Here is a 288358-nt window from a genome sequence, read left to right as displayed (position 1 = left end):
TGAGTGGAAGCAGTCTGGGCGCCTCAAGCATTTTTGTCTCCCTGTTCATCTGGAATTGGTTACAACTAAGTATTATATAGTAGAGTGGACTGATTATAAAACATTGTATTTTTATTTAAGCATAATTTTTTTTGTAATCGGTCTTTTGATTCCAGTATTGGTGTTGGCCAGGACTCTCTACCTGAGCTAATTGCTGCTGTTAGTGTCTGAGTGGATGCTAAAATATGTTTGATACCAGCAAACTGCCAAGCATTATTTCTTGAGGTTTTCATTGCAATAGTTCCTCTTATCTTGTTATCTCTGGGCTCTATTGGACCTGCGATAACATAGAATAGAATCATAGAATATCAGAGTTGGAAGGACCTCAGAACATGAGGGGACTCATAAAAAAAATAAAGGGAACTGAACTGAGAATTCACAGTAAAAGCTCGAGCTTTTGCTTTTCCTTTCTAAAAACCTAGGCTTGAGATTTTATGGCTTGTATCACAGCTTAATCTTGCATGGGTGGAGAATGCAGAGAAACTCCCTCACCCCATTGTACAGCCGTACAGAAGGCAGCCATGAATAGGGGTGCTTGTATTCCTGGAGGACAAGAAGCAACCACACCCCAAACCTGGATGTGGTGGGGGCCAGGGCCCAGCCACTTCTGAATCCACTACTATCTGAAAGCCAGCAAGGGGGAGGTTAAGGTGCACCTACACTCCTCCACACACCCCTACGGATGTAGTAGTTGCCACTCCTGTAGGCATTCTGCCTGCCTTAGCACTAAGCAGAATGCCTCAGACAAGTGCTGCTTAGGCAGTGCACCAGCATCCCCAACATGGCTTTGCCTGAAAAAGCCACAATCTAACCTTATCTGTCTTAGCCCTGATCAACCTGAAGACTTCTTATCAGTTTGAGCAGTTCATCAACATACCCCAGCTGTTGTGCAAGAAGAGAAATATCAGAATAAAGCTAGGTATAAGTTTTCATTAATGCAAAAAAAAATCTGCTGGAGTCTCTGCAAGCTTGTCTGAGATGTATGATCCCATTTTGGTAGTGAGCTGCTCTGTAGTCAGTAGGATTCAGGATGGTTGATTATACTGAATAACTGTCAATGCCTTAACCAGCCAGAGAAGGCATCAGGCACATAGAAAGAAAACACAAGCATCTCATGAGTTCTAAGGAAACTTGTCAACTACAAGCCAGGAGGTGCTGGAGGGACTCCCTTCCTGCCCTCTATACTGAGCTACATAAGGGACTCTGTGTTGTAAGGCTATGAATGGTTCTTACTAAGAGAATTCTCCCCCCAGCCATCTCCAGGGTCTCCACAGTGCCATACAGGGGTGATGGAGGAGGGGAGAATCCCTTCAAATAATATGCCTTGCAAATTGCATTGAACTAAAAAAAACCAAAAAAACCAAAAAATTTACTTCTACCCTTCCTCCTTGCTCCTCCCATCAAGGTTAAAGAGACAGTGTCTAGATAAAAATCATGGGCCAGATCCTCAACTTTTTTCTATTGGCTCATACATCTCAAGTGTGCCTCGGTAACAGGGATGTCCTTCAGTTGGACCAAATTATACCTCTGCACTATGGAGTCTCTATTATTACAGTAATTTATTGACATCAGAATGAAATGCTGATTCATGAAACTTGGGTAATGGAAGAGGGAAGAGTTTCCTGTCTTGGTATTTTTCAGCAGGGTTTTTAATCACACATTTTAAAAATGAGGGTCATGCATTTTTGGCCCTTGGCAGGTTGAGAGATGTACTGAACAGTGGTATGGGGAGAGCATACTGGAACATTAACATTATGTAGATTACACTAGTTTGAAATTCTGATTTTATCTTATGCACTATTCAATTCTATATCTCCATGCTGTTGCAGCATATAACTAGCAGCCTAAAAAGTAACCTAAGCCACAGGTATTGTGTTCATACCCTTAACTTCTGTCATTACTGTCAGTATCAGGGTAACTGCACTGGTATTCTCCCTCTGTCATCTCTTGAGGGCACCCACTTAAGGTTTGTGGTTCCCAGCCATCACTTCTCTTGGGTGGAGACCTGTGTCTCCTTCCCTCTCCCAACCAGGATTTTAAGGCTGCACAGGTCCTTGCCTTACACTGTGATATCCCCAGCAAGCCAGTTTCCTTAAAGATCAGTGTCTGGGCTTTGCTTTCTCTCCAAGAGCTATGAACAGTGTATTGCCAGCAGTTATAAGTTACAACATAGCTCTTTTTAAGCAAGCACATTTATTCTTCAGATAAAAACATTACAAAGAAAACATTAAAAAACAATAAACAGAATTAAACACAAACTAAACATTCTAGGAGTCACTTGTCAATCATGGGGGGCCCCGAGTAAGCTAAAGTCTTGCCAACCTTCTGCAAGGCTCTCCTTGGACAGTTGCTGTCCAGTTGCTGGAGCAGAAAGAAGGCAATGTGTCAATTTAAACACAGCCTTGTATGCCAAAAGCCCTTTCTTTGTCTACTGGTCTCTAGAAGACCCAGTTTGAACCAGTATATGCAACCCTCCCCAAGGGGTGATATCTCTCTGGAGGTGTTTACAACCTAAGTGATGAACTTTAATCACACACACACCCACCCACACACTCACTCTTTTTGGATCTCTGGAGAAGTTGTGGGTATCTTACCCATTGGAGTTGCATATAATCCCTGGCTCAGTGTACATTAACTGAATATAATATGGTCCTCAAAGATAATGCATGGGATTGGAAGATCTGTCACAATTACATTTCTGGGTAATAGTCTTCAAAATAAAGAGATGAAATTATTGTCTTAAGAGACAGGAAACAAGACTGCATATGTACAGCTGTTACACCACCCCTCTGAAACCAATGCAGAATATCCATTGACTTGGAGGGGAATAGGATTGGGTTCATACAGAGTGAAAAAAACAAAATGAAACAGAATACGGTTGGTTAGGCCTAGATCATTAGGTACCTAAATACCTTTGAGGATCTGAGCCCTTAAATCTAAGGAAATAAGAAAGAAAAAGGGCATGTTTTAGCTTCTGAAGAGATGAAAGTACATTGAACATGAGCCAAATTCTGCTTTCAGTTGGACCTGGGAAAATCTAGGTAGCTCCTGTAGTCTAAGGATTTAGGGCCAGATTTTTAAAAGTTTTTAGGCAGCCAGGGATGCTGATAGGCACCTAGGCTGGAATCCACAAAGGGGCTTATGTATTGCAACACTTTCAGGCTCCTAGAAAAATCACAGGAACAACAGTACAATCCACAAAGCCTGAGTTAGACACCTAAACTCCCTATACAATGAATGGGGAGAGGTATGCGCCTTAAAATGCAATCCATAAAGCCAGCATGTTAGGCATGGAACTCCTGACGAGAGAGATGTGTCCTAAGCCCTACCCCTTCTTGAAACTAGGCACATATCTATTCTTCACGATCCATGGATGGGAACCCACTACCTAGAGTCAGATTGTTTAGACACCTAAGTGGTTAGAGTACTTGCCTCGGATGTGGGAGAGCCAGATTCAATCCCCCTCATGCTAGAAAAGAAGAAAATATTTGAATAGGGGTCTTCCCCCGCCCCCCCCGACTCTAGAGTGCTCTAACCACTGAGTTATAGGATGCTCCCTCAGGCTCTCCTATCTAGGTTGTTCCACGGTGGATAAATAATGAAAGAGTGATTGCCCGGTAATGTGACTTGCTTAAATTCGCCCTTCTCATAATTAAATCCAAACTGTTTTAGTCTCTTAACAAAACTGTTCACCGCCTGGCTAATTACATTAAAATCAAACACTGTGAAACAAAATGTTACTGTATTCATTCTCCTGATAGCCATTTAGTCTCTAAAGAAAATGAAACCACAGGTGCCTTTGCTCATTACTATACAAAAGCTTTGTCAGTTAGAATCCCCTCTAGGCCCTCTTGTCTTCCTCCAAATTCTTTGACACTTTCTTCCAAAAAACAAATGGACAGAAATCTTATTTCATTATCGTATTTTCCTATCACAGAAGGCGCTATAATACAGGCAATTAAGTCACTAAAATCCAAAAAGCATAAAGACAATATGGCTTCATTGCTGAATTTTACAAACAATAAGTAAGATTTTTGTTTATAAAACGCTTAGAATAACTTCCAGATTAGAACGCTGTTGTTCAAAAGCCAAACTAACCTAAAAAAAAGTTTTGCTGAAGATGGATTCACTTTAATTCCCAAAGCTGATCACACTCCCCTCTCTTTTAGTTTGATTTCTTTGATGAATTTTGATCCCAAAATCCTAAGGCCAGAATCTAAACTTGTGTAAATTGTCATAGCTCAATGGAAGTGAATGGAGCTGTTACAAGTGATACAATAGCTGAGCATCTGGCCCTTGGCTCCAGAATCAAAAAGGTCGTCCTTCATTTCACAATATCTGCATACGCATTAGATTGGCATGGCACAGACAACACAAGAATACTGGTCATTTAGGACTAGGTTATTGCTTATGTACTATTGGGCTTATCTGAGGGTGTGTGGAGAGACCAAACAGCAGCAGAAGTGCCCAGGAGAGCAAATATCATTCTTATCCTCCTCTTTTCATCTTCCTTTTAGGCCCCGTTTTTTAGAGTTACTAGACAGGAGCAGTGACTCCACTGCTCAATAGGTTCTGGCCAAGACAGGCACAAGAGATGGGAAAGCTCTTTGTGTGGTCCCAACCACTTTGTTTTGGCAAGGGCTGGCCCTTATATGTAAACATAAGTGCTTAACCTTAATCACACACACACACACACCCCCACGCGCGCACACACACTCTTTTTTGATCCCTGGAGAAGTTGTGATTATCCTTCCCATTTGGAGTTGCATATAATCCCTGGCTCAGTGTACATCAATTTAATACAAAGATAATGCATGGGATTGCAAGATCTGTCACAATTACATTTCTGGGTAATAGTCTTCAAAATAAAGAGATGAAATTATTGTCTAAAGAGACAGGAAATAAGACTGCATATGTACAGCTGTTACACCACCCCTCTGAAACCAATGCAGAACATCCATTGACTTGAAGGGGAATAGGACTGGGCCCATACAGAGCCACTTATTGTGCCATAAAAGCACACCCTCCCTTGGGCCTCTTCATCAATGTCAAAGTACATTTGATTGGGTGGAATGAGACCTCTTATTGTATAGGTGGATACAACTAACCTCTCTTGAATACATATTGCATTGTAAATGGTGCACTGGTTTTTTTTTGCTTGTTTGTTTGTTTTCCCCCTTTCAGAAGCTTTAAAAAGCCATTCATATTACAGATAATCCAAAATCAGAACTGCAGATGGAAATAAAAGGTGATAATCAAGTTCACACAAATGTAAGTTCTTTTCATGAGTGTAAATCCAAGTTATGATTCACTGGCATAGAACATGCAAAATAATTTTGGAGGTGCTGATCACCCTTGGGTCTCGTACCCATTTGACATACCTCTGGTACACATCTACTCAAGTTACAGCCTCCCTTTTTCTAGCATTTAGATGACTAAGTGGAGTCAAGTACCTTGAGTGACATGCACCTCAGAGCAGAGGTACGTATTTCAGCCCCACCATAAACATTAAAAAGGGGCTGTGGATGGGGTGAGTGTCATCATTTTTGCACAACTAGTGAAGTCCAAATTAGTGCAATTTAGGTTACTTTGCTGCTTTCCCTTATTTTTGGTCTGGTTGATGTATCTATTAAATTTACCCCATTGATAAATGTTTCTTTTTTAACACTAACACTCCCACTTCCATTGACCACCTCTTTGATCTGACAGAAACATTTTACCTCATGGCTAAGTTAACTAGGACAAATGTGAAATACTTTTCCTATTAACTTTCCATAACTGCCCTTTATTATGTACTTAATTTCCTTTTAAACAGATCTCTGTGGGTATTAAATATCTGGATGCTAAGAATCTTTCAAATCTCAAAACAACTCTTCAAAAAAAGCTGATTCAATTAATGCTAAGGTCAAATAAAGTATTTCTCATTGATCCCTCCTTAATCTGGCCTGGTTAGAAAGAGAGAAGAATCCATCATGATAAATATTGTCCCTCAGGTGGTCTTTAAAATATGAGCAAAATTCAGGCCCCATGTTCATTTTCCTCACAATTGACATACAACTATTGCAGCAAAAGTAGGGCTATTGTGAACCAGTATCCTGGCTTTTAATAACACCCCTGTTCAGATTATTCCTAACAGATATTGGGAGCCAGATAAAGGAGTATACTTGCCAAAATGCCCTGACTGACTCCCTGATATTTAATACTAGCCTGGATTAGCTCATCTGACTGGCAGTACGCACCTACGGAGTTTGTTTCTGAAGGTTTTAGGGACGCCAACAACTGCTTCTCTGCCTACCTAGCCATTTCCTGTCAGAATGAGGACTGAATTTTTCAGCGTGATAGCAATACTTTTTCCTCCCAATTTCTATAAACATGTATTGTATTTGTTCAGACAAGCTACAAGCAGCATGAAATGTTGGTATCTTCCAATTATAGGGGACTTCGCTACTTCATACAAGAGATTAAGAGACCTGTTGGATATTACTGAATTTTACAAATTAACAAGTAAAGAATCGCAGTAAAATGCAAGAATGTCAAACAATATATGCTTTATTCATCTATTTTAACACTTGTCATTTTAACTTTAATACTTTTAGATTGCTTCCTAACTTAATAGGAAGTGTATTTTATAAACATAGTTAAGAGATGGCTCTGAACTAAAAGCCTGAATTTGAGCCCTCCCAAACTTTGGGAATGTTTGAAATCCAAACCCAGATGTGGATTCAAATTTTGCTCATGGGAGAATCAAAAACTTGGATCTGACCTTTGGGCTTGAACCCATCTCTAACAATAATGAAGCATTATTAAGACGAGAGCTGGTTATAGCTCTCTGCGATTAAAACTTTGCTAGGAAGCAGGGAGGGGAAGCCAATATGTGTGCGTGTGTGAGAATCATCAAGCGAGTGGAATAATTAAATCTGTTGCATTTATAGAAGAGTGAAGTCTCCTAACTTTTATAACTATCATCTATCATTTAGCCCCGTTAAGGAGTTAAGCAGTTTGATTATAATGTGATAGAACTAGTTTCTTTGGGCTTGTTATGCAAAGAAAATTGACTTCACCCTCTTTTCCTTCCCATCCCTCCATAATCTTCCCTTCTCATATGTACTCACATAGAGACCCAAATCCTCAACTGGTGTCAGTCAGTTGGGTTCTACTAAAGTCTGTGGAGCTATGCTGATTTACACCAGTTGGTGCTCTGGCTTGGAATATTATTAAGACCTTTATGAAATCACAGATTCATAGATACTAAGGTCAGAAGGGACCACTCTGATCATCTAGTCCGACCTCCTGCACAGCGCAGGCCACAGAATGTCACCCACCACTCCTATGAAAAACCTCACCCATGTCTGAGCTATTGAAGTCCTCAAATCATGGTTCAAAACTTCAAGGAGCAGAGAAGCCTTCCTCCAGTCAACCATGCCCCATGCTACAGAGGAAGGCAAAAAAACCTCCAGGGCCTCTCCAATCTGCCCTGGAGGAAAACTCCCTCCCGACCCCAAACATGGCAATCAGCCAAACCCTGAGCACATGGGCAAGATTCACCAGCCAGATACCCAGGAAAGAGTTTTCTATAGTAAATCAGATCCCATCCATCTAATATCCCATCTCAGGGGATTTTGCCTATTTACCCTGAATATTTAAAGATCAAATCAGAGGCTGTTACTGTGTGTCACCCCTCCTCCCCCTTTTTGTTGTTAAATGCACTTCTGAGACTTGACAAAGATCCCTTTGTTTGGAATGTTTGGTGAAAGCAAGGTGTGAGTATGTTCCCTCAGCCCCCAGAAACTGCAGCTGATAAACCCTCCTCGTGATTAAACAGCACCCACACATTTGCACACACACCACTAGTTGTCTTCCCCAAGGGTCTTTATTATTATTTCTTGCCTTATGCCTCAGGTACAGTATAGTCTAGTACCAGATAAAATGGGCCCTGTTCCCTGGCTCAGCCTTTTATACTGCTTGCTTTCCCTCCACACTATCCAGGGGGTAAGCTAATTACCTCATTAGCTCATCAAAATCCCTGCAGGTACAAGTGATCAACACTAACCTTCCAAACCCAATTGGACTATCTAATTCCCTCTGATTTAAATTAACCCAATGCTCTGCATGTTCTGAGGGTATGTCTACACTACGAAATTAGGTAGAATTTATAGAAGTCGGTTTTGTAGAAAGCATTTTTATACAGTCGAATGTGTGTGTTCCCACACAAATGCTCTAAGTGCATGTAGTTGGCGGACTGTGTCCACAGTACCAAGGCAACCGTCGAGTTCCGGAGTTTTGCACTGTGGGTAGCTATCCCACAGTCCCTTCAGTCTTCACCACCCGTTTGAATTCTGGGTAGAAATCCCAGTGCCTGATGGGGCTAAAACATTGTCGCGGGTGGTTCTGGGTACATATTGTCAGGCCCCCGTTCCCTCCCTCCCTCCGTAAAAGCAAGGGCAGACAATCATTTTGCTCCTTTTTTCTTGAGTTACTGTGCAGACGCCATACCACGGCAAGCATGGAGCCCGCTCAGCTAACCGTCACCGTATGTCTCCTGGGTGCTGGCGGTCATGGTACTGCATTGCTACACAGCAGCAGTTTATTGCCTTTTGGCAGCAGACAGTGCAGTATGACTGGTAGCCGTTGTCGACGTAGTCCTGGGTGCTCTTTTAACCGGGTGCCTGGGCAAACATGAGAGTGACTCAGCCAGGTCATTTCCCTTGTTTCATCTCATGGCGATTGAGTCCTACCGGCAGTGCACTGTCTTTTTTAATCTGCAGCCAGCAGAAGATGATGACCAGCAGTCATACTGCATCGTCTTCTGCTGAGCACCCAGGAGGTGATGATGGCAAGCGGTCGTACTGCACAGTCTGCTGCCAGCATGATGTATAAAGATAGATGAAGTGGCTCAAAACAAGAAATAGACCAGATTTGTTTTGTATTCATTTTCTCCTCCCTCCCTCTGTGAAATCGACGGCCTGCTAAACCCAGTTTTGAGTTCTATCCTTGAGGCGGCCATTCAGTTTCTCGCAAAGCCACCCCCTTTGTTGATTTTAATTCCCTGTAAGCCAACCCTGTAAGCCATGTCATCAGTCGCCCCTCCCTCTGTCAGGGCAACAGCAGACAATCATTCCGCACCTTTTTTCTGTGCAGACGCCATACCACGGCAAGCATGGAGCCTGCTCAGATCACTTTGACAATTAGGAGCACATTAAACACCACACGCATTATCCAGCAGTATATGCAACACCAGAACCTGGCAAAGAGAAACTGGGCGAATAGGCAACGTCAGCGTGGTGACGAGAGTGATGAGGACATGGACACAGACTTCTCTCAAAGCACGGGCCCTGCCAATGTGGGCATCATGGTGCTAATGGGGTAGGTTCAGGCGGTGGAATGCCGATTCTGGGCTGGGGAAGCAAGCACAGACTGGTGGGACCGCATAGTGTTGCAGGTATGGGATGATTCCCAGTGGCTGTGAAACTTTCGCATTTGTAAGGGCACTTTTATGGAACTCTGTGACTTGCTTTCCTCTGCCCTGAGGTGCAAGAATACCAAGATGAGAGCAGCCCTCACATTTGAGAAGCGAGTGGCAATAGCCCTGTGGAAGCTTGCAATGCCAGACAGCTACCGGCCATTCGGGAATAAATTTGGAGTGGGCAAATCTACTGTGGGGGCTGCTGTGATGCAAGTAGCCAACGCAATCAAAGATCTGCTGATATCAAGGGTAGTGACCCTGGGAAATGTGAAGTCACAGTGGATGGCTTTGCTGCAATGGGATTCCCTAACTGTGGTGGGTCCATAGATGGAACCCATATCCCTATCTTGGCACCGGAGCACCAAGCCAGCAAGTACATAAACTACAAGGGGTACTTTTCAATAGTGCTGCAAGCACTGGTGGATCACAAGGGATGTTTCACCAACATCAACGTGGGATGGCCGGGAAAGGTACATGACACTCATATCTTCAGGAATTCTGGTCTGTTTCAAAAGCTGCAGGAAGGGACTTTCTTCCCAGACCAGAAAATAACCGTTGGGGATGTTGAAATGCCTATAGTTATCCTTGGGGACCCAGCCTACTCCTTAATGCCATGGCTCATGAAGCCATACATAGGCAGCCTGGAGAGTAGTCAGGAGCTGTTCAACTACAGGCTGAGCAAGTGCAGAATGGTGGTAGAATGTGCATTTGGATGTTTAAAAGCGTGCTGGCGCAGTTTACTGACTTGGTTAGATCTCAGCAAAACCAATATTCCCACTGTTATTACTGCTTGCTGTGCGCTCCACAATATCTGTGAGAGTAAGAGGGAGACATTTATGGCGGGGTGGGAGGTTGAGGCAAATCGCCTGGCTGCTGGTTATGCACAGCCAGACACCAGGGCGGTTAGAAGAGCATAGGAGGGTGCGGTGCGCATCAGAGAAGCTTTGAAAACCAGTTTCATGACTGGCCAGGCTACGGTGTGAAAGTTCTGTTTGTTTCTCCTTGATGAAACCCCCCGCCCCTTGGTTCATTCTACTTCCCTGTAAGCTAACCACCCTCTCCACCTCCCTTCGATCACCGCTTGCAGAGGCAATAAAGTCATTGTTGCTTCACATTCATGCATTCTTTATAATTTCATCACACAAATAAGGGGATAATTACCAAGGTAGCCCAGGAGAGGAGGTGGAGGAGGGAAGGACAAGGCCACACAGAACTTTAAAAGTTTAAAACTTATTGAATGCCAGCCTTCTGTTACTTGGCAATCCTCTGGGGTGAAGTGGCTGGATGGCCGGAGACCCCCCCACCACGTTCTTGGGCGTCTGGGTGAGAAGGCTATGGAACTTGGGGAAGAGGGCGGTTGGTTACACAGGGGCTGTAGCGGCGGTCTGTGCTCCTGCTGCCTTACCTGCAGCTCAACCATATGCTGGAGCATATTAGTTTGATCCTCTAGCAGCCTCAGCATTGAATCCTGCCTCCTCTCATCACGCTGCCACCACCTTTCTGCTTCAGCCCTCTCTTCAGCCCGCCACTTACTCTCTTCAGCCCACCACCTGTTCTCCTGGTCATTTTCTCCTTTCCTGCACTCTGACATTGTCTGCCTCCATGCATTCGTCTGTGCTTTGTCAGTGTGGGAGGACAGCATGAGCTCAGAGAACATTTCATTGCGAGTGCGTTTTTTTCACCTTCTGATCTTCGCTAGCCTCTGGGAAGGAGAAGATCCTGTGATCCTTGAAACACATGCAGCTGGTGGAGAAAAAAAAAGGGACAGTGGTATTTGAAAAGACACATTTTATAGAACAGTGGGTACACTCTTTCACGGTAAACCTTGCTGTTAACATTACATACATAGCACATGTTCTTTCATTACAAGGTCGCATTTTGCCTCCCTCCCCCTCGCATGGCTAACAGCGGGGAACATTTCTGTTCAGCTGTAGGCAAACAGCCCAGCAGGAATGGGCACCTCTGAATGTTCCCTTAAGAAAAGCACCCTATTTCAACCAGATGACCATGAATGATATCACTCTCCTGAGGATAATACAGAGAGATAAAGAACGGATGTTGTTTGAACGCCAGCAAACATACACTGCAATGCTTTGTTCTACAATGATTCCCGAGTACGTGCTACTGGCCTGGAGTGGTAAAGTGTCCTACCATGGTGGATGGAATAAGTCTGCCCTCCCCAGAAACCTTTTGCAAAGGCTTTGGGAGTATATCCAGGAGAGCCACAAATGCCAGGGCAAATTAATCATTAAACATACTGGCTTTTAAACCTTGTATAGTATTTTAAAAGGTACACTCACCAGACGTCCCTTCTCCACCTGGTGGGTCCAGGAGGCAGCCTTGGGTGGATTCAGGGGGTACTGGCTTCAGGTCCAGGGTGAGAAACAGTTCCTGGCTGTCGGGAAAACCAGTTTCTCCGCTTGTTTGCTGTGAGCTATCTACAACCTCCTCATAATCGTCTTCCTCGTCCCCAAAACCTGCTTCCGTGTTGCCTCCATCTCCATTGAAGGAGTCAAACAACACAGCTGGGATAGTGGTGGCTGAACCCCCTAAAATGGCATGCAGCTCATAATAGAAGCGGCATGTTTGGGGCTCTGACCCGGAGTGGCTTTTCACCTCTCTGGTTTTCTGGTAGGCTTGCCTCAGCTCCTTAAGTTTCACTGCTTCGGGTCCCTGTTATGGCCTCTGTCCTTCATGCCCTGGGAGAGTTTCACAAATGTTTTGGCATTTCAAAAACTGGAACATAGTTCTGATAGCACGGATTCCTCTCCCTATACAGCGATCAGATCCCATACCTCCCGTTTGGTCCATGCTGGAAGTCTTTTGCGATTCTGGGACTCCATCATGGTCACCTCTGCTGATGAGCTTTGCATGGTCACCTCTGCTGATGAGCTCTGCATGGTCACCTGCAGCTTGCCACACTGGCCAAACAGGAAATTGAAATTCAAAAGTTTGCGGGCCTTTTCCTGTCTACCTGGTCAGTGCATATGAGTTGAGAGTGCTGTCCAGAGTGGTCACAGTGGAGCACTCTGAGATAGCTCCCAGAGGCCAATACCATCTAATTGTGTCCACAATACCCCAAATTCGACCCAGCAAAACCGATTTCAGCACTAATCCCCTTGTCGGGGGTGGAGTAAGGAAATCGATTTTAAGAGCCCTTTAAGTCGAAAAAAAGGGCTTCATCATGTGGACGGGTGCAGGGTTGCATCGATTTAACGCTGCTAAATTCGACCTCAACGCCTAGTGTAGACCAGGGCTAAATGACCAGGGTGCTGGTTCACAAAAGGGCCTCTATATCTGCTAACAGTACACTAGCACACAAGCTATCCATTTTAATTGCTATCTGGATCACTTGTTGAAGCTATTCCACTGTGGATAAATAATGAAAGGGTGATTAGAGCAAAGGTACTGGACTAGAGATTTCCAACACCTCCCAGGGGATGTTCCAACCACAAGACTACAGCATCTCAGTCTTGTCACTTCACTATTTAGTTATCCACAGAGAAACAGCTTTAACAGGAGAGAGTGAGGAAACCCTATGTCAAATTAGTCGGCAGCTCATTGCTTCTGAGATGGATGAGATGCTTGTTCAAGTGTTTTATCTCCCTCAGGCAGAGGGAGGGAATTGGGCCTGGGTCTCCCACGTCCCAGGTAAGTGCTTTAGCCATTAGGCTAAAAATTATAAAATGGGCACCACCATCTAATCCTCTGGCTGGATTTTGAATGGGACAGAATCCAGTAGGCAGTCTGTAAGCACATCTGCCACACATGACTTAGGCAGCTAAAAACCTGTCTTCTTCCAGTTCGTGTATAGCTCTTGAGTAAGACAGGAGATAAGCACCTGGATGGATAGAGGGAGGCAGCAATGAACATGCCCAGAAACAGAAACCTAGGCAACTTTTACCCGGAAAACTTAGACACCGAGTGAGTTAGGCACTCACAGAGTTCAGCAGGATTTCTGTGGCTCACAGTGGAACCAAAACTGGGACCTGAGGCATATAACCTCAAGACTTAGGTACCTAAGACTGGGATTTAGGTGTTTAAATAGCTGTATGGATCTGGGCTCTAGAACTTAAAGACTATCTTCCTCAGATTCTGATTCTTTTGATAAGTCAAAAGATTGCCTGATTTACAAAAAGGGCACATTTCTGAATTTAAAAAAATTCACAAAGACTTTTAACTATGATGCCTTCATGACATCTTATCTTCTTGAAAGTTGAATTATCATCTGATTATTTATGGCTAGGGGTTCTAGTTTTGATAAAAAGATAAAACACATTGATCATACATTTTCATGATTTTTTTTTTAAAGTTTAAAATAAGCCCCAGGGGAGAAAATGAAATTTTCAAGTTTCCTTTAAAGGGAATGTCAGTTGCATTTATTGTATGCAGTGTTCTAGAAAATTACAGCCTCTATCACTTTTTGTTCATTGCTCTCCACAGTTCATTCCTTAGTGGCACATAGTGGTAGGATTGTGTGAGGTTTATTTTCATAGGCTGCTGAACACAATGTGGGAACATTGTTGCAAACAATGTGACTGTTTAAAAGAGCATTTATAAATCATATATGTTTGTTAGTGCTAATGAAAAAAACTGATTTCTGCCAAAAATTATGCAGTCAAATTCAAATAAACAGATATAAATTGAATATTTTTTGGAAGATACAAGGCAATGAAGTAGGTAAAAATAAACATTAATAATAGAAACCAAAACCCAGACCCCTACTAGGTCAGTGAGAGCTGTGGGAGTTCAAGCACTGTTTAAAAAGTTTGAAAATTTGGCCTGAGAGTATGCTATCTTTTATGTTTGCACAACACTAATAAAACTGGTTGTCAGCAAATACAAACTTTAAGCTGTATATATTTTTATCTGCAGCCTTCCTTTCTATGTGTAACTCGCATTAGCTTCAAAAGGAGTAAAAGATCTGGCCCCATCTGAGTGAAAATATACTGGTTGGGAAAATCATATTGTTTTAAGTATTGTATTGTTGTAAAAAATATGCATAAGTTTCTTTGTTTAAAATATGGACTAATAGTCTGAGTCCTCTGTGTATTCACTTTCAGCAGTGTAGGAATTAATATGCAAAATGTTAAACCACTTTTTAAAAACAATTCTATTACTTCTAGAGTACTCAACTCAACAGAGTGCCCTCGCACAAACAGTATGTGATAAATTTCCGAAGTGGTGGTTAGGAATTACTGCACATACACATGCCAGCAAGCTCTGAGGTGGCACCAAGCATTCTGTCTGTCATGTGTCTGGCTGCCTTTTCTTGTTCGCATGCTCAGAGTCTAACTCGGGGTGGGCAAACTTTTTGGCCCAAGGGCCACATCAGGGTTGCGAAACTGTATGGAGGGCCGGGTAGAGAAGGCTGTGCCTCCCCAAACACCCTAGCCCCCGCCCCCTATCCGCCCCCCTCAGAACCCCTGACCAATCCAACCCCTCTCCCCCCGCTCCTTGTCCCCTGACTGCCCCCTCCTGGGACCCCACCCCTGATCCAACCCCCCTGCTCCCTGTCCCCTGACTGACCCGCCCCCTATCCACTTCCCCGCCCCCGACAGGCCCCCCGGGACTCCCATGCTGGATGTGGCCCACGGGCTGTAGTTTATCCACCTCTGGTCTAACTGATCACCATATGTGGGGTTGGGAAGGACTTTCCCCCCAGGTCAGATGACCTTGGGGTTTTTTCACCTTCCTCTGAAGTGTGTGGGTGTGATTTCCATGCCAGGAGTATCTGGTTATATCTCATTTAATTAATTCCCTGCCATTTCAGGGGCTTTGAGCATTAGTGCACCTCAGTTTCTTTTATTCTCTGCCTGTGACACATAATAGTCTAGTCTAGTCTCTTGTGGGCTCTAATACTTTGGTTATTTTGTAATATTTTGGTTATTGAGTTTAGTGCTGGGAGGTATTGGTGGCATGTGATATAGAGGAGGTCAGACTAGATGATCTGATGGTCCCTGCTGGCCTTAACCTCTCTGACACTAAATCCCTGCATGTTACAATGGGATTTGCTCATGCATTTTTCTGAGAATCATTTTGAAAACATACTCCAGTAAGCTGGCTTTTGTGTGACTTTAGAACACATGCCATATATCCTGCCACCTCACAGAGAACAGTCAATTTTTGTTAACTGTTTATCCTGCAGCAGACTGGAGGAAGTGGTGGTCATTGGGAGAAAGGATGCGGTTTAAGAGAGAATTTTTTGTTTATAAAAATGAGCCAGAAAAAAATGGGCCTCAATAACAAGTAAGAAAACAATTCAACCCATTCGTGAATGAAATTGTAACCCTAGACTGGCTTGTGTGTGCACATTTGTTTCAGTAGCTCAGTGTTACCACTGTAGCAACAGTGTGAATAGATGGACGTGCATAAAGTTACCCATGTGCCTCAGAGTGTGGTGAGGGTTTAATTTCTGGCTCTGCCACTGACCTACTGTGTAATGCTGAGCAGGTCATTTTCTCTGCATATGCCTCAACTTTCATCTCTGAAAAATGGCAATAATTATTATCCTTACAACATGAGACGAAAAATTGCTTTACCAGTATTATTACATTAAATATCTGCCATGACCTATTTTTCTAACATTAACTTCCATACCGTTTAGCCAACTCAATGACAATATCGTACTGTCACAGAGTAGCTGGACTCTGTGGATAGACTGGGCTCAGCTCCCCTGGGCTGGAGCAGGAGAACCTAATCCAGCTAAGCAGAGAGGGTTGGGTTTACCTTGGCCTATAAAGGGCTGCTAGTAGGCAGGTGGGAAGGAAGGACTGAGACAGGCTAAGGCCATATTTAGGTTAGTAGAGGCCATACTGGAGTAGAGCTAATTCCTGTGGTGGGTCCCTGGAGCAAGGGGGCGAGGGGCTTAGAGAAGCACCCCATAGGTGTGGCTCCAACAGTGGAGCCGAGCTGGAGGAGATAAGGAAGCTGCCAGGAGCTGGAGAGCCAGAGATACTGGGGAGGGATGGCTTTGAAGCTTGGGGGGCCAGATATTGATTTAAGATTGCCTTCTGTTTGTTGTTTGACCTTTGTTATAAAAGAATAAACCTCCTGGATTGGGACTGGAACTTGGCATGGTAGGGCATACTTGGAGACTGGGTGCAGTGGTGCCTCTCCCTCGGATGACACACACCAAACACTTTTATGTTCATGTGTACTTACAAAAAATAAATAGCTTGAAAATAATTCAGTAATAATGGGAATTGTTTTATAATATCTCTATAATAGAAATGGATCTATATCCTAAGTATAAGGAATAAGTAGATCTATATAAACATACATTCATCTTTTACCATAAACGTATTTCACCTGGGCCAAATTCTAATAGCTGCTGAATTCAATGGAAATTACAGATCATCAGCACTCACCACAATAACCCCAACGTATAAATAATAATGCTCTGCCCTTACGCTATATAGCTGCATTCATCCCAGAATCTTAGAGATTTACGGTTATCCACTCTAATAACAGCACTCTGAGTGCTAGTGCCAGGAACAGAACCCAGAGTCTTGACTCCTAGTCCTAGGCTCTAAGCATTAGACCCAAGATTCCCTTTTCTTAATAAGTTTTCAACATAGAATGATGAAGAAAAGAAAATTAAAATAGAGTTTAAAGTAGAGTAGCTCTACAAGTAATAAGAAGCAATGAATGATGAAAATTTTTGCTTAGTCTTACATATTTTATTTCTTTCCCTGTACAGAATTTTTATAAGTAGGAAGCAGAATCAGTTTTACTGTGGGCATAATTCTATGAGTCACAGTCTTAGCAAATGCACCAGCCTTCTTCACTTGGAGCTGTTGGCTGTGCAGCTGGTAGCTGCTGACACAAAGATATTTTCCCCAGAAGAGAAAGCAGTTGATTTACCTGTCTCCAGGAATTATCAACTAATCAGGTGGGATGTTTTTTTAACAGTCATTTGGTGATTCTCTTTTCTTATCTAATTCCCATGTAGGTTTTCAAACTGGAAAATTACCTATCTAATCGGAAGGGATTTTTTTTACCATTCATCTGGTAATTCTCTTCTGTCAGCAAATTCCCACATGAGCTTTAAAGTTTGAAAATTCTCTAGAATGTTATATAGATGGGCTCAGTGTAGAAAAAACAAGGGCACATTTAAATACCTACCAGTACATGGGGGAAAAAAAGACTTTTTACTTCTATTTTATGAGTGATTGTTTTAGAAGGTCAACACATAAATCTGTGCTACCTTTTTACTACTGTTCCTGAGGCCTCTGGGAAGGTGGTGGCTGGCAGCAACGATAAATGTTAAAGACGTCCATTCTTCTCTTCAGTCTCATGCATAGAGCAGGGAGAATAGACTCCTTAAGAAATATTCATGAAATGACAACATAGTCTGCAATGTGCTGCATCTTTATTTTATTCCATTGGCATAGCAGATAGAGCTCCTTAAATGTGTCCTTCACCTACAAACAACCTCATGAGAGATGGATATGAATTGAAACATAGGAACCAAATCACTCTGAACTTTGAGGGATCCCAAATCAGGATGATAAGTTAGTAGATTTGCCCTGTCTCTAATCATTAGTTCTTTATTTTACAAATTGTTTGGCTTTTTTACAAAAGGACCATTTAAATAAAATACAACACATGTCTGCAGATCAGTAATGGTGAAACTTTGTGGAGATCTTGGGTGAGGTTTGCAAAAGCAATCAGCATTCGTTTAGTGATACTCCCATAGAAGTCAATGGTAAAACTCCTGTTGACTTCAACAGGCTGAGTACTCTTGAAAATGCCATTCTATACTTACTCTAATTTTACATGGCTACATACAGACAGACACTGGGGGACATTGTAAGCTGGGGTAAAATCCCTTAAAATCAATGAAGTTTGTATTTACTTGCTAGTGCTATATTTGGCCCACTGTCCCTCCACTAAATCACATACATGCAGAATTTACAAATAGAGAAGGTTACTATAGGTTATCCAATCCTGGAATAGAATTTAGAGCCTAAAGCCATGTCCACATTACAAAATGGTCAATGTATGTTACGTTGGCATGTAGCCACCAAAATTTATATATTGCTTGAGTGTGTGCTTGCGTCAATGCTGCATGTACTTACCAGAAGCGCTTGTGTTGATGTCAAGTGCAGTGTACCATGGGTAGATATCTGTGTGCCATGTGCCACCATCAGGCACAATGCCTCTTGGGAAACTTTCACTATGTGTTGTGGGATAGAAATGACTCACCCAGGGATCTTTGGGAGTTAGGGTCAAGCATGGAACTTTCTCCATTCCGTAATGCCATCCATATTTCATAATTTTTTTGCCTTTTTTAAAAAAAATCCCACAAACCCATACAGCCCTTTTTGATGTTTATCTCTAACAAATACATGGAGCCCACAGAGCTCTGCACTATTCTCATGAATGTTGAAAATACATCTCTTGTATTTGCAAACCCAAAGGAAGTACCTCAACAATGGGGGACATGATGATTTCTTCAAGAACAGTTTCCTGGGGGGCATAGCAAAAAACATATTCAGGGTGGTTGGTGGTGGTTGTGGAACAACTGCAGATGATGGAGTGCTACTTCTGGTGCAAGTGCTTGAGGAACCAACTAGGGACCATACTCCTCTTGACCTGCTGCTCACAAACAGGGATGAATTGGTAGGGGAAGTAGAAGTGGGTGGCAACCTGGGCAGCAGGGACCATGAGATGGTCGAGTTCAGGATCATGACAAAAGGAAGAAAGGAGAGCAGCACCAGAAAGGACCCTGGACTTCAGAAAAGCAGACTTTGACTCTCTCAGGGAACTGATGGGCCGGATCTCCTGGGAGGCTAATATGAGGGGGAAAGGAGTCCAGGAGAGCTGGCTGTATTTTAAAGAAGCCTTATTGAGGGCACAGGAACATACCATCCTGATGTGCAGAAAGAATAGCAAATATGGCAGGCGACCAGCTTGGCTTAACAGAGAAATCTTTGGTGAGCTTAAACACAAAAAGGAAGCTCACAAGAAGTGAAACTTTGACAGATGCCTAGGGAGGAGTATAAAAATATTGCTCTAGCATGCAGGGTGTAATCAGGAAGGCCAAAGCACAACTGGAGTTTCAGCTAGCAAGGGATGTGAAAGATAACAAGAAGGGTTTCTACAGATATGTTAGCAAAAAGAAGAAGGTCAGGGAAAGTGTGTGACCCTTACTGAATGGGGGAGGCAATGAAGTGACAGATGATGTGGAAAAAGCTGAAGTACTCAATACTTTTTTTGTCTCGGTCTTCACAGACAAGGTCAGCTCCCAGACTGCTGCACTGGGCAACACAGTATGGGGAGGAGGTGAGCTGCCCTCAGTGGTGAAAGAACAGGTTAAGGACTATTTAGAAAAACTGGACATGCACAAGTCCATGGGTCCAGATCTAATACATCTGATGGTGCTGAGGGAATTGGCGGATGTGATTGCAGAGCCATTGACCATTATCTTTGAAAACTTGTGGCGAAAGGGGGAGGTCCTGGACGATTGGAAAAAGGCAAATATAGTGCCTATTTTTAAAAAAGGGAAGAAGGAGAATCTGGGGACCTACAGACCAGTCAGCCTCACCTCAGTCTCTGAAAAAATCATGGAGCAGGTCTGGGCTTATTTAGCCTTCAGAAGAGAAGAGTGAGGGGAGATTTGATAACAGCCTTCAACTACCTGAAGGGGGTTCCAAAGAGGATGGAGATAGGCTGTTCTCAGTGGTAGCAGATGACAGAACAAGAAGCAATGGTCTCAAGTTGCTGTGGGGGTGGTTTAGGTTGGATATTAGGAAAAACTATTTCACTAGGAGGGTGGTGAAGCACTGGAATGGGTTACCAAGGGAGGTAGTGGAATCTCCATCCTTAGAGGTTTTTAGAGCCCGGCTTGACAAAGTCCTGGCTGGGATGATTTAGTTGGGGTTAGTTCTGCTTTGAGCAGGGGGTTGGACTAGATGATCTCCTGAGGTCTCTTCCAACCCTAATCTTCTATGATTCTGGGCCAGGGCATGAGCACTGAATGGTTGGATCGTATCATAATACAGGTTTGGGGCAATGAGCAGTGGCTGCAGAACTCGAATGCAAAAGGCCACATTCCTGAATCTGTGTGCTGAGCTTGCCCCAGCCTTTCAGCACAGGCACACCAGGATGAGAGCTACATTGACAGTGGAGAAGTGAGTGGCAATCACACTCTGAAATCTTGCAATGCCAGATTGCTAACAATCAGTGGGAAATTATTTTGATTTGAAAATCCAAGTGGGGGCCATTGTCATGTAAATGTGCAGGCCATTAGTCATCTCCTGCTTGCAGGACTGTGACTCTCAGTGATGTGTAGGACATAGTGGGTGGCTATGCAGCAATGGGGTTCTTAAACTAAATGGATCATTACAATGGGGTTCCTAAACTGTGGCGACAGATGGCATGCATATCCCTATTTTGGCAGTAGGGCACCTTCCACAGAGTACATCAACAGAAAGGGCTACTTTTCTATGGCTGTGCAAGCATTGCTGGATCACTGGGGAAGGTGTCTGACACTCACCTTTTTAAGAACACAGTACTGTTCATAAAGCTGCAAGCAAGAACATTATTTTCCAGACAACACATTACCATTAGTGATACTGAAAGGCCAATAGTGATTCTGGGGGATTCAACCTGCCCCTCTCTCCCCAGCTCAGGATGCCATACATTGGCTACGCTGACAGTACCAAGGAAAGGTTCAGCTACCAGCTCAACAACTGCAGAATGTGCCTTTGGTGTATTGAAGGGGCACTGGTTTTATTTAATCACTAGATTGGATCTCAGTGAGAAAAATATCTCAATAGTTATAGCTGCCTGTTGTGTTCTGCATAATGTCTGTGAGGCAAACGGGGAAAAGCTGCCACCAGGGTGGAGGTGGGGCAGCAGTCTGCTGACACTTAACAGCCAGACAAATGGATCATTACAAGAGCCCAACACTGAGCTATGTGGTTGAGGGAGGGTTTGAAAGAGCAGCTTAATGTTCAGCCACAGTAGTGCTCTGTGCTGGACTGTTCTCCGGGCCTGGAGCTTTGAGTGCTGCTAAGAACTGTGTACTGCTTGCTGTATATTTTTAAATTTGCAAAGTACTCCACTTAAGAAAGAACAATCAATTGGACACACACAAAATGAGAAATGACTGCCTAGGAAGGAGTACTGTGGAGAGGGATCTGGGGCCTATAGTGGCTCACAAGCTAAATATGAGTCAGCAGTGTAACACTTGCAAGAAAGCAAACAGTCATTCTGGGATGTATCAGCAGGAGTGTTGTAAGTAAGACACGAGAAGCAATTCTTCCACTCTACTCCATGCCAATAAGGCCTCAGATGGAGTGTTGTGTACAGTTCATATTTCAGAAAATATGTGGACACATTGGAGAAAGTCCAGAGAAGAGCAACAAAAATGATTAAAGATTTAGAAAACATGACCTATCAGGAAAGACTGAAAAACTTGGTTTTAGTTTGGAGAAGAGAAGACTGAGGGAGGACATAACAGTTTTCAAGTTCATAAAAGGTTGTTACCAGGAGGGTGAAAAAAATGTTCTCTTTAACCTCTGAGGATAGGACAAGAAGCAGTGAGCTTAAATTGCAGTAAAGGAGGTTTAGGTTGGACATGAGGGAGGTTGTGGGATCTGTCATTGGAGATTTTTAAGAAGGGGTTAGACAAACACCTGTCAGGAATGATCTAGCTGCTATTACTTAGTTCTGCCTTGAGTGCAGGGGACTGAACTAGATGCCTATTGAGATCCCTTCAGTCCTACACTTCTATGATTCTATGACTGTGTTTTCCATAAACTCTGAATTATGTACTGCTTGGTGTGCATTTGCAAGTACTATGTTCTCTGACTACCACTATGCATTCTGCAATATTTCTGGCGAACTAATAAAGAGAAAATAGAACTTTGAGTGGGAGGAAAAAAACACACAGACGATGTTGTATAAATTTATAACAGAACTTAATGAGGTGAAAAATTAAAATTAGAAAGAAAGTAAGATAAATATGAGTCAGCAGTGTAACACTTGCAAGAAAGCAAGTACATTTGAGTGCACAGATATAATTGTTGTGGCCCTATATACTCTGACCTGTGAGAACCATGGTTGGTGTATGTGAAGCTGAGCATTTCCTTGCTGTCGTCCAGAGTTGGAGTGATGGAGATACTGATGCCACATGGTATGGTATGTTAGAGGGGTGCAGGAAGAGATGACCATGGAGTTCTCCAAGGACTACGACAAGTGGAGGTCAACTAAGGTCTGTAGCATTTGGATCTTCTGCTGAGAAGATCCATTATGTCCTGGAGTATTCCTCTCTCCTTGTGTTGCTGGGACTCCTGGGTCTTTTTCTTGTCCTCAGTCTCTCTCCATGCTGATGGTCATATTGGCCCTCCAGTGGTCTGATTGTTCAGGTCTGAAGCAGCATAGCTTGCAAGGACATGTCTTCCCTCATCCTCTTCTTTCTTCTCCTCCTCAGGGTCAGGCGTTCTGTGGGTGTGGTGTTGGCACCCCTCAAGGCTAGCATGCCAAAAGCTGCTGATAAAAACAGACAGATGTACCATTGGACTTACAGTCACAAAGAAAAGGGAAAGACAGGTTTCAAAACTCCATTTCCTTATTTCCATAAACACCTTAAATAAGAAACGCTTATTGACACTTCAGCTTTGGAGAGCTATGGCACAGCGCTGCTCTCCAGCCCTGGTCATCAGAGGAGAAGCAAGGGGGAGATCCAGGGTCATGTGCTCTCCCCACCCTCGGATTTGCTGTGCTTGGCTTGTACAAAGCATGCTCTCATGGACTGAATGTGCCCAGTAACACTGCTGAAGCTGACTGCCCCCACTATCACTGGCACGGGCATATTTGCTGGTCATGATGAGTATGGTCCACCAGGGATGAGAGGGAGAAGAATTTTCTTTTGAACGAAGCTATAAAATTAGGGTCTATATTCCATGGATATGAGCATTGGGGAATGGCACTGAATATTAGCATTAATTTCTACAGGTGGTGATGATTTATCTGATAGCTCACTTCTGAGGGTCACAAAAGGCACAAAACCACTGCTGCTACTGACATCCCAGTACTACCTAGGCCCATATGTCGCTATTCTGTTTACTGCCATGGTGCCAGCCAAATTCATCACAGAATGGCATGGGAAAAGTGTCTTGCTGTGGAGGAAGAAATAAGGCAGTCATCCCTTGAAACCTTCAGGAAAAGATTGCAGAGTATGAAAGTTTCATCAAGATTCACAGATTAAAAGGGACATCCCTCTCATGTTCCTGTACATGATATGGATTGTGTACAGAGCTGGCTTATACACACCAGATGTGCTGATCATAAGATCCTTTAATGCTCTGCCTGGTATGGCTGAGGTCCATTACACACAGTGAACAGTATAATATAGTTTAGCATTCCATTACATCTCCCCCGTAAATTCCACATTCCTGCTATTTACAATGTTACACTATCACCCTGTCTTTCAAGTTTAGTACGTATCAATCTGTTACATGTCTCTGAATCATACTGGTTTTCTAATTACATGACCCAACATGTAACAGCTTGGTCATCTGACTGTCCATTAGTTGCAATGACTGGTGTCATAAATATAAAGGGAAGGGTAAACACCTTTAAATCCCTCCTGGCCAGAGGAAAAACCCTTTCACCTGTAAAGGGTTAAGAAGCTAGGATAACCTCGCTGGCACCTGACCAAAATGACCAATGAGGAGACAAGATACTTTCAAAGCTGGAGGGGTGGGGGAGAAACAAAGATTCTCTCTGTCTGTGTATTGCTTTTGCCGGGACCAGAGCAGGAATGCAGGTCAGAACTCCTGTAAAGGGCTAATAAGCAATCTAGTTAGATATGCGTTAGATTCTGTTTTGTTTAAATGGCTGATAAAATAAGTTGTGCTGAATGGAATGTATATTCCTGTTTTTGTGTCTTTTTGTAACTTAAGGTTTTGCCTAGAGGGATTCTCTATGTTTTGAATCCGATTACCCTGCAAGGTATTTACCATCCTGATTTTACAGAGGTGATTCTTTTACTTTTTCTTCAATTACAATTCTTCTTTTAAGAACTTGATTGCTTTTTCATTGTTCTTAAGATCCAAGGGTTTGGGTCTGTGTTCACCTATGCAAATTGGTGAGGATTTTTATCAAGCCTTCCCCAGGAAAGGGGGTGTAGGGTTTGGGAGGATTTTGGGGGGAAAGACATTTCCAAGCGGGCTCTTTCCCTGTTATATATTTGTTAGACGCTTGGTGGTGGCAGCAATAAAGTCCAGGGGCAAAAGGTAAAATAGTTTGTACTTGGGGAAGTTTTAACCTAAGCTGGTAAAATAAGTTTAGGGGGTTTTTCATGCAGGTCCCCACATCTGTACCCTAGAGTTCAGAGTGGGGAAGGAACCTTGACAACTGGTGAGGTCAGTTGGAATCTTTGAGTCACCGTCGTCGCCTTATTTTACATCCGTCAACTGTAGAGTTTGCTCTGTTGATTGTTCTTTCTGAATAATGAACTGTAGATGTCGACAGTTTCTGTTGAGCTCTCCACTGTCAGTCTCAGCATCCAAATCATGTGAGATTGAATTCTTTTTCTTCATAACAGCTGGAGTTGTCCATCCTTCTCCATCCAATTTGACATGAACATGGTCACCAGTTCTAGACTTGGCAGTTCTCTAACTGAGTGTCTGTTGTAAAAGTGTTCATAAGCTCTTTTAGCCTTTTTATCCTATTTGGCTGCTCTCTTCATGTCTGGCCACCATGGAAATAGGTTCTTTTCCAAAGATGGACAGTAGTTCTGTGTTGTCTTCCCATGAGAAGTTGTGCTGGATTGTATCCAGTAGCAGCCATTGGTGTTGATCTGTAACACAGAAGAGCAGGAGCAGGATTTTGTGGTTCTCTGTACAGCTTTCTCAGCCTCTTCATTTGCTTGTGAGTAATGTGGAATGACTTAAATTTTGCTGCAGTGAATTGTGGTCTGTTGTCTGTCCCTAGTTCTTCTGGAATACCGAAGTGAACAAAAGTGCACTTCAGTTTCTTGAGAAATTTTTGAAAGCATAATTTCCCAAAGGGTGTGATAAACATAATCTGTTTAGCACTTCCTTTGACTAAAGGAGTTTTCCAGAATTTGCTTGAGGCATCCAGGCTTTCATGTGGAACTACAGCTGATCCCTGTTGGACGCAGGCACATGCTTACACTGTGCAAACTCGTAGATATCCATGTTTTGACAGTGAGTCCATAGCTGTGCCTGCAGATCTACTTCCCATAGGCCCAATATTTTGTCTGCTTTGGACAGGAGCACATCTAGTGTGTGGAGCTGGCATGTTCAGTTAAGCAGTTACACACAACAAGGGTGAGCTGCTAGGTGTGCTTGCCAAGATGGGTAATCAAGAAAAGGCATTTCAGAAATATGTGTGGGGTTTTAAAGGGTGGGGTGGCTTCCAGTCTCTGTGACCCCTGGGCAGTGATGTTTAAAATTGTGACCAGAGTGGTCACTGTCTCAGGGAATGGGGATAAATGGCTCTAGTTTTGTCCCATCTCTAATTTAATGCAACTTTCCTCTAAAGGGTCAACGCTTTGGGGATGAAAAAAGAGATGAATCATGGCTACTTTCCTTCTGCCTGCTTGAAAGTTTGAAATGGAAACAAAAGAAAACTGATGAACAAGGAAGATATACACCCCCAAGCTGTATTTGTGTGACCATGGACTTCCAGTACATATAGAAGGTCTATTGCTTCTGTTTGATGAGTGGGTTTCTTTTCCCCCTCTCATGAATAGAGGTCTTTTTTGGTTTGGTTTTTTAAAATATCATGAATGATATAATACAGAAATCAGAGTTAAATATTTAATAATACTTTGTATTGTTCCACATAAGGATCTCAAAGCACTGTACAAACATGAGTTGTCTGATCCTGAACCCATCAGAGTCAATGGGAATTTTCTCAGGGGTGCAAAATCAGGCCCTCAGTCTCTCAAACTGTCTTGAGAACTAAGCAGCATTACACCAGTTTTTACTCATGTGTAAACTGAGGCAAAGAGAAGGTAAAGGATTGGGATCCAACTCCCATTAAAGTCAATCTTTGTACTGAATTTACTGATAGTTGCATCAGGATATAAATGACTTGTCTGTGGCAACGATGTGGGCAGGTTACACAGGCAGGAATAGTATCTCTGTGCTCTAACCACTCAAAAAACAAACCAAAACATTAAAAGCATCCTTTGTTTTAACTGAATCCTTGTCTGCAGCTGGATTATTAAATGATTCCATGCCCTTGGTTTTATATATCAATTACACACCATTTAAAATCTGAGGAGATGGAAGAGAAATAATTATTTTTATGTCTCATTTATATACTCTGTTGCTACAAATGTAAGAGTTAGGGGCAAAATCTGCTCTTTGTTACTCAGGTGTAAATCAGGAGTTACTCCATTGAGATTGATGGATTTCATTCTGGATTTGTACCATGGTATCAGAGCAAAATTTGTCTCAATGTAAAAAATAAAATCAAATAATTTTATCTAAATGGATACGATACAATGCTCAGCATCTTATTAACAGTTTAATGATGTGCCGAAGGTTTGGAATAAAGGCTAAACTGTTATTAGTGACTCCCATTTGGCTGTAATGTGGTAGCATTACAATTATTTTGGTCCCCATGCCTTTTTATCTGCATATATTTTATAAAAGACAGTATTTATGAGAAGGATAATGTAATGTTTGCTTTTGATAGTCAAAGTGCGCCACGTTTTTGATTCCAGCTCTCAGTTCCAATGAACTGCTGGAGGCAATACACATATAATATGGAAAATATCTCCTTCAAAAAGATTCAGAAATTATTTTGATACATCTGCGCTTCCTCACTTGCCTTGACAGTTTTATTTCATCCTAGTGCCACTGACTACTGTTGTCTTTGATTCTATCTCCCTATGCTTAATTCATTGTACTGCAGCAAAATATTTAAAAACAAATCCAAACTGTGTAACATTTTCCTAAGGAAGAAGACAAATCAAGAAGCAAAGGTGGTGTGTTTAGTGGCAGCTGCAACTCGGTGGCTATAGGGCTTTGGTTTTGGGTTCCTGGTGGGTCCAGTCAGTGTGATAATTCAGATTTAAGCATCAGAAGTTCTGGGAGATGGTGACACAAAAGCCTCAAAGAAAGAGACTCTGATATAAGGTTAAGCAGATTAGGCAGTGAGCAGATATATACTCAGCAGAAGAAAAACAGCAAGATACTCCAGGACTACACGTGATGGGTATTCGATCTATGGCACCAGAGCTGCAGAGTGGCTTTTGTTGAATCCAGGTACTTGTTCAGAGCTCTTCTCACTCTGATCACACACCGCACTCCCATTGTCCAGCACATGCATGATAGAGTGGGAAGTGATGAGTGAATGGTTCAGAGCTGCCAGATTGTCTCTGTCCCTTAAAACAGTCATGAATAGGTGTAATGGTAGGGTGCGGGGATGAGTGAAGATGGAAAATAGCATTTCAACTATTAGCAGCAGTAGAAGAGGTCAGGTTCAGTATATCTACAGTTACTACTGGGATCCCTTTCCAAATAAATAAAGTACTTGAAACCTTATTGGTCAGAAGATAAAACCTGTTTAGCCTCCCTTCTAGTGGCAAGAAGTAAAAGGTGGAGATGAGAGCTTGACATGTGAAACACTTACAGAAACAGTGGTCCCTATTAAAAACCAGGGACGGCAGAATGGGGGGAGGAGCAGTGGGGGCTAGTGCCCTCACACTGTAAATATTGTGGGGGCTGATATATGTTTCTACTCCCACAGTGTTTTCTACCCCCACAATATCTTGTGGAGATGACAGCAGGACCTAGAGGAGGGACTGGAGTGGCCGCCATGGCAACAGGATCGGGCTGGCTGCTAGGGAGCAGGTTGGAACAACTCTCCTCTTCCCATCATCTTTCGCTTGGTTGGCTGTAGCGGCCATGCTGGCCAGGGCTGGCCTGCAGGGAGCACGCAGGGATGGCATAGTGTATGCCCCCCAGTCAGCCAGGAGAGGCAGCCACTCATGTGACTCCCCAGCCCAGTCCCACCTTCTAGCCACTGTGGGTCCTGGCAGAGATGCCTGGCCCAGGGGAGGGGCGGAGCATGTGAGCTAGCTACCAGGGTGGGGGAGAGGGAGGGGGCACTGGTGCACAGGCAGCTACTGGGAGTTGGGGGAGGGGAGAGCACAGGGCTCCTCCAACCATAGAGGAAATGCCATAGGAATGGCCATAGGAACTGCTGGGATGCCCTTTCCCAGCCTGGAACTGGCTTTCCCCACACCGAGTCTCAGTAGTTCCCCTCACTGCTTCTCCTAAGCTTCCCCGCCTTCACTGTGGACTTCTGCCCCCCACTATCCATTAACAACTATGTCTCTGTCTGGAGGTAGCAGCCATTTTGTGCCTGCTGTAGTGGTAATACGCACCTGGTGCTTTGTATTATGGAGACCTTTCTGCACTCGTGTCGCTGCTTTCTGAAACGAATGCCGTTTAGATTGAAAGTTTACAGTTGCTCTTTGTGTCTGCGAAAACTTGGTAGGCAGGAAAGGAGAAATGCCATCGTGGTACATATAGATATGTTTTTGTTTTCTGTGCATTGGAGCTTTTAATGTAAGACATATGCCTGCTTCTGCTTGGGTAGTGAAGGGATTCAAGATGAAGGATTTTTGACATATGTACTCAGCTTGCTTTCTGTCATATGGAGATTTTATGTCTTCTTTTCCTTAATTTGAAATAAAAGTCATTTGGAGTGAAATTACGTTTTGCTCTTTGTGCATAGCCAGAAAACCAGGAAAAAGGAGAGATATTTTACTGAATAAAATCACAGACAGCCACAAAATAATCATGCTGCAAGGTCCTGTCATTTTGATGTTTGTACTATGGCAATGATTGCATCAACGTGTGATGACAAATCATGTTACCTCTTTGTGCTTCAGTTTCCCCATCTAAACAGAGAGAATAAAAACACTTATTGTACCTGTCTCACAGGAGTGGGAGAAGGGTTGGTATAAGAGCTGAAAATCAATTGGGACTAGATTGTGCAATCCTCCCTCACACGGATGACCAGTTACTGAACACTAGTCCCAAAGAAGTCATTGAGTGTATGCACTCACCAGTAGTCCTCAATGTTTTATAAATCATTTTGACCATGAAGAGTACAGTGAAGTGGCAAGTACTGTAATTAGTAAACACTATATCAAACAATGGCCTTGTCGGTACACCTGTCAATTTTGTTACTGCAGCAATCTCTGGATTGGCTCCAGTGCATTGGTTGCACAGTTCTCAAACAGGGCCAGCTCTAGGCACCAGCAAAGCAAGCATGTGCTTGGGGCGGCACATTTCAAGGGGCGGCATTCTGGCCACCGTTTTTTTTTTTTTTGCTTGGGTAGTTGCGCTCTCGGTGGTTGGGGCAACAAATTTTTTTGCTTGGGGTGGCAAAAAACCTAGAGCCAGCCCTGTTCTCAACACAAAAGAATGCCTATAAAGGCACTTCAAAATGAGCATAGTTTTTAATTGTAGGTAGTGGTGGGTGAGTTCCTTTTTATTGCAGGTCTATTAAAAAAACAGCTTAGAATTTTAAAGCCAACTGATCCTGTTACAGGGAATTCAGCAAAAGGAGGCTGCCTTCATCACTGCATAGTAGAGAGGGACTATTTAGCTTCTAGACTGGTAGTAAGATAGTCTCAGCATCACATTTAGTTCTTATTAATGTTTTTGAACCCAAAAGGTTAAAAAAAGACCTAGATAAATTCATGGAGGTTTGGTCCATCAATGGCTATTAGCCAGGATGGGCAGGGATGGTTTCCCTAGCCTCTGCTTGCCAGAAGCTGGGAATGGCTGACAGGGGATGGATCACACGATGATTACCTGTTCTGTTCATTCCCTCTGGAGCAGCTGGCATTGGCCACTGTCAAAAGACTGGATACTGGGCTAGATGGACCTTTGGTCTGACCAGTATGGCTGTTCTGATGTTCTTATGCTGCTACTTCTGATGCCTGAAAACACCCACATTTCTCTCATTAAGATACTCTCTTGCCTCAAATCCTGGCATCTAAAGAGCCAATCAACCTTATTAAACCTGAGGAAATACTGATGCATAAGTTGAAGAAATACTGCTGGTTACTGTCTTGTAGTAGAGTATGTAAACCGAACATTTCAGAGATGATATATAGTAAGTTTGGAGCATATCAATCTTGTCTCTAACTAATATCAGCACAAAGGATCTCCAGATAAGCACTCAGACTTTTTCTATTAGGAAAAGTCTGTCGTGATTTTAAGAACATTTTATTACACTATCGCACCAAGTGTGTTCTGTACATGATGGCAGCATTGACTGTACAGAAATCATTTGCACACTGCTTTAAAGTGTGTTTCAGTTACTTCTGCATTATCGATGGAATATGGAAAGTATTATTAGGGGGTAGTGCTATCCTTTATCCTCGTGCAGAAATAAACTACTGGAAGGATGCTGTGGAGAGCATCAACAAATAGCTGCAACATAAACCCATATCATTCTGCTCCTCCCTCCTCACCAGGCCAGCCAAGGCAGAAGGCGTGTCACCCATTTTTTTTTTAAATCTTGATCTATTATTAATATATATGCCTATTATATACCATATGTATATGGGAAATTGCCAATTAAGGACATTTCAAATGGTTATCTCTATGAAATAAACACAGAACCCATGGATGACATTTTTACATTCACTTTTCAGATTAGAAGGGCATTGTCACTAGTGAGTGAGGCCTTTAGAGGCTGCTCAGGACCAGTCCCCACCCATGCCTGAATTTCCCCCCGATCATGTGACACAGAATAGTCATGTGACAGCGGGACTACAAAGTGTTCCCTTCTTCTCATCGTAAGAGAGACCCAAGGCAAACAGTTTTCTTCTGTTGGCTAAAGGAAGAAAGGAGCCTGGAGCAGGACACTTGGAGTCAGGTGTGGACTGACATGGGACTGGAGTTTGGAATCTAGGGAGTGCCTGCTCTCCTCTGTGGTGCCATCTAGAGCAGTGATGTGGAATTCCTGCAACAAGAGGAAGGACTGAAAATGAAGTTGTGGCCCAGTGTGAAAAAACATAGGCTTGATTCTTGATGTAAGAGGAGAAGGAAATCCCTGCAAAGAAGTGAAAGTGTGTTGTGTCTTGTTTTATACTCTGTTTGACCTGGAAGGGCAGGATTCCTGAAGTGAAACTGAGGCATGGTGAGGAAAGTAAGACACTGTTGTATCTAGATTCCTGAGCTGGAAGGTACACCCTGATAGTCATTTTAGCTAATTGTTTCCCTTAGAAGCTTATAAAGACTCACTATTCCTTACTTTCCCAAATCCATCAGTACACATATAGCTATATCATGGGCTAAAGAACACAATGAGAAGGCAGATGTGAATAATCTGGAGGGAGAAATATTTTACTTTAATTAATTTTCTTGTCTGCCAATCTGACACAACTGCAAATTTTCTGAGCATTGTATTCATTCAAAACTGAATCAGTCTGGGATAGTTTGACAATTGCTTTTATATGTTCTGGTATATGTGTTAATTTTTTTAAAAGCTATTCAGTCTCTAACTTCTTTATTAGTAGGTCACAGCTTTAGGATCAACCCATTTTAGCACAAATCTAAAGTATCAGGCCTTAGCCTCAAGCTGAAGAGTGATTGTTTTACTTCTTGTGCTCCTACTGGCAGTTCTATTTATATTGACCTGATTGAATCATCACAAGAAGGGGTGAAAAAATTGCTAGAAAGAGTAGCGATGGAAGCAGAGAAGTTAGGTCTAAAGATATCACAGAAAAAGACAAAGACCATGATAACATCTAAATCTGTTGAAAAGGTGAAGATATCTCTACCCAAATTGTAGGTGGTATTAGAGTGAACTTCAAATACTTGGATAGTATGACAACAAAAAATGCTAAACATCACTTAGAGATCTGACGTAGAATTGGACTCTCAACTACCACTGTAGCCGCTCTCAGCCACATTTGGAGAAGCAAATGTATTATCATTAAGTATAAACTGAAATTGCTGCAGTCTCATCTTCAGCATCTTGCTAAATGCATGTGAAGCATGGACATTAAAGAAACAATTCAATGCTTTTGAATTGAAATATTACAGGCGATTGCTGCATGTTAGTTATACCTGTTCTATATGACTAAGGAGGAGGTAAATTGCCTGAAGATACAGCATAATGGGAGTGATATCTGATATGATCAAGATGATAAGAGGAATAAAACTTGAATTTGTGGGACAAGTAGGTCCTATGAGTGGAGGACAATTGCTAAAGCAAATTTTGACAGGGCTGGTGCCAGGGAGCACCCATGGTGAGTGTGGTCTGATGATGTGGATGACTGGATGGGATGCTGTATGGCACACTTCTCAAGGCTATGTGAAGATTATGAAATGTGAAGAAAGATAACTTGTCAGTAACTCCCATGTGGTATGTTTACAGTTCATTGTGATGTGAATGTATGGGGCATTGCACTATGGGCGGATGTATGTATGTAATGTGACTAGAGAGAGCATGCACCTTCTCTGTACCATCTCCAAAATTAGATTAACAATTTCTTAGCTCAAAGGTTGATGTGTAGTTTAAATATGGTTTGCAGAATGCTTTGAGATTCACCGATGAAAGACTCTGTAGAAGTTCTAAAGGGTTTATTTTTTTTAACTTTTCTGTGATGGAAAGACTGGTTACTCATGATAGAAGAGAAAAGACATACTGTTATTGTTAGATATAGGGCATTAGATGATTTCTTTTTTGTTTCCTTGGTTTAGACTTCATATGGCACTATAATGGGGCGCATGCCATGTCCCTCCAGTTCGGTCCTTCTCCCCCTCTTCTCAGAGACACTTCAGGCTGGTGTAACACCTGTATTCTTTATTTGTGATCAAGTCCCCACCACCAGTTTCCATCTATCTACAAGTTTTTTACAACAGCTTGGCCTACCACAGGCCTGGCCAGTAGCAGACTCCCCACTCCCTCTGAGTCGAGTCGAGTCGAGTCGAGTCGAGTCGAGTCAAGTCTAGTCTCCCCCTACCCCTTTGGTCTCACTTCCTCCCAGCCTTATAGCTCCTGCTAATGAGACTGGCAGGTGTGGTCAGTTACCAGGCAAGCATCAGGCTATCTACCCAGCCCCAATCCAATCCCCTTGATTGGGGCTGGAGTGGCAGGAGCTGACTAAGGCCTCTCTAGCAGTACCCTGCCACAGGTGCTTAATAATGTGTAGCAGATATGAAGGAAATGTTGACTACCCTAGTCATTTCTCAGAAGAAAAACTCTAGCCATTTTCCTTTGCCCAGCTGTCTGAAAGTTTAAAAGGTCAAAAGCTCATCTCACTATGAGTAAACTGAAAATGAAATAATGCATTTGAACATAAAGTTGGAAATGAAGGGCTCTTCTAAATGGTATTTGCAGATGTCTTGCTTGCTGAAAAATAACATGGGCCCTGGTCTTGCAATGAACTCCAAACAGCTGGGTCTCTGTGTCTGTGAGGAGCTTTTTACAGGGTTCTGACCATAGTTTGCATCAATGGCAGCATGGGAACTGTTCTAAAGAGGGGAAATCTCCACTCTACTCCTGGGGGAATTCTATGCCAAAAAAATTAAAAATTCTGAGCACAATATTTTAAAATTCTGCAAATTTTTGCATATTTAATTTGTCAAAATAGCGCAATATAGTCACTCTGGTTTCAATTAGTTCTGTAATTTATTTAAACTACAATACAATGGATGGAGAATGGGAGGAGGGAACATTGGAGGAAATACCCAACCCTCCTTGCCTAATAATAATCAAGCTAGATTTGATTCTTTATTTCTAGTTATTAGTCAACAAATATATGCAGCCTTATGCTCAGTGTTACATCATAGGCAACTGAAGGCAAGTGAGAGTGGGGGAATCAAACTCGCAATTTATACTGGCTACTGACCATCTCCAGAAAGATCAGTAGCAAACAGTTCATGGAGCACATTGTAATAGTAAATTTTTTCAGTCCAAAAATTTAGACCAGTTCTAATCTCTAAAGCACCATAAGTATTTATAAGGCCATACTATCCTTTATACCACTCTGGAAATGTAAGGAGCCTTAAAACTTTTACACCTATTTTATATTCCTGTGGGATTTCACATAGACAATGGGAAGAATTCACTAAGCAGACAGGCCGCTACATTCTGCTCTGACTGAGGGGACAGAGCCTGCCCCACACCTACTTCCCCAGAAACACCCCAAAGCCCTGCCCCTCCACACCGAGTGTGCTGCAGTAGCAAGTGAGAGGGACAGAGTGTCTCTCTCTCTCTCTCACACACATATGCATGACTTCCACCCTGTAGCGATGATTTATGTCTCTACTGGCTGCTCCCGGTGCCCAAACCAACCTGCCTGTGTTGCTGGGGAGGGGCGCAGGACTGTTTTTGTGCCTTCCCTTTGCTTCCTCATCAGAAGTCATTTTTTCTGCGGGGAAGCAAAGAAATCTGGGGGGGACATGAATTCTGCACAATTGCAGTGATGCAGAATTCCCCCAAGAGTAACTCTCAAGTAACTCCCTTGGATAGACAGTCAGAGAAATGCGAATCGGCTTCTAATCTATCTCCTCTTAGCCAGACAGAGAGAAGGGAAATAAAAAGTTGGTATGTGTAGAAAAATGGGCAAAGATCCAGAAGGAAGTCACACAAATGTAAAAAAGTACAGTATGTTTATATTGTGGGTCAGATTCTTGTCTGGTGTAAACTGATAAATCACCACTGAAGTAAATGGAGCTGTACCAATTTACACTAGCTGTGAAACCCACCCTATAAAATGAGGCTCATTAGTCAGGAGTAGAATGTAGTGTCATTTACTGCTTGCAATGAAAACAAATTGGTAGCCCAGGAAATTCTTTTCTGTGAAGCAGTCAAATGCAAACAAATTCAACCTATTTTGGCATATTAGGATGAAGCTGAGCAGCTGGAAAGATGAAAGAAAAATAAAGACTGTTTATAAAAGATGTATACACAGTGGAAGAACTTAAGCAGTTAAATGCTGCTTAGATCTTTCTGGCTTCCAGATTTTGCACACAGGAATTTTAAAAGAATTGGCCAAGGAGCTCTCTGAACCATTCATAGTCACTTTTAACAAATAGAATTATGCTTCTGTCTGCCGCTTTAATCTAGCAGACAGAAGTATAATGAGATCCAATGGCTAGAAGATGAAACTAGCCAATTTCAGCCTAGAAATAAAGCACACGTAATTGAAACTGAGGTAATTAACCTTTGGAACAATTTAACAACGGATATGATGGATTCTTTGTCACTTCTAGTCTTCAGATGATGACTGAGTATCTTTCTAAAATAGAGATGCTCTAGCTCAATCAGAAGTTATGAGCTTGGTGCAAGAATCACTTGGCTTGTGTTGTACAGGAGGAAAGACTAGATGGTCACAATGGGCCTTAAAATCTATGAGTATTTATTTGGAATTTGTTATTCAAATTGTGTGATTTGGTTACCAAAGTCATTTGGTATTGTTTCTACTCTCTGATTTCATGACCACCACTTTTATAGATTCTAGCACAAATGTGTTCTTGAATGAACAAGAATATGCAGACATGAATCTTCTTATTCACATATAAATGTTCTAGTTCATTCAAGAACATTAATACATGAATAAGAGGATTCGCCTTAATAGGAGCTTCTTCCGTATGTTTGAACCTCACCTGCCCAACCGTTTGTAAGCAGAAAATGACAGCTGTTTATGAATAATATCTAATCAAAATGATTGGTTATATTCCCATGAACATTTGCTGGGTGTTTTGTGCTACGTTGTCCCATTCTAGTGTGTAACATCTTGGCAATTAAAAAAAACAAACCTAAACGAAAACCAACACAAAACAAACCAATCCCTCCCCAAGGCTTTTACCCAGGGAAGTAGGATTTAAAATAGAAAATATTCTGAGTTATGTCAGGGGGAAATAGAACTCTAGATGACTGTAGTATTCACAGTTCTTTTGGACTCCTTTGATCTATGGAGTTCCTCCAATCCTTCTCCTTCTTTCCCTCCTCCCCCCCTCAATGGGTACTTTAGAAATCTGGATGAAGGATGGCATAGGCTATTCTAACTGTTCCTTTCTAGCCCAGAAAGAAATGATATCCCAGATTGGTTTGATTATCAAGGGGAACCTAGTTCTGTTGTAGCCAGATCTTCTGACCCTACACCATTCATTTACTTCACCTCAGGCTGCCTCAGGGCTTTCAACTTCAGTAAAGCTTGGAAGGAGAGGGAGTTTAATAAGAAATTAGAGTTTAGGTGATGCCAGATTTTCTGGAGTTCAATTTCATCCAAACGTGAATGACACTGATCTGTTTGGGGAGGAGGTATGTTCAAAGTTCCCTGAGCCAATGGCTCATAGGGCTGTTGGAGAGTAGCAATTCCCTAGACCTCCCAATCCTCAACAGGGGGTTGCTGCAGGGAGCTAATGAGACCTGAAGTTCTGTATTATCCTGTATACTTATCCCGAGGTTTATGTCACGCTGCCTGGAGTGGTTCATGACTGAGAGTACCTACCTCAGGGCCGACTGTCAAAAAAGCAGGGCAGAGGCCCCAGACTGGCTGTACATTCTATAATTAGATTTCACCAACCCAAGAACACATGTGAACTCCAGAAGCACTATAACAGTCTTACCATGGAGTCACAGACAGTCCTGTTGGGCATTCCAGTCTATCTTGCTACGCAGGCAAGCTGTGATACTTAGTGATACTTGGTTGCTGTACACCAAAGATCACAAAAGATTCAGGTAGCTTCCATTCCAAAGAGACCAGTTACTTATCCTAGGTCAGTTTGTACCTCAGATCTTACATGAAAGACAACACTTGTAGCCAATCTTATAGTAAACTAACTAAGGATTTATTAACTAGGAAAAAAGAAATGAGAGAGTTATTTACAGACTAAAGCAGGCAATATATATACAGAAATGAGTTACGGTCTATGGTTCCAAAAGGTGACAGAATTGTCGTGATCTTTCAGCACTAAATATCTTTTAGGGCTAACCTAGATTGACCCTGGGGATCTGTTTGCAGCTCCAGTCTGGTGAGAGTTCAAGCAGCCAAAAAGATCAAAATTTTTCTTGTCAGATATTTTTATTTCTTTTATCCAGAATTCAAGCTGATTAGATGAGCCATTTTGCAGATAGCCTCTTCATGGATATGAAGTTTACAATTAACAAAGTCTTTGTATTGTGATGTCCCACAATGGCCCATTCAGATTTGATAGCCTTCTTAATGAGCAGGAGATGATCCCTCCTGACTGTGTTCACATTTTTTACAGTCATAAAGCAAAAACTTAAATATTACTTTAGAGCATGTGGTAAAGGTATTATAAGTGATATTACTGCATGTAGCAGTTGACACACATTGTCATAAGTTCAATATCCCATCTTAACCATACTACCATTCAGGGGAAACTGACTGGTGTATATGAACATACAACCTTTTTCCTTCGTGGTCAGACACAAAAATGTGTGACAAATCATGGCATGCTTACTTACCTTTCCTGTACTTCAGTGCTTCCCCAGGCACATTTGCAAATTATCTTGTGTATGAAACCCACTACTCAGTGTGAACCAGTGTATCAAAATCTGATCCTTCATTTTTCATACAATTTTAGGTCCTGAGTTTAAAAAAAGTTACTAGCCTGCATATCCTTATTCCTGCGTGGAGTCATACTGAAGTCCATGGAAAAGTAAAGATAAGTCCTGTAGAAACTGTTTGCAAGATTGGACCATTTGTTGGTCTTACTATATTAAGCATGAACATAAAAAATGATTTTTCATCTCTGAGGAGAATAAACACCCAAATGATTTGCATCATTGATTTCTTGTTTGTCTCAAGCAGGGATGGGAAAACAGTCAGTATCTGGATTATGAATCCTTTCAACGAAATAACTAATTGAACCTCCACCTGCAACCTAGATTAAATAGCCATTACCATTTTAGTAAATGGCCACAAGCTTATCCATGAGAGATATTTCCCTTGTAAATGGCACCATTGTCTTCTTTAATGAGAAGGTCCCCCTTTTCAGTGAAAAGAATGCTAAACACGACCATATTGTCACTGATTCATTTGAGACTGCTGAAAAAATTCTCGTTGTAGCTCATGAACGATTATGCTCAAATAAATTCCTTAGTGTCCCCCTTCCCAGCTCTGACACCACAGAGTCTTACTTGTGTCCCTGTTCCCATTCCCCCCCTTAGCAAAACATGATTCCAATTTCCCCACCCCCATTCCCTGTTCCCATTTCCCCCCCCACACCCCGCTTATTTCCTGATTGACTGCAGACTATATAATAAAACTTGAGTTCTGCTTAGCTATACCTTAACCAATCATTTTCCTGAAATTTAACTAACCAATCCTAACATATTGTAACATGATTATTTAACCAATTATATCCCACCATCTTAATTAGTTTACACCCAGCAAAATTAATTATACAGCAGACAGAAACAATCACAGAACCAGACAGAGATTATACAGACAAACAATAGGGAAGTGAGGACTACAATGATAGAACAACACACAAATGAGGATTTCACATCCCAGCTATTGATAAGTGAGTTCTTGCCAGACAGGATGCTATCAAACTAAGTTTCCTTTTACATCTTCTAGGCTCTTCCCTTTCTCTGGAGGCGATCGGCATTATCAGGACAGGATTGTATTCCTAACAGCCCAATAGCACCTTATTTCAATGTGACTAGTTTGGAATGTGAGGATGTGACCGGTCGCTTCCCAGCTTATGGCAGCCTCTGCTGCTTAGCCAAAGGCCTTAGCCTAAGAACAGGGCCTCAGACTGTCACAGTGAGAAAAGGCCCTTACACAGGCAGACAGTGATTTTGATTTTCTCTTTTAAACCTCTATAACTAGCTAAGTGATAAGAAAACACCTACATTCTTAGAGTATAGGCCTTTACAGACAGGCCTGAATATCTATATCCTAACACCTTCAATGAGCTCCATGCAGAGGTCTGCCTGTGTGGAGTTCACTGAAAGATCAGGGCCTACCTCTGTAGCTAAGTGCTACAGCTATTGTTTAAAGATTCTAGATGTGGCTGTATTTCATGGTGCCCGAAGTGTGGGTATTTAGCAATCCATGAGTTAAAGTGCATTGAGATCTTTCAGAATACAAGGTGCCATATAAGTTATTTTTATTAAAGTAAAAATACTCATAAAAAAGTGGAGCATTGAGAGGCCGCTTCCAGTTGTCATAGCTCAACTGAAGTCAATAGAGCTATGACAATTTACTCCAGCTGAGGATCCAGTTGAGGGTGTTTCCTGGTGATGCAGGCAATTGGCGTAGATGACTATACTCCCTTTCTTACTCTGTGATTCATACAAAAAACCGTGAACCCGAACTTGCTTATGCTGAAGTCAATGTGAAAACTTATACTGACTTCAGTGGAAGTGGGATTAGGCCCTGTGAGGACTGCGATTCTTTGATCCTTCAAAGAAAGTGTTGTCTAGTGGTTACAGCAAGGGACAGCTGCAAAGAAACCCAAGTTCTGTTCCTGATTTCGCTACTGAATTACTTCATGACCTTGAGCAAGTCCTTTCATTCCTTTGTGCCTCAATTTTTCAGTAAGTAACAGATGATAATGCTTACAAACTCTTTTTATGATGATTAATTAACAAATATTTTTAAAGCATTCTGTATCCTCAGAAGCCAGAGCACAATATTGTTATTAATGTCTCTTGTTAGTACTGATCTGGATCAGATTGGAACCAGTAATTAGGGTTAGGTCAGTGATCACTCAGTGTTTATGGTGCTTACAAGAGAGCTGATTTATTCTGTGTTGGATCCTAAATGGCTTTGCATAACAACAGTTTTACAATTTCCTGCCCAGCCTCTCTGTAGGAAAGCCCAGCTGTTAAAGGCACAGTCCCCAATAGCACCATAAACAAGGAGTGAACATCTCTCTATTCCATTACCAGTTCCATGAGCCCATCCGTTTTTCTATTCCAAATGCTAAAGGTGGGCATAAATTGTTTGGTACTGCGTCTGCCATTGTGAAAATGATTGGAGAGAAGGGGGGTGGTGTGGGAAGTTCTCTTGTTCAAATTGCTGAATCACTCAGCACAACATTGTACGTTCTTTAAAACCTGCATGGCCAGTAAATCATTCTGCAGCTCCAGCATTACTTAAATTAACAAATGAGTTTTATCAGGCTATTAATCAAGGCTTTTAAAAAATTTATACAGCTGCTGTAGATTTGTGTAAAGCATTCGATATGCTTGATCATTCTACATTGATTTTAAAATTCAGAAGCACTGGTCTGAGTTTAACATCACCTTGTTGCTTTAAATCTCCTTTAATTTAATGGACTTAATTTGCTTTAACTGATGCATGTTCAATGTGAGAATTTAAGAACTGGAGAAAACATGGAGAAAGCAACAAAATTATAGAAGACTTTGGGGGAAATAATTTTTCCCCATATCATAGACCTTAAGAGAAGTGGGCCATCGTCAGTCTAGAGAAAAGAAGACTGAGGGGAAACATAAGGGAGAGATTTTCGAAGCAAGAATGGCATTTAGGTCCCTATCTGCAGTGAGCTGTAGCTCACAAAAGCTTATGCTCAAATAAATTTGTTAGTCTCTAAGGTGCCACAAGTACTCCTTTTCTTTTTGCGAATACAGACTAACACAGCTGCTACTCTGAAATCTTTCTTTTTATCTGCCATTTATGTCTTTGAAAATCTTCCCCAAGATCTATAAGGTCTTGATCCTGCTTCCATTGAAGTCAGTGCTAAAACTGCAAGATCAAGCCCTAAATGTACAAAGGGAAGGGCTCTTATAAAGATGACACAGAGAGCAATTATTCCAACAACACGAAATGTGAATTAATGGGCTTAAGCTGGGGGGGAGGAAAAGTTGAGACAAACATTAACTTCTCAGAGGGGTCAGGCAACTAGACAAGCTGCCTAAGAAATGATGGAATTGCCATCGCTGGAAGCATTCAAAGATACACTCAACACCTGTCTATAAGACACAGAACAATGGAATCAATTGTGTTATAATGCAAAGATTTCTGCCATTAATCTTCTCTTCATGACCAGATCTTTCTTCTGAAAGACCAGGATGGCCTTTGTAGATAATATGATTTACCTTTGTATTGCCATCCATTATTCTCTCTTGTATGCAGATATTATTTTATGGTATTAGGGCCTTTAAAATATGCAGCAAATGACAAACACACTTTCAGTTGATTTTTACTGGATGCATTGATGTTTCATATGGAGGAATTGATAAAAAGGGTATCACATTAAAAAAGTAATGATAGCAGTTTGGCTATCAATCAAAATGGAATTGCTCCAAATTAGCATCTCTTCACATTCCATCTTTTCGTATTTCATTCTTTGGTAGGACTATTCTTGGAGAAGTATCATCTCATTAGATCCTGTGCTTGATATCACAGTTGAAGTATCGTGGCCTCTTACTCTTATATATGGATGGAAGGAAAGTAGTGCAAATCTGGTCAGTACATGGCTACCTCCTTGTTATGGAGTCTGTAACAACCTGGCTCAGTACCCCCCTATACAATTACCAGTCTGTTGTGAGTGGACCCAGTCACTGGGTCCCATGGGCTTCCAACCCAAGTGCATCTGGGGAGAGTCTAGCCACTGTTTCTAGCTCTGGGTCTATAGGACATGCTCTCAGTGGCAGCCTGGTTCCTCATTGGTTGTGCTGCCAGGAAGAAAGGTGAGGTTCCAGGGAATAGTGCAAAGTGGCTGTACTTCTGTGCAGATGTTCTGATCTAGACTTGGATGTTTCTATAGGTAAGAACTTAAGAACATAAGAATGGCTATACTGGTCAGAGTAAAGCACTATCCACCATCAGGAAAGGCATCAGCATCTATCCTTAAGATAACACACATGTGATGATGGGGCATTTTAAAGAGATTAGAAGTTTTTTTGTTTTATGTGTAAGAAAAGCTATAGTGATCATAGTGATTTAAGCTAATGATTCTCCATTAAGACCTGGGAAATTAGATGCAGTTTCTAATTCTCTTTTCCATTTTGTTTTACAATGTCAGTCTTGTGAACAGCTTGATAGATGCATTCAATCATCATATTTTATACAAAAGCTATTTCTAGAAATGGGCCAGAATAAAAACTGAGGATTGGAACAATCCTAAACACACTTTCACTTTCTTTGAAACCTTAACTAGGATAGAAATCTAAACATTGCAATTTAACTTTATATTTAATACCGGACCACACCAAAACCCCAGATCACAACACCTGTAATGTAGATGAGGAGGTATAGATCTCCATACTGTGCATTTCCAATATTTCTCTCTTTCTTAACAGGTCCCTAGTTAAATTTCCAGGCTGTCAAAAGTTTAGGTTTTTGTTTTCATTTTTACTGAAATGCTCTTTTAAGGTTATTTCCAAAATGATTAGTGACGTACCTAATCAACCTAAATTCTAACTTAATGATGCCTTATACCAGGGAATAATCATAAAATGATCTGTTTTCATTACTGACCTTTTGGTACTTTTCCCTGTCTGTAGCCCTAATCTTTTCACTTGTCATTCATAAACAGTGAAATTCATTTCTATGCAGAATAAATGCAGAACAGCTGTGCAAAACTAAGTCCTATTTCACCTCCAAAATAGGGTTTAAGTGATGCATAGACTTTGTACTGGCTCTTTTTACAGGGATGAATTTCACTAAAATTGAATATAGCTCCTGATCTTATGGGACTTACAGTGGCAAACTCACATTTAATACAGTGGGAGCTTACCCTCCAAGGACTGCCTGATCAAGCTTGTGGTAATATTTACTGGGTGGGGTACATTTCATTGTGTGCAAATTTTGAATGACACTTGCAAAAACTTTCATGGAACTTGACTGGCAGCTTTCTTGGAGCTGAGATTTGGGAACAGCAGTTTGTGGGTTAAGTCTTCCTCTCAGCACCGGGCTGGAGATGTTGCCGGGAACATCTCCAATGACCTGGGGTGGTTCATTTCCCTGGTAGCTTGCAGAGTGGCAGTGGATCATCTCTGTGGCTGCTAGCCCACACAGAAACTTCAAGATTTCACACCGTTCTTGTGCCTCTGCTTCACAGGGGGCATAGGCCAGTCAATCCAAAAAGCTTGCCCCACATTGCCCCTATGTCTACCTCAAGTCTCAATGAGTGGTGATATGCAGAAATTCTCTGCTGACTTCACAGACTCCATAGCTCAGGGGTTTCAGACCTCCCCATAGCATCTCAAAGTCTTGCCCTCCCCATCAATGCAGTAGAACTGCAATGGTTCTGCTGTTTTTGGAGTTCTATACAGCCACGAAGAAGGATTTAGGATTAGTTCCTGGATGAGAATATAGACTAGCTCAGGAAAGGCAAGGAAAATATACTTGACAGGAAAAGGTCAATTGCTCAAAGGAAATATTTCTGCAATGCACTTAGCTAGGGGAGAATTGTGTTTTATATATTGCCTTTCACTTTCAAGGTGACCTAGGGTACTTTACAATAATGAGTTAGAAGATACTGGTAGTGCAGCAACCATATAGGCAAATGTAGCAGCAATTATGGATTCAGCCATAGCTCCCACACAGCTTGGACTCTGGAGTCTGTTTTTAATACATGAAAACATTCAGTTCAGGGCACCAGATGCTCTCTTCTAAAATTGCCATGGATTGTTTAAAATCCACCTAGAGAGCCAGTGACAGGTATAAGAATGTTATATTCTTTCCATTTCCAGCAGTTAACAAGAACGTCTGAGGAACAGTGGGGGGGGGGTGTGTGGAAATAACATGGGGAAATAGTTTTACTTTGTGTAATGACCCATCCACTCCCAGTCTCTATTCAAGCCTAAGTTAATTGTATCCAGTTTGCAAATTAATTCCAATTCAGCAGTCTCTCCTTGAAGTCTGTTTTTGAAGTTTTGAAATGGCCCACCTTGATTATCACCACAAAAGGTTTTCTTCCTTCCCCCCACCCTCCCTACCTGCTGGTAATAGCTCATCTTAAGTGATCACTCTCCTTACAGTGTGTATGATAAAACCCATTGTTTCATGTTCTCTGTGTGTGTATATAAACCTCCCTACTGTATTTTCCACTGAATGCATCCGATGAAGTGAGCTGTAGCTCACGAAAGCTTATGCTCAAATAAATTTGTTAGTCTCTAAGGTGCCACAAGTAGTCCTTTTCTTTTTGTTAATAAGCTAGTTATTTAGCTTTTACAAATTCAGTGTTTTTCATTTTTCCTTGAACAATGCAATAGATACTGTGTGTGTGTGTGTATATGTGTGTATATGAAATATATCACGCACACAGAAAACTAGGTTAAAAGAGCATTATCAAAGTTGCAAAATCAAGCATTCAATAATAAATGCCAGAATTAAGGTTGTCCCCACGCTATTTTTTCCCCCTACTATTATTGCTCACACCTTCGTGTCATATGTTTGAAATGGGCCATCCTGATTATCACTACAAATGTTTTTTTTCTCCTGCTGTTAATAGTCCAACTTAATTGATTAGACTCGTTACAGTTGGTTGCCATTTTTTCATGTTCTCTGTGTATATATACCTTCCTACTGTATTTTCCACTGCATGCATCCGATGAAGTGGGTTTTAGCCCATGAAAGCTTATGCTCAAATAAATTTGTTAGTCTCTAAGGTGCCACAAGTACTTCTCGTTCTTTTTATTATGATAAAGTTTCAGTTGCATGTTCACATACTATTGTTTTTTCCACAAGACATGGCTCTTGCCCACTCTGCATTTGAACCAAGCAGCTTCCTTCTCCGCACTGGTCAGACCCAAAAGGGAGGACACTGAGGGCACAGGAAGACAGCCACCCTGCTCGCAGTTCAGATACTTGGACCTGGACATAGCACATGGCCTGTAGCAGTCCAGAGCTGTAATTGCAGAGAAAGTCCTGCTTTACCACAGCTGCAACATGCTCAGTGTGGACAGAATCTTTTGGGGAATTAAGCTGTTAAAGGTTAGGTCACTACTGAGCATGTGCAAACTGCAATTTTTCAAAGGCTTATAATTTGGGCGCATTTTCACAGAGACAGCAAAAGCACATCACAGATACCACTCCCAAGAAGTACATAGCTAAAAGCTTTCAAATAAAAGGTTGTCAGAATTTTTTAACATGGACAAACCAATTTATTTTTCCCTAACCTCATTACTAGAAACAATTTTGGTTGAAATTTTTGAAGTAAATTTAGCCTGAGGCAGACACACAATATGGAAAATTTCAGCCTGAATAGTTAAAGTTTAATAAATTTATAAACAACTGAAAACAGGGTTTTATAATGGTAAGTGTTCTGCAATCTTAATAACAGGTGGTGCTATCATTTCTGCTGATAATAAACACATATAAATGATGAAATTTTCCACATATTTTTGCATCACAAAATGCCTTTATTTTTAAAAATCAAACTATTCATGATCAATACTTGACATTATTGAAATTTTCCATTTTTTGCAAAATTTTCTCAATATTTTTAATTAAATAGCTTTTCAACATCATTGTTGATTTTTTTCACTTATTGAAACCCTGGTTATCAGTAAAAAACACCATATTTTGATAAACTAGAGATTTATTAAAAAGAGTAAGAATATGAGTCCTTTTTGAACCCTGTAAAGTACTAACAATTTCAATATATTTTCATGAATTTTTATTTTCTGTTTTTTTTAAATCTGCTTTGTGTGTGTGTGTATGTGTCTCTCTCTCACACACATACACACACACACACACACACACACACAGAGGAACAACAATAATAGAGTTAGATCTTAGAAAAAAGCCCTATATAAAACTTGGGCCTAGATAACTATAATATGGGATGAAATTTCACACACAGTCTCAACCATTGCTCTTGAATGGTTCAGAGAATACATTAGTTTAACTCATTATCCATAGTTGCCATTTGTGACTGCCATTTTATTTTTATTGCTGTCTGTTGCGCAAAATCTCTCTCCCTGTTTAACAAAAGAAAAATGTTCATCTTTAATCTGAGAAACTTTACACAAGGACAGCATTTATGAACAGTCAGCAGGTGTTTATGACTCTTTCATTAACTTGTAGCCCTCAGATTCCTGCTTCCTGCATATTCTTTCTTTAAAATATATTTTTGTGTGAATTTAGTGCTCATGAAAGGTGCTGGGCCATCAGACTGGAGTCCTGTATCCACAGAACAAGTATAAGATAGGCAGCCGCGCAAGGTCACCTAACATTACCTTGCCCATGTGCCTCTTAATGACACTTAGGGGACCATTTCCAATGATAAAAGAGTAGTTAACTCTCCATGACCCATTCATTCGTTGGTCTCCCTGCTGAGATTGCGAATGCTTGTGTCAATTTGTGACATGTAGAACTGTCCACTGTAAAATCTGTACAGGACTTGAGTGTGCAACACTTACACTGAGGCCACGCCTATACTACAGGGATTATAGTAACAGAGCTATGGTGCTGTCCCTATGCCAGTATAACCCTCTGGTGCAGAGGTTCTCAAACTGTGCTCTGCGAGCTCCATTCAGGTGGTCTGCGGATAGTTCCCTCTAAGGTGTGCGCCTGGCCGGCCGCACACAAGAGACTGAAGGGCCACCCACCTCATTAATGGAGCTCCACAGGCCTGGCTCCACTAATTAGGTGTCTGGACCCTGGAGAAGCCGCACATGTAAGGTGAGGTGGTGGCCTTGGGGCGAATAGGGAGTAGGTGGGAGGGGGCACTGGGGTGAGAAGAGGGGCTGGGGGGAATTTGGGACATGTAGGGCTGCAGCGATCAGAGGAAGAGGTGACTTTCCCCAGCTCCAGGGCTGTGGCTGCCGGGAGAAATGGCCCTCCTTCCCAGCCACAACTCTGTGGCTGCTGTGGTGGGGGAGAGACCCTCCTCCTTCCAGCCCCAGCTCTGTGGCTGCTGTGGTGGGGGAGAGACCCCCCTCCTTCCAAGCCCCAGCTCGGGGGCTGCTGCAGTGAAGGAGAGAGGGAGAGATCCCCCCTCCTTCTCAGCCCCAGCTCAGAGGCTGTTGCAGCAGGGGAGAGAGGGCACATCCATCACATTAGAAAGGTAAGACTACTGATATTAAAATATGAGTTGTGTGTTTTTATTTGTAGACCAAAAATGTTAATTATTATTGTTTTTGATTTATATAGCATTTTTATCCAAAATGCTTTAGAATAGTTAGCTAGTGGTACAAACAACATTTGGAAAGATCATTAAGTGGTCTGCCAAGACCCTCACCAATTTTCAAGTGGTCCGCAAAAAAAAAAAATAAATTGAGAACCACTGCTGTAGTGTAGATTCAGACTGCAGCGGTGGAAGTGGCTTTTCCATTCCTGTAGGAACTCCATGTCCCTGAGGAATGGTAGCTAGGTCAACAGAAGCATTCTTCCATTGACCTAGCTGCCTCTACATTGGGGTTACGGGATTAGATCAGCACAGTTATGGCACTCGGGGATGTAGATTTTTAATATCCCTGAGTGCCATAGCTATGTCAACCTAAGTTTTAAGTGTAGACCAGGCTAGAATACTACTTATGTGAGTAGTCCCAACTGAAGTCATTGGGACTACTCCTAGGGGTAAATGCTAAAGTTGCAGAATCTGACTCAGAGTTATTTCAGTATGGAATAGTAACCCTTGGTCAATAACACTGTAATAATGCTCACGTCCTCTAATGTAGGTCTAAGCCAAGGTATACCTCCTGAAAATCACATTGATTTGATTTTCTACCCTGTGATAAATATAACATATACATACACACAGGTCTATTGAAAATGATACAACCTGTTTACCAATTCTCACTGAACTGAAGGAGTTTCATAATTCAGTTACCTCTCTGCTTACATACAGTAATTTATTTGACAGATACCTATGGGGAGGAAGAACATGTTGTAATATATTTAATAATGCAGCCCACAGAAAAATATATACAAGAATGTAAAATATAGATTTTGGCTGGTTTAGACCCAGAGAATTCTGGGTTCTTTTGTTTAGCTTTTGATGTTTTGGAGGGGAGGTGTGAGGAGTGGGACTAGGGCAGACCTTTCCTGACTTTTCCCAATTAAAAAAAAAATCTTATAATAGTAACACGCAACAGTATGTTCCCAGTATAGTGGCAAATTGCACTGGGGCTGCAGAAGAGCCTATTTTTTTTTGCGCCTACACCATCTGTTTTGCAGAGTGTGCTGTGCGCATCATGGAATGCAATTTTGGTGTTGATTTGCTAAATTGTTCATAAGTGTTCTTAAATGCTCGATTATACACTGAGTTTCTGATTTATGAAACATGTGGCTGATGGCCAGGAGATTTATGATTCATAGCCATTATTTATGTATCTAGTGGTGACTGATTTATTAATCAAGAGAATGATTTCCCAGTCAGGAGCTGCTTTGTGAAGAAGACTGATTTATCAGTGTAGGAAATGCTAGATAGTTCATGTGCCTGATTTATAAGTTGCATCACTCACTTATAAGTCAAGCAGCTGGTTTGAAAGTCACTACTTTATACTTTGGATATAAATACCCATTTTATTAATAAAAATGGACTGATTTATATGGCTGATTTGTAATTCCTGACTTTAAATTTTTAGCTGAAGGTCATGATCTAAAACCCTTTAGTTCTAAACCACGTTATTTCCCAGATTTTGTAATCACAGTTTAGTTTATGGATATTTATTTTACATTCTTTTCGCTCCATGTTCTTACCAAGATTAATTCCTTTCTTTCTTTGTCCTTTTAGCGTCTTGCCAAATGCTGTATTAGGTTGTTTTTCTGTCACTTCACACCTTCTCTTCTAGTGATGTTTTATGCCATCACAAACTCCAATAATTTTTGACCTCTGCTGTTGTCTGGATGCCACATCAGGAGCAGCTAGTGCTTTTTGCTAGTAGCCGCATATAAATTGCCTCAGCAAACAAACTAATGAACGGATACAAATCATAGACAACGTTGATGACACTCCATAAATCTGTTAACTGAAGTTTGGGAATATGGATTTGAAGCGAAGAATTTATGGATGTTAAACTATCACTTAAGTCAAGTGGATTCATACCTCTATACACTTAAGGAATGAACACACCTGATTCAGTGCCATTAAAACCAATGCCAGTCTTCTCATTGTCCTAAATGAGGATTGGATCAGGCCCCAAAATACATTTGAGTCTGTCTACTTGGTTTCTCCCCCTCACCCCTCACACACAGATCTTCAGTAGATAAAAGGTGGAACATTAATTTATTTTTTCTTACATGGGGCAAGTAAAAAAAAATCTATGCACATTTTTTTCCAGAAAACTAAATTCCCGGACAAAGAAAGAAAAATTCTCAGGTCATTTCATAGCACTTGGTAGAACTGGTCACATTATTAATTGCAAACAATTGATCTGACAAATTTAATCTCTTTTTCTCTTTGCAGATCAAAAATTTTACAAATAATGGTAATTTGAAATTGTTCATCAGATAATTGACGTGAACAAATGTTTGCCTATGTTTGTGAGCTGTTTGTAGTGAACATTCAAACTATTATTTGATATTTATAATTCACGTGTTACTGGCTACTTTTTTATATTCTTGATTGATGGTATAATATTTATATACTACACTCTCTCAAAACAAATTATTGATTGAATTGAATTTTGGTTATGTGTAGAAAATTCACCTTCTGCAAACATTCATATGAGCAAATCTTCATGCTCATTAATTCTGAACAGTGAACAAAAATGGTGCAGACATGACTTGAATCTGAACGTGACTGAGAATTTGCAAATTTTATTATTCTTAATACTACAGTAGCAAGTGTAGGCTCCCAGCTAAGATTTGGCTCCTCTGTCCTAGGGAACTGCTGCATGAGAGACCATCCCTGATCTGTTTTCAGAGTAGCAGCCGTGTTAGTCTGTATTTGCAAAAAGAAAAGGAGTACTTGTGGCACCTTAGAGACTAACAAATTTATTAGAGCATAAGCTTTCGTGAGCTACAGCTCACTTACAATCTAGACAAGACAGACAATTGTGGTAGGGGAAATAGGTGGAATGACTTGCCCAAGGTTATAGAGCAGATCAGTGGCAGAGACAGGAATAGGACTCAAGTTTCCTGACTCCCTGTCCTTGGCCATATCCACTAGATATGTTGCCGCCCAAATGTTTATAAAAAAATGTCCCTGTTATTCTTTCTGCTGTGGTCACTTCATTTTTAACAGCACGAGTGACAGTGCACTACAACAAATAAGCCACAGAGTGTTCAGAAATCCAGGTATGATGTCACAGTATGAAGATTCAACATCAACCTGTATGCAAACATTCCTCCTGAATGAGCCTGATTGAAATCCCACTGAAGTCAACGGAAAGGCTCCCATTGAATTTGAGGCATTTTGGAACATATTTACTTCTTGTAATACTAATGACCATTTAGATTTTTAAGATATTGGGGGCTGTTCTTTAAAGGACCAATGCCTTTTTTTAAATTATAAAGAATTTTTAAAGAGTTTGGCCATTTTTTTTCTTGATTTACCCTCTTAGGAGCTCTAAATCCATTCCTCTCTCCTACTGCAAAAATCATTATATTAACTGTTTGATTTCCATAGTGCCTTTTGCAAGTATCAAGGTGATACAAACTCTGGCCTCAGTCTAGACTGGCTGGTCAGGATGTCCATGTTTTTTTTATTTCTTTGTTTGTTTTGTTTTTTGAAAAATACAGTTTCTGCAAAATCAACTTTTTCAATAGAAAAATTTGATTTTTGCCAAAATTTTTCAATTTTCTGTTAAGAAAATTGAAACAATATTTCATTTCAGGTCTGGCCTCCCTAAGTGAAACATTCTGATTTGTCAAACCAAACCAAACCAAACCATTTCATTTCAGTTCCGTTTGACATGAATCAGGATCTACCTGAGTTGCTGCAGTACCTCATAGAAGTTGGGGTTTAAGTGTGTCCTGGTGCCCATTCTCCTTTATGGGCTGGTGTCAGAGGGAGAGTCCCTTTTCCAACCTCACTGATCACAACCACTCCAAGTCTTCTTAATCTCCATCAGCTTTATTATATTTAGAATCAATAGCCAACTTCCCCATTTTCTTCTGGGAAGAGGAAGGTGCTGCTACAGCAAGTCCTGCTTACTTCTGCCTTCCTTCAGGCTCCCTCCCACCACATCCTTCCTGTTTGCTTATCTAGTCTTAGTTGCTGGGGATACTTCCAACCAATTAGCTCCTCCAGCTGTATCTCCACTCAGTTACTTGGTCTCCTATGCCAACTGCCTGCCTTTCAGTCAGACTCAATTAATATGAACTGGTAGATATTTGAATGACAGGGTGCTGAGTTAGCTCCTGAGTCAGCACATCTTGTTACAGCTCAGCTCCCTGACTGTACTACATCTTCCATGATGTACTGTAGACTCACCTCTTTCTGAACCACCCCAGTGCCTCCTGGGTGTCTCATGACCAAGACACGTCATATGAGATGTAGTCTGTCCAGGGTTCCTGGCCATAGAGAAGAATGGTTCATGTGCCACTGAACTACGAGGCACCACAGCAGCTTAGGCAGATACAATTCTATGTTGAACGTAATCAAAACAAAGCATCTCCATATGGTTTGACAAACAGAAATGAAATGTTTTATTCAGGAATATCAAAATGTTTCATTTCAACATTTCCAAATCAAAATTTTGTCCTGTTTTTAAAATTTTGATATTTCAGCTTTTCATCTTGATTTGGGACAAAAACAAATGTCAAAATATTGGATTTTCCCATGGACAGAAATTCCAATTTTCTATTAGGATTACCTCATTCCTTTATTGGAGCTCTGTGTAGGCATTAAGATCTGGTTACCTGGATCCAGAGCCTATGTGATAAATCCTAAAGGCCTTAGGCTGGCCTACACTGAAAAGTTAAATAGGCATAACTACATTAGTAAGAAAAAGTAATGCACCCCCAACCTGACATAGCTACATAACTCCCTGAGTAGAAGCAGCTATGTCAACAGAAAGGGGCTTCCATCAACATAGCTAATTTCATTCGAGCAGATATTTTCCTACCCTGACAGAAAAAATCCTTCTCTTGGTGCAGGCAGTGTCTTTACAACAAGGCTATGGTGGCCTAACTATGCGGGTATAGTCTCCATAATGTGCATATACCCTCAGTCAGCTCTCCCACTGCGTTCCTTCACTCCCAGAATTTAAATTCAAGGTGCAGTAGATCAGATTTTCAATTGGTGTAAACAGATATAGTCAATGAAGCTACATGCCCCTTTAGGGAATTGATAATGCTGTTTTCATGAATTCATATGACTACTCTGTTCATTTGTAAATGGCTTTTTTATTTTAAAAAAACATTAAGTATTTCTAGAAGTACTTCTAGTAATGCAGATGGCTGTCTTATACCCTTTATCTAAGAGGCTAAGGACAGTTCAATTTCTCCCTCGTTAGCCTATGAACTTGTCCCTGATTTATATGTTCTTCATGTTTGTGAATCTAGCATTCCACACAATTACTTTCTCTCATATGGGCCAGTTGTTTATAATGAAATTAACAAGAAACATAACTGGACATGAGTTGCTCAACTATTTTTTCCCCCTAACACTCACTAGAAATCTTTGGGAAACAGCTGCACTTGGCAAGCCATGCACTCATATATTCACATTAGATGTCCTATTTACAGAAGTGACTAAGGCGTGAGTGTAAAAATGTGTTTGTATGATATGTCATCAAGGAATAGTCTCATTGTATAATGACTTCTTTCCTTCACAGGGGAATCAGAAACATTAGGGGTATTAACTGAGGTAGTATCAGAGGCTAAAATAGGGAAAGAACAAGTTAAAAATTACTTAGACAAGTTAGATGTCTTCAGGTCACCAGGACCATGATGAAATACATCCTAGAATACTAAAGGAGCTGACTGAGGAAATATCTGAACCATTAGTGATTATCTTCAAAAAATCATGAAAGATGGGAGGGATTTCAGAGGACTGGAAGAGGGCAGATATAGTGCCAACCTATAAAAAGGGGAATAAGGACAACCCAGGGAATTACAGACCAGTCAGTGTAACTTCAGTACCTGAAAAGATAATGGAGCAAATAATTAAGCAATCAATTTGCAAACATTTAGAAAATATTAAGGTGATAAGTGACAATCAGCATGGATTTGTCATGAACAAATTGTGTCAAACCGACCTAATAGCTTTCTTTGACAGAGTAACAAGCCTTGTGATGGGGGAAAACAGTAGATATGGTATATCTTGAGTTTAGTAAAGCTTTTGATACTCTCTTACATGACCTTCTCATAAACAAACTAGGGAAAAACAGATGCAGCTACTATAAGGTGGTGCATAATTGTTTGGAAAACCGTTCCCAGAGAGTAGTTATTAGTGGTTCAGTCAAGGTGGAAGGGCATATCAAGTGAGGTCCTGCAGGGACTGGTCCAGGGTCTGGTTCTGTTCAATATCTTCATCAACAATTTAGATAATGGCATAGACAGAACTCTTACAAAGTTTGTGGATGATAGCAAACTGGGAGAGGTTGCAAGTGCTTTGGAGGATAGGATTAAAATTCAAAATGATCTGGACAAACTGGAGAAATGGTCTGAAGTAAATAGGATGAAATTCAATAAGGATAAATGCAAAGTACTCCACTTAGGAAGGAACACACACAGAAAATGGGAAATGACTGCCTAGGAAGGAGTACTGCAGAAAGGGATCTGGGGGTCATAGTGGATCACAAGCTAAATATGAGTGGACACTGTAGCATAATTCCAAAAAAAGCAAACATCATTCTGGGATGTATTAGTAGGAGTGTTGTAAGCAAGACAGAAGAAGTAATTCTGCTTTACTCCACACTGATAAGGTCTCAGCTGGAGTATTGTGTCCAGTTCTGTATGCCACATTTCAGGAAAGATGTAGATAAATGGAGAAAGTCCAGAGGAGAGCAACAAAAATGATTAAAGGTCTAGAAAACACGACCTATGAGGAAAGATTGAAAACATTAGGTTTGTTTAGTTTGGAGAAGAGAAGACTGAGAGGGGACATAACAATTTTCAATTTAAAAGGTTATTAAAGGAGGAGGAAGAAAAATTGTTTTTCTTAACCTCTGAGGATAGGACAAGAAGCAATGGGTTTAAATTGCAGCAAGGGAGGTTTAGGTTGGACATTAGGAAAAACTTTCCAACTGTCAGGGTAGTTAAACACTGGAATAAATTGCTTAGGGAGGTTGTGGAATCTCCATCATTGGAGGTTTTTAAGAGCAGGTTAGACAAATACCTGAGGTTTGTCTTGAGGTTCCTTCCAGTCCTATTAGTTTATGATTTCTATGATTCTATTATTTCTATGAATTATTAGTGTTGCATGAAGATTTAGGCAGGCAATTTATGTTAAAATCAGTTGGAGTTCTACAGTTAAGGTAAATCACAAAGCCACATTTTGAAAATGGTGAGGTTGGTATATCTGCTTTGGTGCTGATAAACATATCAGTTTCTGTACATGGTACAAAATTACTGGAGTAGCACAAAGCAACAGGATGGGAGCCAAGATGTGACCCTGTGTGCATAGCCTCTTTCATTTGACTCTTCCATTTCCAGTCTCAGCTTGAACCAACAATTGCAATGCAGCTGAATTGTTTGCGTGCATTTGTTTTATCCAAACTGTTTTACCCATTCCTTCTTTAAGCATTCCTCTTTATTTTAATGCCACACTGAGAGGGAGACAACAAGGCACACACAGCATTCATAAAGCATATCACAGTTATTCAGTTTCAAGCACCAAGCTCTGCAATAGCTACAAGGAAATGCACACTACTGAGCATGTGTAATGACTGATCAAGCTTAAGTGACTTGGTTATTGGAGTACAATATTGTAATGCTGTGTATGATTCCAAATTGCTTTCCTGCAAAGCTGAGCCTGAAATAATGTTGAAATATTGTATACCCATATGCATGTTGAGTGGTATGGGAAGCATATTTATGAATATCTAGTGAAGGATTAATGTTAAAGCCTTCTAGAGAAATTCAGTGACTACAGCAGCTAAATTGCTATTTTAGCTAAGAATTAAGATAAATCTGAAAACAATATTAACTGATGAAGGAATTCCATGTGTAATAATTTATCATTTTGCCCTGAACAATACCCAATTATTTCTGTTGGAGAATATTCTAATTAGTGAGATGCAGATGAATTCTTTGGGTGACTCCTGTTTCTTAATAACTTGTTCATTGCAAAGTAACAGGATGCCAGAAGCACATGAATGGATAGGGATAAAGAAGTGTGGCACAAGTTAATATCACACTTCCATTTTGTGGTTATGACCCATCCTTATGGAGATAGTATCACAACCCAGTGGTTTGTTCCTGCTTCCATTGAAGCCAATGAGAGTTAGTATTGACTTCACTGGGAGCAGGACGAACCCTTTAAGTAGCACCTGCCAACATCAAATGTTGTTATAACTGAAGTTGTCTCAGTCATTCAATTTTAATTGGAAATTCCTTAGTTTCTTAGGTGCATAGCTTGGCCTTAAAACTTAACAGCAATGGGGTTGTTAATATAAAACTCACCCTGACCATATTTTTAATGTATAGATTGCCCATTTGTCCAGGACATTTGACGATTATAGTGTGGTCTGTTGTGGGGGACCACGTGCTAAGACAAGTCACCAGATCGGCTAGGCTAAGAGCTTACTAACATGGCTCTAGCCTGGTGTCCTGTGATCCCTAGTCCCTATAGGATTCCTTGACAAGGGGAGGGGCTAACTAAGGGAGAAGAAGGGTTTAGAAAGCCAGCTCCCAACTGACCAGAGTAGTTAGCAACCAGGAGAGTTTAGAGGTGGAGTGTGAAAGGCAGATACACCTAACAAACATACTCTAAAATTAGGCCAATAACCTGCTCCCTACCCCAAAAAACCAACCAACCAAAAAAACCCTGCAAGAGTAAAAATAACGCATGCAGAAGTCCAGCAGCAGAGTAAGGGCTGTCCAGTTTATTACACTGAATGCAGCATGTACAATTACCTGTCTTGTGGTGTATGTGTGCAAACAGCTTATGGCTCTCAGAGACACAGCATGGGCTCTTAAGGCCAGAGTGGCTGAAGTGGAGGAGCTAAGGGAAACAGAGAGGCACATAGGGAAGATTTTCAGGGATACAATAGAGCAGTTACCACCCCTAATCTGACAGATTTTGTGCTGTTAAGGAGGTTGAAAGTTTAAGAACATAAGAATGGCCAAACTGGGTCAGACCAAAGGTCCATCCAGCCCAGTATCCTGTCTACCAACAGTGGCCAATGCCAGGTAGCCCAGAGGGAGTGAACCTAACAGGTAATGATCAAGTGGTCTCTCTCCTGCCATCCATCTCCACCCTCTGACAAACAAAGGCTAGGGACAACATTCCTTACCCATCCTGGCTAATAGCCATTAATGGACTTAACCTCCATAAACTTATCCAGTTCTCTTTTAAACCCTGTTACAGTCCGAGCCTTAACAACCTCCTCAGGCAAGGAGTTCCACAGCTTGACTGTGCGCTGAATGAAGAAGAACTTCCTTTTGTTTGTTTTAAACCTGCTACCCATTAATTTTATTTGGTGGCCCTAGTTCTTATATTATGGGAACAAGTAAATAACTTTTCCTTATTCACTTTCTCTACAGCACTCATGATTTTATATACCTCTATCATATCCTGCCTTAGTCTCCTCTTTTCCAAGTTGAAAAGTCCTAGCCTCTTTAATCTCTCCTCATATGGGATCCGTTCCAAACCCCTAATCATTTTAGTTGCCCTTTTCTGAACCTTTTCTAATGCCAGTATATCTTTTTTGAGATGAGGGGAGCACATCTGTTCACAGTATTCAAGATATGGGCGTACCATGGATTTATATAAGGGCAATAAAATATTCTCCGTCTTATTCTCTATCCCTTTTTTAATGATTCTTAACATCCCGTTTGCTTTTTTGACTGCTGCTGCATACCGCGTGGACGTCTTCAGAGAACTATCCATGATGACTCCAAGATCTCTTTCCTGATTAGTTGTAGCTAAATTAGCCTCCATCATATTGTATGTATAGTTGGGGTTATTTTTTCCAATGTGCATTACTTTACATTTATCCACATTAAATTTCATTTGCCATTTTGTTGCCCAGTCACTTAGTTTTGTGAGATCTTTTTGAAGTTCTTCACAGTCTGCTTTGGTCTTAACTATCTTGAACAGTTCAGTATCATCTGCAAACTTTGCCACCTCACTGTTTACCCCTTTCTCCGATCATTTATGAATAAGTTGAATAGTATTTGTCCTAGGACTGACTCTTGGGGAACACCACTAGTTACCCCTCTCCATTCTGAAAATTTACCATTTATTCTACCCTTTGTTCCCTGTCTTTTAACCAGTTCTCAATCTATGAAAGGATCTTCCCTCTTATCCCATGACAATTTAATTTGCATAAGAGCCTTTGGGGAGGGACCTTGCCAAAGGCTTTCTGGATATCTAAGTACACTATGTCCACTGGATCCCCGTTGTCCACATGTTTGTTGACCCACTCAAAGAACTCTAATAGTTTAGTAAGACATGATCTCCCTTTACAGAAACCTTGTTGACTTTTGCATAACAATTTATGTTCTTCTATAAGTCTGACAATTTTATTCTTTACTATTGTTTCAACTAATTTGCCCGGTACTGATGTTAAACTTACCGGTCTGTAATTGCCAGGATCACCTCTAGAGCTCTTCTTAAATATTGGCGTTATATTAGCTATCTTCCAGTCACTGGGTACAGTAGCTGATTTAAAGGACAGGTTACAAACCATAGTTAATAGTTCCTCAGTTTCACATTTGAGTTCTTTTAGAACTCTTGGGTGAATGCTATCTAGTTCCGGTGATTTGTTACTGTTAAGTTTCTCAATTAATTCCAAAACCTCCTCTAGTGACATTGCAATCTGTGACAATTCCTCAGATTTGTCACCTACAAAAGACGGCTCAGGTTTGAGAATCTCCCTAATATCCTCAGCTGTGACAACTGAAGCAAAGAATTCATTTAGTTTCTCCACAATGATTATATCGTCTTTAAGTGCTCCTTTTGTGTCTCGATCATCCAGGTGCCGCACTGGTTGTTTAGCAGGCTTCCTGCTTCTGATGTACTTAAAAAACATTTTGTTATTACCTTTTGAGTTTTTGGCTAGCTGTTCTTCAAACTCCCTTTTGGCTTTTCTTATTATATTTTTATATTTAATTTGGCAGTGTTTATGCTCCTTTCTATTTACCTCACTAGGATTTGACTTTCACTTTTTAAAAGATGCCTTTTTATCTCTCACTGCTTCTTTTACATGGTTGTTAAGCCACGGTGGCTCTTTTTTTAGTTCCTTTACTGTGTTATTTAATTTGGGGTATACATTTAAGTTGACCCTCTATTAGGTGTCTTTGAAAAGTGTCCATGCAGCTTTCAGGGATTTCACTCTAGTCACTGTACCTTTTAATTTCTGTTTAACTAACCTCCTCATTTTTGCATAGTTCCCCTGTCTGAAATTAAATGCCACAGTGTTGGGCTGTTATGGTGTTCTTCCCACCACAGGAATGTTAAATGTTTATTATATTATGGTCACTATTTCCCAGCGGTCCTGTTATAGTTACCTCTTGGACCAGATCCTGTGCTCCACTCAGGACTAGAATGAGAATTGCCTCTCTCCTTGTGGGTTCCTGTACCAGCTGTTCCAAGAAGCAGTCATTTAAAGTATTGAGAAATTTTGTCTCTGCATTTCGTCCTGAGATGACATGTCTCCAGTCAATATGGGGATAATTGAAATCCCCCACTATTATTGAGTTTTTTTATTTTGATAGCCTTTCTAATCTCCCTTAGCATTTCATCGTCGCTATCACTGTCCTGATCAGGTGGTCAATAATAGATCCCTACTGTTATATTCTTATTAGAGCATGGAATTACTATCCATAGAGATTCTATGGAACATGTGGATTCATTGAAGATTTTTATTTCATTTGAGTCTACATTTTCTTTCACATATAGTGCCACTCACTGCCCCCCCCCCCGCACAACCTGTTCTCTGTCCTTCTGATATATTTTGTACCCTGGAATGATTGTGTCCCATTGATTGTCCTCACTCCACCAGGTTCTGTGATGCCTATTATATCAATATCCTCCTTTAATATGAGGCACTTTAGTTCACCCATCTTATTATTTAGACTTCTAGCATTTGTGTACAAGCACTTTAAAGACTTGTCACTGTTTATTTGTCTGCCCTTTTCTGATGTGTCAGATTCTGTATGTGAATGTTTTTTGTCTGATCTGGCCCATACTTTATCCTCTTTCATCCCCTCCTCCTGACTAAAACTGAGAGAATCTCTATCAATAGACTCTCCTCTAGGAGAAGTCTCTGTTCGATCCATGTGTGCCTCTGCAGCAATCAGCTTTCCCCCATCTCTTATTTTAAAAACTGCTCTGCAACCTTTTTAATGTTAAGTACCAGCAATCTGGATCCACTTTGGTTTAGGTTTCAGGAAAGGAGGAAGCTGGAGCGAAGAGAAGCAATCCCATAGTTGGGACCCTCCTTCCAGATGATGTCATGGTATTCTCTTGCACTGAGGTTACCCCTCCTGGGGAGGGAACCCCAGTTACTAGGAAGAGTAAGGTAATAGTAATGGGGAATTTGATTATGGGGAATAGTTGGGTTTGTGATGACTAAGAGAATCTCATGGTAAATTTCCAGTCAGGTGTGAAGGTTGCAGATCTTTCATACATCATATGCACAGTGTTGTGGAGGAGCTGGTGGTCATGGTAGATGTAGGTACCAATGATATAGGGACAGTTAGCAGAGAGGTCCTGCAGTTCAAATTTAGGCTGTTAGTTAAGAGATTAAAGTCCAGGACTTCCATGGTAGTATTTTCTGAAATACTTTCAGTTCCACATTCAGGGCAAGAAAGACATGCAAGACTGATGATGTAGTATAAACTAACTGTAACCACTCAAGAAAGAGATCTTGGGGTCATTGTGGATAGTTCTCTGAAAACATCCACTCAAAATACAGCAACAGTCAAAAAAGGTAACGGAATGTTAGAAACAATTAGGAAATTAGGATTAAAAACCCAGAAAATATCATAGTTCCAATATATAGATCCATGGTACACCCTCTCCTTGAATACTGTGTGCATTTCTGGTAACCCTATCTCAAAAAAGCCAGTATTAGAACTGGAAAAGGTACGGAGCAGTGCAACTAAATGGATTAGGGATATGGAGCAGCTTCCATACACAGAGGGATTAAAAAGACTAGGACTGTTCATTTTAGAAAAGAGATGACTAAGGAGGGAAATGATAGAGGTGTATAAAATCATGAATGGAATGAAGAAAGTGAATAGGGAAGTGTTACTTACCCCTTTGCATAACACAAGAACCAGGTTTCAGAGAAGCAGCCATGTTAGTCTGTAACCACAAAAAGAAAAGGAGTACTTGTGGCACTTTAGAGACTAACAGATTTATTTGAGCATAAACATTCGTGAGCTACAGCTCACTTCATCAGATGCATTCAGTGGAAAATACAGTGGAGAGATTTCTATACATAGAGAACATGAAACAATGGATGTTACCATAAACACTGTAACGAGAGTGATCAGGTAAGGTGACTATTACCAGCAGGAGAGTGGGGTGGGGGACCTTTTGTAGTGATAATCAAGGTGGGCCATTTCCAGCAGTTGACAAGAACGCCTGAGGAACAGGGTGGGGGCGGGGGGAAGTGAGGGAGGGAAATAAACATGGGGAAATAGTTTTATTTTGTGTAATGACCCATCCATTCCCAGTCTTTATTCAAGCCTAAGTTAATTGTATCAAGTTTGCAAATTAATTCCAATTCAGCAGTCTCTCGTTGGAGTCTGTTTTTGAAGTTTTTTTGTTGAAGGATAGCCACCCTCAGGTCTGTAATCGAGTGACCGGAAAGATTGAAGTGTTCTCCGACTGGTTTTTGAATGTTATAATTCTTGACGTCTGATTTGTGTCTATTTATTCTTTTACATAGAGACTGTCCAGTTTGACCAATGTACATGGCAGAGGGGCATTGCTGGCACATGATGGCATATATCACATTGGTAGATGTGTAGGTGAACGAGCCTCTGATAGTGTGGCTGATGTGATTAGGCCCTGTGATGGTGTCCCCTGAATAGATATGTGGACAGAGTTGGCAACGGGCTTTGTTGCAAGGATAGGTTCCTGGGTAGTGGTTCTGTTGTGTGGTGTGTGGTTGCTGGTGAGTATTTGCTTCAGTATTTGCTTTAGCTTTGGGGGGCTGTCTGTAAGCAAGAACTGGCCTGTCTCTCAAGATCTGTGAGACTGATGGGTCATCCTTCAGGATAGGTTGTAGATCCTTGATGATGCGTTGGAGAGATTTTAGTTGTGGGCTGAAGGTGATGGCTAGTGGCGTTCTGTTATTTTCTTTGTTGGGCCTGTCCTGTAGTAGGTAACTTCTGGGTACTCTTCTGGCTCTGTCAATCTGTTTCTTCGCTTCAGCAGGTGAGTATTGTAGTTGTAATAATGCTTGATAGAGATCTTGTAGGTGTTGGTCTGTGTCTGAGGGGTTGGAGCAAATGCGGTTGTATCGTAGAGCTTGGCTGTAGACAATGGATCGTGTGGTGTGGTCTGGATGAAAACTGGAGGCATAGCGGTCAGTAGGTTTCTGGTATAGGGTGGTGTTTATGTGACCATCGCTTATTAGCACTGTAGTGTCCAGGAAGTGGATCTCTTGTGTGGACTGGTCCAGGCTGAGGTTGATGGTGGGATGGAAATTGTTGAAATCATGGTGGAATTCCTCAAGGGCTTCTTTTCCATGGGACCAGATGATGAAGATGTCATCAATGTAGCTGACAAGATGATTAACTGATTAACTATTTCACATTTGAGGACAATGTATACCTTTAAATCAGCGGCACTGCTATGGGTACCCGCATGGCCCCACAGTATGCCAACATTTTTATGGCTGACTTAGAACAATGCTTCCTCAGCTCTCGTCCCCTAATGTCCCTACTCTACTTGCACTACATTGATGACATCTTCATCATCTGGACCCATGGAAAAGAAGCCCTTGAAGAATTCCACCATGATTTCAACAATTTCCATCCCACCAAAAATACAAAAAATTACACAAAATAAAACTATTTCCCCATGTTTATTCCCCCCACCCCCGCTTTTCCTCAGGTGTTCTTGTCAACTGCTGGAAATGGCCCACCTTGATTATCACTACAAAAGGTTCCCCCCATGCCCCGCTCTCCTGCTGGTAATAGCTCTCCTTACCTGATCACTCTCGTTACAGTGTGTATGGTAACACCCATTGTTTCATGTTCTCTGTGTATATAAATCTCCCCACTGTATTTTCCACTGAATGCATCAGATGAAGTGAGCTGTAGCTCACGAAAGCTTATGCTCAAATAAATTTGTTAGTCTCTAAGGTGCCACAAGTCCTCCTTTTCTTTTTACAAGAACCAGGGATCACCTGGTTAAATTAAAATGCAGCAGGTTTAAAACAAACAAAAACCTGTGTAACTTGTTGCCATGGGATGTTGTGAAGGTCAAAAATATAACTCAGTTCAAAAAAGAATTTGATAAGTTCATGGAGGATATGCCTGTGACATTGGCAGACCAGGTGCTAGCTCATTCCAAAGCCCCTGGGCCTCACTGAACATTGACAAATGCATTGCTGGAAACCAGTCTGACTCACTTGTGTGTTGGCACTATTAAAACAGATGTTAAAAATGTGTTTAGTGTTTGGACTTTATTAAATGCTTGTAAATTGACGCACACATTAATCTCACTTATAATATTTATATCCTATATTATAAGGTAATATTTAAATATTTGCTCTGTAACTAAAAGTGTTTGCTATGAGATTAGAAATTCCCACAGTCAGCAGAGAAGCATTTCCAAATGTGACATATTAGGTGTCCTCTCCTGCCCAACAAAAGAAGGCATCTACAGACATCAGACAAGCCATTGTGGAACATCAGAGGACAAAAGACTCTGGTTGCTCCCTTCACGCCCATGAAGAGGAGATATGCACAAACACTCCTCCCATCAGTTTAAGCTCTGGGGAAAGGGAATAAAAATGACTGAACAGAAGGAACTTTATCGTTATGCAAAGGTACAATTGATGTGGGGTAAGTGACTGGTCCTTTAGGACTTGAAGTAACCTGGAGAATATTATTGTGATTTTTGGTGTAGGGAACCATCCATCACTAGGTCCATCAATGGCCATTAGCCAAGATGATCAGAGGTACAGCCCCATGCTCTTGGTGTCCCTAAATCTCTCACTGCGGGAAGCTGGGACTGGACAACAGTTGATGAATCACTCAGAATTGCCATGTTCTGTTTGTTCCCTCTGAAGTAGCTGGCACTGGCCACTGTCAGAAGTTATATTCTTATGTATATTTCTGATCCAAGAAAAAAAGACATCATAAACCTGATTACAGGACTGGAGCTTCCATTGAGTCATCTTTCTTCAAGGAGTGTATCCCGATATGCTTTATAAAGGTCTCTGCAGCCCTGCCTTCAAATCATAAGCAAATATATAAAATTTGATGAAAAATATAGAGATAATCAATTATTATTTGTTTGTATTATCTTAGTGCCTAGAAGCACCAGGCATGGACACCTGGTTGTGCTAGGTGCTGTACAACATGTGCATACAAACACTAAAGTCATGTGTGTGTTCCCAAAGACGCTGAACCCTTTTAGGGCAGTGCTGTACTTGCCTGAGTAAGTGATACAAATAGTCAATATTGCCTCCAAATAGGCCAGCATCCTCTGAAGCTTGGCTAGCTTTGTGCACTCTGCTCCATTGGATAAGAATAATCTCCATTCTCCAATGGAAGGCTTGGTCTCATTTTCTCAGTGTCTCAGTGATATTTTTAGATGCTATTTTAATGTAAATGTTGTTCCCAATCCTTCTCCGATTGAATTTAATGGGCTTTCTGCCACAGACTTCAGTGGGAGGATGGGGAACTTTATTTACACAGGAATTTCTAGATATCCCTTGGTGTCTTTTCATACGTACTGTTCTGAAGAATGCTCCATGTTCTTTCCAATATTAGGCTCAGTAAAAATCATTGGTCTTGCATTATGTATTTTACCATTTGACCTGACTGATGCCTATAATAAAAGTAAGCTCAGAAGATGAGTCCTGTTTTGTAAAAGCACTACAAACTGTAGAATCATAGAATCATAGAAGATTAGGGTTGGAAGAGACCTCAGGAGGTCATCTAGTCCAACCCCCTGTGCAAAAAGCAGGAGCAACCCCAACTAAATCATTCCAGCCAGGGCTTTGTCAAGCTGGGCCTTAAAAATCATTAAGGATGGAGACTCCACCACCTCCCTTGGTAACTCCACACTGAGCTTCACTTTTCTACCCACAAGTGCATACTGGTGGATAGTTGTGGGAGGTACTTTAGGTACAGAGATAGTCAGGAATGCAAGAGTAATATATGAGTGTGTGTTTCCTTTGGTTCCAGTCTGGCAAAGACTTAAACACAAGTCTAACATTAATTATATGAGGAGTCTCATTGAACTCAGTGCGACTGTTTGCACATGTTTAACGTTCAGAACATGTGTAGGGAATTTGAGGAGCAGGAAGAGTAATTGTTAACTAAGCTCCAAATTGTTCTCAGTTGAAGCAGCACATGTCCAGAAGCGCACCACTAGCGTTGATGGAGCGCCTCTGAATTTGTACAGTAGTAACAGAGCTGAACATGATTGAGCCTGCTGTCTGACATTCCAAAGCTGGTGATGTTTTTATCGCATGTTGAACATTTTGTGATTCATAATTGACCTCAAACATGTCACCTTGTGCATATGCCAAAAGCTGATAGTTCAATCTCGAGAGCACCTAAGCAGGCTAAAAAGGGCAGGTGGGTTGATTGCTAGCTGCACGTGTATTTAGCTTGGTGCCCAAGGAAGCATCTGGGGAGCAAATTGTCATGGAGCTAAATCTATAGTTTTGTGGAACTAATTTATATCTCTTTAAACTAGGTCAAATTAAGGCAATATACCAGAATAACCCTCAAGAATGAGCATCATTAATTGTAATGATACTAATGTCAACAATAGAGCACTGCACGCAGCACTTATAGCAGAGTCAGGGTTTGCTAACCTAATTATTAAATATTCCATTCCTTTAACATCTTAATCTTAATTAGCCCCATCACAATGGAAGAATGTGCATTAAAATCACATGGAATTAATTGCGATAAAAGGCATCCTTAAGGAAAAAGAAAAGGGGTGATTTCTAAATCCAACCACCTGAAAAATTAAGACGACTATTTTTTTTCTGTCAGCCATAGGTATAAATAATGGGCCTCCTTCTCCACTCACTTATACCAGTAATATCATTGTAACTCCATTATTTTCAGTGGCGTTGCTCCTGATTGACACAAGCGTAGGTCAGAGGAGAATTAGGCCTATCCTAAACTGCTTCCCACTCATTTGAGCAACATATAGTATGAGCTTGTGATACAGCTTGTTGTTTTCTTGTCTTTGTGGAACTGACACTGACATTCTGTTCTTAATTCATTATGATGTGCCTAGGTATTGCGGCATTCATGGGATTTGACACCTGGTACTGATCTCAAACACCCACACAGTGAGATGAATTAAGAATGGAGTCATGGCATTCTCACTCTTTACTACAAATTCACATTCTTTGCTTGGGTTGTGTCACTGCATTAATGTGATTTGTATGTTCATTTCTTTTGTTAGCTTAACCATATTATTTTTGAATGCAAAAACAGATGATGAAAAATTGCTGATTTTAGAAATAGATTTTAGATTTTAGAAATAGTTTATTTAAATACAGATTGAAAAATTGACCCAAAAGACTGTAAATGCTTCTATGGAGTTGTAATAGCTTCTCATCTATCTACCTTATACATCTTTAATGTGCCCATCCTGGTAGTTCCAGGTACAGAAATGAGTCACCTAAGACTGTGACAATGTAAGACCTTATTTCTTCATTTCCACCCCTGTAAACTTGGAATTTTCTTGTCACCATCATGTATCAGGAAAGATGAGGATCTTTCTGTAGTCCTCATTATTAGGAAAAGACTTTTGGAAACTGGGTCTTGCATTGCATTCCTCAAGGGGTCAGGCATTCTCATCTCTTTAGATAAGGATTTCCACAGCTGGGTTCCCTGACTTCTGATCTTGAAGGATGGAGCTGCCTCAAATATCTGGTCATGTTGGCTACCTCTGCACCCCAGATGCTTATGCGTCTTAATGGGGGCAAGCATTGTCACTTGCTGATCTAGCCCAATCGCTCCATTGGCAATATGCCCAGAGCTCATAGGCAACCGCATGGCTAGAGTTGGGCATTGCAGTCCTAATCCAAATACTGAGGACCTGCATCGTAACTCATTTGCATTTTGTGTAGACATTTATGCCTGTCAAAATGGGTGGAAAAAGATACCATTCTGATTTGGTAGCATTTGACACTTACTGTAAAAGACACACAAGATGGAGAAGAATCAGGTCCTTAGAGCAAATATGTCACTAAAACTGGAACATTTATTTGGATGTGAGATGCTGCCAGAGGAGTTTTGTCTGAGTATGGAAGGGCTATAGCACTTGGACCTTACTGTGTGGTAAACACATCAAGTACTGCTTCTGAATGTTTCTGGATTTTCACATCAACATGTCTTCCCTCAGACATTTGGGGTCAGGTTTTTCAAAAGCATTTGGCATTACATTTTCAAAAGTTCACAGTCATGATTGAAGCCAGATTTTCAAAAGAACTCAGCACCATGCAAGCTTTTGAAAATTTAGCCCTGATTGTGCGTGCTGAGCCCTTCTGATGGGGTGGGATATAACCTATGAACCACCTTGAGTTTGAGGGATGTGGTGAATCGAAAGTACTTTAAGGCTCAGTCTTGAATTGAGAATCGTGCAGTCACACCACTCCCGGAGGAAGTGTGGGAAGCATTCTGCCAAGAGAGGTAGTATGCCTCACACTGCTCCATGATGCACAAGGGGAGCAAGCCCACTGCTATTTCCTCTGTGACCTTGGGCAAATCACTTTCTTTCTCCCATCCTTGGTATGTTTGGCTTAGTTAGATTGTAACTCTTCAGGTTAGGGACTTTCTCTAGGTGTATGCATAGGCGCCAACTCTGGGTGCTCTGGGGCTGGAGCACCCATGGGGAAAAATTAGTGGGTGCTCTGCATCCATTGGCAGCCAAGCTTCCCTCACCCCAACACCCCACCTCTTCCTCCTCCCCTGAGCGCGCTGCATCCCCGCTCCTCCACCTACCTCCCAGCGTTTTCTGCCCGGCCTATGGGTGTATGTACAGTGCCTACCATAATGGAGCCCTGATATCAGTTGGGACCTTAAAGTGTTACTGTGACGTTGCACTCCATATGCTTATCAATGTGAATATGATGTAACTGGAATATGCTTTATGCAAAAGATCTCTTGTAAGGTATTATTACAAAGCTTACAATCTACTGAGTGTGTTCATCCTATTTGTATGTATGTATCATTCTTGTATCTGAAGCTAGAAATATGAAGTATAACTCTGAGGTCCTATTGTAATTATGCAAAGTGTAGGCCATTAAGAGTGCTTCAGAATCAGTGACCTGTAAATGTCTCTGTTTACTTGCAAACCTTCCTTGGTACATGTGGGCCAGCCCTGGAAGAATGGAGGCTGGGGTCTCACAGGACATGTGAACTTGTCACCTGATACTGGAATCCATCTTAAACCTGGTGCTTTTCCATTTAGAAGGAGGGGTGGGGACCCAGAAAGATAAAAGATTCCCGCCTTGTGCCAAAGCTATAAAAGAGGGTGAAACAGAACAAAGGTGGGTGCCAGTCATGAGAAAACCCCTAGTTTCCACCTAAGATGGCTGCTGGAACTAACAAGGACTGTTCCAGGGAAAGGATTGGGCCCAGACTAGAAAGGAGTCTAGTATGTGAAAGAAGTTTATTGGAACGTCTCTGAGGGTGAGATTTTACCTGTAATCAGTTTCTTAATGTATTAGGCTTAGACTTGCATATTTTTGCTTTATTTTGCTTGGTGACTTACTTTGTTCTGTTTTTGTTATTACTTGAAGCCACTTAAATCCTACTTTTTATTCTTAATAAAATCACTTTTGTTTATTATTAAGCCCAGAGGAAGTGATTAATACCTGGGGGAGCAAACAGCTGTGCATATATGTCTATCAATGATATAGAGGGTGAACAATTTATGAGTTTACCCCATATAAGTTTTATACAGAGTAAAACAGATTTATGTGGGGTTTGGATCCCACTGGGAGCTGGGTATCTGAGTGCTGGAGATAGGTGACCTGCTGAACAGTTTTTGGTTAAAGTTTGCAGCTTTGGGGGCGTGCACCAGACCTGGGTCTGTGTTGCAGCAGGCTAGCATGTCTGGCTCAACAAAGCAGGGTTCTGGAGTCCCAAGCTGGCAGAGAAAACGGGCTCAGAGGTAGTCTCAGCACATCGGGTGGCAGTCCCAAGGGGGTCTCTGTGACCGAACCCATCACAGTTACCATAATACAAATATTTATAATCCTCAAAAACAGTTTAATCTGAGTTTCCATTGCTATGTATGATGATTAGCACTTTAACATATACTTCTAAATGACTTTACGATCTTTGTGTTAGTGAAATGTGTATTGTATTTCTGTGTATGTCAAGGATTGTTTCAAAACCTGTTCCCATAATGAACTGTATATATTGGATCATGAACCTATTGAAACAACTATTTCTATTGATTTTGGAATTCTAATAACTCCTGGTTTCCTCATAATTTTTGGCATCATATTTTAACTGGAGCAAATGAAATATATTTACTGATTTTCCAATTAACCCCTAAGCCTGTTAAAGTGAAATATATTTGTATATATTTTTAACCAAATAGCTTTGAGTTTTTAACTAGGCTTTTAGCTTTCAGGGTATTAAGAGCATGAAAACATTTAAAGAAGCATGTGCTTATCTACAAGAATATAGGGAGAAAGGTTTGCACACACTGTTCATAGATTCCAAGACCAGAAGGGACATTGTGATCATCTAGTCTGACCTCCTGTGTAACACAGGCCATAGAACTTCTCCAAAATAACTTGTAGAGCATGTATCTTGGCCTTTTTAAGTAGGAAAGATATAATCACGTGACTTTAGAAGCCAGGGTCTTAGACACGAGCTTACAGTGCCTTAATTGGGTCTTGTAAAGAGATGCCTACAAAAGGCTGATTTTCAAATCTTTCTTTTAAATATTTTTGTAATTGAAGCAGGTGGCTGGCTGCAGAACCAATTCCCACAGCTGATTCAGCCATTTTTGTGATTTCAACCACTGAGGCTGATTTTGTTCAATTTTCAAAGGGACAATCATTCCTGCCCCTTTTTATTAAAATCTTGTTTTACATATATTATTTTTGGAAACTGTGATGGGCATTAGCTCTTGACTGGTCTGATGCCCCCACCCTCAGTTGCTTGTCCAGTGGTCTCACTCTGTGGACTCAGGTCTCTCCCTCTTTTTGATGTAGTCCTCTGGTCAGGTCACTATAGTCCTTGATTTCAGAGTATCAAATTCCACTGGACAGATTGTCCCAGCCAGGCAGTCTTCTGATCTACTGTCCAGTCTGTGCCACTTTCCCAGTGGCACAGACTGTCTGGTGACAGGCGGAGAACATATTAAAAAGAGGTCCAAGAGGGGCATTCTGTGTTTGTTAACTGTGTGTAACTCTTGTTAATTATTAATGGGAATGATGTTGCAATGCATCTGCAACCTTGCAAGATGTGGCCTGTTAAGGGAGCCAGGATCTGTAACTTTGCACTAGCTGCTGACTCTGTGGTGTGACGGGGCAAGGCCAGATGGCTATAGAAAAGTAGTGGGAGATAGATATATTAGCTCCAGGCTAAACAAATCCCTGGTACCAGGATAAGTGAAATGGCAGCTGCTCCAGGTCAATTAAGACACCTGGGGCCAATTAAGAACTTTCCAGAAGTCAGGGAGAAGGCTAGGTTGATTGGGACACCTGAAGCCAATCAGGGGCTGGCTGAAACTAGTTAAAAGCCTCCCAGTCAGTCAGGTGGGTATGCATGTCAGGAGCTGTGGGAGGAAGTTGTGCTGATGGAGAGGCTGAGTAGTACACACCATATCAGGCACAAGGAAGGAGGCCCTGAGATAAGGGTGAAGTGGAGCTTGAGGAAGTGAGGGCTACTGTGGGGGAAGGAGCCCAGGGAACTGTACATATCATGTTTCTAAAAGGTCAGCTACCATAGCTGATACTATTAGGGTCCTTGGGCTGTAGCCTGGAGTAGAGGGTGGGCCCGGGTTCCCCCCCATCTTTGCCCCCTGATTAATCACTGAGAGTGGGAGACAACAGAGACTGTGCAAGGAAGGATAACATCTCCTCACCTCCCTCACTAACTTATGATGAAAGAGGCTCAGTAGACTGTGACCCTGTCTCTAGAGAGAGAAGGGTTACGTGCAGGGTCACGGTGAGCCTCTGAGGCTAGCAAAATCCGCCAGGAAAGGTGGGACCCACAGAGGCAAGGACAGAGCTTTGTCACAGTGGGTAGACAAGTTTTCCTATCCTTTAGATTTAGAATTGGAGGGAGAAAGAGGTGGCTTGTGACTTCTACTGATAGGCTTTGCCCTGGAAAACTTGTGAATGTGTAAAGTACTGGAGCAAGAGCAACCATAACCCAAAGTTGTCCTCAAAGTGGGAGAAATGTTTCTTATTTGTCTCCATGGAGTATTATTCTTGGTGAGTCCAGTCCTGTTCTTCATACACCAAGCTCATTTTCTAGGTTCCATCTTCATGCTGAAACAACATACCACTTCTCTCCTGCTGCTGCCACCCAAACCTAGAAAAAGCAATGATTGACAAATAGACTAAAACATATTAAGCAGAGAATAACCGTCTGTGATGGTGCAGATTTATTAGAACTTTCATCTCTGCCTCTTTAATTACCTTTGTGGTCAGTAAACCTGCTTAGCGAAATCTTGAAAACAATGTAGAGAGGTAAATAGTGGGGTCCCTCAGGGATCTGTAGTGGGACCAATATTGTACAATGGATTCATAAATGATTTGGAAAAAGGGGAAAATTGTGAGGAGGCAACATTTGTGGATGACACAAAAGTACTCAAGATAGTAACGTCTAAAGCAGACTGCAAAGAGTTACAAAGGGATCTCACAAAACTGGGTAACTGGGCAACAAAATGGCAGATGAAATTGAATGTTGTTAAGTGTAAAGTAATGCACATTGGAAAATGTAACCCCATACATACAAAATGCGGGAGTCTAAATGAACTTTTTCCATTCAAGAAAAAGATATTGGAGTCATTGTGGATTGTTCTCTGAAAACATCCACCCAATGTGCATCAGCAGTCGAAAAAGCTAACAGAATGATAGGAGCCATTAGGAAAGGGATTGATAATACGATAGTACATATCATAATGCTACTATATAAATCCATGGTACACCCACACCACACCGCATCTACCAATGTGATATAGGCCATCATGTGCCAGCAATGCCCCTCTGCCATGTACATTGGTCAAACTGGATAGTCTCTACATAAAAGAATGAATGGACACAAATCAGACGTCAAGAATTATAACATTCAAAAACCAGTTGGAGAACACTTCAATCTCTCTGGTCACTCAATTACAGACCTAAGAGTGGCTATCCTTCAACAAAAAAGCTTCAAAAACAGACTCCAAGGAGAGACTGCTGAATTGGAATTAATTTGCAAACTGGATACAATGAATTTAGGCTTGAATAGAGACTGGGAATGGATGAGTCATTACACAAAGTAAAACTATTTCCCCATGTTATTTCTCCTCCCCACCCCACCCCCCACTGTTCCTCAGATATTCTTGTTAACTGCTGGAAATAGCCTACCTTGCTTGTCACCATGAAAGGTTTTCCTCCTTTCCCGGCCCTGCTGCTGGTGATGGCTTATCTTAAGTGATCACTCTCCTTACAGTGTGTATGATAAACCCATTGTTTCATGTTCTCTGTGTGTGTATATCAATCTCCACTCTGTATTTTCCACCAAATGCATCCGATGAAGTGAGCTGTAGCTCACAAAAGCTTATGCTCAAATAAATTTGTTAGTCTCTAAGGTGCCACAAGTACTCCTTTTCTTTTTGCGAATACAGACTAACACAGCTGCTACTCTGAAAACTTAACTTGTTTTAGGATCTCAAGATTTAGCTAATTGTGAGACAATTTGTTTTTATATAACATCTTTGCTATGGGTGAAATTTGCCCAAATGTAGAGGGCTAGCAGAAAGGCTAGGGATCACTTAAGTAGTGCTGGCTGAGAATTTTTTTCAGTGAAACAGATTTTCCATCAAAAATGCCAATTTATTGAAATTGAAACTTTTTGCAAATCAGGGTTGGTTTCAATGAATCTCCTGATTCAAAGTGTTGGAAAAAGGGATTTAAATTGTTAAAACAAAATGTGTAAACATTTTTTAAATGAAAATTTCCAGTTTTCTGATTTGAAATGACTTTTTGGTTTGAAGTTTAAGCTAATTAGAATAAGAAATTTTTATTTAAGAAAAAAAGTTAAAAATCAAAACTAAACAGTTCAAAATTTTTGAAACAACATGTTTCAATTGAAATGAATTGAATAATGTTTCAGTTTTTTGGTTTGTGAATACTTTTTGTCATTTTGACTTTTCATCCTAATTTGAGATGGGAAACAACTTTGAAATCTGGAAAATATTTGAGGAATGAGAAATCTGTGACTACCACTCCCTGTTTTCCCCCACAGCTCTCCACTTTAACTCAGAGGGGTCATTTTACTGTATATAAGGGCTTGTCTGCACCTGTAGAACAGCTATTCAGGAACTTACAAAATGCGTTAAGCTAAACAGGAACAAGGTACACTTACTCTGGAATAAGAGTGTGCACATATGAAGTTATTCAGGAATGCCTGTTTTTGAATAGTTCCTAAGCAAAAAGCTCGCTGCAATCAGAGCTGCAATTAGCACATTCCACTGAAACATTTAGAGACTTTTACTCTTTTTGACTCTAAAGAGTTTTCTGATAAATGTATTCTCCTATTCTGAGGTTTAAAAAGTCATGTGCTTTAATGCATGAAGGGGCAGAATTTCCCTCTACATCAGCAGAGATGTTAAGTGACCTGGCTTTCCCTTTTTGTACCATCAGTACATTTTTCTTTTAAATCACTTAAAGTAGAACACATAGTTTTCCTGTAGTGCTAGCATGTATAAATAAAACAATTGCAAATATTTCATAATGTACATTATCCTTTCCACACTAAAAAACCAGGATTTATTCTTTGATCACTGGTTTTTAAATGTGTCTTCAAAGATTGCATGCAGTGTAGTAGTGGTTGTGTCAGTCCCAGGATATTAGCGAGACAAGGTGGGTAAGGTAATGCATTCTGGGCCCAGTTTAACCTTGTGGAACCAGGTTATTGATTTTTATAGCATTGGACTCACTTAATCCATGACTGAATATAAGCCTATATGTGAACCAGAATTTATGGAAGATCATCTCCGATAAAGTCTTAATTGTTTGTCTTTTGCAGTGCATCTAAAAACACATCCCTTTGCCGTACGCAAGCAGAGCACATTGAAATGCCTTAGAATTTCAAATGTTTCACCATTCCCTTTATTCTCTGCACTGTAGTGTTAAACTAGTTACAGCAAATATTGATACACAATCCTGCTACAGTAGGACATATGAGAGAAATTGAATGAGTATGCAACACACTGATACACAAAGTATTTGGCTATTATGGTGTATGTAATATAAACAATTATGCATTTTTTCTTTTAAATATTTAATATTCATGCAGTCAGAGTACAAAAAAAAAGACCTTTCTGCTGGAAACAATTTTCCTATAGCCACATGGGACTGATTACAACTCAGTCAACTCATCTGTTAAACCCCACATTTTAATATCTTGGATAATACCAGTAATTGCTGTCTGATAATAGTTAGGTAGAGGACTAGTGGGGATAGCTCATTCTTAGTGAAAAATGGATTCATGTTTTAGCCTTCTCCACCACCCTCCTTCTGTTGTTTAGAATGTGAGCTGAGATGGTATTTTATTATGCAGTGGGGAAAGTGCCTACTACATTGTACAAACTTCCATAATCAAATAATAAATAATAAAAAGAGCAGAAAGCGGAATACGTGGTGATATGAGTTACTTTGGGAAATTGCTGGAGGCAGGTAAAGCATGCTTATACCTATATGATGGGAGTACAAAACTACCTGCTGGCTAGGACTCCCTGGAATAATATTACTTAGCGCATATAGTTACCTTTACAAAGTGTGATTCACAATGTAAGTACCATTATGCCTGTTTTACACATAGGGAAACAAGAACACAGAGATGAAGTGGCTTGCCTCAGGGCACTCAGCAAAACAGTAGCAGAGTTGAGAATAGAACCCAGCTGTCTTAACTCACTATCTGGTGCTCTCTCTCTCTCTGGTGCACTGCCTTATCTCCAGTGAGACTCTTCAGCTGTTCTCTGTTATTGCTCAAGTACATAACACATGGGCATTAGGGAACTTTTATGGCCAGCAGTGATTTTCCTCCTGTAAAAAGACCTAGATAAGATGCCATCCTTGCCAAGACAAGCTCAAAGGCAGACCCACCACCCAAGGAGACCTAGAGGACAAATATAATTTAAAGGGTTTTTTGTTTTTTTAGTGAGTCAGTACTAGTATAATGTAAATGTGGATTAGAGTTCATGGGCTTTTCTGAAGAAATGGAGGAAGATATTTAATTTTCTTGGGAACTATGAGTCAGATCCAAGAGGGCGATATGGGTCTTCTTGAGAATTACTCCATATAAACTGGATTTCCTGTTCTTTATTTATCTGCTTTAACCCTTGGACAGGAAGTTCCAAACAGGCAACTATATATATAATATGTTTTTAAACAAATAAAAACTCCTTTAAATGCTTCTGATCACCCTAATCAGTGCATATGATCTTGTACATTGTCTGACACCCAAGAAAGGTACAAGGTAATATCTTTTATTGGATTCAGCTGCTGTTGGTGAAAGAGACAAGCTTTTGAACATCACAGAGCTGAAGAAATTTGAAACCCTTAAGAACAAGTGGCCCAGCAAATCTAGCCCTCAGAGGATCTCTCTTATATAGGGGCATCATTGGGTTGCACAGAGTATTCAGAAAAGGGCCATGGCCAGGACTATGCAGTTAGCAGTGTGTATGATAGAACACCTTGAAGGCTGCTCTAACCTGCTCTTAGGGAAACCACCCTGTGATATAATGGCCCTAGGAGCAGGGGAATGCAAATGGCTTCTTTGCTGTGCCAAATTTTCCTGGGCTACAGCTGAGGATCTGGCTAGCAGGAATTATCAGTAGACTGCAGTATCTTCATAACAATTTTAAGAGGTTATAAGTCAGGGATCAGCAACCTTTGGCACGCAGCCTGTCAGGAAAATCCTCTGGCAGGCCAGGATGGTTTGTTTACCTGCAGCATTCACAGGTTCAGCCGATTGCAGCTCCCATTGGCCGCAGTTCACTGTTCCAGGCCAATGGGAGCTGTGGGAAGTGGCATGAGCCAAGGGATGTGCTGGCTGCCACTTCCCACAGTCCCCATTGGCCTGGAACGGTGAACCGCGGCCAGTGGAAGCTGCAATTGGCCGAACTTGGGGATACTGCAGCTAAAGAAACCATCCCGGCCCGCCAGAGGATTTCCCTGACAGGCTGCGTGCCAAAGGTTGCTGATCTCTGTTATAAATAAAGAGTAGAAATATTATTCATTAACAGATGAAAAGCCAAAACAAATCTATCTGTTGTTAATCCACCTCAGATAAATCTGCCCCAGGGATTCTGTAGACCCCAGTTTTTACAAGTAAAATATTATTTTACTTCAGTTAGCCTTGGGTCCAGTTTGAAGTATTAAAAAAAGAAAGAGAGAGCGCGCGAGAGAGAATTTGGAAAGGTGCTTTGCATTATTTTTAGCGCAATCATAGGATGAAATCAGCTGTGGGTCCTATACCTTTGCTTTAAAGTTTAAACTGGCAACCCTGCTGATGTCTTGCCTCACAGAATCTGGACTAATTAAGATTGCAGAAAGCCAGTCAGATCAGATTTGAGCACTGCTAGTCAGCGAGCTTTTCAGACCTTTGTCTGCAAACTTCTGGGGTTCCTTGGATCATTCGCTCCTTGAGCTGCTTCACACAGAGATATTATTTGAGTAAATTATTATTCTACCCCCAGATGCCATGGGTTCCAGTGAAGCATCAGACATAATGGTGTATAGAAACAGAAAATAAACTCAGTTTCCATGAGTCTGGATCCAGATGCTGTAACATGAAACCTTACTGCAGAAGCTTACATGGCAATATTTTCATTGGTAATTAAGAGCAGGAACAATTTCTCAGTTTGAAACCCTTCTGAACTTTGTAGCTTCTATAGGCCAGGATCATTGCACACAACAGAGGCTTCTTGCATCCCTTCATTTTTACTCCCCCCTCCTCCAACACACACTCTCCCTCTATTTCAGGGAGTCCCTGCAACCCCCCCAAATCCTTCCATACCAGGGACTCTGTTTCCCATTCTATACCATCATCTCCCATTCTCTCCCTCCACCTCTTGCCAGTGGCTCTTCATTCCCCCTTTTTCCTCCCTTCTCCATCATGCTAAGGTCTTTGTGTGCTACCCGTTCCCCCCTTCTCCCCACACCAAGGCCCCTCATGACCCCACTTCCAAGGCTGGGGCTTTGTGGGTGCCTCTATTCCTTCCCACTATTCTTATTTTTTCCCTTTCTGTCTTGCAGATAAGTCATTCAGGGTGTTGACATTTTTAACTGTATTAGGAGGATGGGGAGAGCTGGAAGTTATTTAGGGCTGCCATCAACCAGTTGTTTAAAGAAGGATGGCAGAAGCTGCTAGATCTGCTAACCAGATGGCCGGGGCTCTGTGTAATCCTCTTTTCTTCCTTTTGGTTTTTTTTTTAATTTTTGCCAAAATTGCTAGGGTTCCTCCCATTTCCCTGAGATTTCGGAATTGATGGGCTGTGGTGTTAAAAAGTTATCATGATACAGACAGAGAAATGCCGTCAAGTTGTATGTAAGACCTCGCTTCGCTCAGCCAAAAAAATTGGGGCAGCCCCACCACTAAGCTGGCATGGAAAACATTCATACTGAAACCTCATTTTCACATCAAGGATGAAATGATTGCATCTTAGCCTCATTTTGAGCCTGATTTTTTTTCTTGGACGGGGGTGTGTTCTTTTTTCTTTCTTTTTTTTTAATTGAGACTGTGCTAGTGTGACCCTGTGTGAGAGAAGAACAAATTAAATAAAATGGACTGACCTCACATTTTAGGGGAGCGAAAAGTCTTCCCCTAGAATTTCCTCCTCATTTCCTCCTTCTTTTGTTCACCTCATTCTTAAAGGCTGCATGTTCAAATAGGTCTCTCTCTGGCTGAGAGGCCTAGACATGGATTTCTCCAGAATAATTATGCCTCCTTTGGAACTTACCTGTGCCTCTCATTCCTGGAGAGCAGGGAAGGGGGCACTCAAAAGCAAAGGAAGGCAAATAAAAAGAACATCAATGGTATTTATTTAAATCTCATGTGTTTTGTGTGTGGCCTGACACATTTTTGAATGATTGGGTTTGGCAACTGTGACAGGTTTGGGCCAGATGGCTATAGGAGAGTAATAGAAGGCAGATATGTTAGCCCCAGGCTAAGTAGGTCCCTTTTCCCTGGGTAAGGTAACAGGGAAGGTTCCAGAACAATCAGTAATCCTCTGGAGACAATTAAGACAGGCTGATTAGAACACCTGCAGCAAATCAAGAAGTTGCTAGAATCAATTAAGGCAGGCGAATCAGGGCACCTGGGTTTTAAAAAGGAGCTCACTTCAGTTTGTCGTGTGCATGTGAGGAGCTGGGAGCAAGAGGCACTAGGAGCTGAGAGTGAGAACATGGACTGTTGGAGGACTGAGGAGTACAAGCATTATCAGACACCAGGATGAAGGTCCTATGGTGAGGATAAAGAAGGTGTTGGGAGGAGGCCATGGGGAAGTAGCCCAGGGAATTGTAGCTGTCACACAGCTGTTCCAAAAAGAAAAGGAGTACTTGTGGCACCTTAGAGACTAACAAATTTATTTGAGCATAAGCTTTCGTGAGCTACAGCTCACTTCATCAGATGCATTCAGTGGAAAATACAGTGGGGAGATGATTTATATACACAGAGAACATGAAACAATGGGTGTTATCATACATACTGTAAGGAGAGTGATCACTTACGATGAGCTATAACACCCATTGTTTCATGTTCTCTGTGTATATAAATCATCTCCCCACTATATTTTCCATGGAATGCATCCGATGAAGTGAGTTGTAGCTCACAAAAGCTTATGCTCAAATAAGTTTGTTAGTTTCTAAGGTGCCACAAGTACTCCTTTTCTTTTTGCGAATACAGACTAACATGGCTGCTACTCTGAAATCTGACAGCTGTTCCAGGAGGCTCTCTAGACAGCTGCATTCCACAGGGCCCTGGGCTGGAACCCAGTGTAGAGGGTGGGCCCGGGTTCCCCCCAAATCCTCCCAACTCCTGGTCAGACACAGGAGGAGTTGACCTGGACTGTGGGTTCAGAAAAACAGCTAAGCTGAGGGCTACCGTGAAGCTCCAAGGCGAGCAAATCCACCAATAAGCGCAAGATCCACCAAGGTAGAGCAGGAACTTTGTCACACAACACTGAAGTCGCCTTGCAGCAACATGAACAAACTAGATTTCACCTGAATCCAAGGGGTTTCCTCCCTCCTGCCCTGTGTAGGAGGTTTCCTATTTAAGGCACACATTAATAACATCCCAGATTCTCTCTCTATCTGTTCCTGTAACAGGCTCCATTCTGGCAGAAGGAGGCCAGCTAAACTGAACAGTTGAATCCCAGGCTCCAGGACAGCAGGATGGTGTCTCTTGTTCAGCTTCTGTATGATTTAACAATAAACATTCTCTTAATCTCAGCCGACTGGAGTGTTCTTGAGACAAATCTCCGCAAAGGAAAAAACTGCTAGCTTTGCATTGTTTGTGCAGAACTGCTGCTGCCATGGTGTTTCCCTTCCCACTACATTGGCTGCCAGAGCACTGTAAAACTGTACCAGCTGTTGGGAAAATGGCAATTTTCCATAGTTTAGTGCTCCTCCTGCCAATAGGTAGTAGTTTGTATGAGAAGCGGGTAGGAAATTCTCCTATTACCACCTGTGAATCTTGACATCCTGTTGGTTTCACTGCTGTCCTTTGGATCAAATCCTCATCCTATTGAAGCCAATGGCAAAGATCCCACTGATTTTAGTGGAAACAAGATTTGGCTATAAGCATCTGCTCCTGATTTATAGCATCATGACATCAGAACTCATTCTACTCCCCAGGAGTTAACATCTTGTAGATAAGAGAAGAAGCCAGCCCCAGGTCTCTCATTTTTCCTTCAGCCGGAGTGCTGGGTGGAGCTGGTGATCTCCTGCAAAAAATAGTAGGTGTTATTCATTGTTTCTATTTTGATGGTGCCTAGAGGTCCCAGTCAGGCATAAGAGTCCCACTGCACTTTGCCCTGCAGGGCTCGGAATATGCTGCAGTTTAGTTGCAGTGTAGATGTGGAGGCTTTCGCTAGAGCCGGGCTCTAGGACCCTGGAAGGAGTGACCCATGCCCAAATGTCTACATACACCAAAATAAAACAGCCCCAAAATAAAACTTAGCCTGAGCCCTGCAAGGCAAAGTCAGCTGGCATGGGCCAGTTACGGGTGTCATTGCAGTGCAGGCATACCCTTAGAGGGAGTTTTGTGTGGCTTAGAGCTTTGCATTTCCCCAATCATTTAATATTTTCTTCCTTTGCCCATTTATATTTTATTCTCTAGGATTTTGTCTCTTTGCTTTAGTGTCATTTGCAGGGACAGATTAAAGCCGGATACTTAAATGCTTGCAATTGTGGCCTTCAGTCAGACATAGGCCAGATGGCACCATGAGTCAGAGGCAAAGTCAAAGCCACCAGTACAGTGTACAGCTACATTTTCCTTCTGGGCTGGCTCTCTTGGGAGGAAGATCAAGGACTTAGGAGCAGAAAGTTCACTCCCACTGTGTGTGTTTGTTTGTTCATCCTGTCTGGCTTCTAGGCTAAGTTCTTTGGAATAAGGATTGTACGTGACTGCACAGCACCTATAACAGTGAAGGTCCGATCCTTGATTGGAGTACCTAGGCTACAAATAATAATCTACAGGAAGAGTCTCCATGTGGCCTTATCAGAAAGATTATTGGGGGTAACCAAATGAGGGAAAATGGAGAGGCTCTTAGGAGTTGTGGGAAAGGGGGGAAAAATCCAGATGGGAGGCTGAGCACTTCACCAATTGAAAATTTTCACCCCGACAGGTTTTGAATTCTAGTATCCAGGCCATGAGGCTGCTAGAGTGAGTGAGCTTCTATAATTTTTCCTCTAGAGTCTAGCTGGTGGGGGAGGGCATTTTGATAGATGGGGTGCCTTTTTTTACCCTAATACGCTTGCTGTGAGCTCAGGCAGTGATGGTCCACTTTTGTCTTTCTCAGCAAGCAGAGGAAAACTCTATTCTTCATATTAACAATGAAGCACTAAATGTATCAACCTGAAAATAAACTACTAAGCAGTTTCCTCTTACAGTCTACAAACTTTTCTGATGATTTTTTCCCCTCTCTCTAATGCCTTTGTGGCCTTTGTGTCCCTCCTCCTCCTTTCCACCTCTCATGGGAGTGTGAAAGCTGTTGATCAGGAACATAAAATTCAGATTAAGCCCACTGGTGCAGAAAGTCAAATTTGTCCTTTGATTCTTCTCCTGCTTTTGCCAAGTAGTGGAAAATTGCTTTTTGATTATGGAAAAGACTCAGAGCTACAAGTGTGTGTGTGTGCATGTGTGTGTGTGCACACGCTTATTGGAGGGACCCTGGGGATAGTGGAGGTGCTGGCTATTTTGTTATTGTAGTTTTATTTGAACAGCTTTATTTTATGCTTCTAGCCTTGAAGAGTTCACTAGACAGACACTAGCCAAAAGCAGCTGAATGAACCCACTGGGTATGACTGATAATGTGCTGGCTTGCGTGCAAAGCATGTGTCACTGCAGATTTCTGAGGGATGGAATGTCACACTTGCTAGTAAGGTTCCTTCGAGTAGTTGTCCTGCAAGGGATATTATAGCTTGTGGTGATGGAAGGGGAACTTGTGTGTTTTCATGCTGAAGGTCCTGGCTCCTTTCCCCCACTCTCATATGTACATGGTTTAGTTGACTACAGTATATGAGACATGTGGCAATGGATTAATCCCAATGAATGAGTCCCAAAAGAAATCCTTATCCTCTTTTTTGCCTCCCATCCCTCAACTGGATCTTGGAGGAACACCCTTCTCCAAGTGTGTATTGAAACAGTGTGGGAATTTCAAGGGGACATAATGCTGTTTGTTGTGTCATCTTTCAGTTGAGATTTTAAACCTGAGGTCCTGAGCACTTGTGATCACTAAAGGTTCCATGGCAATTTATGCAAGAGAGAAATAGAAACCTTGATGTCCTGGCCGAATACAACTGTTTCCATACTGGGTGTGGTGACCTCCCTAAGCTGACTATCAAAAATTCTTTTTGCACTCTTAATTGAATATTTTTGCATTCTTAATTGAAGATTTTTCTTTACTACCTCTCCTAAAATATGCTGAAATATTTCTGTTAACTTTGGAAGATCCTCTGCCTTCCACACCAGAAAAGCCTGCGTTTTAGTGATGGCTCCTTTCATCTCTGGATAGTCAATTATTGGAACATTCTCAGGGATCCTTTAGGATGTAAGTTGCTATATAAACATTCAGTATCCATTAAAAGTGGCCTAAATCTTGGGGCCGTGTGGATTTACAGATACATAGGTTTTCTTGGTTAACTTGACTGTTTGCATTACTTTAAATTAGTTTTATTAAAAACCTCAAAGAGAAGAATATTCCTGCCATCCTAGTCCTCCTGTAGAACCCCCAAAAGTACTCACAAGGGCTGCTTCGTGACAAAGGAAATCTATTTATAAACCTGTGGAACAGAGGGCCCTACTGATTTACAGCCAACTTGGATTTGTGAAATAGAGATTGTGCCAAACTAACTCAAGGACCTTTTTCAGTATAGTAACTGTCTAGGAGGAATAAGGAAACTGTGTGGACAGAAAGATTTAGAAAATTTAGAGTCTGGAGAAGAGTTGTCCAGATAATATAATGTGGATATTAAACAAACCAACCAACCTGGCAGTGCATCTAGCAAGCAATGAGTTAGTTGCATTGTATTAGAATAAAGGCAGGAGTTATCAACTGAGGTCCCATAGGCACTGATGTTTAACATATTCATTATTGATGTAGAGGAAAGTGAAAGAGACAAAATGGCCTGATGATGCAAAGCTAGGACTTATAGCAAACACACACACAGTCGATTTGTTGGACCAGTGGGAGATGAGGTTTAATGTAGAGTGTAAGATTATTCACTTTGGATAAGATGCACCCCTTTACTGAGGCCTATGGCAGATCTAACCCTCTAAGGGGGACATAAGGAGCACACAGACCTTGTGCAGGCTCCATGCAGGGGTGCAAGTCACATTTAAGGAAGATTAATACAGATTTAACATGGCATTGAGTCAAATTAGAAGTAAAAAGGGGCAACTGTTGCTCAAACTGAATGAATTAGCAGTTCAATGACTTCAAAAAGAAGGCCAATTCCATTCTAGGGGTGCAAATACTTTCTCTTTGGGCAAAGACGTTATATTGCCACTTTTCACTGCATTGTGAAAGACCACATTTATTATACCCCACATAGTTTGGATCTTCACACTCTGAAAAGAAATTCCAAATGAACCAGAGAGAGGGTTAAAAGAAAGATAACTAAAATGATACAAGGTAAGTCAAGAGCATGACCTGGGAGGGAGATGATTCCCACTGCTTTCCAGGGTCTAAAAAAGGAACAAGAGACTGAAGCTGGGATAAAAACCCCCAAACATACATGTCACTAAGCAGCACCCTCAATGTCAGCCTTGGCTTAGAGACAAGGGAAGGCATTCAGCCATGGCAGTGCACACTGCCCTCTCATCCTCATGATGATCCTCCCAGGTCAAGATTGAGATGTGTTTGTGGCAGGGAGATGCTTGCCCTGCATCCCCTATGATGTACAGTGGCTGGTCTGGGGATAAATAGATTACATTGGTCTCCGGGCCATCAGTCAGATATCTTTCCTAAGCAATACATGCACACAAAAATTGAAAGTAATAAAAGATCTATTTAAGGTTGGATATTAGGGTAAAAGTTTAGTGACACTAGGAGAATGGGGAAGTGTGCTTAGTAAGGTCTACAGTCATAACTAGACATTTGTAAGAAATAGATAGGAATAGCTAATAGAATAGTAAGGTGTTCTATTAAATAACCCAAGAGCTCACTTCCAATCCTGCTATGATTCTATGAAGACTTCAATCATGATAGCCAGAGCAAGGCAGCAGGGTGGGGAAGGTAGTTGACTTATTTGTAATTTTATTGTGCAAGTTGTTCTGTGGTGGGTGAGGAGAGGTGGGGAGCCAGATCTGTGTCAAAGACGTGGTTAGAACTCAAAATATGAACAAAAGTATAACAGGGATATAACCATCTGCAATTGCAGATATGTGGCAATTTATTTGAACTATTACTCATATTTTTTAAAGTTTTAGGCATCAGCATTACAAGCATCTGCATTACAAGCACTCCGCATATTGAGGCAGTGAGCCATAGAGATATTTTAAGAATGACCTAGGTTAAGATTTCCAGAGCTGCATAAGAGATTTGGAAACCCAATTCCTATTAAAATTAATGGGAAATAAGAAATCTGTCTTATTTTTTTTTCTCCCTAGCTTTTCCCCTTATGTGCATTATGCACCTTTAAGGATTGTTGCATACTAGGATAAAGTCACATGGTTGGGATTCTGACAGTCATCTTACAAATATATATGTATACCTTAATTTTTGAGCCTTTGTTTGCTGAGTTTTCTGTGAAAACAGCAGTATATTTGTATTCACATTTGCATTCAAATGTTAATAGATTTGCAATGAACATGTGATTCTTCCCACCTGCTAAACAGGAGAAGGAAAAGAGTACTATGGGCAGAATTTTCCAATGTGGATCTCTACATTAGATGCCCAGTTTCACATTTAGGGAATGCAGTAAGTGCCTCAATGTGCATTTTAAATTCCTCAGTGCCTATTTGGTGTAATGTCCTGGCTCCTGTATCTGTATTACTGCTGCCCTCTACTTTTTGAAACCCCTGTACTGATTTGAGTGATCAGATATGGAACTGGATGTCCAAGTTTGAAAACGGGGCTCAATGGGCCAAACTCTGCCCTAACTTTCATCCTGCACAACTCCACTGCTTTGAATAATCACTGGAGGAGCATTTGGCATATGTCAGGGGAGAATCTGTCCCACTGTGCTTGGAAGGCCTGGTTTTATTAAATAACTACAAGTGGGCCTGAGGTGCAAACTTTGATTCAGATCGGAACTGGCTTGGGGTATTTTCTGGGGATTTGGTTTGGGCCATTATAGAGTTAAATGCCAGCTACAAAGTCTGTGGCTGTTCAGAACGGAGAATGTGATACAGTCATAGCTACAGAAGTCCATTGTTAATTGCTGGTTGTTTAGGTTCACCAGCCTTTTCTTTGGTTCAGCTTTCCAGGAACATACAAGTACAAGCAAATAGTGTGTGTGTGTGTGTGTGTGTGTGTGTGTGTAAAATACACTGAGATCTATAGTTTCTGTGGGCCCTAATTATATGTTATAAATAGGGTGTAGCCCTCCTCTGGCTCCTGGTAAGTTATTGGTATGGTCTTGTTGTCCCACAGCTTGTGTACTCTAGACTGCTGTAAGCAGAGATGTAAGCCAGACTCGCATCATGTGGCCTCCAACAAAGGGCAACTCAGACATACAAATAAAGGCTGTTTTTAAAGTTGTTTTGAAATCGGCTGGTCTTGTTTTTGTTTCCTAAAAAATATTGTATCTGTAGATAATTAACTCTCTGAAAGAGACAGTTGTTATTGAACAGCTTAAAGGCACATTCCACCCTCAGGCTAGGTCTGACATGGGGTTTTCTGAAGACCATCATAGCCTTTATTTTTAATTTATGTAATAGGTTCCCAAAAGTTCATGCACTGCTAGGAAATTGGAGACGATTTCTCTCTTGAATGGGCAACTTCCACAAAAGTTAGTGCATACATGCTAGGATTATTAAGACTAGGGTTATCCACCCCTAAAACAGAAAAAGATTACTCAGTATTCCTGTGCTGAATGTTGAGTTAGGGGAGGAAGGGGAATCTGAGTTCTCTTGAAAATATCATTTAAGGGGGACCTATGAACTTGCCTGATTGACAACAGTGTTGGCATATTACCTAGAGCACCAGCAGCCCCATCTAATAGGTATAGATAGATAGAATGGCAGATGCAATCTGGTTAATAGGAAATATGAACCACAAAACCACAGGTCTCAGCATGCAAGCTGAAACACTGTATGATGGGACATGGAATCTCTGAAGGCATCACCTCTGTACTGAGAAGAGAAACCATGGAATGAATCTAAAATCACATGGCCTGCATTTAGCCTGTGGGATTCGCTGTGATTCTACTGCACTAAAAGCTGCTGACAGCTGTTGCCCTGAGGGAGGGCCTCACCTATATATGGATATGGATCAGACTTTAAATAGCTATTAAAACAAAACAAAAAACTTGCTTTAAGAAGTAAAAGGCACTGATCAGACAGAGCAAAGATAACCTGCAGCTATGTCAGGAAAAGGGTTCCTATTTGAAAGGTGAACTGGAAGGGTTTAAAAAGAAAAGCTTATGGGTCTGCATTATTAATGTGATACATTTGGGGATCAAAGGGGATTAAAAGGATTAAAAGGATGAAAAAGACAGTTTGAAAATTATAAAAAGCTCTTCACAAGCAGAGCTTAACAGTAGAGACAGATTGTATGCTGGTTGGGGCAGGGACTATCTTTTTGTTCTGTGTCTTACAGCGCCTAGCACAATAGGGTCCTGGTCCATGACTGAGGCTCCGGGTGCCATGATAATAAATAAAATCATCATTAACAACAACAACAACAACAATAATAATAGAGGTAAACAGTAGGTCCTGGAAAAAGCCCTGTTAGATCAGAAATTCATAGGGGCTGGATAGAAAGACTGTGGTAACCAGAGGCAGCAATGCAATGAGAAGAATTTAGGAGACTTGGATTTGCTCATATTTTGGCTACTGTTCTGTTTGTAAAAATAACGAGGAGTCCTAGTGGCACCTTAGAGACTAATGAATGTATTATGCCCAAATAAATTGGTTAGTCTCAGGGCCGGCTCTACCATTTTTGCCGCCCCAAGCAGGACATCTGAAGACAGAAGCTGCTGCTGAATTGCCGCCGCGGCAGCCAGAAGAGTAGAGCTGCTGCCAAATTGCCACCACAGCACAGCCTGCAGAGTGGAGCTGCTGCCGATTTGCCGCTGCCATGGAAAGACAAGTGTTGCCCTGACGGCACACGGACTGCCACCCCTTTCACAGTGCTGCCCCAAGCACCTGCTTGGAACACTGGTGCCTGGAGCCAGTCCTGGTTAGTCTCTAGGGTGCCACAAGGACTCCTCATTGTTTTTCCTGATACAGACTAACAGGGCTACCACTCTGAAACCTGTCCTGTTTGTGAATTGCAGCCTGTGTATATTAGGGAATAATCTTATGTGCAAGATTCTATCCTATGTCATCTAACTTCTCCTAATTCCAGACATTCTGTGGCCAATGTAAATACATATTTGTGCTCCTGTAGGAAGAACTGTCCCCTCACCTTTGTCTTCTTATTCCCATACTGCTTAGTCGTACAGTACAGTATGTCCCCTCTCAGTGGGTGGCAGACAGCTAGCTGCCCTTTCTCCCCTTTCATCTTTTGTGAAAACAAAATCAGACATGCTGAAATACTGATATTACCTTATTGGGGAGATCAGGAAGAGAAAGTACAGGGTACCCTGAGCAGTGTAGTGCAAGAACCCAGCTGGTGACTTTTCCTTGGAAGGACAGACTTGAAAAGGAGGCAGTTTGTGAGCAACTCTCACCACATTAAAAGTCTTTAGCAAGTCATAACCCTTCTCTTCACTGCTCCTGGATTGGCTCTCTGCATTTGTGGCAAAACCCACTCAGTAAGGCAGGAAAGCCATATCACAGTCTTTGAATAATAAGCGCTTCATGTTAGTATCTGCATTTTCTCAGAAATGCTCTGATACTAGGAAGTCAACTCAGCACTTACAGCCATAAAACTCAAAAAGCAGTTATCTCCCGTGTGTGTAGTTTAAAAAAAAATAGATGGCAAAGCTTTTAATTATAAGGAGGGGAAGAAGGTAGCCATAAAAGTGTTTAAAGTATATATACAACTGGCAGGCATGCACATGACTTCTGCTAAGCACAGGCCGAATATTTTCATGCCATGCTTCCTCTGGCAGAGCTTCGTGACAGCCTCTCTGGGTGTGTGAATGATTGTCCTATCATTAAGAATAATTGGGTGTTCTGGTTGGGGTAATGATGCCTAGAAGTAGCATTCGAAGGATTAGATTTTTACTGGTAAATGTCAGTAAATGTTTTCACGTGCACACACAAACCGACGAAACAATACTTCCATTGATGATGGCCTACATTTAGAGATGGGCAAAGTAAGAAAAGTGCTGCCTGAAAAGGTATTTGTTTGACTTTAGGATATTTGCTTTGTGTATTTTGACATGTGCTGCTGACCATTTGTGTTGTAATGGTTGTAAGTAAAGCTTTAACTTTTTGAAACTCAACATCTACATTAAATAATTGTCTGAGTTCCCTATTGTCTGAACATCATAACTTCCCACAGCTATGGAAAAAAAACAACAAAACAATCTAAATTGAATACAAATGCATAAAAATAAACATCAGTATTATCCACCAAAATTACAGACTTTTTTTAATCTATAAGATGTCAGCCTCACCACTTCTTTAATAGAGTCCTTTTCTTGGGCCAGATCCTCAGCTGATACAAATCATTTTAGCTTCAGCTGAGCATCTGGCCTGTGTTACATTTTTTAACATAAATCAAAGAAAATTAAAAGCTAGCTGGAGCCGGTGGCATTAATTTCTTGATGTGAATTGCCATGTTGCCCTCACTTCTAATTTTTCTCCAGTCTTATTTCATTTGATGTTAGTTGAATGTTGCTTAATACAATCCCACATGTACCCCACAGGGCTTAAGGTTATGCATTCAGAAGAAGTCTTGTATGTATTTTAGTTAATGTTTGTGTTGTGGCAGCTCCTTGAGGTTCCAGTCTGGAACTGGGGACCCAGTGTGCTGTATGCATGTGTAAAAAACAGATGGGCCCTGCCCTAAAGAGCATGCAATCTAAGAAATACCACAAAAACAATGCAAGTTAATATCACTGTGCCTAGTGATACAGTGGTACAAATGTGGCGGAGAGCTATTTAGCGAGTTACCATTCTAGCTACTTGATTATACCTGATTGGAAATTACCACATATTTGTCACTGGAATTCAGTGTGTGAAATTCACCCATGTTCAGAGATCTATTTACCACTTAAGTCCCACTTAAACTCAATTTTTGGAGGGCTTAGAAGGGACTTAACTGGTGCAAGTATCCTCGTGCTGTCCCTCTGAACGGGGTAATTTCTCCCCACCTATGTAACATTATTACAATAATGCATGAACATGCAGTGGATAAGTAGTAGAACTTAGCACTTTACAAACATAAATCTCAAAGCACAGAGTGGTGGCGGGGCGGGGAGTGGGGGAGGTAAGTACCATTGACCTAATCTTGCAGGTAAAGGGTGAAATCCTGGCCCCATTGAAGTCAAGGGCAAAACTCTTGTTGGCTTCAATGTGACCTGGATTTCACATGGAGACTCTAATGTTCAGAGAAATGACCTGCCAAAGAACACATAGCAAGTCAATAGCAAAACCAGGGATAGAACCATGTTTCTTGATTTCCAAGCCAGTGTTTTCCCTATAGGGAGATTAACTGCTTTTCCCCCCCCCCCCCATTAGGGCAGCATTTGGATGCCTGAATTTGGATGTTTGATGGAAGTGAGATCACATTACATGAATAATTTCCTGGAACAGTTGTAGTTTTCAAATGTGGGCAAAATCTGCTCTCTCTCTTCTTGTGACCTATACCCTGGAATAGCAATGCATTCTGGCCAGGTATGAGCAGTTTCAGCTCTGCTGCAGTGTGATCAAAGGAAAGAGATGCAGGACTGGAGTATTTGAGTCTCATTTCTGCTAACTTGCTGGGTGATGGAAGAATCCCATGCACTGCTACAGGCTGGGGCCAGACTGGCTAAGCAGCAGTTCTGCAGAAAGGGACCTGGGGATTACAGTGGATGAGAAGCTGGATATGAGTCAGCAGTGTGCCCTTGTTGCCAAGAAGGCTAATGGCATATTGGACAGCATTAGTAGGAGCATTGCCAGCAGATCGAGGGAAGTGATTATTCCCCTCTATTTGGCACCGGTGAGGTCACATCTGGAGTATTGCATCCAGTTTTGGGAACCCCACTACAGAAAGGATGTGGACAAATTGGAGAGAGTCCAGTGGAGGGCAACGAAAATGATCAGGGGATTGGGACACATGACTTAAAGGAGAGGCTGAGGGAACTGGGCTTCTTTAGTCTGCAGAAGGGAAGGGTGACAGGGGATTTGATAGCAGCCTTCAACTACCTGAAGGGGGATTCCAAAGAGGATGGAGATTGACTTTTCTCAGCGGTGGCAGATGACGGAACAAGGAGTAATGGTCTCAAGTTGCAGTGGGGGAGGTCTAGGTTGGATATTAGAAAACTCTATTCACTAGGAGGGTGGTGAAGCACTGGAATGGGTTACCTAGGGAGGTAGAATCTCCATCCTTAGAGGTTTTTAAGGCCTGGCTTGACAAAGCCCTGGCTGTGATGATTTAGTTGGTGCTGATTCTGCCTTGAGCAGGGGGTTGGACTAGATGACCTCCTGAGGTCTCCTCCAACCCTGGTATTCTATGATTCTATGACCATGTTTAAGTCACTTAACTTCTCTGCACTTCAGTTTCCTAATAATGTAGTATGGGGATAGTAATGCTCCCCTCTCTGAAACGTCTGAGATTGCTCTCATGCAAATCCGTGTCACCTAGTGAACAGAGCACTGGAGTGGTACTCAGGATACCTGGGTTCTGTTCCTGGCTCTGTCACTGGTCTGCTGGGTGACCCTGGGCAGGTCAAGTCTCCCTCTGTCATTTCTCCATCTGTAAAATGGGGATAATGAAACTGATTGTACTTGAAAAGTGCTTTGAGATCTACTGATGAAAAGCCATGGGTAAGAGCTAGGGTTTATTGTTATTATATAAATAAGTGCAGATGACCACTTGGAATCAAAATTACCCACTGTTGGTTGATGTTGTGTGGAGCTAGACATTTTGTGTGTGCTTTAGCACTCTGAGTGACCTGCTTAACTGTTTCCCTTTTGCCTATTGCATCAGATATGTGGGGCAAAACGCAGCTTCTTATTCTCCCTTATACACCCTTCCATAATCTGCCTTGGCTGAAGCCCCATGCATTGTCACTTTGCAGAACACATTGCAGGTATTCCTCTGAAATAGATAGGACATGATGCTGTCTAGCTGAGATGATCTATTAGAACAACCCTACTAGAACTTTTATGACTCAGTGAAATGTCTATTTTAAAGGTAAAATGGCAGCCAGGCCCTGGTACAGAAAAAGAAGCTGTTTTCCAAGTTGAGAACATTTAAATTCTTCATCTTTAGAACTGATTGAATACTTTTTAAAATGCATAATTTACAAAAAAACAAATTGCTCCTTGCAGTATATGCATATATGCATCACAATGAGTTGCCCACACTGTTGAGGGTCGAAAACATACGCAAGATCTGTCTCTGCTTGGTACAGAGACAGATTCAAAATGACTAAGGATGATTATATTAGAAGGTTAGAAGGATGATTATATTTTTTCCTCCTGTACATTTTGGTTAAAATGACAGTGTCTTCCTTCTGCTTTTTATCATGTGAAAGATGTCACGCAGGAGGATGCCCCGTGAGAACCTTGTGCTATGCAGGAAAAGGAAGAGGCTAAGTGTCAATGATACAATACAGATGCGGACATCAAATGACAGTACTTTTTTGCTGAGGGCGGGGGGAGGGGGGAAAATATATTTGCTGCATTGAGAGCAGGCAGTTCTCCATGTAAACCAGCAGTTGTGTAGGCAGGATGTTGATGGGGTGCTTATAACTTGAGGCTGATATTCTTAAAGCTTCCAAAGGGATATGGAAGGCCCATTTCTATGGAAATGAAAGGCAATGGAAACTGAACATCCATGTTGCCTAGATGGCTTTGAAAATACAGCCTGGCCTTTTAAGGTTGCTTGCTAATTGGAGCTAATTATATTGAATTGTACTGCTATGTATTCACTATGCTGGAGTGTAATTGTGATGTATTTTTAAGATGTGATGGGTGCTGTGATGGTGCACGACTCACCACTCCAGCACCTCCTGCTGGCTGTCTAGGGAATTAGCACTGCACCCTCTTTTGGTGGTGTCTTGCCCACTGTCACCTCTGTTCCTGGACCCACATCACTCCCAGGACCACAGCGTCCTCTTCAGTGATGCTGCTTTCCGGCTGTGTTACACTCTGTGTTCACCCCCTGTCGGGGGGACCTGCAGTCCACGGTCTAGCCACTTCCTTCAGTAGCTTGAGCACCCTCTTTGCCCTGGCATCAGGGCCTCAGTCTGGAGATCCCTGCAGCCTGCCCGGGGGTGCCATGAGCTCTCTGGGTCTCTACTTGCCGCTCAGCTCTGTCCAGATTGCTTCTTATCCTCCACCTGCAAAGCAGCCAGTCCTCCTCCCTTTTCAAGCTCCAGGAAGTGGCCGACCCTGCTCTGTTCTGCAGCCCTTCTTCTATGGGTCAGCCTGGCCCTGATTGGCTGCTCCTATGAGGCCTTTTGTGATTGTTTGCCTCCTGCGCAGCCTCCCTAGGGCTGCTTTTAACCCCCTTTCTGCCAGCATGGGGCAGATGCCCCCATCACAAGTGCCTAGATCATATGGATAGTTCTTGTTGGCCTGGTCTATACTAGGAACTCAGGTTGGAATAACTATGTCACTCTGAGGTGTGAAAAATCCACACCTCCTGGTGTAGACAGTGCTAGGTTGACAGGAGAACTCTCCCATTGACTTAGCAACTGCCTCTTACCAAAGCAGTACCGTGGTGTAGCTGCAGCACTGTTGCTACGTTGCTGTGGCGGTTTATGCCCTTAGTGTTTATATAAATCCAAATAAAGAAATATTATTGTGATGGAGTACAATATCCCTGTATTCACATCCTACACACTAGTGTAATAATCTTTGTAAAAATATGCCTTGTAAGGTATCATTTGAAAACTCATAATTTGCTGGTCAATATTGTCTTGGTAAAATGTGTGGCAACATTGTATGTGAAATTATATTAGATTTCCCTATTGATGTTAATACATGTTCCAAACCCCAGAGCTCTGATCTGACAGAAGTCAGGTCTCTCTTAAACAAAGGAAGGACTGTGTGCTTGTCTTAATTTGCATTTAAGTAGTAGACAGAGCCATCAAGCAAGGAAAACAAAGGAAGGCTCAAACAGGTGAGGAAAAAAAACAGCAGGGAATATCTTTCCACACAGACTCTTTGTCTCCTAGTTCTCCACTGGAAATGTTTTTTCAAGAGGGGGGCTGAAACTATAAAAAGGAGGGGCAAACACGCCAAGGCACACCCACCTCATTCTCCACACCTGAGAAGACAACAGAAACAGCTGTTGGACTCTGGGGGAGGGATCCTGACCTGAAAGTTTGGTCAGTAATCTGCTAGAGCATGTGGTGAGAAAGTTTGCTTTGTAACTAAAATAGTTTAAGTAGAGGCTAGTAAGCATTTTATCTTTATTTTTCTATTATCCATTTCTGTCTCCTTATTTGTATTCACTTAAAATTTCTCTCTTTGTAGTTAATAAACTTGTTTTACTGTTTTATCTAATCCAGTGTGTTTAAATTGGAATGTCTGGATAACCCTATTTAAAATAATAAAATGGCATATTGTTTCTTAAAGGAATAATGAACTTAACGTATTTGGACTGTCCAGGAGAGAGTTGGGCAGTGCAAGACATACATTTCTGGTGGAAGATCTGGGATTGGGGGTGTGTTGGGGACACTCTGAAGAATAACCAAGGCTAGTGAGAGTCGGGCTGAAGCTGGCAGGCTGCAATTAGACACAAACACTCAGGATATGGCTTGCATGCTGGAAGGCTGTTTGTGAGCAGCTCAGGTGGAAGCTACTACAGCAAGGCAGTGTAAAGCACCCCAGGTTGCAGGGCAGGGGTGACACAGCCCTCCCATTAGTTTGGGTTGTGCCCTGGTATGTCACAACTTATTTATTATTTGTATTGCAGTATGGCCAGGAGCCCCAGTCATGGGTCACGTACCCATTGTGCCAGACGCTGTTCAAACACAGAACAAAAAGACAGTCCCTGCCCCAGACTGCTTACAATCTAAGGATTTGTTTACACGAACAGTTAGACTGCAGCAGGCTGGGGTGAAAATCTACCCCGCACTAACATGCTGCAGTCTAACTGTGTACACCCTACTGATGGGCATCCACAGTTCATTATTTGCCCCCTTTGAAAGAGGACTTGATCAAAGTGCCCTAATGAGCTGTTAGCATGCGTCAGCAGGGTGCAAATGGACAGTTAGACCACAGCAGGCTAGTGGGGGGGGGGGTATAGACTTTTACCCCAGCTTGCAGCAGTCTAATTATTTGTGTTCACAAGCCTTAAGTAAATAAACTGGAGAGACTAGGGGGTCTGATTCTCCACAGCCTTGCATAGCCATTCACAAATGTGCAAAGCAGATGTAACATGCTACCATTGCTGCAAGTAACTAGGGAAAAGATTGGAATTCTCTAGTATTTTTACCACCACTTCGGTATCAATGACATTACAAAGTTCAATGTAATGAAGAATCAGACCCAACCAATGTACTGAGTTTACAACTCCTTGAAATACAGTGGGAGATTTTACTGTAGCTAATGGGTGACTGCAGTGGAATCAAGGGTAACTCCAGGAATGCTACCAAACCATATTATCCAGTTATATCATTGAACACTTGTTACCATTGAAGCTAAACCACCGTGGCTTGTGATTTTTATCACCTGTCATGTATTAGGCCTGGTTAAACTTTATTAGTCTTTGGATGGAAGACCACCAAGGAAAACCCCCCATGATGCACGAAATGGTGGGTGTCTCAGTGGATAGTACCCTTCCTCTTCTGAGTCAGTCCTGAGTCAATGCCCTAATATGGACCTAGAAGTTTCTATGCCCTCTTTAACATAACCTGCACAGGCTGGCCCCAGCCTAGAAGTTGCTCATGCTCATATCACTGGCATTCCTAAGGGACTCTTATGATAGTGGAGGATTAGTGCTGTGGAGCAAAACTTCTTCCAGCCCGAGTGTGCCCCAACCATTCCCCAACACATAACTATGGCAGAGGTGGCGAGGATGGGTGACATGGAGCAGCTTCCCCCAACTTTATACCAGTAGAGAGTTTCCCCCCAAGTAGAGGAATTCTTCACCAGCTATTCTAGACCCAGAATCAGGACCCATGGGCTACTACTAAGCCACCCCCGCTCCAGTATAATTACAGTTGATAAAAGGAGATTTGTACATGGAATTTGCCAGCAGATAATTCACTCACACTACTGGCTAAATGTTTCATCTTAGCAGCAATGTAGTGGCTCATGCTTCTTTGAGAAACTGCTCTATGTTTTTGAAGCACAGAGGCCTGAGGCTCAAATGGAAACAAGGGAGAGGAGAATGGGCACTGAAGGAAATAGATTTTCCCTTAAAAAAAAAGGTAATTAGGATAGACAGAGGGCCCTTGTTAATTGTTTACTATTCAAACACTATGTGTGCAGATGTGTGATATATTGGTTTTTCAAGGTAAATATAAATTTTTAATACATTTTGCAGGAGGTCCTAGCCTGTGGAAATGGTTAGTGTACTGTGTGGCATTAATTTGTGTGCTTCTGATTTTAGTACACGTACTCCGTTTTTTGTCAGGGAATAGGCAATGGCATTGCTTGCACTTCTGAGACCAGGCCTTCTGTAGCTTTGTCCCTTGCCCTTTTCTAGAGCATATAGTGCAGTCAGAGGGGTTAATTGGGGTGGGAATAATTTGTTCACAGTAGTAGTCTAAGGAGTATTCACCATGCACAATTCTCTCCTTCTTATAGTACAATCAGCTTTAGTTTAGCATGCATAGTTAAAAAGGATCTGACCATCAGTCCAAAACAAATAGAACCTCAATCATTTTCCTGTAATGTACTGAATGTGTAGTTATTATTAGTGCAGATAGTGTTTTGCAGCTCATGATCCGGTAAAAATGTTCATTAAATAGAAGATCTGTGAGTGCACATTTTAGAAGTATTAATATTGCCAATCCTACATTTGTACTGTCTATAGCAGTGTTTTTACTTAGCCTATGGAAGCCCCCATCATTATCTGCCTACCTACCTATGCATTTCTACTGTGCTCCTTAGCATAGTGTATGTACACAATATAAACGGATGGATGGATAGATTGATAGAAGTGAAAAAGCTAAACCAATGGATACATTATACAAAAAATTAAAAATACATCCAAGATGATTTCATAGGCTAAAAAAGGCATATTTGTACCAAACTAAATGCAGACCAAATGCAGTCTATTGAGTCAAACTGTGTGTGCTGGTTGAAGATCCGCTGCATGCTTATAGTGCTTGTGAGCTTATATGCCAAACAATTCCCATTGTCTATCAAAGAAGGTACAAATATACTAGTGAATAGAGGCAATGTGAAGTCAGGACTCATGGGTTCCATTCCAGCTATGCTATTGACTCAGTGTATGGTCTCAGTGAAATAGTAACATCAATATTTTTTAAAGTGTCCATTAGTTTTGAGTAACCCAGATTTTTTTGTGTGTATGCCTAGCTTTTGAGACACCTTAGACCAGATTTTCAGAAGTGCTGAGCACCCACAGTTGCACTGATTTCAGCTGAGGATTGGAACTGAAGGTGCTCAGCTCCTCTGAAAATGAGGCATAAGGTCGCTCAAATTGGGAACCCAAAAGCCAAAGGTTCCAATTATTAATGGACTCTTAGAAAAAGGTTGTCCTTAACCTTTATTCCTCAGTTTCTATCTCTGTATAGTAGCTACAGTAATAGGTTACTGCTTGGAACAGGTGTTGTGAGACATTAATAAATGTGAATGTTTTGCAGTCCTTGGATTCAGGAACTGCCAGGTAAAATTCAAGGCACAGTTTACACTCTGCAAAGCCTTTGATAGTCTGTTTCTAAGAGGACTCCCTCCCTGCCCCACACTGGAATCTCTGATTGTCTCTCCCAGTGGCGTAGCTTATTGGAGCTGTTAGCAGGACATTTCCCATTATTAGTTCTCAACCCCCCCCCCACACCGCATTTGTAATTCATTTGAATTTGAGCGCTCTTAGAACACATTGTAAAACTGCTGACACTCTTTGTTCAGGATTTCCATTAAGTGTCCCATAAAATCTTTATCATTTGTGTCACTAACTGGGCCCCTTGCCCCTGGTTGTTGTAGGGGATCATGAAGTATTCTATTCTGGTTCGGTTCACATAGCTTCGCATATGAACTCCAGATTTGGGTAATATGGTTGTTTTGAACATTTTCTATCCCTATGTAAAGTGCAGCCAGATGCTGCAATGAAGGGTGCCTTGTAAATGCATGTAATAATAAAAGTGCAGTGTATTACATGATGGTTATGTCATCTGTTTTTTCTTTTAATTAATTTAAGAATATTTTAAGCATGGCCTTCAGGCACTTGGCTAGTAGCTAGTTTGGACTGCTGTATTTTTATATCTGGGACTTGATCCAAAGCCTGTTGAAGTCAACAGACTCCCGTTGACTTCAGTGAACTTAGATTACATCTTGGGACACTCATGGTCCGATTCTAATCTCACTCCAGTACTACACTGGTGGAACTCCATTGATTTCAGTGGCTTCTCTTAATTTATAATTGAGATCAAAATCAGGCCTCCGCCAAGATCTAAATTATTTTTTATTTCTACTACTGGGGCATAGCTGGGGTCTTGCACATAATCACTATCTTCCTGCACTGGTGAGTATGAAGGTAAGTAGAACCAGAGAAACAGGATGCATGGACAGTACAGTGATTTATTTAGCAAGTGTTTGCAGCAGCTAAGGTGTCAGCTTTCAGGCAGGTTGTAATTTTTTTTTAAGCTGCATTGGCAAAACCCTGTGTTTTGAGTCGTTCTGTTGTTTATCACCACATCAGATCAAAGCATAAAGAACTGGGTTTATGTTGCCTCAGACCAGATTAATGCTGACACGAAGCTGTCCTGTCCTCCTCCCCAACACATCAGGACTCAATTTTTTACAGATTGGAAGCATAGCACTAAGTGGGTTCTGAAATAAAACATCTATTGCTGTGTGTGTGTGTGTTTTAAAGAAACCGTCAACCTTAGTTTGTTTATTTATATTTTCTTCTGCAGGAAGGAGGGAAGAAAATCATGCATACATCTGTTTGCAATCATAGTTTTTAAGAGTCTAAAAATAAAATAACCCCACATGAAAAGCTTGTTTGTGGGCACTTTGAAACTAGGGATAATGTGTGCTTCAGAATCCCATTTATTTTAAAAAATAAGTAAATCATATAGAATTAACAAGTCCCAATTGAGTGGCTTACCACTTAAAAATATTTTAAGTCTGCTGCCCAAACACAAATATTTTCTAACAAAGTAAGAACACTGGTATTTAGACTCCATTTGTAAACTTTTTTTTTTTTTGCTTCATGTCTTGTCCTGCACAGCCCAGGCAAGATATGGATATGAGAAATCACTGAGCTTTGATATGACTAAGCTAGAACAGTTCAGCAAGTTATCAGGTATTGTAAAGGGGTTTACAAACCCCACACTATACCATAGCAAGGCATAGAGCAGTACTGGGTTAGTGAGGTGTGACGGACTGTACCCCATCTCCACCATTTTTACAAGACTATGATAAATTTTGTACAAAGTATGTCTTGTGAAGTATCATTTGAAAACACATAATCTGCTGAACATTATTGTCTTAGTAAAATGTGTGGCAGCATTCTATGTAATGCTATAAGATTCTGCTGTATAACATTGCTGTAACACGTTCCAGAGTTAGAAAAGCAGCCCTAAACCAGTTCTTCAGAGACAGAAGACACACTGATGCCCCTGACAGGTATCAGCATAATCAAATGGACTGTCACACACTATCACCTGGCTAAGTGGTCATTCTTTGGTAGGTAGAAGGGTGTAAGCTAGAACTTTACATATTGGCAAAGAGACAACTTGGGGTTTCTGTGTAAACAGGCTGGCTGACTCCTGAAATGCATCTGGAGATAATCCTCAAAGATGGGAGAGGGCTATAAGAATGAGAAGCAGAGGCTCCCAAATCACCTCTCTCCCCTCATCTCTACTCACGGCAGCTACAATGTTTGAAAGACCAAGGAGGTATCATTTAACTGTGGGGGAAGTCCTGGCTGAAGCAATCCAGCCAGACTGCTGTAAGCTTTTGGTGAGGAAAACCCTTTTTTGCTTTTAAGTTCACCTAGCTTGTTAAGTTAGGTATTAGTTTGCGATTTATCTTTTTATTTTCTTTGTAACCATTTTTGACTTCTATGCCTCATTACTAGTAATCACTTAAAATCTATCTTTCTATAGTTACACTGGTTTAGAAAAAACAAATGTATTATGTTTGGTTTGAAGTGTTTGGGAACCTCCAGTTGAGATAACAGGGTCTGTGCCTATCATTTTCCATTGATGAAATGATGGACTTTCTATGAGCTTGTATTGTCCAGGAGGCTGCTGGGCAGTACAAAATGCACATTTCTGGGGGTAATATGTAATATAGCTGGGAGTGATTTTGCATGCTAGATGCTGAGTGCAAACTGGCCAAGAGTGACTGCTCTCATAGCAAGGCAGTGTAAAAGGCACCCCAGGCTGGAGTATTGAGGGGACACAGCTGTTTAGGAGTCCAGATTGTACCCTGCAGAATGTCACAGGAGGCCCCACCCCGTAGCAGCTGCAGGGCATGCTCCAGGTAGAGGCTTAGTTTAAAAGGGCACTGGTAGCATGAGAAGGAGCTACAGGCTCCATCAGAAAGTGAAACTGAGGCCTAGAGCAGTGAGCGGAGTGGGTACAGTATTGTTAATGCTACTCTGGAAGCACTGATCCAGATTCCCTCCCTCTCACTGGGAGTTGGGAACTCACATGAGAGTGTGAAAAACATGACATTGTCCCACTGGCTGACTAAGTGGCTACTCCTAGGTCTGGGGCCGTGCCCCAGATGGAGGAGCCACAGCCTGGTTAGAAGCAAGCCAGTGGGGAATGTAACTTGGGGTGAACCAATGAGTGTTTTGGACACTGTGCTGCCCCTCTTGGGCCTTGGTTTGGGAGGGAGCAGTGGAGTAGGTGGGCCTGGGTTCCCCTTCCTTGCTCTCCCCTTCCTGCACCATGACAGAACCTTAAGGGAGGGAAAGGGACACAGGAGAATTGAGGCCTGCAGCATGTGACCTGGCCAGAGTTCCCTGTAGTCTGAGCAGGCTGCCTGACCACCAGGCTCAACTGCCCAATGACAGCTGTCAATACATTTTTTGCATAGAAGGTGAAAGAGCCCATGCAAGACAATCTACACCACAGCACCCTGCAATGGGGTTGCTTTTTGGCACCCCTGGAGTAGCTACATAGCGGTGTGTGTGTCTCTCTCTCTCGCTTCCCTTAACCTAATCACTACAGTTTCTTGTTTTTTGAAACCTTGTCTCACTAGCTCAGGATAGTTTCTTCCCTTTCTAGCCAGTCAGCTAGGCATAAGGTTAAATGACTCATGACTTCCTGGAAATTCTCTTTTGTTTGTTTTAGACAGAAATATTCAGGAAGTTTCTCCTCCATGCCAGCTCTGCTACTTTGGCAGCACATTGTCCTCAACACTTGAGTCACATGCATGCATGCTGCACAGTTTCTTTAACACAAGTTAAATCGCTTCCTGTCCAATACTAACTATAGGGCTGGCTATTTCCATATATGCCAGGCAGGTATTCTTTGAAGATCACTCACACCTGGATTAGTGATGAAATATCTCCTTACCTGATCTGGAAATGAATATGACAGCTACCATTTCTGGCTGAGTGTACAGCCTTCAGATGAACATGTTTCGTGCTCATCCTTAAGCTATATCCTTAGGCTATAGGTACTGAAAATCATCTGTTAGAACAACTTTTTCACATTAGTAGCTATGATTACTCTACATACTGGGTTTCCTTTCACTTTAATTCTCAATGAGATCTGGGAGAATGATCCATAAGAATACATTTATTCAATGTACTTGGTGCTTTTTTGCTCTGTGTGAAGTGGTGAGACTGCATTATCACTGAAACGAGTTTTGTGGTCATTCACTCTTCTTAATTTGGTAATTTAAAGCACATGAGATCGTTTCCCTTCCTTGACTGGGTATAGCTATAACTTCTTAAATGGAAGAATGGCACATCCTCTTGCTAATCTACAAATACACTCCTTTTACATGACTTCAGTACTTGTACAACAAAGAGCAGCATATCAGTATTTCAGTGAACAAAAACCAGTCATCTCTATGTTCCTGGAAAAACAGGTGCAGAGGGGTAGAAATAAGACCAGACCAAATCATGAGTTAGAATTCACAAACATGTTTGTAAATATGATTTTTCCCATTACTCCAACTCTAGATGGTTTTATTCACTTTAAAATAGAAAAACTGTAATGAAACAGAGAAATGTAAACGCTCAGAAACATTGGTGATAGAATATTCTTCTGTAGCTTAGCTCTCACAAACAGTTTACCAGGCTTTTAGCTGAATCAGCATTTTATTTCTCTTTATATGACTGTGATTAAGAAAGAGGAATCATCTGATACATCACTTGAGTCATAGGCTAGGATTCCCAGACATGCCTTTGATTTGCAACATATGAGTACTACTAGCAAAAGGCCTGTTTTTTTTTTAAATAATAACTTTCTTGTTGTGCTTCCATCTAATGTAAAATGAATGCATTACAATGTGTCCTGAAATATGTCTCAGTTCTTCTTTGACAGAGGTTCTGTGGATTATTCTTTACAATAATTCATCTCAATGTGACATCTGTGTTTGTATGTGAATTTAGTGCCCAAGAAATGTGCCAGATTGATCAACTCAGCACCAGCCAAAGTAGGGTAAACTTCCCTCTGCCATTGTGCATCAGGCCCTGGCCTACAGGGTCCCCCATTAGAGATAAGGGAGTAGTTCAATCTATGTGATTCAAATGTGCCCATTAATGCCTGTTGTGACGTAGACACTTGTCTAGTTCCTCATGGACCACTCATTTCATATAGACCATCAGGTGGAGATAACTTTCGCTACCAGCCAGGGCTGGTCTCAAACCACTGACCTTGAGCAGAAAGGCTTGTATGTCATACTCACAACAACATAAAGTGAAGATCACGATCTTTTTAGCAGGGCGTGGATTGGTTTATAGCTACCTAACTGTGGTACCAGAAAAGAACAATAAGTATACAGCACTGCAATGCTTTGATAACTTAAAACAATTAGTACTGTTGTTTTACTTTTCTTTTTTTGCTTTGATTGTTTTAATTTGTCAGGTGAAGTTGAGATGTCATCAGACTAGCTTCTCTTTTTTAGGTGATGCATTGGGCCAGATTCTGATGTTCTCACCGTGGAGTAATGCTAGAAAGGATATTGGAATCTGGCCCTTAATACTTATTAGCAAAGAAATTCTTCTGCTTTTTGCTTTCATTCCTTAGGAGTGCCTTCAAGTTCACCCTGTAAGTCTCATGCTGTCACTGCTGCTGTAGTATATGTGAGGGTGCTTCCTTTTGCTTTGGCTTTTTGGCACAGATCTTATCTTATGCTTTGCTTTCAAGGCAGCTGAGTTGATTAACAAGGGAAGGAGCAGCTTTAAATAATCTACCTGGGCTTTTCAACTAGTAAACACTTGCTGGCCTACTCTTCTGTAACTAACACGTTTTGATTAATTCCTCCACTCACAAGGATTTCATCATCCTCACTTAATATTGGACATTTAACAGTTTAATTAAACTCCCCCTAAGGAGAGAGAGAACCAACTAAAACAGATTTTCCTCCTAAATAAAAATGTCATTTTAACTGGAATAAGCCCTTGCCATGATCCAGCAACCATTACTCCCTAACACTGTTAATGAAGAGTGAGAAGTAGAGATGCTATGGGCATCAGTGTTGCGAGCGAGATCAGCTCATTTCCCTTGCTGAACTTGATGCCATCGTCTAAAATCCGGAGCTATCACTGCATTCCTTGCAGTGCTTGAGGTTTGGGAAAAGAGAAACTGATTGAGTTGTGGTGGCCTGACAGTTAAACCTCTCTGTTTACCTTTAAAATCAATGACAGGTTTCAGAGTAGCAGCCGTGTTAGTCTGTATTCGCACCTTCAGCCCCCAACTAAAATCTCTCCAACGCATCATCAAGGATCTACAACCTATCCTGAAGGACGACCCATCACTCTCACAGATCTTGGGAGACAGGCCAGTCCTTGCTTACAGACAGCCCCCCAGTCTGAAGCAAATACTCACCAGCAACCACACACCACACAACAGAACCACCAACCCAGGAACCTATCCTTGCAACAAAGCCCGTTGCCAACTCTGTCCACATATCTATTCAGGGGACACCATCAAAGGGCCTAATCACATCAGCCACACTATCAGAGGCTCGTTCACCTGCGCATCTACCAAAGTGATATAGGCCATCATGTGCCAGCAATGCCCCTCTGCCATGTACATTGGCCAAACTGGACAGTCTCTACGTAAAAGAATGAATGGACACAAATCAGACGTCAAGAATTATAACATTCAAAAACCAGTTGGAGAACACTTCAATCTCTCTGGTCACTCAATTACAGACCTAAGAGTGGCTATCCTTCAACAAAAAAGCTTCAAAAACAGACTCCAACGAGAGACTGCTGAATTGGAATTAATTTGCAAACTGGATACAATTAACTTAGGCTTGAATAGAGACTGGGAATGGATGAGTCATTACACAAAGTAAAACTATTTCCCCATGGTATTTCTCCACCCCACCCCACCCCCCACTGTTCCTCAGATATTCTTGTTAACTGCTGGAAATAGCCTACCTTGCTTGTCACCATGAAAGGTTTTCCTCCTTTCCCCGCCCTGCTGCTGGTGATAGCTTATCTTAAGTGATCACTCTCCTTAAAGTGTGTATGATAAACCCATTGTTTCATGTTCTCTGTATGTGTATATCAATCTCCCCTCTGTTTTTTCCACCAAATGCATCCGATGAAGTGAGCTGTAGCTCACGAAAGCTTATGCTCTAATAAATTTGTTAGTCTCTAAGGTGCCACAAGTACTCCTTTTCTTTAAAATCATTGTATTGGTCCATGTAAAATTTCTACAATGTTCTGTTAATCTTGTGTGCTGCCAAACATTTCAGTTTTGTTCTTATTTTACTCACTTCATTCATATCACAGTAACGCCTAGTCACGGATCAGGACCTCATTGTACAAACACAGAACAAAAAGATGGTCTCTGCTTGAACTACAAAGGCTCTCTTTTGCTGGAAAATGTTGATTTGTCAAAACTGAAACTTGTCAAGGGAAAGGGTCAGTTTTGATGAAACTTTTGTCAGGAAGGTTTCTCAGGTCCAGGATGGAATTTCTGGTGAGAGACGCACCTTTCCTTCTCTACCTGATTCAGAGCAGGGATTTAACACCAGGTCTTCCCCCATCCCAGATGAGTGCCCTCATCTCCAGGTTATAGGCTATTTTGGAGTAACTCTCTCTCTCGTGCTTTATCTGTTGAAGCTGTTCAGCTATGTATACATTTAATATTCATTGGGCTTGAGAGGGAGATTCTGTAGCCTAGTGATGAGGCACTTGCATGGGATGTGAGTACTCAGGTTCCAGTCCCTATTCAAATGAATATTTATTTATACAAAGTGGAATGGCTCCAACTGACCAGATTGAGAATAGCCACTAGCCTGGGGTTTAGGGCATTCACACAGGATGTGAGAGACCTAGATTCAAATCCCTGCTTGCGCTCTCTAGCTTTTCGTGAAAAATGACAAAAGGTCTTTGTTTCATCCCTATGCAAGACAAAACACTTGTTGAAATCTCATACTTTTGTGAGTTGGGAAAACTATTTCCTGCCCAGTTCTCCAAAGAGCTTATGATCTAATGTTTTACTTTCTGAACTGGCTTTCTTATCAACTCTACTAATTCTTTTTAGAGTGGCATTGTACTGTGCTTTTTAAAGGCTGTCATACCGCTCTCGCCATCTACTATCTGAGCACCTTCCAGAAGTGCTTAAAGCACCAAGACTAACATCTTAGTCTTGAATGGCCTAGACACAAATGCCATACAGTTCATCTCTCGTCAAAACAAATTTTGGCTAACTGTAATATCACTTTACAACATCCTCACACCATTCTACTCAATGAGCAAAACTAGCCTTTGTTTTTAGCTATGTGATTCACCCCCTTCCTGCCTTCCCGCCCAACTCTAAAAAACACAGGATATTTTAAAAATGTGAGGAATAAGGGTGCGTGACTCAATTTATGAATTTTGCTGTCTTCTTTTTTCCCTCCTCACATTCTGACACCACAAGGTGTTACAAGTTCCTGAGTATACAGCTAAATTAAATTAATATCCATTTTTATTTACAGTTCCTACGAGGTGGGAGTAATGCCATGACAGGAAGTATAAACTGGCAGTAAGCCAAAATGCCTTAAAGAACAAAGTCTTCCAGAGAGAGTGTTCACCCAAGACTCTTTAGGCCAGTAGTTCTCAAACTTTTGTACTGGTGACCCCTTTCACATAGCAAGCCTCTGAGTGTGACCCCACCCCCCATAAATTAAAAACACTTTTTAATATATTTAATACCATTATAAATGCTGGATGCAAAGCATGGTTTAGGGTAGAGGCTGACAGCTCGCAACCCCCTGATGAGTCCTGACTGCCAGTTTGAAAACCCCTGCTTTAGGCATGAGTTTGAGTTTAACAGTTTTTAATATTAGCACCACCTACAGGATTTTGCAAAAAGAGTAAAAGGGTTCTTATGCTACCATAAAATCCAGACCTTTCAATGTGGTATGACATTTTGATTTCTCCAAAGCTCTTGGAATCATCTGTTTCCTACTACTCTCAGTTCACTCCTCCACATCCTGGAGTGAGCCATTCTTATAGGGCAAGTCCATAGCTCCCTAATTGCTTTCAGGGCAGGATCTTTGCCTCATTAATCCAATCTCTTGATCTGTGTGGGTGGCTACATATCTGAGAGCTACATAGGGAGTTAACTGTTTGCTGGACCTCTGACCATATGCATAGGAACTTTCAGCTGTGTTCTTTAAGTTTTAAGTCTGATCATGTGTGATGTGAATTGAAGCATCACAAACGTAGAATAGTCAGATACACATCAACATAACAGTGTTTAGGCTGATGCACATATTCAATGTGTGGACTGAGAAAAATGACATTATTTTACCCATTGTATTTGCATTACTTGCACAGGTGTTTTGCACATCTTATCCCTTTTTACTAAAATGTACTTAAATGAACATTAAGAGAAATGCATGCAGTCACATGGGGAACATGCAGTTAATGTAATAAGCAGACATTTGGCAAGTCACTCACTCATATATGTCTCAGATGTCTTGCACTAAGAGACTCCATCATTTTAGCCCCAAAGCTAACAACCTTCCATGCATCCTTGCTTTTGTTAAATTATTTACCTCACAAAAGGAAATCATGAAACTGAGTCTATATAAATTACACTAAAGGAATGTGGCCTGTAGCATTTTTAATTTCTTACATGATTTTGTATTATTTCCCCTCCTACCCAACCCAGTTGGACATTAGAGGGGGATGGCCAATCAGTTCACTATACAGTGAATATAATTGTTCCCCTTTAAAAGTCTGGGTCCTGCAAAGGTGCTGAGTATTCTGGTCCTGAGCCAGAAAAGCACTTAAGTACGTGCTAAGTCCCATTGAGGTCATTAGGACTTAAGCATGTGCTTCAGTGTTTTTCTGGCTCCGGGGCAGAGAGTTCAGGACCTTTGCAGGATTCAGACTTGCGTAAAGTGTCTAATTATCATTTGACTGCTATCTCTCTAGCAATAACAAACAAGAAACAAACATACATGTTGTATTACTCTGAGAGTTGTTAATGAAAGGTTCACATCATTGTGATTCAAGGACTTGCATGCATATATGACAACCTTTTACTGCGTGGAGAAAGGTCAGCTCTCATATGTGTATTAATTCCCTCTCCAGGCTGGAGGAGGCCCAAGAGTGAAGAGGCAGCTGTATGGTCTGCTCTAAATAGCCTCTATATACATCTTAAATGTTGGCTAACCAGTGAGTCTGTGAGCTCTTGTATTGCTTTTCCAGGAGTGTGTGAATAGGGACTGCAGAGTTTCTCCATTGAGGCAGTGCTCCTTGAAGGCATATTGACTGGCCATATCTGCATATTTGATGCCAAGCATTTGGCCTAAGGTGGCACAGCTTTCACTAAATTACATCCATTTTCATGGTGCTTGCGGGAAGAGAATCTCCCACCATGAGCTCTTGGAACTGGCAGTTCTATTCAGCAGTACTTTCCAGATGGCAGGGCCAGTAATGAGACTGTTAGAACATTCTCAATTGAGTAACAGGAAGTCAGCGTAAAAGTTAGAGGCACTTAGGGAAGAACTACAGGGTAGGAAGGCAGCTGTTGCCAATATCTCCTCCACAGCTCAGCAGCTGCTGCTCCAGCAGCTCTTCATGACAAACTATGCTGCTTTCAAGAGTGTATGGTGTTTAGATGTTGCTTGTAATTATTAGAATTGGGAGCATTGGCTGTTGGGAGTCTGAAAAGACAGGAAACAGGAAGGAGGTGGGAGGAGTTGAAGAGGCTAAGGGAGAGCTACTGAGGGTGCAACAGCAGCTTGGAAAAGAGGTTTCCACTTTAAAAAATAAAGTCCTGTTGAAAAGAAAAGGAGTACTTGTGGCACCTTAGAGACTAACAAATTTATTTGAGCATAAGCTTTCGTGAGCTACAGCTCATGAAAGCTTATGCTCAAATAAATTTGTTAGTCTCTAAGGTGCCACAAGTACTCCTTTTCTTTTTGCGAACACAGACTAACATGGCTGCTACTCTTAGTCCTGTTGAAGTTTGTTAGTACCTTGCCTGGCTATTACAACTTTTTGGTGACGAGGATGGATCTTCTACCTCTGAACCCACCTGCACCCTTTCTACAAAGCCCAGGTGAGCCTCCAATTGCTTTTACTGCCTGGATCCATACGTTTGAGACTTATCTGCTTGCAATCAGTGCTACAGAGATTTCTGAAGTAAGAAAGCATGCTTTGCTAATCCACTGCCTTGGAGCAGAAGGGCAGTGTATATTTTACATGTTTCCCCTTGCAGACAATTAATATGAGAAGGCACTCACTGCATTAAAGAAATTTTTTGTACCAAAAGTGAATGTAGTAGCTAATCACTACAGATTTCGCCAGCATGAGCAGAAACCAGGCGAGACTATAATGCAGTATATTGCTTCCCTGAAGAGTCTGGTTGTAACTTGTGACTTTGGGAATATGTCAGATGAGATGATTAGAGACCAGCTCATTGAGAAAATAACCATGCTTTGTGTGAGAGAATGTTTACTTATAGAACCACAACTTACACTAGAAAAAGCAATAACCATTGCTACCCAGATTGAGTCAGCTACAGCTGAAGCCAAAATAATGAGCATGGATTCAGAGGCACAGTCCAGGCTGTGACTCCTTTGCAGAAAAGTTCACTATCACTGCAGACAAACAATTACAAGAGGAAAACTAATGAAAAACCACCAAATCAGAAAATTCAAAATACAGTAAAAGCATGCTTTCGCTGTGGATCCCCACAACACCTTGCAGCTACACAGGATGCCCGGCAAAAGTAGCTCAGGGCAATCATTGCAAAAAGATTGGGTATTTTGCTAAAGCATGTCGCAGCAGACAGTTCAATCAACAGGTGCATGCAGTTACGATACCAGGTGTTACTGTGCTGAGCATGGGCAAAATCGCTACTGCACATATTCCAGAACAAATAAAGTGCACGGTAAACATTTCTGCCATACCCTCAGGCAAATCACACTCTATTCAGCTAATGTTGGACACTGGCTCAGCAGTATCTATACTACCTGATTCCATCTATTTGCATTACTTTAAAGATGTGCCTCCTACTGGACCCAAGCTTCACTTGGTGTGCTATTTGAAAAACCATATTCCAGTATGTGGCTGCCTGCCAGCAATAGTTACTTTTGGTGATTGCTGTGTAACTACAGAGTTCTACATTGTCCACAAAGGCACTCCTATCCGTGGCAGAGATTTATTGGCTGCTTTAAATCTCAGGGTAGTTAATGGACGAATTGATCTTCCTCAGCAAAGCACTCTTGCGGTACACACACCAGTTTCAGCGGGGACCCAACAGCAGGTTGAGGAGAAACTCGGCTGTGCTTATGGGTTTCTGCATAAAGTTAAAATGCGGAATAATGTGATGCCTGTATGACAGAAATTACAGCGCTTACCATTTTCAGTCAGGTAAGCTGTTTCAGAGGAACTTAGAAAACTTGTTCAAGAGGACATTATTGAAGAGATTAACTCCTCGGAATGAGTTTCACCTATAGTAGTGACACAGAAGAAGGGTAGAGGCATTCGCCTTTGTGTGGACGTAGAGGAGCCAAATAAAGCTATTGTGATTGACAGCCATCCTCTTCCTCACACAGAAGAAGTATTTACAGAACTCCATGGAGCAACAATGTTTTCTACTCTTGATTTGCAGAGCTCATACCACCAGGTTATGTTGCATGAAGATAGCAGAGACCTCACAGCATTTATTACACATGAGGGACTATTCCGCTTTAAACACATTCCATACGGTCTCGCATCAGCCCCAAGTGCCTTCCAAAAAATGATGTCATCGATTTTGAACAATCAACATGGAGTTCAGTGCTATTTGGATGATATTATTGTGTTTGGAAATACTTCGGAGGAACATGACAATAACCTGCAGTCTGTACTGAATTGCATCAGCAAAGCAGGCCTCAAGCTCAATTGGTCCAAATGAAAATTTAGACAAACTGAACTCTCCTTTCTATAGCATAAGATTTCACAGGCTGGACTAAAACCTGATCCGGATCATATCCTGGCAATTTCAAATGCTCCTCCTCCAACAGATTTGCAAATCTTACGTTTCTTCTTGGGTCTTACCTCCTGGTATGCAAAATTAATTCCCAGTTATGCTTCTGTCATTGAACCGTTATAAGAATTACTATGGGGAAGTTCAACCTTAGTGTGGACAATGGATGCACAAGCTAGTTTTGAAATGGCAAAAGACTTGATTGTACATAGTCCAGTACTTACACTATTCAGTCCTGCATTGCCCACAATTGTAACTACTGATGCTTCTGATTATGGACTTGGGGCTGTCCTCACAGAACTTCATGAGGACAACACAGAGAGGACTATTGCATTTGCTTCAAGGACACTAAGTAATGCTGAGAGAAAATATTCTATAGTCGAAAAAGAAGCACTTGCTTGTGTCTGGGCTACTGAAAAATGGAGAACTTACCTGTGAGGTCGCACGTTCAAGTTGTGCACAGACCACAGCCTTTGATGACGTTGCTCACCATGAAAGGACTGGAAGAGCATGATATCGTATTGCTAGATGGTCCACAAGATTACTCTCTTTCAATTATGAACTGGAATATAAGCCTGGAAACCAAAATGTGGTAACTGATTGCCTTTCTCGCCTGCCTTTGCCTTCATCAGATGGTCCACCAGAGGATGAGGGTGTAGAGTTGTGCTTATTACAAGCACTCTTATTGCAGTTACAAGAGAATAATTTCAAGCTGCTTGTTCAGCGTGTCCAATTCAACAAAAACTATGGGAATTTCTGTCAAAGAGATTGCCCAGTAACCCTAAAAACCTTGACCCAGTTTTGCTGCCTTATTTTAGAGTTCATGATGAACTTTCTTTACTCGATGGTTGTGTGCTACTTGTGCCAAAGAATTACATTCAAAACTCATACACCTGGCACATGATACTCATCAAGGAATTGTCAGAACCAAACAATGACTATGGGATCTGTATTGGTGGCCAGGGATGGACTCTCAAACTGAAGCACTCATAAAAGCCTGTGTCACTTGCCAAATGCATGATAAGACAACAATGACATGTACCCCTCCATAACAGCCTGTTCCTCTTCCTGAATCTGCATGGGAAAAAGTGGCGATTGACATTGTAGGACCCTTTGATACTGCTCCTACTGACTGTTGTTATGTCATCACCTGAATAGACTATTTCAGTAAATGGCCTGAGATAGTATTGCATTGCAAATCTCTTCAGCTACAGTAATTAAGTTCCTCTCTTCAGTTTTTAGCAGGGAAAGTAACCCCAAAGAACTGTTTTCAGATAATGGTAGTCAGTTTACTTCTCTGGAGTTTGAAACTTTTCTATCAGAGAGGAACATTTTACACAGAAGGTTATCCCTATACTACCTTCAAGCCAATGGTGAAATTGAATGGCTTAACAGAGGTTTGAAAGAGAGTTTGCAAATAGCTGAACTGGAAGGGTGATTGTGGATAACCTTCACTACTGATTTCTTGCAAGCATACCGGGCTACACGACATGCCACAATGCAAAGATCACCCACAGAGTTACTGCATGGGAAACAGATGAATACTAAACTGAACATTCCTGGATTGTTAAAGGCATGACCTGAAGCCCCAACCGAGGATGAGAAAAACAGTCAAACAGAACTAAGCAAAGTATAAGGCTTTCACAGACAAGTGGTGGGGTGCTAAGGAATCAAAGTTTCAGTGTGATTCCTTTGTTAGAATACGAAAACCTGGAATTTTACGCCAAGGGGACGATAAATTCACAGCTTCTCTTAAAATCATGAAGAAGAAGGGACCTTATACCTATTGACTTTCTGATGGGCTGGTATGGAATGCTTCTTATCTTGCACCTGCCTATGCACCAAGAGGAGAATATGCCAACACCCAGTCTGCATTGGATGACTTCACTGTAGTATCAACACAACAAGACATTGCACTGGAACCGGGGTTTGAGAGACGGCCTGTCAGACCCAGAAGACTACCTGTCTGGACTAGAGACTATGTTATGTAGTATCTACAGTGTTTTTAGTGTAATATTTCTGTCAACAGTATAGTGCTTTGTTTCCTATTTGTTTCTATTGTTAAAACAACAATGTTTATTGTAATTGGGAGAGTTTCTTAAGAAAGGAGGGAATGTGGTGTTCAGATATTGCTTGTAATTATTAGAATTGGGAGCACTGGCTGTTGGGAGTCTGAAAGGACAGGAAACAGGAAGGAGGGGGAGGAGTTGAAGAGGCTGAGGGAGAACTACTGAGGGTGCAACAGCAGTTTGGAAAAGAGGTTTCCACTTTAAAAAATAAAGTCCTGTTGAAGTTTGTTAGTACCTTGCCTGGCTACTACAACAGAGTATTAGCCATCTTCTTGACCTAGTCCTCCTAAGTGCCTCCTTTAACTTTCTAGTGCAGATATTTTTAACTTTCTTTTCCATTTGTGGAAGCTGAAAAGTGGGGGGCGGGGGGAGAGGGGGCAGGCCAGGGGAGACAGCAAGACTCAGTAGAATGTGGGAGCTCAAACTAAAATAGGTGGGGGGGGAGATCATACTGCAGTATTAAAATAGAGAAATAAAACTACCCTATTTCATGTGTTTAATACATACTTCCTATCAGCCTTGGGAACAATATTGACACTAAGTGTACTATCTATCTACAGTAGAATTCAAAGGCACCATTTACCATTGTGTCCACGGGAGTTCATCAAAAGTTGTTTCGCTGGGAGTTATAAGCATGTTTTCCAGGTGAGACATAAAGCTGTTACCACAAAATAACCGGAGTTTTCAGGAGACCATCCTAAAATTCCAGAGAGACCACGTTACGGAAGGTTTTCTTAACTAGAATTTCAGGCAAATACAGACAAAAAACCAGCAAAACAATTAGGGCTGCAGTGACAAACATCCAAAAGATCACACAACTCTTGGCTATTTGGCAGTGTCCCACAAGAGTATTTAGCCCTAATTTTTTCATAATCTCTTATCTGTTGAGCTCCCAAGCCACTCAAGCCAGTTAGACTGGACAGTATCAGAATTAATCCAGCCATATCCTCTGAGTACTTTGTAGTTCATGGAAGCTAGGTTTAAAGTTGGCATATTTATCCATAACACAGCATGAGTTAAAAGTCATAATACAGAGGTGGGCAAACTTTTTGGCCTGAGGGCCACATCTGGGTTCCAAAACTGTATGGGGGGTTGGGTAAGGAAGGCTGTGCCTCCCCAAACAGCCTGGCCCCCACCTCCTATCTGCCCCCTCCCACTTCCTGCCCCCTGACTGCCCCCCTTAAAACCTCCTGACTCATCCAACCTCTGCCCCCACCTTGTCCCCTGACCGCCCCCTCCCGGGACCCCCCATCCTAACCGCCCCCCGGAACCCCATCCCCTATCCAACCACTACTGGTCCCTGTCCCCTGACTGCCTCGACCCCTATCCACACCCCCACACCCTGACAGGCTCCCCGGGACTCCTACACCTATCCAACCCCCCCATTCCCCATCCCCTCACCGCCCCCCCAGGAACCTCTGCCCCATTCCCTGGTCCCCTTTCCCCTGACTGCCCCCCAGACTCCCAGCCTCTTATTCAACCCTCCCGCTCCCCACCCCCTTACTATGCTGCTCAGAATGGCAGGATTGGCAGCTGCACCACCTGGCTGGAGCCAGCCATGCCGCTGTGCTGCCCAGCAGGAGTTTGCAGCCCCGTTGCCCAGAGCGCTGGCAGCACAGTGAGCTGAGGCTGCGGGGAAGGGGGGACAGCAGGCGAGGGGTGGGAGCTAGCCTTCCCAGCTGGGAGCTCAAGGGCCGGGCAGGACAATTCCGCAGGCCATATGTGGCCCACGGGCCATAGTTTGCCCACATCTGTCATAATATAAATTACATATGTGCAAATATCTGCACTAGAAAGAATTAAACTGGGCAGTGGAACAATAATGATTACAACTCTGTAAAGTTAGCATAACTGTTTACTAACCCAGAAATAACATCTGCTCGTCCACCTTTACCATGATGGGAAAAAAAAAGATATGCTGCTTATATATCAAAACAATTACTCACCTCAGGCATGTAGAATTTTTGAGTCTGAAATACTCCCTCCTTTCCCCATCACACTTTATTAGGCATTATCCAAATTAGCCATTATTTTCTATTCTATGTTTTTACAAGTAGTTGGTGTTAGCAGTTTCTACATTCACTACAGTAGTCATATGTTTCAGGATACTGGCAAGAAGCACAAACATGTTACTTAAGTGAGTAATACCTTTGCGTGGAATCATGTGAACAAATGTGCACATGCTTAAGTATTTGCTGGATCAGGACTGAGTGTAGACAACAGAAATTCTGTTTGTTTTTCTATGATGTAACTGAACGCACAGGACAACAACTCAGCTCATGTCATTAGCTCTCCCTCCACCATGACCATCTGTTCAGATTGCAACATGCAGCAACTGAAATATACAGTTTTAGTGAGGTGCTTTGATATTTTAAAAAAATCCTACTATCTTACATTGTGTCTTAGTTAATCTAATTGCAAAAATTATAAATGTCTCATAAGCAAGTTCTAGTGTATCCATTGGGCCTTCAGTCATCCACTGAGATCTTTGTGGATGGGCCCTTGTACCACTGACACATTGCAGACTGCGATCATACAAAATTCTCCTGCTGCTCACATAGCCCCCTCTCTGAGGACCGCTGCCTCTACACAGCGCTTTTATAACAAAAGTTAACAACACGACACCCTGTCTCCCAACTGAACATTCGCTCACACACCAAGGAAAAGAACATGGAAGACTATGGAACAGTACCACAATACGCAACAGCACTAGCTAATAAAGATGTGGGCTGAGTTATATGCTTGGCAGTGCTGTGGAAAATGCCACATTAAACATTGTATGGGTAGATCACAACCTCCATATTTAAAGCTGAGCAAAGTTTTGAATTTGGATTATTTTATAAATAACAAGTAAACTCATTTCCCCGTCCTTTGGAGCTCTCATTTCCACCAGTTTGACAGCATTGTGACTCCATAGATTTCAATGGAGTTACTCCTTAAATTGCTTCAGAGTGAGATGAGAATCAGGCTCTGTGGGTGAGGTTCAATGGTAGACACAACAACCCACGTGCTATTTTTAAATAATGGCTATATACATAGCTTTCTATGGCGCTGTGTGCCGTCATTAATAGATTCTTTAGCCCTTATCAACTGGCATTATGTGTGTGCAGAATTAAAGGGTCATTTGAAATAACTGTAATTCATTTTTTCTTATTATGATAGCTTCTAAAAACCATGTTGTGCCTATTGGAGCTGTTCTTTTAACTTTATTTTAAGGAGGTGGGGTTTTTTCTGGTGTGTGGGGGAAATCTCCAAATGTAGCTCTAGTATAAGTGACCTGTAAGTGTAACTGTAGACTGTTCTATGAGAAGGGATACAGAGCATTATTTTTGACAGGTTGGGGAGTAGGAGGCACTATGAAATCCATTTGTTGGATGTTCTCCGCTCTTCTCTGAACTGTCCTTAATTTATAAAAGATGGCCCCAATTTTAAAGATGGCCCCAACTATGAACTCTCTGACACAACCACCTCAGGAAACTCCTCAAAACAATTGAGTCGTTTAGATTCTAACTTTACTAAAACAATTCTCTCCTAGGCAGACGCCCGGGGAGAAATCCACTTACTTTACTCACACCAATAATCTCACTGAAAGTCAACTCAGATAAGCAAGGCAAATAAAATAAAATAAAATAAAATAAAATAAAATAGGACCCCTGGCCTGGAAAATTTCAGCCCAAAAGGTGAAAGTTGTGAGAGACATAAAACAAGGGCTCAGAATGGAAACAATCTGTCAGTATTAACTGTAAATTATAGTATCTTTATCTGTAATAATACTTAGAACTTACATAGCACTTTTCATGTTCAAAGCACTCAACAATATTAATTCATGACAGTGCAGACCTGCTGTTCTCTTGCTCTTTGGGGGTTAGATTGTTCCCGTCCCCAGTGTGGCGATGCTGGGGAGTATGTTCTCCACAATGGCCACATGACTATGCTTGGAATATTGCAAGAGAAGTATGATGAAAGGTAATGTAAATCTGGATAAATTCTAGAGCTGATTGGAAATTTTCCAGTGGAATGTTTGTCAGTAAATGCAATTTAATCAAAATCAAAACTTTCCACAGGGATGTGTCATTTTCAAAACTGGGTAAATGGGCAACAAAATGGCAGATAGAAAAGGAGTACTTGTGGCACCTTAGAGAAGTACTCCTTTTCTTTTTGCGGATACAGACTAACACGGCTGCTACTCTGAAAAATGGTAGATGAAATTCAATATTGATAAATGCAAAGTAATGGACATTGGAAAATATCCCAACTATACATAGAAAATGATGGGGTTTAAATTAGCTGTTACCACTCAAGAAAGAGATCTTGGAGTCACCATGGATATTCTTTGAAAACATCTGCTCAGTGTGCAGCAGCAGTCAAAAGAGCTAACAGAATGTTAGGAACATTAGGAAAGAGAGAGATAATAAGACAAAAAATAACATAATGCCACTATATAAATCCATGGTATTCCAACACTTGAATGCTGCATGCAGTTCTGGTCCGCCCCATCTCAAAAAAGAGATATTAGAACTGAGAAAGGTACAGAGAAGGGCAATAAAATGATGGTTATTAGCTAAGATGGTCAGGGATGCAACCCCCTGCATCTGGTGTCCCTAAATCTCCAACTGCTAGAAGCTGGGACTGGATGACAGGGATAATTGCCCTGTTCTGTTCATTCCCCCTGAAGCGTCTGGCAGTGGCCAGTATCAGAGACAGGATACTGGGCCAGATGGACCATTGGTCTAACCAATATGGCCATTCATATGTTCAACTAAACTTTTTTTTAAAAAAAGTGTTTTTATAAATAGGAAATGTTGTTTTTGTTATTCCCCAATGGTATAAAAGGGAAAGAAAAATGGTTTATTTTTAAAGAGAGCAAGAGAGAAGGAAAATTCCCAACATGCTTAAAAAAAAAAAAGCAAAACAACTCCCCTACACACACACACACACACACACACACACACACACGCACACTTTGAATGCTTTCATGGAAAAAAATGACCATCTAATACAGTACTTAGTAGTAATAATTAGTGAACTTCAGATGGTTTGGAATCTTGAGTTTTCTTCTGTTAAGTTTGTGTGCAAAACTGAAATTAATAGATTTTTGGTGTAAACTATGCAAAAATTTGTGTCTTTTTCAAACAAGGCAGCTTCATCCAAATTCTGCTTTCAGTTTTTCAGTCTTGAAACTCAAGAGTGCAAACCCACATGAAATGATGTGGACACCGTAAAGATTTGTATAGCCCCACCTGAAAACAAAAATGCTAAGATACACTCAGTTTCTCTATTAGGCGAGGAGCAGACTTCATCAATTTGGTTGACTTAATGTACCTCACCACACACACTTAAATCATATATCATTTGAAAGCTTATTTTGCCTACTTTAAGATGAAGTATGATGTGGAGCTGTCAAGTAGTGCCATTACCATAGAAATGGGGATAAACAATGACATCATCAACAAGTTAAAATGACCACTTTGAAGTATTTGCATTTGTTTGTTAGTTTAATGACTGTATAATTTCAAGACCTAACATTGGATTTCATTGTGACCTCAAAATATCACAACAACACTCTAAAGGGTAAAGCAAAATATAATAATACATATGTACAAGCATCACTGAAATGTAATAGTGCTGGTAACATTTCTAGTAAACATTATCGTCTTCCTGTTCATCATTATGTTCTCTGTCAAGAGTGCATGGTTTATTGTAGTCTTCATTGGCTTGGCATTTACACAGTTCTGTGCAGGTAAGTTTGTTCTTAATACAGACACAGTTGATTGTGCAGCAGCCCCAACTGGCATAGGCACAAATAAGGTCTTGTAGAAGCTTAGATGCCACTGAGCCCTTCAAGAATGCAGGAATTAGTTCTTCATTCACATTTTTCCATTCATGTTGCAATGGTGATCCAATATCTGGTTTATCTTTGTGTGAACACATCCAAAACTTTGTTTGCCAAGATGCTCTTTTGGCATGGTCTTGAAAACTGTCCTCATGTGGTAGGAGTTTGGGCTGTGACTTGTCCTTTTTGATGGCTAGACTGATGTGCAAGCAATTCAGGTCTTTGTGGTCTCTTTTTCTTTTGCTGGTCATGCAGCACTGCCAGAAACTTCCTTGCTGTAGACATTGCTTGTCTATCACTCTCTCCAATTTGGCAAGATTTCTGAGGTGGTAAACTCCCTTTGTTTTGACAACATTAAAACAGATTCCCTCCCACCCCGATACTAAACAGGGATGAGACAGAATCATATCTGTTAATGCACATAGAGCAGGAAGTCAGGAGTGAATGCGTCACAAATTGCATGCATGGGTATGAAGTGATGCTTGTCAGTTGTGCTGGTAACGGTACCTATTTCAATCCACCTTATCTTTGTGTTCCATTTTTGGAATGTAGTGAACAGCAAGGACCAAAACATCTGTGTCAGACTTAAATACTATGGTTCCTTTGATGCCCAGAGATCCAAAAGCATCCTTATTTCCACTTCCTCTTTAGTATTGTTCAAGTCTTGGACTTCAACACCTCTACTGATGATGGACTTTGCTACTTCACCATTGCAAAAGCCTCCAGCAAGAAGAAATGTTAGTGATAGGTGTGCTTCTACATGCTCGGGTGCATTTTGAACCATACATTCACAAAGAAATTTTACAAGTGACTGCTTGCTGGATGCAATGTTTAAAAACATTTTCCATGGAGGCACAGGCCATCCACCAGTCACCTGGTATTTCTTTCCAACGATAGATCCTGTCCAGTGCAGTCTTTCTTCAGTTTTCACAGAGTTACTGTTGTCATAGCTTTCAAATACTTCACTTACATAATTAGCTTTGTCAAATCCTTTTAGGACCTGCCTCAAGTACTCAGCAGCCAATTAATCAAGTGTGTGGAATTTCTCTCCAGCCATCATTTATACAACAGCCATGGCATCTCTGATGTAGGCTGTGCTTTCTTTGTTGCATGCTCTTAACTCATGAATTCTTTCAGCTTGAGCTTCCAGCTGATGCCCCAATTCAGCTTTATGTTCTTCTCATTGCTCCATTAGTTGCCACTGAAACACCACTCTGCATCTTGCTAAGGACAGGGTTCTGCAGAAAACAATTTCTGGATGGATAGCTGCTGTGCTTGTTCCTCCCTTGCCAGACTTAAATTTGGTCTTCTTGTTCCTTGTCAGGATTTCTTCACCTGGGCTGAAGAAACTATGTGTCCTATTGAATCAAGTGCACCTCTCACAAATCTCTCCATTTGTTCTTCACCAACATCTGTTATTTTCAGTAGAGATTCTTGCACATGTGATGTTATATGCAGTCCAGTAAATATGTTGATAAGCACCTTTGGATGTGATTCAGGGTCAAATGAGTTTGTCATAGTGTTGGTGACATAACAAGACATGGTAAGAGCTGTAACATGCTTTTCATCCCACTTCAGTGCAGAGTCAAGGACTTGTTTGTGGACTGTCTTCACTACTCCTTGTTAGGCCACTTCTTTCTCTCATTACTTCTGCATTTTCATTCAGGACATGTCTTGTGAGGGTCCATCTGACAAGGGTTGGCTTCTTTCCTGTCAGTCCTCCTGTCCCACTGCTGCCTTTTGAGCCTTTGTGACAGAGTGCTGGTAGCTAGCAGGTGAGCCAGTACTCTGATCACTCTGGCATTAATTGGTTCTCCCAGAGGGTCTGACTGAATTATAGAATGTAATGAGCTAATCAGGGCTGGCAGGCCAGATGAGCTAAAGGATTAATTTACTCATCAGCTGAGGGCTGATGAAAAGGTACAGGAAGACTGTTCAGGGAGAGAGAGGAGTTGGGCTGACTGAGCCCAGACTTAGAGAGAGCTCAAGGAAGGCAGACCTCTTCTCCTCTTGCACCCTGGGGAAAGGGCTGATGGTACAAGGGACATTGTAAATACTATTGCTGCACAAAACTGTAAAGGTGTTGGTGGAGGGAATTTAAATAAACTGTGCAGTGTGGGTATGTGATATTGCACTCCATATGTTTATGGAAATATGCGTATGAATGTGAATATGATGTAACTGGAATATGCTTTATGCAAAAGGTCTCTTGTAAGGTATCATTACAAAGCTTATAATCTACTGAGTGTGTTCATTCTATTTGTATGAATGTATCATTCTTGTATCTGAAGCTAGAGATATGAAGTATTACTCTGAAGTCCTATTGTAAGTATGCAAAGCATGGGCCATTAATGGTGGCTTGGAATCTTGATGGCTCCCATTAACTAGGACAATTGGTTGTAAATGGCTGTTTACTTGTAAGCCTTCCTATATACGGGGGTGCCAGCCAGTGAGTAATGAAGTCTCACAGGACATGTGAACATGTCACATGGTACTGGAATCCATTTTAAACCTGGTGCTTTTCCATTTAGAAGGAAGGGTGGGAACCTAGAAAGAGAAACAAAGGATTCCTGCTTTGTGCCAAAGCTATAAAAGCGGGTGGAACAGAACAAAGGGGGCTGCCAGTCATGAGAAATCTCCTAGTTACCACCTGAGCTGAAACTAACAAGAACTGTACCAGGGGAAAGGATTGGGCCCAGACTAGGAAGGAGTCTAGTTTGCGAAAGAAGCTTAATGGAACATCTCTGAGGGTGAGATTTTACCTGTAATCAGTTTCTTAATGTATTAGGCTTAGTCTTGCGTGGTTTTGTTTTATTTTGTTTGATAACTTACTTTGTTCTGTCTGTTATTACTTGAAACCACTTAAATCCTACTTTTCATACTTTATAAAATCACTTTTGTTTATTAATTAACCCAGAGGAAGTGATTAATACCTGGGGGAGCAAACAGCTGTGCATATCTCTCTATCAGTGATAGAGAAGGTGGACAATTCAAGAGTTTACCCTCTATAAGCTTTATTCAGAGTAAAATGGATTTATGTGAGGTTTGGATCTCATTGGGAGCTGGGTGTCTGGGTGCTGGAGATAGGTGACTTGCTGAGCAGTTTTTGGTTAAAGTCTGCAGTTTTGGCAGCGTTGACCAGACCTGGGTCTGTGTTGCAGCAGACTAGCATGTCTGGCTCAACAAGGCAGAGTTCTGGAGTCCCAAATTGGCAGGGAAAATAGGCTCAGAGGTAGTTTCAGCACATCAGGTGACATTCCCAAGGTGGTCTTTGTGACCGAACCCATCACAGGGTACTTAATTGGTGGAGTATGAGCAGTTTTTGTAAGGCTAGCGGGGAAGAGTGGAGGACACACTGCTACTACCATCTTTGACAGTTTTCTCTGTTCCCACATTACTCCAAATTCCATTGAAAGAACCAGGAGTCTGATGCACAGCAAATTCCCCAGATTCAAAGGCACTGTGTATTTCTTCACGGAGATTTAACACATCAGGAATATAGATGGGTATCTACTTGGCGTAGCTGGGCCTGTTTGCAGCAAAGAAATATGGAAACATGGCATGCTGTGTGTATGTATGTGAAGTTTCCAATCACCATCTTGGCTTGTCTGGACATTTAGAAGTAGCATCTGCTTATCCTGGAAAAAACAATCCCAGAACTTGAATGTAGGAGACTGGGCATCCCCCATGTCAAAACTTCCTCCAGAAGTGGTAGCATATGCTGAGTTACAGCATCTTCAGGCTTTTTAATGACACGCTGTAAGGATTCAGTGTCTTCAGACTCAAACACCTTCAGACAAAAACACCTTTTGTGTGTCAGCCACCATTTGCCAAACAAATGCTAGAACTACATGAGTACCCCCCATCTGCTTAAACTGCTTAACAAATGAATAACGTTTCATAGCACTCAGTCCACATCAAGCATGGTTGAATAGCTTACCAGCAGGCATTTGCTCTTCATTACAAGCTGCATACACATCAGAATCAGTAAAGTCTAGCAATCCAGGGTCTCCCCAAAATTTCCCAGTGCATGCAGGAAAACAGCACAGGGTGTGGAAACCACTCAGGTGAATCATATTGGTATCAAGTTCATTTGAGAGACTCCATTTCACTTGCTGAGCAACAGTATTCAGCTGCTGAGGTCTGAACGGCATGCTGCTGTCCTAGAATTGCTGACATTTCCTTAATTTTAGCATTGTCCTATAGACAGTGGCCATGACAGCTAGTTTGGAATCTGCAATAGGTGCACATGCAACTGCTGTGTAGTTTCTCTTCTTTGTTGTAAGCTTGTGGTTGAAACTACTCCAAACTGGAATAACCTGAGTATGACCAATATCAGCATCATTGGACAGTGGTAGAATATTCCAAGGTGGTAGTCTTTAAAAGACACTAGGACAGATCTTGGACATTGTTCATTTGTAGGTGACAAGAGTTGTGAGCGAGCTGGTTCTGGATGTGTTCTGGTTTTTCAAATGCTGTACAATGCATAAGAGATTTTGATTGCCGGGGGAGAGTAAGTGACTTTTCTTTCTCATGCTTCTATGATATTTCTTGTGATCCTGAACTATCTGCATACTGTTCTCTAGATTGATAGAGACATAATCATCTCTTTCATGGATAAGATTACCAGCATGCAGTGGTACAATTCCATTTGGAATGAACACACCTCCCTGGAGTCTTTCTACTTCAGTGTTTGCAGCACTAGTGATAAACTGCCTCAGCTCATCAAAATTGATGTACAATCCATGAAGGTGTAGCATGTCAATTAAATTACAAGACTCAAACTCCTGGTAGTGTTGTGCAGTAAAGCTTACATGCAATTGCTTGATAATTTTGGCACTATTAAACTTCACAACTGAAAGGCACCTTCATTGAATATCTTCTGAAGGATGATATTCATTGCTGGTTGAATTATATGCCTCTTTATCTATAAGATAAAAAACAAACTCTGGCACCAATTGGGGCACAAAAGTAGCTGATCTCTGTAAACTACAATCTCCTAGCTTTGGATAATAATTGGAGGCTTTCATTTTGGCTATTACCAACCGAAAGATTCAAGTGGCATTATACAAAACCACTTGTTCATTTGAAAACTATTCATCAGGTTCACTCACTAGAAGAATGTCCACAAAACATTTGGCAGATACCAAAGGCCAAGAGTCAAGCCAGAGGTCAGAGGCCAGGACTGAAGCCAGGACTGATAACTGATGGTTGGAAGTGAGGAGTAAGGGTGGGATTTGGAGGAGAGGCAAGGATAAAGCATGGAGCAGTAGCACAGTGGGAACAGGAGCAAAAGCAGGGATGAGACAGGAGTGGAGCAGATATCAGGAACATGGCTGGGTGCATGGAATGAAATTGCAACCCCATAATGTTTTTATAAGTTTGCCTGTAATTTGCTACTGGAATACCTTGCAGTTTCTACAGTTCACGGAAGTAGGGCTTTAGATCTTTGCAGCAGCTAGGACAGAAGAGCAGCCTTGTTGCATATAAGATCATTGTCTCTCTCTCTTCAATCAGCTGATAAAGTGCAATGTCATAAGGTTGATTGTATTGTTGCAGAGTAACTAGATGGTTTTGCTTTAGGATTTGTTTTACTCACATAGGTAGAAATGCAGTGCTGAGTGAAAAACTGCATCCTTAGCAATCAAGTCTTCCACAGATATTCTGTGCAACATGTCAACATCTCCTCTTTGAGCTGCTGCTTCTCTTAGATAGGTAGGTCTTGCAAATATTTCTATTTTATGAAGTTTCTTGTCTTTCTTGTATGTTTTTTTTCAATCAAACAATGCAACAGGACCAATCGCTGGAAGATGTTCTTGCTCTTGTGGTTGTGTGCAACCATCATGTATAGGTGAACATGATGTTCTCTGATCAGATTCAGAGTCTGTTTTCTTTCCTGGATTAAATGCTATTCCGACATGTGCCAAATTCAACTTGATTGTGTATTTCTGAGAGCAATGCCTGTGATAGAATATTGGTGGCACATCAACTAAACTAGGAAACTATAGTATAGTTCATCTCTCCTGGCTTCTGCTGCCAGCTTCACAGCCTTGTGTCCTGGTAGCGTTTGACACTTTTTCATTCTTTTGATTTTCTTGACAAATAAGAGATTTTTGAGTTTGTGGGGAGTCTTTTTCTCTTTGATGTAAGCTTTAAGAGGCTTTTACCTCCATGTCTTCATGTACTTTCACTTCCCTGTCGAGGTAAAATTTCCAGAGTATATTGTTAGGATTACCACTACACTACCAGATATAAATTAGAGCTATATGTTAGTATCAAAATTGTCTTTTTTTTTTTAAAGAGCACTTTGACTGAAGCCTAATTTGAAGATGTGTATTGTTATATCTAACAGTAATACTGACCTCTGCATAAGCATCAATGAATTAAAATTATAGCTTTAAAATATTCTAGAAACTAGTTCTGCATGCATAGGCAATTACAAATTAAAACTTTCTACCAGGCAGACTAGATGCTACATTGTATGTAATAGAAGTTTACAAATGGAGCGGCATTAGATTAGTAATTCACATACATTTATATCTACCCACTATGCAATACAAACTATGGGCACGCAATCTACTGGCACACAATCTTCACTGTGAGACTGATCTGGACAGCAAATTTCAATTGAAGATATAGAAAACTGCTATAATCACTTGTGAGATACTTTGACAAAGAATGTGTGATGTGAAAACATTTCATGTTAGTATATTGCAAAGTGTTGATAGTCACCATTTTTGCCAAATGCGAAATAGCTTAATCATTACTGGAAAAATAATACTTGTCCATGCAAAACCAATAAAAATCTTTTAATACATTGTTATTTGGCAGCTTTGATCAATAAACATCATGTTATGGTGCTGAAATTAACAAACAGTAAAAACTGTAGGTACAACCATGTTGCACTGTTTCTGGAACTGTTGAAAAAATGACACTTTCTCATTTTGGGTACCATGGGTTCACCTTCCCTATAGGCTTACAACATCAGTTGATAGCTCCACATCATACTGCTCTAAACGTACATAAAATAAGTTTTCAAATGATATATGATGTGGGTGTGTGTAGGGTGGGTACATTAAACTCCAAAAATATGGCCCATTTTGGAAAATTGCCACACACCTATACTCAGAAAGTATAAAAACAAAGGGGAAATGCTGTTTTCAGTGGAAAACAGCTTTATTCAGCTTAGTATAATAAGACCGCAAGGAAAATACCATAAATGGGAAATCATCTTAATTTAGGATAAAGAACGTTAATAAGGAAAGTAAATAAAGCAACTGTAAATAAGCGGAAGCTTAAGCCTTAGGTTAAGGATTTTCTCCATCTGGTAGATTTGTGTGGGAAGGGCAAGTAAAGTAATAACCTATAGAGAGCTCTAAATTTTCCATGGAAAGAAATTCTCCAAGGCACCTTCTTGGTGCTAAAGACTCCAGTTCTCCGGCATCCTTATCTATTCTGGACAATCCATGTCAAGTTTGATTATCTTTGCCAGTGGTGGGTGAGTAACTGAAAGGAAAGTATAAAATAGTACAAATGGTGGTCTCCATGGCCTGATATTCAGGATTATTTATAATAAATCATCATCAGCTCCATAAGAAAAAGTCCAGGGGACCTGTGCTCTCTAATGAACATATTCTCCTGATATATTAGATATATTAGAGGAGCAACATACTGCAGCCGTTGTAACTACTATCCCAGGACAGGGAATCAGGATAGACCACTTGGAGTATGGTTAATAAAAGAGCTAGTTCAATATTTCCATTTGTAATCTGTGAAGTGGCATTGTGTGGGGGCATTGTGGGATTAGTCTGAACTGAAATTCACAAGATTTGATTGACGGGACATTGCCTGGCCTATTCAAGGTCCTTTCTCTTACAAAAACTATGATAGTCCTTACTGTTCATTAATTTATTTATAAGAAATATAAGGCCAAATTGTTAAAAAGAGGTCTTAGGCCCATGCGCAGAAGTGATACTTTCATGTCCAGTTATCGTAGCTGCATACGCGAATTGTATAAATAAGTGTCCAATAGCTGGTTAGATACCTAAGTAACTATTTGCATGTTCAATGGTCATCTTTTCAGATCATATGATAGTTTTGTGTAGTAATTCATAATATGTATTTGGATAGGACTTCATCCTGCAAAATGCTGATCACAGTAGCCCTAATCCATCAGAACATTTAAGCACATGCTAAACACTACACACCAGAGTAACCTCATAGACATTAAAAATTGGAAGTTCGCTCCCACTGAGGAAAATAGAAAGGAACATAAACTCTGTCAAGTCAAATGTAAAAGTATAATTAAGCAGGCCAAAAATAAATTTGAAGAACAACTAGCCAAAGACTCAAAAAACAACAGCAATTTTTTAAAAGTACATCAGAAGCAGGAAGTTTGCCAAACAATGAGTGGGCCACTGGATGATTGAGGTGCCAAAGGAGCACTCCCCAGAGATAAGGCCATTGCAGAGAAGATAAATGAATTCTTTGCGTCAGTCTTCACTGCAGAGGATGTGAGGGAGATTCCTACACCTCAGCCATTCTTTTTAGGTGACAAATCTGAGGAACTGTCCTAGATTAGGTGTCAAGAGAAGAGGTTTTGGAACAAATTGATATATTAAACAGTAATAAGTCACCAGTACCAGATGGTATTCACCCAAGAGTTCTGAACTCAAATATGAAATTGCAGAACTACTAACTATGGTATGTAAGCTATCATTTAAATCGGCTTCTTTACCAGATGACTGGAGGATAGCTAATGTGATGCCAATTTTTAAAAAAAGTCTTCAGAAGCTATCCTGTCAATTACAGAGCGGTAAGACTAACTTTAGTCCCAGGCAAATTGATTGACAGTATAGTAAAGAATAGAATTATCAAAATAAAATTAACATGATTTGTTGGGGACAAGACAACAGAACTTTTGTAAAGAGAAATCATGCCTTGCCAATCTATGGAATCTATCTACTCCTTGAGGGGGTCAACAAACATGTGGACCAGGATAATCCAGGGGCTATAGTGTACTTGGACTTTCAGAAAGTCTTTGACAAGGTCCCTCACCAAAAGCCCTTAAAAGCATAGTGCGAAGTCATGGGGTAAGAGGGAAAATCCTCTCATGTAACCAGTTAAAAGATAGGAAACAAAGGAATAAACTATCATTTTTCAGATGGCGTTTACAAATGGGGCAGCATTACATTAGTAATTCACATACATTTATATCTACCCACTGTGCAAGTACAAGCTATGGGCACATAGTCTACTGCTACTGGCACACAATCTTCAATGTGAGACTGATCTGGACAGCAAATTTCAATTGAAAATATAGAAAACAGTTATCACTTGTGAGATACTTTGACAATTAAGAATATGCAATGTGAAAATATTTCATGTTAGTATATTGCAAAATGTTGATAGTCATCATTTTTGCCAGATGCTAAACAGCTTAATCATTTCTGAAAAAAACCAAAAACTTGCTCATGCAAAACCTTTAAAAATCTTTTAATACATTCTTGTTTGGCAGCTTTGATCAATAAACACCACATTATAGTGTTGAAATTAACTTAAACTGTAGTCATAACCATGTTGCAGTGTTTCTGGAACTGTTGAAAAAAATGTCACTTTCTCATTTTGGGTACTATTGTTTCACCTTGTCCACAGGCTTACAACATGACTTGATAGCTCCACATCATAGGGAAAGAAGGTGTCCCGTAGGGATCTGTACTGGGAACAGTGCTGTTTAACACATTCATAAATGATCTGGAAAAAGGACTAAACAGTTTGGTGGCAAAACTTGCAACTGATACAAATTACTTAAAATGGTGAAGTCCAAAGCACACTGTGAAGAGTTAAAAAGGGCTCTCGCAAAACAGGGTAACAAAATGGCAGATGAAATTCAATGTTGATAAATGCAAAAGTAATGCACACTGGAAAACACAATCACAACTACACCTACAAAATGATGGGGTCTAAATTAGCTGTTCCCACTCAAGAAAGAGATCTTGGAGTCATTGTGGATAGTTCTCTGAAAAATATTTGCTCAATGTGCAGCAGCAATCCAAAAAGCATACAGGATGTTAGGAACGATTAGGTAGGAATAGATAATAAGATAGAAAATATCATAATGCCACTGTGTAAATCCATGGTACGTGTGCAGTTCTGGTCACCCCATCTCAAAAATATACATATTATAATTGGAAAAAGAGAGAAGGGCCAAAAAAAAAAAGATGAGGGGAATGGAACACCTTCCATATGAAGAGAGATAAAAAAGGCTGGGACTTTTCATCTTGGAAAAGAGACGACTAAGAGGGGATATGATAGAGGCCTTGACTGGTGTGGAGAAAGTAAATAAGGAAGTGTTATTTATTCTTTCACACAACACAAGAACTAGGGGTCACCAAATGAACTTAATAGGTAGCAGGTTTAAAGCTAATAAAAGGAAGTACTTCTTCACACAACCCTCAGTCAACTCTGTGGAACTCTGTGCCAGGGGATGTTGTGAAGGCCAAACTATATTGTGCTTCAAAAAGAATTAGATAAGTTCATGGAGGATAGGTCCATCAATGGCTATTAGCCAAGATGGTCAGGGATGCAACCCCATGTCGTGGATGTCCCTAGCCTCTGATTGCCAGAAACTGTGGCTGGATGACAGGGGATGGATCACTCAATAATTGCCCTGTTCTGTTCATTCCCTGGTATTGGCCACAGTCGGAAGACAGGATACTGGACTAGAGGGACCTTTGGTCCTATCCAGTATGGCTGTTCTTATGTTCTTACATAGTAGTAACAAAATTGGGCTCAGCATTTTGCAAAATGGAGACCATTATTTACAATATACAGCTATAGTAATTGTGCATGCAAATGTAGCTGTAAAGTGGACCTCTGTTTTAGTTTCTAACCAGTATGTAGGTTTTGGGGCAAAAGCCTGGATTAATAATATCTTTTGCACATATTAACACCGTATCTCTTCTATCCCTTTAACATTCCCCCTCTCATTTATCAGACAGGAACCCTTCACCATTATCATGTGTTACAAAAGCCTACCGGGAGGTTTGAAATAAGGCTGAAGTTACCCACAAAAGAACCTTGTGTGTATATTTGTCCCATCAGCTAGAAGTTATGGAGGAAGAAACAAGAGTGAGCAGCACTCAGGGCAAATAAGGTAAAGTGGCTTGTGGTATAGCTGCAAAGAAAAACATCAGGGACACAGCATTTCCAGACATCCTGTACATTGTCAAACTAGGGTGCATGTTTCCATTTCCAAAGTTGGGCAGGCATACTCTCTGCAAATATCTACTAATAAAAAAATAAGAATTATGCTCTGTAACCACTAACTACACTATTTAATATTTACAACTCTAAACTGGCAACAGTTTTACATATAAATTAGGAGTTGTCTGTCAATGTTCAGTAATGGTGGAATACCAATTAGGTCTAATGCATGCAAATTAAATGGATCTTCCTAAAATTAGTCTTAACATTCTTCCCAGCTTTCCCTTGTCATTCCCTCCCAGCTGCCAGACAGAGTGGTGCAGACTGCTCTGCAAAAGAGCCAACGTGTGGCACACACTTTTTTTTCTTCCCCTTGGGAACATTACCAAGAGTTTGCCAAGGGTGTTGGATAAGGAAGTGAGGTGGGGAGAGAGTGAAATAGCATGGCAATGGGGCAGGAATCATACAAGAGTTGGCTGAATGAGATCATGTGCTGACTGTGAAAGGGATATTTGACCTTTTGAAAATACAAGTCACCTAGCAAGAAAGTGGAAATGTGGTGTAAGAAGTTCCACGGGGGAAAAGAGAAGCACTATTAAAGAGCAACAACCAACAACAAAGTGAGATCCCTGGGTAACAATGTGGCAAAGAGAACAGAGGACAGATGGGTTCTGCCTATCCACAGAAAGCATGTGCAGCAAGGATAAGAAGAAAGGACACTGGGATCATTTCCTGTATTTGGCTGGAAGACCACCTGAGACAGTGACTTCCACTGGCCAATGCAAGTGCACACAATGTCCCAGAGCCTCCCTCGCTCTCCATGGACACAGATGGCCCTATCCATGCAGAGTCACTGTTCTCTTGCACATCAGAGTAGGGTGGAGGGGAGCTGGGATGCCAGGACTTAGATGTATGGGGCGTTGCAGCATTCCTCCCTTTGTCTGGCAGAGTCCAGCTCCATGAGAGATTCCTGCTCAGACGTGCACAGCCTCTCAGAGGGTGGAAGTGGAGCTGGCAAGCGTGACACTACTGCGTTTGAATCCATCTGTTGCTGTGGCTTAAGCTGCCATGTCGGATGTGATCACTGCCTCTGCTTCCCCCCTCATTGGTATATTCAGTTAAAACAAAGCCCATCCCTCCTGGAGATTGTCCCAGAGTGCACCTGTTCACCAGCCTGGACTGGTCATTTCACTCCCACAGTCTTCCCAAGGTTCTGTAGCAAAGTCAACAGAAAAAAAAATATAAAAAGTAAATGATTCCTTCCCTGAAGTTCCCCACTGCAGGCCAGTGTTAATGTTCCCAAGCCCCCTATTTCTCCAGGGGCTTCTTAAGCAGGCTGGCAGGTTTCCAATCACTCCTCCTCCTCCTTCAGTGGAGAGACCCAGAAGCCATTCCTTCTCCCTCCAGGTATGTCTCTCTTGTTGCCAAGGGAGACTTGCAACAGATTGTACCTTTCCCCTGGTCTCACTCTTACTGGGAGAATGGGAGCTCTTGTATTCCTGCCCCCATTTCCTAGTCAGCATTGCTGCTTAGCTTACAACTCCCTTCAGGCCTGGGAACTGCCATTGCCATGTAGGCTGAAATCAGAAAGAGGGTAGGGCTGGACTTTGAACTTGTCTTAAAGGGACCAATTCACCCTGTGTCACCAACCATTGATCCAACAAGGGGCTACTAAAGCCATAGGGCTGGAGTCGCAGCTAGGAAGCCTCTGTGACTGATCTATCTGGTGTGAGCTGATTTCTGAGGAACCCCAGTGCCCACTCCTTCTCTTCAGACTGGGCTCTGGGAACAGATGTAAAGATTTTCTTCCGTTCCTTTCAGTTTCCCAGCTGTGCTCTGGATCCGCAGCCGCCAATGTTGTCAAAGTCAATACAGTTAAAAATGGCAAAAATATGTTTGAGCCTTGATAACTTCCCCCCAACTTCCCACCCCAGTAAAATCAAACACAGTCAGCAAGCCCATCCATTAATATTGATCTATATAACTTGGCTCTGAATCAAACCATCAAAGGAAGAATGGACAAAAGTGCAGGTCCTGATTCCTTACATGGAGGAACTTTTTATGCTGAGATAAAGTGAGACATTTAAAAGTCTGTCTGAAAAATGTAAGATTCTGTTTCATTTCTTTTGAACCCGTTACAGTCACACAGTACACAATTGGCTCGCCTGTGGATGAAGCCCCTGCATTTCATGAGAGCAGCTCTCATTTCTACTTAGGGATCAGTTGTGCCTTTGAGGCACTGGCCTGAACTGGCCCACACTGGGGGTGGTGCAGAGTCACACCACCTCAGCAGGATCTCTAGTAGGCATTGTACTAAACAAAAGGTTGGGTTCCCTAAGGAGAAGAGGCTGAGGTTTATTCATCCCTAGTGACAATAAGTACAGCATTAACCATTTCCCAGCTTTTATATAGAAGCAGCTAGCACAGGATGTATCTCTCAGCAATGAATTAGTACTCAAATTTCCTGTAGGCACACTGAGCTAAATCTGTGGATGCTACATGCAGTGCCAGAGCCAGGGTGTGTAGGAGGGATGCAGGGAGAGAAAGATGTCTCTAAGATACCTTTCCACTCCCCTGTTCCTGGACAGAGTGGAAGCTAAACCAGCACCAGAATAATTAAAAGCAGTCTTTAGGATGCTCTAAATTATTATGCTAGGTAGAATTGTACTCCAAGGGCCATTCCCCCAGTAGGGGATTTCTGGAATGTTTCCTGCTCTGACTATGCTCCCTTCTGCTCCCGGCCTACCGAGGATTGCTCCCGACACATAAACGGGGGTGGAGGGCTGTAGAGCTGACTTAATTGGCTTTAATGCACATGGGGATTGTTTTGTGTTGGAAGAAAACCAGCTCTTGTGTCAGAGCAGCTTTGTGTTACAGTATCACAAAGGCAAAGGAGCTGGAGGCCAGGATCTGGACCAATCTGTGCATGTATCATCTATAGTTCTGTGAGCTAAATTGTTAAATCTTTAATCAGTCCTTGCTCAAGCAAAACTGCCACTGAAATGAATGGGAATTTCATTTGAGTGAGGTGGGAAAAGACTTAAGTTCTCCACTTCTCCAATATTTATAAGATACAATAACTAAAAAAGGGGCAACAATTTCTGTATGTCTGATCTTCCTTCTCTTAAAGATCCAGCCTTTAAAGCTTACTTGATATCTTACTTTGCTCCTTTTCAATCCTTTTGGCTGCCTTTAAAGCTACTTTTTCAAGGGCTCTTGAATCGTGCTACTTAGCATGCGCTGGAAGGACTCAGGATTCAGCCTATTGGTTCACGCTGCACTAATCCTGTTTCTGAAGGTTTCAATTAACAGTGGTCTGAATTGCTTTTTATTCGGGATCATTTCAAAAACTTCTGCAAAGTCATACAGCCTTGAGAATCCATTTAGTTTCTAGCCATGGTTATAGAAGTACTTAAATAGCTTTAAAACAAACAAGTGGGATACCCTTCCTTTCTGAGCTCGATCAGATCAAAGAGCCACTGACACTTATCACTATAAAAACCCACATGAATTATCAAAATGTGGCTTGTTCTAAAGATCTGGTTTGATAGTAAACTTTGCTAAAAAAGAGGCTCAGGCATACGCCACATTTTATTATATTAAAAGGTTGCTCAGCAGCTGCATTTCCATGCACTGACCCCTAAATACTCTGTAGGGCTCCATCTGCTTCCTGCTGTGACAACATAACATCATTTGTGAGAGCGGGGAGAGTAGTGTATACATACCTGCCAACATTTGAAAGCTATTAACAGAGACATCTGGGGAGATAAATAGGAACACATTTTGTAACTCAATTCAAATACATTAGATTAAGATTCTTTTTATTTTTTTTAAGCTTGGAAAAACGCTAAGCATTAGTAGAGGTTTTCCTTTGCAAATAAGTAGTAGGCATGCTTGTGTTCTATATGACCTTGTATATGTAATTATATTATGTAAGCATATATTTGCCAGTTCGTTTAAAGGTGGAGGATGCTCCTGGTGAGCAATTACAAGATAAGCTTGGTTAAGCTTGGTCAGACATCATCTTTGCTCCTCTCGTAAAGAAAAGACAAAACATAAAAGACTCAGGCTCTCATTCTGTTACAAACTAGCAGCTGCAATGTGATATAAGAAAGCTCATTACAAATCTTTCTGTGGTTAGGATAAAGGAAAAGGGAAAAACAATCTGTCTATATTCTTATGGGGTGATGCTAAAAAAAGGTTGTTTGGGGAAAGATGGAAAAATAATACTTTGGGGTCTACAATATTTTCTTATACTAAGTTCTCAAGCTGAAAGGTTAAAAGAAACACTGATGAATAATTTCAGTCCAAAATGTAGGCTTTGTAAAACAATAAATAAATAAAATACAATAAAAAGTTTTACGAATTCTAACAAATAGACCCGTACAATTAAAATCAAAGAAACATTTGTATGTGGATTTACATTTATGCCTGTAGCAGCACCAATCCTGAAAATCCTTTAAGCATATCAGTCCTTGGGGCAGGAATCTTGAAGTATTGTGAGGCGCTTAGCACGCTCTTGAACATTAATAAAATCACAGAAGCAGCTTTTGCATAAGTAAAAAAGTCTTTTCTGCTAACGAAGGTTGTTTGCTCCTGGCTACACATACCTCAGAAGAGTTCATATAGCCAGACTACAGCTAGCCTTGTGAGTGTGTGATAACAAAGGGAGAAGATACAAGGAGCCTCATTCCAACACCTCTGCACAGCCTCCTCCTGGCAGCCGGGATCTGCAAGGGAAAACAAGAAGGTATATTGATTAGCAGTGCTCTGTGAGCTACAAGGGATGTAGTCCTTGGGATGGGAGTTAGGGCCATTTACTCCCCTGTTCCCAATGGACTGGAAAGATCTGAGGTGACATGAGCACTGGCTATTCCTTTCTAGAGGAACAATAAGTGCTGCTGCCCTGTGCCCAGGAAGTATAGTGCCTTTAGCAGGCATAATGTCTCTTTGCAGAGAGTGTGTGCACTGAAGATATTCAGCCCTAGTGCTTTGCTGGTTCTTAAGAGCCATATTTTAACCCATCGTGTTTTGTGTGTGACCTCCGTTGTAGAGATGGTTAGTGTCATAAACAGAGCATTATGACTTCAGGGCAGGATTGAGCCATAAAAACAGATGAATTCACTCAAATAAAAATCTTATTTGTAATAAGTATCCTTAAAAAACAGCAAAAGAAGGAAAAGAATCCCAGAAAAACATGATGCATAGGAATAATTTTTCCTGAATAGAATGTTTTCCATGCGGTATCAGTGGCTCTTTAAGACATGCTCTAATTTAGCAGAAATCTGTGGAATGTGTTTTATGATATGACAGTTTTACTAGAGTCTTTTTCTGTGGAAACAAGATTAACAGCAACATTCCCTCCTTTAGTGACTAATATGCTTGCATCAGCTAAATTACTACATTGAGGCAGGTTTTTTTCTTATAAGCACTTGTTCCTCCAGAATTCTACCAAGCTAGAGAGGAGTTCCTCCCTGCCTTCTCACCTTCTTCCCCACTTCTCTGCCCCCCCAAAAATGAAAGGACTAGAAATACTTAATTTTACTCCATTCCTCCTACTGTTGCATAGAAAAGGAAACAAGTGAGCTGCATTAGTATGAGAGGTAACATCACTTGAGAGGTAAGCAACCAGTAATTGCTCCTTCCTTTAAAAGGCATAAAATGTAAAGCACAAGAGCTAGGCACTCACTAGTGCAATTTATTCAATGAAATATTAGAACTACATTAGTCACCCAGAAGACGAAATGTATAATTGCCACCCACTAAGGTTTTAATGGAGACAAAGGCGGGAACAGAGAGATTATAGCAACAATTCTCACATGAAGGTGAGGGTGCACAGTTACCACTCACTGCTGCTGTAATGGATTGAAATTACATGTGGCAACTCCATGGAACAGAGGAGACCAAAACATATATTTGCTAAGAGGCTAATGGAAACACATGACGAGAAAGTGATTAACTCCAAAAGTCACTGACTAATCTAATGGGGGAAAGTGAACACTGTTAGTTGGTTGAAGAATCCGTTTTAAGACAGCCAGAGTGCTTGTGTTGCTCTTCTCTTATTTACTAAAGCACAAATGAGACTTAGAAGGACAAGATCATAAGGCCAAAAACGTAAGATGGGAAAACTGCTGCTCTCTGGAAGTAAATAGTTTGGGTGAAATCCTGGCTCCAGTGAAATGAATGGCAAAAAGTCCCATTGACTTCAATGGGGTCAGGATTTTCCCCTCATTGTTTCTTCTTTCCCTTTCAAACATAGCAACGTGGATATGATTTTCGTTCCAGAGGAAAATTATCTTCTGAGTAAGTTACTTTCATATTGTTGTTCCACGCAATCTAAACACTGAAGACAAATTTATTTTAAAATAAAATGTTTTAAACCTTCCAGAAATTCTTACTATTGTTGCAATTAGAAGATATGCCTTATTTTTCTTATTCCTTGTTTCCCTAGACCTTATTGAAGATTTGTCTTTAGTTCAGTATCAAAAAATGTGACTTTGATATATAAATATGAAAAGCATCTGTTGTCATGTTAGCTAGGACAAATGTACAAGAGGTGTCAATTCTCATACTTCAGAGGGTGATTGTATAGATATGAATGTGTGATGCCTTCATTTTTGATGTACTGCAACTTTAAATTCTTCAGCACTCTGCTTGTGTGCTTAAGCAGCAGCCATTTTGTTAGAGATGCTGCATCCTATTGAGGGGACGGAGTGGGGGCAGGGGGAGACACAGACGCATTGCTCCCTCATAGAGACTTTCCATTTGCTCTCAACTAATGATATTTTTAGACTAAAAATATATGATTTCCCTTTGTGTAAGGAAAAACATAACAGACAATAAACTGATCAGCAGCTGTGATCAGGAAAGATTTTAATTAAATACTACATAATTAGCTGCATTATAGGCATTTTATGCATAATGAAGGATCTAGTACTGGCTGCCGTCAAAGATGAGATAGTGAGCTGTAGCTCACGAAAGCTTATGCTCAAATAAATTTGTTAGTCTCTAAGGTGCCACAAGTACTTCTTTTCTTTTTGCGAACACAGACTAACACGGCTGCTACTCTGAAACCTGTCAAATTAGACAGGCCATTGTTTTGTTCTAGTAAGCCAGTTCTTATTCTTACTCTTAGAAAGCATCATCATTCAGATCCTGGTCCAAAACCCATTGAAGTCTATAGGAGTCTTTCCATTGGGGGCTTCAGTGGGCTGTGGATCAGGGTCTGAGAGACCAAAATGATAAAGTTTATAGAGGTAGCACCTTTCTTCTACTCTACATAGGTTCTCATACCAACCCCATCACTGTGTCTTCTGATCATCTTCCAATAGAGTATTGAAGTGACTAGCATCTGTCCATTGTGGTTTGTTCTCTCATCCTCTCCCTAAGTGTGCGTAGTGGAGAGTTATTTAAAATATATATGTGTGGCTGCATGCTTGTAATAGAGAAGGGAAGAAGGTCTTCACAGGGCCTTTGCCACAAGAATTCTTCCCAGCCACATTCAGGATTTCTAGGACCCATTTTCATTATTTCAACACTTTTATCTGGTGTAAAGGAAACAGAGTGTGTGCATGGGGTGTGCGTGGGGGGTGTGAGCAGAGTGAGGATCACGGCCTGTCATCTTTTATGAAAAAATGTTGCATTTTTTTGTCCCAAAAGCTATACCCTTAACAAAGATACAACTTTGACAGTCATGCAGAGTGGAATATTTCTCCTAAATATGTATTTCAAAGTTCAAGTGTAGATTATTCAGCTGTGATATTATGCATGTTTCCCTCTAAAAGTGTTGGTGCACGTCTTTCACTGGAGCCTATCCAGGAAAGTTGTTAAAATTGTATCACTGAGGAAGCAATACATCTAGAGTCAATCAGCTGGAAGCCAACTGAAAAATAATTTTACAACTCATCTTATCTTTTTTTGTTGGGTTTTGAAAGTATGCTTAATGTGAATATAATTTACAGAGGGTTAGTTGCCAGAGCCAGATATGTTCATAAAAGATTATCTTCACTTAAACGTATACAGCACATCAAAGTTTAAATCAGTGTCACCCTAGTATCTGTACTCATTCCTTCTCTTAGATGTTAAGATGATCCCACTGGAAAAATATTTTTCCTTTCCTGTTTCTAATTAGATTTTGTAACAATCAGTACTCTGTTGCATTTTGCCATCCTGAAAGGCCTCTTGAATACTACAATATCCTTGAGACAACCTTATTTAGGACCATAAACAGTCATTGATCCTGACAGCAAAACAGTCAGTGTATTCTTGGGCTGCGTATATAGAGTTGGCATGTCAGCACAAAAAGGGTTGGTCTCCCTTTTAGACATAGATCGTCCCCTCCCTCTGTGGACAGATCCGTCCTCCACTAAACAGAAAGAGACTCCAGCCTGTGGTCACTATTCGAAACAGCCTATATTCTAAATAGACGAGGCAGGTGAAGGGTGGGAGAAAAGGAAGAAGTCTACCTATTTACAGATGGGGAACTGAGGCAGAGAGAGACTAAATGACTTGCTCAGGGTCAGACAACAAGTCTGAAAGAAGCAGGAGTTGAACTCTGAAGTCTAAGTTCCAGTCCAATGCCTTAATCACACACAAACACCACTTCTGCTCTTCCTGAAAGAACAAGTTTCTCTGGAACCTGGAACACCAATGCTCTCAAATGTTTCTTTCCCACTGTGTTCTGTGGTTCCTTTTAGGCTGCTCCCAATACAGATTGTCAAGACTCAATAGTTCCAGGATGATTTTAGAATATTTTATTTTATAAAACTACACTTAAAGTCTGATCTTTTTTCCATTGCTATCCGTGTGAAAACTCTGATTGACCTCAATTGGGTCCCAAGTAAAATGTCCATGTGTACCCCTAATGCTTCTGGAGTCTGCATCAATATAAATGGCAGTACTAAAAATTACCCATTTGAATGCACCCTAGGAAAAGTTTGATACCTACACAATCAGATGTACTCAGAACTACAGCACTATTAAAATACATGGTCTATACCTGAATAAAATAATCAATCACGATACAACTCCACACAATTTTCATGGCTGTCATTTTGTGGTAAACTTATGGCCATTTGGAAGTTTGAGTGACAACAGGGATGGAATTTATATTCTACTGCTCCAACTAAACAGGTCCCTTACAACTTGAGCTAAAGGAGGCTCTTCATGAACAATTATCAGTATAGCACCTATGACACACAGCTAAGCATTTCTTATTCCATTTAGTAGAGAACTACGAAGTGTAACTACACTAGTAACTTCATTATATCATTAACTACTGTTTATGTCAAGTTCAGTATCTCAGAGAACTGAGTCATATAGCACAAATGAGACTAAAATCTCAATGTCTTTAGATCAGGAGGCTGCAAGACTCAGATATTTTTATCTAGGATTTTTAGATATACATCTGCTTGGAGAGGTCTAGACACATGATGTTGTTTCCATTGCATAAGAGGTTTCCTCTTATAAACTAAGTGACTCCAATCTTGAACTTCGTTTATGCAGCACGAGTTATGTTCTGTATGACTCACAGAGTCTTTGGCAAAGAAAGATGTTTACCCTTTTGTGGAGGGTAAACAGGCTTTTGAGGAATGCCAAACACTGGAAACTCTTAGCTGTGCTCATGAAGGACTGTGGATTTGATTCCATTGGAGAGTTCGCTTGAGTAAAGAGTAAAAACTCAATGGGGACCTCAGGATTGTGCTGTAGTCCAGTTTAGACATCATTCAGCCATAGCATGAAGGGTGGGGGGAAGTTTCAGACAGTGGTGGAGAGACTTAATTTAAGCAAAAGTCACAGGCTGACATGGCCCTAAAGAGCACAGAAAAGGGTGTTTTGACATCCTCTCCATTAAGAGTCTGAGCATTAACACAGAGCCAGATCTCTGGGCCCAACCAGTGCTTGGCACAGGATACAGGGTAGAGTGAGAAAATAGCTCTAAACTACTTTTCTGCTTCTCTGAGTGTCTGCCTCACCAGGGGTTGAACTAGTCCCACAGTGTAATTTAGAGCGGACTGTAGGCTGCTCCAAGTTACACTAACAAGAGTGAACCTCTAGGGATCATCACTGGGTAGGTGTCACCCCCTCTCACTTCCAGTCTGCTTGGAAATGTCCCTTTTGCCAGGATGGGTGGGAATGGGTGGCGAACTGGTATTATACCAGCTTTATGACACAACAGGATTCTCATTGAGAAATCCCTGGCAGGCCTAGTAGGGACAGCTCTCCATTGCTTTTGTACTACCAGAGTGGCAAAAAGTGATTGGAACCAAGCTGTAGTCCACTGACTTCTCTTCCTTGCTCATCCCAGAAAGGGGCAAGGTGTAGGCAATCATTGCTTACACACCTGATTGTACAGTTGCAAGGACACAGCATACAGTTCCAACACTGGAGAGGTAGGCTTTATTACAAAAACTATATATAAAAGAGACTCAAAACAATGCAGACAACAAATAATAATTAATAACTGTACCCTAAGCAGATTTTCTGTGCTTCAAATGAGGGAGTAGAGCTGAAATTCCCCAAGGGACTTTGTTATTGCCAGTTGGTTTTATGTGGAAGTGCTTGGATACTATGGGGATGGGTAATAAAACCAAAGACACAGACACCACCACTCCAGATTAGTGCAGCTCTTGCTTCTTATGCAGTAGAGACAGTCAGAAAAATCCTTTCTTTCTGATGAAGGAAGTTGCTGAGCATATGCCGAGGATAGATAATACTAGAACTGACAGCTTGCTAAGGAGGATGGATCCAATTAACAAGATCAGTCTTAGGAAATGTGTAATACTGGTAACTATAACTCTCCTACTTGGGCTCCTGGATGCATCTACAGAAGCAAGCAAGGACGATATCCACCAGTATCATATAGGGTCAAATCCTGAGGCCATGACTTGGTTTTTAGTTAGTCCTTACTCAAGCAAAAAAAAAACAAAAAAACAAAAAACCCAAACAAACCAAAAAACAAAAAAAAACCCACAACAAACCAACCCTGAACTCAGGGGAAAAAAAGTAAAACTTTTTTCCAAGGTAAAAAAAAATCACTTTAGCAGCATTTACATTAACCCAACTGCAATCTATTACTGGTGAAAAGCTGACAACTTGCTGCAATCAGGCTCTCATATGAATAAAGAGAGAAAGGTGAAGGACAGAGAACACTGCTGATTCATACACTGGAGACAGAGAGGAATGAAAAGCAGGAAATCAAAATGATTATACATTACACTACATTGACATCCAGAAGTCTCTGATCAAGGTCTTTTTTCCCCCTCTCCGCAACCCATGGGGGAGGAAGTTTGCGGTTCCCTTTGTGGAGATTTCTCCAGTTTGTTTTGTTTGGTCCCATCCTACCACATAACAGACCACATGACTGCCCCCCCCAATTTTATGCATTCCTGCACTACCAGGGATTCCCCACTCTTAAAGGGGTACCCCCACCTGGGAAAAGACTGTGGAAAAGAGAAAAGAGATCCAGACTATCTTTTCTATCTAGGGCCAGAGTGGGCGAGAAACATGACACTCATCCCTACCCAGCCCATAGAGGCCCCACCCTCTTCCCTGAGCTGATGATTGGCCTATAAATTCCAGTGCTCCCTTCAGTGAAGCATGGGGAACATAGATGATAGCAAATCCAAAGGGAAAAAAACCCAACAGAAATCATGATACTAACAAGACGTGCTAAATGTCAATCCACCATCACTCTGCTTTTCTCTTGTTTTGAGTGAAGGAACGAGTACGATGGGTCAGTTCCCTATTCAATCTCATTTGTTCACAAACTACCCTTAGAAGCTGATTCCACAGCTGGTAGTTAGAAAGACTTTCCTGATATCTTTAGCTAAACCTCCCTTACTGCAGATTAAGCCCATTACTTCTTGTCCTACCTCCAGTGGACATGGAGAACCTACATTTTCCTTTCTCTTTCTCTTTCTCCTAATGTATTTAAGGAACCTCTTCTTATTGTCTTTTATGTTCCTTGCCAGGCTTTTGTGCCTCAGCCTTTCTGATTTTGTCCCTATATGCTTGTTCTATCCTTTTGTACTCCTCCTTCACAATTCATCTCTGTTGCCACTTGTTGTAGGATTCCTTTTGTAATTTTCAGGTAATTAAAAAGCTCCTTATGGAGCCAAATTGGCCTCTTAATATTCTTCCTATTTTTCCTTTGCATTGGGATACTTTGCAGTTTGCACCTATAATATTGGCTTCTTGAGAAACTGCCAGCTATCCTGAATTCATTTAGCCCTTAGATTTTCTTCCCATGGGACCTTACCTACAAATTCTCTGAGTTTGTTAAAGTCTGCTTTTTGGAAGTCCATTGTCCATATTCTGCTGCTCTCAGTCCTTCCTTTCTTTACAATCATGAGATCTATCATTTCATGATCACTTTCACCCAAATTGCCTTCCACCTTCAGATTCACAAGCAATTCCTCCCTATTGGTCAGAATCAAGTCTAAAATGGATGTGCCCTTTGTTACTGCCTCTACTTTCTGAAACAAGAAGTTGTCCCCAATACATTCCAAGATCTTACTGGAAATTTTGTGTTTTGCCATATAACTTTTCCAACAGATATCTGAGTGTTTAAAGTCCCTCAGTACTATCAGGTTTTGTGTACTAGATATTTCTGGTATTTGTTCTAGAAATGTCTCATCCATCTTCTCTTCCTGATTTAGTAGCCTATACTATAGTTAATCCCTACATGACATCACCCCTATTTTCCCACCTACACTCCCTAAACAAGCTATACCCTTCTATGCCAATAATCCAATCATGAGACACCAATTAAATCAAAATTTATCTTTTGTACTAATACTTCTCCTTCTTCTCGTTGATTCTCCATACTCCTTCCATTTGCATATAGACATCTGAGATGTTGAGCAGATTCCCCGTACTGATTTCCCTCTAGTTGCTCCTGTGACCCTATTGTAATTTTCCGTGCCCTGTCCCATCCCCAGCCCCTGCCACCACAACATCTAGCTATCTGTTAAGTTTTACACTTACCTGTGGACTTTTGTCATCTGCCTTCTTTGAATCTAGTTTAAAGCCCTCATCACTAGATTGATATGTCGGTGCATGAAAATGCTCTCTCTCCTTCTTGGACAAGTGGACCCCATTTCTTCCCAGCAGATCTCCTTCCTGGAATAGCATCCCACGGTCAAAGAATCTGAAGCCCTCCCGTTGACACCCTCTGTACAGCCATACACTCATCTTCAGGATGTGCGTGTCCCTGCCTGGGCCCTCAACCTTTACAAGGACAAGAACACAACCTGCAGCTCTGACCAGATAAGCAGCCTGGGGTAGTGGTCAGAGGGATGGATGAGCCTTGGCAACCTTTCTGTAATGTCTCAGATATGGGCTTCAGGCAGGCAGCACACCATCTGGGCAACATGTCAGGTCAGCAGATGGATGTCTCCATTCCCCTCAGAAGAGAGTACCCGAGCACCAGCACTCTATGCCTCCTGCTCTTGTGTGTGGGCGCTGTAAGTCTCCCAGCCTTGGGGGCAGGTAGTTTCTCCTCCTCAACCATTGGGGTCTGCTCCTCACTTCTTACTGCAAGTACACCATATAGATTCTTGACTGCACTGGATGGGGGACCTGGATGGGCGTGGAGCATGGAACAGAGTTTACTGCCTAAGGTGTCCAGCAGCCAGTCTCCTGCTCATAGAGCAGATGGTTACCCTTCCTTTCTCTTTCCTGATTAGTTGTAAATAATTAATTAGCCCCCCTCATATTGTATGTATAGTTGGGGTTATTTTTTCCAATGTGCATTACTTTACATTTATCCACATTAAATTTCATTTGCCATTTTGTTGCCCAATAACTTAGTTTTGTGAGATTTTTTTGAAGTTCTTCACAGTCTGCTTTGGTCTTAACTATCTTGAACAGTTCAGTATCATCTGCAAACTTTGCCACCTCACTGTTTACCCCTTTCTCCGATCGTTTATGAATAAGTTGAATAGTATTTGTCCTAGGACTGACTCTTGGGGAACACCACTAGTTACCCCTCTCCATTCTGAAAATTTACCATTTATTCTACCCTTTGTTCCCTGTCTTTTAACCAGTTCTCAATCTATGAAAGGATCTTCTCTCTTATCCCATGACAACTTAATTTACATAAGAGCCTTTGGTGAGGGATCTTGCCAAAGGCTTTCTGGAAATCTAAGTATGCTATGTCCACTGGATCCTCCTTGTCCACATGTTTGTTGACCCTTCAAAGAACTCTAATAGATCAATAAGACTTGATCTCCTTTTACCGAAACCATGTTGACTTTTGCACAACAATTTATGTTCTTCTGTATGTCTGACAGATTTATTCTTTACTATTGTTTCAACTAATTTGCCCGGTACTGACGTTAGACTTACCGGTCTGTAATTGCCAGGATCACCTCTAGAGCAATTCTTAAATATTGGTGTTACATTAGCTATATTCCAGTCATTGGGTACAGTAGCTGATTTAAAGGACAGGTTACAGACCATAGTTAATAGTTCCTCAATTTCACATTTGAGTTCTTTCAGAAATCTTGGGTGAATGCCATCTGGTCCTGGTGACTTGTTATTGTTAAGTTTATCAATTAATTCCAAAACCTCCTCTAGTGACACTGCAATCTGCGACAATTCCTCAGATTTGTCACCTACAAAAGACGGCTCAGGTTTGAGAATCTCCCTAACATCCTCAGCTGTGACAACTGAAGCAAAGAATTCATTTAGTTTCTCTGTGATGACTTTATCGTCTTTAAGTGCTCCTTTTGTATTTCAATCGTCCAGGGGCCCCACTCGTTGTTTAGCAGGCTTCCTGCTTTTGATGTACTTAAAAAACATTTTGTTATTACCTTTTGATTTTTTAGCTATCTGTTCTTCAAACTCCTTTTTAGCTTTTCTTATTATATTTTTACATTTAATTTGGCAGTGTTTATGCTCCTTTCTATTTACCTCACAAGGATTTGAATTCCACTTTTTAAAAGATGCCTTTTTATCTCTCACTGCTTCTTTTACATGGTTGTTAAGCCACGGTGGCTCTTTTTTTAGTTCTTTTACTGTGTTATTTAATTTGGGGTGTACATTTAAGTTGAGCCTCTATTATGGTGTCCTTGAAAAGTGTCCATGCAGCTTGCAGGGATTTCATTTTAGTCACTGTACCTTTTAATTTCTCTTTAACTAACCTCCTCATTTTTGCATAGTTCCCGTCTGAAATTAAATGCCACAGTGTTGGGCTGTTGTGGTGTTCTTCCCACCACAGGAATGTTAAATGTTTATTATATTATGGTCACTATTTCCCAGTGGTCCTGTTATAGTTACCTCTTGGACCAGATCCTGTGCTCCATTCAGGACTAGATTGAGAATTGCCTCTCCCCTTGTGGGTTCCTGTACCAGCTGCTCCAAGAAGCAGTCATTTAAAGTATTGAGAAATTTTGTCTCTGCATTTCGTCCTGAGGTGACATGTCCCCAGTCAATATGGGGATAATTGAAATCCCCCACTATTATTGAGTTTTTTATTTTGATAGCCTCTCTAATCTCCCTTAGCATTTCATTGTCGCTATCACTGACCTGGTCAGATGGTCAATAATAGATCCCTATTGTTCTATTCTTATTAGAGCATGGAATTACTATCCATAGAGATTCTATGGAATATGTGGATTCATTTAAGATTATTTCATTTGATTCTACATTTTCTTTCACATATAGTGCCACTCCCCCCCTCCCGCCCCACATGACCATTGAATAGTTCTATCCTTGTTTGATGTTTTTCATGAAGAGAAATATTTTCCCACTGGCATGAATGTACAGTCTAATGTTAACCAATGTTCTAAGGAGGCCATGTGATAGAGCAATTGAAAGACACACCAGAGATTAATTTGCTGTCAGAGACAAAGGGCCAGATTCTCAGCTGGTGTAAGTACCATAGTGCTATTGAAATCAAGAGAGATGCTGATTTACAGTAACTGAGGATCTGATCCAAAAGGGTGCTGAATTTTCACTGTGTTAGTCTAATTTTACAGTCACGTAATTCAACTAAAATTAGTTAGAACGTGCATGCATTTGTGGCTCTAGTTCTTAATGACATTTTTTTCTACCCGTTTTCTGACATATAGTGGTTTAGTATTTTCCGTTTGGAAAAGTGAACAAATGCAAAGTACAAATTTCCAAACATCATAAGGATATTTAAAAGCAAGGAAGCGGACATTAGCATAGCACACAGTAATTATTCTTGTGCCAGTTCCTTTTTTTAATGTCATCGCTGAGTCACAGTGACATTAGGAGCATTGAACATTTCCTGAGGACAGCATGTAAATGCCGATGACTTCAGGACTCATTTCCTTTATCATTCATTTTTAGCCATTTATATGGATTTTCAGATTAGACAGGCGAGGGATTTTTGTTGGTTAAACATTTTGCGGGGGTGGCTTTAATTTTATTCAGTTTAAGAAGTGCTTTTCCTCTCTGCTATTTGGGTTTGCATGCAGTGACATAATTTCACTGTAGTTAACTATAGGGACCCTGGGCCTTAGAATGGGATATGTTAAAGGAAGATGAAAGCTTTCCTTTCACATGTGGATCTTCTCACAATGATCCATGCCTTTCTCCTTTCTAGAGTGGATTATTGCAATGCACTTTGCTTGAGACTTATATCTGAAGATTCTTTGGAAACCTTACTTAGTGCAGAGTAAGCAGCCTGTTATTTCTTTCAGAGAGCATGTACAGCACCTCCTGCACTCTGTAGTCTGACTTAGCTTCCAGTTCATGCGTGAGTTCAGTTCAAAGTGTCTTATTTGATTTATAAAGCCCTAAATGATTTGCATCCTTACTGACTTAGGGACCTCCTCTCTCCCTGTGTTATTCTGTGACAGCTGAGATCAGCTATTGTGCCGAAGCTAACAAATTTAAATTTCAGGGTCTGGAGGCAGGGATCTTTCAGCAAGAGGCTCTTGTCTCTAAGGCACCCTGCTATTGTTGCTCCAAAACAGCCCTAGTTTGTCGAGTTCCAGGGCACTCTGACAGATCCATGCACTTCCCCAGGTGCACTCTGAGGGGGATTATGACACCCTGACACTCCAATATTCACCATTTTCATGTAACTAGGATATGTTTTGTGCAAAGTATGCCTGGTGAGGTATCATTCTAAAAGTCTTGATCTGCTAGACATTAATATCTCATTGGATTGTATGTGCTATCATCATATGTGAAATTATGAAGTTTGGCTATGTATGTGTTACTGAAACATGTTTTGGGGTTGAAAGCACCCACAAGCAGCCTTTCAGGTACAACAGTAAAAAGGCCAAACAATGTTAATGGCTCATTGAGGAAATTCACATGAGCACAAGGATTACCCCAGGAACTGTGTACAATAGAAATCTCTCAGAGATAGCACTACACAATGGGAACTGTTTGACCCAGGTCACAGGAAAAGAGCTTTCTAACAAGTGAGAAGAAGATATAAAAGGGGGAAAATGACATCATGGGCTGACCTCATGCTCCCTGCAACAACACATCTGGAAACACCTGAGGACTGAACAGTGGGAAGTGATAGTCCCAGGCTAGAAGGATTTTTAGCCTGTGTATGAAAGCCTGGGAAAGCCAAGGCAGCTTGTGCCTTAAGAACCTGCCAGCCTGTTCATCACTAAGGGTGAGAATTTGCTAATTTATATCCTACCTATCTAGTTTGTTAAGCTCAGTTTGCGGTTTTTGTTTATTTACTAAAGTAATCTGCTTTGATCTGTTTGCTATCACTTATAGTCACTTAAAATCTATCCTTCATAGTTAATAAATTTGTTTTGTTTTCTTTAAACCAGTTTGTGCATTCATAAGGGGGCAAAAAGTTGTGCATATCTTCCTCCACATTGAGGAAGGGAATGAATTTCATGAGCATATGCTGTACAGTTTTCTGTGCAGTGCAAGAGAATACAATTTTGGGGTCTGCACTCCAGAATGGGTGTGTACTTGAGTGCTGGGTAATCCCCAAGCTGATTCTTCCCATGCAGAGCTGATTTCAGTGTCTGTCTTTCTGCAGTGGGGCGTGTCCTTACCTGTGGGTTCTAGACAAGGCTTGAGGGCCTGGCTAAGCAGGACAGGGTAAGAGAGCCCAGACTGGTGGAATGGGTAGGCTCAGTGGTACCCCAATACATCAGGTGGCAACCTGGAGTCAGGGGCAACCCGTAACAGGGATGTTTTGGGTTTAGATGGGAGATATTAGAAGAATCATTAATGCAGTCCCTGGGCTGTCTTGTATATACATTTAAATGGGAGCCGTACCTGCTTCTTGAACTTTGTCAAGGGGCTTTTAAAAAGCTGCATAATTATGTGAAGTGGCTTTAAGTTTTATTTCTGGAATTGCACACTGCTTGCATACAGGCAAATTGTAGGAAATTCAGAGGGCTGGTGGGATTACTCAAAAGGAAAGATTTAAAGAGTGTAATATGGTAGTTTGGTTAAGCAGCAACTAATGAGGGACATGATCATCCTCTGCAGCATCTGAATGGCATAAGCACCAAAGAGGCAGAGGAATGGTTTAGTGGAGGTGTGGAATGGGATGAACCTCAGAAAAGAAACATTTTGATTCAGTAGCACTTACTGTTGGGAGAGCCAGATCTATTAGATCAGTGGTTCTCAACCTTTTCCATACGGGGACTCCCACCACCTCAGACCCTCTTCTTGTTTAGCTAACTGGTCTTAACCCAGCCCTCAGAACAAAGACCCATGTACTACATTGTAAAATGGCTTCCAAAGGAAATGGTGGAAGCTGCACAGTCCATGAAATTTAAACATAGACAGGACAGCGTATTGGAGAATACTCTGTAGGTAACAATCTGGGATTGGTAGGGTGATGTGTTATAGAACTCTTTCCATCTGTACAGTCTATGATTCATTCTAAGTGCACTTGGCAAACAAAGAAGAAAGACTAAAATTAAATTGTGACACATTGTGATTTTTAGTTGTGTTTATTTCCCATGTTGCTGCAATAATCCGAGACTAGAGCTTGCAACTTTAATCCCTCTGTAAAAATGGGTCACCACGCCCTGGCTACTGTACAGTGCAGGGCTCAGTTTGTGCTGAATGGATTAGTATGTGTGCTGTCAGTGAAACTACTTATGGCTGAGTCTGACGTACCTGCGGGACTTCTTTTTCTGACCTTGTAGAACTAGAAGACCTCTCAATACTGAATTTTACAGGACTGTTCCACTTTGACCCACAAAATCCCCTGTCCTGTGGGGCTGGCTGGGCTTGGCTCCCCACTCTGGGTATTGCAACTTAGTCCCTGGTGCACAGGGTCACAGTGCCACTTGCTCAATTTAGGCCTGGCAGCCCTCTTGTCATGGGGGCTGAGCCAAGCTGGAGCAGCACTGTGACACTGTGTGCCGGGGGCCAGTCACAACATCCCAAATGGGGAGCCAAGCCAGCCAGCCCCACAGGACAGGAGCTGCAGTAGCTGCTGCTGCTGCTACTGATAGGTGAGTGCAGAGCAGATTCCCGCTGCAAATCTACCACCTGGGCCTCCCTTCTCCTGGGGGCAGTCCCTATTCCTCAGCCTCCCACCCTTCAGGAATAGGAGCCCTCCCACTTGAAATGTTGGGAGGTTGCTAAGACATTTAATTCCACCACTTTCCACTTTGACAGTAGATATTTCTTCATTCACAGGGTTGTGCAGGCTGTAATTATAACCTCCCAGTCAATCAAACTCATTGCATTTAAACAAAGTACTATCAAATAGGAAAGAAACAGATAAAATGAAAGATACCTATTCTTGGCTGGTTTCAGCTCCAACTAGCTGAGCTAGAACGGCCTGTGAAACTTATTGAGATTGCAGGTATGTTGCAATTAGTCCCATATGGTTCATAATTCATGTCTTTAGCTGTTCCTTGGAGCTGCTGGCCCAGTCTGTTTGTTCTAAATGTTTGTTGAAATGGTGTGAGGCTGGACATGATGCAGCAGTGGTCATGTGCTTTCTTCTCTCGGAAGCAACTAAGACACCATCCAATATCTAGGGAAATTACCCCCAATCCACATCTGTCCACACATCAGAGCTTGTTGCTTCTCAGTCTTTTGGCGCTGTTTGGCCTAGGATAGAAGCATGGGTTATTCACACAGAAATTACATAGACATCCAGTAGCCTAATGCAACATTATTACCTCTCAAGTAGCTCATTTGCCTTTCAACCCCTCTTCTTCTTGTACAGTCGATTGTGCATGCCATATGCTTTTTCCAGAAAGATGCTCTATCCAGTACATATTGACAGATAGCTAAAAATAGGAATTTCCATCCTGAGGAAAATTCTGATATTTCAAAATTTGTTTTCACCCCAAATCATGATGAAAAGTTGAAGTAACATTTTTCATGGAATGGAAAGTTTTGAAAAATCAATCAAGCATTTTCTGTCAACAAAACAACTTTTCAACAGAAAATTCCTGCCTAGCTCTAATATGAGATTAAAATGAAGCTGTAAATGAATGAATGAATTTGTAAAATTATTAAAGTCGGCATAAGTACACATTGCATGTTCTAAGAATCTATCAGTTGGTACCAGCCTTCTGCATTCAGTATTGTATTTGAGTGGAAGCAATATAAGGAGCACCCAGCATCTAAGAACACCATCTGACCATTCGTCTGCATCACAGAGGCCTACCCTGGCCACTTGAGGTACATCTACACTGCAGTAAAAATCCTGTGGCACTGAGTCTCAGATCCCAGGTCCCAACTGACTCAGGCTTCTGGGGCTAAAAGTTACTATGTAGATGTTAATACTCAGGCTGCAGCCCAGGCTCTGAGACCCTCTCCTTCATGGAGTTTCAGAGCCTTGGTTCCAGCCTGAACCCAAATGTCTACACTGCAATTTTTAGCCCCCCAGCCCGAGCCTGCAAACCTGAGTCAGCCATGGGTCTTTTATTGCAGCATAGATGTACCCTTGGAGTCGCATGTTCCAAAGTAAAATTTAAAAAAAGTCTTAAAATTGTATGATAGGGGATTTTTGTATGATTTAGTTTTAGTTATAGAGGGGAGATAATGGAAGAAAATCTTCATTTGGTTTCTCTTCAAGTCTAACAATCTAACCTATGAAGAAACTGGGGTATAGCTATATTTTTCTCCTGAACATGTTTAAAATATATTTTAAAATGCATGGCTTTTTTAGAGTCCTTTCTCTACGCACTCCACTCCCATCATCTTCCCACGCTGAGAGCCCTAAGTGTTTTGTGGTTTTTCCCCCATTGTGCTGTGGTGATGTTTGGGAAACCATACTCTAGTAATGATTCATACTTATTAATCAATTAGCAGTTTCCAATGAGTTTTGGAAAGAGCCCCTTCTACCCTTTGTCTTATTCCTGGAGTGATGTGGAGACTGTCAGCATGGTTGCTGGAGAGATATATAAATGGTAAATAGTTACATTACCTCCAGAACTCTGTCTGGCTATGATCAGGACCAGCTCTAGGCACCAGCAAAGCAATTTGCTTGGGCAGTTGCACTCTCAGAGCTGCAAATTTTTTGCTTAGGGGCAGCAAAAAACCTGGAGCCAGCCCTGGCTATGATCAGTCACATAAGTATGGAGAGAATCCACGAAGGGGAAGTGAAGGGTCAAATTCTGTCAGTTTCATCAATCCACTCCCAATGAAAACAGTAGTTGTATGTGGCTAATCTTAAAAAGTTTGGCCCGAAGCCTTTCTAAAAGGTAAAAATGAGCAGTATTATCTAGAAACCCTTCTACACATTGGAATATTGCACTCTGTATGCCTCCAGGAGGAAGCAGTCGGCAACAGAACTTTAAGAAAGTAATGTATTACACTGTGGATGCAGAGCGCTGGCGATTAACCCCTCTTGGATCAAATGACTAGCTCTCAGAATGTGCTGAAACTTTCTTGACCAGTGATGTGAACCATTTGGTTTAAAACACAGCTGTTGTGCAGAGCTGGGAGCTGAAGCACAGAGATAAGGGAGGGACAGAATTCATAAGAGGAAATCTGCAAGATAAAAAAACCCTAAAACCAAAACAAAACCTGAGAGAGAGAGAGAGAAAAAAAATCAGACTGAGGCAATATTTTTGTTAACAGAAGAAAAATCTCCCTAGGCAAGATTCAATTGGTAGTCTTAAATCCCTAAATAAATGTCTTAGGAAATGGGTATTGATCCTTGCCTAGAAGATAGGGCCAAAGACACTCATCAAAGGGGCAGATGAAAGACCTGGTTTTTTACTGATCTATAAACACAGGGAGTCTGTTGGCCCCCCTCTTTATTGTTATTTCCCCTCTACCCACACCCCTTTCCATGCAGTTTGCACATGTTTTGAAACAGAGGAATCGAGGTAAAATTGTTTTAATCTTTACTTGCCTTTCCCCCTCCACCCCCCCAAGCAGTCTATTTAGACTGAAGATAAAAGAGCCTGAAATAATAACCATTAAGGGCCCAGCTATCCCAACAGAATGGACACGGATCTGATTATATTCCTGTTCATAATTGCTCTCCTCTTTTTTGTTTGTTTCCTTTCAAGTCGTTAGATTTACAACCTGCATGCCTCAAGCTGTTTATTGTGTTTCATGCCACTGTGAGTGAGAGTGGGGTTAATAAACTTGGGCTTGGTGTTTTCGTCTCCATACAGGCTTCTCTGTCTCCCAGCTGCCTGGCACATTTTGTCCAGCTGGCAGTTATAAGAGAGTCTGATGCTCATTGATATGCTTTTGGCAGGCTAATGCAGGCAGACAGCCCTTGGAGAGGTTGTACATGCTTTTTCTCTCTTTGTTCTGTTTTCATTAAAACCATTGAATAAGTAGGTGTAATAAGATGGAAATTCTACTCCTACAACATTCCATTGGGATTTTCAAAAGGGCCTAAGGCTATGTCTTCACTAGAAGAAAAGGTGTCTCCTTAACTCAAGTCAGCTAACTCAAGGTAAAATTCTAGTGAAGACAAGGCAGTTGGTAGTTTTCATACAAGACTAGGCTCCTGCAACGCAACCTGCTAATTTGTATGAAACTACAAACTGCTTTATCTTCACTAGAATTTTACCTTGAGTTAATTTTACCTTGCCTTAAGAAGACACCTTTTTTTTTCCAATGAAGATATAGACTAAGTTATTTAGAAGCACAAGTACCATTCACTTTCCTTGGGTTCTGTGATCCTAAAGGCATGTCCATACATGCGCAAGTTGCAGCATTTTAACTAAAGGTGGAATGATTTAGTTAAACCAGTGCAACTTTGTGTGTGGATGCTCTCACATCACTTTAAACCTCATTTGTACTGGTTTAACTTGAACCTGTAAATTACAGGTTTAACCTAATATATTTTAGGTTTAAACCGATACAAGAGCACTCAAACACAAAGTTACACTGGTTTATCATTATACCTTTAGTGTATGTACCAGGCATAAGTCACTTAGGCACATTTGAAAAATCCCATCCTCAGGGATTGTCTGTTTGAGAAACTTGCACTGTTATAATTTTAGCTGTGAATTTAAACATGGGACATTCTCCTCAAGACAGCCAGAACTGAAAGCCACCATGTTATCTCTCTGCCTCAGCAAGACAGCTTTGCTGGAACGTAGATTGTTTGTCAGCTCTCTTACTCTCCAGTCTGATCACCTCACCAGCAAACTCCTCAATAGTGCCTGTCTTAACCTTGCCTTGCAGGTAACAATCAGTGAGCCCACTTCTCAAGCTCCCCAAAGATGTCTCTCTGCAGTGTCCAGTCCCTCTCACTGGACACTCAGAAATTATTGTTTGCTGCCTCCAAATGCCTGTCTGTTAGATTAGCTGAGGACCCACACTTCACTTCAATATTCAGCACTGAGATGGCTCTATAACAAAACAAGAATAAATTTATAAATAAAGTACACAGGGATTCAGTGTCTTTCAAGAGATAGAAAAAGGTTACAACCAAAACAAAATAAAACGCCCTTTCTAGTGTCTAAGGCTTAACTTTAGCAAGCTACAATCTGCCTAAACAGCTCTCTCACTTACATCAAGCTACCAGCAACTCCAACCCTTCTGGCAGGAGAACCAAACATTCCCAGAATCAGAAGTTGATTTCAACTTTGTTCCCTAAGTGAGGGATAATTAAAATGTCTTTTTGCTCCTTGTTATATTCCTCAAAGTCCATTGTCTTTGCTTCAAGAGCTAGGATTCCCACCTGGGAATTCAGACTTCAGACTGTCTTCTGATGTGCTCACCAAGCTGTTTCTCTGCCACTTGTTAGCTTGATTGCTTTTTTACCATACGTGTAAATGTACTTGCATTGCCCTCTGCCTGTAATCAAGCCAGGCAGACAGGTAGCTAAGTACACAGTCAGTAGTTCTGCAATTTTGTATCTGATTTCCTTCAGAACTCTTAGGTGAATACCATCTGTTCCTGGTGAGTTATTACTGTTTAAGTTCATTTTGTTCTCAAACTTCCTCTACTGACACCTCAATTTGGGACAGTACTTCAGATTTGTCCCCTAAACAGAATGACTCACGTGTGGGGCTCTCTTCATATTTTCTGCAATGAAGACCAATGCAAAGAATGTATTTAGTTTATCTGCACTAGCCTTATCTTTCTTTAGCACCTTGATTATCCAGTGGCTCCACTGATTGTTTGGCAGGCTCCCTGACACTGCTATACTTTAAAAAAGTTTGCTGTTTGTTTGTGTGTCTTTCACTAGTTGTTCTTCAAATTCTTTTTTAGCCTTCCTGATTCTACTTTTAAACTTGACTTGCTAGAGTGTACTCCTTCCTCAGTAGAATCTGACTTCCAATTTTTTTTGCTTTGTACCGCCTCTTTTACTCTGCTGTTTAGCCAGCATGGCGTTTTTTTGGTCCTCTTACTATTTATATATCTGGAGTACACATTTTGTTTGAACCTCTATTATGGTCCTTTTAAATAGCCTCCAAGCAATTTGCAGATATTTCACCCTTGTGACTGATCCTTTTAATTTCCATTTAACTAGCTCCCTCATTTTGTGTCATTCTTCTTTTTGAATTTAAATGCTACTGTGGTGGATTTCTTTGGCATTTTCCCCCCTATTACCAACCGGTTCAGCTATATTCCCCTCTTGGACCACAACCTGTGTTTCATTCAGGCTTGTTTATTAACTGCCTCCATAACATTCATATTTCAGACACACATACATAACTCTTTACACACAGACCATTAATACATCATGCAATGATTTTCATGACCAGCATGTCAGCTGTTTTTACATAACACATTACAAGACATTGTTTGGCTAAATATTCTCAGAACAGCGTGTTGGGTGAGCTCTTTGCCAGTTGGCATGAAGGGGCTCTTAGAGTCACAAAACAGATATTGTTAAACTGGTACAACCCACGTGGACATTTATGGCCTGAGAGTGGCATATCTCTAACTTAAGTTGATATGGAACAGTGTGAGTAATCAAAAATAAGCCATTCAGACTGAAATAACAGTTCCCTGTGACTTCTTGCACTGGTTTAGGTCTGTTAGTTTAAAGACTGCTCTGTTATCTTGTTGCTGCCTTTTTTTTTGTAGACAAGTCCTCAGCCCAATGATCATTTAGGCACTCAGGGCTAGATTTATGAAGGCATGTAGATGCAGACAGGAGCTGAGTGGGCACTCACTCAGGTGAGTTTGAAAATCCTGCTAGGTGCCTATCTGCACCTTTGGGCACCTAAATACCTTTTTAAATCTGCCCTTTATATACTGTGGTGATGAGTGAAGTACAGATGTCTTGCAAACTGTTGGTCAGCAAGAAAAAATAAATAAACAAATCTGAGGACTGGGAAGAATTGGGCACCGCCCATCTGCTGCCATGGAATCATTATGCTGGATTTGTGCCATCACAATATTTTCCTTGGCAACTGAATGATGTAACAAGCACATTATTATGATGTCATTGAAGGTGCAACAGAAAAAGAAACTGGACTCTGAGGGAGAAAGCTCTAACAAATACATTAAAATCTGCTACACTAGCAAAGAAAATGCAGGAAAATCTAATAAAAATAAAACAGTTTGTTGTATAAATGATCTTTCTTGTAAAGTTTGCCCCATTGGAAAGTTCCTATTTAAAGTTTCTTAATTGAGGAAGTCATAAGACATTTAGATGGGTGGTCTGTCAATCCATTTGTATCTCATTTTTATTGTACCCATTACCATGGTACTTGGGCATTACTGTGTGAACTAAAGCGGAGCTTAATTATTCAGACAAATACTTTATTTCCTGCAAAATGCGGTTTTGTTTGACCCAAAGCTATTCATGAATTTGATGCAATAGTTTTGGCCAGGGAAAACTTGTTTAAGGGCAGCAAACTCTTGGGTGTGTGTGTCTCCTCATCCATTTCCCTTTCTATGCTTTATCTCAGTGTTCAGGACACTTGCCTGGGATGTGGGAGACCCAGGTTTGAATCCTCACACTGGAACAGGCACTTGAGCTCTGAACTTCTCCCTTCCATTGGAGCAGTCTAACCACTAGTCTATAAGCTATCCTGTTCTAACAGTTTCTAATCTCTCACCAACAGATGAGGGGTGTTTAGGTCCAAGCCTAGTTATCAGAAGCGAAAATGAGTTCATTGTCATTGTTTGAAAAAACTTAAAACAATCAAAAGGAAAGCTTTGCGTTGTTTGTAAGTGAAATCTGTTTTCTTGCCATGTCAGGCTCATTTATAGCTTTTTTGACAAATAATGCTTTCCTTGGCTGGTACAGAATCCCCACACTTTTCAAGGCATAGTGGGATAGTATTCCCAAAACTCCTGCACAGGGGCCTGGCAGTGAGACAGTTAATCAAACAAAATGGACAAGTGTATGTGCCTGAGCCCTTTATAGCTAGGACTGAGTATGTACGCATCTTATTGTCTCTGACAATCATCATGATGAATGGTAACAGGTAACAAAACTGGAGGCCTCGACATTCAGTAAGTATGCTCAGTGTATGGATATATGAAATATTGTTCATAGATAGGATTGGAAACTTTCTTATTAACATAATCAGAGAGACTTTTCCCAGAAACCTTGGCCAGAGTCCTGGCACTAAGACAATGAATCAAAAGAGATAAGCAAGGATGTGAGCAGCCCTTCACCCTTAGGACTGTACTAGGGTGACCAGATGTCCTGATTTTATAGGGACAGTCCTGGTATTTGGAACTTTATCTTATATAGGCGCCTATTACCCCCCACTCCGTCCCGATTTTTCACACTTGCTGTCTGGTCACCCTAGACTGTGCACATACATAGGACCACAATTACTTTGTGTGATTATGACAAGAGAAAACTGAATCTAAATTCTGCTCTCAGCCACCAAATATTGTTTCCAGTGGAGTGCTTCCACTCCATCAGATAGGAACCAAAGTATATATATATTTTTAAATTCAAGGTTCATGTAGGCAGAATACACACTTGTGTTCTTGAGGAAAGGAAAAGGTTTAACATTTTGTTATCATACCTTATAGAAAACTACCATAGAGTTTAACAGGTATGAAACCAATACAATTCTATAGAAATTCAACAAGGCACTAATTACTCTTAAAAACTTTAGAGGATGATATCTATTCACTAGGCTTTTTAAATCATCCTATAGAAGTGATATAATTATCTATTAAATCCCATAGAATTCAAACAATCTACAGAAAGGCTACAATTTTCTCTTAAATTCTATAGGGCTTTTCCATAAGGTCTTCATATCTCCTGCTACCTCTCTCTCTCTCTAAATACCTACCTACTGGTGTAACCCAGTGTAGCACAGTCTGAGACTGGTCCATTTAAAACAGTGGTTCTCAACCTATTTACCATTGTGAGCCACATATGCAGCTCTCTATGTGCTTTGTGCATGGCATCTACACAATATATATACTACCTGTCTGGCCCCGAGGATGTCACATGGGCTGCAGCTGTGTGCTGATTGGACTGCAACTGGCCTATGGGTTGACAACCACTGACTTAAAAGGATGAGTAATCCCAGCTTCCAGCTAATTGCTCATTTAATTCAAGTACTAGGCATTATTATTATAAATATGTATTCAGATTTTGTGGAGGGAAAAATGTTTTTGTAGAAAGATCTGTAAGCAGATTTGTGTATTCTTTACATTTGGACAGGCCAGCCCATCTATCTCCAATATCAAGTTGCAAAATACTAACTAGGATGAAATTAATGGTTCATAAGTAAAGATGACTCAGTGCAGCTGAAAACCTTTTCTGATTATTTTTTTTTCTTTTTAAATGTATTTAAGCATCGATTGGGGCACTGTGTAGGTGGAAATATTTAAAGGTTAGTAAGGGTGAAGTCATCTCAGAGGGCTATTTGTTAGGGCTCAGCAGCATAGCTTAAGCAGTAAGGTATGTCTAGCTGCTTCCCACCAAACTCACATGAGCAAGCTGCCAAATACAGACATGCAGAAGATTAAACATAACCACATCTCTCTCTTTATTTAAACAAAGGGTCCAATTCTGTCACCCCTACGCACGTTGAGCACTCTTTATTCACATAAATAATCCTCCAGTTAGCAGTCCTGGGATGATGGGTGATGAATTGGGATATGTAATTCAGGCCTGCAGTGATCTTCTAGGTAGTTGAAATCACTGTGAGCCCTACTGGTGGCTCTTTAGTGGAAATCTATATAGGGTATGTGTTTTTTTTCCCCTTTCACATTTGTAACTGCTTTGCTGCTGTAGGAACCGCTGTGCATGTGTACCATTCTGCACACGGACACATCTGTACCAGCTGACTGGAGGGTAACTAATGTAACACTGATTTTTAAAAAAAGGCTTCAGAGATGATCCTGGCAATTATAGGCCAGTCAGCCTAACTTCAGTATTGGGCAAATTTTTGAAATTATATCAAGAACAGAATTATCAGACATACAGAGGAACACAATACGTTGGGGAAGAGTCAATACAGCTTTTCCAAAGGGAAATCATGCTTCACCAATATATTAGAATTCTTTGAGGAGGTGAACAAATATGTGAACAAGGGTGATCCCATAGATAAAGTGTACTTGGACTTTCAGAAAGCATTTGACAGGGTCCCTCACCAAAGGTTCTTAAGTAAAGTAAGCAGTCATGATATAAAATGGAAGATCTTTTCATGGACTAATGGCTGGTTTAAAGATAGGAAACGGTAGGAATAAATGGTCATTTTTCCCCAATGAAAAGAAGGAAATAGCAGGGTCCCCAAGGATCTTCACTGGGTTGTGCTGTTCACCATATTCGTAAGTTATTTGGAAATGAAGTAAACAGTGAAGTGGCAGAGTTTGCAGAGAATACAAAACTATTCAAGATAGTTAAGTCCAAAGCTGACTGCAAAGAGCTACAAAGGGATCTCACAAAACTGGGTGACTGGGCAACAAAATGGCAGATGAAATTCAATGTCATAAGTGCAAAGTAATGCACATTTGAAAACATAATCCCAACTATACATATAAAATGGTGGGATCTAAATTAGCTGTTACCTCTCAAGAAAGAGATCTTGGAGTCATTGTGGATAGTTCTCTGAAAACATCCACTGAATGTGCAGCAGTCAAAAGATCTAACGGAATGTTAGGAACCATTAGGAAAGAGATAGAAAATATCATAATGCCACTATATAAAGACATGGTACACCTACACCTCAAATACTGCATGCAGTTCTGGTTGCCCCATCTCAAACAAAGATATATTAGAACTGGAAAAGGGACAGAGAAGGGCAACAATAATGATTAGGGGTATGGAATAGCTTCCATATGAGGAGATATTTAAAAAAACTGGGATGATTCATCTTAGAAAAGAGATGAATAAGGGGACATGGTCAGTGTGTTGTGGATGGATTCCCCCTGACCGTGTGTCTAGTAGCACCACAGCCAGACGGTAGTCTGGTTCCCCATGGCTGCGTCCTATACTCCCCCCGGGTGTACATTCCAAGGGTTGTCCTCCATCTCCCCAGGGTACACTGCAGGTGACAGTCCCAGCAACTCTTCAGCATCCAGCATATCTGGCCATATGGGTTACTCAGGGCCCTCCTCGGGATAGCAGAAGTCTTCTGCGGGCTCCTGCATCCACAGCGGAGAGAACACATCTGTCTTCCTTGGCAGCTGCTCCCCAACTGAGCTACAGGGCCTGCCTTTTATACTTCCTTGCTTCTGACCCGCCCTTCTACTTCCGGTGTGGAAAGCGTGGCTTTCCAGGTTCCACCCACTAGGGGGCATCTGGCTGCCCCTCACTGTCAATCTCTGAGGGTGGCCATGCCTCTTCACTACACTCACACTCACACAGCCATGGAAGTATTTTGAGTGAAATGGGACCATTTCAGTGAAAACGTAGGCAAGGGGAAAGGAGCTTCACATACAAAACATGAATATAGACATTTTGCCAAAGTCAAATAGCCACTAGATTAGGATTCAAGGAATTGGGGTTCTATTCCCTGCTCTCCCATGGACTTTTTGAGTGACCTGAGGTGAATCACTTAGTCTCTGTGCCTCAATTTCCCAACTCTACAAGGGAGACAATAATACCTCCAGACCTCTTTGGGATGTTGTGAGAATGAATTAATCAATGTCTGTGAGGCACCTAGACATTACAGTGATAGAAGTTAAGAACTTAGAAAAATAAATGGAAAATCACATTTTCGAGGTGCAAAATGGAAAAACAAAATGGCTAAGGTGTTAATGTGAAATTACATGAAACAAAAAATGTGAGCTTTGAACAGCTCTAATAGAATCCCTCTAGTGGATGAATCTTTCCTTCAACTCAGCTTGGAGAAGGTCAGTGTTTCTGGGCATGCCCATGTTTTGGTGGTATGTATTGTAGCCGTGGCTCTTTACATTGATCTGTCAAGCATCATTGATCTGTCATGCATCTGCTTTCAGCTTCATGCATCCACACCCACCTTGGAAATTCAATACAGAAAATCTAAAAATATTGACATGAGTTTGTAGATTTCTCTGCTTACACACCGGCTGTATCAGCTCAGCCTATATTTGACAGGTGCTGCCACTGGTTCTGAAATATTTTACGACACAAACAAGCTTATATTTTTATATTTTATATTCCTTGTATTTTATTAAAGCTCGTTAAATCTTGGATGCATGAAGGTTGGTCTTTGCCCTTTCTGCTCTTCATTCATCAATGGCTACATCTACCCTTCTGGCGGTGTGAGGAGTATGTATGCTGCACGCCTCCCTAGCACGGGCAAAAATAGCAGCGTAGATGATGAGGCACTGCTTAAACCAGTAAAGACATATCTGAATGGATGTCAGAACAGGACCATAATATCACCACCCCACTTCCCCTCTCTGCTGTTATGGGGCAATTGACCCTGTTGCTCCTGTTTTCCCTCTAAGACTGTGTTTTCACTATGAGCTAGGGGTGTGATTCCCCTTCTCGTGCACACCTACTTGCACTAGCTCTCATCAAGCTAATGCTAGCACACTGTAACAGAGGTAGCAGCCACAGAGGCATGGCTGAGCTAAGCTGAGTCCAAACCTATCGGTTTCAGGCATGGGCATAGTTTGGGGGAGATATGGAGGGCACTGCCTCCCCAGATTGCAAGCCTCAGGCAGGCGCGGCATATGCCCCCCCCCCCCCCCCCGTGCAGCTCCGTTGGCCTGGCTGAAGCTGCCCCCAAAATACAGAAGTCAAACTTCACCGACGGTTTCAGGTGGGTTTGTACTCAGCACGACTCAACTGTGCATCTGCTGCCACTACCTGTGCTACCACAGCTACACTGCTATTTATACTTGCAGTAACTCAATGAGAGCTAGTGTGAATGTGTGTACACAAGCAGGGGAATCACACCCCTAACTCATAGTGTAGACATAGCCTTACATACACATTCCACTGTGTAGTAAAGACTCAGGGCCTAATTCTCATTTACCTCAAGTCCAGAGCAATGTAAAGGGGCCCTGGGATTAATGAGAATCAGGCTTTCATCCTTTATCTATTTTATTATTTATTAATTCCTAAGTACACTTTCTGTATCTGGCTAGATTGTCCATCAATAATCATAGTTTTCCAAGAACTAAAAACATGGTATGAAAACCAAGTCTCCCGCCTGTAATCACATACCATTCACCAGTGCTGGTGGGTAAAATTTTTTGGCTGAAACCTTTTTTAACAAAAAGGGCAGATTCGGTGACATCAAAATGTTTCATGAATTTGGGTCAGTGTAAAACATAAAAATTTCATTTGCGGATTTTCAAAACCAAACCTTTCCATTTTTTAATTCAAAATGGCTTTTTGTTTAGAAATTTATTTCAATTTTATCAAGAATCATTCAAAAATCTTTTTCAGTGATCATAATTGAAACCAAACATTTTTTTCCAGATCAAATGAAACATCTCATTTGGCCCCAAAGAATTTTTTGCTTGGATTTTTGGATTCAAGAGAATTCTGAAAAAATTGTTTTAGGTTCTGAAACAATTTTTTTCATATTTTTTTATGATTGTCCAGAATTGCCAGCGAACCAGAAAATTCTTAATTTGCACAACTTTATTCACCATCCTTTCTGATTTATTTATAGTATCCTTTGTTCTTAGTCTTAAGTTTTCCTAGACCAAATCTTGTTGCTAGGAGTTTGAATTTTGGTGTGGCAAAGATTAACAGGATTTGCGTGTCCTAGAAACTATATGAGAAGGTAGCCTCTCACATTCAGTTTGTAACATTATTACAAAGAACTATATCTGTACTTGACATAGAAAACTTTTCCACAGTTTTCCTTTTTCTAGGCCTTATTCCAGCAAAGTACTTTAAGGGGTTGAGTAGTCTCATTGCTTTGAATGGGAATACTCAGATGCTGATATTAAGCATGTGCTGAAGTGTTTTGCTTGATTAGAGCTAAATGTACTTGAGCCACATATTCATATGTGTTTATAATCTTCAGGGTGTTCCATTTCTAGAGAGAACATTAGTGATTCATAGATTTATAGATATTAAGGTCAGAAGGGACCATTATGATCATTTAGTCTGACCTCCTGCACAACGCAGGCCACAGAATCTCACCCACCCACACCTGTGAAAAACCTCTCACCTATGTCTGAGCTATTGAAGTCCTCAAATCATGGTTTAAAGACTTCAAGGAGCAGAGAATCCTCCAACAAGTGACCCGAGCCCCATGCTACAGAGAAAGGTGAAAAACCTCCAGGGCCTCTTCCAATCTGCCCTGGAGGAAAAGTCCTTCCCGACCCCAGATATGGCTATCAGCTAAACCCTGAGCATATGGGCAAGATTCACCAGCCAGGTACCCAGGAAAGAATTCTCTGTAGTAACTCAGATCCCACCTCATCTAACATCCCATCACAGGCCATTGGTCCTATTTACCATGAATATTTAAAGATCAATTAATTGCCAAAATCAAGTTATCCCATCATACCATCTCCTCCATAAACTTATTGAGTTTAATCTTAAAGCTAGATAGGTCTTTTGTACCCACTGCTTCCCTTGGTAGGCTATTCCAAAACTTCACTCCTCTGATGGTTAGAAACCTTTGTCCAATTTTAAGTCTAAACTTCCTGGTGGCCAGTTTATATCCATTTGTTCTTGTGTCCACATTGGTACTGAGCTTAAATAATTCCTCTCTCTCTCTGGTATTTATCCCTCTGATATATGTATAGAGAGAAATCATATCTCCCCTCAATCTTCTTTTAGTTAGGCTAAACAAGCCAAGCTCCTTGAGTCTCCTTTCATAAGACAGGTTTTCCACTCCTCGGATCATCCTAGTAGCCCTTCTCTATACCTGTTTCAGTTTGAATTCATCCTTCTTAAACATAGGAGACCAGAACTGCACACAGTATTCCAGATGAGGTCTCACCAGTACCTTGTATAAAGGTACTAGTGATGTTTGTTTTTAGTATTTTCATCACAACACAGTTATGTAGAAAAGCAAAGATTAGCAAAAATGTACACAATAACAAGAAATATAGACGAGCATCAAACATATTCAGCTCTCACTAAGATCATGGTTGCAATAACTATAAATATTTCTAATGAACCTATGAAATGTGGCTTACCCTTTGCAGGCATTCATGCAAACTCTGAATTTTGGTTCATGTGGGTTCTCACCACTGAGTTTTACTTTGAGATTCCAAAATGAATTCTCAAGTCAGATTCAGCCAGAACGGCTAAATTTTGCCAGGCTTCATGTGGAATCAAAGAGAAACTACTAATCCTGTGTTTTCCAGCTGAAAGCACAAATGGGCCCCATTTTGCTTGAAACTGATCACTGGTTCACTGAAATTTCAGCTCATATCCATTTGAAACTAGTGTAGCCAGACTTGTTCTGAACTTGGTCCAGATTCACAACAAAATTTCATTAACCTCAGCAACCATGCCTCAACTTTTGGATGCGTTTAAAAAAATATTGCACAGGGTTGTTTTCTCATAGGGAATGGGCCAATTTAATCCCTGGTGTAATTCTATTGACTTCTTCCCAACCAGCCATACAGTGAGAATTTTTGCAAGGGGTACAAAAAGATATGCAAATACAACCGGGGAATGTAAGACAAACTCTAATATACTTCTACTGTACTTAGTGATATGCTGCCAATATTTTTGAAATGTCTACCCACTATCCTCTGATAAATCATATATTCCAAGGCTGTGTGTGTGCTGCAGAAAGGGGAATAGAATTTTTTTTTCCTTTTTTCTCTCCATTTAAAGAAAATCATTTCTGATAAACATGATCCCAGAGGGACACAGTACCATTTGGCAAACAAACATATTAAGATGAATTTTGCAGGGAAGATATATACCTTGTTCCTGAAAAGTTTGACCATATTGATAGACGATAATGGTGTTGCACTTGTATAAGTTAAAGTGGAAGTGGGATAGAAGACCATGTAGCTGATCTAGGGTATCCTTCCTTGCGCATAGTTATTGAAATACTTGACATATGATATATTCCAAAGACAAAAAAAATGTGCTCTTAAGAAGTATTTTTATGAGCCATAGGGATAAGTCATCTCTGGTAGGTGTGACTTAGCAGCTTGTAAGGTCTTTGGGTGCAGGGACCACTTTTTAGTTCTGCGATTGTACAGCGCCTAGCACAATGGGGCCCTGGATATAAATCAATAAATAAATAATAAACTTGAATATAAATAAATAATAAACCAGATGGTGAGGGAGCAGGCAAAATTCCATCTTAAGCAATCAAATCTTCACCTCCTACCCCCTCTTTTGTCTGGTGGGAGAATTGTAACAGTGGGTTTGCAGGAATTCCCAACAGCCCCTTCAATACATAGGTTACTCTGTCAGGGTCCCTCATTATGTCATGCTTCTGTGTGTCCTCCTAGGCTTGTTTTGTTTCTTGACTTCCTAGCGTGACTAGCCCAACTAAATACATTTGCTTAAGTATAACAGACTTAACTGTGACAGTGAATTGGAGAGGGCATGCAGAGATGGTTTGCTGCAGCAGGAGTTCCTATGCCACAAATGCTCTCATGAACAGGGGGGTTGAACCACTGCAGCACATGGAGATGGGCACCTTGTGTGCCCCACCAAGCACAGGACCTATTCCAGTGGTGGACACAGGGTTGAGCAGATGCCAAACTACAGGGGTTCTTGAACTCAGGGGAACACAAGGGCTTTAATTGAAACTAACCACTGTATGGGTGCACAAGGGGAAATAACTTCAGTGTAGATGCTGATCATATTTCTCTGCCACTGCAGTTAAGATATAATAGTCTAGAGTTTTGTAAATGGAATCTCATATATCTAGGAAGACTAAGCATTAGGGGTATGATGGGAGAAGGGAGGGAAAATCTCTCCCCAATCAACCTCAGCCCCATAAAAGTAGTCTCATTACTAGCCAAATGCCACTACATGTTCAAAGGGGTGAAAAATTAGAAGGGCATAGTGTGGAGAAGATCACTGAGAGTTTGTGTACAGAGTGATTTCTCTTTGTTTAAAAGAAAGGAGACCTCAAACTCAAATGTATTATTAATAATAATTTTATGGTAGTCGTAAAATGTTTTACAAAATAAAAAAACTCTTCAAAAAGCTCCATGGATTTTGCACTCCCACCCCTAAACTATTGTGATTTCTCCCAGGCCTACTACAGTGGAATCAAGATTACAGCTTGTGCAAAACAGTGCCAGATCTCATGTACTACAGTCCTATTGATGAATTCATTTAGGAGGGAATGTTTGGCATACTAGTCTGGAAGTCAGGAGAGCTAGATTTATTCTTGTTGGTACTATTGGCTGAATATGTCACTTCTGTCAAGTCATGTGCTAGCTCTGTACCGCATTTGCCATGTTTGAAAGATACATATCACACTTACCTCCTTCACAGAGGAAATTATTTGTAAAGTGCTTGAAGAGTCTCAGATTACAGGCGCTATAGCAATACCTATAATTTATTTAGATTTTCAAAGTGCTTCACAGAATTTAAATGCAATCAGGAGTCATATACAAGATTTGTATAGTAACTGGCTTCCAAATTTACCATAGTCAATTATCAAATGAGTCATCCATAACAATAGTAATAATCTATGAATCTGTACTCTTTATATGGCCCGCACTGCTATAGTATCTGAAAGCCTCACAATCTTTAGTGTATTTATCCTCACAACACCCCCATGAGGCAGGGGAAGTTCTATTATCATCATTGTACAGATGGGGAACTGAGGCACAGATTGGCTAAATTCACACAGGAAGTTTGTGGAAACTGATCTCCCAAATACTAAACTAGCAGCATAACCACTGGACCCTCTTTCTGTTCTGTGCATTACAAACACATCAACACACTCTCAAAAAGAACAGAACTAGGCTTTGCAGTGTGCTCAGAAGGCTAGCAACTGTGATGGACCAAGATGAGGGACAAGTTCCAAAGCCAAGGGATTGTCATGGAGAGTTATTAGTACCAATATTGCTATTAAATAGAGTAAAAATTTCAGAAGTGCCTAAGTTACTTAAGTGCCTAAGTCACTTTTGAAAATGAGTCACTGGCTTCTAAGTCACTGTGCCTACCCCACTCAGGTGGTGAAAGGGTAAATGTGGGCCTGAGAGGCCAGTTAACACACAGGGCTGCAATTGGAGGTTGGGCCAGGCTTTATTAAAGATGAAGCCCAGCTGGGGAGGAGCTGGGTAGTGCTAGAAAGAGGCAGTCTGGCCCAGAAGGGAGATGTAGGGAAGAATCCTGCAGTTATGCTCCTGGGGGTAGGCAGACCTGTGGGGGAACAGAAAGGTTCTTCTAGGCACATCCCTCCCGCCTCCACACTGGGAGTAAGCTTCTGTGGCTAACACTGATTCAGTATTAACTGGGTCTTAAAGAAGCCCTAGGAGGTACTGCTCATTATAAAGAGGCTGGCAGGGACTGAGGAAAAGACCTGAAGAAAGGCTTGTGATAGGAAGAAGTCCAGGGAGCTAGTGGCAAGGTATTTGGTTGCTAGTCTCTGGAGTGGAACCCAGTGTGGAAAAGAAGCCTGTATTACTCTACCACCCAATGGGAAGGTGACATGGAGCTCCCTGTCATAAGGAGGATAATGACCTGAGAGAAGGGTGTAAGGACTCATGGTCTGAGAGATGGAGTCTGGAACCTGATGTAAAGGCACTATTTTTATTTTTATTTTTTTTTTGGACTTTGTTACCCTGGAAGGGGTGGTACTGAGATGTGACCGACTGGAGGGCCACGTCATGGGAAGAGAGATCACCACAGGACTGGAGTGTCTGTTGGCAGGGGGTTGTAAAGAGGAATGAGCTACTATGACATACTCAGCCCAGAGGAGGTGTGCTAGCGGTAAGTCTACTCTTCTACAGTCACTTAGGTCTGGGTTTTTCTTGGGGGTGGGATGCAGTGATTCAAGCTTTCCTTTGTGCCATCTATTCTTTTGTTTGTTTTCTCTTAATCATGAGAGTTGGCAAAGCTGCTTGTTACGTCTACCTTGGATAAAAAGGAAGTGGGAATGGACGTTTGGAGTAGCCTTAAGGGAGGAATCCTGAAAACCACTAACCTGGGGAAGAGGCTTGGGCTAGAATTTTATCTTTTTGATTGATTGATTTTTATTTTCACTCCAGATCTTGGAAGGAGTGAACTTTGACCCTATACATGTTGTGATAACTGTGTTTTGGAGCAGGGGTGGGGGAACACCTCTCTCTTCTCTTAAACTACTCCTAAGTCACCGGACATCACTACTCACAAAGCTCTCAAATTTTCCATTGTTTTTATCAGTAAACATATTGCATGTCTACATAACTTCTGGCTTAAAATAACCACTTGGGGAAGTCTAAGTGGATTCATTCCTAGTTCTGTGTAAAATTTTGTCTAGATGATTGCATGAAGTTAGTGCCCATAACTTTGTGTAGTGGAGACTAGTTTCTTTTTGCAGACTGTAGAAACACCTTGCAAACGGCAGACACATCTTCGGTGTGCAACCTTCCCTACAGAACACTTGGTTTATGAAAGTTGACTTAATCATACCAAGTTTAAAAAAAAAAACCCAAAACCTTAGTATGATATTACACAATTTGAGCTGAAAAGATGTTGGGATCAAAGTTTATAGTAGGTTGCTGGTGCTGGGGTTTTTTTACTACTAAACTAAAAAGTAAGATGAATCAAACTTGTCTCTCAAATCCCCTTTTTCACTAGATGATGAGGATAAGGCAGTTCAAGTCTGAACTTCCAGTCTCAACAACCTTGGCCAACTACCATGCTACCTCATGTGATCTTACCAGAGTTCAAGCTCAACAATGTCTGGCTGTGTCTATGACTAAGTGGGTAGGAGGCAATCAAGAAAACACCATGCCCTGCAGCACTGTAGGTTAGTGATTCAGTCAACAGTGCTCTTTTCTGTCCTGCTGGGAGTGCAGCCTTTTGATGAGACATAAAGCCACAGTTCAGACCGTATGTGGCAGGTAAAAAGATAAGGAGTTTAGTCAAGGTGAGATGGCTAAATTCTAAGTCTAATTTCTTCTATTCTTAAATTCCTCCATAGCTTCAGCTGGATAATGTATCTTTCTAGACTTCCTGGCCTACACTGTTGTAGCATTACTGTGGGCTGTGAAAGATCTTCTCTTACTCTGGCGGTGGATGCATTCTAGTTATACATGAAGTGATCCTTTACATGTGGCATGTAAAATGCCTTAACAGCTTTCTGAATGAAAGCTGCTCTGTAAGATTAAGATAACTGACATATCCCATACTTATCGGTACTCCAAGTACTGTTGAAAATGATATACCATGGGCAAGATTCACCTCTGTCCAGGAGGGCAGCTAGTGAAGGGGCTTTAACAGGGAAAAGCAGTTTTAGGCTATGTCTAGCAGGGCAATAAGTGTTGTGTTGAACATGTTAACACATTTTAAGTAATTTTTTTTTAAAATGTCACTTAGCACCTAGTGGAGATGGGGTTTAACATATCTAAAAATGTGGCAGGTAACTAACCATAACCTGCTAAATTCATTTGTAAAGGTTTTTAATCCTGCCTAAACTTAGATTAAGGACCTAGCTTTTTCAAATGGGAGTCAGCCTGACCTCCCTCTTTTCTTCTTCCCTCCCCCACCCTATACTGCACCTGCTCCTACCTGTAGGCACAAATCTTGTTGCATCAATCCATTTTAGTAGGATTTGCTTTGTACTAATTGCAGGTGTGGTCTTTTATTTTGTGCCCCAAAATGAACCCTGCCCTCTATAAATCATGGCCACAAGGTATTCATAAGAGTCTCATTTCTGCTGTTTCTTCCTCTGACTAATATCTATCTATGATTACACCTGCGTTGGGAGCTTGATACACCTTAAAACAGATGATAGAAATACAGAAAACAAGACTGAAATCTGCCAAGCCTTGCTGGGTAAGACATGAAATTATTTTACATTCTCCTTTACTTATTTAAAAACAAATGCCCTTTCACTTAAAGGGCAGGAGCTGTCAAAGAGAGTAGCAGCTCTCCCAGTGGGAATACTTGGGAGCATTGTAAATCATTTGTGGTCGGTTATTGGCACTCTCCATACTGTAGCTATTTGAAGGTTGTTTCAGTTGGGAACAAGGACTTGCTGGGACAAATGATGATCTTTGTCAACTTAAAGGGGAGCTGAAATGGTTGTCTGTGCATATATGGACACAGTTGTCTCACCATCGCTTGCTCTAGGTAAATGCATATTGCACTTTCCTGCACCAGCCCTCTGCACCACTCCCACCCAGAGCTTGTGCTCTGAGGAGCGAGTGGGTGGAAATGGAGCAAAGTAGATTTCATCAGAGAACTGATGATCTTTAATGGAAAGAGAGATGATGACGTCATCCATGGCTCCAAGACAGACCTAAACTTGGGCCCTAGATACACGGAAGAGCATGTCAAGGGTTTCTCGCATCTAATATTTCATATAAGAGCTAGGTGGTCTTCATGATTACTATTATATGCTTTTGAGTACATCTGTGATCATTTCTTGCAGCTTCTGACTCTGTGTCCCTATCACTCAGGTTTATACAGCACACCAGGGCCCCAATCCTGACTAACCTTTGGCTGCTCCCATAATGTAAATATATACTACTAGTAATGATAACTTAGCATGTAACAGGATGGAAACACAGACTACTGAAGCCAATGGAAAAGCCCCCATGAGCTCTAGCTCAGACTTGTGTAAAGCTTATAATCCAAGGACAGTGAAATGCTTTGCAAAGGTAGGAAAGCAGCACTATCCCTATTTTCCCAAAGCACAGAGATTGAGCAAATTGTACAAAAATTGCACAAAATGGCAGAACTGGGGAACAAAAATATCTCTTGATTCCCTAGTCAGTGGCTGATCCGCCAGATGAGAGTTTCAGTTTAGGTTAGTGCTGACCCTACATTGCATTTTGCCTCTTACCCTTCAAGGACTTTCTCTGTATGCCAATCCTGCAGCATGATCTCAAAGGGGCAGAGTCCTACAGTGCACTGATGACAATGCTGATGCCTCAGAGGCAGTTTGTGGCAGGCTTGTTCCTTCTTTGCCTCAGGGAGCTTTGTTGCTGAGTTTCACTTCTCTTATGTTTCAGAGTAGCAACCGTGTTAGTCTGTATTCGCAAAAAGAAAAGGAGTACTTGTGGCACCCTAGAAACTAACAAATTTATTTGAGCATAAGCTTTCGTGAGTGAAGTGAGCTGTAGCTCATGAAAGCTTATGCTCAAATAAATTTGTTAGTCTCTAAGGTGCCACAAGTACTCCTTTTTCTTTTTTTCTCTTATGTTGGCTTCATAGCTTTAGCATCTTTCAGCAGTTTCCTAAATCTGTTACACTCAGGAAAGAATTATTCTTAATAAAGCCACAAATAAAATATACTGTGGGTCATTAAACACTTGTAGGAAAGAATGTGGAATAGCATATTCCACACCAGAGAGCTGACAAGCTAAATAAAGCTTTAGCTTGGGCAGCAGCAGATGTACAGGTAGTGAAACTACAGGCGCTTATTGGGTGCCAAAGCAGTTTGAAAGATAATGAGTCTGTCGAAAAGCAATAATGCAAGAGCCAGTTAGTAAATAAGAAGAAGCAGGTGTGATTTGTCATGCTAACCTTAACATTAGTTTTAGAGCTTTTTTGGGGAGGGGAGAAGAGAATCTAAATTGAAATTAGTCTGATCATCAATCAAAAACTTTCAAATGGGTAACTGTAAACTGGGACTGGCTTAGCTCAGAGGAAATGTAATGGCCTGAGTTTTCCTTTATGACTAAGGAGTTATTACTTATGACTGCCAAGTCAGGAACAGTCTGTTTATTGAAAGTGGAATTAAAAAGAGATCCACATAACATTTCAATGTCCTTACGTGCTAGGGACTACCAGAATTCTGCTGACGACTTAGCTCACAGTGAGGTTTGATATAGTTGTAGATATATTAAACAGGATCTTATTCCAGACCCCTCTTTTGAGGCGTCAGCTCTCAAACACTCCAGGGGTGAAATCCTGACCCCATTAAAGTCAACAGCAAAGCTCCCAATTGCTCTAATGGGTCAGGATTTCACTCCAGGTTCTCCAGGGGACATTACACCAACAGCCCTGTGGGCCTAATGTGTCCAGATACAGAATCTCTTGTCCTCAAAGCCAGTCCTAGGCTCTGCAGCCAGAAGTCCTCATTCCTTACATGTGTCCCACTGCTACTTTTTTTTTTTTAAAGGCATCTTTCCTTTAGGAGACCAAACTGTCAGGCCATTCAGCTAGGATTAACAGTTTACAAACACTCTCTGTGGTGAGGCAGATACTTTTCCCTCTATGAAAAAGCTCATTGAGCACTTTGCTGTGAGCTGAGTGCATATATACCTACCCACAGTTGTTGTGATGTCACCTGCCAAAACTGAGGCTCTGTGTGCACCTTCTTGGATTGCTCTAATATGTATAAGAGGACCTCTGTCTCTATTACAAACCCCCTATATATCTAGCTTTTTATTAGGTTGTCCATTGGGGGCTGGGAGGGTGTGTGTGTACACATATATAAACTCAGTAAGATCTGGATGTTGGAACTTGCTCCAAGCCGAAATTTGTTGTGCAGTATCACAGTTCAGGAAAAACAAAATGGTCTATTTACATTTCTCTTTTGTGTGTAGTATTCACGCTGGTGAATAGTTCTGGACTGACCACATGAGATTAAAAAGGCCTAGCCATACAACAGGGACATGATGGCAATGACAGTGCAGATTTCCATTTTAGCAATTGCACACAATCTGCATTATGCTTCAACTTTGACCATTTTTCAAATACGGTTAAGGCACTGGATTTGTGCAACTATTCTTCTAAATTAATCCTCATCCTGCAAACCCTGACCCATACAACTAAACCCTCAGGCACCAGTGGGAGTGTGTGTGTGTGTGTGTGTGTGTGTGTGTGTGTATGTATATATATATATACATACACACACGCAGAGGACTGGGCCCTTAGATACTGCTAAGTGGTTTTGAAACCTTTAGTGATTTGTGATAACCAATAGTAACTTTACCTACACAGATATCTCTCAATAGAGATAAAATATGAATCAGTTTACCTAAAATTACCAAAACCATGGTATACAGTTATTGGGATAAACTAGCTGAGAATATATTGCAGAGACTCAAGATTCTTTGTGACTAACACTTTTTCTTCTAGTTCTAATACATCAGTTGTTTTTGATTTAAACAAAAAATCAAGCAATGCATGTAAAACAGCTCTCACATTCCTGATGAGAATAAAATCTCTCAATTTGTATTCAAAGCTTACAAGTTTCTCATAAAACACAAACACACCAATCAAAAACATCTGTTACCCTTAATGGATTTAAAGAGCATGGGAGTCTGATCTAAATACAACCCTTGTATAAGATTAGATTCTGGTTGGTTTTCAAAATTTCCAAAACAGAGTGGTGTAGTGAGACATCAGCTCATCTCTGACAAAAAAAAAAATTACATAAAAGGTTGTTACGATAGCAAAGCACTGCAAAGAACATGAACATTCAGTAGATTTGCACAGAGTATCTGCTGAACAAATCTGAGCAATTTATAAATCTGTTTGCAAATCTGGCCCCAAACACTTTACAATTCAAATGGGAAAAGGTGCAAACTTTGACAGATGCACCATTTGCAGGAAATAATTTTGCTGTCTCAGATACAGCCATCCAAGACTACTAGGTCAGGGAAAATGTCAATGTATCTCATTGGTGAGACCTCATCTGCTGAATGCTGTCCCAGAGGATGCCCATCAGAATCCCCTTTGGAGCTGTTTTCAGAACTAGTAAGTCACTCCTTTCTGGATCTCTCATCATTAGCCACTGAACACTTAATCTACCCTTTTAGCACAGATGGGTAAGGGAAGAGAAGCGGGTGTTGGAGCTTATGCATTGTGCATGGGTCATTAAAGCCAGCATTTCATTATGTTTTGCACAGGGCCCAGGTGCTTTCTTCGGTGATAGGCACTAAGTAAATTATTTATATAAACAGTCAGCTGAGACAATTAGTGCTGGCACGAGGCACAAAGCATGCTGTGCTCCCCCAGGGTTACAGAACTGCACTTCTCCAAACAAGGGAGTGTGGGTGGAGGGGAGTGGAGCTCTTGCTGACAAGGAGACTGATGTGACTAAGTCTGAAACTGACTGGTAAAGAGAAACCATCATCAACTAGAATAACTATCCCTATTCTGGTATATTTTTCTTTGAGTTGCTTGCTCTTTTCAGGAGGCGATGCTGTTTGCAATGGTCTCATAAGGGTTGTTTGGGGGCAGCAGGATATGCTTTTTTGCTAAGTTATACCCCCAACAAATCACATGGCCTTTAGGTTTTGTCATCAGTTTTAACACCCCTTTTGCAGCCACACCAGTGCTTGATTGTGTGCTGGGGGGCCAGCTTAGGGGCATGCCCCTGGCCTACTCAAACATGTGCTTTCTACATCTGCACTGGTGACTCTGCTGGCTGCTCCCTTGCATTCCTGGGGGCTGATCCTCGGCTGATATAAAATAACATCGCTCCATTGACTTCAAAAGCTGTACCACTTTACCTATATGGTGGCTGCTACATACACTGTATCTAGTGTGAGCTCAATAATGCTGGTATAAGCATTTTATACCAATATAATTTGTACTGGTAATAGCTTATTCTCCATCCTGTATGGGAATAACATACTTATATCAGTATAGCTGTGGCCACATTAGATCCAGTACCAGTATAATTATCAATGTAGTTTAAAACAAACAAACAAAAAGCTCACCCTGAAATAATCATATTGGTAGAACTTTCAAGTATAGTCCTGGCTTTTAGATTTACATTTTTTTTTTGTTCTTGTCCCTGTTTCCCTTAGGTCTAAGATTATTATTTTAGGTTATGTATTGGTGTGAGAGAAAACATTAATAGCTGCTTTGAAGTGCTAGTTTCAGAAATGCCAGTTTAAATTAAACTTTTCCAAAGCACACTTCAGGGTTTCTCTATAGTGAGAAGAGCCCCTTGGCCTCTGAACTTTAATACCACTGGCCTGATCAAAGTGGGGGCAGCTTTCCTATAGAAAGCTAATTGTGGTGGTTTTTTTATGTTATGTCCTGTGTGCATTTAACTAGAATATGGTAGAAGGAGCTCTTCTGGCTATGCCTGTTACCTCAGTAAAAGGGCTTTCAGTATCTAATGCTATGTATTCGCTCAGCAGCAATTTCACGTCACTAGAAACAAGCCATTAGCACAATCTCACCACTGTGATTTGTTACCTTTTTGTGTGCACATGGACTTTATCACTGAGGTATCATCCCTCCCAGTCTATAGTCTAGTCATCTTAAAATGACCTTTGCCTGATAATGATGGAAATCACATGAGGAAGCTAATGGCTGCTGCTGCTATTATGAACCTGACTGCCACATGTTCCAGGGCCTGGAATATCAAAGACAAGCTCAGTTAAAGGGGCACTGCTGCTGCATCGGAGAGTTGCATAACTCACGTCGCTGTCATCACCCCAGACTGGGAGGCTGATGGTGAAAACTACTAAGTGCCTTCTGCAAGAAGCTGAATGCCCTGAATTCCTAATGGGAGTTCAGAAGCTGGTGATAAGTGCAGCATAAATACTCTGACTAGAGTACAGGGTACCACTTAGCCAGAGATGCTCTTCAGGTTCAGTTCCCAAGCTAACAACGAAAGAGGAAACTTGGGAGTAGACTCTGTGCTAGGCTTCCTGAGAGGCACAGCACAGATTGCAAAATCCAAAGAAGGGCAAGGAGAAGGGTGGAAAATGTGGCTTTCTATGGTGTTATTCCAGTTGCTAGATTCTATGCTGCTGTGGGAGCTGAAATGACCCCCTGCATAAACTTGATCAGCCCTGGGGCTGCTCTAAATTAATAGTGGCCTTCCCTGTGGCTGCTTATAGGCTGCACTCCAGTCCAGTATACCTATAGCACTGAGCACTATGTATATGCACTCATGGACCTAGAACACCTCCTAAGGATACTTGGGCCTGGCCTATATTACAAAGTTAGGGTGACATAAGTCCAGTTGCATAGACCTAGTTACACACAGGTCTAAACTCAAATTTGTCTTTTGCTGACGCAAGCAACCTGTTACTGTGGAGCTATTACACCACCTCTCCTGAGCAGTGCAGAGCCATGGTCAATCTACTGAGGTTGATACAGTGCAAGTGTTACTGATGTTGGCCCTAACAGTCCTCCAGTAACCACTCCATTCATAATTTTGAACCTGCCTGCCCCCCATGTCTTTGAAATGCCTTTCTTTGATTGCTCACCTTTGCACCTAGTAGCTTACCTCTTTGCGCAGCTGCCCAACCAACCATGCTGGCTCTGTGCACACAGCTACTACATGTGCTCCTTCCTGGAGCAGATATGAGGTATTGGATCTCCTGGGCTTATATAGGGAGATGAGGTTGTGCAAGCACAGCAAAAGATCAGCCAGAGAAACACCAACATCTGCAGATTGCATGGGGGTGCAAGCAAAGAATCCACAAGACTGCTGTGTGAAAGTGAAGGGACATACCACAAAGCAAGGGTGATGAGATCCCGTGCTGCCCTGTGGACCTGCTGCTCTTACAACAAACTGAATGCCATACTTTGCAATGACCCCACAGACCACTCTGGACCCCTCAGAGAGGAGCCTGAGACAGGGACTCCTGCCATAAACAACCAGAAGGAGGGGAAGATGCAATGGGGTACTTCAACCATTCCGTGAGCCAGGAACTGTATGAAGCTCTCTGCAGCAGTCAAACCAGTCCCAGCAGGGGGAGTACAGATGAGGCTGCTGACTAGGGAAGGGAAGGGAGCTCAGGTAAATGCAGAGGTGGATTAAGATTTCGTGGGGCCCTGGGCCAGAGCAAATGGGAGGCCACTCCCCATACCTTCTGCCTGCGGCCACGCCTGCAGCCCCACACTGTTCTGCCCCTTCCCCCTATGTCCCCACCCATAGTCTAGACCCAAGACCAGAGAAGCTCTGTTCCCTTGCCCCAGGGCCATAGCGGGGAGTGAGAGCTCCCCAGCCCTGAAGCCATGTCAGGGAGCCAGAGCTCCTCCAATCTCGGGGCTGCAGCCAGGGTTGGGACATGGGGACTTCCCCCACCTGGCTCTTCTGGCAAGGCTCCAAGCTTCTGCTGCCCCATGGTGGATGTCTGCTGGGGCCAGGGTGCTGATTTTTCTGGGTCCCCTCAGTTGACTGTGGCCCTTGGGCCCAGGCCCCATTGGCTAATCTGTCACTGAGTACATGCACTTATCCTTAACCCTTTGTTCTGTTTGTTTTTTTTGTTTTATTTCCCTCAAACCTCATCTCATGCACCTCTGTTCCCCCAGTTAAGTGACATCCGACCTAGTTGCAAGACAAGTATTTTCTTTTCATTGCTTTACTGGCATAATGTTGGGGAGTACGTTCTAAAAAATGTTGCATGGCAATCCGGTTACCCAGTTGAGATCAGATCAGTGTCTTTGTTGGGGCAGAGGTAGAACAGAATTAGAAGCAGCACCTGCTTTTCACTTCTTTGGCTTGTTGGGCCAGCTGGGCAGTGAGGCATACAGGGTACTGTTTATCAAAATAAGAATGTCTCATCCTCCTTGAGACAGCTCAGGAAAACGTGCATGGAGCTGCTCTGCAATCTTCTCCTGAAGACTTCTAGAACTTGCAGCCTTGTGCCTTCCACTGTGACAGGACACTTTCCCATGGCATGCTGGTGTGTATTGGTGCCTTTGCAGTAAACAGGGTAGCAGAATGTGGGCTCACATGGCTTTGGGAAGCCAGTAGCAGTTGGGTTTTATTTATTATTTACCTATGAAAATAGTGCCACTGTATTTACTGTCATTTCACAATACCCATACCCAGGCAGGGGGCTCAAACCACTACATTCAATGTCATGTCCTCCCTCCTACTAGCCAGTCCTATAATTATCATGGTTTTGAGCTAGAGAGTGGTGCTGTAGCAAGGTGCTCCAAAGCTAGCGTCAAACATTTCATATTACGGGTATCTGCGGGCATAATATAAGACAGTTTTGATATTTGACATACTCTATCCATTGCGTCTGTAAATCTAATGGTGTTTTTAATCAGCAGCTCTTGGCACAGTGACCTTGAGGGGGTGCCTCTTCCAGGCCTGACCCTCTTCAGGAGGAGAAGGAAGAATAGTAGGGAGGACAAGCCTTCTGAGAGCCTCCAAGCCTCAGTTGCCTTGGACTGCGATCTAAAGGGTTGGAGAGTCCTTCAGAACATGACTCTGGAAAAGGCAGAGTAGAGAGAGCAGTTGCTGCAGGACAGGGAAAGACTGGGAGGCACAATGGGAAATCTACTAGGACTTAATGGGTTTGTTCAGGCAGCAAATGCAAATTTTGCAGACCATGGTCAACCTATACATCCAAAAGTCCCAGATTAGAAGCCTTTGCAGTCCTTCGAGGAGTCTCTGGCTGTTGCTCCTTGCCCCCCATCTCTCCACATGGCACCATGGTGTATATCCTTGCCCTTACCATTCCATGCCAGGGAATGACAAGAACCATAGTTACACATTTTCTGACCCATGAAAACCATCGATTGGTGGGTGTGCAAGTAGCCAAAACAGACTGCATTGAGCTGCTGTTTACAAAAATGGGCATACATCTACTCTTTCTTTTTATTTTCACATAGGGTTATAAACTGTGGTTCACTCTTGAGTGTTGGCGAATCTTTTTTAACTCTGTGTGTGTGTGTGTGTGTGTGTGTGCACTTTAATTCGGTTGTTGCAGTTTAATTTAAGCAGCTTTGCACATAAAGTTCTATTTTTGGGGAAGTCAGTCTGACTTTATGGTTCACACCAAGAGGCAAAGACTCAACCAATATATAATCTAAAGTACACAAGTTGGAAGCTAGTTCATGAGAACAGAACTGAACTGTGGCTGAGTGTTCAAGTGCTCTTTCAAATCCCTCTTCAGCTGCACAGCTCCTTGCTTGGCTCCAATAGCCCTTGTGTGTGACTTGTCAAATTTAGCAGATGGCTGCTGTGCCTCTACCCTAGTGGCTGCTTTCCCCCTTTCAGCTAGAGTTTAAGCCCAGCAGGGACAACCAGATCATCTCATCTGATCTCCTGTACATCACAGGACACCAACACCCACACCCACACGCTCAAGCCAACTACTCAACTTAGACCAAAGTATTACAGCTCACAGAAGACTTGCCTTAGGTGCCCCAGGCAGAGAATAGCAGGGACCAAGCTCCACCAAGCTTCCCTGCAGTTGCAGGGAAATGAATGTGAGATATTCACATGACCGTGGCATTTTTTTCCATACCCACATGCTGTAGAGGAAGGAGGAAAAAACCCAAGGTCTCTGCCACTCTGAGCTGTGGTAGAAATTCCTTCCTGACTCTAGCGATGGTGATCTGTTAGACCCTGGACATGTGAGCAAGAACCAGCGAGCCCTGCACCTGACAGAGAATGCTCAGTGTCACCTCAGAGCCCAGGCCCAATAGCCATCTCTGGAGATGCTTCAAAGGAAGAAGATTTAAAAAAAAACCCATAGGTTATACTGTGGGGAGAGGGTGGAATATTTGTCTGATCCCTGCAAGTGGCTACCTGAAACTCTGGAAGCATGAGCTTTTGCAACATAATATAAACTGGGAGTGAGTCCCAGGATACTGAGCCCTGCCTCCTAGCATCACAAGCACCCTATCATATAATCAGTCATAAATTTGTTCAGCTCTCTTAATTTGAGTTGTTTAACCCCATAACTCCTAGTTGGGGGGATGTTCCAAATCTCCTCCCTCTGATGGTGAGAAACCTTCCTCTGATTTCCAGGATCAGTTTGTTCATAGCCAATTCATATCCATTTGTTCTTGTACCAGCATTGTCCTTTAGCTTAAATAGCTCTTCACTCTCACTCATATTTACCCCCTAATTTATTTATAGAGAGTAATTATATCCTCTCCCTGCCTTCTTTTTGCTAGACAGAACAAGCCAGACTCTTCAGCTAGCTTCCTATCATGTACTGCATGTTATAACCTTGGGATGTTTTTTCTCCCACTGAGATCCACTCTGCAGAATAAACAGCAATGTACTGTCAAACTACCAACAGCACATTCAACCGTCATTTTGTGACTGTTCAGCCAGTTGTTGAATTGTTCCATGGTGCTGTCAAGGTGGGCAGCGTACAGCTTCATGAAGCAGGAGAGCGAGGGGTAGCCTGGATCCCCCAGAATTGCTACTGGCATTTCAACATCACTAATGGTAATGAGCCAGTTGTGAAAGAATGTCCCTGATTGCAGCTTTTTAGATTCATAGATACTAAGGTCAGAAGGGACCATTCTGATCATCTAGTCCGACCTCCTGCACAGCGCAGGCCACAGAATGTCACCCACCCACTCCTATGAAAAACCTCACCCATGTCTGAGCTATTGAAGTCCTTAAATCATGGTTCAAAACTTGAAGGAGCAGAGAAGCCTCCCTCCAGTCAACCATGCCCCATGCTACAGAGGAAGGCAAAAAAACCTCCAGGGCCTCTCCAATCTGCCCTGGAGGAAAATTCCTTCCTGACCCCAAATATGGCAATCAGCTAAACCCTGAGCACATGGGCAAGATTCACCAGCCAGATACCCAGGAAAGAATTTTCTATAGTAAATCAGATCCCATCCATCTAATATCCCATCTCAGGGGATTTGGCCTATTTACCCTGAATATTTAAAGATCAATTACTTACCAAAATCCCATTATCCCATCATACCATCTCCTCCATAAACTTATCAAGTAGAATCTTAAAACCAGATAGATCTTTTGCCCCCACTGCTTCCCTTGGAAGGTTATTCCAAAACTTCACTCCTCTGATGGTTAAAAACCTTCATCTGATTTCAAGTCTAAACTTCCTGGTGACCAGTTTATACCCATTTGTTCTTGTGTCCACCTTGGTGCTGAGCTTAAATAATTCCTCTCCCTCTCCTATATTTATCCCTCTGATATATTTATAGAGAGCAATCATATCTCCCCTCAACCTTCTTTTAGTTAGGCTAAACAAGCCAAGCTCCTTAAGTCTCCTTTCATAAGACCAGTTTTCCATTCCTCGGATCATCCTAGTAGCCCTTCTCTGTACCTGCTCCAGTTTGAATTCATCCTTTTTAAACATGGGAGACCAGAACTGCACACAGTATTCTAGGTGAGGTCTCACCAGTGCCTTGTATAACGGTACTAAAACCTCCTTATCCCTACTGGAAATACCTCTCCTGATGCATCCCAAAACCGCATTAGCTTTTTTCACAGCCATATCACATTGGCAGCTCATAGTCATCCTATGATCAACCAATACTCCAAGGTCCTTCTCCTCTTCCGTTACTTCTAATTGATGCGTCCCCAACTTATAACTAAAATTCTTGTTATTAATCCCTAAATGCATAACCTTACACTTCTCACTATTAAATTTCATCTTTTATTACTATTACTCCAGTTTACAAGGTCATCCAGATCCTCTTGTATAATATCCCGATCCTTCTCCGAATTCGCAATACCTCCCAGCTTTGTATCATCTGCAAACTTTATTAGCACACTCCCACTTTTTGTGCCAAGGTCAGTAATAAAAAGATTAAATAAGATTGGTCCCAAAACCGATCCCTGAGGAACTCCACTGGTAACCTCCCTCCAACCTGACAGTTCGCCTTTCAATAGGACCCGTCACCCCTTTAACCAATTCCTTATCCACCTTTTGATGTTCATATTGATCCCCATCTTCTCCAATTTAACTAATAATTCCCCATGTGGCACGGTATCAAATGCCTTACTGAAATCTAGGTAAATTAGATCCACTGCATTTCCTTTATCTAAAAAATCTGTTACTTTTTCAAAAAAGGAGATTAGGTTGGTTTGGCACGATCTACCTTTTGTAAAACCATGTTGTATTTTGTCCCATTTACCATTGACTTCAATGTCCTTAACTAATTTCTCCTTCAAAATTTTTTCCAGGACCTTGCATACTACAGATGTCAAACTAACTGGCCTGTAGTTACCCGGATCACTTTTTTTCCCTTTCTTAAAAATAGGAACTATATTAGCAATTCTCCAATCATTCGGTACTATTCCTGAGTTTACAGATTCATTAAAAATTCTTGCTAATGGGCTTGCAATTTCAGGTGCCAATTCCTTTAATATTCTTGGATGAAGATTATCTGGGCCCCCCGATTTAGTCCCATTAAGCTGTTTCAGTTTCGCTTCTACCTCTGATATGGTAATATCTACCTCTATATCCTCCTTCCCATTTGTCATGCTACCATTATCCCCAAGATCCTCTTTAGCCTTATTAAAGACTGAGGCAAAGTATTTGTTTAGATATTGGGCCACGCCTAGATTATCTTTAACCTCCGCTCCATCCTCAGTGTTAAGCGGCCCCACTTCTTCCTTCTTAGTTTTCTTCTTATTTATATGGCTATAGAAGCTTTTACTATTGGTTTTAATTCCCTTTGCAAGGTCCAACTCTACTCGACTTTTAGCCTCTCTCACTTTATCCCTACATCTTCTGACCTCAATTAGGTAGCTTTCCTTGCTGATCCCTCCTATCTTCCACTCCCTGTATGCTTTCTGCTTCTTCATAATCACCTCTCTAAGATGCTTGCTCATCCAGCTTGGTCTACAACTCCTTCCTATGAATTTTTTCCCCTTTCTTGGGATACAGGCTTCCGATAGCTTCTGCAGCTTTGATTTAAAGTAATCCCAGGCCTCCTCTACCTTTAGATCCATAAATTCAATCCACTTCCCTAACTAATTTCCTTAATTTTTGAAAGTCAGCCCTTTTGAAATCAAAAACCCTAGTTGCAGATTTATTTTTGTTAATCCTTCCATTTAGTTTGAACTGAATTAGCTCATGATCACTTGAGCCAAGATTGTCCCCTACAACCATTTCTTCTATGAGGTCCTCGCTACTCACCAAAATTAAATCTAAAATGGCATCCCCTCTAGTCGGTTCAGCAACTACTTGATGAAGGAATCCATCAGCTATCGCATCTAGGAAAATCTGAGCCCTATTATTATTACTAGCACTGGTCCTCCAGTCTATATCTGGGAAGTTAAAGTCTCCCATGATCACGCAGTTTCCATTAAAGACATTAAAAAGGGCTCTATCCGTATCCAAATTAGATCCCGGAGGTCTATAGCACACCCCAACCACTATCGTAGGAGAGGCTTTACTAGTTTTCTTCCCCAATGAAATTTTTGCCCACACGGACTCTGTCTTATCCATTGCATTGCTTCTTATTTCTTTACATTCTACCTCATCATTGATATACAATGCTACTCCACCACCTTTACCTTTGTTTCTGTCTTTCCTAAACAGCACATACCCGTCAATACCTGTAGTCCAGTCATGACTACTATTCCACCATGTTTCTGTTATCCCTATAATATCTGGTTTCACTTCCTGCACCAGTAGCTCTAGTTCCTCCATTTTGTTACCTAGACTCCTCGCATTGGTGTACAAACATCTTAATTTTTGCTGTTTGGACTCGCTCACATTTTGTACCCTATTAGGCACAGTCATTTTTGAAACATCCTTTGTTCTTAAAGATGCAAGCATCATGCACTGTCCATGACTAGACCTCATTGATGTTCGTGAAGTAGCTCTTTCTGCTGCTGCTGCTGTACTCTGTGGAATTTGGACTGGGGGCCACAGCCATAATAGGAATATGTGTGCCAATTATTGCCCCAATCCAGTTCAAGAACCGCATTATTTTAAATCCATCCATGATGTCCTGTACATTAATGAGTCACAGTCCTGGGTGGCAGAAGACGATTAATGGTTTTACCCATTTCAATCACAATGCCCCCCCGACCAGTTTCGATTTTCCAACTCCAAAATGATTTCCCATTGACTGATTGCAAGCTGGTGTTGCAAGTTTACAGAGCGTGATTGCCGCTCACTTCTCCACTGTCAATGTCACTCCCATTTGGTGTGTCTTCGGCAGAGAGCTTGGACAAGCTCAGCGCACAGCCCTGAGGCTGTGGCTTTTTGCATCCAAAAGTGCTTCAGCCACTATTTATCATTCCAAGCCTACTATCATTCCAAGCCTAATGCAATCCCTCCAGTCAGTGCTCATTTCTCAGGCCCAGAAAGAGCTCTCCACCATGTTTCATGAACGCCAGTAGCAACCTGGTATTGTTTTTCACTGTGTCCATTAGTATCCAATTATTGTGCTCAGACATTTCCTAATTGCGATCCCACTTGTAACAGTACTTCCTCAAGCTGTGCAAATAGTGGAGAATCATGCATTTTGTATTAGTAATGCACAGAAGAATTGGACTGAGCTCTACAGGCTCCATGCTTCTGTCAGCGAGAGGGCGGTCACCAAAAAACACCACATGGGACTGAGAGGGGTTTTGTTTGTTTGTTTGTTTTGTTTTTTAAAACAGTGTGCAAATTATGGGATTTAGAAAGTGGCATGGTGGTAACTTTATCCCTAGTTCTCAGAAATCCTTGGACAACTTGCTACTATCCCACAAAGCACTGCAAAAATGTCCCAAAAGGCATTGCACCAGATGGCACTATGGAGCATACTGGAATACCTATTTGGGGTGCACCAGGCTTTATGTTGACATTACATCAAGACAAGCATTGCTGGTGAGTATGCGCAATGTCAACGCAAGCAACCGAGTATGCCCAGACCTGAGTTATATCCAGACTTCTATGGCAGCATGCTAGTGTAACTTGCATCGATTGAGCTTTGTGGTATAGATGGTGCCAGAGGAATTCTCCCCATCTTATTTCAGCTCCCTAATGACCATGTCCACTGCCAGAGTGGGGGCTAGAATCGTAAGAACAGCCATACTGGGTCAGACCAATGGGCCATCTAGCCCAATATTCTGTCTTCTGATAGTGGCCAATGCCAGATGCTTCAGAGACAATCAACAGAACAGGCAATTATCTAGTGATCCATCCCCTGTTGTCCATTCCCAGTTTCTGGCAAACAGAGGCTAGGGACACTCAGAGCATGGGGTTGCATCCTTGATCACCTTGGTTAATAGCCATTGATGGATATATCCTCTATGAATTTATTTAGTTCTTTTTTGAACCCTGTTATAATTCTGGCCTTCACAACATCTGCTGGGAACAAATTCCACAGATTGACTGCGTGTTGTGTGGGGAAAAAGTACTTCTTTTTGTTTGTTTTTTAAACCTGCAGTTTATTAATTTCACTGGATGACCCCTGATTCTTGTGTTATGTGGAGGGGTAAATAACACTTTCTTCACACCATTCATGATTTTATAGACCTCTATCATATCCCCTCTTAGTTGTTGCTCTTCCAAGATGAAAAGTCTGTCTTTTTAATTTCTCGTCCTACGGAAGCTATTCCATACCCTTAATCATTTCTGTTGCTCTGCTCTGTACCTTTTCCAATTCTAACTTTTTTTTTTAAATGGGTTGACCAGAATTATACCCAGTATTCAAGGTGTGGGCATACCATGGATTTATATAGAGGTATTATGATATTTTCTGTCTTGTTACCTATCCCTTTCCTAACATTGTTAGGTTTTTTTGCCTGCTGCTAAACATTGATCAGATGTTTTTAGAGAACTATCCACGATGACTCCAAGATCTCTTTCTTGAGTGGTAACAGCTAATTTAGACTCAATCAGTTTGTGTGTATAGTTGGGATTGTTTTCCAATGTACATTATTTTGCATTTATCAACATTCAGTTTCATCTGCCATTTTGTTGCCCAGTCACCCAGTTTTGTGAGATCCATTTGTAACCCTTCGCAGTCTGCTTTGGATTTAGCTATCTTGAGTAATTTTGTATTATCTACAAATTTTGCCACCTCACTATTTAGCCCTTTTTTCTAGATCACTTATAAACAGGTTGAACAGTACTGGTCCCAATTCACTTCCCTGGGGGGACACAGCTATTTACCTCTTTCCAGTCTGAGAACTCACCATTTATTCCTTCTCTTCGTTTTCTTTTAATGAACATTTTAGCACTTCTATTGTCCAGTGGCCCCAATGATTGTTTAGCAGGCTTACTGCTTCTGATGTACTTAATTTTTTTTTCTGTTAGTTTTTGAATCATTGGCTAGCTGTTCTTCAAATTCTTTTTTGGCCTGCCTAATTATACTTTTACACTCGACTTGTCACAGTTTATGTTCCTTTCTATTTTCCAAGGTAGAATTTAACTTCCAATTTTGAAAGGCTGCGTTTTTGCCTCTACTGGCTTCTTTTACTTTCTTGTTTAGTCATGGATGCACTTTTTTGGATCTCTTACTATGTCTTTTTTTAATCAAGCCTTTGCTTTCTTTATCCCAGCAACAGTGTCAACTTATCTCCCTTATGAATCAAAGTTTACAGGTGTAAGGGAATCTCCTAATATATTGAGAAGAGAAATGATAGCTGTCGTCCTCTCTAGCTAAAATTACTGGCTGCTCTTTGAGTATTACCTTTCCCAGTAGGCACATAGTCTGCACTGTCACTTACATTAGCACATACTAAAGAACAGTGCTTCGTTGAGACAAGGTGGCAGTCAGAACATCTTACGCTCTTGGTCTTCTATTTCTATATACTATAAACAGATTATGGAAGGCCAGAGGCTTTTTTCCTCTTTATGTTTGCATAACTTCTGGAATGCAGTGCACTACATCTTAGTTTGGCAATACTGAGATGGTAGATTCACTACTTGTTATATTATTTGCATCCATACCTATATTTACACATTGAAAATGGAATTCTTAAATGATCATTATAGTCTATATAAAGTGTAGTACAACAGACTTATATGACCCCCATTACTGTACTATCTGAGCACCTCAAAATGTTTATAATAGTTCTCCTCACAACACTGGTGCAAGATAGGGAAGTAGAATTTCCATTGTACAGATAGCCTCTCTGTTTCAATTCCCTAAGTGGCTTGTCCAGAGTCACATCTGGAAGTCTGTGAAAGCGCAGGGAATTGATCCCAAGTCTTCTGAGTCACAACCAAACACTTACATGTGATGACAGATATTTTGACCCATGAACAGTACATCTCCTTATCTCATGCATAGGTCGCCAGCTAGACAAAAGGCAATGCTCTTCTCCAGTCACAAATGTAAGGCCTTGTTCTACAAGGTATTGAGCTACTCCTGTAAGGAGCTGAGTGCTTTCATTTCTCACTGTTAAATGAAACTGACAGTGCTCAACACACCAAAGAATCAGGCCCTGAATCTTCTAATTAATTGAGCTGGTTGGAAAATGGGTTTTTCCATAAAAAACGTTGACTTTTTGTCCAAAAAACGAAACATTGTTGGTGTTTGACGACAAACTTTTTTTTTTTGATCAAAAACCTTTTGGCTTTTGAGTTTTTGATTAAAAAAAAAAAAAACGAAAAGTTTGAGGGAAGCACACCCTTACTGTAAAAACTTCTGTTTTGACAAACAAAACTCCAATTTTACATTTAAAAAAATCCATGGAAAATTTTCGACCAGCCTTACCAGTTAAACTTCTTTTAAAGAAAAATCTTGGTGCTTAAAAGCCTTTAAAATGTTTTAACCCCCCTCCCCCCGTGACTGTTTTATCTAATTAAACACAATTAAATCAATTCAACTCCTCTTTAATTAAGAGGATGAATATGATAAGAGAGACATCACAGCAGGGTTGTCTGTCAGTGGTACAAGATTATAGGGTTCCTGCCATTTGGCTAAGTGTTTTGCTCTTGGTGTGAGAGAGAATTTCATCACTCTCCCTGAAGTTGCTTTTCCTTCTCCAGAAATTCTATAGTGCCTCTTTAAGCCTTTTCTATTAGAACACTTTGTCTTTTGAAATGTCCTAGTCTGATCCATTATCAAGGTGGCATGTCACATTCAGTTACTGTATGTGTCTTACTAGCTGCAATGTAAGGCTGGCTGCCAGCCTAACTAATTGTGACTGAGCCTTGCTTGTGATGCCGCTTTCTGGAAAGCACAGCTGAGAATAGTGTTTTCAGAGTAATTGCTGAACTTTCCTGGCTTAACACTTCATCAGAAATGGGCATAATGGAACTGTAGACTGTATCCACACTAGACAATTTTTTGCCAAAATTTCCCATAGTTGCTGATACCCCTGGTTCAGCGCCATCAATGATAGCAACTCTGGAAGTGATAGTGACAGTGCTTAAAGTGGTCTGAGAAAAATGGAGGGGTCTATCATCCGGAAACAGCTGCTTTGGTAAGACAATGCTTAAAGTGTGCCCCTCAGCAACCCACCCAATGTAGGGGAAAAAATGTTGCTGGTTCTATTATCCCTTATTGCTTCCCCATAGTGCAAGCACTAGGTAGTATAGACAGGGTTCCACACTTCAAGCACAGTCATCTAACTCTGACCAGAACATACCAGTATTACATAAAGCTTAAAATGCTAACCACCAATCCCTCATCTGTACTAAGGGTCTGTCTCTATGGCCGCACAGGGTGGAATACGGGGATGTGAACTGCAGCGCACACTGAAGTGTTGCATTGTAACTGACGCATGTAGACCCTGCTAGTGCGAATGAAAAGGTAACTAGTTCATGTCAACATAGTCCTGTTTTGAATGGGATTAAGTGCTCCCCCAAAAACAAATCATGAGAGAGACTTAAAGGTCATGAGATAACATAAAATAATAAATGTTGGGGAGGGGGGAGAGAAGGGGGTTTACCTTCTGGCTTCCAAGCCTCTAGGGTGAGCTAGTCACTATCAAGCTTTTCTCACAGCCATGAGGGATAGACACTTTTTAAAAGTGAAAGCTGAGATTCTTACCTAATTACCTGTCTCCAGGATCTTGGGCTATATGAAAAACACCACCCATGCTGAGCCTGGTGTTGCAACAGGCAACACTGCATCAGTCACACTTGCTTCACATTTTGAAGATTTTCTCTAAAATCATGACAGTTTAACACTTGGCTGATTTTTTTTTAAATGAAAACTGAAACTCTGAAGAACAACTGAGGTCTTTCCCTAGCTATTCCTCTATGCCCACTATGTGGGTATGCCACACAGTTTCTTACTGCAACATTTCTATTTCAATAGCTGTGCATTGTGAAACAGATATGTGAGCAATGCTTATTCAAATAAGGGCCCTTCCTCCAAACCTGGACCAGTATTTAAGTGTTTGCAGGACTGAGTTCTAAACTGACTTCAGGGAGACTACTGCCAGCCATAGTTCTTACTACTGTGAGTAAGGTCATGTCTATGCTAGGAGTGCTTTACCAATATAGCAATGCCAGTATGTTATACTGCAAAGAACTCCTAGTGTGGATGCAGCTACAGCAGCAAAGCTGTGCTTTGTACCAGTTTAGTAAAACCATCCCCCACAAGAGAAACAAACTATACCAGTAGGAGTGCAGCTTTGCTGGTGTAACTGTACACTGGGGGCTTCTGGGGCACAACTATGTCAGTCAGAGATATCACACTGCTTCACACCTGCTGGCATAGCGAGGTCAGTCAGGGAAATCTGTAGTGTAGACAATTCCTAAGTCTCTTCTCTTAAGGTTTTATATTCCCACCCATCACCATAGTATCTGAGCACCTTTCATGTAAAACCAATAGCAAAGTCCCTAAGTGCTTGTAAGATAGGGAGACTCTTACTTGTTTAAAAAAAAGGTGTAAATATCTGTTGACCATAAGCATATAAAATTGATGTCTCATATAAAAGGATAATGAAATGTTTAAAATAGGCTTTTCCACATTTCCAAAAGATGCAATATCAGCATTAGATGCAGATACTATCAGTTTATAATCCTTCATTTCCTTAGAAACTATCAGTGATGATCATTCTCAAGGCCATGTGCAGTATGTACTGTCATCTTAGTCTACTTTCACAATCAAAATGGTGTGACAGCTGTGTGCTCCTGTGCTGCAGTTACGTGCTGCATTCCGAACATTCCCGCTGTACGCTGTACCTGGCCTTCAAGGACATCACTGATGGTTGCTCCCTTTTGTGTGCCTCTCAATTCAACAAAAGCAGAAACCAATTAAATAGCTGAGCTTTACTGTAACTTTTTAACTGTAAACAGCTTTGGAAATATTTAATTACCTCATTCATCAAAGGCTGTTCCCTCTTCCATCATTGACACACAAATCAGGGATGTAATGCAGCTAACATTCTCTGCAAACAAACACAACTGTGCACAAACAAACTTTGGGAGTGGAGTAAAATGTGGTCCAGTTGCCAGGGAATAAGACTGGGAATTGAGACAGGGCCTGTATTTCCAGCTTTGCCATCAACCCAGTCTGACTTGGAGTAGTGTGCTTAAACGAGGCATCCATTAAGTTTTGCTTCCTTTTGTTTTTTGGCTGCCTAACTTGAGACACCTTGGGTGGTGATGAGCACCCAAAATTCCCGTTGAAGCCAATGGGAGCTATGGTTGCCCCACTCTTCTGAAAATCAGGCCCAAGAAGTCTCAAAAGCACTGTTTCTCCAACTGAAAAATGGAAACTACCATGGATGCCCATCATTCCTTTGAGATCTGATTGAAGGTAGTTATTTGTAAATGTTAAGTATGTTTTTGTGATTGACATTTGGCTGGTACAAAAGGATCCCAAATAGCATGACATTCAGTAAATATACATTTCTGTGTATATTGGTTATGGACCAAATGCTGCTTGTCTGATAGATGTACTTTTGGAATGGTACACACAAATAGTATTTGGTCCTATACTAGGATGTGTACACAGAGGTTAACTAGAGCTGTATAAAACCAAGGCCTTGTTGACACTAAGAAAAAAAGCGGACTTTAACCTGTTAACTAGTCCATGTTCCAATGCTAAAGAAAATGAGGCAGTTGTAATTTTAACTCATATTATCTGGTTGAGAAACCTTTGGCTACTCTCTGTTGTTTACCCAGATCAGCTTTTGTTAACACAGGTTAGCCTAACCTGCGTTAAAGATATACTTTTTTCCTAGTGAATATACAGCATGAGAGGGGTTCAGTCCAAGGGGAATTTGACAGTTTGCAGTGTTTCAAATGAAGTTCAAGTTTGTAATTTCACGTTGAGTCTTTGGATTAAAATTAAACACAACTGAATCTGTAGAGTGTCCCCTGGGTTTAAATGACAACAGAAATCCATTTTCGGAATCACTGGGGAAAAGAAAAAGGCATGGCTTAGATCTTAGCCCAGATTTATCAGAAATATAGCCCAGGTTCAACAAAGGATTCACATATCTGGGCAAGCTTCAGGATTGTCACAACACAGCAAGGAAAATTCTTCAGGGGTCTGGGTTTCATAATACAAGTATTTGAATAGCTCTGTGATTAGGTAATGTACCTTTTTGATAGGAACTGATAGACAACATCTTCATGGCTACGTTCGAAAGGAATGATCCCTGCCTTGGTTGAACAAGCTCTAAAAGAGGCATTAGTCATGGGACAATCATTCAAGTAGAGAATGTGCCTAGCATCCTTGTTCAATATACATACTTCTCTGCCTCTCGTTTATACCAGCTGATTTGAATGCAGCTGAGACAGATATTGCAACCCCATGCAGTATCTTTGGGGGAATACTGTAATTTAATCATTGTATTAAATCTATGAATGGTTTAATGTAGGATTGTGTTCCACTCCATGGGGAAGGGTAAACACAGCTCCTGTGGGAACTAAAACAGTGGAGTGTGATTAAGGTGAGTCCGAGAGACTAAACTCTCTAGAGGTACCACCTTCTGCAGTGTTTTGCAGTTGTTGATTTAAATTGGGTTTTCTGGTGGCAAGGAGACTAAGATAGGGCTTTTAGATAAGAGGAAAAGTTTGAATTGACTTATGGTCTTCTTTCTGATCCAGCAAACAGACAGGACCTTTTGTCCAAGGTTGGCCACAGTCCCTTGCAGAAGTGTTGGAAAAACTTTGGCCTGCTAGGGTACCAGTGACTTTTGGTATGTTTAAAATGTTTTTAAATCTGCTTATTGTTTTTTATGTTGTCTCTGTAATATGTTTACTTTAAGAATAAATGTGCTTGCTTAAAAAGAGCTGTGTAATTGCTGGCCAAATAATGTACATAGCCCTTGGAGAGAAAGCAACACACAGACGCTGGTCGTTAGGCAGACTGACTTGCTAGGTATATTACAGTGTAAGGCAGGGAGCTGTGCAGCCTTAAAACCCCAGGTCAGAAGGGAGTGGGACAAAAGTTCCTTCCCAGAGACAGGTGATGGCAGGAGACCTGAGATCGATTGGGTACTCCTGGAGTGGACCGTGGAGCGGGAAAACAGGTGCAGTTACCCTGAAACTGTGACAGGAACTACTCTTGGTTCTCACGGGTATAAGTGATGGAAGAATTAAGCCCACTGTTATGGATTATAAAAATGTCAAATTCCCCTTAAAAAGTATGAGTCATATTTACATCAAATATCAGAAACATCCTTGGTTCCCAAGCAATTTTCGTCAGTGGGCTTTCTTCCCCCATTACTCTTACACTTCCTATTTCTGTCTTTGCTGCCCCATTTTGTGGATTACTGAATAAATCCATTCTGGAAGAAGGCATAGCCAGCATGGCATGCTTGTGTAGTTTTCTCTTTATACATGTGTGTCCTGCAAGTACTGAGAGAACACTTATGTATTTGAATCTGTTCCCAAACATGGACCTTATAGGTCACACTGTTTTTTGTTCATGTGGATATTAATTTTAATATTTTTAGAACAGAATTACAGGTTAGCTGTAAACAAACAAAACAAATCATGCTGTTATAATAGTGTCAGATTAAGGCTCAATCCTTTAACTACTGAGTCCCTCCTCCAAAGTGCTAAGCATCCTCAACTCCTGTTGACTTCAAGTCAATTGAAATGAATGGGAGCCAAGATCACTCATCATTTGATAGAAGCAGACCCTTCATGTATGTCTGCCTAGAGTTTTATACTGCCACCAATCACCATAGTATCTGAAATCCTTCCACATAAGACCAGTAGCAAAGGTCCTAGTGAGCTTCCTGGAATCTCTGGCATTTCTCCCTTTTCAGGTTAAAAATTCTTCTTGGGATAGGGTTTTTGACATTTTAAGATTTTGTATATATAAACTTGTTTTCTTAGGTTGACTTGTTTCAGTGTAATTTTTGTTTGCATTGGTTCATGGTTTTTAGGTAGAAAGGAGTGTCAGTGTTGACTGTCCTTTATGGTGGAAAGACCTTTTTACAGAGGAAGGTTTTACAGTGTAGATAAAAAGAATCTGGATAAAGATGGCCAAAGACTGGTTTTAAAAAAGGACTTACAAATATTCATTCAGGTTCAAATGGCAAATTAATTTTAACAGAATGCATGACCCCACTTACTTGCTACATTGAACATTCTTACTAGAAACCTTTTGTTCTCAAAAAGGTTTGATGGAAGGACAAATGTTGCAAATACTTTCGCTAACATATATACATATGCGAATGTGCCAGAATGAAAATCTATAGAGATGATACCAAGATATATGCACTCTGCAAGATGTGTTGGGAGCAGGCTTTAACACCTGTCCACACTTTTGAATATAATATTGTAAAGAAAATGATGCTCTTCAGATTTGACATGTTGGATCAAGCGCTTACAAAGAACCCTGTAAGAATCACCAAATGCATTCTCAAATTTCATGGCCTGATATGATTATCAGGAGACAAGATGACAACAACGTGAGTTAATTTGAGGACTAGGAGTCATTCAATCAGGAAGTAGCAGCAATATCGCATAGCTATGATGACCACTCAACACAAATATGCAAATTACTGTTGCCTACAGTCAACACTTAAAGCAATAGAGACAAAGTGAGTGAGGTAATTATCTTTTATTGTACCAATTTCTGTTGGTGAGAGAGACCAACTCAAAAGTTTTTGAGCTTCTCTCTCTCTTGAACAGAAATCAGTCCAATAAAAGATATTAAAGACCAACATGGCTACCACACCATTGCATATAATTTAAAACAATAGTCATGGGGAACAGTCTATAAGCCATGTATAGTATAAAACATATTTCTGCTCACAATCTTTCAACTTGGAAAAATCCATCTGTTCCTGCAGGATTTATAAATGGGAAGGGGCTACATTTGTTGAATAAATTGTTAGCTGTCGCTAGTTCACCAAGCAGTGATATCTGCATCAGAAATGTAGCATAGGATGCACTAGGAATTTTAAAAGTGTTTGCAGCAATGCGTTTGCTGTAAAGGAACGAGGGGAGCAAACGCTTTCTTCAAACAGAAGGGCAACTCAAGCCCTCTTCAATTCATTGTTGTCCTGGGGCCTGATTCACCTTTCTTTAATGGAAACTGCATTTGTGTACAATTCATTGTTGTCCTGGGGCCTGATTCACCTTTCTTTAATGGAAACTGCATTTGTGTAAAATTAATGTGAGAGGAGAATCAGAACCTTAGCATTTGTTTGTTCTTGTGGTGGATTATTAGCATTCTACTATGGTGATGATGTTATCAATTGGCTGTGTTGATTGCAGCTCACTTCCCTCAGGCCATCCTCAGCCATTCATTCATAAATTGTGCTTGAATGCAGACTGAGTTCCTTTTAAAGAATTATTTCACACTATCTTTGATCTTCTATTCAGCTGTGCCAATAGGGTGCTCTCCTTCCCATTCTGAGGATTTGCCTTTGTCTTTACAGTGCTTCACTCAAAAGCAAAATGCTTTGATATTTCTTTCACTGGAGTAGAAAAAACATATATTCTCTTTCTTAACCTTAAAGTACATGTTCAACTTAAGATCCAGGGCAATGTGGTTGTGTTTGCAAGCACTGTATACACTAGGTGAAATTTTCCTGGATATCCCCTGCAGGCTCTGAATAAATGGGCTTTGTAGAGGTAATTACATGGATTGTGAAGGCAGAGGAAAGGAACACACCCTTATGCCCATCGGCAGAGCATTGGAACAGCTCCACTGCCTTTCTGCCAATGTTGTTATAGCCTCTTGATATGCCACAACCCCTGATTATTCCTGATCCAGTAGTTGTCCCCCAACTCATCCTCCAGCCTGTCCTCAAAATTCACCTCTGCAATGGCTTATATGGAGCTGTTGTGCAGTCCATTTCTCCCAGACATGAAATACAGTGGCACTCCAGCTGACTCTTTTTCAAGGATCTTCTGCAGCCCTTAAAGCTCTGAGTCAAGCTTACCCAAAAGGAATAAAGTCAAGTAGCATAATGAGCTTCATTACAAACTCTTATTTTAATGGTGGCTACAGTTGCCAACCACGTCCCCTCCTTTTACAAGGGCTCCTTAAAAACTGTGGGGCAACTACAAAGAGGCTCCTATGGAACTGCAGAAAATACCAAAATGTATGTTCCCTCACAGTTAAATACCCCTGGAGCCAGGATTCATTGGCTCTCAATAATACTTAGCATTTATAAAGCATTTGCATGTTTAGAATATTTTACACACAGTAACTAGTAAATCCTCACACAGCCCTGAAAAGGTTTAGTCACCATTTTTACAGATGGATAAACTGAGACAGAAAAGTGAGGAGACTTGACCAAGGCCACACAGCAAGACAGTGGCAGAGCCAGAATTTAGAAGACAGGACCTTCTGAGTACTAACCTGTTCTCATTACTCCAGGCCCGGCTGCCATCCACATGTGCAAGTGGTTAGGGTGTGATATAGCCCCAAGACTTAATGGTGTAGTATGGATGCACCCATACTATACCATTTTAGTCTTTCCCTTCACGCACAATCTTCCCTGTCTACTCCATCATGCTCCAACCCACCTATCTGGCCATGCTCCAATCAGTGCAGGATCCAGGAGAGTTGGAAAGGTGGCCTTTATAGAACACATGTGCTTCAGTCCTTGGGGCTGCCAGGAGATGGTTTGGTCCATGGCACAATTTAGAGTAGTCCCAGGGATCCTCTAATTTGTGGTAGCAGTAATGGTCCTCTAGGAGTCATTGTTATGCTCTTGTGACTCATAGCCAGCACTTACTCTGGCTACACCTCTGATATGCCCACTAAATTGTAGGGGAGGGCCATAGAGCAGGTGATACTGGATCTATGCCAACCAAGATTATACCAAATTGAGGGATCTCCTCAGATACTCACTTAGGGCAGCTTTTGCATCTTCCTGTGCCACTCTGCCATAGTCCATGTGCACTCCTATGGAGCAGGAATCTGATCCTTACTATCAAACTGTCTCTGATACAAGCTTTTTAATTTCCTTAGTTTAGCATCTGGCTAAGTTAATTGTATCCAGTTTGCAAATTACTCGCATGGCCCCACAGTATGCCAACATTTTTATGGCTTACTTAGAACAACGCTTCCGCAGCTCTCGTCCCCTAATACCACTACTCTACTTGCGCTACATTGATGACATCTTCATCATCTGGACCCATGGAAAAGAAGTTGGTCTGTCCTCTGCCATTATGGTGCCCTGTCTAAGCTTCTGAGCTGGCTTTTAATAATTGTTTGTCAGAGCTTTGGTTCCCTGACTTCAAAAATTTGTGTCAGGCAGGGATTATACCCCTGAAAATATGTCCTGGCAGTAAACTTGAATTGCCTTGTTTCTCCATCTGTGGCACTGATGCCCCACAATTTACCAACCAAACAGACCCTGGTTCCTTCCTTACCCTATGTAATTACCCAGTGTGCAGCAGCAGGATCCTATCATCATCTAATGATGCATATTTTTCATGGGTAACCTCAGTGACAGATATCTTCCCAGTTGTTCTCATATCCCTTATAAACATCAAATCTGTTCTTGGATCCTACTAAGCTCTTTGCCTCAATGTTGTAGGGCAATGGGTTCCAAAGTTTGATGATGCATTATGTGAAGTATTCTCTAAAATCAGTTTTAAATGTCTTTTAACTTCATAAAATGTCCTCTTGTGGTATGATAAGAACCACGGATAGAGCACCTTGTAACATCACTCCCAAAACTCTCACTTGTTATAAGAACAATTTTAGCTATTCTACTATCAGGGAAAGCATTATCTGTTGAAATTTAGGTCTGTCTGTACTTTTTGTTTGCTCAAGCCTAAAGTTAATAGCAAGCTGGGTGCTTTATCTAATTTCAAATCCACTTAAACATTTTCAGAATCCATCTAGGAGAAGACACTACAGTTGGTTCTCCACTCATTTATACTTGGCTCATACCAGTGTAACTTCATTGATTTCTACTTGCATAAGACTTAAGCTCCTCTGAAGTCAATGAATTTACTCCAGTGTAAAACCAGACCAACTGTAATTAAGCTCCTTGAAAGATGCACTCCCAACAAAGGCCTATACACTAACACACTAACTACACAGCAGTTAAAATATGCCTAGCTGAATTATGTGAGAATACATTTTTTGGAATAAATGTGAATTGTGATATTAACAAGAATGGATTTGTATTGACATTTTTTTAGATGGTCAAGTTAGCATGGTTATGATCAGAAGAATGATTATAGAGCAGAACTTGACAGAGTTCAATATGCTTCTTTTATTGACAAAAATAATCATTGTTTTTCACTGAGTGAACATGACCGAGCCAACCCAGATCTGGGAGAATGATCTGGAGTTCTAGTTTGGCTTGTGCAACATCAACAATATTTCAAGTTCCAACAGCAGAATCTGAAATATCTGTGGTGACGTATGAGCCGGAAAGACATCAGATGGGGTTTGACATCACAAGCTGAGTTTGCACTGCTGGCAGCTAAAAAGACTGGACTAGATCCTTGGTCACATCCTGACTGCTTCACGTTGCTCTTGTGGCACAAAGCAGCAGTAAACACAGTGGATCTGGCCTAAGTAGGCATTTTCTATTATACAAGAAATACCATAGTGGTGTAGAACCACTAATTGCTCTATGATAGGTTTCAGAGTAGCAGCCGTGTTAGTCTGCATCCGTAAAAAGAAAAGGAGTACTTGTGGCACCTTAGAGACTAACATATTTATTAAGGCATAAGCTTTCGTGAGCTACAGCTCACTTCATCGGATGCATACAGTAGAAAATATAGTGGGGAGATTTTATATACACAGAGAACATGAAACAATGGGTGTTACCATACAGACTGTAATAAGAGTAATCAGGAAAGGTGAGCAATTACCAGCAGGAGAGCGAGGGGTGGGGGGGGACCTTTTGTAGTGATAATCAAGGTGGGCCATTTCCACTCCCAGTCTTTATTCAAGTCTAAGTTAATTGTATCAAGTTTGCAAATTAATTCCAATTCAGCAGTCTCTCATTGGAGTCTGTTTTTGAAGTTTTTTTGTTGAAGAATTGCCACTTTTAGGTCTGTAATCGAGTGACCAAAGAGATTGAAGTGTTCTCCAACTGGTTTTTGAATGTTATAATTCTTGACATCTGATTTGTGTCCATTTATTCTTTTACGTAGAGACTGTCCAGTTTGGCCAATGTACATGGCAGAGGGGCATTGCTGGCACATGATGGCATATATCACATTGGTAGATGTGCAGGTGAACGAGCCTCTGATAGTGTGGCTGATGTGATTAGGCCCTATGGTGGTGTCCCCTGAATAGATATGTGGGCAGAGTTGGCAACGGGCTTTGTTGCAAGGATAGGTTCTTGGGTTAGTGGTTCTGTTGTGTGGTGTGTGGTTGTTGGTGAGTATTTGCTACAGGTTGGGGGGCTGTCTGTAAGCAAGGACTGGCCTGTCTCCCAATGATAGGTGGGTCGTCCTTCAGGATAGGTTGTAGATCTTTGATGATGCGTTGGAGAGGTTTTAGTTGTGGGCTGAAGGTGATGGCTAGTGGCGTTCTTTGTTGGGCCTGTCCTGTAGTAGGTAACTTCTGGGAACTCTTCTGGCTCTGTCAATCTGTTTCTTCACTTCAGCAGGTGGGTATTGTAGTTTTAAGAATGCTTGACAGAGATCTTGTAGGTGTTTGTCTCTGTCTGAGGCGTTGGAGCAAATGCGTTTGCATCGTAGAGCTTGGCTGTAGACAATGGATCATGTGGGGTGGTCTGGATGAAAGCTGTAGGTAAGTATAACTGTCAGTAGGTTTCTGATATAGGGTGGTGTTTATGTGATCATCGTTTATTAGCACCGTAGTGTCCAGGAAGTGCATCTCTTGTGTGGACTGGTCCAGGCTGAGGTTGATGATGGGATGGAAATTGTTGAAATCATGGTGGAATTCCTCAAGGGCTTCTTTTCCATGGGTCCAGATGATGAAGATGTCATCAATGTAGCGCAAGTAGAGTAGTGGCATTAGGGGACGAGAGCTGTGGAAGCACTGATCTAAGTCAGCCATAAAAATGTTGGCATACTGTGGGGCCATGTGAGTAATTTCCAAACTGGATACAATTAATTTAGGCTTGAATAAAGACTTGGAGTGGATATGTCATTACACAAAGTAAAACTATTTCCCCTTGTTTTTTTCCTCTCCCACTGTTCTTGTAAAGTGCTGGAAATGGCCCACCTTGATTATCACTACAAAAGGTTCCCCTTCCCCCCGCCCCCCGCTCTCCTGCTGGTAATAGCTCACCTTTCCTGATCAATCTTGTTACTGTCTATATGGTGACACCCATTGTTTCATGTTCTCTGTGTATATAAAATCTCCGCACTATATTTTACACTGTATGCATCCGATGAAGTGAGCTGTAGCTCACGAAAGCTTATGCTCTAATAAATTTGTTAGTCTCTAAGGTGCCACAAGTACTCCTTTTCTTTTTAATTGTTCTATGTATCCTCCTTCCCCAGTGTAGGGGTACGGCCAGAGTGCTGGTGTGCTGTATGGCTTCTGCCAGAATAGTCCCCTGAAGTCATAGGCAGCTGGATGCAATTAAGGGCAGCCCTAAAGTTGGACTAAACTGTTAGGGGCCAAGACAGGTGACAGCACCGGGGAGCTTCCTAGGTTTGAAAAGCTTTTGCCCAACCCCCTGATGCATTGACAACCTGCTCCTAATCCTCAATTAACACTAAAGATATGACACTGTCTTGTAAACTGAGCCAGCTTCCCCTAGGAGCCACTGAGATATTACACATGAATCCCCATGCTATTGGAGATACTCTTCAAGGAGAATGAGCTTAATTTTTATGGTTCACTATTCTAATTTGAGATTAGTCAATTACTGAGAATAGCCATGGGCATCCTAACTCCAGCCTGTTCCACATTTAAGTTCTTTTAAACCTACTTTTAGCATCTGCAATTACAAATAGATGGTTAATTGGCACTTTTATTGGAGTAGCCTCATAGATTCATAGATTCATAGATACTAAGGTCAGAAGGGACCACTCTGATCATCTAGTCCGACCTCCTGCACAGCGCAGGCCACAGAATTTCACCCACCACTCCTATGAAAAACCTCACCCATGTCTGAGCTATTGAAGTCCTCAAATCATGGTTCAAAACTTCAAGGGGCAGAGAAGCCTCCCTCCAGTCAACCATGCCCCATGCTACAGAGGAAGGCAAAAAAAAAAACCTCCAGGGCCTCTCCAATCTGCCCTGGAGGAAAACTCCCTCCCGACCCCAAACATGGCAATCAGCCAAACCCTGAGCACATGGGCAAGATTCACCAGCCAGATACCCAGGAAAGAATTTTCTATAGTAAATCAGATCCGATCCATCTAATATCCCATCTCAGGGGATTTGGCCTATTTACCCTGAATATTTAAAGATCAATTACTTACCAAAATCCCATTATCCCATCATACCATCTCCTCCATAAACTTATCGAGTAGAATCTTAAAACCAGATAGATCTTTTGCCCCCACTGCTTCCCTTGGAAGGTTATTCCAAAACTTCACTCCTCTGATGGTTAAAAACCTTCGTCTGATTTCAAGTCTAAACTTCCTGGTGGCCAGTTTATACCCATTTGTTCTTGTGTCCACATTGGTGCTGAGCTTAAATAATTCCTCTCCCTCTCCTATATTTATCCCTCTGATATATTTATAGAGAGCAATCATATCTCCCCTCAACCTTCTTTTAGTTAGGCTAAACAAGCCAAGCTCCTTAAGTCTCCTTTCATAAGACCAGTTTTCCATTCCTCGGATCATCCTAGTAGCCCTTCTCTGTACCTGCTCCAGTTTGAATTCAATTTCAATTGAATTTCAATTTCTCAGTAATTGACTAATCTCAAATTGAATTGGAGTAGCCTCAGCAGAGGCAAAGGTAGGGGCCAGACTGTACCTATCCTGTGGAGGATTCACCAGTCAAGGCTGTCATTTTGTCACATTCCACTAGCTCTAAATTAATACCAACAAAATTATTGTACAGTCTTATGAGACCAGTGCATGTAGGAAATTGGATACAGTAGGTTATTTTCAATGGTATTAAACTATAGAAATAATACCAGTCTCTCTTCTTTGCATTAACGGTTTACTGTAGTGGCCCATGCTTGTATCTTGACAGCTATTTTATACTGAACATTCATTGAAGTTAATAAGAGAATATCAGGAATACAGAGAATACAGCAGTAGCTGTAACTCCAGCCTGCTGTGGAGGTATATAATTTCTGGATAGACTTGGAGGGAAGCATGCAGACAAGTAGTAAACAATGTGAGAGAGCTATACTCACACTGTAAGTTGCTGTTGACACAACTATTCCCCTGTAAAAAACACAGGCTACGTTCTATTCTGTTTCAAAGACATTGATGTCAAAGTTAGAGTTTAGGGAGAGTCTGTTATCAAAGGCAAATGCATAATTTAGACCTAATCCCACTCAGGTTACAATGAGTTACCATTCATATTTTCTGCTTGTGTTGCTTTGTGGAATTCATGTGCACTGTTTTTGACCTTGGACTTGCTATTAAACTTGAGAATAATTAAAATGTTTAATGTGCAGTAATGGAAACTTCTTATATTAATATGGTTTCTCACATTTTCAACTATTTGAAAATCAGAACTTTCCATGGATAGTCCTTATGTTCATAAGAAGATATATATATATATATATATATATACTTGGTAAATCTCAAATGTTTTGGTGAGTCTTTTGCAAGGAACAGAAATCCAGTGGGAAACTGTTTATTTACATGTGGCATCTGTAGGTCTAAAGTGAAGCAGAGAGAAGTTATAGGAACAAAACTATATTTTCCTTTTTAGTGGTAAAGAATCTATCAATTTCTTAAAAAGAAAAGGAGTACTTGTGGCACCTTAGAGACTAACAAATTTATTAGAGCATAAGCTTTCGTGAGCTACAGCTCACTTCATCGGATGCATTTGGTGGAAAAAACAGAGGAGAGATTTATATACACACACACAGAGAACATGAAACAATGGGTTCTCTGTGTGTGTGTATATAAATCTCTCCTCTGTTTTTTCCACCAAATGCATCCGATGAAGTGAGCTGTAGCTCACGAAAGCTTATGCTCTAATAAATTTGTTAGTCTCTAAGGTGCCACAAGTACTCCTTTTCTTTTTGCGAATACAGACTAACACGGCTGCTACTCTGAAACCTATCAATTTCTTCTGTCACATGATGATATGCACTTTTACTTCAGTTCCTCTTCTGGGGCTCAGTAGGAAAAGAAAATAGTTAGTGAAGTCTAGTATAATTTAAATTGTTTTAATTCAAACATGAAAGTTGGAAAGAAACAGTTACCCAAAAGGAAGAGCTAATGCAAAGAGAAGGTCAAATGGTCAAAGCAAACTGAACCAAATAGACATGCTGTCCTCAGAAAGGGAAAGTCACGGATTCTGAACCTAAAGGCCTGGCCCTAGTCCAGTCCAGATGGGAATTTAGGATTGAGACCCAGGACGATAGAACATTTTGTGGATGATTTTTGCTAATTCAAAATTCTCCATGATTGGGAAGACTTGTGGGCAATCTGCCTGGCAGGCTGTCACAGAGCTGTGGACCTGTTGTTTTAATTTAGAGGGAATATAAATGGGTGTAAAGAGTCAAAGGTGGTAACGTGGCCCTATCACTGTCCAGCTTTAAAATGTGTTAAACAAGGTTCAGGGTTTGGTATACCGAGATCTCAGCCTGTATACTACCATAAAAACCCTTTAAAATCTTTTATTAAAGATACAGAAAAGCAAAAACAGTTAAGAGTTTGAGATGTAAAGGATAAAGTAAGGCTTTCATTTTAATCACATCCCTCGTTTTCTATCCCTTCAGCAACAGGGAGTTTTTAGAATGACCCCTACCCCCATAGGAAGATCTTTTATATGGTAATAATTTGTCCTTTTTGGGGAAAAAAGAAGTTAGTTGAAATGAGCTGGAGCTGCTCCTGATCCTGTTTCTTAAAAGATAAAGCAAGATAGATACACATGTAAGAGAGGACAGAAAAGAACAGCAAAGATAGAAAATTCAGCTTTTCTCTCTGGTGTTGATTTTCACTTGCAGCCCTGGTGTGGGAAAAACACAAGCACTGCACACAATTTTATCAGTCACTCTGAGACCTGGCAAATTTGTACTAGCATCAGGCGGTTTAGGACATTGCATTTAGCTACCTCTTTCTGGTCCCGGGCTTACAGCAGTGCTGTAAAATATACTTTCTTAGCCTGCTAAAACAGACTGATTAAATAGAAGGCAAAAAAGAGAGAGAGGAAAGAGAAGAAAAGAGATGGGGAAGGAAAAGAACATGGGAGCCAGGGGTTGGTGGTGACAAAAATCTCACATCCCCAGGGCAGTTTGTGAGTTAGCCAGTGGAGATGTCATCTGCATGCTCTCCAGCCCTTTCTGCTCAGGACATCTTTCAGGATTAGGACAAAGAAGACACAGTGATGTCATACTAGATCCCAGGGTCACCAGAGACAGCAGGGATGGTGAAATTCGCTCCTTCCCCTTTCAATTAGCAACTGTTGCATTTGCTTCTGTCCAGTCATATTTTCCCCCCAGACACTAAAGTCCCTTTTTAAGAACCCCTAAAGGTGGTGATGGGTGGAATAGCTCATCCTGTTATTATTTTGTTCACCAGCTAGGCTTAATTTCAGACACATCAATTTGTCTATTAATTTCTGGTCCCTTACTTTGCTTATTTACCAGGCATGAATTTAACACAGTCCTTGAGTTACATCATTGGACCTCTGCTTGAACTAATGCTGTCTGTCTCCCTTTAGCACCTTTCCCCATCAACATTTATTGTTCTAGGTTATTATGACAGTATAATCTCTCTCACAGTTTCTACAGTTGAGCTCACAATTAGGGTTAATTTGTCAGTCCAGTTGTCTCAACAGATTCCGGAAGCCCTGGGGTCGGTCTCCAACTCCAGGGCAGTCTGCCCAGCAGGTTGCCCAGAACTGAATAGGAGAGAAGGCAGGATACCAGCTGGGCTGGGTCTGGTTTCTGTTTGGAACTTCATCAAAAATCTCTCTCTGCAGAATGTTCAATGTCAACAAATAGGCAAAATCTAATAATTTCATCAGTTTTTTCCCCAACCAGCTCTAAAGGACAGCCAAGCTCCTCTTAGATGCTTGGATGAAAAGAGACTGAGAATCACTCCCTCGGTCATCAATGACCTAGATTGTACGTTAACTTACTCAAATCTTTAAAATACACCTATTCCAGTAATGAGCAGTCAAACCATTTTGAACAGCAATCTCATGGTTGTTCAAACATTCTTTTGCTTTGTTAAAAGGACAATATGAGGACTAGGTCTAAAATTAGACTGTACTCGCTGTGTTCAGTTTCTGAGGATGTGTTTAAATACACATGTACAAGGTGCTCTTGTATGCAGTCTCTTTTGTTCTTGTGAGGCTGTAGAGTATGGAAATGAACAATGAACAACTGCTGCTGTCTAGCCTGCTGCACTTCTATAGGTGCTCAGAGGACATGTAAGGATTTTAGTAACATTTCACTGTTTGTTTTGGGGGAATAGTATTGGGACATGAAATTTAAAAAAAAAATGTGATTAGGTCCCTTGCAACAAAGCCCGTTGCCAACTCTGTCCACATATCTATTCAGGGGATACCATCATAGGGCCTAATCACATCAGCCACACTATCAGAGGCTCCTTCACCTGCGCATCTACCAATGTGATATATGCCACCATGTGCCTGCAATACCCCTCTGCCATGTACATTGGCCAAACTGGACAGTCTCTACGTAAAAGAATGAATGGACACAAATCAGACGTCAAGAATTATAACATTCAAAAACCAGTTGGAGAACACTTCAATCTTTCTGGTCACTTGATCACAGATCTTAGAGTGGCTATACTTCAACAAAAAAGCTTCAAAAACAGACTCCAATGAGAGACTGCTGAATTGGAATTAATTTGCAAACTGGATACAATTAACTTAGGCTTGAATAGAGACTGGGAATGGATGAGTCATTACACAAAGTAAAACTATTTCCCCATGGTATTTCTCCCTCCCACCCCACCCCCCACTGCTCCTCTGATATTCTTGTTAACTGCTGGAATTAGCCTACCTTGCTTGTCACCTTGAAAGGTTTTCCTCCTTTCCCCCCCCTGCTGCTGGTGATGGCTTATCTTAAGTGATCACTCTCCTTACAGTGTGTATGATAAACCCATTGTTTCATGTTCTCTGTGTGTGTGTGTGTGTATATAAATCTCTCCTCTGCTTTTTCCACCAAATGCATCCGATGAAGTGAGCTGTAGCTCATGAAAGCTTATGCTCTAATAAATTTGTTAGTCTCTAAGGTGCCACAAGTACTCCTTTTCTTTTTGCGAATACAGACTAACACGGCTGCTACTCTGAAACTTAATATCCTATTTCCTTTAGGTCCATGTCTCACATGCATATGGCATAATGCTGAAGACAAGAGACTGCAACAATTTCATTTAACACTTCATGGTAATGCCTTTGCTTCTCCAAATGTGACTGAGCATTTCTGGAGCAGGAGTCTCAAGTCCAGTTCTTTGTCAGATCTCTAAGGCTATGTCTACACTATGAGCGAGGGACAAGTGAAGCTAAACATCACTTAGGCTATGTCTACGCTATGTGCTAGGGGTGTGATTCTGCTGCTCATGAACATATACTTGTGCTAGCTCTCATTGAGCAAGGTTGAGTACAAATAGCCGTGTTGCAGCGGTAGTATGAATAATGGCAGCAGAGGCTTCGCTTGGCCATCCCGAGTACAAACCCACCTGAAACCAGGGAGTCTGTACATGGCACGGCTCAGCCGTACCTCCACTGCCACTACCCATGCTACCGCAGTGATGTTGCTATTTATGTGTGTGCTAACTCGATGAGTATGTGTGCACAAGCAGGGGAAATCACACACCCCATTGCTCATTGTGAACCTCCATGAAGTTCAGTGTCCCTTGTAGTCGTATTACCCAGGTATTTCACTGCACTCAGTGCACTCCAGCACTGCCTCATATGTGGATAGGAATAGGTTCTTCTTTTCAGCAGACAAAAATGTCACACAAAAAAGAATGGCGACAACTTGTGATATTCAGCATTAATTTGTGCTCTGCACTTTCTGCCCACTTGGCAAGGGATAGGTGAATCTATGGCAGCTTCTGAGGAAGGAGACTGGTTAGGTCTGCAGTATGCAGAGAACCAGTCTGCTTCCTTAGGACCTGGATTATTCCAGAGCCACGTAGCTATCCATCTCCTTGAAATCCACAGATGAACCTATTCCTCTCCAAGTGGGGTAGACCGTGCAGTATGGTACTGTAAGTAGCAATAACTACTGCTTTCTTTTCTCCCTGAACTCACTCTAGTTTCAGAGGGAAGCATTCTGCATAGAGTGGGCTGCTCCACTCCTTCATCTATAGCATCTCATGATTTCTCACAATCCTTCAGAACCCAGCTACCCAGTGTTTATGTGCAAAAGTTTGGCTGGGTTGCATAAGCCATGAGCATGCTATATAGCTTCCTATTCACCACTTCCATGAATTCTGACTCCTCTTCCCTGGTTTTTCCTTTTATTTGAGCTCTTCTATGCAGCAAGGGACAATTGCCTCTGTTCCTTTCTTCTCCCCACCCCACCAGCCTTGACTGTCTTTGGAAAGAATTTTAGTTTTCCTTCTCTGACCATAAGCTGCTCTTTGGATTTGTCTTGAGTTAACAGATTTCTCAGCCAGGCTGATCTATGATAATTTGGTTTTCTTGATCTCTTCAGTTCCATTTTTTATGATGAACAGAAACACTGTGACAGCAAAGTCCAGTAAGGCAGTTCAGAGATGACCTTAGGGACTGGTGAACAATGACCAAGGATGTTGCCACAAGCATCATTTTCTCTCCAGGCTTACAAGAAGTGAAAGGTGAAGATTATATCCCAAATGCCAAAGGCAACATTCATGTTTAGTTGGAAAAGTAGTAAATATGACTCCTTAGGGTGATGTGTAGGGTGATGGTTCTGAGTCTGAAATCTCAGCTTAATTTTATCCTTTACTGTGTTGCATTTTCAGGGAACTACCAAAAAATGACACTCGCTGTCCACCAGTAAAATTCTGTTTATTCCACAACATTTCTAGGCCCTGATCTTGCCACCTTTACTTAGGAAAACTTCTGTGGCAGCTTCAATGTTCAGCTGTGGCCAAGGGCCAGTTGGCATAGTGCAAGGGAGTGGGGAAGACTGTGGAGCAAACTCAATAACTAAGGGCCATCACAAACCTCAACACCTTCTGCCCAGGTGCAAGATGTACTTCTTTGGCCTTGCCTGCTTTAACAAATACTTAGCAGCATGTAAATTAAAAAAAGCAACAACCCTACCAATGCAAAACACTCCATTGCATACACAATTCTCCCCCCTGTGGAGAGGAGGAGGAGGAGAGAGAACAAACCACACATGGCAGATGATAGTTCTGTCACTTAATGCACTAGGGAAGACACTCTGATACTAGGGTGAGGAGGGCAGTAAAAGAACGTGTGTAGACTAGAATAGGGTGTGAGTGAGGGCAAAAATGGCTTTAAAACCTCTTTGCACTCCCAGGGTTGTTTTATGTTGGGCTGCTTGTCCAGTGCAGATGGGAGAAGCCTGAAGGTTTGTTTTTTGTCAGTTGCCAAGAGCCCCAAAGGTCTGGCATGTGGGAATCAGCAGGATGCAAGTATAACTCACTAGCATACCCTGAACACCCCTCTTCCTGGCCATATCCCCCCTGACCATGGAGACTCAGAGGCTTGGCAAAGGAGGTGGTACTGGAATGGTGCAAAGTTGCCTCATGGCCCAGAGAATGCAGGCCTCTGCATTTTATTTCAGTAGGTTCAGTTTCTGGAAACACAGGGCTAGCTTCTCCACTCTGCCACAGTTACTTTTGTCCTGCTCTGTCAGATCTAAAGGGCCATAAAGAAGACTATCTATCTGGTAAGCTAAGGATTCCCCTGAAGCCACTCTAACCTACACCAGACCAATGCACAACCATGCTCAGGAGCAGGGAGCCACAAAGGGCTTCTTTGTGCCCCCCCCAACACAGCTGAACCCAGTGCTTATTAGTTGCAGCCGAAAATCTGGCTTACACTGCTGAAGCACTCTTAAGGAAAAACATATGATATGTGTTGCCATATCCTGCTCCATCAGTGGACACCAGATTGTGATAGAATCCAACCTCTGAATTCTACATACTTCTAAGGTCCCCAGGGTCTGGGTAGTGACTGGTCACTCTTCGTAGCTCTGGGTTTTTCAGGCCTATTACCATGTGCAGATCCAATGTGTAACTCCCCTCTTGGGAGTAGGGCCCTACAGTGCAACCACCTAGCCTCCAGAACCACTGTCTCAGCCCTCCCAAGCTTCCAGTTGCTTAGACACATTCCCTCCAGAGTCAACCTGGCTATGGGAGGTCTGGTTTCCCTTGTTATGCCCTTCAAAAATAATATGGCAGGAAAACAAGGAACACAGGCTCAGCAAAGGAACAACTTAAATAAACACACTTTACTCTTAAGAAGCAACAGAGTTACAGATCTATCAAAAACAACAAACTCCTCTACACAATCCCCCTCAGTCTGACTTTACTTCATTTTTTGAGTCCCTGGTTTTGGTTCAAGTCCCTAAGGGAGGCGAGGTATCTCCTGCCTATACCCTTCCTCCTGCGTCTGGCAGTAAATGGCATGTGGAAGCTCTCCTTTTTGAATAGTCTCTGTCCATTGATCAGAGAGTCTGCTGGGGGAAACTGCGCCTCTTCCAATCATGTGCTTAAGCCAGGGAGAATTCCTGCTTCCCCTTCTCACCAAGCAGGTGTCTCTCAAGAGAGAGTCCGTTCAAAGGCAAAGGCCCTGCTGGCTGAAGCCCCATTGTTCAATCAGGTGAGAGAGACATTTGCTGATGATGGCTCCTTGGTTGCTCGATTAAACATGTTTGCCAGACATAGCTTTTCTCTATGTGCCAGGTTCCCTGCTCACAAATGGATGATCTAATCAGCACTGACTGTTTCAAGTACAAATAGTGTTCATAAAACCAAATGGAATTCATAATTGGAGACAGACATATTCCCCAAACTGTCACACTCTGCAAATAAAACAGCTAACGTGTAGTTGCTGGAACCCTAATGGATTCCTTAGATACTGCACTGCTGGTATGGAGTTGCATTGTTCCTGTCACTTAATGTAGCAATGACAGGACTGGGTCTGCTTCTGTTACCATATCCAAAGGTCTGGCTTGGCTGCAGAGTTAAATTGAGTTAGCTACGCTTGAATTACTCCTCTCCAGTTAGTTTAGCTCGAGTGAGAGCACCGCACTGCAAAATAACTTTCAGGTTACTGTGTCCACACTGGCACTGCACTCACTCGTGTCCAGCGGTGAGACTTCTGGGGGCACCTCCCATGGTTCTTAATGCCGCAGTAAGCAGAGTCACTCTGTGAGTTGAGAGAAAGATTGCTTGTCCTGTCTGGGAACAAGGGGGGAATTGTCAGAAGGTATTGAAAGTCCTGTGGCGCTCGCATGGCCTTAGTCTTCATCCATACCATGTTACAGAGTGTTGGCATTAGCAGCTGATGAGTTGTGCTCAGTTGAGTTGTAGCCTATATTCTATACTCCCTTCAGGCCAGCCACTATACTCAAGTGAAGGGTTTTAAGTGTGCATGGGACTCAGGTTAGGGACAACACTTGAGTTACAACTCAAATGGACTTTGCAGTGAGGATAAGCCCAGATGCTTCTGCTCCCTGTAAATCCCCTTGCATGATTAAAGGTGTAGTAGCCTTACCTGGCCCCTCTCTGCCCCCAGAAAGGAAAAAGATAAGAGGTGTGGCCTAGAAGAGAGGGCTATCAGCCCAGATGGTAACAGAAATGTGTGGGTGAAGGGAGTCAGGCCACCACTCCCACAAAGCAAAGCTCATATTGGAGATTCCAGGGCTCAAGGGAGGAGTCTGGCTGGGAAGGCCTTTGTGGCAGGAGGAGTGTGGGAAAGAAGTGTGCATACTTCCTAATCCCAGGTCAGTGAACATTCATCTACGTTGGCTCATTGTATGCAGGCTTGACTAGAACTAAACGTCTGCTGATGTCAGGTCTGTTTCTGATTGTAGGGAAAGCTCTCACGTGGTCTATGCTAACTGACCACTTTAAAACCACTACTTTGTGTGGAAGTACCGACCTAATTGTCATATTTCCATAGTTATGGAGACTCGAAGACATCAGTTTGTCTTGTTTAGCTCAGGTTAACTAGCAAGGCTAAAGATTAGCCTAAATCCTCTATGCATCTGTCTAAGCATAACGTGACTTAATGATATGGTCCCTCCTTTATCTAAGTGTGAAGAGTTTGTCTTAATGCAGTCAGTTCAAGGGTGCAAAAATTGCCGATTTTGTCTTAAAGCATGCTTGATTTAGTTAAATATAGCCAGAGAGCTGGTTTAGAAACCGCTTTGGTTCCTAAATAGAAACTTTAAGAACAGAAGCTCAAGCCCATTTCCCCTGAATTCTTTCTTCCGAAAGTTGGCTTTTCCCTTTTTCTTTTTACTGGCCCCTTCATTGCATTATTTGACATGATACTGAAGCAGCATATTTCTGGTGTTAAAAGAAGATTATGCATTTTTAATATCACTTTGCATACAGCAGGTAAAGGAGGGAGAACACAAATTACAGTTCTTAAGGGTCAAAATCTACAGCAGCTGAGTCTGGTGAGGAGGGGAGATGGCTGAGAGCAATGCTCCTTCAGGTACCATGCTATCAAGATGCAGTAGGGTGGCAGTGTGAAGGCAGGGAACCTCTCCAAATGACCACCTTAGCGTCTGTAGAATTTGGGTAATCTCTCTGGGCACTTCCAGGAAGTGGAACAAACCAATCTCTATCTCCTGATGAAAGATAAGGAAGAAAATCTGAATGCAAGCATGTGGGATTTCTACTCCCTTTTGGGAGGTTATTTTCCTCACCACCTTCTGGGAAACATTTGAGCTTGATATTGGCCCTTAAAACATTCATTATTTTTAGAATAAATAAATAAAAATAAATAATCCATCTGTCTCTGGTACGTATATGCCTCCCACCCCTTTACTATAATATCTGGGCACCACATAATCTTTAAGATATTTATTTGAACAATACCACTCTAAGGTAGATACTATTTATCCCCACTTTACAGATGGGGAACATAATGACAAAGTAACTTGCCCCCTAGTCACACAGGAAGTCTGTGGCAGAGGAGGTGTCTCCTAAGGACCAGTGAGCACTCTAACCACTGGACTATCCTTCCTTTCAACTAGACAAGTCTCTGTAACCCCCAAGTATAGTTTTCCTGTGGAGATTTATTTAGAACTCCTATTGTACTTCGGCAGAAGCTATTGCAATGGAGTCTCACATATCTCGCTATTACTACTGACTCCAGACTTCTTTAGATAGTAGCTGATAAAGTGCAAACCAGCAATTTCCACCAACAAACAGGCACTGGAAGCTTAGGGAGTTAATAGAGCTTTTTCATCTCAACCTAACTCTGATTTAATTTCAGATTGCAGGATATATGCCAGCTTTAGCTGCTAATTACTCATTGGAAATTATTTGTAGCAGGCCTCCAAGCTTCCTATTACAAAAATGCACTGACAACGCTGCCAGCAGAAATGTTACATTTTTCTGGGGGTGGGGGGTATTTGGATTTTGCGGTGATCTTCTGTGAAGATGTCTGAAATACATCAGGCTACATGACCAGTAATTTTAGCAAATTCAGAAACCACAATTTAATGTTTCCTCAGCAGCATCAGAAGTGGAGGCAATTGTGTCCATTTTTCTTTAATGTGCTAAAAGTTTTTGAATAATTTTTTGGAGTGAGTCGGCATTAGTAATTAAATTTCAATTCTCATTTGCTCGTGGATCTAACTCTGCAAGCTCTCTGTGCCACACACTCTGCTGCATTCTGATTATACTCACTTGGGAGTAGGGCTTTAATTCACCCTAAAAGATTTTTTGTTCTTTTAGAAAATGAGATACTGTTTCATTATTTCATTCAGACTAAGCAGTCTGCACATTGTACTCTCTCTTCACAAAAGGCCAGCTCTTGCCACCCTTATACACTGCAATTAGACACCCCCGCATACCGTCTGATTCTGGTTTGCAGGGTTTGGGCTAAGGGGGTGTTTAATTGTGGAGTAGACATTCTGGGTTCAGGGAGCAGTCTGAGCTCTGGGACTCTCTGACCTCTACAGAGTTCTAGAGCCCGTGCTCCAGCTGGATCCCAAATGTCTACAATTAAACACCCCCTTTAGCCTGAATCCCACATATCAAGCCACTTGGCATGGGCCAGCTGCCAGTTTTTAATTGCAGTGTAACCATACCCATAATGAGTATAACCTAGGCTTAGTCCATGAATAGTACCACCAGGTAAAGGTGGCGCACTATCCCAAAGAAACTCAGCATACCGGTAAATGGTGTGGTAATAACATGCTTTTTGGTTAATGTCTCCTACGTCTGTAGCAATTGTATTTGGTACTTCTATATCATCTTTCATTCACGGATGATCTATTTGATGTTAAATTTCTGTGGCACCTAGGCAGTAGCAATGACAAAGCAGTTTATAATATCACCTAACCCTCACATTATACATCTGAGAAGGAAGAGTTTGCCTCAATTTTCCCCACTTTAAAATGGACATCTACTTTTTTTATTCTTTGGGCCTGGTTCTCCAATGCTGTCACCTAGCATGGTCCTTCATACCTGCACAAAATGCAAACACCTGTATAAAGGGCATGAAAAATTCAGACTGGGTAGTTTTCTACCCACTCTGCCCAGCAAATGACAGAACAAGATGTAAGGACAGTGGAGAATCAGGCCCTTTGTTATTTTTTTATTTTAGTTAACCTGTATCTAAGAAAATATCCCCCCCCCCCAAAGTATAATAAGGATTCAACATCCACTGTTAATGAAGGGGTCAGAGAACTCCACTCCAGGGTCCCCAGGAGAGCTTCAAAAACTCAGCAAAGACAAGTCTTGATATGACTGAATTTTTAAAGAAAAAAAGACCACCAGAAGACTAACTAGTTTTTTCCTGGAGAAAGGAAGCATTTCCAGTTGGCCATAGCCTTTGAAAGAGCACAACCCCCATTTTTTGGGGGTAGGTCACTTTAAAACACATATACAGATTTGTCAACAGAAAATCTGAGTGGAAAGGGGTTTATTTTTCTTGCTAAAAGAGATCCACAAATTTGGGGGAGAATTGTAGCCCTGGTCACTCATATAAGAAACAACCCCAAGTTCCTAGGTAAAATACCAGAGTCTGCTTGGGCTGCTACACTAGATGTACGTGTTGCTATTGTTTCTCTTGCTGATGCTGAAATGGTTGCTTCTAATACATTTCCTACAACTTAAGACAATCCATCTGGACATCAGCCACTGACTATACAGGCTATGGCATCCATTTCCTCAGTCTCTATCATTGCTTTCAGAAAATTAAGTTCTGGTGCAAAAGGTTATATACAATACAGCATGCCACAGTGTTCCCAAGGGAAACTCAGCTAGGAAACACAAATAAACAGAGGGCTGGTCACAGGTGAAGACATCAGTGAAAACATTCTATTTTAGCAAGAGGACGTGTGGGCAGTGCACTCAGCAGCCACACTTGGGCTTTCTACACTCCAGGGTATTTTGGCAAAACTTTCCCAGACCACATAGTCTAGGGCAGACATAAACAATACTAGGGATCAGGCTGATGTAAACCCACCCCCACCTCATTAGCTGTGCCCAGAGCATATTGGACATTGCTGAAAATATGGATCCCACTGTCTGTTGGTCAGAAAATAGATATGAGTGGGAGCAAGTGGATACAATTTACATGCTGGGGGACTGAAAGGGCAAGGATGATGAAACAGGAGGGTGTAAAATAGTGTGTGTGAGATACTGTTTTATCTTATTGTCACATTCCAGGGTGCAGTCTAAACCAGTGAGGCCTTAGGTCACCACCTGCCCTGCAACCTTGGGTGCCTCACAATGCTTTGCTGCTATAGCTTCCAATCTCTCACAAACAGCGTGCAGGTCATGCTCTGAATGTCTGTGTATAGCTACAGGGGCCACTCTGGTCCCAGCAGCCTGTGAGCAACACTCCAGTCACACTCTGGCTCCCAGAAGCCTTGGTTATTGTTTGCAGAGTGACCTCAATGCACTCCCAGTCCAGATTTTCCCCAAACCCATGTTCTGCGCTGTCAAGCCCTTCCCTGGATGGTTCAGATATTAAAGTCCATTGTCCCTGTAAAGGGTCAATATTCAACAGTCTGCTGCTTTAACTGGAGTTACCAAACCAAACAGTTTAAATACAGCACTGGATTAGTTTAGCTTAAAAATAAAACAAGTTTAATTAACTACAAAGAGAAGTTTTAATTGAGTAGAGTAGAAATATAAGACATTAAAGTCAGAAATGGTTACATGAGAAATAAAGATAAAAGCTTTCTAGTAGCTGAAACTTAACAAGCTAGACTTGGTTCAAGGTAAAATCCTTACCACATGCTCCCAGCAACATGGCTGACCAAATTCTGAGGTCAGGCTCCCCGCTCCTGCTTAGGGGTTTTTGCCCCTCACTTTTATAGTCCAGTCACTCTTTGAAATTTCCTGTATTTGTATTTTCCTGAGGGTTACCGCTAGATAAAGTTCCTTCCAGCTGTGAGGACAGAGACATGCAGTCTAGTGGAGAAGAGGTTCCATGCTGTTGTTTGCTAAAATGCAGATTGATCTGTTCCTGCTCCCCTTGTTTGCCAAAGCATGGCCCTTTAGAGATGGTTGCCAATCAGCTTTGTGACACCTGGCTAGAGGTGTCAGTTTGTCCTTTGTCTCTGAGAAACAGATTTACCCCCTACCCTTTACATGTCTGGTAATTGCAATGGTGGTGTAACTGTGTTTGTCCCAGGATATTGGAGAGACAAGGTAGGTGAGGCAATATCTTTTATTGGACCAACTTTTGTCTCTGAAGGTGGTCCAACAAAAGATATAACCTCACCCATCTTGTCTGGTAAACACATTTCGGTCATAAGCTGAAATCATGTTTGTAATTCTTAATAGCATTTTGTACATCCATTACATAAGAATATTAATGATCAGTGTGGTGTTAGTTTTTAAATGATACCTCACAAGGCATATTTTGCACCAAAATTATTACAGCTGTCTGTAGGGTGTGAATTCAGGGTGCTTAGAGTCACACTGACTCCTTCCTGTTAGTTGCTTTCCCTCTTGCTATCCCTTAGGCATATAAATTCCACATCCATCCATTTTCTGACCATTTTTCACCTATTTAACATACAACACCATTTCCAATCTCTCTGACCTAGTAAGTCTCCCTCTTGAGCACAGGCATAGTGACAGGTAGAGGCATGGGATTGTTAAAAGCAGGTGTTACCTTACTGTTAGGATTGGTGCATTTTAGCTAATAATACTTATTCGAATTTGTTCCAAGCCCCACGACTGGGGAAGCATTTTCATGTACAATGGCCAGGATTTTCAAAAGTGAGTTGGAGTAGTTCAACTGGAGTGCCCAACTAGATATACCTGAAAGAGGCCTACTCTTCAGAAATTACTGAGCATGCACTCCCTGAAGATTAGGCCCTTCTGTGGTACCAAGTTGATAACCCAAAAATGGAGGCTTCCAAAATTACTTCTAAAACTCTTGGCCAATATCATCAACTGTCTGACCTCCTCCTACAACTCTCTTATTTATGCAGCAGTTATAGGATGTATTTTCTTTCTCTCCAGTATCCATAATAAAACATGCTGCAAGAGATGAAAGACTTGACAGGTCAAGCACTCGAGTCAAAAACATACAACTTAAAAGTGCTTGCCAGGTTATCAGTCCCACTTTGTGCCTCTGGTGCCTCAAAGCTGCTGTTAAGCTAGTTAACTAGCCGTTTGCCCCTGCACAAGGGAATCTTTGGGTGATGCAGTGGCTCTGTCAATTCCTCTCTCAGTCCCTGGCAATGGGATGTGGCTGCTGAAAAGTGTGTGTAGCCAGGATATCCCTATACCCTGGTGGCTGATTCTACCAAAATGACTCTTGGGAGAGCTGATGGCAGCTAGCAATGCTACATCTCCTGAAAAGAACTTGATATCCAGATCCTGGGCTGCTGTCAAGCTGTGCTCAGCACAGTTCAGGAGGGCTATGTGCAAAATTGCCTTAAAGCCGCTCTTGGCTGCAGCTTAAGTTCAATTCAGTGAGTATATCATTGAAGTGGATGCGATGTTATATTGCTGAACACAAACATCATGATGATGTGCTGTCATCTCAGCCGAGCCTTGTGGTTTCACAGATGCTAGGACCTGAAAAGCAGCAGTCAGTACAACAGCCTGTAGAGGATGATAAGCAAAAGCCTCATTTATTACATTCTCCTCTGAAATCAGCTATGCCCCCTTCCTTGTGCCCAGGATATACCGCTGCATTATCTGCATTTGCAAATAGGACAACTTGGCAAATGCAAAATCCCTGCTCCATTTAGATCCTTGTCAGGATCATACATTTGAAAGCTCTGGAACAGACAATCTTAAGCCTATACATTTTGTGTTAGTGCTTAGCAGCAGGAGCTTCAAACTGTTGTTGCCACGGGAGAATAGAATGAATGACTTGAGAATCTTTAAGAAAGCTCTTGAGTCACTTAAAACTGGGCGCCTGCCTGAGCAGACTAATACACAATGTTAATGATCCTTGGAGCACCAAATCAAAAGTTAATGGAAATATTTAATTTTCAAGGCTGAGCACTTGTACTTATGCTAACTCCTATGATTTTAAAAGCATCAGCATCTTCACATCTGGATGGATGCATTTGAATTTTGAATATCTTAAGTTTTGATCACTGCAGTTTTCTTACATCTTAATAGTGATCGGTAGACTTTACTGACTTTCTTACCAAATATTTGTTGTTCACAATAGATTTCTTAACATTTTATCAAATAAAACACTAACCATGTATTTGAGCAAGGAAAAATTCATTCTCCTTGACTTGACAAGATGGCTGAGGTAATACTTTTATTGGACCAACTTCGGTTGGTGAGAGGGAGAAGCTTTGTCATTGACTTGACAGTAGTAGAAACCGTGAGCCAGTTCTTCAGGTAAACTAACTCAGACTGGCTCAGTATCTGACACTGAATGGTGGAATTCAGCATAGTGCTCACATCTCCCTCCCCCAAAATCTTCAGTGTCCAGGCTGCCTGCCAATCCCCCTGTGTCAATCAGGCAGCTATAGTGATTCTGAAATATTTAAACAGTACTTGAGTGGTGCTGTGGAAAGATTCCATGACCTGGTAACATGAGCACACGTGGTTTAAGAAGGAGACTAAGGCTATGTTTACACTTCAAGCTAGAGGTGTACATTCGAAGAGACATACCTGTGCTAGCTCTGATGGAGCTAGCATGCTACAAATAATGTACAGCCATGGCAGTGGGAGTGGCAGGAGGGGATAGCCACTCAAGTTCATACCTGTTTGAGACACTATGCGCATAATCAGGGCAGATAGCCCCTCCCACAGCTACACTCTGTGTTTAGTGCACTAGGTGGATCAAAGCTAGCATGGGTATGTCTCCTCATGCTGGAATTTACACCTTCCAGCTCAAAGTGTAGAAAGACCCTAAGAGCCAGGACTCATGAGTTTATTCTTAGCTCTGCCACTGACTCATAGTGTGATATTGGGAGGCCACTTCAAGTATAGTCTGCACTGGAAAAGCTGTGCTGGTATAACAATACTGGCAAGCCCTCTAAAGCCTAAATGCAGCTTCTACCAGCAGCAGAGTGCTTTTGCCAGTATAGCTCTGCTATACCAGTTCCCTGAAAGAAACTAATTTTCCCGCTAAAAGCACTTTTTTGGGGGGGGGGTGGCATAATTGCACCTACATTAGGGCTTTTGCTTTTTATTAAAATGTAAAAAAAAAAATTCACACACCTAACCAACATTATTCCTGGCCTATGCTATTAATTTAATTAATTACTTACTCGTAGTTGGGCCAGAGGGAGGTTGATTCTATGGACCAGTAGTTAGGACACCCACCTTGGATGTGGGAGACCCTGGGTCTGGTCCCCCTGCTTCCATCACTTTCATTATTGATCCACTGTGGAACAGTGTCAACAGAAGAGATTGAGGGATTTTCCCCACATCAGAATATCCCAGAGCTAAGAGCACTCTCCTGGGAAGTGGGAGACCATGGTTCAAATCCTTCCTCCCCATCTGGCAGAGAGGGGGGAATTGAACCTGCATCTCCCACATCCCAGGAGAATGGGCTAAAAGCTGGCTACAAGTTATAAAGTAGGACCTCTTCCTTCTCCTGCAGTGGCAGCAGCCAGATTTTGAATGGGACTTGATCCAGTAGGTAGCCTCAGAGCCTGCCTACTGGATCAGGCCCTGCATGTGACTTAGATGGCTGAATGCCCATTTTCCCCATGAATGGTTCTGGGGCTTGGGTGGGAAATAGCACTTGGACACTTAGGGGAGGCAGCAGGGCACATGCTTAGAGGCAGAAAAATGGGCCCTGAGGGAAGTTTTATCCTGAAACTGTAGGTGCCAAGCTCATTTAGGTGCCTACGGGGTTCAGTGGGAGTATTGTGGATCAGAGTGGAGCCAACATTAGGACCTGGATGCCTAAACTACAGATGTGACTAAATCTGGGATTTAGGAGCCTAAGTACCTTTGTGGTTCTGGGCCTAGGTCTCTAAGACACTGATCCTGCAAAGTCCCAATACCTTGAACTGCCATTAAAACTTTCTTGGGATTTGAGCATGTGCAACACCTCAAAAGAAACTTGGGACTTCCCAGGATCTGCCTCCATTTCTCTGATCATTAAAATGGAGATAATGGTACCTACCTCACAGGCATATTGTGTCTAAATTCATTGCAGTTTGTAAGTACTTAGCACTTCTTGGTAGAAGACATCATAGAAGCAAAAAAATATTTATTTATTACTATTAGTGGGTTATTGCTTAAGAGACACATGAATAAATAGCTTTGGGATGTATATTTACCCATAAATGAGACACACAAAAGAGTAATAAAATGGCAACTTCTTAAAGGAACATCTGCTAAAGGAAACAGCCTATGCAAAATCACTGCATATTGAGATCATTCACTAACCAGCTTCCCATTGAGGACACAAATGGATTAAATTCACTGGCTTTTCATGTATTCAGTGTTGGGTTCAAATCCTGAATAAAGCCAGGGGTGCAAATGAGTCTGGGTGGTGTCTTCCACATCCTCTTTTATGCAACACATAATTTAGCACATTACCAGGCTCAGCTCAAGAGAGACTGGAGAACTATGACAGCAGGTGTATTTCAGATCATAAATTCAGATGCAGTAGCAGAGCAGTTTGCACAGTAGCAGGCTTCTTCAAGCCAATGCTCTTGATCTCTCACTTTTCTGATCTATAGATTGACTCAGTTTTAAAAGTCCTATTTTCTATTAAATGAAGGAAGCTGCCTCAGGGAAGAGTCACCACGGATTATGGCCAAACAAAGAATGGTCCCAAGGAGGAGAAATGTTTGTCTGTCAGTATTAACTAGGGACAGTAAAAGGAGTCTGGAAAACAAAGCTGGAATGGCTTGCCTTTTTTTTCTGTCCAAACCACTATGAGTGGAAGTTGAAGCAAGGGAGCAGGAGGAAGTATAGACTAATACCATTCAGAACATGAAAAGGAAAGGAGGCTTAGCTAGACATTTCAACCTCTTGAGGTTCACCCAGTACTACTCTGGTTTAACGGAGCTGAGCTTGCTTCTCAACTTCTATACAAAATGAGACATCACTGTTCTTCACAAAAATAGATACATGTCAGACAAGTTGTTTAGGAACATGGTCACGGGAATTTCATGTAAGCCTCTAGGTCTGAAAGCCAGCATTTCTCAACCTGGCATGCTCATGCAGGAGGTCACTAGCTCCAAGGACAGACAGTAGTATATACCACTAGGATTCAAAGTTCAAGGCTCTCATACCACATATATTTACCTGTCAAAATACCAGAGCATTACAGTGATTGCCACACTGTGCTGCAGTGATTTTCTTGGTGGAGATGTATGCATTTGGAGTTGCATTTTTAATGCTCAGTGGGATTATTCCTGTTGACAAAACTAGGCTGATGTGTTAAAGTGCAACACCGATAAGAGCACCAAAAACACTTTAGTGCCCTTATCAGGAGCAATTTGTGAATTTGCCAAACATTCTGATTTTTTCCCCTTTGTTAGTGGGTGTAAAATCCTTATTAAAGCATAAAATAGCTTCCTTGGGGATTTGTGTTCTAGTCATTTACTTAGGATCAGAATTGCAGTGTTCACCGTTCTAAACGTAAGGGAACAAATTAATCTCTGGTAACATTCTGATGGCTTCACTGTGACAGCAGGGAAGATACAGGCAGAGGCTTAGGTCCAATATTAGAGACTCCAATTAACTGTCATTGGTTCAAATCCCAGTAGCCTTTCAAAGTAGATGCACTGAATTCCATGCAGTGTGGGGGGGCTTTGGAGCTTAAAACCAAAGGTAATTTTTTTAGATTTGTGTGCTTAAAAGTTAGGCCGTTAAAGCCATATTTAAGTGTCTGTAAACATGTGGCCTACTCTTCAAAGGTGCTGAGTACTCTCAGCTCCTGTGGGAATAAACAACAGCGGCAAATATCCAGCCCTTAAAATCATGCCACTTAAATTTAGGTGCCTAAATATTGATATAATTACCTAAATTGAAGCACCCATATTTGAAAACTTTGTCCCACGCTCTTTTCTCCTTCTGGGTAGGAAACTAAAAATCCCTTGGCACTTCTCACAAAATCCAGGGTTTGCCTTCGGGTATGTTTATATGTACAGTGCCGCAGTGGTGCAGCTGTGCCAATACAATCTGGTGAAGACGCTCTCTGCCAATGGGAAAGAGCTCTCCTGTCAGCATAAAAATCCCCACCTCAATGAATGGCAGAAGCTATATTGGCAGGAGAAGCTCTCCCACTGACATAGTGCTGGGCATACAAGCGCTTGCATCAGTGTAACTTACATTACTCAGGGCGGTGGGATATTCACCCCCTGAGCAACGTAAATTTTTTCTGACATAATCCAGAGTGCAGACATAGCCTTAGTGTTCCCTCCTTCATTCCCTGGGGGTTTATAGGATGCTGTATCAGTTGTTTTCCCTCCCCCCCCCCTAACTAGAAGTAGCTCATTTCATTGGTGGTTTATGTATAATCATTTAGGATTGTTGAGGATGAAAGGTGCTATGTCATGTGAAGTGCCATTATTGATATTTTTTTTCATCTACAGCCAGGGTTGCAGAAAACTACCAGTCTTTACTTAATTGATCTGACAGAAAGAGAAAAGGAAGATAACTGTGCCTTCCATGCAGTGTGTAGCAGGTATCTGTGTCAGCTGCTCCCTGCAGCAGAAATTTCAAGGTGGGTATTTTGCTGTGTAAACCAGTTCTGTCAACTTTCATTGCATCAAGTTACCTGGCATGATGTGATGTAAAATGGGAGCATAAATAGATCCTGTGGCATGAAAAAATGTTACTTTAAAGGAAAAGTGTTTCTCTGATGCTCCCTGTGGTTACCATGCTCCATACGGTTACACACACTGTGCAACAAATTTGTGGCTGCACACATACTGTGCATACATCCTGGTCATTGACTTCTGTGACTCACATCCCCTTGCAGCACAGTGAATAGAACTTAGGGGTAGGACATTCAGCTAACCAATCTCAACTTTGCGTTGCTTAGGGTAAAAAAGAATTGCCAGTAGTTGTCAACAGTATTATGGTTCATTCCATATTTATAGACACTAGTAGAGAAATATTAAATGGATGAGAGAAAACAATACTGTTTAAATACCTGTTCTCCACTGTGCTCATGGTGATATTCACCCACCGTGCCGATGATCACCATGAGGCTTACATACCACTACTAAGTCCTACTGAAATTTTATTTTGAGGATGTAAATGATGACATCCTATGCACAACATCACCTATAGAGCCTGCGTCTTTAGCTCAAGCTGTCATAATTTATGCTTTCAGCTGTGGAGTTCCCTAGTTCAGTCCCCAGTAGGTCAGGTAAAATGACTTCCTTCATACAAGTAAGAGAGAAAATGTCTTCAGGTGATACTGAGGCAGAGAAAAACAGGAAAGCTGTTTCAGCTGGTGGGAATTATAGAGGAGCAGGCTCTCAGAAACTGTGGTCAGGCTTGGTGAAGGAACAAAGGCAGCAAATATGAGGGAAAGGAGCAGAGTGAGACAAGGTCCATGAGGCAGGCTGGTGCTAATCTATGGAAGGCTTTTAAAAATGGGAATCAGTACTCAGAGCTGAATAAGATGGGGTGGGGTGGCTTTTCTTTTTCTTTTTTGTAGATATGAAGTTGGCTAGCAACATTTAGATGGAGTCTGGAGAGTTGGGTTTTCAGGAGGCTTTAGAGAAGGGAGATGCAAAGAGAGAAAAGATAGAGGTAGTTTCCAAAGGTTAATCTTTGATAGATGAGGTTCTTGGACCTATGTTAAAGTGCCTGTATTACTCATCAAGGGGGGGGGGGAATGCACATTATTTCCCTCCCAGATTAATAAAGAAGCCTGGGAATGCAAAAGAAATTGTTATCTTGGCTCATGTGCTTAATACTAAATCAGTCTAATAAGGAACTGAAATTATGTGCACATTATAAGAATCCCGTACGTGATTAAAATAAAGTGAAAAGTCCTTGAATAATTTCCTCATTCTTTTCATAGGAAAAAAACCCCTTATCTCACAGAATAAAAACATCACTTAACTGAGGCTGTTTTGCATCTGGTTCTCTGTGTTGTGATAACAAAGGCCAAGTTGTAAGGAGAATGTTTACTGCTATAAGACACTAATGTATTCATTGGAATGTAAAGTGTTCTGTGAGAAATTCTACAGTACAAAAGTAATTAACATTAATCATCATAAACAATGAAAGTAGCATTATCATCAAGTGAGAGTGTGCACGGAAATAATACATGCGAGCATGGAATAAAAGAGCTGCTTCTACATAGCCTCTACACTTATCTCACAACTGCGTATATTGTATTAGGGATGCTTTGCTGCCCCAATGGGTTCTGAATTTAGCACAGCGTACAGTTCTGTCAACAGCTTTTTCCAGTGGATACAGTTAATTTTTTCCACTCCACACATGTCTTCAGGATTGGGGCCTTGTCCTGCTCCCACTAAAATTGCTATTGGTTTAGCAAGCTCAAGTTCTTGGGCCCCAAATCCTGCAAAGACTTAAACGCAGGCTTGTGTTTACACATGGTGTGGTGGATCAGGCTCTCTGGGCACAATGGTCTGAACGGTTTTGCTGACTGTGCCAGGAGAACATAGGAAATAAGCTGCCAAATTGTAAAATCTAAGAAAAACCCTTTTACATACTATAATAGGACTCTTCACAGTGCATAAATTAAGCATGTGCCTAAGTTTTGGCAGGGCCAAGGCCTTGGATTGAAAATGCCATTTCATTATAATGGTGCATATTTTCATTGTGACAAACCACATTACCAATTACACAAAATCATGCCCATGACAATTAAAGAGTTGGACTTTTTCAGTGTTAGGTAAAGGTGCAATAAAAATATTCTATTTTCATAAAATTCTCCTTTATCTAAAAATAAAATCTAAGCTAACACATATTCCCTTCAATTCTTTACATCATAAAAATTAGCCTTATTTTTTTTCCTTTGGAAACATCTACATGGGATGTACTTCTACTTCTAATGTGCTTTTTAGTTCTTCCATTCTGAGATTTTAACTATAGGCTGCGTGAATTTGTTTTTCCTAATTTCAGAATTGTTGGGTACATGTTCCACTTTGTGTGTGTGTGTGTGTAGTTGGAAGCTAGGAATAAATGTACAGGCAGAACATGTATTAAATACTTCATTGCTTTCGCAGGGCACCTATTTGTGTTAGCCTAGATTTTAGGTGGTTTCTGACTATCCCATATTACAGCTGTGTGAATATTCGATTTTTTTTTTCAGACAGCAAACTGAAAACCCCCCCAGAAAATATTCAGTTTGGTTCCAAACATATTTGGAGCCAGTCAGCAAATTGGAAAAGTCCATTTCAGACCAGCAAACCCTCCATCTACGGTCTCCTTTTATCCCACTGGGCTGGGCTGTAGGAGACCTAGGGTTGAATTACCACTCTTGAGGCAGGGATTCAACTCAGCACTTAGCATAGAAGCCCATCACCAGCACTTAGGGTCTGCTAAAGTATTAAGCAGAGCTTAGGCCCAGTGCTGTCACTCTCCATATGCATGTGGAGTGTTATGGGTGAGTGACACACTGTAGATAAGCTCACTACAGGAGGACAGAACCCTTCTTCTCTGGCAGGCCGCTAACACCACTTTAGGACAGTGACTTTTTACTAATGCGAAACTCTGAATTTTTTTTTTCCTGTTTAAAAAAGAATTGAGAGTCCATTCTGACTGTTTCTGTTTTTTCCCCGTGCTCCAGCAAATTAAAGCTGCACTAAGTCTGGCTTAACTGGCCACAGGGCTTCTAAATGCAAGTGCAATACAAATAAATAAAATAAATACTCCAGAGGAAAGTACACAACCCTGATAATGGACAGTTTATGGAATAATTTTCCCATGGTGGAATTTTTTTTTACTAGTGGAATGATATGCTCTCTGGTTTTAAAAAAAGAAAACGGAAAGCCAGATCAAGATATACCTTGGAAATCAAAGAGTTCATTGCTATACAAGCTATATCAGTAGTTGTTCACTGAAAAAAACAAATGTCTCATTTGATGCTGCTCTTGTCAAAAGCATCTTCCACCAGGAAGCTTCCAGGGAGCATCAGAATCTTTGAATTTGTTGTTGAAATGCTGTGCAAAAGTACTTCAGGTTCTTCCCTCCACACTGTTCCATCCCCCTGCCCCTTCCCCAAATCACTGTGTAATGGGATACAGCTGGGTGTAACTTGTTTGAATAATTTATTTGCCAAATATATGTGTGTGTATATATATATATATATATATATATATATATATATATATATACATATATATATATATATATATATGCGCAATTTTGGTTGACCTACAAGTATTCAGAAATTTGACCCAATAGTTTTGGCTGGGAAAAAGTTTCCAGGTCAGCTTCCGAAAAGTGAATATGTTGTCTTCCCACCCATACCTTTAACCAGGGCTGGATTACCCAATAGGTAGACTAAGCACGTGCTTAGGGCACCGGCAAAGCAGGGGGCACAAAAAAAGAGGGTTTTTTTTTTAAAAAAAATTGATATTTGGATATTTCAAAAAAAGCATCGAAGTAGTCATCATGGGAAAAATCAGAATTTGTTAGACTTCCTTACACTCCACTACACACTCTTCCCCCATTTTTCTGTTCTCTTTTTATTACTTATCCCCACCTACCATGTGCTGCACACTCTCTCAATCTTGTTGGCTGCAGTGCTGTTGATTGTTGTCTGGTGGCAGTAAATTTTTTCTCAACAGTACAGTTACTTTATACATTTTTCTCTGCCTCAACCGAGAAGACAACCAATGGGCAGTTCTTAAAACATATTTGGGCAATGATCGTGTGTTGAAATCTTTCTAATACTCGGTGAGAGGCACATGCAGTGGCAGCAAGTGCAATTCTGGAGTCCTACTCAAAGATTGTGGATGCATTAGAAAGTATAGCTGAAGACCAACCACAAAAAGGAGAAACTATACAAGAGGCAGAAAACATTGCAAACAAGATGCAAGAACTAGTTTGTATTCATGTTGACCATGTGGAATGAAATTTTACAACACTTTTACCACACAAGTCAAGCTCTCCAAGAAAAAGAATTGGATTTGAAAACATGTGCAGACTTCTGTCAATCATTAGCAGACCTCTTACACACTCTGAGGAATGATTTTGAAAGATTTGAAGACTTACCAAAAGATATCTTGCCTGATACTAACTACAAAGAAGCCAGTTCCGCAAATGAATTAGGAAAAAACAAGCAAATGACAGCAGTGCAACAGAAACAGCATTGAATCCTAGAGACAAATTTTGCATATCTACTTACTATGCTGTAATTGATACACTTGAAGCTCCTATGAAGAGGAGAGGTGAAGTGTACAAAGAAGTATCAGGTAGATTTTCTTTTCTAAACAATATGGACTTATCTGACAAACAATATTCACAAGGTTCCCAAAAGATAGTTGACTCATACTCAGATAGACTTGAACATGAATCTCTGTGGAGAAGTAAGGCAGTTCCACTGTTATATGCGCACAAGGTTTAATGAAACAGGAAAAATGAAATTCAGTCACATTGATCTTCATGACACAATATTGAAAGACGGAATACAATGTGTATTTCCAAATGTAGAAATCTCACTACGTATTTTTCTAACATTGATGATTACTAACTGCTCCGCAGAACGCTCTTTTTCTCAGCTGAAAAGAATAAAAAACCCTCAGAGAACAACAATGTGTCAGGATAGACTTGATTCACTTTCCCTATTGTAATCCCAGGTTTCAGAGTAGCAGCCGTGTTTAGTCTGTATTCGCAAAAAGAAAAGGAGTACTTGTGGCACCTTAGAGACTAACAAATTTATTAGAGCATAAGCTTTCGTGAGCTACAGCTCACTTCATCGGATGCATTCGATGAAGTGAGCTGTAGCTCACGAAAGCTTATGCTCTAATAAATTTGTTAGTCTCTAAGGTGCCACAAGTACTCCTTTTCTTTTTCCCTATTGTGTGTGGAAGCAGACATGATTCGTCGAGTCAGCTTCGATGAACTTATCCAAAATGTTGCAATCAGAAAATCTAGAAAGAAGCTATTTTAATTTCAGCATACATGTACATTTTGTGTCATTTCGAAAAGTAAAATTTTATTTTACAGTTTAGTATTGTTTTTATTTTGAATTACATATGTGGGGGCACCATAATCTTTTCAGTGCTTAGGTCCTCTAAAGGTCTTAATCTGGCCCTGCCTTCAACCCAGTGGTTAGGGCATGTGTTTGGGATGTGGTAGATCCAGGTTTAAATCCCCACTCCCAAGCAGGCAGTTGAACTCAGTTTTCCCGTTCACCCTTTTAGATGACTCCTCTAACTATCAGGTGATGGGCTAATCTGCTTTCAAGGCTCCTGTTGAAGACATTCCACTTTGTATCAATACTTAATTAGGTCAAAGAGAATATGAGAATGATTTTATATCCTGGTGATTAAGGCACTTGGCTATGCCATAGGGAGATGTGGATTCAAATCCCTCCTCTGAGTCAGGGCATGTTTACACTTAAAACAATGCAGCAGCACTGCTGTAGTGCTGTAATGAAGACTCTCTATGCTGATTGGAGAGAGCACTCCTGTCTGCGTAATTAATCCACCTCTCTGAGAGGCTGTAGCTACATCAACGAGAGAAGCCCTCCTGCCCACATAGAGCTGTCACTCAGGGGTGTGGATTTTTCACATTGAGAATTAACTAATATAGCTTTGTAGTGTAGACCAGCCCTCAGACAGAGAGAATATTTGAATCCAGTTGGCTTTCTGAGATTGGAACCATGGGAGGGGTATCAGCAGGACAATGTTTTGGTCCCTGGAGAGAAACAGAAGCAAGAGCGCTGTTTCTTGGGACCAGGCAGAAATGCCAGGCTCCTGCACAGGAAGACGTGGCTGCATTTTGATTGGTTTCTGCTGCTGTTTAAGGAAATCGGATGTATGTACATTGTTTTACAAATAAACCAATGGAGTACTTGTGGCACCTTAGAGACTAACAAATGCATCCAATGAAGTGAGCTGTAGCTCACGAAAGCTTATGCTCAAATAAATTTGTTAGTCTCTAAGGTGCCACAAATACTCCTTTTTTTTTTGCGAATACAGACTAACACGGCTGCTACTCTGAAATAAACTAATGATTGTCACAGATTTCTCTTTCGAACAAAAATGTCCCAGGTTTTACTACCACTCAGCTAAAGCTAAAGGCAACAGGATAGTGGCAAGAACCTCTTGAAAGACCATAATCACTATTTATCTCCTTTAGTTTTCACTGCTACAAGTTAGTTAATTTCAGAGATGTGCTGGACAGTCTTTGTGACTTCAGCAATACGCCAAAAAGGATCTGTATGATGGCAATACAAATACTGTAGGCAATATGTATACTTCCTGTGACACATTACTAGTGTACATTACATCCTGTTATATACAGTACCAGTATTCTACACAATCCAGATAAACATTAACCTCTTTCTCTAAGTGGTGTGCTTGGCATATGTGTTGCTTTTTGTTCTGACATCTCTCTTCTGCTCTGGAGTATGTGTGTGGGGTTTTGTTTGTTTGTAATCCAGCCAAATCTAGCTACATCAAGAGGGAGAAAAGAAGTAGGTCACACTCCAGTAAAGAGAACAAGAAATATGTTATTTAAAACAGCCTTTGAATTCTTTCACCCTTGGAGATAATAGTGCCTTCTACTCTCAGAGGTCTGGATTAAGTAGAAGTTAGAACAAATCTTCCCGTGAAGGGGTCAGGTTACCACTGGCATCTCCTTGTGGCCAGACATGGCATGTAAGCTCTCTCTTCACTGGTGCTTGCTGGTTTTGGCTGCTCCCCCACTGTTGTGGCCTGCCTCTTCCTGTGACTTGTCTCTTGAGCCAGATGACTTCAAAGTCTCTGCCCAGAGTATTCTCTGAAGGGGCGTTAACACAAATAAATCGTGTTAGTAAGGGACAGCAAGGAATGCCTCCCTCTCAAGGCGTATCAGGATCAGGACCTCCTGGATTTTCCCTCAGGGAGGGACCTTCAGGCAGTGGTTGTCAAGGAAGCGCCTGCCTTCTGTCAGCTTCTCTCCTCAGGAGCTGAGGGTTGAAGGTGTATTCTCTTCCCTGGCCTGGCCACAACAGAGCTGTTCTGCTTCTCTTTTAAACTCCTTCTCCAGACTGTGCATCTCTTGCAGGTATGGTGGGGCAGAGCTGGCTGAGCCCAGAGCAGCTCCTTAACCCTTGTTATCCACCCCATCATGTTTCCCAAGTAACAAATGGATAGAATTACTGAGGGGAATAGGAACAAACTGCAGTAGTAGTTAATTATGATTTGGTACATGTCTTCCATTAAGCTGCTGTTTCCTTCTCTGTGGTCCTCCATAAGCCATTTTTCAAAACTCTCCTTGTGATTGCTTTTCTGGATGAATCATCCCATCAATCTGTAACAGCCATGATGTTGCATTACATTTTGTGCTAGGACATTAATGAGCCTTGACTCATGCATTTTGAAACAGACTGATAGATATGATGAGTTTATTGAGAAAACCTGAAGAACACAAGGTTCCTGGCAAGCAGAGCTTTCACAGCAAAGTAACTTTTTGTATTTCATTTGTTTTTAAACAGACTGGCCACTGAGCAAAGCATTTGGGGGTAATATGCATAAAGCAGCTCTCATGGCAATAGGTGTTGTGGGATAACAATGATACCAAGATCACGTCAATCAAACTCTAACAAACAGGTTCCTTGGAATGAAGAACCCACAGTCACTTATATGTGTAGTGACAATAGCCATTCAGTTATGAATAGCACACTCTAGTATTTGCAGTCCCAGATCAGAGAGGTACTTAAGCGATGGATAAGTCTTGTGCTGACCCTCTGTATAGGGATGAATTTCTCTGAATAATCTGGCCCCAGATAAGGATGACAGTCTATCCATATGAAAGCTCTAGTCCCTATGGAAAAGAGAATTGTTGTTTTAAGGAGGTTGGTCACAAAGACAGAAGAATACTCACCAGTAGGCTTCTTTGATGTTGGCAAGTCAACAGATGGGACTATTTTGATACATGCGTGTCTCACAATAAAAATCCTAGTGGAACATGCAGAATTAAAATACTCCCAGAAATAATGGAAGGATTTGAGATTGAGTGGGGCTTCACAACTGTGGAGGAACAACACATACTTACCATTAACAGCAAGCAAGTGACTTATGGAGGGCTGAAATGATCAATCAATCAAATATCTAAAATGTTTATATGTACTACTTATATACCTTTAAAAAGCCATCCAATTGCCTGACTTCTCTTCAGTCTAGCTTTTCTTGTAGGTGTTATGGAAGAAGTGCCTTGATTTGAAAGTAGGAAAGGTATCATGGAGCACTTCAAGGAGAGTTTTCTAATTATAAGGACAATATGGCAGAAGACGTACATACAGTAGTGGGAGAAGTGGACAACTGAGTGGTTGTGATGGAATGCATCCCTAACTCCTGAGGTAGAAGCAACCCATTAGGTGAGCTAGTCTATTTCCTCTGCTAGTGCAGGGCTATTCCCCCCCAGAAACAGTCCCACCATTTCTATAAAGACACCTGTCAACAGCTTAGGACGTTTTATTGTCAAGAAATTTGCTCTAAACTTTTCTTTTCATAATTACATCCCATTAGTACTTTCTCACACTCTAAATGATTCCTAGTATCTGAACACTTGATAATAAAACTAGGCTTATAAAGACATGTAATCTAGTTTAGCTTCTTTCCTTTCTCCCCAAAATGGCTGGGGATAATATTTTAAAAAGCACCTAAATGATTTAGGAGTATAAGTCTTATTGAAAGTCAATAGGTCTAAGCTCTTAAGTGCCTAAGTCCATTTGGAAAATAAAACTTGGGTTCCTAAATAACTTAGGTGCTTCTGAAAATTTTACCTTAGGTATCTAACGTGGTGAGATTTTGGGCATTCTAATTTTCTCTGGAAGTATGTTCTGTAGATGGGGGTCAGCTGCTGAAAAAGCTCAGTCTCCCATCCTCACAAGTATTTCTTTTTAAGGATCTCTTAAGTAGCTTGAGCAAATTCCATGGAGGGCTTTAAGGTAAACCACATGCCCCTCTTTAGTGGTCACTTAGCCAAGTGCCATTTAGCTCTTTTAATCTTTCCTTATAAGACTGTCCTCCAGCTTTTTAATCATTTTTGTTGTTTTTCTCTGATCTACTTCCAGTTTGTTAATAGCTTTCTGGTAATGGAGGTGCCCAGAACCAAACATAATATTCCAGGTGCGATTGCACCAGGAACATATTTTTCATTTAGCATTTTGGAAGTTCATTAGTCATAGTCATTTGGCGACATATAGAGCATGCTAAGTGACTTTTGCATGCCAGGCAGTTTTATTTATTTTTTGCAACTGGCATATGGAAGTGTGCACCACAATTTCATTAGCAAACCTGGCTCACCCCTCTGAAAAAAGGCTCTCAGCTGAGCAGAAGTCTGTCTGTTGCCATTTGTGACAGTATATTAAGGTGTATATGTGGCTGGGGGTGAGGGAGCTGATGTTCAGTGAATGCAGTAAAGTCAATTTCTATGTGACTTTAATGAGAAGGTCCTGGCGAGATCATGGGGATAAAAACCACAGATCCAGACCATTTTCTGCAGTTTATATTTAAAATATAAAGAACATCAGAAAAACCAGATGCTTGGGGGATTAAATTCGTGCATTGTTCTCCCTTTCAAGTTAATTTCTTGTCTGAAGCTGGTTCTTCTAAGCTGACAGCGGCACTGCACTATTTATTCACAGCAAATCATCAGGCAGAGATTGGGAGAGTGGATGTCTGCCCCTGAAAGCCATTTGTTTTTAGCAATGCTGTTGGAGCATTATCCTTAATATGAAGGAAAAGCTGGAACTACTTGGGAAGGCAGATGGGAGTTTTTTCCAGATCCATAAACTTGTCTGCTGCATGTTTTACAACACATTCATCATGTCTGCTTCTCTTGGAGCTTAACCTTGTTATGCCATCCCTAGGTTTTAGCTGAATGATCCTGGGAATTACCTGGCTGGCTAGGAGGCCTTATTTTGCCCTCTCTGTCACACATGCCTCAGTTCCACATACAAGCTGAAACCTCTGGGACTGATTCAGTCTCAGTACATTGCTCTTTTTACAAACCACATGGGGAAGGAAGTAGATGAATGTGGCTAGTCAGATGGTTGACCATCCAAGAAGGCATGGGAAGGTCATATAGATGACCGACAATGGCCAGATATCTCGCCTTACTATCCTGGGGACCTGATCCAGCTCCACTGAAATCAGTAGAAGTTTTGCTGTTAACTTCAATGCAAACTGGCCTAGGTTCAATACAATGCAGCAGTGCTATCCCATAAAGTGTGAAGTCTCCCTAATTTCTACTGGATTGGGCTTGCTGGGTACAGTTTATTGTGCTGGAGAAGATGATGACTGCAAGTCTGCTCAGAAAAAAAGGAGTTTATCTTTGTTAAACAAGACAAATATTTCTGGTGGATAGCCCAGATTTAATTAAAATAATGCACAACAGACAGCACAAATGTTACCAGTTTCTCAGTGGGAAGGTAGCAGTATTCCACAACTTTATTAAGAACATGTTATAATGCATGTAACTTAAGAGAGGGCATGTTGTTTTTAAAGTCTTTATTTTTATTGAAACAAAGACAGACACCAGCTGAAAAGCCAAGACAGAAAATAACTTAAGCAGTGTGCCAGCTCTTGCAATTTTGAGTCTTGTAATATTTGATGTTTTATTTAAAGCCCCAGATGCTGGAATCATGTAAATATATGGGGATTTCATCTTTCATTCTTAAAAGAGGACATTCTTATTCCCCATGGTAGCAGAAAAAAGCTTGAAAAAGTGACCCAAGTGCATCCTAAAGCTCCCAAACCATAACACAAATTCATTTTAAAAAATCTAGCTTGGAAATTCTGAATTTCATTGTGGGGTGATGGAGGAGGCAGCTGTCTCATGATTTTTGAATGTTTGGGTTTGGCAGTATTAATACTAACAATGCTGTATAGAAGAAACTTGTACCAAGCAGTTTTTCAATTGCCATAATCCAGTCAAGTCTGATTGCCATACATAGTATGATGGGGGAAGGCCAGATGGCTATAGAGAAGTAGTCTTATTGGGATCCGGGAAGTGGGCGGGCGAAGCAGTCCTGACCAAAAGAACTCCAGAATCTATGTCCGGAGGTTGGCCAGGAAACCCGGGGCCGGGACCAGGGTGTTGAGCCGGTACCAGAGCAAGGACACGACTAGTTGATTAAGCACCAGCGCTCTCCCTCGAAGGGAGAGGCACCGGAGTAGTCCTGTCCATTTCCGGAGCCGCTCTATCACCCCGCCCTCTAAATTCTGCCAGTTCTCCGGCGGAGAGGGATGTGTGGCAGAAAGGTAAACGCCGAGATAGAGCAGCGGACCCGTGCTCCACCGGATGGCCTGAAGCGCGGGTGGGAGGGAGCTCACCTGCCGCCAGTCCCCTACCACCAAGCCAGAGCTCTTGACCCAGTTGACCCGCACGGAGGAGGCTGCCGAATAGGTGGCCTGGCAAGCCTCCACACACGCCAAGTTGCCCGGGTCCTGGACCACAAGGAGCACGTCATCAGCGTACGCCGACAGGACCATCCGCAGCTCCGGCTCCCGCAGCACCAACCCTGTCAACCTCCTTCAGAGGAGACAGAGGAAGGGCTCGATCACCAGAGCATACAGCTGGCTTGAGAGGGGGCATCCCTGCTATACTCCTCTCCCGAAGCTGACCAGTTCGGTCAGGGTCCAGTTGAGCCTGACCAAACACTCTGCGGAGGTGTACAGCACCCGGAGAAAACCCACAAACTGGGGTCCGAAGCCAAACGCTGGCAGAGTGCTCAGGAGATACCCGTGATCCACCCTGTCGAACGCCTTCTCCTGATCTTAGGACAGGAGGGCGAACGACAGACCATCCCTACACCCGAGTTCCAAAACGTCCCGGACCAGATATAGGTTGTCAAAGATGCTGTGGCCCGGGACGGTGTAGGTCTGGTCTGGGTGGACCACGTCCCCCAGCACCGACCCTAGCCACAGCGAGATTGCTTTTGCCACGGCTTTGTAGTCTGTGCTGAGGAGCGAGACGGGACGCCAATTTCGTAAATCGCGGAGATCCCCCTTCTTTGGCAATAAGGCGAGCACAGCTCACCTGCACGAAAGAGGGAGGACCCCGCTCTGCAAAACTCGGCCCAGACGGTGACTAGGTCTGGGCCGAGGACGTCCCAGAACACACGGTAGAACTCCACGGTCAGCCCATCCATGCCCGGAGATTTATTGGTGGGCATGCGATGGAGGGCTTCCGAGAACTCGGCCAGAGTGAGAGGCAGCTCTAGCCGGTCTCGGTCGCCCGCACTGACTGTCGGGAGCTCCTCGCAGAGCACTCTGCAAGCATTAGGATCGGTCGGATCCGGGGAGAATAGGCTTGCATAGAAGGCTCTTGCCCTCCCGCACATCTCCACCGGATCCGTGAGGGGGGTGCCATCTTCTGCCAGTAGGCAGATGATATGTTTCTTAGCCCCCCTCTTTTTCTCCAGGGTATAGAAGAAGCGGGAGCCGCGATCCAGATGCGGGTTCGGATGCGGGATCGAACAAAGGCACCCCGGGCCCGATGGTCCTCGAGGGTCCGGAGCTCCTCTCACTTCTCCCGGCACGCTCCGCAGACGGGCGGATCCTCGGGGCTGGCAGCCAGATGCCTCTCCAGCTCTAAGACCTCCCGTTCCAACTGCTCTATCGCTGCATCCCTCCGTCAGCTGGCGCCCCGGGTGTAGTCATGGCAGAAGAGCCGGGCGTGCACCTTCCCTAAGTCCCACCACCGCCGCACCGAGGGAAAGGCACGCCACTGCCCTCGCCAGGCCAGCCAGAACTTCTGGAAGGACACCACGAAGCCCGCATCCTCCAGCAAGCTGTTGTTAAAATGCCAATAGCCCGGCCCTGGCCTCTCTGCACAGAGGGCGGCTGTCATGGTGGCTATATGATGGTCAGAAAATGGGGCCGGCTGGATGCTGGAGGAGTGGGCTTGTGAAAGATGAAAACATGATAAATAAATGCGGTCCAACCGGAAGTGGCGCGACCGATGGGCCTCCACCCGGACAAAGGTGAACGTGGAAGTGTCATCCGGGTGATGGTTGCACCAGATGTCCACCAGGGAGTGGTGTTTGACTATCTCCTGGAGGACGGCGACGGTGGCCGGGCTCTGCTCGGTCCCCGAGCGGTCCCGCTCCTCAAGGGTGATGTTAAAGTCCCCTCCCAGAACCAGGCACTCCTGAGGATCCAAGGTGCCGAGGAAGGCGGATGCCTGCTGATAGAATTGCAGCCGCTCTGGGCTCGCTGCCGGGGCATAGATATTGACGAGGTTGACTACGAGCTCCTCCATGCGGACCTGGAGGTGCAGCAGGCGGCCCAGCACAGCCTCGGCGACCCCCAGCACCTCGGGCCATAGGTCGGGGGAGAACAGGGTCGCCACTCCAGCCATACGAACTGTGAGATGGCTAAAGTAGACCGTGTCCCCCCAATCCAGCCGCCAGCTGTCTTTGGCAGTCGGATCCGTATGGGTCTCCTGCAGGAAAACCACAGAGTACCTCCCCTCCCGAAGGAAGGAGAGCACCTGGGACCTGCGGAGACCCATCCTACAGCCGTGGGTGTTCAATGTTGCGATGGTAAAGGGTGCCATGAGGAGGGCTGGGGGGGATCCTCGCCGGCAGGGATGCTCGTGGCTCCCGGCGGGCCACGCAGCAGTCCGTGATCCATCCCATAGGTGAGTAAGGAGTCACGGAAGAGGCGGACCCGCTGGTAGGCCACGGCGCCCTGCCTCCCAGTCCTTTTCCCCGCCCCCATGAGGGCCCTTGCGGCCCGGAGGATTTGATTAAAGTCCCCCCATTGCTGGAGGGCAAGCTGGACTTTGTTGCGGGAGCCACGGACGTCTTCTAGGAACTCCCGCAACTCCTCTCGCAGCGCATGGGGGGCTGGGGTTACGTTCTCCTGATTACTCCCCGACGGGGCTCTTGGTACATCCCCATGGCCCATGGAGACGGGCAGACAGGGTGCGGACCCCCGACGGGGCTCCTGATAAGTTGGCTTAAATGCTGGGGCGATACGGGGCGGCGGAGGGAAGATAGCAGCCCCTGGTAGATCGGGATGGGGAAACACAAAGGCCGCTCCCTGGGGATCACCTGTTGGCAAGGGGAAGGAGACAGCCCCAGGGGCGGCAATAACATCTCGGGATGTGGATGGGATAGGGACAGGGGCAGGGGCAAGGTTAGAGGTGAGATTCTGGGTGGGTAGAGGGCTCTCTGTGATGCCAGGCGCAGGCTCTATGGTGGATTTGGCAGCCACGGCATCAGGGGGTGGACTCTCTCCTGTAGGGCCCTCTCCTGGGAAGGAGGTCGAATGCTCCTCACCAACGACGGGTGCCCCTGGTGGCTCAGGTCCCGGCCGCGTGCCACTGGCCGTCGTCTCAACAAGTTCGGCGGCCCTCAGTGGGGTGCCATCTGCAGCCGGGTTGATGGAGGAGTCCAGGGGCCCCTCGGAGGTGGGAGCGGAAGCAACGGTTAGGGGGAGGGAGCATGGGGAAAGGGGGGCTGGAGTGAAGTCGCCTATATCAAGGCCCGCTGGCATAGGGTCATCCTCCCCCTGGGTGACCGGGGTCAGACCCAGGGCCTCGATCTCCTCGTATATTGATGGGAGATCAGTTTCTGCCACCCCGGGATTCTCCCCGCTGCCACCTGACACGACTGTTGCCTCGGGGCACACTGAGGTTTCAGATGGAGCCTCGGGGGCCTTGGAGAAGAGGGACTCCCGTGGAGGGGAGATACTGCCTTCCAGTGCTGCCACGTCTTCCCTAAGTGGCACCGGTGGATGGAACACACCCGTGGGTAGAGCGGAAGGCTCGGCATTGGTGCCCCCCTTCCTGGTCTTCCGGGGGGCCTCCGCATCAGATGGGAGGAGCGGAGCTCGAGCCTTCCGCTTGCCTCGCTTCCCCTGGACTAGGGCCCAGCCCTCCATGGCATCATCTGGGGGCTGGCTAGCAGGGGTTGTGTCAGGGGGCAGAAGCGATGGCTCAGGGACTCGGGGGGGTAACGGTGGGGCAGCACAAGGGAGGGAAGATTCCCCTTGGGGCGGGCCCTCTCCCATGCCCGGCAGTGTCCCTGCCGCACCCTCCTCCACAGGCCCCGCCAGATTGCAAGCAGCGGGGGTGGGGCTCTCCCGCTCGTCTGGGTATAGTTGGGGAGGTGCCCCTTGGGCCCGGGCGGGAGCACTGGTGGACTGGGAAGGAGGAGGGCTGGTTTCAGGTGCCGGGCAGCCAGGGGTGCCGGTGATGATGGGGCCGGTGCCCTGCCGGGGCTCAGGGGTCCCGGATGCCCTTCCTTGCTGGTCCATCGCCTGGCAGAGGTAGCACCGGGCCTCCCCCGTGGAATAATGCATCCGGTAACGGGCCCCCTGGTGGGGGACTAGGAAGGACCCCTCCAGCGGCTCTCCGTCACGCGCCGCCGGCGGCAGTTGAAGCTGCACTTGCCGGCGGAAGGAGAGGACGTGACGGAGGGCGGGGTCTTTGCAGCCCAACGGGAGAGGGCTGATGACAGAGGTGGGCTTCCCCAAGGTAGAAAGGGCGGGTAACAGGGCGGCATTGGGGAGAAAGGAAGGGACAGAGGTCAGGACCAGGCAGACGCCCAGGTCCTCTAGCGGCTCTAAGGGGACGAACACGCCCCCCACCGCCAGGCCCTTCTCCACCGCCTCCTGGGCGGTGGCCTCCGATGTTAAGAAGAAGACGACCTTGCCATACATTTTGGAGGCCGCCACAATGGCCGTGGGCCCCACCCCCCTCGCCAACGACCGGACATAGGTCTCCACGTGGGGCGAGGCGGGCACCAGGAGGCAACGGACGCCAAGCTTCCTGGTCATGGTGGGAAAGGGGCGGTGGGCTGGAGAAATGACGTAACGGCAGGCGGGGGGGCTGTTGCCACCTGGGCGTATGCTCTGGGGGCCGGGGGAGGGACACCCGCAGAGCTGGTGGAGGGAACAGCGGGGAGGGGCGCCCCAGCTGGAGATGGGGCCGGGGCATTGGGGGCAGCCCCTGCCATGGAGGGCCTGGTCTTTTTAGCGGGGCCCTTCCCCTTCTTCTTCCCCTGGCCCTTCCCGCCGGCTGGGGGGACTCCCCCCGAATCTGAGGGGGTGAGAGACGTGGCAGCAGTGGAAGTCACCCCGGTGCCCGTCGCTGCTGGTGCCCCAGCAGGGGTGGTGGCAGATGGTTCGGCAGCGGAGGTAGAAGTTTGGGGGGGTGACGGAGTGGTAGGCGGGGGAGAGGGAGCTCGGGCTGCTGGAGGACCCCCACCCGTCTCATCCCCCTCCATCATGAGCAGGGCGGGAAGGAGAGACACCAGAAGGAGGAGGGGAGAGGGGAAGCAGGTCGACCACTCCTCCCCGCTAGGCTGCAGGCAGGGGAGGAGGGTGCCAAAAGGGGTGGGCTGGACGGGGGGCAATCAGGGGTTAGGGGTCAGTCACCGACACAAGGTGGAATTCCGACTCCTCTTGGTGCACTAGGGGAGGGGGGGTACAACAACATTCGGGGTGCAGTGAAAGGGGTTTTAACTGAAATGGGGAATTGCACAAGCGCATGGGAAGGGGGCATGTGCACACGGAGCAAGGGGCTAAGCGGTCTGGAGTTAGGGCAGGGAAACCAAGGGGCTAGCTTCAGAGGCTGGGGTGGGGCAAACAAACAAAGGCTGCAGAAGGAAATGGGCGGGGCAGGCAAACAAACTGAAGCTAGTACGGGGGGCTGGGACAAAAGGGGGAGGAAAGCTACAAGTGGCAAATGGGGCAGGTAGTAAAGGGCAATCTGGGGGGTAGACAGTCCAGGGGGGCACGTGCCCCCACGTGCGCTTGCACAAGTCTTTTTAAGCTGGCTGCTGCTTCTGGCCCAAAGGGTGGAAATAGGGCGTGACAAGCCAAGCAAGCAGCTGAGTCCAGAGGCAGGAGCTGAGGCAGATGGTATACAGCCAGTGGGGGTGGTGGAGGGGGCAGTGGGGGTGGTAGTAGTGGTGGGGGTTGGGGGGACACACAGATGGATTGGGGGGCAGCTCCACGCCACACCCCCTGTGTCCCTGGTAACACAGTCAAGACCCCCACCACAAGAGCACAGTTTGAAAATTACTCAGTTTTAGGCCCCCTCCATGGTGGTCTGCAAAGTCTCTAGGTGCTCCCCCACTGGTAGATGGTCCCCTTCTTCTCCTCCTCGGGTTTCAGCAGCTCCAGGCAGCAGACTCCACAGCATCAGCAGCAGCTCCAGGAACTCCAGGTGGTGATCCAGGCAGGCAGAAAGGACCCCTCTCAGGTGGTGGTGGTGGTGGTGGTGGTATCCACAACAGCAGTGGCTGGGGTCCCTCACTCCTCCTCCCTGGGGAGTGGGCTAGCAGCCCCTCCCCCGGGGCTGCAGTTGGAGCAGTAGCACCACCTGAGAGTCTGGGGTCCAGCAGCCAAGTAGCAGAGAATGGGGGTGTCTAGCCCAGCCAGGGGAGAAGCTGGAGCAGCAGGGAGAGCTCAGGGCCCAGCAGCAGGAGTAGCAGCTTCCCACCTCCCTCCAAGCTAGAAGGCTATGGGAGAGCAGTCTTATTGGGATCCGGGTAGTGGGCGGGCGAAGCCCGTCCACTGCTAAAGGGTCCCCCCAGCCTAAAAGGGGGATCCACAGGACCTAGATACCCAAAAATTCGGGGGACAACTAATAAAATAACAGGGACAGGAGTGCGGTCAAAGGGTCAAAAGAAGGGAACCGGACGGGGACACCGAGCAGAGAACCCCGGACAGAGCCCACTGCTCCTCAAAGGCGTCAAGGGAGTCAGAGGACGCCGCCCAGAGGAACTCTGCCCGGATACGTGAACGGACCGAGGATCTGAAATAGGCCCCACAGTCACAGGAGACTCCATCGGCCAACCTCCTCACTCTGGTTTGTAGATGGCCATTTTAGCTAGGGCCAAGAGGAGGTTGACCAGGAGATCCCGGGACTTTGTGGGGCCACGGATAGGGAGTGCATAAATGAGAAGGTGAGGGGAGAACTGCAACCAAAAACGTAATAAGATATTGGTGAGGAGCCGGAATAGGGGCTGCAGCCTGGCACACTCCAGGTAGACATGTGCCAGGGTATCCCTCACGCCGCAAAAGGGGCAGGTGTCTGGATTGTGGTGAACCGCGCCAAGTACACGCCCGTGCTCACGGCTCCGTGAAGGAGCCGCCAACTGACATCCCCGGCGGGCTTTGGGACTAAGATGGAATATAGGCTGCCCCACCGGGGCTCTGCACCCTCCAAAGGTGGCAGGAGGTCCCGCCATTTTGTATCGGGGCGGGACACGAGGGTGCGGGCGTGAAGGGTGTGGAGCACGAGTGTGTAGAGATGTTTTCTTGGCGCGGTTTGAAAACAGACCGGCTGCATCTCGTGCAGCCGGCTTCTAGTGAAGGGGTGAAGGGATCGGTTGGGTCCACGAGGGAGGGGTCCAATTAAAAGGTCCGGCGGGCCTGGGGTAGTGGGTGGGCGGGGCGTGCCCTCGTGCAGGACCCGGTCGAGATAAACCCGAGCAGCGGGCGGCAAAGCGGCCTTCACCTCCTGAAGTATGCATCGGGGAGTACAAGGTCTGGAAAGCCCCATGCGCTGAGCGAAGGTTAGGGGATCCAGCCAGTCTCCCCAGTCATAGTCCAGGAGGTCTCCGACTCTTGTGACCTCTGCCAGGACCAACCTCTGGCGCACCGAGCGGGACTCCGCCACCTGCAAACGGAGCTGGGGGTTGTGTAGCAGGGGCTCCGCGAGGAGATCTGCCCCCTCGGTGGCCGCCACGGACCTGCTCGTTGTAAAGAGTTTCCAGGTCCGGAGGAGGTCCTGGTAGAAGACCGGCAGCCCGGAGAGGTCTCGCGGAAGACCTCTCGGATGGAGATAAAGGAGCTGCCGGTCGTATCGGAGCCCTCGGAAGCGGCGCAGGAAGGCGTGCGCCAGTATGCTCCACGCCGGACTACCTGCACCATAAAGGAGCCTCTGCAGGGTCTGGAGGCGGAAGACATGGACCTGAGTAAGCAGACATTTGAGGCCCTGCCCTCCCTCCTCCACAGGTAGATGGAGAACCCCTGCAGGGACCCAGTGCAGTCCTGACCAAAAGAACTCCAGAATCGATGTCCGCAGGTTGGTCAGGAAAGCCGGGGCTGGGACCAGGGTGTTGAGCCGGTACCAAAGCATGGACAGGACTAGTTGATTAAGCACTAACGCTCTCCCTCGAAGGGAGAGACACCGGAGCAGTCCTGTCCATTTCCGGAGCCGCTCTATCACCCCGCCCTCTAAATTCTGCCAGTTCTCCGGCGGAGAGGGATGCGTGGCAGAAAGGTAAACGCCCAGATAGAGCAGCGGACCCGTGCTCCACCGGATGGCTTGAAGCGCGGGTGGGCGGGGGCTCGCCTGCCGCCAGTCCCCTACCACCAAGCCAGAGCTCTTGACCCAGTTGACCCGCGCGGAGGAGGCTGCTGAATAGATGGCCTGGCAAGCCTCCACTCGCACCAAGTCGCCCGGGTCCTGGACCATGAGGAGCACGTCATCAGCGTACGCCGACAGGACCAGCCGCAGCTCCGGCTCCCTCAGCACCAACCCTGTCAACCTCCTTCGGAGGAGACAGAGGAAGGGCTCGATCGCCAGAGCGTAGAGCTGGCCTGAGAGGGGGCACCCCTGCCGTACTCCTCGCCCGAAGTTGACCGGTTCGGTCAGGGTCCAGTTGAGTCTTACCAGACACTCTGCGGAAGCGTACAGCACCCGGAGAAAGTTCACAAATCTGGGTCCGAAGCCAAATGCCTGCAGAGTGCTCAGGAGATACCCGTGATCCATCCTGTCGAACGCCTTCTCTTGATCTAAGGACAGGAGGGCGAACGACAGACCATCCCTACACCCAAGTTCCAATAGGTCCCGGACCAGATAGAGGTTGTCGAAGATACTGCGGCCCGGGACGGTGTAGGTCTGGTCTGGGTGGACCACGTCCGCCAGCACGGACCCTAGCCTCAGGGAGATGGCTTTTGCCACGATTTTGTAGTCCGTGCTGAGGAGCGAGACGGGACGCCAATTTCGTAAATCGCGGAGGTCCCCCTTCTTCGGCAATAAGGCGAGCACGGCTCGCCTGCACGAAAGAGGGAGGACCCCGCTCTGCAAAGACTCGGCCCAGACGGTGACTAGGTCTGGGCCCAGGACATCCCAGAACACGCGGTAGAACTCCACGGTCAGCCCGTCCATGCCCGGAGATTTATTGGTGGGCATGCGACGGAGGGCTTCCGAGAACTCGGCCAGAGTGAGAGGCAGCTCTAGCCGGTCTCGGTCGCCCACGCTGACCGTCGGGAGCTCCTCCCACAGCACTCTGCAAGCGTTAGGATCGGTCGGCTCCGGGGAGAAAAGGCTTGCGTAGAAGGCTCTCGCCCTCTCGCACATCTCCACTGGATCCGTGAGGGGGGTGCCATCCTCAGTCAGTAGGCAGATGATATGTTTCTTAGCCCCCCTCTTTTTTTCCAGGGCGTAGAAGAAGCGGGAGCCGCAATCCATCTCCCGAAGGAGACGGATGCGGGATCGAACAAAGGCACCCCGGGCCCGATGGTCCTCGAGGCTCCGGAGCTCCTCCCGCTTCTCCCGGCACGCTCCGCAGAGGGGTGGATCCTCGGGGCTGGCGGCCAGACGCCTCTCCAGCTCTAAGACCTCCCGTTCCAACTGCTCTATCGCTGCATCCCTCCGTCGGCTGGTGCCCGGGTGTAGTCACGGCAGAAGAGCCGGGCGCGCACCTTCCCTACGTCCCACCACCGCCGTGCCGAGGGAAAGGCACGCCGCTGCCCTCGCCAGGCCAGCCAGAACTCCCGGAAGGACGCCACGAAGCCCGCATCCTCCAGCAAGCTGTTGTTAAAATGCCAATAGGCCGGCCCCGGCCTCTCCGCGCAGAGGGAGGCTGTCACGGTGGCTATGTGATGGTCCGAAAAAGGGGCCGGCCGGATGCTGGAGGAGTGGGCTCGTGTAAGATGAAAGCGTGATAAATAAATGCGGTCCAACCGGGAGTGGCGCGACCGATGGCCTCCACCCGGACAAAGGTGAACGTGGAAGTGTCATCCGGGTGGTGGTCGCGCCAGACGTCTACCAGGGAGTGGTGTTCGACTATCTCCTGGAGGACGGCGACGGCGGCCGGGCTCTTCTCGGTCCCCGAGCGGTCCCGTTCCTCAAGGGTGATGTTAAAGTCCCCTCCCAGGACCAGGCACTCCTGAGGATCCAAGGTGCCGAGGAAGGCGGATGCCTGCTGATAGAATTGCAGCCGCTCCGGGCTCGCTGCTGGGGCATAGATGTTGACGAGGTTGATTACGAGCCCCTCCATGTGGACCCGGAGGTGCAGCAGGCGACCCGGCACAGCCTCGGCGACCCCCAGCACCTCGGGCGTAGGTCGGGGGAGAACAGGGTCGCCACTCCACCCGTATGAACTGTGAGGTGGCTAAAGTAGACCCTGTCCCCCCAATCCAGCCGCCAGCTGTCTTCGGCGGTCGGATCCGTATGGGTCTCCTGCAGGAAAACCACAGAGTACCTCCCCTCTCGAAGGAAGGAGAGCACCTGGGACCTGCGGAGACCCATCTTACAGCCACGGGTGTTCAATGTTGCGATAGTAAAGGGTGCCATGAGGAGGGCTGGGGGGGATCCTCGCCGGCAGGGATGCTCGTGGCTCCTGGCGGGCCGCGTAGCAGTCCGTGACCCACCCCGTAGGTGAGTAAGGAGTCACGGAAGTGGCGGACCCGCTGGTAGGCCGCGGCGCCCTGTCTCCCGGTCCTTTTCCCCTCCCCCATGAGGGCCCTTGCGGCCCGGAGGATTTGATTAAAGTCCCCCCATCGCTGGAGGGCAAGCTGGACTTTGTTGCGGGAGCCACGGACGTCTTCTAGGAACTCCCGCAACTCCTCTCGCAGCGCATGGGGGGCTGGGGTTATGGTCTGGTTGCTTCCCGATGGGGCCCTTGGTACAGCCCCCTGGCCCAGCGGGACGGGCAGACAGGGTGCGGACCCCCGACGGGGCTCTTGATGGGTTGACCTGAATGCTGGGGCGATAGGGGGCGGCGGAGGGAGGATAGCAGCCCCTGGTGGGTCGGGACGGGCAAACACAAAGGCCATTCCCTGGGAGTCATCTGTTGGAAAGGGGAAGGAGACTGTCCCAGGGGTGGCAATAATATCTTGGGAGGTGGGCGGGAGAAGGGCAGGGGCAGGGGTAGAGGTGAGAGTCTGGGTCGAGAGAGGGCTCTCACCGATGCCGGGCGCAAGCTGTCTGGTGGATTTGGCAGCCACGGCATCAGGAGGTGGACTTTCTTCTGTAGGGTCCTCTCCCGGAAAGGAGGTCGAATGCTCCTCACCAGCGAGGGATGCCCCTGGTGACTCAGGTTCCAGCCGCGTGGCACTGGCCGTCGCCTCAACTGGCTCGGTGGCTCTCAGCAGGGTGCCTTCTGCAGCCGGGTTGATGGAGGAGTCCAGGGGCTCCTCGGAGGTGGGAGCAGAAGCAACGGTTAGGGGGAGGGAGTATGGGGAAAGGGGGGCTGGAAAGAAGTCGCCCAGATCGAGGCCCGCTGGCATAGGATCGTCCTCCCCCTGGGTGACCGGGGTCAGACCCAGGGCCTCGATCTCCTCATATATAGAGGGGAAATTATTTTCCGCTACCCCAGGATTCTCCCCGCTGGCACCTGACGCGATGGTTACTTTGGGGCACACTGGGGTTTCAGATGGTGCCTCGGGGGTCTTGGAGGGGAGGGACTCCCGTGGAGGGGAGATACCGCCTTCCAGTGCTGCCACGTCTTCCCCAGCCGGCTCTGGTGGGTGGAACACACCCGTGGGTAGAGCGGAAGGCTCGGCATCGGTGCCCCCCTTCCTGGTCTTCCGGGGGGCCTCCGCATCAGATGGGAGGAGCGGAGCTCGAGCCTTCCGCTTGCCCCGCTTCCCCTGGACTAGGGCCCAGCCCTCCATGGCATCATCCGGGGGCTGGCTAGCAGGGGTTGTGTCAGGGGGCAGAGGCCATGGCTCAGGGACTCGAGGGGGTAACGGTGGGGCAGCACAAGGGAGGGAAGATTCCCCTTGGGGCGGGCCCTCTCCCATGCTTGGCGCTGTCCCTGCCGCACCCTCCTCCACAGGCCCCGCCAGATTGCAAGCAGCGGGGGCGGGGTTCTCCCGCTCGTCTGGGCATAGTGGGGGAGGTGCCCTTTGGGCCTGAGCGGGAGCAATGGTGGATTGTGAAGGAGGAGGGGCGGTTTCAGGTGCCGGGCAGCCAGGGGCGTCGGCGATGACGGGGCCGGTGCCCTGCCGGGGCTCGGGGGTCCTGGATGGCCCTTCTTCCCGGGCCAGGGGGCAGTCCCTCCGGACGTGCCCCATCGCCCGGCAGAGGTAGCACCGGGCCTCCCCGGTGGAATAATGCACCCTGTAACGGGCCCCCTGGTAGGGGACTAGGAAGGACCCCTCCAATGCCTCTCCGTCGCGCGCCGCCGGCAGCAGTTGAAGCTGCACTTGCCGGCGGAAGGAGAGGACGTGACGGAGGGCGGGGTCTTTGCAGCCCAACGGGAGAGGGCTGATGACAGAGATGGGCTTTCCCAAGGTAGAAAGGGTGGGTAACAGGGCTGCATTGGGGAGAAAGGGAGGGACGGAGGTCAGGACCAGGCGGACGCCCAGGTCCTCTAGCGGCTCTAAGGGGACGAACACGCCCCCCACCGCCAGGCCCTTCTCTACCGCCTCCTGGGCGGCGGCCTCCGATGCTAGGAAGAAGACGACCTTGCCATACATTTTGGAGGCCGCCACAATGGCCGTGGGCCCCACCACCCTCGCCAATGCCCGCACATAGGTCTCCACGTGGGGTGAGGCAGGCACCAGGAGGCAACGGACGCCGTGCTTCCTGGTCATGGTGGGAAAGGGGCCCCGGCCGCTATAGATGGTAGCGGAGGCGGTGGGCTGGAGAAATGATGTAGCGGCAGGCGGGGGGGCTGCCGCCACCTGGGCGTATACTCTAGGGGTCGGGGGAGGGACACCTGCAGAGCTGGTGGAGGGAACAGCGGGGAGGGGCGCCCCAGCTGGAGATGGGGCCGGGGCATCGGGGGCAGCCCCTGCCATGGAGGGCCTGGTCTTTTTAGCGGGGCCCTTCCCCTTCTTCTTCCCCTGGCCCTTCCCGCCGGCTGGGAGGACTCCCCGCAAATCTGAGGGGGTGATAGACGTGGCAGCAGTGGAGGTCACCCCGGTGCCCGTCGCTGCTGGTGCCCCAGCGGGGGCGATGGCAGATGGTTTGGCAGTGGACGTAGAAGCTTGGGGGGGTGACAGAGGGGCAGGCGGGGGAGGGAGAGCTCGGGCTGCTGGAGGGGTCTCACCCGTCTCATCCCCCGCCATCATGAACAAGGAGGAAAGGGGGACACCAAAAGGAGGAGGGGAGAGGGGAAGCAGGTCGACCACTCCTCCCCGCTAGGCTGCAGGCAGGGGAGGAGGGCGCCAAAAGGGGTGGGCTGGACGGGGGGCAATCAGGGGTTAGGGGTCAGTCATCGACACAAGGTAGAAATTCCGGCTCCTCTTGGTGCACTACGGGGGGGGGGGAATTCAACAACATTGAGGGTGCAGTGAAGAGGGTTGCAACTAAAAAGGGGAATTGCACAAGCGCCTGGGAGGGGGCATGGGCACACGGAGCGAGGGGCTAAGCGGTCTGGGGGTAGAACAGGGAAACCAAGGAGCTAGCTTCAGAGGCTGGGGCGGGGCAAACAAACAAAGGCTGCAGAAGGAAATGGGCGGGGCAGGCAAACAGACTGAAGCTAGTAAGGGGGGCTGGAGCAAAAGAGGAGGCAAAGCAAGTGGCAAATGGGGCAGGTAGTAAAGGGCAAAGCTGGGGGTTAGGCAGTCCGGGGGGGGCACATGTGCCCATGTGCACTTGCACAAGTCTTTTTTAGCTGGCTGCTGCTTCTGGCCCAAAGGGTGGAAATAGGGCGTGGCAAGCCAAGCAAGCAGCTGAGTCCAGAGGCAGGAGCTGAGGCAGATGGTATACAGCCAGTGGGGGTGGTGGAGGGGGCAGCGGTGGTGGTAATAGTGGTGGGGGTTGGGGGGGACACACAGATGGATCGGGGGGCAGCTCCACACCACACCCCCGGTGTCCCTACAAACACAGTCAAAACCCCCACCACAAGAGCACAGTTTGGAAATTACTCAGTCTTAGGGCCCCCTCCACGGTGGTCTGCAAAGTCTCTAGGTGCTGCCCCACTGGCAGATGATCCTCTTCTTCTCCTCCTCGGGCTTCAGCAGCTCCAGGCAGCGGCCTCTGCAGCAGCAGCAGCAGCTCCAGGAACTCCAGGTGGTGGTCCAGGCAGGCAGAATGGACGCCTCTCAGGTGGTGGTGCTGGTGGTGGTGGTATCCACAACAGCAGTGGCTGGGGTCCCTCACTCCTCCTCTCTGGGGAGTGGGCTAGCAGCCCCCCCCCCCGGGGCTGCAGTTGCAGCAGTAGCAGCACCCGAGAGAGGGGGGTCCAGCAGCCAAGTAGCAGAGAATGGGGGGTGTCTGGCCCAGCCAGGGGAGCAGCTGGAGCAGCAGGGAGAGCTTAGGGCCTAGTAGCAGCAGGAGTAGCAGCTTCCCACCTCCTTCCAAGCTAGAAGGCTATGGGAGAGCAGGGGGAGGGGGGGAGAGATTCGCTTCAGGCTGAACAAATCCCTGGTGCCAGGGTAAGTGAAATGGAAGCTGCTCCAGCTCAATTAAGACACCTGGGCCCAATTAAGAACTTTCCAGAAGGCAGGGAGAAGGCTAGGTTGATTGGGACACCTGAAGCCAATCAGGGGCTGGCTGAAACTAGTTAAAAGCCTCCCAGTCAGTCAGGTGGGTGTGCATGTCAAGAGCTGTGGGAGGAAGTTGTGCTGTTGGAGAGGCTGAGTAGTACACACCATATCAGGCACAAGGAAGGAGGCCCTGAGGTAAGGGTGAAGTGGAGCTTGAGGAAGTGAGGGCTGCTGTGCGGGAAGTAGCCCATGAAATTGTACATGTCATGTTTCTAAAAGGTCAGCTACCATAGCTGATACTATTAGGGTCCCTGGGCTGGAGTCTGGAGTAGAGGGTGGGCCTGGGCTCCCCCCCACCTTTGCCCCCTGTTTAATCACTGAGGCTGGGAGACAACAGAGACTGTGCAAGGAAAGATAACTTCTCCTCATCTTCCTCGCTGGCTTATGATGAAAATGGCTCGGTAGACTGTGTCCCTTGTCTCTAGAGAAAGAAGGGTTACGTGGAGGGTCACGGTGAGCCTCTGAGGCTAGTGAAATCTGCCAGGAAACGTGGGACCCACGGAGGCAAGGACAGAGCTTTGTCACAATAGCAACCCAGACTTGTTTTTCCCCATCTGTGTGTTAGCCCAGAGAATGGAGCTCTGAGACCAGAAGGTAAGAACACTTTCCCTAGTTCTGTGAGGAAAGGAAATATCAGGGAGTGCATGTCCTGGGAAAGCTCCACCCTGGTTTCAAGACATGGTGCACACCAGGCTTGCTCAATGGGAAAGAGCAGAAAAGCCATTCTTATTAAAGCGTAGGGAAAGGAAAGCCTAGTTGTCATGCCCCTCTTGGCAAAGCATGCTGGGAAAAGGGGAGAAATCTGAGCCCTTCAAAATTAAGTATCCTCTTCTTCTCAGACAATGCTACAGAGAGCAATAATATGGGAAAATATAATGTCTGGGCTGAAAAAGGCCCGAGGAGGTAAATTCTAGAAAGTACAGGTGGGGGGAATCAGGAGTTTTCCTGATCAAAAAGCTTTCCTTCCCTCACTTTGGACATTATATTTAAATAATTCTATGACATTATTTTTAGTATGATGACTAGAACAGGAGAACCAAGGTCTGGTGTCACAAGGGACTTTGTTCATTGCAGCACTAGGAGCTCAGAAATACAAACCCAACTCAGGCCACTTGCCCATAAACTCTAGAGTTTCACTCACCACTCACTAGACTAATAAAGATCCCATTCCTACAACTCTGCTGGACTGCCTGCACTTATTGAAGATGAAACATGTATTACTGAGCATGTTGGGGAACTGACTGGTGTAATCCATCTTTAAATGAAATCCTGGCCTCACTGAAATCACTGGCAAGATTTTTACTGACTTCAGTTGAGACATGATTTCACGCCAGTTGTCTAATACAGCAGACCTAAGTTTTATCCATGCAGCTACACTGTGTTACAATGTTAGTTCCAAATCTCTGGCTTAGGTTCTCCTGTCTAGCCAAGCTAGATCACATTCCCTTCCCAGCCAGAAATAGAACTCAGGATTCCTGATCTCTAATATTCCTCTGTGTAGCACAGTGTGTATCAAATCCTCCTTTAGTGGCTGGTTTGCAGCAGAGCAATTAGTCCTTGAGTTCAAGTGGTAGCAACCTGTGCTGGAAATCTGAAGGTCCAGGGTTCAACTTTTCTTAATGATACATGTAGTTTGGTCCTTATGTTTGTGCATAATGGAATCTATGTTCCCAGTTTTCTTTTGTAAAATAGCTTAATTCACACAGGGAGCAAACTTCCTTAAAAACAAGGTTTATTGTTTTAAATGACATCTATCAATGATGGCATGAAGTGCTACAAAACAGATGTTCCTCATTTTGGTTATTTGTCACATTTTGCTTCTCAAAATTGGCATGCTTGAAAGTTGAGAGCATGAGTGCAGCAGCTGTTCAACACTGCACAGCAATGCTACACAACAGTTGATGATGAATACAATATTTTTCACTTCCTGTCCTAAAATGTAAAAGGAATGTACATAAGTAGACTGTAAATGCCAGTAGTGTTTAATTAGAAACAGAGATATTTAGAGACTTTTAGCTTGCACTTGGCTTATCCTTTAAAAATTAGGTTTTCAAGAAAATCGTCTTGCTGAGCATATTTGTCGTGTCTCTGTGAATCATGCAAATATCTTTTTAGCCTGTGGGATTTCAGACCTTCCTTTTATAAATACTCTGTGGTCTGCATAGAAGTAATCTCCAATCCTAGATTTTAACTGTAGAGAGAATAATTGCTTTTTATGAGATCTTGACCTTTTGCTTAATATAAAGTTACACTGGCACTACCATTTTTTTTCTAGCCTTTTATATTCATCCTTCCACTTTATTGCTTCACTTGTCTGTATCCACCTTACAGTGTATGTCAGAACTATTGGTCTTATTTTCAACTGGGTAATAGAGCTAATAATTAGGTCTCAGTGTTTAATGGCCAATATCCCCATTTTCCTGTTTTGATCCATCACACACAGGAGACAATGATTTTTTGTCTAAAAAGGGTATCTAGATTTTTAACTATCAGGGAATAAGAAGGAATAGAGAATTTGTTTCCACATGGACTATTTTTAATGGCTACCTGGTTTCAGCACAAAAGTTGCCATTAGAATACATTTTGATATCCATCAGGTCACAGCGCAAACTTTGGTCACATTCTAATTCAGAAACCCTTGACTAAACTTGCTGTAGGAGCAGCAGTGATCTGTATGCTCTGTATGACTGTGCTATGTATAATCTCTATGCTCAAAAGGTCTGTTACACTCCCCCCTGCCCATTTTGTCTCCTCTCCCTCTTTGAATACCTGTGAAGTGGCTTTTCCCCTCCCCACTTCCTGGAATGCTTGTGGGATGTATGGGCTGCTTCACAAGAGCTCCAAGGTAGACATGGTGTCGTCTGGGATTCTAATTAGGCAGTGATCAGACACCCAATGTGTGGACACAGCATGGACACTGCCTGAGGTGGAGTGTGACCAACCAGATGCGGCCAAGTCATCTCTAGTCGCAGGCCATGAGGAACAGATCCTTAAAAGGGGAAGTAGCCATGTGCTTAAGAGTGCATTCACAAGCTTGTACCTCCCAAAAAGGCCCTTCGCCCGGACCGCCTGGCCAGGGGTTCGCTGAGTTGCATTCCATCATGCCTTGGGAAGACTTACCTTCATCACACCATCCATTGCTGCACTGTGGGACACTTACCCTGAAGGATCCCGACATCTCCAGTGCTGTGCCTGTCCTGGGAGCGTGAGTATGTGGATGTGAGTGTGACCCAACCCCCCTCCCCCAGCTTTTTCTTCTTTGGAGCTTAGATATCAGTGTAGTAAATGTGCTCCTTTCTGCCAAACTCTGGTGGGTCATTAATCCTCCCTAAGCTTACTAGCTGGCCCAATTTCGGGTAAAAAACTCATCAGGGATGTATGTATATTTAGGATTGCTGATCTTGCACAGGAATCTGATCATGGATGCTGTCATAAATATAAAGGGAAGGGTAAACATCTTTAAATCCCTCCTGGCCAGAGGAAAAACCCTTTCACCTATAAAGGGTTAAGAAGTTAGGATAACCTTGCTGGCACCTGACCAAAATGAAGAGACAAGATACTTTCAAAGCTGGGGGGGGGGGGGGGAGAAACAAAGGTTCTCTCTGTCTGTGTTGCCTTTGCCAGGACCAGAGCAGGAATGCAGGTCAGAACTCCTGTAGAGAGTTAATAAGCAATCTAGTTCGATATGCGTTAGATTCTGTTTTGTTTAACTGGCTGATAAAAGAAGCTGTGCTGAATGGAATGTATATTCCTGTTTTTGTGTCTTTTTGTAACTTAAGGTTTTGCCTAGAGGGATTCTCTGTGTTTTGAATCTGATTACCTTGTAAAGTATTTACCATCCTGAGGAGGAAAGGGAGGCTGCCCATAGGAGAGCTATGGAGGCAAGGGAAAAAGAAATGGAGGAAAAGAAAAAAGAGGAAGCATGCACTGGAGATGGAGAAGGCAAAGGCTGAACGGAATCTACTGGATAAACCTAACCATCCTTCCCCAACAATCCACAAATGGGAGCGACTATGTCCACAGTATGATGAATCCAGTGATATTGCTGAATATTTTCTCATCTTTGAGAGACTGTGCACCCTCCATAAAATTCCTGAAGCTCACAAGATGATCACATTGGTCGCAAAATTAACTGGAAGAGCTCTGGACATATTCAATAAGATGCCTATTGATGAGGCTTCTGACTATAATAAGTTTAAGGATTTGGTTTTAAAGCAATTTCAAATTACATCTGAAATGTACAGAGTAAAATTTCAAACCCTTAAGAGAGGGCCTGGATTAAGTAATGTGGCTTAACTAAACCAGATAAAGGATCTGTTGGATCCAAGGAAGGGGTGTCACTAGCTTTGATGGAATGTGTGATTTGATAGCTCAGGAGCAATTCCTGAATATGTCCAAGGAGGAAATAAAACAGTGTTTATGGGATAAGGAAATGGACTGAGCAGAAAGTCTTGCTTCTTATGCTGATCGATATGAGCAGTCCCAGACCGCCAGAGAGGCAGGGCAAGCTGGAACAAAACAGGTGGAGGGAGGAGAGAGGAACAACCCTGGTCGCAGTTGGAGCAGATACCAGAAGGGACACCCTCAGACCACACCCTACTACCAGGGGGAGCCCAAGGCCCCAACTACACACCAAGGAATACTCCAGACACCTTAATATCATGCCACAGCGTTCTCCAGCAACCATCTTGCCCCAGTGACCCATCAGCTGGACAATGTTTTAAATGTAACAAGCTGGGACATGTAAAGTCCAGCTGCCCCAAGAACCCCAACCGATTACAGTTCATTGCACCGGAATCACACCAGAGGTCCTCAGGCCCAGATACTTCCCAGATACCCTCAGAGCGGAGGGAAACTGTGAGAGTGGGCGGGAAGAAAGTCACCGCGTGGAGGGACACTGGAGCACAAATGTCAGCTATCCATGCTTCCTTAGTGGACACCAATTTAATCGACCCAGAGATCCAAGTGACAATTCAATCCTTCAGGTCCAACTCTTTCAATTTGCCTACAGACAAGTTGCCTGTCCAGTACAAGGGCTGGTCAGGAATGTGGAATTTTGCAGTATATGATGATTATCCCATCCCCATGCTGTTGGGGGAAGACTTGGCCAATCATCTGAAGCTAGCCAAGAGGGTGGGAATGGTCACCCGCAGCCAGGCTAAGCAAGATGTCCCACCTAGCTCTGTTCCTGAAACTTCTATCAGGACCGGTCAGAGGTGATGGACCCGGACCCTATGCCAACATCTGCAACAGCAGTAGTGGATCCAGTCCCAGAGACCCAGACAGAGCCAGTCCCCAAACTGGAACTGGAAGCAGCCCGATAACCCTACACAAGAGGATCAGCCAGAGCCTGAACCCCAACATAGTTCACCAGCGGAGAGCGGTTCACAGTCAATGGAAACAACCCCATCCCCTACATCGCTTCCAGAGGGACCAAGTCTAGGTCCACAATCCAATGAGGAACTGATGTCTCCAGCATCAAGGGAACAGTTCCAGACCAAACAGGAAGCAGAAGAAAGCCTCCAGAGAGCTTGGACGGCGGCAAGGAGCAACCCACCACCTCTCAGCTCTTCTAATCGATCCAGGTTTGTTGTAGAAAGAGGACTTTTATACAAGGAAACTCTTTCTGGTGGACACCAGGAAGACTGGCATCCTCAGAGACAGTTGGTAGTTCCAACTAAGTACTGGGCCAAGCTCTTGAGCTTGGCCCATGATCATCCTAGTGGCCATGCTGGGGTGAACAGGACCAAAGACTGTTTGGGGAGGTCACTCCACTGGGAGGGAATGGGCAAGGATGTTTCTACCTATGTCTGGTCTTTTGAGGTATGCCAAAGAGTGGGAAAACCCCAAGACCAGGTCAAAGACCCTCTCCAGCCACTCCCCATCATTGAAGTTCCATTTCAGTGAGTAGCTGTGGATATTCTGGGTCCTTTTCCGAAAAAGACACCCAGAGAAAAGCAGTACATACTGACTTTCAGGGATTTTGCCTCCGATGGCCGGAAGCAGGAGCTCTAAGCAACACCAGGGTTAAAAGTGTGTGCCAGGCACTAGCAGACATTTTTCCAGGGTAGGTTGGCCCTCCAACATCCTCACAGATGCAGGAAGTAATTTCCTGGCAGGAACTATGGAAAGCCTTTGGGAAGCTCATGGGTTGAATCACTTGGTTGCCACCCCTTACCATCATCAAACAAATGGCCTGGTGGAGAAATTTAATGGGACTTTGGGGCCATGATATGTAAATTCGTAAATGAGCACTCCAATGATTGGGACCTAGTGTTGCAGCAGTTGCTCTTTGCCTACAGAGCTGTACCACATGCCAGTTTAGGGTTTTCACCATTTGAACTTGTATATGGCCGCAAGGTTAAGGGGCCTTCCAGTTGGTGAAGCAGCAATGGGAGGGGTTTACACCTTCTCCAGGAACTAACATTCTGGACTTTGTAACCAAAACCAAACACCCTCCAAACCTCTTTAGCCCTTGCTAAAGAAAACCTATAGGATGCTCAAAAAGAGCAAAAGCCTGGTATGGTAAACATGTCAGAGAGCATTCCTTCAAAGTAGGGACCAAGTTATGGTCTTAAAGGCGCTCCAGGCCCATAAAATGGAAGCGTTGTGGGAAGGGCCATTCACGGTCCAGGAGCGCCTGGGAGCTGTTAATTATCTCACAGCATTCCCCACCTCCAACCGAAAGCCTAAGGTGTACCATATTAATTCTCTAAAGCCTTTTATTCCAGAGAATTAAAGGTTTGTCAGTTTACAGGCCAGGGAGGAGATGACACTGAGAGGCCTGAAGGTGTCTACTACAAAGGGCTGGTGGCGTGGAAGAGGTGAACCTCTCCATGATCCTTGGGCGTATGCAGCGACAGCAGATCAAGGAACTGTGCACTAACTACGTGCCGATGTTCTCAGCCACCCCAGGACTGACTGAACGGGCATACTCCATTGACACAGGTATTGCTCACCCAATTAAAGTCCAACCTTACCGGGTGTCTCCTCAAGCTAAAACTGCTATAGAATGGGAGATTCAGGATATACTACAGATGGGTGTAATCCGCCCCTCTGGCAGTGCATGGGCATCTCCAGTGGTTCTAGTTCCCAAACCAGATGGGGAGATATGTTTTTGCATGGACTACCGTAAGCTAAATGCTGTAACTCGCCCAGACAACTATCCAATGCCACGCACAGATTAACTATTAGAGAAACTGGGATGGGCCCAGTTCATTTCTACCTTGGACTTAACCAAGGGGTACTGGCAGATACCGCTAGATGAATCCGCCAAGGAAAAGTCAGCCTTCACCACACATGTCGGGCTGTATGAATTTAATGTACTCCCTTTCTGGCTACGGAATGTACCCACCACCTTCCAAAAACTTATAGGTGGTCTCTAGCAGGATTAGGAGAATATGCAGTTGCCTACCTTGACGATGTGGCCATATTTTCGGATTCCTGGGCAGAACACTTGGAACATCTACAAAAAGTCTTTGAGCGCATAAGGGAGGCAAGTCTAACTGTTAAGGCTAAGAAGTGTCAAATAGGCCTAAACAGAGTGACTTACCTTGGACACGAGGTGGGTCAAGGAACTATCAATCCCCTACAGGCCAAAGTGGATGCTATCTGAAAGTGGCCTGTCCCAAAGTCAAAAAACAGGTCCAATCCTTCTTAGGCTTGGCCGGATATTACAGGCGATTTGTACCGCAATACAGCCAAATCGCTGCCCCACTGACAGACCTAACCAAAAAGAAACAGCCAGATACCATTCAGTGGACCGAAGAGTGTCAGAAGGCCTTTAACCAGCTTAAAGTGACACTCATGTGTGACCCTGTGCTAAGGGCCCCAGACTTAGACAAACCGTTCCAAGTAACCACAGATGCATCCGAGCATGGTGTGGGAGCAGTTTTAATGCAGGAAGGACCGGATCAAGAATTCCACCCTGTAGTGTTTCTCAGGCAAACATGACAGAAACCAAGGAAAAGCCAAAGAGGCTGCCCACAGGAGAGCTATGGAGGCAAAGGAAAAAGAAATTGACGAAAAAGTAAAAGAATCACCTCTGTAAAATCAGGTTGGTAAATACCTTACAGGGTAATCAGATTCAAAACACAGAGAATCCCTTAAGTTACAAAAAGACACAAATACAGGAATATACATTCCATTCAGCACAACTTCTTTTATCAGCCATTTAAACAAAACAGAATCTAACGCATATCTAACTAGATTGCATATTAACCCTTTACAGGAGTTCTCACCTGCATTCCTGCTCTGGTCCCAGCAAAGGCAACACACAGACAGAGAGAACCTTTGTTTCTCCTTCCCCCCCCTCTGGCTTTGAAAGTATCTTGTCTCCTCATTGGTCATTTTGCTTATCCTAACTTCTTAACCCTTTATAGGTGAAAGGGTTTTTCTCTGGCCAGGAGGGATTTAAAGGTGTTTACCCTTCCCTTTATATTTATGACAGATGCCTCATAGCAACAATGATGTTCTGTTTAATAAAGTTCCAGAGGTGGGTACCTTTTGAATCAAACTCTTCAGTTTTGACAAGCTTGCATCAAACTCCTCAAAACTCTTCAGTTTTGACAAGCTACATAATGAAACCTTCACTAATAGTTACATGCTAGTAATTTCCAACAACATATTCTATATTGGATCACCAGATGTCTACCGTGATGGAAAAATGGACTTTATTTCAAGATTCTATCACAGAGATCGCTGGAAAACAGGTGGCACTGAGGAGAATGAAAAAGCAATGGTGGATTACAGATGATACAATCAAATTATGGAAGAGAAGAAACAAAAAGCATGGTGCAGAATGGATGCACTGGAAGTCAGAGTCAAGTCAGTGAAGAGAGGAAGACGTGTGAAATAGAGGAAAAGGAATGCCTTGAGCAAGCAATCTAAAAGGCCTGTTGAAATGATTGTAAACAGTGGTGAAATGGTATGGTGCAGTGTATTGAGGAAACCTCTAAAAGACATGTCCAGAAATACATTTGAGACTTTGAAGTCCCTAACTGGAAGTCCACTCTCACAGTGTCTGCAGGTTAATGACAAAAATGGGGAAAATGTACCATGGCTACATCATAGCAATTTGAAACTGCCGCTGCTGCAAACCTATAGGATAGGTGTCCAGAGCATAGGATGCATGCCTGTAGCTGTATTTAAAATTCAAAGAAATAATAATATATTGAGAAGACTGCTTCTTTTACTCAACTGTAAAAACTTAACCTTGTTAAAATTCAAAACTGGTTTGTGTTACTTTGCCGAACACAGGCAGAGTAGCAATGCAATTTGTAATATTTGCCATCCCCTCTTAATATAAACAAAAAGAAAACAGCTGCCCATTAACACACTGACAATTTGACTCTGTCCTGACACTACTTGTCTGGTTAAGTGGAAAGATAGCTGAAGATCAGGTGTCCAAGTATATGTATATAAAACCTCCTTTAAATTAGTACCTGTGATACTGAGTTGAGACCTTTTCTGTCTTTCTGGCTGTCACACTTATTAACAAACAGCCTACGTTGAAGGTTAAAGGAATTGAGGCCGGGACATCTCCATTCAAGTCAGGATTCTTTAGTGAAGTTCTAGCCACCTAACCTTTGTTCCATTACCCCATTCCCTCTCCCATCTCAGTTCTAGTAATCTCCTTCTTGTTCCTGCCTGCTGGCAACCCCTGTTCTACCAGCCCTTTTCATTTTCATTACTCACCTCATTTCTGCTGGTGATCAGTATCCCCTACTACGTACCTTCCTGGTTCCCAACCTACCACCCAGTCCCACTAGAAATGCAGATGGACTACCACTTTGATCTGTACAGTCAATTCTATTCCAATATAATATCTTACAGTAGCTAGTACTTCAGAGGAAGATACATTAATCTCCAGGACTGACAATTATGGTATATAAGACGTTTCTTCTTCACTCCTCTCATTTAGTGGTTGTCTTCTTAGCTGAAACATGAGTTTGTCTCTTATTACTTATCTAATATAACTATGGATGTTCTGTTCATACAATAACCAATAACTTTCTGTCTCTATCTGTCATGCCCCTACATCCCAGTATTCATATTGGGTAAATAACTTCTGTTATTTGGTAATAATACATATAACATCTGTTTCACCACTTATGTAAAATGTCTTTGTGTTCCCTTGCACAAATGTTGCACAGTCTTAGCATATTGCCTTTCTGTAAACAAGTAATGAACAAAAGAGCTGGTCAGAGAACTTTGACAGAATGCATGACTGAATGCATCCGATGAAGTTAGCTGTAGCTCATGAAAGCTTATGCTCAAATAAATTTGTTAGTCTCCAAGGTGCCACAAGTACTCCTTTTCTTTTGACAGAACCATATTCCATCAGAATATGCAGTTCTGTTTGAAGCATTTTGGGAAATCTGGTTATTTTTTGCTGGACTTTCATTCTGGGAGAAAATCAGAAATATTCCAACAATATGGAAATGTCCTGGTTTTTTTTGTTTTGAAATGATTTTTCACTTTGAGTATTTTTAATTGTTTTCTATGATAGAGAATTCAAAATTAAAAGTAGAAATTGAAAAAAAATATTTCAGTAGATCCCAAACTATTTGTTTAAAATTTTCTTCATGGAGAATTCTAAGTCAGAACAAAGCCAAATTTAGACATCTCAAAATCCTTTGTGAAGTGGATCTTACATCCTCTCACAGCTATATTAATTTTGATCCTTCAGTTTTAATTCAGGCAAAACTTCCATTAACTTCAATGATTTTTGTCTAAGTAGGCTCTACAGGATCATGTGCCCAGGAAATACTAACAGACGCTTTAAAAGGCCACAGGTTAATATAGAGAAATTTTATCCAGCTAGCCACCCAGGAAAGTGAATTTTCCTAATGTCTGGTATTGTCCTTTGTTCTTCACTGCAAGTCAGGTCAGTTAAAAACTATTAAACATTTCTCATTTTGCTACATTTTTTGTAAGCTTTTGTCTGATCTCACCTATACCCGTTGTATGAGAGTGTAACTCCTTTGACTTCAGCTGGTTTCTTTCTAATTCTCACCAGTGTGAGAATGGAATTGAGCTCTGGTTTCAAACAGGTCCAATAACAATTGCTAGGGGGTTTCATTGCCTATCCAAAGCATGAAGATGTGCAACCTGCCACCAAAATTACAAAGCAGTTCTCTAGCTGAGCAGCCCATGCTTACTGGATACAGAGCATTCATCCACCTGGAGATTTTCTTGCTGGATTTAGGATGCCCGCTAGAAAGAAAAAAAAAAAAGAACAACAATGCACCTTCTTTCTACCATCTGGCTGGAGCAGCATGAATTATTTTGCGTCAGTGGCTTTAGCACAAAGCAAACAAATGTGACGTTTTTCTAACTGTTTACGACTGATTTTCTGTCACTCAGAGATTATAATTAATCCTAATTCATGTACAAATAAAAGGCGAGCGGAGAACTTTCAACATTGATTCCTGTATAAAAGCTCTCCGGTGTACTAGCTGAGCCTTAACTCCAAGAGTGCTATGCTCTTCTGCCATGGCAGCACAAAGATGTGGCTTTCAATGCAGTTCTAATTCAGGGAACCACAAGCTGTGCTGTATATCCACCTGTGTACAGCTGTAGGGCTACACAGGGTTTGAGATGGATGTGTAATGTCTTACTGAAGCAAGAGAGAAGCTAATGAAGCATTCCATTAAAATTAAGCTACTATCCCTAGAATGCTAATTTAGGGACACAGGGTTTTTCACACCAGATCAAGCCATTGGACCATAACTTCAGTATCCTACCTCCTGAGTGTGGGTTAATTGTGGATTCTGAGTGAATGATGCATGCCTCTACCCTACACAAGGCCTCAAGCCCATTGCTAGGACTGGGGAAGAGATTTTTTTCTGTAGGTTATGAGTTTACACCAGAAGCATGAGTCTCTGTTTCTCTTGTATATTTTTAGCTCTAGTTTACTGGCAGCATTCATCTTAACATGGCAATGGTAACTATAATCGGATAAGTGAGAAATTCTGAGCTGAGTCTTCACATTGAACTGAATAGTCTTGAACAGCACAGCCATGCATCAAGGCTGCAAGCAGTGTACAGAATTCAGGAGAAATGTACCTATTTTATGTTTGCGCTCACAAACGAGTAACTGTTATGAGGTATATGGACTCTTTGCAGTTTATGAGGGGTAATCTCACCCTATCTCAGGCCTGCTTTTAAGAATATGTACAGGACAAGGAATGGTGCCACTATCACTGGAGGAGGGGCAGACAGTGACCTTGGAAAAACAGTGCAGGGTTTATATAAGAATCTGTTTTATTGGCCCTGACTTTATGGCCTGAAGCTGGAATTCCATGAGCATTGTTGGATGGAATTCTCCTCTGTCTTCAGTGGTGAGAGACAACATTGACCCATGGTAGTTCTTAGCCAGCGTCTCTGAAATCCAGGGAAGGCTAGGATTTGTAGTCCATTGGGCAGTCATATCCTGACTCTTAGCTTCTGGCAAAGCCTGATAGGATATCAGGGGTATATATAAACCGCACATATCCCACAGACCCAGGAGCGATATGGAAGAATTTAGGATATGTGAACTGTCTTTCCTAGAAGGCAAGGGCAAGTAACCCCATTTCCTTATGTTTTACATTGTAGGAGTTTTCTTTGTAATGACTCCAGCATGGACACCTCCAAAAACATCTGGAATAATCTAGGAAATGTTGTGCAGTTTTGATCTCTCTTTTCAGGCCATGAAAATAAAGTTATCTAGAAAAGAGGGATCTTTGTGTTAACATATTCCAAGAACTTACTCTTTTTTGGTTGGCCTGCAACAGCAACCTGGCTGTGTCTCTCAGACGCTGTACTAGAACCAGATAAATATCAGGAGAGAGTTATAGGTTCTCTCCAGCCCTATAAGATACATTTTTTCAAGCAGAGATGCCAAGAAAATCTGTTGCACATGTGCTAACCTGAAAAATGTATGACACCTGCAACTGCTGCTTCGTTTCAGGACCTGTATGTTTTTGTTAAATGAGAGACGTTCATTTGCACGGGGGTGCTTTTTCTACTCAAAATCCAGAGAAGATCCTCAGCTGGTGCAAATTGTTATTGACTTGAGCTTAAGATCGGCCCCAGAATTCATTTTTCACCTCAGAGTAGTTTGTTTTAAAGGAAATAACCCTACATTTCACGGTAAACCATAATCAGTCTAACAGCTGAAAGGAGACCAGTTAAGCAAACAGCAGAGGTGATGAGAATCTAGGCTCAGTCATGGTAATGGCTCCACTGTGCAAAGTGAAAGGAGGAAAAGATCAATAAACCAGTCACCAAGGAAACTGTTTTAGAAGCTAAAACCCATTTCTTCATTTAGAAGGGAGGCAGCACTTTCTAATGAATTTCCTAGTTGTCGAATACACTATCTCTACCTCTCACCACTCTTCAGAATATGCCATCACAAGCATGTCACCCCAAATCCTTTATAGCCAGCTCTTCTCTAAACCACTGGTGTCTGGGAGTGTGGAAAAATTCTTAGAGAGTATGGCCAGAGGACTGTCTTTCCTGATTACTTTCAGAGGGTAGAAGATGAAGGGCAACAAAGGTGTGACAAGATTATGACTGTCAACAGATGGCTTAGGCAGTGGTGCTATAAGGAGGGCTTTGGGATGTATGGCCACTGGGAGGCATTCACGGACAGAGGACAGTTCTCTCGGGATGGACTTCATCTGAGTAGGGAAGGAAATAGACTTCTAGGATCGAGGCCAGCACAACTGATTAAGTGAGCTTTAAACTAGGAATTAGGGGGAGATGGATGGGAGATGTCCAGGAAATCTCCACGCCAGATTTTAGCATTGAGAGGGAAGAAGACGAAGTAAGAAAGGATACAGCTGTGGGTAGGAGAATGTATATAAGGAGCGAGGGCGGTGTGGATACTAGTCTAATAGGTTATACTGGCTGTAGAATGACTGTGCCTAATAGGGTACAAAATGTGAGCGAGGCCAAACAGCAAAAATTAAGATGTTTATACACCAATGCAAGGAGCCTTGGTAACAAAATGGAGGAACTAGAGCTACTGGTGCAGGAAGTGAAACCAGATATTATAGGGATAACAGAAACATGGTGGAATAGTAGTCATGACTGGACTACAGGTATTGAAGGATATGTGCTGTTTAGGAAAGACAGAAACAAAGGTAAAGGTGGTGGAGTAGCATTGTATATCAATGATGAGGTAGAATGTAAAGAAATAAGAAGCAATGCAATGGATAAGACAGAGTCCATGTGGGCAAAAATTTCATTGGGGAAGAAAACTAGTAAAGCCTCTCCTACGATAGTGCTTGGGGTGTGTTATAGACCTCCGGGATCTAATTTGGATATGGATAGAGCCCTTTTTAATGTCTTTAATGGAAACTGCGTGATCATGGGAGACTTTAACTTCCCAGATATAGACTGGAGGACCAGTGCTAGTAATAATAATAGGGCTCAGATTTTCCTAGATGCAATAGCTGATGGATTCCTTCATCAAGTAGTTGCTGAACCGACTAGAGGGGATGCCATTTTAGATTTAATTTTGGTGAGTAGCGAGGACCTCATAGAAGAAATGGTTGTAGGGGACAATCTTGGCTCAAGTGATCATGAGCTAATTCAGTTCAAACTAAATGGAAGGATTAACAAAAATAAATCTGCAACTAAGGTTTTTGATTTCAAAAGGGCTGACTTTCAAAAATTAAGGAAATTAGTTAGGGAAGTGGATTGGACTGAAGAATTTATGGATCTAAAGGTAGAGGAGGCCTAGGATTACTTTAAATCAAAGCTGCAGAAGCTATCGGAAGCCTGTATCCCAAGAAAGGGGAAAAAATTCATAGGAAGGAGTTGTAGACCAAGCTGGATGAGCAAGCATCTTAGAGAGGTGATTAAGAAGAAGCAGAAAGCATACAGGGAGTGGAAGATGGCAGGGATCAGCAAGGAAAGCTACCTAATTGAGGTCAGAACATGTAGGGATAAAGTGAGAGAGGCTAAAAGTCGAGTCGAGTTGGACCTTGCAAAGGGAATTAAAACCAATAGTAAAAGGTTCTATAGCCATATAAATAAGAAGAAAACTAAGAAAGAAGAAGTGGGGCCGCTTAACACTGAGGATGGAGTGGAGTTTAAAGATAATCTAGGCATGGCCCAATATCTAAACAAATACTTTGCCTCAGTCTTTAATAAGGCTAAAGAGGATCTTAGGGATAATGGTAGCATGACAAATGGGAATGAGGATATAGAGGTAGATATTACCATATCTGAGGTAGAAGCGAAACTGAAACAGCTTAATGGGACTAAATCGGGGGGCCCAGATAATCTTCATCCAAGAATATTAAAGGAATTGGCACCTGAAATTGCAAGCCCATTAGCAAGAATTTTTAATGAATCTGTAAACTCAGGAGTAGTACCGAATGATTGGAGAATTGCTAATATAGTTCCTATTTTTAAGAAAGGGAAAAAAAGTGATCCGGGTAACTACAGGCCAGTTAGTTTGACATCTGTAGTATGCAAGGTCCTGGAAAAAATTTTGAAGGAGAAATTAGTTAAGGACATTGAAGTCAATGGTAAATGGGACAAAATACAACATGGTTTTACAAAAGGTAGATCGTGCCAAACCAACCTAATCTCCTTTTTTGAAAAGGTAACAGATTTTTTAGATAAAGGAAATGCAGTGGATCTAATTTACCTAGATTTCAGTAAGGCATTTGATACCGTGCCACATGGGGAATTATTAGTTAAATTGGAGAAGATGGGGATCAATATGAACATCAAAAGGTGGATAAGGAATTGGTTAAAGGGGAGACTGCAATGGGTCCTACTGAAAGGCGAACTGTCAGGTTGGAGGGAGGTTACCAGTGGAGTTCCTCAGGGATCGGTTTTGGGACCAATCTTATTTAATCTTTTTATTACTGACCTTGGCACAAAAAGTGGGAGTGTGCTAATAAAGTTTGCAGATGATACAAAGCTGGGAGGTATTGCCAATTCGGAGAAGGATCGGGATATTATACAGGAGGATCTGGATGACCTTGTAAACTGGAGTAATAGTAATAGGATGAAATTTAATAGTGAGAAGTGTAAGGTTATGCAATTAGGGATTAATAACAAGAATTTTAGTTATAAATTGGGGACGCATCAATTAGAAGTAACGGAAGAGGAGAAGGACCTTGGAGTATTGGTTGATCATAGGATGACTATGAGCTGCCAATGTGATATGGCTGTGAAAAAAGCTAATGCGGTTTTGGGATGCATCAGGAGAGGCATTTCCAGTAGGGATAAGGAGGTTTTAGTACCATTATACAAGGCACTGGTGAGACCTCACCTAGAATACTGTGTGCAGTTCTGGTCTCCCATGTTTAAAAAGAATGAATTCAAGCTGGAGCAGGTACAGAGAAGGGCTACTAGGATGATCCGAGGAATGGAAAACTTGTCTTATGAAAGGAGACTTAAGGAGCTTGGCTTGTTTAGCCTAATTAAAAGAAGGTTGAGGGGAGATATGATTGCTCTCTATAAATATATCAGAGGGATAAATACAGGAGAGGGAGAGGAATTATTTCAGCTCAGCACCAATGTGGACACAAGAACAAATGGGTATAAACTGGCCACCAGGAAGTTTAGACTTGAAATCAGACGAAGGTTTTTAACCATCAGAGGAGTGAAGTTTTGGAATAGCCTTCCAAGGGAAGCAGTGGGGGCAAAAGATCTGTCTGGTTTTAAGATTCTACTTGATAAGTTTATGGAGGAGATGGTATGATGGGATAATGGGATTTTGGTAAGTAATTGATCTTTAAATATTCAGGGTAAATAGGCCAAATCCCCTGAGATGGGATATTAGATGGATGGGATCTGAGTTACCCAGGAAAGAATTTTCTGTAGTATGTGGCTGGTGAATCTTGCCCATATGCTCAGGGTTTACTTGATTGCCATATTTGGGGTCGGGAAGGAATTTTCCTCCAGGGCAGATTGGAGAGGCCCTGGAGGTTTTTCGCCTTCCTCTGTAGCATGGGGCATGGTTGACTTGAGGGAGGCTTCTCTGCTCCTTGAAGTCTTTAAACCATGATTTGGGGACTTCAATAGCTCAGACATGGGTGAGGTTTTTCATAGGAGTGGGTGGGTGAGATTCTGTGGCCTGCGCTGTGCAGGAGGTCAGACTAGATGATCAGAATGGTCCCTTCTGACCTTAGTATCTATGAATCTATGAAGATAACTGAAGGTAATTCTTGTAAAATAAAATACTCCCCCACTCTCCAAAAAGACTACAGTGGCTCAAATTAATCGCTGGTCTAATTCTATTAGAGCTGTTTGGCCTATATATTTCAGACAATACATTTTTTTTTTATTTTTTCCCTTTTCTGGTCTATTTGTGAAACATTAATCAGCAGATTCCAATTTAAGTGAATATATTAGAAGTAGTGAACAAATGTTTTTATCCTGTTGTTTATTTGGAAGCTCTGCATTTTTTACTAATGGGCTGTTGTGTGGCTAGTAACCTAAATTGGATGCAATTATTTCTCCTTCAAGATTTGATAGCTGAAACTTCTAAGAACAGGAGAATTCTGAATTGGACAAATTTTCAGACAATGCTATTTTTAGAATTGTGAATATTTTCATGAATAGCCATTGGTGCACTGAACTCTTATGACTATCAGATTACATGACCTCATGATAATACTCTGAACATGGTAAATCCCTCTTTGGATTTTTACTGTCCAATTAACTATCACATCTATTAACAAAGGGATTAGACTAAGGGAAGAATTTGGCTCCATATGTGAGAACTAGTGGTAAATATGATATGCAGCCTTCAGGCTGTAACCTACCAGTCAAACCCATTGCAGTGAAGCAGAAGTTTCTTGGGGTGGAGAGCAGGCTGGGTTTACACTGGGTAACTCACCCAGGGATTTTTCTTTCCTGGCATGGGCATAAACCTCTTGAGAATTTGCACTTCTGCAGTAGCATCCTATCTGCCCTTTTGGCTGAATCTCTATTCATTTTTTGCAGCTCTGCTCATCCCTTTTCACTCCTTCCCTCTTCTCCTTGCAGGTATGGTTACAGCCATTTTCTGCCTGGGAATTCTGGTCTGCAAGCAGTTTTTCTCCTCAGGGACTTCCACCAACATTCATAAAATCATAGACTTTAAGGTCAGAAGAGACCTTTATGATCATCTAGTCCGACCTCCTGCACAACGCAGGCCACAGAATCTCACTCACCTGCTCCTGTAACAAACCCCTAGCCTATGTCTGAGCTATTGAAGTCCTCAAATCGTGGTTTAAAGACTTCAAGGTGCAGAGAATCCTTCAGCAAGCAAACCACACCCACGCTGCAGAGGAAGGCAACCCCCCCCCCCAGGGCCTCTGCCAATCTGCCCTGGAGGACAGTTCCTTCTCGACCCCAAATATGGCGATCAGCTAAACCCTGAGTATGTGGGCAAGACTCAACAGCCAGACACGCAGGAAAGAATTCTCTGTAGTAACTCAGATTCCACCCCATCTAACATCCCATCACAGGCCATTGGGCATATCCACTGCTAATAGTTGAAGATCAATTAATTGCCAAAATTAGACTATCCCATCATATTATCCTTTCCATAAATTTATCAAGCTTAGTCTTGAAGCTAGATATGTCTTTTGCCCCCACTGCTTCCCTTGGAAGGCTATTCCAGAACTTCACTCCTCTGATGGTTAGAAACCTTCGTCTAATTTCAAGTCTAAACTTCCTGATGGCCAGTTTATATCCATTTGTTGGCGTTAGCAATTACTGGTAAATACAGCCCTTTATGCCTACACAGGAGAACAACTGTACACAAATCCATCATTTCTCATTAAAACAAACTGGAATCTACATTATTGTATTTTCAACATAGGTCACAGCAGCGGCTTAAAAAAATGATTCCAGTAAATCCTGTTGTTTTCCCCAAGCAAATGTGTCCATGTATAATGAGACTCTGAGGAGAGGGAGTGCAGAGACCAGTCATGGCCACAGTTGTCTGAGTCCTTGCCAGGACACTTCTGTGCAAATCCTCTTTCTTTTGGCTGTTCTGAATGGCACAAGGGATTCGAAGTTAGGGAAACGTTAGGCAATCATGAGAGAGGAAGGCTGTGGCATTACTGCAGGAAGTTATCTCAAGCAGCTGAAAGCAAAATGACAGGAGGCAAAGTACTATCTCCCCCCCCTTCTCTGAAATCCTAACACTTGGGAAATGGCCTGGCAAGATATAAAACAAAAGAAACACAATAAAAATGGCTACATTACATCCAACAGATAAATAGTCTTCATTTCAGGAAGCCCATGCCTGTGATGTGCTGATCTGCACAGCACCATGCAGGGTCAGGTCCAAATGGAAGGAATCAGATAGGGAAGATTCCTTTCAAGACCTGATCTTTGACCAACTTAACTTCTGATATTTTCTGTGCTGTGATTTCAGTTTCTGAAGCTTTCTGTGCAGTCCTTCCATAATCACTTAATTTACAGAAAGGAACTCATCTGTTAAATGAGACCTTCAAAGCTGAGGTCCTGACTAAATAAACTTTGGTGATATGTCTCAGAAGTAGAGGTTTGCCCTAAAGTATTCTGTCCAAATATCCTTTCTTGGCAGCATTCTGCAAGGTGTTGTGAGCCGGCTGGTTGACTCCCTCCTCCCCAGAGGTAGTTGCATTTCAGCAGTACTGTAAGAGTTTTATTTTTCGATTTTTAAATGGGCACCCATCATATTTTTTCAGGGCATATGGACTTAAATTACTAAAAAGCACAATACCAACCTCAACTGACTAATAATATCAACTAAAACACAATCTCATGACCCGCTATACAGAAATACTTCTCCATCATTCTATCAGGTAAAAGCCTAAGGGCATGATTTTCAGAACTGCTTGAATAACTGAATAAATTTGGAGTTGTGGACTCAGCACCTCTGGAAATCTGCAGCAAATGGATTGTACTCTTTGTCCAGAAGGTCTACAAATGTAGGTACATTAGATTGTGATCCTATCAGAATTCGTTTAGACTGAAATATGCTATAAAAACGTAAGCTATCACTGTAACTGAATATTGTCACTGTTGATTAAAATTAAGACAATGGCAATGAAGTTACGTATGGCCTGATTTTGATTTCATAGATCAGAGAGCTAACACTGATGAGATCAGTGGCGTTACTGGTGTAGAAGTGGTGTTAGATCACAACTGGGTCTCTCTTTTTGTTCACAGATACTTCTGCTAAGGGCCTGTCAGTAAGCAGCTTAGATTTTGGGTTGGAAGATTCATGGAACATATTGTGAAGTGAGCTGTAGCTCCCAAAAGCTTATGCTCAAATAAATTTGTTAGTCTCTAAGCTGCCACAAGTACTCCTTTTCTTTTTGCGGATACAGACTAACACGGTTGCTACTCTGAAACCATTTTTATTTCTGTCATTTAACACCACCTTCATGCCATATGTCCAGCCATATCTTTTCCAGCTCCCACTCATAATTTAGATGCCATCTCTTAGCATGCTAAATCTCAAGGTTCTTCTTTTGTTTTTTGAAGCTACTGAGCTAACATCTTCAGTGACTTTTTTCCCCAAAGCAAAGTTTGCACATGTGCATGACAATTGTACAGCACATTTGAAAAATATATATTGCTGTGCTATCTATTTTATGGAAGGGTTAAAGGCAAAAGGATTTGGATTAGATTAAACTTGGCTAGCACAGGGAGATACAAATTGAGCATCCTTGCCTAAAGGAGGCCAGATGTGGGAGGTACATTTGCAGGATGGCACATGGTATTTTCACTGCTGCCCTCCCTCAGAGATTGTGCCAGCAGCAGCTTTAATGTCTGTTGAGAGCTTCACAAGAACTAGAGCTGGTCAGAATATTTTCAACTAAATAAAATTTTGTTAAAATATTGTGCTTCGGCAAAATTGAAATATTTTGTGGAGATGTATCTGTTTCAGCAAAGTTTTCTTTGGGAATGCTTTTTGGGTCCAGGGCTGTCTGGTCTTAGACTATGTCTACACTAGGAGTGAAGGGTGTGATTTCCTCTGCTCATGGACACTTACTCATGCTAGCTGTCATCAAGCTAGCACAAGTATACATAGCGATGTACCTGCTATGTTTTTTAAGCAGGTTTGTACTCGGCATAGCTACCGTTGCCCATGCTACGTGGCTACTCTACCGTTTATACTTGCACTAGCTAGATAAGAGTTACTGCGAGTTTGTGTGCATGAGCAGGGGAATCACACCCTTCAAATAGTGAGAGAGAAAGAGAGAGCTGAATTAAAAAGCTCAGGTTTTCAATATGAAAACCACCATTTTGACACACAGCCTTCTGAATATTTTTGCTAGATGGATTTTGGTTTGGTTCCAGTGTGGAACAAAAACAAATGGCATCCTCCAAAGTTGCCGTGAAGCAGAATTGCCATCTTCCATGCAGCTCTCAAACGAATACAGCAGGCAGAGGCTGCTGAGAGGATGCAGTGAATCAATACCTTCACTGACCACTACCCTCGCTAGCCAGCAGTAGCCCATTGTTTGGGCAGTTCTTCCCACCCACTCCCCTGGTGAAAGAGGAGGTTATAATCACTGTTCAGTGAAACTACTCCCTTTGGCAGACTTTCCACTGCTGGCAGCCATGCACCCTAGCTTCTGATGATGGAAGCCCATATAAACCAGCCATTATCTCAGGGAAGCCCTATGATCTGTGTTAGGTAGTAGGTTAGACTAATTGATCACTGTGGTCCATTCTGGCTTTATAATCTGTGAATCTACTAATTATTTTCCACAGTAGATTATAACATCCTATGGCTCACAAATGTTAGGGGGCAATAAAACCACTTCAGTTGTTCTTATATCATGTCTGTCCACATGGAAAATTAAGGCTCAATCCTTCAGTAGGTGTTAATGCAAATTTCCTGTTGGTCACAATGCAAGTTTTACCTGCATCAAGCCCGAAGTGAATGTCATAATAGATTGTCTAATATATGGAGTATAGTAACGTTATGAAACCTGCAATAAGAGAGTGGAACTGGAGAAAGATAGTAAAGTTTCTGGAGGGATGGCTATTAGTGTGGGACTAAAGGCCTGGGAGCTTAAAGGTATGTCTATACTGCAGTTAAAAACCAGCGGCTGGCCTGTGCCAGCTGACTTGGGTTTGCCGGACTCGGGCTGCAGAGCTGCTTAATTGCAGTGTAGACTTCTGGGCTTGGTCTGGAGCCTGGGATCTATGACCTGTAAGGTGGGAGGGTCCCAGAGCTCAGGCTGCAGCCAGAACCAGAATGTCTATACTGCAATTAAGCAGCCTTACAGCCCGAGTTCCGCAAGCCCGAGTCAGCTGGCATGGGCCAGCTGAGGGTGTCTAATTGCTGTGTAGACATATGCTAAGTCTTGGAGTTGTTTCTCAGTATTATGGGGAGAGAAGCAGTAGTGCATATGATACTGGCCTCCCAGTATACTTTAAAAAAGCAAGGTTTCTTATAACTTTGCCTACTATTTTAATCACTTATTGCTAATGAAATAGAACCTATTAAAGACTGAAACCAGGATGTCCAGAAGCAAGCAAAACCAATGTTAAATAAAATTGACCTTTGACAAGCCAAAAGGTTTGGGTTTCCTTGGAGTCTTGGACAATTGGTTTGGATCTTATTTATTCAGAAATTGCTTAAATCAGAAGTTGTCCAGTAAGCTTTCTCTTCCTATAGGATTTTGCAGTGTTTGCTAAATTTTATAGTGTCATATTGCAAAGTAAATGACCCTAGATATGAAAACAGACAACGTGTTTTTATAAAAGGGAATGTAGATGTTTATGAGTAACTGTAAGCTGCTGTGGCGGGGTTTTAGGCCAAAATTTTCAATGCTGACTGCCCATTTCATTGCTCTCAATGATTTTGGTAGGATTTTGGGTGCTTAGCAGTTCTGAAAAAATGAGCCTTCTTATATATGCCTAAATATGGATTTAGGTGCCTAACTTTAGAGTTTAAAAAGGTTAGCCAAAGTTTCCAGCATGACTGCCTTCAAATAACAGTTTTTTATTTTGGGTGATGGATGAGAGATGTCCTAGCTTTATATCCAAAGCATAGCATTATAAATCACTGCTTTTTCATTTGTAAGGAATAAAATTTTATTCAAATGTTGGCATCATTTATCATTTTGAGGCTGAGCTGAGATGGGTTCATTGTGGATATGCTGAGAACTCATGAAATGTATCTTATTAAAAGCATGCATGGTTTGCTATTACACCTGTATATACATGTTTCAAAAGTTAAAACAGACGAGTCCCCCATAGAATGGTTCCTGTAAGTTAATGTGCTTGATCGTATGACCACATAAATCTGTTGCTCAAAAGGCTACACAAAATGTAAGTTTTTTGTCATTAGAAGTAAAGCACAGACTTAATCATGCCAGTATCTTTGACTTTTCGTGTCTCCTTAATGATCCAATATGGTCTATTTATCTAAGGCTTGTTACTCTGTGAGCTAAAAAAAAAGGAATAGCTACCATATTTCTATCCATCAATTTATCCTGTGGAAAACTGTTTCTTGATCTTGCTAAAGGGCCTTCATCTAAGGCATCTCTCCAGAGGCCTCTTAGTAGCTAAAGTGGGTAATTAGGACTGTCCCCATTGGTATAGATTTTCATGAAATCTCTCATTTCTTATGTTGTCATTCCTCTAAAGTTCCCCAGCCTGAATGGAGGCTGTCAACAAAATTTCTGTCCAGAAAGTACCCAGGCAATAGATGTGTCTCTTCCTGATAGGAGCCAAGTGCTACTGACTCCTTTTGACTTCAGAGGATGTGAGGGCACCTGGAACCTCAGAGGAGCCAGCTCGCTTACTATAGCTCCACTAATCTAATGGGGCATCCCGGATACAGATTTTGACTGTACCTATGTAGTGGGGCAGTTGCCCCACTTTGGCAGGCAATGGGTTAATTGCAGCCCTTGAAATGTCTGCGCAGAACCAGCCAATCAGAGAAGGGCAGAAAGGCAGTCAATCCAGGCCAGGCTGGGCCCTATATAAAGGCTGCAAAGCAGACGAGACATCAGTCTCTCCCTGACAAGCAAGGGAGGAGGACTGGCTCCCAGGGATAGCACCTTAGATAGAGCAGTGCTGGGCAGGCTCAGGGGAGCAGAGGGAAAGCTCCAGCCTGATACCTGCCAGGCTGAGGCCCCTGAAAGAAAGGGCCGAGAAGGTGCAAGGGCCAAAGGGGAAGTGGCCCAGGGAGCGTGAGCAGTATTGGGGAGAGAAGGAGGGCAGGACATGGCTGCTGCCAGAGGGCCCCTGGGCCGAGACCCAGAGCAGTGGGCGGGCTGGGTCCCCCCTCTCCCTCCTTACACTGTACCTGGCCATGGAGGAGCGAGGCCTGATACAGACTGTGACTTGCCCCTGAGGCAAGGGGCTAGACTTTGGGGCTGCAATTGGCCCTAAGGGCAAGTGCAGACTGAGGACTGTGGATACCCCCAGAAGGGGAGAGAACCGAGTGGGGCACAGCCAGAGGGCTGTGTCCAGAAGAGGACACTGCAAGCCAGGGAGCAATGCAGGTCCCAGACAGAGCAGGCAATGGGCAGGACACCACACACAGAAGGTGCTCTATGGCTAGGATAGAGCTAATTCCCGGACCAACCCACAGAAGGCGCCGCAGTGGTGAGTCAGCAACCCGTTACAACCATGAACTGGAGCATCATTCTATGCCTGAGCATTTAGACTCGAGGTATATGGAACATTTGGTGAAATTCAACCCTGAAACTTAAGGCCAGGGTATGGGGCTTCTATTCCAACCTAGCTGCAGCCCCTTTGGGCCAATTACATGACTTACCATTGACACTGGATTTGCCTAAACATGAATCTCTGGCAACTCACTTAACTTATTGTGTTCTTTCATGTAAACTAGGCAGGGCCTATGTGGAGACCATGTCTATGGTTAGGGTATGGGTAAACAATCTTCTACAGTCTCTTACAAGCAAACTCTGTGTGGCTTAAGTGTTGCACAGGGCTTAATGCTAGTCCATTGCACTGTACTTAGTTTTTTAGACAACTAATCACCCAAAAGAAACCTACAAAAATAACTTCAGTAGGAGACCTCACTATTGAGAAATATGTCTATAGAAAAATGTCAGAAAAGCCTTTGTTCAATAAAATTCTTAAAAGAAAAAAAGAGACTCAAAATGCTTAGTAAATCTAACCTGAATTTCATTAAATATATGCAGGCCTTAATATTATCCAGAAAATGTGTTTTCTTTGTGCTTTTCTAGACATTATAGTAAATGTCTTGTTGTTTTTCCTTTTTTCTCCGTAAGGCTGATTCTCCTCTCTTATGCCAGTGTAAATCAGTAATGACTCCATTTATGTCAATAGAGTTACACTGCAGTGTACATTTATTTAAAAAAAATTAATTGAATCAGACCATGTGTGTTTCTAGGTGACTAATGGGAAAGGAGAGAGACCTGGAGGCAAAATGATACCTCTCAAGCTCCCTGGATTCCAAAGGCGATATGGCCTATGGGAGAGCCTGTGCCTTTTATTTCAAAAGTGTTTGAAGTTTTGTTTTCTTTATTAACATTTCTATTTTGTGTGATTCTAGATTATTTCTGAAAATATTCCTAAACTGGGGGGGAAATATGAACCAAAACATTTCTCACTGGGGTTAAGGAAAGCCAAGCTGGAAAAAGAAAACACAGCCATGTCAGAAAAAGATCATGTAAATTGCTCATCAAATTAAATAAGATGCAGTTGGCCCTAACTTCATCCTCTATTCCACGGCAGAGCTCTTGTGTGTGAGTTTACAAATACTGGGGCCAATATTGTGTCCCACTTAATTAAGGATGGTAAACCCTGCTTTTTTTCCACAGCCAAAGCTTCCATTCACTGCACTGGGAATATTGGGAGCAAAAGGAATGCAGGATCAAGTCCAAAATTTTGCTTAACTTTTCCAATCAGCTCTCATTTGGTTTTTCTTCTCCTCCTGAAGGGCCTAATCCTGGTGCCACTGAAGTCCATGGCAAAATTCCTAGTGACTTCAATGGGAGCTGGGTCAAGCCCAAATATCCCATATTTATACAGCTGAACTAATCTTTTTCCAACCTATCTATTTTTCATTTATGTGAAATATTTTCAGTGACACACAAATTCATAGAACCTGTAACTATTTTAAATGACCAGCTTTGTTTGTTGCTAAGTCTTGCCACATCCTTCATTTACTTCGCTTAAGGTCATTTTTCCAAGACTGCTTGCTTACTTACTGTGTACGTGGCAGAGTTCAAACGCACCCTTCTGACCAACCCTTCACTCATTCCCCTTCATTTCAATATGAGTGCAAAATAACTTCCTGCTGTAGGCATATGCATTTTTTAAATTGAGAATACTTTTCTTTTGGCCATTTAATTCAGAAATGTTTACATGCTCAGAACCCATGTGCTTGCTGATCCTTTGGGAAAGGATTGTGTATAGAGATTATTCTATATTATGGAGGGGCCAGATTCTCAGCTGCTGTAAATCGGTGTAGTTTCATTAAAGTCAATGAAGCAACCCTCTCTTACACCAGCTCTTCAACTCTAGCCCTTTGAAATCCTGGACACTGGAAATAATAGAATATGAAATGTTTCTTCTAGGGTTTTGTCAACAGGGCTGATTTTCTTTTCTTGAGGGGGAAAAATACTTGAAAGAAATACTGTTACATGGAGCCTCTTTTTATTTTATTTTCCTGACAAGTGGAATTGTTTAATTGTCTAAAAGGTACTATTTCAATAGCGATCAGTTTGCAATTTGTTTTAAAGCTTATATACTCACACGTCACACATAAACAACCCAAGGAGAATGTTACAGAAAACAGAGGGTTTTGTGTATATTTTACATTCTCTGTGGGTGTAAGAAATTGGGGCTACCCACCTTGAGAGCCACACTGTCTTGCTTTGCAGGAATAAGCGAGAATGCACCAGGAACCTTCTTTTTACATACACTGTACAATGGTAGCCCCTTCACTTTGGGGAAAACAAGGCCTGCTTCTGCTTCTTCCCAGCACCCCACGGTGCAACTCACACAAGGGAGTGAGGATAGGGCTAGAAGAGGGCACAAATCACATTCCCCTCCTCTGTATCCTGTGCAAGAACCAAACACATTAGCAGTCATGCTCTGGGCAGAACGGAAAGAGGGACATACTCCTTCCCCTTCAGTATTGACCCATGAAGAACCCTCATTCTCATGATTGCTCCAATTGTCCCTCCCTCAGCTTCCTGGGTGGGCAAAGAGCAGCAGACTGCAGCATCCACAGGAAGTTCAGTGTGCACATTCCGTCTGGACAGCAGGAAGCTGAGGGCAGGACAATTCTTGGTGCAGCTCTTCATTGCCTTGTCAGAGGCCTCTGACTATCTGGCATGATCTTGTCCCCAGAGTCTAATAGGATGTCATTTTGGCTCATGGGAGATGTTTAATTTTGCTGACATAGTTACTTTGTATGTGCCAAGATGGATGATTGTAATTTGATGTACGACTCAAGGAGAGGAGGGGGGGAAACCCTTAAAGGTAAACTCCCTATTTTGTCTATTAGGTTTGGAGGCGTTTTTTGTTGTGTGGTTTTGTTTTGTTTTTTTTAAAGCTAGTCACAGCTGAGTCACTTCTGTCCTGCAGATGAAATGCATGCAGGCTATTGCAAAGCAGTGAACAAACAGCAATATTTTCAGCAGTGCTGATAGGCCCTATTCGGCCAGGGGCTGAGCATCCCCCATTCCAAAGGGAGACTGAGGAATCTCTGCATCTCTCAGCAGATACTCAGCATCTCACAGGATTGGGCCAAAGACGACTGCAGTGGAATGGTACATACTCAGAGGAAGGACAATCCAGTGGTTAGGGCTTGAGACTTAGACCTAGGTTGAATTCCCTGCTTTTCCACAGATTTCCTGTGGAACTTTTGGCAAGTCACTTTGCCTTCTGTGCCTCAGCTCCCCATCTGTAAAATGGAAATAACAGCACTTCTCTATGTCAAAGGAGGGGCGTGGATATGAGGATTAATGTGGTAAGGATAGTGAGGCACTCAGATACTGTGGAAACAGGGGCTATATAAGTTCCTTAGTTACTATTGCTACTACTTTGAAAGTTCCCACTGGGCTGAGATTTTTTTTCAGTCCATATTATGGGGAATAAAGATAGAAATGTTTTAAGTGTATCATCGGGACCGTGTTCTCTTACTGAGTGTCATCTGGACTTCAGAAGTTGAGGTACTGTGAGGGGGCTCAACTTCAGGTCTAAATGTTTCAAAGGAACTTTTTTAAAACTATCCTGCAACTAATTGAATACATGAATTACTTTCAAACTCCCTCTTCCCTCCAGAGCTCCACATCATGCACTTGGAGAGATGATATGGAAAAGATGAGTTCTGGTACAAAAGAGGAAGGGAAAGGACTTGAATAAGAGAACCCAGAACAAACACACAAGAAAAGTGTGGTGTGTCTTTCAGTCCTCCTTTTCAGCCTCACGAATGCCCCTCCAAAAAGAGGAGAGTTAAGACTTATCAGGGGCCTAAAAGCTATGAGCGTGGACAGCAAGTTGCATAAGAAATGACTATATATGTGCTTAGACAAGTCCAGATGCATTTATGGTTATCCTGGGTAACCCACAAGCCATGAGATTCAAAGCTAAACTTGGCAATTGTTCCCTGAACAAAATCAACCATGTCTAGAGGAATCTGTCATATTTCTAAGATTCAACACCAATGTATTTAGGTGCCAGAAGCAGACTTTGGCATGTACCTCAAATGTAAATCCTCTTTTGGATCTCTTTTCCATTGCTCCTGTTATAGTTGGGGGTTGCTAGTGTTGGATTGAGATAGTATAGCCTGCACAATATTGTGAGTTTTCGATTACCAAAATACTGTGATCCACCTGGCAAGATAGATGAACAGCTCTTGTCTTCTTCTTTGTGTTGCTTATAAAGTTAGTATCCTGAGTGCATTTTACTATCTGCACAGGGCTAGCCCGCCCCACCCCCCAAAAAAGTGGGGGCAGATTCTGTCATAGAATTGTAGAAGATTATTGTTGGAAGATATCTCAGGAGGTCATCTAGTCCAACCCCCTGCTCAAAGCAGGGCCAACACCAACTAAATTATCCCAGCCAGGGCTTTGTCAAGCCAGGCCCTAAAAACCTCTAAGGATGGAGATTCCACCACCTCTCTAGGTAACCCATTCCAGTGCTTCACCACCCTCCTAGTGAAATAGCTTTTCCTAACCAACCTAGACCTCCTCAACTGAAACTTGAGACCATTTCTCCTTCTTCTGTCATCTGCCACCAAGGAGAACAGCCTAGCTCCATCCTCTTTGGAACCCCCCTTTAGGTAGCTGAAGGTTGCTATCAAATCCCCCCTCACTCTTCTCTTCTGCAGACTAAACAAGCCCAGTTCCCTCAGTTGGTCCTTATAAATCATGTGCCCCAGCCCTCTAATCATTTTCTTTGCCCTCCACTGGACTCTCTCCAATTTGTCCCCATCCTTTCTGTAGTGAGGGTGAAATCCATCCTATCATTAATGAAGATGTTGAACAAAACTGGCCCCAGGACCGACCCCTGGGGGACTCAGCTTGATACCGGCTGCCAACTGCACATTGAGATGTTGAACACTACACGTTAAGCCCAACGATCTAGCCAGCTTTCTATCCATCTTATAGTCTAGTCATCCAATCCATACTACTTTCACTTGCTGACAAGAATACTGTGATACTGTATCAAGATACTGTATCAAAAGCTTTGCTAAAGTCAAGGTATATCACTGTCCACCGCTTTCCCCATATCCACAGAGCCAGTTATCTCATCATAGAAGGCAATCAGCTTGGTCAGGCATGACTTGCCCTTGGTGAATCCATATCAACTGTTACTGATCACCTTCCTCTCCTCCAAGTGCTTCAAAATGGATTCCTTGAGGACCTGTTCCATGATTTTTCTGGAGACTGAGGTGAGGCTGACTAGTCTGTAATTCCCTGGATTCTCCTTCCTTCCCTTTTTAAAGATGGGCACTATATTTCCTTTTTTCCAATTGTCCAGGACCTCTCCTGATCGCCACGAGTTTTCAAAGATAATGGCCAATGGATCTACAGTCACATTAGCCAACTCCCTCAGCACCCACAGATGCATTGTATCCAACCGCAGGGACTTGTGCATGTCCAGCTTTTCTAAATAGTCCTCAACCAGTTCTTTCACCACTGAGGGCTGCTCACTTCCTCCCCATACTGTGCTGCCCAAGGTCTGGAGCTGATCTTGTCTGTGAAGGCTGAGGCAAAAAAAATAGAGTACTTCAGCTTTTTCCACATCTGTCACTAGGTTGCCTCCCCATTCAGTAAAGGTCCTACGCTTTCCTTGACCATCTTCTTGTTGCTAACATACCTGTAAAAACCCATCTTGTTACCCTTCACATCCCTTGCTAGCTGAAACTCCAGTTGTGCTTTGGCCTTCCTGATTACACCCCTGCATGCTTGAGCAATATTTTTATACTCCTCCCTATTCATCTGTCCAAGTTTCCACTTCTTGTGAACTTCCTTTTTGTGTTTAAGCTCACCGAAGACTTCTGTGTGCCAAGCTGGTCGCCTGCCATATTTGTTGTTCTTTCTGCACATCAGGATAGTTTATTCCTGTGCCCTCAATAAGGTTTCTTTAAAATACAGCCAGCTCTCTTGGACTCCTTTCCCCCTCATATGAGCCTCCCATGGGATCCTGCCCATCATTTCCCTGAGGGAGTCAACGTCTGCTTTTCTGAAGTCCAGGGTCTCTATTCTGCTGCTCGCCTTTCTTCCTTTTTGTCAGGATCCTGAGCTCGACCATCTCATGGTCCCTGCTGCCCAGGTTGCCACCCACTTCTACTTCCCCTACCAATTCTTCCCTATTTGTGAGCAGCCGGTCAAGAGGAACACAGCCCCTAGTTGGTTCCTCCAGCACTTTCATCAGGAAGTTGTCCCTAACGCTCTCCAAAAACTTCCTGGATTGTCTGTGCACTGCTGTATTGATCTCCTAGCAGATGTCAGGGTGATTGAAGTCCCCCATGAGAACCAGGGCCTGTGAACCTGTCCTAGGTTAAAGTAAATGATTTGCTAACACCTAGCAGAACATAGAATTTGGCTCAGTGAAAGTAAGCATCCACATAGCAGTTGTCAAAAATGAATGTTGCTCACAAAATAAGGTGTCGGTTTTAGCTCCTGGCAATGACTATTAAAAACAAGCTGTGGCTCTCTAGCTCTGAGGTTCACAAAGGTCACAGAGCAAACTGCTTAAAGCTGAAGTGGAAAACGTACAGCTTGTATCCAAAACTCTTGCTCCTGGTATGTCATACAATAGAGAGCCAATTTTCTCTGAAGCAGTGAGAGATACTAACCCAAACACTGGAGACACCACCTGAGGGGCATCAAAACTCCAGCAGGGCTTCACTGGCAACAAGCCAGCAGTCTAAGACTGAGCTAATATTCATATCTAAGTTTACATGATTTGTTAATGCTAATTGAACACGGAAATAATGCTTGCTTAGAGTCTAACTCTTCTTGTATTTGCACAGACGCATGTGTGTCAATGAGAGTAGAATTTGGCCATGAGATGGATGAAACTGTTTGGTGCTTGAGATCACCAATAATAACCTGCAGCCTCTCAACTTCATCCTTGCCCTCCAGCTACAATGGGACTTCATTTTAAGATGCTCCAGGCTGGATGTTGAGTGTCTCTACACTACTTCCTGGTGAGTAGTGATAAATCCATCAGTGACACAGATGGGAGAAACTGGTCCTGAGCCCTTGGGAATAAGGTCAAGCCGTGACTAATGAGAGATTACTCTGGTCATATAGTACATCAGATAGATGAGCGAGTTTATATAAAATAAGAAATGATCCCATATCACTTAAAAAGAGCAAAATATGTGCTGATATTGGATTTAATTTCACTTGTGTCTCCACTTCATTCTTGTAGCTGGAAGTGGAAATACCAAAACACCAGGAGAGAGATTATTTTTAATCACCATATTTCTGGCCCAACAGAATCCCAGTACATATATACTTCACTGGGATTACAGATAAGTGGCCTCCAAACTAGACATGGTCCCAAAACAGAACACAGCATCCAAACTCCAGTTTGCAGCTCAGGATAGGAATTTTGCCTCTCAGGCCTAAATGCAATCTTCCCCCCTGCTTTTCTTTACTTCACCCACCCCTACATTTCTACTCTGCCTTTTTCAAACTGATTTCATATTCTTTCTATTAATGGGGTTGTTCCCAGCTGCCAGGAAGCAAGTTCTGCTAATAGACTGTCTGGGTTCTGAAGCCAGGGTGTATCATGTGCATTTTCTCTTCCTGCCTGCAGCACTGCTAACGTGGTTTGTGTTACAGAACCTTTTCATGTCTAAAATGAGTGTAGTTGCAGAAAATAGAAAGATGCATATTGTGCCAATGCACAAAGGAATTGAGTAAATCTACTTAGTGATACAAAAAAGCAGAATAAATAGTTTTGTTAGGAAGTTGGTGGATGCTTCAGGTAGCAAATTTGACAATGATGTAGGAAGTGTCAGTAATTTTCCTGTTATATGATGATTGGCAAATTGGCAGGAAGAATAATAGGCAGCTTGATACAGGAACCTAAATAAGTGGCCTGATTTTTCCATCCCATCTCCCCTTCCTCCCAGAGGTAGTTCTCCTATTGATGTGACTCAGCTAAGGTCATGGAACAAGTCAGTTACAAAGCATGGAATAGCTAGGATTCCTCACTCCCAATCCCTTGGGCTGACAGCCAGACCATACTTCCCTCCCACTCACCCCTGGTAAAAGAATAACAGCATTCCTATATTACAGCTAAATGATTAACTGAAATAATTCTTCAGGTGCCAATAGAAGTCATTACAATTTGCCCAGTGCCTCTTCATACAGGCTTATGGGAACAAGAAGGAGCCATGAAGTTTCAACTATCCTAATCATATATGTCTCTTGATCACTTCACTATTTCTATCAGCGCCTCAGTAGAATTTTTTTATTTTTATTTTTTAATAGAACAACCTCCAATTTCTTCTATGATGGGAGCCGACTTGAACAATAAAACCTCAGCAACAAGGAGACTCACATCCCTTTGTGCTCAAATTCCCAAAATGAAAATGGCAGTCGGTCTTAACTGTAACTCTTGCAGATTAAAAAGAACAGGAGGACTTGTGGCACCTTAGAGACTAACACATTTATTTGAGCATAAGCTTTCGTGAGCTACAGCTCACTTCATCCGGATGCATCCAATGAAGTGAGCTGTAGCTCACGAAAGCTTATGCTCAAATAAATGTGTTAGTCTCTAAGATGCCACAAGTCCTCCTGTTCTTTTTACGGATACAGACTAACACGGCTGCTACTCCGAATCTTGCAGAGTAGTTAATTTAACCTCCTTCAAGTGATATTCAGAACACGTTTAGTGCTGCTGAGGATGCCTTTCTTCACAGTGTGGTGTCTGTCAGGCGTCTTCAATTTGGAGAAGGTAGAGCAATCAATACCGTTAATAGTACTGCAAACAGAGATATTGGGGTGTTTCATCTAGAAGATGCTATCTACTGAAAATAATCTGGTTTATGACATTGATCATGATAAATAGGCTGTTATATCAGTCCAAGATGAGAACTTATAACAGCGTGAAAAGGAATGAGCTGAACACAAGTCATGTGGCACAACTCTAGACATTCCTAACTGTGAGATGATTGACTGGTATGTTTCTCTCTCTCTCTCTCACACACGAGTCCCAAAGACTTGTTGTAGTCTGTATATCCGTCCATCTCCCCTTATTCTGTGCTCTTTTGTAGTCAGAGCTGTTCACAAATTCTGAGAGCTACATATCATAGAACGTAACAGAACAGTCTGTTGAAAACTCCAGGTGGAAGTTTTGGATGGGGGGGGGCAGGAGGGGGAGAAAGAAGAATCATTGAGTGAGGCTGGATTTTCATTATAGATCTCATCCTGTGCCAAATTTGAATTCAGTGGCAAAGATCCCCTGAACTATAATGGTACAGAATCAAATTTTAGGTATGGGACAGCTGGGATTAAAAGCCCTGCTGGAACAGGTCCCAGTGTCAATCTAATGTTATAATCCCAGGCAACAACTAGGATAAACACATTCTGGAAGAGGGAGTAATTATGGCTGGACTAAGGTCTGGATGGCATACAAATTGAGTCTAATAATTAGAGATAAATGAATTATTTGCATTAAGTAATTTACTAGATGAACTAGTTTAACCTTTCTCTGCTTGTGCAATTTCCCAAAGCAGACCCATTTTCACAAATTTACTTGTTAATCAAATGCATTTGACAGCATTTTTTAAATGTCTGCATTGACTGTGATTCATTTGAGCATTCAGTACTCAATACACAGAATCATGTGAGTTAGTTGTGATTGCTCATATAAATCAGAGGGGCTTTTCTTTTATATTTTTTTCTCTTATACTCTTAAAGAAACTTCTGTTATCTTGAACTAACTGCAGTTTTGAATCTCAGGCAGAGGTACCCATTTAGGGAGATATAATAGGTAAACATGGTGAGGGAGATTGAGGAAAAGATTAAACCTTTTCCTTTATGGGCCACAGTAGACCTTTCCTGAAGCATCACTCTTAGAAAAAATAGGTTACTATAAGAATTATTGGCTGGGGACAGAGTTTAAATATAGTCTTCCCCATGGCATTCATACAAAGTAAGGGCTGTGCATGGTCTTAGGCATAAATGATCAATTGCATGCCTCTGTGTGAATGTGCTATGCTTTTGTTAAGGGAGTTTGTGCATTTGCTATGGTAAATTATGTCCTGTATAAAATGTAGTGTCTGCCTTCACTGATCATCAGCCCCAGTGAGGAGAAAGGAGAGGATGGAGCAATCTGTCTGCCAAAAACACAGGTTTAAGCTCCATAAAGACACAAGGGACCAGTCCTAACAATGGCACCAGCATAGCTTCATCCCAGCAACCTGGTCCTTCTGCTAGTCATAGGCCATAGGGAAATTCCACAAAGAGCTGCTGAAAATATTAAAATATTGTTCTGTTTAACCTAGCAGGCAGGGGGCTATCATTTAAATAAATCTAAAGGGTGTGGGGGTGCAGTTTGCCTAGGTAAAGGCTGATGGATGTGATAACAGTGCACATGAATCTGGGGGAGAGGGATGAATCTATCGCTGATACATCTGAGTCATTCGGACGTTGCTGCAAAGCCAGTTACTCAAGAAAATATGGAGAAGGAGCAGGAAGGTACTGATTTGAAATGCCATTTAGAAGGAAGTAGTAGAAATATGAGGAACTTGCTGTAGGATGCTAACTTCTATTATATATATTATTGTACAGTATTTATCATAGCAGCTCCTAGCACCACCCATCAGACCAGGGCTCCAATGTGCTAGGCACTGTGCATGTCCATAGTGAGTCAGTGCTTGTGCCAGAGAGCTTACACCCTTAATACACAGGACGAAGAATGATAACGGCATCAGGCACAGAGAGGGGAAATAATTTGTCCAAATTCACCAAGCAGGTCAGTGACATGGCTGGGAATAGAACCCAGCTCTCCTGAGTCCCGTACCCACGTGTGAAGTATTCTACTTCAACGATGTCCAAAACTAAAGAACACATACTGTCAAGGGATTGTGCAGGGAGAAATTGGTACTGGAACTAGCAAGGCTATGTAGAATAGTAGAAATAGAGTTTTCTACGCAACAATCTCTACCGCTTCATAACAGCAACAAACAGCAGGACCAAGTACAGTACCTGAAACATACCTGGCAGAAATCATGTAGCTGGGTTTTTTAAAAACTTATTTGGCCAACTGATGATTAACTGTGGAATTGACCCAAACAGTTGGGTACTTCCTATTGCTGAATCAGGAGGTGAGAGGCAGACCAGCTGAAAGTCTGAGTAAAGATATAATCGATAAAAAATAGGGGTGACATCATGTTAGGAAGTATACAGTATATCACCAAATCAGAAAGAGAAGGTGGATGTGGCATTTCTAGAATAAATCACACACATCCAAAACACAAGACCTGGTAATAATCAGGGACTTTAACTACCCAGACATCTGTTGGAAAAATAATATGGCAAAAAACAGAATTTCTAAATTCTTGGAATGTATTAGGTACTACTTTTTTGTTTCAGAAAGTGGAGGAAGTAATGAAGGGGACAGCCATTTTAGTCTTGGTTCTGAGCAACAGGGAGCAATCAGTAGCGAATCTGAAGGTGGAAGGCAATTTGGGTGAAAGTGACCATGAAATGAATGATTTCATGATTCTGAGGAAAGGGTGGAATGAGAGCAGAATAAGGACAATGGATTTCAAAAAAGCAGACTTTAACAAACTCAGAAGTGGGAAGAAAATCTAAGGGAAAGGATCTTCAGGAGACCATTTTCTCAAGGATACCATAGTAAAGGCACAACTGCAAATTATCCCTAAGCAAAGGAAAGATGGGAATAATAGTAAAAAGCCAATATGGCTCCACCAGGAGTTCTTCAATGACCTGAAAATCAAAAAGGAATCCTACAAAAAGTGGAAACGTGAATAGATTGCTATGGAGAACTAAAGGATAACACAAGCATATAGCAACAAAATCAAAAAGGCTAAGGCACAAAATGAGTTACTCCTAGAAAGGAACATAAAAGGGAATAAGAAGCAGTTATTTAAATATATTACAAACAAGAGAAAAACTAATGAAAGTTGAGGGACTCTGCTTAGCAGGGAAGGAGAGCTAATAATTGATGTCAAGAAAGCTGATGTGTTTAATGCTTATTTTGCTTCTGTCCTCACTTAAAAGGGTGAGATGACCAGATGCTGAACACAATTAATATTAACAACAAGGGGGGAAGGGATGCAAGCCAAAATAGCAATAGAATAGGTTAAGGAATATTTAGTAAGTTAGATGTATTCAAGTTAGCAGAGCCTGATAAAATTCATCCTAAAGTACTTAAGGAACTAGCTTGTGCAATCTAGGAATCGTTAGCAATTAGCTTTGAGAGCTCCTGGAGGATAGGTGTGTTTCCAGAAGACTGGAGAAGGGTAAACATAGTACCTATCTTGAAAAAAGGGAGCAAAGAGTATCTGAGGAATTATAGACCAGTCGGCCTTTGATACCTAGAAAGATACTAGAACAAATGATTAAACAATCAACTTGTAAGCACCTGTAGAATAATAGGGTTATAAGGAATAGCCAGCATGGATTTGTCAAGAACAAATCCTGCCAAACCAACCTAGTTTCCTTCTTTGATAGGGTTACTGGTCTAGTGGACAAAAGGAAGCTGTAGATGTGCTATATCTTGATTTTTAGTAAGGCTTTAGACACAATCCCACATAACATTTCCCTAGTTTGTCAGAATGTCATCTAGATGAAATTACTACAAGATGGGCACACAACTGGTTAAAAGATTGTACTCAGAGTAGTTCTCAATGGTTCGCTGTCAAACTAGGAGGGTGTATGTCATGGGGACCTGCAAGGGTTGGTCATTGGTTTGGTACTAGTCTATATTTTCATTAATGACTTGGATAATGGAGTGGAGAGTGTGCTTACAAAATTTGCAGATTCCAAGCTGGGAGGCATTGTAAGCACTTGGCGGACAGGATTAGAATTCAAAATGACCTTGACAAATTGGAGAATTATTCTGAATTCAACAAGATGAAATTCAATAAAGACAAGAGCAAAGTAGTTCACTTAGGAAGGAAAATTTAAATCCCCAACTAAAAAATGGGGAATAGCTGGCTAGATGGTAGTACTGCTGTAAAGATTCTGGGGACTAAAGTGGATCACAATGTGAGGCAGTAATGAAAAAGGCTAATGTAATTCTGGGGCATATTAAGAGGAGAGGAATATGTAAGACATGGGAAGTAATTGTCCCACTTTATGCATCAGCTGGAGTACTGTGTCGAATTCTGGAAAGACTTAGGAAAGATGGAGACAAATTGGAGAGAGTTCGGATGAGAGCAACAAAAATGAGAAACTGTTTAGAAAACCTGATCTGTGAGGAAAGGTTAAAAAAACTGGGCATGTTTAGTCTTCAGAAAAGACTGAGGAGGGACGTGATAAGTCTTCAAACATGTTAAGAATGGTTATGAAGAGGACTGTGATCAGTTGTTTTCCATGACCACTGAAGTGAGGACAAGAAGTAATGGGAATAATCTACAGCAAGAGAGATTTAGGTTAGATATTAAGAAAAGCTTTCTAACTATAAGGGAATTAATTCTGGAATTGGCTTGCAAAAAGAGTTGTGGAATCCCCATCATTGTAGATTTTGAAAAACAGGTTGGACGAATACCTTTTATTTGATCCTGCCACATAGCAGGGTGCTGGATTTGATGACTTCTCATGGTCCCTTCCAGCCCTACATTTCTATGATTCTGTAATCTGCACAAAGCACAATCCTAACAACATCTATGCATTATCCCAGGTGGAGGGCAAGCCATTGTTATGTCTGACAATACAGAACCTTTTTCTTCAGATTCATTTTTTGTATCTGTCTCTGGTACATTGTGAGGTCTCTCTCTATTCCCATCTCCCTCTTTTTCTTTCCTTTTTTTGATCTCTTCCTGCTCAAAGTTATTTCCTGCGTGACACTCACACACACTTCTCCATTCCAAGTATTTGCTCCACTCTGCTGGTCTCTGCAGCTATAGCGTGTCAGCTGAATACCTGAAAAACTTGTATTAAAATGTCAGTCCTGAAAATATGGAACTCTAGCGCATGCCACTGTGACAAAACTTATTTTTAGCTGTATCTTGCCAAATGTTTCCCCTGCTGTGTCCTTTAATTTACAATTGTTAATCAGATGTTCAGACACTTGAGTTCAGTGAAGTCCCTCCTTCCCTCAACAGGTCATCAGTAATCGAAATCCATCACGGATTTCGTTGCTTTGTAAAGAATATTAATGTTAAATTCCTGCCTATTAGAGAAGACCTGTCCTACTAAGATTGTTGAGCCCTGCAGGCAGCCTCTACTGCTTGTCCCTCTATAAACATCATTGGAGCTACTTAAGCTAATTAATTACAGGCTCAAGGATGTTAATACCTCAAGATTTATGTACCAGGCACAAATCGTCCTAAATTTCCAAATGATGAAATACAGCTATTGGTACTACATTTATGCTGGATCTTTAAAGCAACATATTGTCAGGTTTTGAATACTAATATTTAAAAATTACTGGAACTTGACACTTTTTTCCCCTGGAGATATGATTAAGCATCTTTTTATCAGAAACTTTCACAGTCAGGATGGCTAACTAAACCTGCCCTAAGATACTGTGATGGGGTGTACCAGCCCCGAAAGAGTTAACTCTGCATTGCAGGCTGAGGAAGCCCTGCCCCTCCAACTCAGCTGGGCATGCTCAGGCTGGAGGCGGAGTATAAAAGGAAACAGCCCAACTCGGTCAGGGCAGGTTGCTGAAAGGGGAGGACGCAGACTCTCTCCAGGGAGCTGCTACAGGCCCCGACTACAGGCCCATGGCACGCAGAGTTCCAGACTGACTCCAGGCTGCCTGACGAGCCCAGAGAAGAGACCGCACTGGGAAGAGCTATGCTACCTGAGGACCCCAGGAACTTGGGGAACCGTGGAGCATTGCTGAGGAGAAAGGGTGGGAAGCAGTCCAGGGGGCTTAGACTCTTCTCCAGTGAGTGAACCGGGGAAACAGTCAGCATGTTTTGGGAAGATCCCCGCTGACTTGGTGGTGAGTACCACTGCCACCGCCAGGACCCTGGGCTGGGACTTGGAGGAACAGGGAAGGCCTGAGTCCCCATACCCTGGGTGCCACACACCCTTAGGTGGTGCCCCACTTCCCTAATGAGCCAATAGGCCACACGGCACCCCAGAAGTGGTAACCTTTGTTGACTCTGGCCTTTAGACCACGCTGCCCTGAGTGGAAAAGGCATCTTCATTGACTCCGGCCAGTAGGCCATGCTGCCCTGAGCTCTGTTGACTCTAGACATTGGGCCACACAGCTGTGTGGAAGGGCAGCTTTATGGACTCCAGTCACTAGGCAGTACTACCATGTTTTATAGTAAGGGTCATCAGCATAGGATCTAACCAGCTGTGGTACGGCCTCTGCCCTTTCTTTTGATCCATGTGACCCAACACCTCATGACAGATACCTAGGTAACTAATTCTACCTTTGCTCCCATTAAACTAGAAGATGCTAGGGCTGATTGCGGCAAGGTGATGTGCAACTTGAGGAGGTATTGGCTCCTTGAGCTTCTGTTGGGTTTGAGCCCTCAATGATCATAAGCATTACTTGCAACCACATTGATGACTGAAGAGATAATGTAGTTTACCAGAAGAAATCATCTTCCCTCCAGAAGCCATAATAACCAGTAATGAACTTATGGGTCTAAATTCAGAGGTGAGCGTAAGTCTAAATTCAGAGGTATTTCTAGAGAGATTAAGTTGGTGCAACTTGCATCGTCTTCCATACCCTTTCCCATATTCATTAACGTTACACAAACTTAGACTCTGTCTACCATCTCTTAGACTTGGATTCACACACACTCACCAGTGTGTGCCTTGCCTTGCATATCACCTCAGAATTGATCCCACAGAATACAAGGGTCTTGTCCTGTTCCTTACAATTCAATGGCAAAATTCCCATTGACTTCAGTGGCACAGAGTGGAGTCTTAAATGCATCTTAAGTAGTGTAATGTGAATACCCAGGGTCCAAAAGAAGAAGAAATGTAACAAGCACAATAACTAGCTGAAGGATGCAAGAACATGTAAAGGTTTGTCTACATCAGTGGTTCTCAAAGCTGGTCTGCTGCTTGTTCAGGAAAAGCCCCGGCGTGCCGGACCGGCTTGTTTACCTGCTGCGTCCACAAGTTTGGCTGATCGCGGCTCCCACTGGCTGTGGTTCACCCCTCCAGGCCAATGGGGACTACGGAAAGTGGCACGGGCCAAAGGAAGTGGTGGCTGCCCTTCCCGCAGCCCCCATTGGCTTGGAGCAGCGAACTGCAGCCAGTGGGGAGCTGCAATTGGCCAAACCTGTGGACACAGCAGGTAAACAAACCAGTCCAGCGTGCCAGGGCTTTCCCTGAACAAGCAGCGAACCAGCTTTGAGAACCACTAGTCTACATCATAAGCGCTGACTCCATGGGTGGTCCAGGGCCGCAGCACCCATGGAAAAAAATAGAGGGTTCTCAGCACCCACCAGACACAGTTTTTTGGTGAGGTCCTGGGGCTGGCCACCAATCTGCTGTTCAGTGGCTGATGGGAGGTGCTTGGGGGACAGCAGAGAGGAGCCAGCAGTGGGTGGAGGGGCTTTGTGGAAGGGCACTGAGAGGAGCAAGCGAAGGGCAGGAGGGGGCGGAGCGGGGTTGGAAAGAGGTGGAGAGAGGGTGGGGAAAAGGTGGACGGGGGGGGGGACACCCACTGGGAAAAATAAAGGTCAGCTCCTATGGTCTATATGGCAAATGAGTGCATGGCAAACCAGAGTGTGAATTTACAGCACATCAGCTTGCTACGCAGTGATTCATTGTGTAGATACTGCTACAGTGCAGTGAAAGTCTTGGAGTGCACTGAAAATTCACAATCTGGCTTCCTGCACAGTAACTCATCATCTAGACAAGCCCTTAGTTATGGCAGGCCACTCCCTGTCGTAATTCATACTCTCTTCCAGCTCCTTGCCATGTGGTCTCTGATTTAGATTCAATAAATAGGTGCAAGTAGGTCTAAGGCCCAGATTTTAAAGGTATTTAGGCATTGCAATGCTGAGCACCCAATGCCAAACTGATTTAGGAGCCTAAATATCATTTGCAAAGGGATTTAGGCACTTAGGAGCCAAAATGCTGTTGACTGTATCACATTAAATGACTGTAATGACCAATATAGTATAGAACAACTCCAATATTATTATTTATATTTACATTACAGTTATGCCTAGAGACCCCAACCAAGGCTGGGACCCCATTGTGCTAAGCACTGCATATACTCACAGTAAGGTGTTGTCGACATTGTGCCGCTACACAGAGCTGTGCTGCTAAAAGAGCTCTCCTGTCAACAAAAAACTTCCACCCCCAACAAGTGGCAGCAGCTTTGTCGGCAGGGGAGTGCTTCTATCAACAAAGCACTGTTAACACTGGCACTTTTTTATTGACGAAACTTTTGTCATTTGGGGTGCGTTTTTTGTTGTTGTTTTGTTTAACACCCCAAACGACAAAAGTTTCACCAACAAAGTTCCAATGTTGACAAAGCCTAAAAATTGGTCCCTGTCTCCACCTAAGTAGGTAAGAGAGACAAAATAAAAATTACCCCTTTTAGGGGTAGTGAACCGATGAGGCACAGAAAATTTAAGTAACTCACCAAAGTCACATAGGAAGCATGTGTCACAGATCTCCCGCATGCCAGTCCCTGCCTTAATCACAAGCTTATCCATCATCTCATCTATTAATAGCTGGAAGCAGATGATGTCAAAGTGTTTAGTGTCCTATAAATATGGATTGCACTCCTT

The 288358-nt window shown here is 42.7% G+C and overlaps 1 long non-coding RNA gene across 1 annotated transcript; it reads left to right on the top strand.

Moving 5' to 3' along the window:
* Nucleotides 1–17204: 17204 nt before the first annotated feature.
* On the top strand, nt 17205–27043 carry LOC122457773. The gene is made up of 3 exons (XR_006277447.1): nt 17205–17396; nt 22618–22727; nt 26027–27043. It is a non-coding gene; the product is annotated as an uncharacterized LOC122457773 (long non-coding RNA).
* Nucleotides 27044–288358: the final 261315 nt, after the last annotated feature.

The sequence above is a fragment of the Dermochelys coriacea genome, chromosome 1 (genome assembly GCF_009764565.3).
Source record: "Dermochelys coriacea isolate rDerCor1 chromosome 1, rDerCor1.pri.v4, whole genome shotgun sequence".
Lineage (NCBI taxonomy): Eukaryota > Metazoa > Chordata > Testudines > Dermochelyidae > Dermochelys > Dermochelys coriacea.
This window is presented reverse-complemented; position numbering and strand designations above follow the sequence as displayed.